At 39.9% G+C, this 255,415-nt stretch overlaps 5 protein-coding genes across 12 annotated transcripts; 4 read left to right on the top strand and 1 right to left on the bottom strand.

Annotated features, from left to right (window-relative positions):
• The first annotated feature begins 14,130 nt into the window (after positions 1-14,130).
• On the top strand, positions 14,131-63,215 carry SLC25A16 (solute carrier family 25 member 16). 2 transcript variants are annotated; one of them, XM_047702995.1, is made up of 9 exons: positions 14,131-14,396; positions 20,277-20,369; positions 30,014-30,147; positions 31,484-31,547; positions 52,861-52,982; positions 53,281-53,347; positions 58,119-58,281; positions 61,413-61,481; positions 62,489-63,215. In XM_047702995.1, the coding sequence occupies exons 1-9, from the start codon at positions 14,267-14,269 to the stop codon at positions 62,643-62,645; spliced, it is 999 nt and encodes a 332-aa protein (XP_047558951.1). In that variant the 5' UTR covers positions 14,131-14,266; the 3' UTR covers positions 62,646-63,215. The 2 variants fall into 2 exon arrangements, with proteins under 2 accessions (XP_047558951.1, XP_047558952.1); XM_047702996.1 differs by lacking the exons at positions 14,131-14,396; positions 20,277-20,369; positions 30,014-30,147; positions 31,484-31,547 and adding an exon at positions 41,099-41,244.
• Positions 63,216-74,155: 10,940 nt separating this feature from the next.
• Positions 74,156-129,622, top strand: DNA2 (DNA replication helicase/nuclease 2). The gene is made up of 21 exons (XM_047703202.1): positions 74,156-74,307; positions 76,167-76,349; positions 77,427-77,610; positions 80,977-81,122; positions 88,498-88,629; positions 96,994-97,213; positions 100,335-100,452; positions 101,589-101,754; positions 104,242-104,436; positions 106,431-106,661; positions 110,391-110,507; positions 110,592-110,701; positions 111,818-111,927; positions 113,294-113,518; positions 121,098-121,291; positions 121,384-121,473; positions 121,558-121,762; positions 124,265-124,354; positions 124,964-125,146; positions 127,601-127,747; positions 128,381-129,622. The coding sequence occupies exons 1-21, from the start codon at positions 74,237-74,239 to the stop codon at positions 128,447-128,449; spliced, it is 3,186 nt and encodes a 1,061-aa protein (XP_047559158.1). The 5' UTR covers positions 74,156-74,236; the 3' UTR covers positions 128,450-129,622.
• A 6,337-nt stretch (positions 129,623-135,959) lies between these two features.
• Positions 135,960-192,517, top strand: RUFY2 (RUN and FYVE domain containing 2). The gene is given in 19 exon segments (XM_047701473.1): positions 135,960-136,046; positions 136,048-136,390; positions 138,295-138,468; positions 142,665-142,782; positions 146,884-146,985; positions 149,205-149,328; positions 149,509-149,570; positions 150,522-150,587; positions 153,625-153,694; positions 156,934-157,035; positions 157,178-157,294; positions 160,013-160,180; positions 163,256-163,353; positions 165,784-165,903; positions 173,060-173,189; positions 174,156-174,250; positions 184,386-184,434; positions 190,080-190,157; positions 190,245-192,517. Coding segments are annotated over 19 exon segments (2,232 nt in total). The 5' UTR covers positions 135,960-135,974; the 3' UTR covers positions 190,389-192,517.
• Positions 192,518-192,852: 335 nt separating this feature from the next.
• HNRNPH3 (heterogeneous nuclear ribonucleoprotein H3) lies at positions 192,853-205,152 on the bottom strand. 6 transcript variants are annotated; one of them, XM_047701476.1, is made up of 10 exons: positions 205,133-205,152; positions 199,604-199,738; positions 198,933-199,071; positions 198,228-198,412; positions 197,690-197,776; positions 197,263-197,378; positions 195,464-195,599; positions 194,399-194,494; positions 194,229-194,321; positions 192,853-194,088 (listed from the first exon to the last, which is right to left on the bottom strand). In XM_047701476.1, the coding sequence occupies exons 2-10, from the start codon at positions 199,713-199,715 to the stop codon at positions 194,012-194,014; spliced, it is 1,041 nt and encodes a 346-aa protein (XP_047557432.1). In that variant the 5' UTR covers positions 199,716-199,738; positions 205,133-205,152; the 3' UTR covers positions 192,853-194,011. The 6 variants fall into 6 exon arrangements, with proteins under 6 accessions (XP_047557432.1, XP_047557430.1, XP_047557433.1 ...); XM_047701474.1 differs by lacking the exon at positions 205,133-205,152 and adding an exon at positions 204,723-204,900; XM_047701477.1 differs by lacking the exon at positions 205,133-205,152 and adding an exon at positions 204,723-204,900 and having other exon boundaries at positions 198,273-198,412.
• Positions 205,153-229,064: 23,912 nt separating this feature from the next.
• On the top strand, positions 229,065-250,026 carry PBLD (phenazine biosynthesis like protein domain containing). 2 transcript variants are annotated; one of them, XM_047703449.1, is made up of 9 exons: positions 229,065-229,189; positions 239,419-239,518; positions 239,891-239,989; positions 242,843-242,952; positions 243,043-243,072; positions 245,445-245,533; positions 245,802-245,980; positions 248,588-248,650; positions 249,719-250,026. In XM_047703449.1, exons 1-9 carry the CDS (start codon positions 229,106-229,108, stop codon positions 249,829-249,831), a joined length of 867 nt encoding a protein of 288 aa, XP_047559405.1. In that variant the 5' UTR covers positions 229,065-229,105; the 3' UTR covers positions 249,832-250,026. The 2 variants fall into 2 exon arrangements, with proteins under 2 accessions (XP_047559405.1, XP_047559406.1); XM_047703450.1 differs by lacking the exon at positions 229,065-229,189 and adding an exon at positions 235,335-235,442.
• The last annotated feature ends 5,389 nt before the right edge of the window (positions 250,027-255,415 follow it).

Raw genomic sequence — 255,415 nt, 5'->3', positions numbered from 1 at the left:
ACTTTACAGTGTCACCATACCTTAAACATGACAGTAAATGTAAAGCATCTACAACAGACCCGTACAAAGCAAGGGCTCTGCAGGCCTCTTTCCCTTGGTCGCCCCTTATCTATAAGAAGAACTTCAAAAGGGGCGTCCAGGTGGCTCAGTCATTAAATGTCTGCCTTCTGCTCAGGTCATGATCCCAGGGTCATGGGATGGAACCCTGTGTTGAGTTTCCTGCTCAGTGGGAAGCTTCTCCCTCTCCCACTGCCCCTGCTTGTGTTCCCTCTCTTGCTGTCTCTCTCTGTCAAATAAATAAATAAAAATCTTAGGGAAAAAAAAAAGGACTTCAAAAATATTTGTCATTGCTTTGAGGATTTCCAAGGCCTTTACCACCTCTAGAATTCTATTATTTAAAATCCACTGACAACTCAGCTCCTCTAGCAAACTGTTCTTGAACAACTCCCTCAAAGTAAATAACCTCTGAATTATCATTCCTCCTCAGCATTCATGAAGAACAGAGTTGAATTTTATTAATTGGTACTCACCAATATGTAACTTTGGCACTGTTAATTAGTATTACATATGTCAACATTTTATTTCCCCAACTGCCTGAAGGCTTCAGGGTAAGATTGTTATCTTCTATTTTTTTTGGATCTTACCTTTTGATAAGATTTCATACCGTCATACCCTCAATAAATATTGCCGACAGGTCAAGTATGGACTGACAGAAGCAATTGGATAATATCTCCAAAGTGTTTTTATCTTCTGGCAGGAAAACAGTAAGTAAATCCATCAGTGTTATTCTTGCTTAAGTGTGTGAATAGTAATTGCTACTGTTGATGTGATACAAGTACTATCTTTACATATTAAACTCCGATCCTTAAATAAGTATGACTTAAATTGCAACTTAAATGCCACAAACCTCCAAGTTTATCTCTCTAAACTTAAAGTCCATTTTTGAGCTCCAGATTATTTCAACTTGGATCTTTCACAGACATTTAAGCTCAACTTTTTTTTTTATAAAAATTTTTTTTTTAAAGATTTTATTTATTTGTCAGAGAGAGAGAGAGAGAGACAGCGCGGGTGAGCACAGGCAGACAGAGCGGCAGGCAGAGGCAGAGGGAGAAGCAGGCTTCCTGCCAAGCTAGGAGCCCGATGTAGGACTCGATCCCAGGACACTGGGATCATGACCTGAGTCAAAGGCAGCTGCTTAACCAACTGAACCACCCAGGAGTCCCTCAACTTTTTTTTTTAAAGTAGGCTAACACTTTAGTTTTTTCTCGTTATTTTTTATTTTATTTATTTTTAAATTTTAACTTCACCATAGTTAATGTACATCGTTATATTAGTTTCAGTGCTTTAACAGTTCCATATGTTACTCAGTACTCATCACCCAATACTATATTATTCTTAAAATACTCTTTTACATTGGCTTCTATAACTCTTGTTTTTCCCTCTCCATCTGTAGAACTTCTTTGTCTCCTTTGCCATCATTCTCTAGCTAACCATTAAGTGTTGTAATTACCCTTGGCTGAATTCTGGGTTTTCACTTTCTCCTTAGCCTTGATTTGCTAATGTTAGTTATATCTTCAGCCCAGGCTGCTCCTTATATAGTCAACTCTTTAATATCTCCGCCTGGATGTCTCCAAGGTCTCTGCAAACTTAGTATGTCCCAACCAAGCAACTCATCCTTTCCTCTGTTCTTCCACCTTGCTCTAAACCAGTAACAAACTAATCCTTTTCCAGTAATCCCTGCCTTGGTGAATCCATACAATTTATGTTAACAAGAACCAAGGAATTATCCTTGACATTTCCCTCTTCCCATTGCCCTTATCAAATTAATTGCCATGTCTCACCCATTTCATCATTTCAATGTCTCTCCAATCCATCCATTTCCCTCCATTCTTATGGCCCTCAGCCTAGACCAAGTGCCACATCTTGCAATAGTTTAATCATAACTACTTTTGTCCCTATTCCATTATCCAAGGCATGCGCAGGAATCTTTTTGAAAGGTACACCTGACCATCTCAACCGCAGCTTAATATTTTGGCTTCATGTTGCTTTTAGGATGATGACAAGATCTCCACGGTGGCTACAAGGTTGCTAGTGGTTATAAGATTTGACCTATTTCTCTATCTCATCTTGTATCACAAACATCCTAGTTCTTCCTACTCCAGCCACAGTAGCTTTCATCTGTGTTTGCAAACCAGTATTTCTGTTCTTATAAACCAGTAAATTTCGTTTGCCGACAAGTTTCACTTTAGGCTGAACAAATACTGTGACACTTCTTCAGTCCAGCAGCTCCCTCTATTGTCTTATACCTTTATCAGTGTGAGTGACTTGCCTGATCTGGGGAAGGCATCTGAATTCTTGACCCTTAAAAGACATACTGTAGTTATGCATTTGAGATTGTGATCAGACCTTTGAGACCACCAAACATTCCCCACCAGAGGCTCTGTTTCCTTTTTCTGGAATGCTTTTTCTTGTTCTATTCCTCAGTTAAGGCCTAGTCATCATCCTTCACTTCTGGGTTCAAGCATCACTTCCTTAAGGAGGCCTTTTCTAAACTTCTTGTTTAGGTTAAATCCCTGTTTTATGGTCTTTAACACCATGCACTAAGCCTCCTCTTAAAAGCACTTATCTCAGTTTCCATTTTACATTAATTTGTGTGATTATTTGATTAAGATTTGTCTTTCCTGCTAGAGTATAATTTCCCTGAAGGGCATGGACTAGGTTTGCTTTGGTTTTAAGTTTTCACTTTTATTTTATTTTATTTTAAGATTTTATTTATTTATTTGACGAGAGAGAGAGCACAAGTAGGCAGAGAGGCAGGCAGAGAGAGAGGAGGAAGCAGGGTCCCCATTGAGCAGAGAGCCCGATGCGGGGCTTGATCCCAGGACCCTGAGATCATGACCTGAGCCAAAGGCAGAGGCTCAACCCACTAAGTCACCCAAGCGCCCCTACTTTTATTTTATTTTTTTTTAAGATTTTATTAATTTATTTGACAGAGAGAGACACTGTGAGAGAGGGAACACAAGCAGGGGAGCAGCAGAGGAAGAAGGAGAAGCAGGCTTCCTGCCGAGCTGGGAGCTCAATGTGGGGCTCAATCCCAAGACTCTGGGATCATGACCTGAGCCAAAGGCAGATGCTTAACCAACTGAGCTACCCAGGCATCCCCTTAAGCTTTTATTTATTATTATTATTATTATTTTTAAAAAGATTTTATTTGTTCATTTGAGAGAGAAAGCACAAGAAGGAGAGGCAGAGGAAGAGGAGGCAGAGGAAGAAGAGGACACAGACTCCCCACCGAGCTGGGAGCCCAACACAAGGCTCAATCCCAGGACCCTGAGATCATGACCAGAGCCGAAGGCAGACGCTTAACCATCTGAGCCACCCAGGCGCCTCAAGCTTTTATTTTTAAGTAATCTCTACACCCAACATGGGGCTCAAACTTATCACCCCAAGATGAAGAGATGGACCAAGTTTTTATTTACTGTTGTATCTATGATGCTTATCATCTGTATAAGAAATACCTATTGAATGAATGAAAGAATAAATTAGGTCAGTTCTGTAAACAATTTCTATGCTATCTCAATTTCATTGATGTATCTAACTGTAACAACATTGAGATGATTCAGATACTCTTCTGAAATATTTTCTTATCCTACAAGTGCCTGGAAAACTTACTCATTTTGCAAGGCTCAGCTTGTCTCATTCCTAATCTCCCACTCCTCTTATGGAAATGGTTTCTCTCCTCTTTTGACCTTGTAGAACTCCATGCACATCCCTAATTCCAACAAATTGTACTCACTTTTTTGTAGCTGCTTGCTCTCTTACAAAAGACTGTAGAAATTTTGTCTTTTTGACTTTTATATCTTGGTCATCTAACATAATGCCTTGAACACAGTAGGTCGAGAGTAAATGTATGTTGACTGAATTAATAATAATATGTTCTGCAGGTCTAAGAAAGCACATTCTAAGGAAGTGAGAGAAATATAGCACCTACTATGTGCTGAGCACTGTGGTAGCTTCTATGGCTCCATGATCTCATTTGATATTCACATAATATCAAGGGTGGGGGCGTCACTCACATTTTATAGATTAGAAACTAAAGCTCAGATATTTAATAAGTCCTTAAGATCATTTATCTATTGGGGCGCCTGGGTGGCTCAGTGGGTTAAGCCGCTGCCTTCGGCTCGGGTCATGATCTCGGAGTCCTGGGATCGAGCCCCGCGTCGGGCTCTCTGCTCAGCAGGGAGCCTGCTTCCTCCTCTCTCTCTGCCTGCCTCTCTGCCTGCTTGTGATCTCTCTGTCAAATAAATAAATAAATAAAATCTTTAAAAAAAAAAAAAAAAAAAAAAAAAAAGATCATTTATCTATTAAGTAGAGAAGCAAGCATTCAATGCTTTTATTCTTTCTTACTCTGCTGTGTTGTTAGAAATGAATGTGCAATAACTATACTCAAATTGAAAAAATTAATATGCAAATCTGGTGGGCTCTAGTAAAAGACTTGACCTAGAAAACATCAGTTTTCATTTTTTATTTTATTTTATTTATTTATTTTTAAAAAATTTTAAAAGATTTTATTTATTTATTTGATAGACAGAGATATAAGTAGTCAGAGAGGCAGGCAGAGAGAGAGGAGGAAACATGTTCCCCGCTGAGCAGAGCCTGATGTGGGGCTTGATCCCAGGACCCTGAGACTATGACCCAAGTCCAAGGCAGAGGCTTTAATCCACTGAGCCACCCAGGTGCCCCAGTTTTCATTTTTTAAATACAGGATGTCTTTTTTTTTTTTTAAGATTTTATTTATTTATTTGACAGACAGACATCACAAGTAGGCAGAGAGGCAGGCAGAGAGAGAGGAAGGGAAGCAGGCTCCCTGCTGAGCATAGAGCCCAATGTGATGCTCCATCCCAGGACCCGGGGATCGTGACCTGAGCCGAAGGCATAGGCTTTAACCCGCTGAGCCACCCAGGTGCCCAATACAGGATGTCTTAAGCCAAAATAAAAGCGAAATCTGAGGCAATTTCCTAAAATTCCTGCTTTTCTTATTAACCTTTACCTTGTGTTCACAAACTTTCTTCAACTGCCTATTGCATCTTAGCCATGGAAATCTGACATCACAGCTTCAGAATATATATTATTTCTAGAGTTGAAAATAGTAAGAATTATGTTTATCTCATGTAATTTCTTTTTTTTTTTTTAAGATTTTATTCATTAATTTGAGAGAGAGAGCAGGAGCATGGGGAGGGGCAAAGGAGAGGGAGAAGTAGGCTCCCCACTGAGCAGGCAGCCCTATGAGGGGCTTGATCCCAGTCCTAGGATCATGACCTGAACCAAAGGCAGACGCTTAAAAGCTGAGCCACCCAGCACCCCAATTTCTTAAAATACAATTACCTGAGATTCAAAATATAACCAAAACATGCTTTAAAAAAACTCAAAACATATAAAAGAATGGGTAATGATAAGTAAAAGGTACCGTTCCCCCATCCTTCATTAATTCTATCCTCCAGAGGTAATCACTGCTACACAGTTTCATGTGTATCATTTCAGAAATAGTTATGGCATTTCTTCTTCTTCTTCTTTTTTTAAGATTTTAGTTATTTATTTGATAGAGAGAGACACAGCGAGAGAGGAAATACAAGCAGTGGGAGTGGGAGAGGGAGAAGCAGGCTTCCCGCTGAGCAGCAAGCCCGATGTGGGACTCGAACCCAGGACTCTGGGATCATGACCTGAGCCAAAGGCAGATGCTTAACAACTGAGTCATCCAGGCGCCCCTATTATGGCATTTCTTCTTACATGCTAAAATATTTTTCTTTCTCTCTCTCTCTCTCTCTCTTTCTTATGGACTACCGTTTTTATTTTATTTATTTATTTTTCTTACTTTATTTATTAAAAAGACTTCATTTATTTACTTGACAGAGGGAGAGAGAGAGAGAAAGAGCACAAGCAAGGTGAGAGGCAAAGGGAGAGGGAGAAGCAGGCTCCCTGCAGAGCAGGGAAAGCCTAATATGGGACTGGATCCCAGGACTCCAGGATCATGACCTGAGCCAAAGGCTGTGGCTCAATCAACTGAGCCAATGAAGCACCCTGTTTTTTTTTTTTTAATTTTTAATTTATTTGTTTGACACAGAGAGAGAGATAGAAATAGTATAAGCAGGGGGAGCAATAGGCAGAGGGAGAGGGAGAAGCAGACTCCCCACTGAGCAGGGAGGCCAATGTGGGGCTCACTCCCAGGACCCTGGGATCATGACCTGAGCTGAAGGCAGATGCTTAACTGACTGAGCCACCCAGGTGCCCCTAGAATATCATACATTGTATGTACACAAAAGAAAATGGAGATGTCCAACTTCATGTGAAGTTGTGTAGCATTTGGCTCAGTCAGAGGAGCATGTGACTTTTGATCTCGGGGTCATGAGTTCAAACCCCTCATGGGGTGTGGAGATTACTTAAGTAAATCAAACTTAAAAAATAATAAAATAAAATATTTTAAATTTTGTATATGGATAAATTCTGTACTAAAGGAGCAAAGATCTTATGTATAGGGTAAGTTATTCAATAACTCCAAAGTTATTGAAATTAATAAGACATGAAACATCTGTGATACATGATGCTTATTCTTTTTTTTTTTTTTTTTAGATTTTGTTTATTTATTGGCAGAGAGAGAGGGAGAGAGAAAGCAAGAGAACATGAGCAGGATGACAGGCTGAGGGAGAGAGAAAAAGGGAGTAGCAGGCTCCTTGCTGAGCAGGGAGCCGGAAGCAGGGCTTGATCCTAAGCCCCTGGGATCATGACCTGAGCTGAAGGCACAGACTTAACCAACTGACCCACCCAGACACCCCAATGATGCTTATTCCTAATAAATACAAGTAAGTAAAAGTTAATGATCTGTGGTCTTAAATACTACTTAATAGAAGACTTGAAGATAGCTAAGATCCATGACCATGTTTATTAAAATGGCACACTCAGTGGTGTGTAGGAGGCTTAGCTGGTTAACTGATTTTGGCGTAGGTCATGATCTCAGGGTCCTGAGTCAGAGCCCCCTGTTGGGCTCTGTGTTCGGCAGGGAGTCTGCTTCTCTCCCTTTCCTGCTGCAAGCCACAATTCCCCGCCCTGCCCACCGCCCTGCTCTTTCTCTGTCTCTCTCTCTCAAATAAATAAATGAATCGTCTTAAAATGACACGTTGATTCCTCCCTGTTTCACAAAATGTGGGGGTATCTGTGAGGATGGGGAAGTTTTCAAAGAAGACTTTTTCTTTTTTCTTTTTTTTTTTTTTAGAGAGAGAGCAAGATAGAGAACAAGCAGGTGGGGAGGGGCAGAGGTAGAGAAAGAATCTTAAGCAGACCCCAGACCCAGCAGAGAGCCCTAGGCATGGCTTGATCTCAGGACCCTGAGATCATGACCTGAGTAGAAATCAAGAGTTGGGAGCTTAACCAACAAAGCCACCCAGATGCTCCATAAATAAGGCTTTTAAGGTAGTTATTGTTATATATGATCTATTTGGTAGTCATACATTGTCCATATTTAAAAAAAAAAAAACTTTGGGGTGTCTGGGTGGCTCAGTTGGTTAAGCATCTGCCTTTGGCTCAGGTCATGATTCTGGGGTCCTAGGATAGAGTACTGCATTGGGCTCCTTGCTCAGTGGGGAGTCTGCTTCTCCCTCTCCCTCTGCTCTTCTTCCTGCTCACGTATACCCCTGCCCCCACAACCGGGCTCTCTCTCTCTCTCTCAAACAAATAAATAAAATATATATTTTTAAAGATTTTATTTATTTATTTGACAGACAGAAATCACAAATAGGCAGAGAGGCAGGGACAGAGGGAGGGGGAAGAAAGCTCCCTGCTGAGCAGAGAGCCCTATGTATGACTCAATCCCAGGACCCTGATATCATGACCTGAGCCAAAGGCAGAGGCTTAAACCACTGAGCCACCCAGGCGCCCCCAAATAAATAAAATCTTAAAACAAACAAACAAACAAACAAAACCTTTGCCAAAACTTTGTCCTTTGCAAGGGACATCTGGCTGGCTCAATCAGTAGAGCATGCTACTGTTGATTTCAGAGTTGTGAGTTCAAGCCCCTCTTTAAGGGTAGAACTTACTTAAAAACAAAACAGACTTTGTTCTTTGGCACTTCACATGTTTTCATCATCTTTACAGTTTTTTTTCCTCTAAGACATTATCTATTTATTTTGGAGAGCGAGGGTGTGTGCCAGTGGTGGAAGGGCAGAGGAGAAGGGAGAGGGAAAGGGTGAGCATCCCAAGCACACCCTGCACTGGGCACGGAGCCTGCCTCAGGTCTTGATCCCATAACCCTGAGATCATGACCTGAGTTGAAATCAAGCATTATTTCAATGCTTAACCAACTTTACCACCCAGGCATGCCTGTACAGTGTTTATTTTTAAATTATTTTGGCAGGGCACCTGGGTGGCTCAGTCGGTTAAACTTCTGCCTTTGGCTCGGGTCATAAGTCCAGAGTCCTGGGATTGAGCCCCACGTCAGCTCCCTGCTGGGAGTCTGCTTCCCCCTCTCTCTCTGCCCCTCCCCTCCACTCATGCCCTCTTTCACTCTGTTAGCTCTCAAATAAATAAATAAACAAAATCTTTAAAAAATTATATTGTCTTTTTGTTGCTATTGTTTTTGTTTCACATCTTTGCTGTTTGTGCTAATATTTCTAACCCCTTTCTGTGCCTTAAACCACTCCCTCTTTCTGTCTTCCCTATTCTGTTGATGGTATCATCAAGTCTGTTAATCACTCTAGCAAAAAGTTTGCAGCAGCTTTAACTTTTCCTTCATCCATTTCCTTTTATTCTTGTTTTGTTTAAAGTTTTATATATTTAAGTAATGTCTACACCTGATGTGGGGCTCAAACTCACAACCCCGAGACCAAGGTTGCACACTCTTCTGACTGAGCCAGTCAAGTGTCCCCATCTATTTCCTTTTTTTTTTTTTTAAAGATTTTATTTATTTATTTGAGAGTGAGAGAGATCACAAGTAGGCAGAGAGGCAGGCACAGAGAGAGGTAGAAGCAGGCTCCCCGCTGAGCAGAGAGCCTGATGTGGGGCTCCATCCCAGGACCCTGAGACCATGACCTGAGCTGAAGGCAGAGGCCCAACCCACTGAGTCACCCAGGTACCCCTCCATCCATTTCCTTTTAGGTCACTACATTTTCATGTTCCCACCACTCTCTTGCTTGGATTATTACAAAAGCTTCCTAACTGGCTTCCTTATTAAAGATCTGTCAGTGTCTGCTTTCCAAACTTTCTATTAATCTCTTCCAGATTAACTTTTCTAAAACAGAACTGTCATCAGTTTCTTATTATCCATTGAACTAAGTCTAAACTATTTAGCCAAAGATTAAACCTGTTCATAATATAACCTTGACCCACTTCTCTAACGTTATTGGTCAGTGGTTGCCATGCAAGTGTTGGGAAGTCATGGAGAGGGGATCAGGTTTCTTAAAATAGGCAAATTGGATTATTCTTTGTTTCTTGAACAGACTGAGTGTCTTTTTATGTGTGTGTGGATATGTATATGATTTTGCCTTGGCCCATGTCAAAGAACAGCTCAATTACTTCCTTCCTGGGTGACCGCTAACAAAGATGATCCTTCCCTTGTACTCCCACTTTTATTTGTATTATATTTATTTTACTATTAGGTTCACATTCATCCCGCGTCTTAGTACATTCTTCAAGGAAGTGGATTGATTTTTCTGTTTTCCTAGCCTCTGGTTACTGGTTTTTAGATATTCTACAGGTGAAAGGCAGAGATAGAGAAGATTGAACTTTGGTGCACCTGGGTGGCTCAACTCATAGAGGATGTGACTCTTGATCTCAGAGTGGTGAATTCGAGTCCCATGTTGGGTGTGGAGATTACTTAAAAACAAAAATCTTCTTTTTCTTCAAAAAAATTTTTTAAAGATTTTATTTATTTATTTGACAGAGAGAGAGATCACAAGTAGCCAGAAAGGCAGGCAGAGAAAGAGGGGGAAGCAGGCTCCCCACTGAGCAGAGAGCCTGATACCAGGCTGGACCCCAGGACTCTGAGATCAGGAACTGAGCCAAAGGCAGAGGCTTTAACCCACTGAGCCACCCAGGCACCCCTCAAATTCTTAATTTAAATTGTAGTTACTTAACATAAAAATAAAATCTTTTTAAAAATAGAAAAGATTGGTCTTTAAGTAGATCCACCATCATTTATCATCTATTTGGTATCAAATGAATGATAATTCATGAATTATCACTCAATGAAACAGATAATTCTCTACTCTCATGGAACTTACATTCTATTTTTTTTAAAGGAATCTTTTTTTTTTTTTAAGATTTTATTTATTTATTTGACAGAGAGACAGAGAAAGAGATCACAAGCAAGGGGAGCAACAGAGGAAGAGGGAGAAGCAGGCTCCCTACTGAGCAGGGAGCCTGACACTGGGCTCTATCCTAGGACCCTGGGATCACGACCTGAGCCAAAGGCAAATGCTTAACTGACTTAACCACCCAGGTGCCCCCACATTCTATTTTTTAAAAAATATTTTATTTATTTATTTACTTATTTATTTATTTAAGAGAGAGGGAGAGAAAGAGAGAGAGCACAAGCAGGGGGAACAGCTGAGGGAGAGGAAGAAGCAGGCTCCACATTGAGCAGGGATTCTTTTTTTTTTTTTTTAAAGATTTTATTTATTTATTTGACAGAGAGAGATCACAAGTAGGCAGAGAGGCAGGCAGAGAGAGAGGAAGGGAAGCAGGCTCCCTGCTGAGTAGTGAGCCCAATACGGGACTCGATCCCAGGACCCTGGGATCATGACCTGAGCCGAAGGCAGCGGCTTAACCCACTGAGCCACCCAGGCGCCCTGAGCAGGGATTCTTACTTGGAGCTTGATCACAGGACCCTAGAATCATGACCCGAGCTGAAGGCATAATTGACTGAGCTACCCAGGCATTCCAGAATTTACATTCTAGGAATGTGAAACTGATGATAGGAAAACTGATGATAGGAACATTTTATATATAAATATAAATCTTGTATATATTTATGTAAAGGCAAGAAGTCCTGTGGAAAGTATTTAAATTAAAGCAGAGAAAAGAGTTTTGGTAGAACTGGTAGAGTAAGTGGTAATTAATTAGGAAATTTCTCAAAGTTTACGGATTGAGGATGGAATGCTGTTTAATGAAATGAAATAGGATGGGAAAAATGCATGTTAGCACTAGGAATTAGGGCAGTTTTGCTAGTTAGGTAATATGAAAATACAGAAATTTGTGGTTTTTAAATTTTATTTAAACTTAATTAATTAACATCTACTGTGTTATTAGTTCAGAGGTAGTGATTCATCGGTTGCATATAACACCCAGTGCTCTTTCAATCAAGTGCCCTCCTTATAGCCCAACACCCAGTTACCCCATTTCCCCACACAACTCCCTTTCAGCACCCCTCAGTTTGTTCCCTATAGATAAAAGTCTTTTGGGCGGCTGGGTGACTAAGTCAGTTAAGCCTCTGCCTTCTGCTCAGGTCATGAACTGAGGGTCCTAGGATAGAGGCCCACACTGAGACCCAGATGATGCCCCTCATCGGGCTCCCTGCTTGGCGGGGAGTCTGCTTCTCCCTCTGCCCCTCACCCCAGTGCGCGCACTCTCTCTCTCAAATAAATAAATAAATGAAATGTTCAGGGCACCTGGGTGGCTCAGTGGGTTAAGCCTCTGCCTTCAGCTCAGGTCATGAGCCCAGGGTCCTGGAATCGAGTCCCACATCGGGCTCTCTGCTCTGCGGGGAGCCTGCTTCCCCCTCTCCCCCTGCCTGCCTCTCTGCCTACTTGTGATCTCTGTCAAATAAATAAATAAATAAATAAATGAAAAAATAAATAAATAAAATCTTAAAAAAAAAGAGATCTTAAAAAAAAAGAAGACTTATGGTTTGTCTCCCTTTCTGATTTCGTCTTACTTTATTTTCCCATTTTCCCCTCCCTTTCCTTATGATCCTCTGTTCTTTTTTTTTTTAAAGATTTGTTATTATTTACTTATTTATTTGACAGAGAGAGAGAGATGCAGCGAGAGAGGGAATGTAGGCTTCCCACTCTGCCCAACATGGGTCTAGATCCCAGGACCCTGGGACCATGACCTGAGCCAAAGGCAGATGCTTACTGACTGAGCCACCCAGGCACCCCCTCTGTTTCATTTGTTAAATTCCACATATGAGTGAAATCATATAATTGTTCTATTTTTTAAAAAGATTTTATTTTATTTATTTTTATTTTTATTTTTTTTTTAAGATTTTATTTATTTATTTTACAGAGAGAGATCACAAGTAGACAGAGAGGCAGGCAGAGAGAGAGAGGGAAGCAGGCTCCCCACTGAGCAGAAAGCCCGATGCGGGACTCGATCCCAGGACCCTGAGATCATGACCTGAGCCGAAGGCAGCGGCTTAACCCACTGAGCCACCCAGGCACCCTAAAAAGATTTTATTTTTAAGTAATCTCTACACCCAATGTGGGACTCTAATTCACAAACCTGAGATCAAGAGTTGCACAGTCTACCGACTGAGCCAGCTAGGCACCCCCAAAATACAGAAACTTCTCCTTTGTTGTTGTATTAAAAAATTAGTTTTTTCTTTGTATTTTTTTATTGTGTCAGATGTACTTCATTTAAAATTTACAATTTTAGGGGCGCCTGGGTGGCCAATCATTAAGCGTCTGCCTTCGACTTAGGTCATGATTCTTGGGTCCTGAGATGGAGCCCTGCATGGAGTTCCCTGCTCAACAGGGAGCCTGCTTCTCCCTCTTCCACTTCCCCTGCTTGTGTTCCCTCTCTATGTTTCTCTCTATCAAATAAATAAATAAAATCTTTAAATAAAATAAAATTTACAATTTTAACTGTTTTTAATTGTACAATTTAGAAGCATTAGTTACATTTACAATGTTGTGCAGTCATTCCACTCTGGGAGCTTTTGGTTCCTGATACTAGACATGTAAAATTTAAATAATGATACTATTATACAGGTCTGTATTTTCCCGCAGATATCGGAAATTGGGAACATGGGGAAAAATAAAAAATTTTTTTTAAAAAGATTTGATTTATTTATTTGACAGAGAGAGAGAGAGCACAAGTAGGTAGAGCAGCAGGCAGAGAGAGGGAGAGAGAGAAGCAGGCTTTCCTCTGAGCAGAGAGCCAGATGCTGGGCTCAGTCCCAGGACTCAGGGATCATGACCTGAGCCAAGGGCAGCCACTCAACTGATTGAGCCACCCAAGGGCCGTGAAAAATAAAATTTAAATCTGGACTCATCATTAGTGACTACATGTGGCTAGAAACACCTTGCAGAAGCATATCCACAGACAGAGAAAGAGGAGACCAGTGCCAGTGATAAGAAGGGTTGGAGTAAGTATGGAGGAAAATCATAAAAGATAGCTTCTGAAAGAGAGGATATAAGTTCAGAACACCTTTGGTCATAAAGAATAAGGATGATTTCGCCCAGCCTGGAAGTGATGAGGGGCTCCCAGTAAGTGAATACTGCTCCTAAGGAGTAGTTAAGTAGTTTGAGTCTTGGAATACAGCGGAGAAGGGAGAAGGATCTGGGGAGTTTCTAAGAGTTTAGGGCTGAAAGGGGTGGGGAGTAGAGCTCAGTGAAATCTGAGCCAAGCACACAGCACAGATTCAGAAAGGGCCGACAAGTATCTGTGTAATTTGTAGGGCCCCAAAGAAAGAACAACCTGCTTTAGCAATATTTCTTTGACAGAGGCGATGGGGTGGAGTGGAAACTTAATAGGTAGTTAAGAAGGGCTGAAAACTGAGGCTCAGCGAGCAGCTCTGTGAAGGCAGAACTGATTTGGTGGGAGATGGTGCAATCTCAGAGATTCCTGGAAAGAGCAGAAAGGAACCCAAGATTGGTTCTAGAAAGGATTCATCTGAGGTAGTTCAGAAGGTAGCCCAATGGGCGGTTGGTTACAAGTCAGTGGACCGGGCAGAGCTTTCTGAGGTGGTGGGGTTTTGGTGGGTCCTTCCCCGGGGCCACGCTACTACTCTGTTAGAACAGAAGAGGCCTGAAAAGCGAGGCGGGGAGTAGGGTCGTGGGGTGACGCCGGCTGAGGGAGGAGGCGAGCGCTGGCGACTCCCACTTGGGACCCGGGCCCAGGCCCCGCCCCTGGCGTACGCCATCAGCCCGCGCCGCGCTGCGGGTGTTACTCCGTCCCGCCCGCGCGGCGGTCGGTGCTCTGTCACCGCCTGCTGTGGCCATGGCCCCAGCCCGTGGCTTATAAATTGGCGACCGGAGTCCCCGACGCGGCCCTGGTCCTGATGGGGGCGGCGGCGGCGGCGGCGGCCCTGGCAGCGGCCGACCCCCCTCCCGCGATGCCGCAGGCGGCTGGAGCCGGAGGGCCCACCGCCCGTCGGGACTTCTACTGGCTTCGCTCCTTTCTGGCCGGAGGTGGGTGTCTAGCCGGGAGGACCCGGTGGTGGTGGGGTGGCAGGGCAGGATCCGGGGCAGATACGGTGCTTGCAGCCGCGGTGACATTCTTGGACTCTGGCTGCTTCAGTGCTCGGCTGGATATTTGCCCTGACCTGTGTACTCTTTCTAATAATCACTTGACTAGTGACAGCAGGATCCTGGGGAGGAAGGGCCTTGAGCTGTCAGGGAGCGGCTGGGGAGGTGGACGGGCCGAACCAAGGACCCATTCTTCAGGGTTGGATAGTAGGGAAAAGAGCCGGATCCTTTACAAAGACTCCAGGGTTTCAGTGAAACATTTCTGGGTACCTCTTTCTTTTATAAAAACCATAAATGACCCAGTATAGAATTGGATTTTGTCGTTTGCTTTAAAGAAAACAAATATTGGAGGACAGCTTTTTAAAGTTGACTAGGAAATTGTGCAAAATTGCCTACAACCAAAACTGGTTCCAGTTATTCTGGTAAACTGGTCTATGGCTACATGACAGGTAGCTGGTGCAGCCCTTCTATCCGTGTCACTGTGAGGCCAGAAAGTTCATAATTGTCTCTTAAAAACTTCCTCTGCCTTTCCATAAAGAAGTGTTTTCAGTCTCTACCCTTTCTTAATTGATTGGTTGTCAATACTTAATTACTTGTTAAGACTGGGAATTTTTTAAATTCTACATTATACTAGCTTTTAGGAGGAGTATCTGTAGGGCAGTAGTGTTAAGAATTTATTTTGTTCTAGGGGCGCCTGGGTGGCTCAGTGGGTTAAAGCCTCTGCCTTCAGCTCAGGTCGTGATCCCAGGGATCAGATTCTGAGATCGAGGTCCTGGGATCGAGGCCCGCATCCAGCTCTCTGCTGAGCGGGGAGCCTGCTTCCTCCTCTCTCTCTCTCTCTTTGCCTGCCTCTCTCCCTACTTGTGACTTCTGTTTGTCAAATAAATAAAATCTTAAAAAAAAAAAAGAATTTATTTTGTTCTGATAAAAACAGCATTCATGCATTTATACAAGGAATATGATGAGTGCCCGCTCTGTGCCTGTTATATGTTCAGTGTGTATCAGGGAACAAAACAAAGATCCTGGAGTTTACATTGATTGGAGAGTTGAGAGGAGAAAGAGAATGAATAAAATGAGAAAGTAAGTTATATAGGTGATGAATGCAATGAGAAGAAGTAAAAAGAAGAATGGGGCAAGGAAATGCGGAGTCTGCGTGGGTACACTGTTAAATCGGACAGTCATGGTAAGTCTCTTGGAGAGAATGACACTTGAGCAGACTTGAAGTAGTGAAGGAGTTGAGCAAGTTGATATCTCAAGAGGAGCATTTCAGGCCTTAAGAAAAGCTGTGTAGCTATAACCAAGTGGTATTGATGGCAAAAGGAGGTTAGAAGCCATGGGAGGCTGAATGAAGGGCTTTCCAAACAATTGTAAAGATTCCAGCTTTTATTTGGAGTGAAGTAGGAACTGCCCAACTCTTTTCTAAAGTGTCTGTTCCATTTTGTATCCCCACTATCTTGTCAACATTTGCTGTTATCAGAGTTTTTGTCCTCTGTGTTTGTGTAGTTGTGTGTGTGTTTCTCTTTAAACAGGTGTTTAGAGATATATAATTGTGTTTTTTAAAAAAGATTTTATTTATTTATTTGACAGAGAGAGAGGCAGGCAGAGAGAGAGGTGGAAGCAGGCTCCCTGCTGAGCAGAGAGCTGGATTCGGGGCTCAATCCCAGGACCCTGAGATCATGACCTGGGTGGAAGGCAGAGGCTTAACCCAATGAGCCACACAGGTGCCCCTATAATTGTGGTTTTTAACTTGCATTTCCCTGATGACTGATGGTGAATATCTTTTCATTTTCTTTTTGGCCATTTGTGTCTCTTGGTAAAGTGTTGCTTCAGATTTTTAGAAAGTGTGAATACTTTTGAAGAAGTTTCTCGTCCAAGTGATATGAAAAAATACCTTTGGGGGGCACCTGTGTGGCTCAGTGGGTTAAAGCCTCTGCCTTTGGCTCAGGTCGTGATCCTGGGGTCCTGGGATCGAGCCCCAAATGGGGCTCTCTGCTCAGCAGGGAGCCTGCTTCCTCCTCTCTCTCTGCCTGCCTCTCTGACTACTTGTGATCTCTGTCTGTCAAATAAATAAAATCTTTAAAAAGAAAGAAAAAGAAAAAATACCTGTGGGCAAGTTACCTTAGCCTCCTTCTGCCTCAGTTTTCATATCCTTTAAATGGGAAAAGATTTCCTACTTTAGAAGGTTGTAATGATTAAATGAGATAGTAGCTGGAAAAGCCTTGGCATAGTGTCCTGAGTTAAATCTCTTAGTCTAGGGGCTCCTGGGTGGCTCAGTCAGTTGGGCATCTGCCTTCAGCTCGGGTCATGATCCCAGGGTCCTGGGATCGAGCCCCACATGGGGCTCCCTGCTTCTTCTCTTCCTCTTCCTGAGAGTCCCTCTTCTTTTGCGTGCGCTCTCCCTCTCTGTGTCAAATAAATAAATAAAACCTTAAAAAAAAAATCTCCTAGCCTGGTACCTTGTACATGGTAAACACTCATAACTTGTTAACTATTATTGTTGATTAGCCTTGGGCACTATCTTAAACTCATTTGCTCAAAAGGAAGATAAAAGCTGGATGACCTAACTCAATGGATTGTTGTAATGATCAATTGAGTTATGAAGTAATGTGACTAAGTGAGTTAAGGTACTATCAGAGGAAACTACTTATTGAACACATTCTAAATAATTTCATTATATGGTTAGTTCATAATGACTGGAAAGATAAAGAACATAATATTGTGAAACCAAATATATCCGAATGCACATTATTTTAAGTTCATCCTCAATTTTGGGTAGCCATGACTATGATTTGCTTTAGTTCAGATAAAGGAAGCTTGGTTTAGAAACTTACATGTGGATTTAATACTTGAATATGAATAAGCATTTTATTTTTGGATATCTCAGAATATGGATTTTAATTATCATTAGTTACATGGTAGGCTATTAAATAAATGTGTGTGGACTTTGAGTGATTTTGTCCTACATTTTAAAAAGTTTGTAGGGGCTCCTAGGTCGGTCAATCAGTCAAGGTCTGAGGATTGAGCCCCACATCAGGCTCCCTGCTCAGCAGGGGAGTCTACTTATCCCTCTCCCTCTGCCCCCTGCTCGTGTGCTCTCTCTCTTTCTTTCGCTCACTCTCTCCCAAATAAATAAAATATTAAAAAAAATAAAAAGTTTGTAAAGTAAAACTCTACATTCATTTTTTTTGTTATTGTACATACATTCATTTTTTTTGTTATTGTACATTCATTTATTTTTTTAAAGATTTTATTTATTTATTTGACAGAGAGAGAGATCACAAGTAGGCAGATAGGCAGGCAGAGAGAGAGGGGGAAGCAGGCTCCCTGCTGAGCAGAGAGCCCGATGTGGGGCTCCATCTCAGGACCCTGAGATCATGACCTGAGCCAAAGGCAGAGGCTTAACCCACTGAGCCAGCCAGGTGTCCCAATTTTATTTGTTTCAAAATGAGAAAGAGATCAAGCTGGGGGAGAGGGAGAGGGAGGAGCAGACTCCCAGTAGAGCAGGGAGCTGGAAGTGGGGCTTTATCCCAGGACCTCAGGATCATGATCTGAGCCAAAGGCAGATGTTTAACTGATTGAGCCACCCAGGTACCCTCACATTTATTTATTTAATACACATTTATTGAGTGTGTGTTATGTGCCAGGCCCTGTACTGGGTCTCTGGCAATATAGTAATAAAGGCGACCCACAAAATCCCAGTTTTTGTTTTTTTTTAAGATTTTATTTATTTATTTGACAGAGATCACAAGTAGGCAGAGAGGCAGGCAGAGAGAGAGGAGGAAGCAGGCTCCCTGCTGAGCAGAGAACCCGACACGGGGCTCCATCCCAGGACCCTGGGATCATGACCCGAGCTGAAGGCAGAGGCTTTAACCCACTGAGCCACCCTGGCACCCTAAAATCCCAGTTCTTTTGTACTTCTGGATCAAATATGCAATAGTGAAGAGCTTAATGTAATCATAAAAAGACACCAGAGACTTTATTCATCTTTTTATAGTGTAACAGCCTGTTTTTTTTTTTAAAGATTTTATTTATTTATTTGACACAGAGAGAGAGAGAGAGATCATAAGTAGGCAGAAAGAGAGGGGGAAGCAAGCTCCCTGCCAAGCAGGGAGCCGGATGTAGAGCTCTATCCCAGGACCCTGAGATCATCACCTGACCTGAAGGCAGAGGCTTAACCCACTGAGCCACCCAGGCTATAACAGCCTATTTTATCAAAGGCTTATAACATGTAAGGTACTTTACAAAATTATCTTGGTCGTTTTGGGCTACTATAACAAAAATATCATAATCTGGATATTTTATTTTTTTTATTTTTTAATTTTTTTTTAAAGATTTTATTTATTTATTTGACAGAGAGAGATCACAAGCAGGCAGAGAGGCAGGTAGAGAGAGAGGAGGAAGCAGGCTCCCCGCTGAGCAGAGAGCCCGATGCGGGGCTCGATCCCAGGACCCTGAGATCATGACCTGAGCCGAAGGCAGCGGCTTAACCCACTGAGCCACCCAGGCGCCCCCATAATCTGGATATTTTAGAAGCAACTTCTTTCCTTCCGTCTTTCTTTTCTTACTTCCTTTTTATCAACCTGGAAGCTCCACACACTTATTTCTTATAGTTCTGGAATCTGGAAAAGCCAGATCATGGTGTCAGCAGATTTGGTGTCTGGTGAGGACCTGCTTCCTCACAGACAGCACCTTCTCTCAGTGTTTTCACATGGTGGAGGAGCCAAGGATTTCTCTGGGCTTTTATTTTTTTTTATTATTTTTTTATTTTTTAAAGATTTTATTTATTTATTTGACAGAGAGAGAGATCACAAGTAGGCAGAGAGGCAGTCAGAGAGAGAGGAGGAAGCAGGCTCCCCGCTGAGCAGAGAGCCCGATGTGGACCTCGATCCTAGGACCCTGGGACCATGACCTGAGCCGAAGGCAGAGGCTTTAACCCACTGAGCCACCCAGGCGCCCTCTCTGGGCTTTTATATAGGGCATTAACCTTGTTGGTGAGGGCTCCACCCTGCTGACCTCATCAATTCCTAAAAGCCTCACCTCTAAATGCCATCACTTTGGGAATTAGTTTTCAACATATGAATTTGGGAGGACACAGTCTATAGGAAAGAGTCTTCATATATTATTGTCTTAGAAGCATGCCAAGCTAGTAGGGCTGCCCTGGATTCTGACTTGTACTAAAGAAAGCTCATGTACACACATTACTGTCATCCGTATGTCTGTACAGTGGCATGTGATAGGGACCAAATACGTAATTGCTGAATAAAAATGGGTATGCTGAATTTTATGGGTAAAAGTTGTTTTTTTTTTTTTTTTAAAGATTTTATTTATTTATTTGACAGACAGAGATCACAAGTAGGCAGAGAGGCAGGCAGAGGGTGGGGGGGGAGCAGGCTCCCTGCTGAGCAGACAGGCCGATGTGGGACGCAATCCCAGGACCCTGAGATCATGACCTGAGCCGAAGGCAGAGGCTTTAACCAACTGAGCCACCCAGGAGCCCCAAAAGTTGGTTGTTTCAATGAAAGAGTCATCCAGAAGAGGAGGTTACTTGAAACAGAGCCTCATGGCTGGGTAAATACCTTCAAGTGTCTGTCTCCATAACTACATTTAGCAAGATTCCTAGTGGTCATCAGGTATTAGGGGGAAGATTTACACTCTTCAAATTTATTTTTAAGTCTGACATACTCAGTTATTAAGTTACAGGGAATGGGGGCCAAATTAGAGACCAAATTAGAAATCAGAAGGTGTTCTGGCTGAATAAATAATGATTTCCACGTGGAAAGAAACGGTATGCAATTTCATGCTGACTGTTTAAAAATTTTGTAGGTATTGCTGGATGCTGTGCCAAAACAACGGTTGCTCCTTTGGATCGAGTAAAGGTTTTATTACAAGCTCACAATCACCATTATAAACATTTAGGTGAGTTAATGGATATTAAAGATAAAAGTGAATGAAAACATTATCCATCTGCTGGCTTTGTTTCCCGTTGCGAATTAGAGTAGAAAGAGGATGCAAAAGAGAGTTTAAGTTTGTGAACAAATTTTGCAAGAGATTTATCTGTTATCTACTTTAACCTTTTCATTTGTAATAGTGATTAAATATATTATCATTTTAGGGTACTGATATTCTCTAAACCAAAATCTTAGAATCATTGAAGTAAGTACTATTTGTTTATTGGAATTAGAGTCGTGCTTTCCAGACACATAGGAGCTCAGCCTGATTTTTTTTTTTTAAGATTTTATTTATTTATTTGACAGAGAGAGAGAGAGATCACAAGTAGGCAGAGAGGCAGGCAGAGAGAGGGGGAAGCAGGCTCCCTGCTAAGCAGAAAGCCCCATGTGGGACTCGATCCCAGAACCCTGAGATAATGACCCGAGCCGAAGGCAGAGGCTTAACCCACTGAGCCACCCAGGTGCCCCTGATTTTTTTTTTTTAAAGATTTTATTTATTTATTTGTCAGAGAGAAAGAGGGAACACAAGCAGGGGAAGCGGCAGGCAGAGCAGGCAGGCGGAGAAGCAGGCTCCCAGCTAAGCAGGGAGCTGGATGTGGGACTTCATTCCAGGATCCTGGGATCATTACCTGAGCGGAAGGCAGAGGCTTTAATCCACTGAGCCACCCAGGCGCCCCTCAGGCTGATTTTTTTTTTTTTAAAGATTTATTTATTTATTTATTTGACAGAGAGAGATCACAAGTAGGCAGAGAGGCAAGCAGAGAGAGAGGAAGGGAAGCAGGCTTCCTGCTGAGCAGCGAGCCCGATGCGGGACTCGATCCCAGGACCCTGGGATCATGACCTGAGCCGAAGGCAGCGGCTTAACCCACAGAGCCACCCAGGCGCCCCCTCAGGCTGATTTTTAAAAAATATCTAATAAGTGATGGAGATAAGGTTTATTTTTTTATTTATTGAAAGATTTATTTAGATTTCTGTATTTATTTGAGAGAGAGAGCACACCTGTGCGTTAGCAGGGAGAGGCAGAGGGAGAGAGAATCCTCTCCACTGAGCATGGAGCCTGACACAGAGCTTGATCCCATGACCCTGAGATCATGACCTGAGCTGAAATCAGAGCAGGCTGCTTAACTGACTCAGCCACCTAGGTGCCCCTATTTTTAATTTTTAATGTAATCTTTACACCTTTACACCCAACGTGGGGCTCTTATTGACCCTGAGATCAAAAGTTGCAAGTGCTACTGACTGAGCCAGCCAGGCACCCTATTCCTTTAAACACCTAGTTGAACAAGCCTTCTAGAAATCTTAGTGTAACGAGAATTCTGTGCAATTTGCATATATATGGATGAACTTACATTGTTAAAGAATATCAAGTCCTTGTTTGTTCCTTGCAAACATAAATATCAGCCACTTAATTAACATGGATACTCTAATAATATGTCATTTGTAGGAGTAAGAAATTTTTATAACCTTTTTGGAGGGGATTTTGGTAATATGCATCAAAAATGTTAAAAAGAGGGGCACCTGGGTGGTTCAGTCATGAAGCATCTGCCTTTACCTCAGGTCATGATCCCAGGGTCTTGGGATCAAGCCCGCCTCACTGGGCTCCCTGCTCAGGTGGAGGGCTGCTTCTCCTTCTCCCACTCCCCCTGCTTGTGTTCCCTCTCTTGCTGTCTCTCTCTCTGCCAAATAAATAAAATCTTAAAAAAAAAAATCTTAAAAAGGTACATATTCTTTGAGTGTGCAATTCTAGTTCTAGGAGGTTATTGTAAGGAGCTAATCAGAAGTGTGCTCAAAGATGTATATATAAGGATCAAATCATTATTTGTATTCGTAAAAAAACCAAAAAACCAACCAAAACTGTTCAATAGTAGGGAATTGGCTATGTTAAATAATAAGTATAATTTAAATGAATAAATATATCCATAAATAATAAGTATAATTTAAATGAATAAATATATCCATATATCCTTTTTTCCAATCACACAGAAACTGAAAATAATACCAACTGGGGTGCCTGGCTGGCTTAATCAGTAGAGAAGGCAACTCTCTCAAAAAAATTTTTTTAAGGTAATCCCTATGCCCAACGTGGGGTAGAACTCACAACCCCAAAATTAAGAGTGGTATGCTGTACAGGCTGAGCCAGCCAGGTGCCATGAGCATGTGACTCCTGATTTTGGGTTAGTGAGTTCAATCTTCTCATTGGGCATAGAGCTTACTTAAAAAAAAAAGAGTATTATTGACTAGGAAAAATGTTCATGATGTATTAGATAACTGAAAACGTATACAATGGTTTAATTATACTGCATTTTATGTAAATAAATGTTCTTAGACAACAGGTTGGAAAGACAAATGTTAAGTGGTTAATTTTCAATGGTGAAATTCAAGATAATTCTTCCCCCTCAGATAATATTAACACATGTTGAACATATATTCCTTTTTCAATTAGAGGGGTAAAGTTTTTTTTTTTTTTAGATTTTATTTATTTATTTGTCAGAGACAGAGGGAGAGAGAGTGAGCGAGCTATAGGCAGACAGAGAGGCAGGCAGAGGCAGAGGGAGAAGCAGGCTCCCTGCCGAGCAAGGAGCCCGATGTGGGACTCCATCCCAGGACGCTGGAATCATGACCCGAGCTGAAGGCAGCTGCTTAACTAACTAAGCCACCCAGGCGTCCCAAGATTTTTTTTTTTTTAAGATTTTATTTATTTATTTGACAGACAGAGATCACAAGTAGGCTGAGAGGCAGGCAGAGAGTGAGAGGGAAGCAGGCTCCCTGCTGAGCAGAGAGCCCAACTCTTGGCTCAATCCCAGGACCCTGAGATCATGACCTGAGCTGAAGGCAGAGGCTTTAACCCACTGAGCCACCCAGGCGCCCCCGGGGGAAAAGATTTAAAAGAAAAAAAATTAATGTGGACAGAGGCCAAGAAAGAAATTATGTCAAGGCAACTAACTCATAGCACTCCATTGCTTTATTAGGTTCATGCTTCAAATGATGTGTGCTCTGCATGACCTATGCAACATCACTGTGTAAGGAAGATGTTCTACAGAGTGAATAAGAGTCAGCTATTTTTTCTATAATGTATAGAGTTGTCAAGTCACTATGTTGTACACCTAAACTAATGTGACATTGTGTCAGCTATCTTCAATTTTTAAAAAATCAATTATTTTTCCAATGGTGTTTTTAAAATGTAACTTTTCTCAAAAAATGTAATGAATATTTGTTATATATTAACCTTAACTCATTTGCTTGTCTATATTTTTAATACTAAGTAAGTATACTTATAATGGAAAGGAAAAAAATTGCTGCCTTTTCTGTGTCCTGCAGTGAGCTCAGTGTGCTGCTCAGACGTAGAATCAGACCTTTGAACTGATTGAGACAGTGTATAAAAGTGGAAAGGAAGGAAATTGTTTTCTTTTATTGTCCAAATTAAGGATAAAAAGGAGATGAATTATATTAGTGTCTCAGGGTGTTTACCATAACCCAACATATGAATGTCTGAGCAGAATTGTTTTATTCCTTTAATCTCCTCCCCATGCTGGTTTATGTTGTTTTGTTTCCTGATTTGTAGTCATTAGATTACATATTCACATTAGATTTCACGCTCTACAGGACTACATGCTATGGGTTACAGTGTTGCCCTACAAGGCATGCAAAATTTGAAATGGAATTCCTGGAGTGAAACGATGAACTGTTGGTATAGTATAATATGGAGTCTCATGTATCTTTAAAATATATAAGCCAAAAAAAATTTATATATAGGTGTTTTAATTTTTTCTTTTTAAATGTTTTTGGCATTTTATTCTAGATGTCTTTTTATATGCATGCATAAGCATGCATAATTTGTAAGATTTCCTTTTTTTTTTTTTTTAATTTATTTGACAGACAGAGATCACAAGCAGGCAGAGAAGCAGACAGAGGGAGAGGAGGAAGCAGGCTCTCCTCTGAGCAGAGAGCCCGACGTGGGACTCGATCCCAGGACCCTGGGATCTTGACCCCAGCCGAAGGCAGAGGCTTTTAACCCACTGAGCCACCCAGGCTCCCCTGCTTTTTAATTTTTATTTTATTTTATTTTTTAAGATTTTATTTATTTGTTAGATAGAGAGCACAAGCAGAGGGAGCAGGAGGGGAGGAGCAGACTCCCCACTGAGCAAGGAGCCCAATGTAGGACTTGATCCCAGGACCGTGAGATCATGACTTTAGCCAAAGGCAGATGCTTAACCAACTGAGCCACCCAGACATCCCAAATTTTGCTTTTTTAAACATGAATTTTCACAAAGATGATGAAAATGTGCTATTGAATAAAACTTCTACTTTAGCTTCTTTTAAAAAATGTGTAACTTTTTTTTTTTTAAGATTTTATTTATTTATCTGACAGACAGAAGTCGCAAGTAGGCAGAGAGGCAGGCAGAGAGAGAGGAGGAAGCAGGCTCCCTGGCGAGCAGAGAGCCCGATGCGGGGCTCAATCCCAGGACCCCGAGATCGCGACCTGAGCCGAAGGTAGAGGCCTAACCCACTGAGCCACCCAGGCGCCCCCAAAAATGTGTAACTTTACTTCCAAAGCATCAAAACTGTTTTTTATATTGAAGGAAAATTATTCTGGCAAAATGAAAAGCAAGGAGTACAATTGAATTTTTCCATATCCCATTTTGCATAAATAATTTTTCTGTAGGGGTGCTTGGGTGGCTCAGATAGTTAAGCATCTGCCTTGCTTGTGCTCTCTCGCTCTCTGTCAAATAAATAAATAAAATCTTTAAGAAAACCTTTTTTTTCCCTGTAATATATTGAAAATCTTTGACCTCATTTATCTTTTTACAGTCAAATGTAATGTAAAAATAGATAGGTGAATCATAATGGGATTCTTTAAAAATAATTAACTTTTTAAAAAGATTTTTTATTTATTTTACTTGAGAGAGATGGGGGAGAGAGCACAAGCTGGGGCAGCAACAAAGGGAGAGGGAGAGCAGACTCCTCACTGAGCAGGGAGCTGATGTGGGACTCAGTCCCAGGACCTTGGGTTCATGACCTGAGTTGAAGGCAGACACTTACCCGACTGAACCACCCCGGCACCCCCGAATGTTATTTCCTTCTAATCCTATTTTGATAAAAGAGGTAAAGATACAGAGGAGGATTTAAATAACACAAAAGCTTAATATAACAGATGCACAGGCAGCTTGACCACTACAGAGAATATATATTCTTTCCAAACATGCTTGTAACATTTGTAAGAATTGGTCCATTGTTGGGGCACTTGGCTGGCTTGGTAGAGTATAGGGCTCTTGATCTCATGGTTGTGAGTTTAAGCCCCACACTGGGTGTGGAAATTACTTGAGGAAAAAAAAAAAAAAAAGAATTGGTTCAATGTTATGCCACAAAGAACGCCTTAATTCATTCATTTCCCAAAGTAAAAATAGTAGACTATAGGTTGAAGAAGAAAAACAATAACCTATAATCATCTCAATGGATATTTAAAAGCCATTTGAGGGTGCCTGGGTGGCTCAGTGGGTTAGGCCGCTGCCTTCGGCTCAGGTCATGATCTCGGGGTCCTGGGATCGAGTCCCGCATCGGGCTCGCTGCTCAGCAGGAAGCCTGCTTCCCTTCCTCTCTCTCTGCCCGCCTCTCTGCCTACTTGTGATCTCTCTCTCTGTCAAATAAATAAATAAATAAATTTATAAAAAAATAAAAAAAATAAATAAAAGCCATTTGAAAACATTCAACATCCATTCTTGCTTTCTTTTTCTGTTATTTTGTTTTAGGTAAGAATTTTGTAAAAAGCATAGTATATAGTTAGATATGGACTTCTAACAGAATTTGAGAATCTTTGGCTTTTTTTTTTTTTAAGATTTTATTTATTTATTTGACAGATCACAAGTAGGCAGAGAGGCAGGCAGAGAGAGAGAGAGGAGGAAGCAGGCTCCCTGCTGAGCAGAGAGCCCACGCGGGGCTCCATCCCAGAACCCTGGGATCATGACCTGAGCCGAAGGCAGAGGCTTTAACCCACTGATCCACCCAGGCACCCCAATCTTTGGCTTTTATTTTATTATTATTTTTTTATTTATTTGACAGAGAGAGGGAGATCACAAGTAGGCAGAGAGGCAGGCAGAGCAAGAGGGGGGAAACAGGCTCCCTGCTGAGCAGAGAGCCCGATGCGGGACTCGATCCCAGGACTCTGAGATCGTGACCTGAGCCGAAGGCAGAGGCTTAACCCACTGAGCCACTCAGGCGCCCCTACGATTTTTATTTTTTTATTACATTTTTTTATTTAATTCTTTGGCTTTTAATAGAGGAATTTTTGTCATTCTGATGTGTGTGTGTGTGTGTGTGTGTGTGTGTGTGTGTGGTTATTGATTTTTTTCACTCACTATCATAATGCTTTTTGTTTATTGCGCTGTCTCAGTTCTGTTCTCTCTTGCAACCTCTCCCACTTTGTTTTCTGGATTTCCTTTTTTGAAAGTACTATACCTGTTTCACTTCTACTAATAATTCCTGTTAAAATCCTTCTTTACAAAATATTTGTGATAATTAAAGAGTTTTAAAGGACTAATGTAGTAACATATGTGGGCCCACACAGAGATTTAGAAGTAAACATTACTGGTACAGTTGAAACCTCTAATTCTTTTTTTTTTTTTTTAAGATTTTATTTATTTATTTGACAGGCAGAGATTACAAGTAGGCAGAGGGGCAGGCAGAGAGAGAGAGAGGAGGAAGCAGGCTCCCTGCCAAGCAGAGAGCCCGATGCGGGGCTCAATCCCAGGACCCTGGGATCATGACCTGAGCCGAAGGCAGAGGCCTTAACCCACTGAGCCACCCAGGCACCCCTCTTAATTCTTCTTCTTCTTATTTTTTTAAGATTTTATTTATTTATTTGACAGGCAGGAAACCTCTACTTCTCTCTGATCATCGGCCTTCCTGTCCCTACTAGGTAGCTATTGTTCTAAATTAGGTTATTCTTTTTTTTTTTTTTTTAAGATTTTATTTATTTATTTGACAGAGATCACAAGTAGACGGAGAGGCAGGCAGAGAGAGAGAAAGAGAGAGAGGCAGGCTCCCTGCTAAGCAGAGAGCCCAATGCGGGACTCGATCCCAGGACCCTGAGATCATGACCTGAGCCAAAGGCAGCAGCTTAACCCACTGAGCCACCCAGGCGCCCCTAAATTAGGTTATTCTTAAATTGTTACAGACACTTTTGAATCAAATTAAGCAGAGTTTAACCTTTGCCCCCTCTTTTGGCAATTTTTTTGGGTGTGGAGGAGTATATTTAGTTTCATTATTCATGTGTTTTAGGAGAATTTGTACATATTATACACATAGCTATGTACACATACAGATATATGTACATATTTATATGTCTATATATAAAATAAAATTCTTTTTTTATTTAAAAAAATTTTATTAATTTTTTTGAGAAAGAGAGAGAACAGGAGCAGAGGGGAGAGGCAGAGGGAGAGAGAAAAGCAGAATTCCTACTGAGCCTGGAGCTGGAGGTGGGGCTTGATCCCAGGACCCTGAGATCATGAACTGAGCGGAAGGCAAACACTTAACTGACTGAGCCAGCCAGGAGCCCCTCCTTTTTTTTTTTTTTAAAGATTTATTTAGGGTGGCGCCTGGGTGGCTCAGTGGGTTAAGCTGCTGCCTTCGGCTCAGGTCATGATCTCGGAGTCCTGGGATCAAGTCCCGCATCGGGCTCTCTGCTCAGCAAGGAGCCTGCTTCCTCCTGTCTCTCTGCCTGCCTCTCTGCCTGCTTGTGATCTCTCTCTGTCAAATAAATAAATAAAATCTTAAAAAAAAAAAAAAAGATTTATTTAGGGGCGCTTGGGTGGGTCAGTGGGTTGAAACCTCTGCCTTTGGCTCGGGTCATGATCCCAGGATCCTGGGATTGAGCCCCGCATCGGGTCTCTGCTCAGTGGGGAGCCTGTGCCCCCCATCCCCCGCCTGCCTGTCTGCCTACTTGTGACCTCTATCTGTCAAATAAATGAATAAAATCTTTTAAAAAAAAAGATTTATTTAGTTATTTATTTGCCAAAGACATTGCAAGCGCAAGAGAGGACAAGCAGGGGAAGCAGCAGGTGGAGGGAGAAGCAGGCTCCCCACTGAGCTAGGTGTCCAATATGGGACTCCATCTCAGGACGTTGGGATCATGACTTGTGTTGAAGACAGATGCTTAACCAACTGAGCCGCCCAGACATACCCCACCCTTTTTTTTTTTTTTAAGATTGAGGGTAACTGGGGTGCCTGGGTGGCTCAGTCATTAAGCATCTGCCTTCGACTAGGATCATGATTCCAGGTTCCTGGGATTGAGTCTGGTATCTGTCTCCTTGCTCAGTAGGAAGTCTGCTTCTCCCTCTCCCACTCCCCTCGTTTGTATTCTCCCTCTCGTTGTCTCTCCCTCTGTCAAATAAATGAATAAAATTATTTATTTGACAGACAGAAATCACAAGTAGGCAGAGAGGCAGGCAGAGAGAGAGAGGAGGAAGCAGGCTCCCTGCCGAGCAGAGAGCCCGATGCGGGGCCTTGATCCCAGGACTCCGGGATCATGACCTGAGCCGAAGGCAGAGGCTTTAACCCACTGAGCCACCCAGGCGCCCCTGTTGTTTTTTTTTTTAAGATTTATTTTATGCATTTGATAGACAGAGATCACGATTAGGCAGAGAGGCAGGCAGAGAGAGAGAGGGAGAAGCAGGCTCCCTACTGAGCAGAGAGCCCCATGTGGGGCTCGATCCCAAGACCCTGAGATCATGACCTGAGCCGAAGGCAGAGGCTTAACTCACTGAGCCACTCAGGCACCCTGTGATTTGTTTATGAGAAGTCTGTGCTTCAAATAAGAGTAGTGACTGACATTAGTAGAATAAATAATATGTTAATATGTAAGATTAGAACTCAGGCCTTTATCATCTTCCTTATTAAAGTGTTCTAATGGAAAATTTCCCCCAAATTTAAATAGTTTTAATAATTTTTAAAATTTATTTCTTTGGGGCACCTGGGTGGCTCAGTTAGTTGGGCATCTATCTTCAGCTCAGGTCATGATCCCAGGGTCTTGGGATCGAGCCCTGTGTCATGCTCCCTGCTCAGTGGGGAGACTGCTTCTCCCACTCTCTCTGACCCCCACTCATGCTTACTCTGTCTCTAGTATGTTTTCTCTCTCAAATAAATAAATACAATCTTTTTAAAAGATAAAACTTGTTTCTTTTATTTAGCAATTCCCTTATGTAAACAAACCACACATGTATCTAGGTCAGTCTGGGAAATCTTCCATTGTCCTTTTAGAGTTAATCACCTACAATGCAGTGTCTGGTCCTTGAATATATTTCTGTTAATATTTTTTAGATTGCTGTAATTTATGATAATTGTAATATAATTTACTATAATGTATGGCTGGGGGTTTTTATGTTTTTGCTAAAATATGTTTTATATTTTTACATGAGATATTTTTTGTATAATTTGGACTTATATATTTTAAGTAGGTTTAACTGCTAAACATATATTATTGTTCATGTAATTCCTCACACAAAATTATATCATGAATGATGGCATAGTAATCTTTTCTATGATTGTCATGAAAATTTGAATTTAGTTTTCTCTGTTTTAATAGTATTTTTCTTCTAAATGTTTTTCTAAAAATAGGAGTATTTTCTGCATTGCGTGCTGTTCCCCAGAAGGAGGGATACCTTGGATTATATAAAGGGAATGGTGCAATGATGATTCGAATATTTCCCTATGGTGCAATCCAGTTTATGGCATTTGAGCATTATAAAACGGTACTTGAATTTTTATCTTGTTTTCTTTTTGTGTCCTTGAATATCATACTTAGTTGACAAGGCATTTACTTTGGCCTTTAATGTTACTTTGAGTGAATGGGTAAAGTAATGCCTTTTTGAAGGATAAAGACTTGTGGTAGGGGCACCTGGGTGGCTCAGTGGGTTAAGCCGCTGCCTTTGGCTCAGGTCATGATCTCAGGGTCCTGGGATCGAGTCCCGCGTCGGGCTCTCTGCTCAGCAGGGAGCCTGCTTCCCTCTCTCTCTCTCTCTCTCTCTCTCTGCCTGCCTCTCTGTCTACTTGTGATCTCTCTCTGTCAAATAAATAAATAAAATCTTTAAAAAAAAAAAAGACTTGTGGTAGTTTAAATTTTTAAATATAACTTGGTTTTGGAGTTATCTATTCTGGAATTGTTAGTCTTTTTTTTTTTTTTTTTTTTAAAGATTTTACTTATTTATTTCTCAGAGTGAGCACAGGCAGACAGAGGCAGAGGGAGAAGCAGGCTCCCCGCTGAGCAAGGAGCCCGATGCGGGACTCGATCCCAGGATGCTGGGATCATGACCTGAGCCGAAGGCAGCCGCTTAACCAACTGAGCCACCCAGGTGTCCCATTTTTGAGCAAATTGTTTATGTACACACTTATGAAGAAGAGCCAGAATATACTCTAAGTTATTAATAAATCCATTAAATATTAATAGCTTTCTAATGTGCCTTTTGTTTCTCTATTGTGGGAAAGGAACATTGTGGCTTTGGATTTTCTTACTAAATAAAATAGTGAAATCCTATGGTGAAAGTCTGTTTTTGAGTAATGCTTATCAGTTAGCATTTCCCATCCTACTCATTGACTTTCACTTCTCTGTTGGACTGAAAGTTTATCTTCTCAAACATCTTAACACAGAAAATGGTGAAGTATGTGAAATTTCATAGAGTATCTTCAAAAGAAATGTAAGCAATAGAATGGGAACAACATTCTAAAGCTCATCAGTCAGAACTGATGTCATCAGTATATTAAGACTTCATTGCCTGTAGTAGCATTTTATTTGTACTACTGCCACTCACTCTTTAAGTATATGTGGTCATCAATGTGCAACATAGTGTATTTGGCAATTCTAAGTTAGGATTTTAAATGTGCAGAACTAGAGCAGAAGGCTACGGAGGAAATACCTGACCTGCTCACCAGGTGCTGTAACTCTGCTTACCTTTATACACTTGCACTCGTTTCACTTATGTTTAACACTAATTTTCTTCTTAGTGGATTTCATAATGGATTTCATTATGAAACAGCAAAATGAGAAGTACTTAAAAATATTCCATTTAATTTGATGTTTTTGATTTCTAGTTAATTACTACAAAGCTGGGAGTTTCCGGTCATGTGCACAGATTAATGGCTGGATCCATGGCAGGTAAGAGGAGGGATGTATTTTCTTTCTTTCTTCTTTTCTCTCTTTCTTTTTATTTATTATTATTTTTTTAAATAGTTTTTTTATTTGAGAGAGAGAGCACAGCAGGGGTTGGGGAGAGTGAGAGGGAGAAGCAGAAGCAGACTTCCCGCTGAGCAGGGAGCCCATGCAGAACTTGATCCCAGGCCTCTGGGATCATGACCTGAGTCGAAGGCAGTTGCTTAACCAACTGAGCCACCCAAGTGCCTGGGTGTATTTTATTTCTGACAAATTAATTTTCTACTAAAATGCTTAATTTGGTTTAGGTAATATTTGTGACATTGATTAAGTAGCACACATTTGTCATCTTCCTACACTCAATTATTAAAGAAAGAATTAATATCCAAACTAATAAAAAATTTTTCTACAGGACAAAAAGGTAAGGAGAGGCTGCTAGGTGGCTCGCTCAGTCATTGAGCGTCTGCCTTCAGCTGTAGTCATGATCCCGGAGTCATGGGATTGAGCTCCACATCCGGCTCCCTGCTCTGCGGGAAGGTTGCTTCCAACCCCCAACCCCCGCTCCACCTGCTTGTGTTCTCTCTCTCTGTCAAATGAATAAAATCTTAAAAAAAAAATAAAGGAAAAGGTAAGGAAATTTAAATGTACAACCACGTGAACAATGTACATTCCCTTTGAGAATTCTACTTCTGGAAATGTTTATTTTTTTTCTTTCAAACATTGAAAAAAATAATGACTATAATAATAATAATAATACATGCTCCTCTACAAAGAAAATAGTTCCACTTCCTAGAAGCAATCAATATTAGCAGTTTCTTATATATGCTTTAAAAAAAATATTTATTTATTTGAGAGAGAGAGATCACAAGTAGGCAGAGAGGCAGGTGGCAAATGAATAAAAAAAAAATGCCTTCTTCATTCTAAGGTAAAAACATTTTATGTTTTCTTTTTTTTTTTAAGATTTTATTTATTTATTTGACAGACAGAGATCACAAGTAGGCTGAGAGGCAGGCAGAGAGAGTAAGAGGGGGAAGCGGGCTCCCTGCTGAGCAGGGAGCCCGATGTGGGACTCAGTCCCAGGACCCTGGGATCATGACCTGAGCCGAAGGCAGAGGCTTTAACCCACTGAGCCACCCAGGCGCCCCAAGTTTATTTATTCTTAAAACTTTTTTTATATTTGTTAGGCCTGATTTAAAGTTAAAACCTGTTTAACTATTAGGGCCTGCTTAGCCAGAGCAACTCCATATTGCCTAGGTAGCCATATTGTTGTTTACATCCACGGACTTCATTCCGGGAATAAACGCCCCAGTAGTTCCTGGTATGGTTCCGGGTATGGATACCGGGAGTAAACGCCTTAACAATAGAAGACGCGTACCTTGGGTCTGCGGTTATGCCCTATAAAACCAGCCTGTGAGATTGGGAGGGGGTCACTCTCTTCGGAGGCGGCCGCTCTCTTCGGAGGCGGCCCTGGCCAGTCAGTCTGACTTCTAATGCTTGGCATAGAATAAGGCTTTGCATAACTTTTACTTTGTCTCAGTCTCATTCCTTTGATAACAGACCCCAACAATATTGATGATTTTTTTTTTTAAAGATTTTATTTATTTATTTGAGAGAGAGGCAGTGAGAGAGAGCACGAGCGAGGAGAAGGTCAGAGGAAGAAGCAGACTCCCCTTGGAGCTGGGAACCCGATGCGGGACTCGATCCCGGGACTCCGGGATCATGACCTGAGCCGAAGGCAGTTGTCCAACCAACTGAGCCACCCAGGCGTCCCTTTTGATGATTTTTTTTTATGTTGATCTTTTTAATATTTATTTTTATATAAAGAATGAAGTAGGGATTGAATAAAATTTTTCTCCAAATGACTAGTCACTGATGCCAACAGTACTTACTCAATAACTTACCTTTTTTTCTGACTCTAAGTACCACCTCTATCATATACTAAGTTCAGTAATTTTATTTTTATTTACTCTTAAATTTAATTTTAATTTATTTAAATTTAATTAGCATATAGTGAATTATTAGTTTTAGAGGTAGACTTCAGTCATTTACCAGTCATTACATACCCAGTGCTCATTACATCATGTGCCCTCTGTAATGCCTATCACCCAGTTACCCCATATCCTCCCTCAGCAATTTTATTTAAGAGAGAAAGTGAAGATGTATACAATGATATTTAGCAACAAAGTTGTTTTTTTTTTAAGATTTTATTTATTTATTTCACAGACAGAGATCACAAGTAGGCAGAGAGGCAGGCAGAGAGAGAGAGAGAGAGGGAAGCAGGCTCCCTGCTGAGCGGAGAGCCCGATGCAGGCCTCGATCCAAGGACCTGGGATCATGATCTGAGCTGAAGGCAGAGGCTTAACCCACTGAGCCACCCAGGTGCCTCTTATTTAGCTTTTCTTGACTCCTTGATGGCTGATCTAAGTACAGTAAGTAGTAAAAATGACCAGGAATAATATTCAAAAGATTTAGCAATACAACTGTAGAGGTCCTAATAATTAGGACTGGTTCTGAAAGCCTACAGTTAACTTGCTAGTGATTGATGCATGAGTAGTATGTGGTAGTAGTGGTGGTGGGAGTTTTGGTAGGCCTAGAGGGCTACCAGAGCCATGGTAGGGATATTAGAGTTGGAACAACAGCTGTTGGCCAACTGGTATAGAAATATTTCAGTATGTTATACTGGCATGATAGTGCTAGTGAGGAACATTAGTAACAAGTATTGATTACTTGCTATGAATCATATATAGACCTGAGCACTTGACATGTAATCTTAAGGCACTTGACATGTAGTCCACAGAAAAATACAGTGTGGAAAATGCTATGATTGTCTTCATTTTATGGAAGAGAAATTTTAATAAGATTCTACATTATAAAAATTTTTTAGAGAATTCTATTTAGTTGAGAGGGAGAGAGCACAAGCAAGGAGAGGGGGAAAGGGAGAGGGAGAGAGAGAAGCAGATTTCCCTCTGAACGGGGAGCCCGATGTGGAGCTCTGTACCAGGACCCTGAGATCAAGACCTGAGCTGAAGGCCGACGCTTAACCAACTGAGCCACTCTGGCACCCCTAAATTACAACATATGATGTATAACATTATACATTACTTTTTAAATTTTCTGTCTTTTAAATTCAGCTTTTCAAGTGACTGATCAAAAGTTTTTCTTTGAAGCTTGAAAGAAAGATTAAGTTGGATTATGAATATGAGTTAAATCCTGAAGACTTTGTGTTGCTGTCTTTTCACGGCATTTGATTATTGAATAGCATTATTCATTCAAAGGGTATTTCTAGTTTCATTTTTCTGAAATGAAAGACATGTTAACATCACGTTTTCAGTACATACTAGAAAATAATAATAACCAAAAGGAACTTTGATTATAAATTTTAATTTTTAGAGAAAAAAGTTTTTTAAAAGTTTTTTAAAATGCTAGCAATTACACATAAGACTAGTGCTTCCATTATTTAATGATTATATTTTTATTACCATGTTTGAGTAATTACAGTTTACATTTTGTTCCTATGATTGTAAATAGTTGGAATGAATGTTCTAGTTTCTTTATATCAGGTATCTTTGCTCCTGTACCTTTGGTGGCCTTTGAATGTAAGTTTGGAAATTTTTATATTTGCCAAGATAAAAAGTGGTGTGTTTTTCACAATCATTTCAACTGAGCTTATTTTAAAGCTTTTTTGAACTTCAGCATGTCCCTCATCTTACAATTAAAATCCAGTACATGAGGAACCTTAGTCAACCAGAAAAAGGAAAAACTAGGGACTGAGAATCAAGGTTTGTATTTAAGAAGAGTCTTCTTTCCTTCCGTATATTTCAGTTGTTTAAAATCAGTCTTGCTCTGCCAGTTCTTATTGAACTAAGAGTGATGGGATAGAGAAAAAAGAGGGAAGAGTTAGAAACTAGAAGTGGTAAGCTGAGTTCTGTTCGCTGCCTTCTCTGGACTATTCCAGTTTGGTGTTTTGGCTCAAGGTTAGGAGGTCAAATGTACAGAACACTTCCAGGATCTTGGCTGGCCTCTATTACATTATATTGACCATGAGCAGATCATTTAAACTTTCCGTAATTCACATTCCATTTGTTAATGTGGAGCTTGTGTTTGTCCAACTCTCTCTTTCTGAATTGTTCTGAAGGTCAAAGAATTGCTTTGAAAATATTCTGAAAGATCTTAGATCCTCCTGGGGCACCTGGGTGTCTCAGTCACTTAATCGACTGCCTTCGGCCCAGGTCATGATTTCCGGATCCTGGGATCAAATCCTGTATCTGGCTTCCCCGCTCAGGAGGGAGCCTGCTTCTGCTGCTTTCTCTGCCACTCCTCCTACTTGTGCTCTCTCACTCTTGCTCTCTCTCAAATAAATAAAATCTTAAAAATATATATATATCAGAGGTCCTCCTTAGATATTAGAGGATGTTATTAAATCTCCTATGGCAGTGACTCGTTACATGGTCTTGAGCCAGCCACCTGAATTACTTGTTCCTTTTTCTGTCTCATTTGTAACACAGGGAAAATTTTAGTTTAAATAAAGGTGATATTCAAAATATTTTTTTTTATATTCAAAATATTTAACAATCAGGATAGCATGTGTAGCAACCAATCAGGACAGAGGCTGGATGTCAGGAGTGAGAATGGATGTATGGTGCTGTTATTAGGTTTTTAATAGAACAGGTTGTTATTATTAGAACAGATTGCACACTGTAGTTTTGAGAATCTCAAGGAGACTTGGAGGCACTTTCCCCAGACCTTAATATTTAAAAGGGAATGGTATTCCCCCTTGAGCCCTTATCCCAAGTCCAGAAGCAACAAGCTTCCTATATTTTTGGAGAAATTACTCTTCTGAGCTGGTAGTACAACCCTTGATTTCAGAACTTACTTTCTTGGGGCACCTGGGTGGCTCAGTGGGTTGAAACCTCTGCCTCCGGCTCAGGTCATGATCCCGGGGTCCTGGGATCGAGCCCCACATCGGGCTCTCTGTACAGCAGGGAGCCTGCTTCCTCCTCTCTCTCTGACTGCCTCTCTGCCTACTTACGCCATCTGTCAAATAAATAAATAGATAGATAGATAGATAGATAGATAGATAGAAAGAACTTACTTTCTTTGGTTAATGTATTTGAGGCCTAATCCGTGTATGGGATGGACATAATGTTCAGACCTCTGCTTTCTACCCCTTTGGCTCTTTGACTTAACATCATGCAGTTACTGAAACATCTGATTTCCACAGGAGACTATTGTACTAAGGTATCTGCAGTCACACGTGGTTACTCATTTTGGATAATAATGACCACCGATGTGGCTCCTAAATGTCATAGTTGAATTATTTCTCCCTAGAAGTCTAAGATTCAGAGGTTGCACATAATGATAGACAGGTTATTAGTTATTTAGAACTGAACCTTAATCATCAGGCTTGAAGCAATGATGTAGTTCCAAAATATAGGATACAGTAGAATTAAACTTTCTTGGACATCTACTCTAGACCAATTTCTTTAGCTTCATGGCTTATCTTTTGTAAATATGATGCATAGAGCCCTTTCTTTGTCTAAAGTATTCATTTCTTTTTTTTTTTAAGATTTTATTTATTTATTTGAGAGACAGAGATCACAAGTAAGCAGAGAGGCAGGCAGAGAAAAAGAGGAGGAAGCAGGCTCCCCACTGAGCAGAGAGCCCAATGCGGGACTCGATCCCAGGACCCTGGGATCACGACCTGAACTGAAGGCAGAGACTTAACCCACTGAGCCACCCAGGCGCCCCTAAAGTATTCATTTCTAATCCATGCATTTTTTTCATTGAACTTTGATCTCTTTGGATGTGTACATGAAGTCTGGATGCTGCTCCTCCTGTGGTAGCCTCAGGTGGGAAGGAAGTTAGTGAGCTAGGGAGGGAAGCCATCTTTGAAAACTGAAATCTCCTTCCATATTCATTGAGAAGTTGGAGAGGAAGGAGATTAATTGATGAGGGTCTGTATATGCTCCTTTGCTTCAATCCTTTATTATCCAATTTCTAATATCTTTTCCTCTCTTTGAAACTGGGGCAGGGGTTCAAGAGCACCTGGTTCCACGGGTCCCAAACAGACCAGGTTTGGCCACGTGCCACTGATAAAATCCAAAGAACAGAGACTGGGTGGTGGTGAAACGGGAAAGAAATGTATTTCAGTGACCACCACCCAGAAGACAATGGACTAATGTCCCAAAGACCGCTCCAAAGTGGTGAAAATACTTCTAGGTTTATATAAGGAAAATGTGGAACAAAGGTCAGTAAGTACATGCAGGTGGGCAGTACAGGTCAGGTCAGTAATTGTCTTGGCATCAGTCATGCTGGGTCATGCTGGTGTCAAGGCACTTGTCATTGCTTGAGGGGTGGTTTTCTGCCCATCATGGGATGTTTGCTTGCAGTGTCTTTTGCCTGAGTTAAGAGATAAGCTGGAAAGGAGAACTTAAGCAATGAGAAAGCACAAACTGAGGTCAAAATGGAAGTAGTTGAAGTCTTTTCAAATCCCCAGCACCAAAACACCATTCCTTTTCTATGGAAGGAAAAAGGGATGACAGTCATTTCTTCTGTAGCTATTTCCTACTGATGGAGACAGTGTAGGATTTTGGAATGACTCTGACAGGGTAGGAGAGCTTCTTCTTCTTTTTTTTTTTTTAAGATTTTATTTATTTATTTGACAGAGGTCACAAGTAAGCAGAGAGGCAGGCAGAGAGAGAGGGGAAGCAGGCTCCCCGCCGAGCAGAGAACCCGATGTGGGGCTCGATCCCAGGACCCTGGGATCATGACCTGAGCTGCCGGCAGAGGCCCCAACCCACTGAGCCACCCAGGCGCCCCGAGAGCTTCATTTCTTAAGTCCCTCCTGAAATAGTAAGAGCATCTCTAAGCTTGTTCGAATGGCACAGGTTCCTGTTTGACAAATACAAAAAGTCAAATTTTAACAACTAAAAAGAAAAAGAACAAGAAATATAGCGATGCTTAGCAGGGTATATTTCCATTGGGGAGGAATCAAATTTAGCCAGTTGTTAAAAGGATCTAGAGCCAGGGCACCTATAGCAGTGATGTTTTGTTTACATCTTTCCTGGCTTTAGTTACATTATTTCTTTAAAAGGTTTTATTTATTTACTTATCTGAGACAGAGAAATAGAGAGCCCAAGCAGAGGAGTGGCAGGCAGAGGGAGAAGCAGTCTCCCCGCTAAGCAAGGAGCCTGATGCCGTACTTAATCCCAGGATCTTGGGATCATGACCTGAGCCTAAGGCAGACGCTTAACCGACTGAGCCACCCAGGCATCCCAGGCTTTAGTTAAAATTTTGAAGTAATTTGGAATATAAACACTTTTTTTTTTTAAAGATTTTTATATTTATTGACAGAGAGATCACAAGTAGGCAGAGAGGCAGGCAGAGAGAGAGGGAGAAGCAGGCTACCAGGTGAGAGCCCAGTGCAGGGCTCCATCTCAGGACCCTGAGATCATGACCTGAGCTGAAGGCAGAGGCTTAACCCACTGAGCCACCCAGGCACCCCAAGGAATATAATCACTTTTAATGAAAGCACAGGTGCCTCCTTGGGCTGCAGTCAAGATATCAAGGGCCATTCAGGTTTTGAGGACTATTTTTTTTTTTTTAACAATTTTTAAAAAAGATTTTATTAGAGAGAGAGCACACACATGCACACAAGTGACCCAAGTGGTGGGGGAGGGGCAGAGAGAGAAGTATAAGCAGTCTTCCCACTGCGCAGGGAGCCTAACATGGGGCTTAATCCCAGGACCCTGAGATCACGACCTGAGTTGAAGGCAGACACTTTAACTGACTGAGCCGCCCAGGTGCTCCTTGGAGGACCACGTTTTGAATCCATGTGGTTTCATCATTTCGGAAGGTGACTCCATTCCCGTTCTGTTTAAGAGTGGCTGCTGTATCCCCAGCTAAAGCTTCTCTTTATAATTCTTCATCAATAGAGATGACTCGTAGGACAAATATGGCTAAGGGATAAAATCACCAAGAACTCCTCTTTGCCTGATGTCGAGTTTTAACAATATCCTAATTAGGAAGAATTGCTGGCAAGTGGGAGATGACTCATCCCGGGAGATATGGGTGTCCCTCAGTGCACTGTCCAATCCAGTTATAATGAAGGTGGGGCCATCCACTGTTTCCATAACTCCATAGCTAACCCCATGGAGTGGGATATGCTCTGGCTTTTATTTTATATCTATTTTTTTAAAAGATTCATTTATATATTTTAGAAAGAGCATGAGTGGCAGAGGGAGAAGGAGAGAGAATCCCAAGCAGACTCCATGCAAAGCACAGAGCCTGATGTAGGGCTCGATCTCATGACTCTGAGATCATGACCTGAGCTGAAACCAGAGTTGGACGCTTAACCTATTGTGCCACCCAGGTGCTCCTGCTCTGGCTTTTAAGGATCAGTTTTGCTATCCCAGCCATACAGAATCGGTCAAGGCGATAGCTGAATTACAAAGTTGTTGGGGAGTTCATCCCATTGTCCAGCTGTTCAAATAATTCTATGTCCATGGGGTCCTTTTATTACTCTCACAGAGTAATAGGCACGAAGATTGTCTATACATGGGCTATTGTGGCAGTTTCTCTGACATTTACCTCAAAATATCTAGCTTAGGCAAATAATAGCATTCAAGGAAAGTTAATCAGAACTGGAGTCTAACATGCTCAAAGGTGTGTTATTGAAACATAATTTTTCTCTTTAAAATCACCCTCATTAAGGGGCGCCTGGGTGGCTCAGTGGGTTAAGCCGCTGCCTTCGGCTCAGGTCATGATCCCAGGTCCTGGGTTCGAGCCCCACATCGGGCTTTCTGCTCAGCAGGGAGCCTGCTTCCTCCTCTCTCTCTGCCTGCCTCTCTGCTTACTTGTGATTTCTCTCTGTCAAATAAATAAATAAAATCTTTAAAAAATAAAAAAAAATAAATAAAATCACCCTCATTTTCAACAAAGATAACCAAATAAAGACCAATTTGTTTGTAAAACAAGTCCAGTTTTAACAAACTTGGCCTAATTATTTATATAAGCACAGCAAGAATAGTGATTGTGACTGTAGTCCTTTTAAATCTGCTTTGCTGGAACTTTGTATAAGGAATTTTATTTTATTTGTGTGTGTGCGCGTGTGTGTATATATATGTATATATATTATATATATATAATGTTTACTTATTTATGTGTGTGTGTGTGTATATATATATATATATATATATATGCGTTGTTTACTTATTTATGTATTTATTTATGTAATCTCTACATCCACCTGGGAGCTCAAACTCATAACCCTGAGATGAGGAGTTGCATGCTATTCCAACTGAGCCAGCCAGGCACCCCTACAAGGAATTTTTTTTTTTTTTAAGATTTTATTTATTTATTTGACAGACAGAGATCACAAGTAGGCTGAGAGGCAGGCAGAGAGAGAGAGATGGAAGCAGGCTCCCCGCTGAGCAGAGAGCCCGATGCGGGGCTCGATCCCAGGACCCTGGGATCATGACCTGAGCCAAAGGCAGAGGCCTTAGCCCACTGAGCCATCCAGGCGCCCCCCTACAAGGAGTTTTAGACTGAACTTTTAGTAACCTTGCAAGGCCAGAAGCCAAGCCAAATTCTTGTGATCAGATTTGCCTACAGTACCTGTAAATTTAAGTGAATTCTTCTCAAGTTCCCCAAAATAGCCCAAGGTTCCTGCATCTACCAGGGAGTGACCTTCTTTACTCACCAGGTAAGATTGCTGGGACTTTGTTAGCAAGATCAGGTCAGCATTTCCATGGGGCTCCGTTGGCTCCATAAAGTCAACCTTAGTTCTTTAAAACTGTTTGGTCATATCTGAGTCTATGCATGTCTTTCTCTAAATATGACCTTCCAGTCAAAGTCTTGACAAAGTAATCAATGTTTCCAATGGTGTCCTGTTACAAGGAGAACAGATTCTTCATTGCCTTAAAGAAAGAATACTCAATGAAAGCTTATGAATTTTGGAGGGTTCAGGTAGGCAGTAAAGATAAATGTTTCAATTTGTTCACAAAGGAATATTTTATCGTATTTCTGTAAGTCAGATTTTTTTTTTTTAAAGATTTTATTTATTTATTTGTCATAGAGAGAGAAGCGAGAGTGAGCACAGGCAGACAGAGTGGCAGGCAGAGGCAGAGGGAAGAGCAGGCTCCCTGCCAAGCAAGGAGCCCAATGTGGGACTCGATCCCAGGACGCTGGGATCATGACCTGAGCCGAAGGCAGCTGCTTAACCAACTGAGCCACCCAGGCGTCCCAAGTCAGATATTTTGAGAGAAAAATTTTCCTTAAATCTGGAGAAGCAAACATTAGAAACAGCTATGTTTCGAAGAAGAGTTATAAAGACTATGATCATCTTTCTCAATTCATTTAGTCCCTGTTACTAATTCTTGTTCTGATTGAATGTAGCTTTTCCATTAGTGCTGGAAATTCTTACCCAGTTTAGTTTTATGATTTCAAAGATGTCAGAAACCTGTATTTGCCAGAAAGTCCTTTTCATGAATCTCCTTGAAAATGAAACATGTTGGGGCACCTGGGTGGCTCAGTGGGTTGGGCCACTGCCTTCGGCTCGGGTCGTGATCTCAGGATCCTGGGATCGAGCCCCATATTGGGCTCTCTGCTCAGCGGGGAGCCTGCATCCCCCTCTCTCTCTGCCTGCCTCTCTGCCTGCTTGTGATCTCTCTCTCTCTCTCTGTCAAATAAATAAATAAATCTTTTTTTTAATTATTTTATTTTATTTTATTTTATTTTTTAAAGATTTTATTTATTTATTTGACAGAGAGAGATCACAAGTAGACAGAGAGGCAGGCAGAGAGAGAGAGAGAGAGGGAAGCAGGCTCCCTGCTGAGCAGAGAGCCCGATGTGGGACTTGATCCCAGGACCCTGAGATCATGACCTGAGCCGAAGGCAGCGGCTTAACCCACTGAGCCACCCAGGCGCCCTAAATAAATAAATCTTAAAAAAAAAAAAAAAGAAAATGAAACATGTTTTTAAGAGCATCAGAACAATAATTATAAATACCAAAAGACTAGGAGTGTCTGTGTAGCTCAGTTGGTTCAGCGTCTGCCTTCAGCTCGGATCATGATCCCGGGGTCCTGGGATTGAGCCCCACATCGGGCTCCCTGCTTAAATGGGAGTCTGCTTCTCCCTCTCCCTGCCCCACCCTCTGCTTGTACTCTCTCTCTCTCTCTCTCTCCCTCAAATAAATAAATGAAATCTTTTATTTAAGACTAAAAGATGGATATGGTGAAATACTGGGTGACAGTTCATTATAGTGCAGTTGACAAGGAAATGAAGTTACTTCTGTGACACAACATTTCAGTAACTAGAATGTCAAGTGATGACCTTATACCAGGACATGTTAAAACTTTAGAGATTTCATATAACTTCTGGAACAGTTACAGCATTTACTCATACAATGTAACCTAAGAAGGTTATCACCATTTGTTTGACAGCGCTTCCTCTGTAACCCAACATGCCAAATAAACGAGCCCAATTAGTCAAAACACCTTCATTTAGAATTTGAATCTTGGGAAGTTTGTTAAAAACCCCAGAAGGTCGTTTGTTTGGGTTTTTTAAAAGTATTTATTTATTTATTTGAGAGTGCGAGTGTGAGCATGAGTAGGAGGGGCAGAAAGAGTGGGAGAGAATCCTAAGCAGACTTTGCTGAGTGCAAAGCCTGATGTGGGGCTCAGTGTCACAACCCTGAGATCATGATCTGAGCGAAAACTAAAAGTTGGACGCTTACTGACTGTGTCACCCAGGCATTCCCCCCTACCTTTTTAAAAATTTAAGTAATCTCTACATTCAATGTGCGGCTTGAACTCCTAATCCTAGGAACTCCCAATCCTGGGATTAAGTAATCTCTACATTCAATGTGTGGCTTGAACTCCCAATCCTGCCTCCAACTGAACCAGCCAGACACCCCAAAACCAGAAGGTTTTTTTTTTTTTTTAAGATTTTATTTATTTATTTGACAGAGAGATCACAAGTAAGCAGACAGGCAGGCAGAGAGAGGAGGAAGCAGGCTCCTTCCTGAGCAGAAAGCCCGATGCGGGACTCGATCCCAGGACCCTGAGATCATGACCTGAGCCGAAGGCAGTGGCTTAACCCATTGAGCCACCCAGGCGCCCCAAAACCAGAAGGTTTTAAAGTAGTTGCCTTAACAAGATAATAGGTTGTTATAAAACTAAAATTTTAATTATCTGCTTAACTAAGGTGGCAATAAAAGATTGTAGAGAAGGTTGTATAGTTATTAGCAAAACTTAACTCCTTTAATATTGAGGAAGTTTTAACTTTGTTAAGTAATCAAAGACCTGATCATGACAAAATATAGAAACTGGTTTTTCTGGGCAGATAAAGGAAAGGAAAACACTTTTTTTTTTACAATTTCTTATCAAGACCAGACCAACAATCTAAGAAAACTTTGTCTTTTTTTTTTTTTTTTTGAAGATTTTATTTATTTATTTGACAGAGAGACCCTCAGAGAGAGCACAAGCAGGCAGAGCAGCAAGCAGAGGGAGAGGGAGAAGCAGGCTTTCTGCTGAGCAGGGAGCCTGACATGGGGCTCAATCCCAGGACCCTGGGATCATGACCTGAGCTGAAGGCATTTGCTTAACCTACTGAGCCACCCAGTTACCGCAGAACTTTGTGTTTTTAACAGAGAAAAAAAAGCCAAATCTCAGTTTTACACCAATGTATTTTTATTTTTTTAATTTTATTTTTATTTATTTACTTTTGTAAAGGAAGCTCTATTCCCAACATGGGGCTTGAGCTTACAACCCTGAGATCAAGAGTCACAGAATTTACTCTCTGAGCCAGGCAGGCACCCCTACCAATATACTTTATTTTTAATTAATTTTTTTAAAGATTTTTATTTATTTATTTGACAGAGATCATTAGTAGGCAGAGAGGCAGGCAGAGAGAGAGGGGCGGAAGTAGGCTTCCCGCCGAGCAGAGAGTCCGATGTGGGGCTCGATCCCAGGACCCTGGGATCGTGACCTGAGTTGAGGGCAGAGGCTTTAACCCACTGAGTCACCCAGGCGCCACCCAATATACTTTTAAAACTCATTCATGGGGTGCCTGTGTGGCTCAGTTGGTTGAGCTTCCAACTCTTGATTTCAGCTCGGGTAATGATCTCATGGTTGGATATTTAGCCCTGCATCCAGCTCTGTGTTGGGCGTGAAGCCAGTTTGAGATTCTCTTTCCTTCTCCCGTTGTCTCCTCCCCACCTCACCCTCCTATCCCCCAACCAAAGAAACAAAGAAACTCATTCATTCCAATCTTAGTCAGTTCTGAACATGCTTAAAATTCTTTTCCAAGGATTCTACTTCACATACTTACAGCTTCCTTTATACATTCAGATTTAGTCATAAGCTTTCTTTCTCTAAATAAGAGAAATTTATTGTCTCTTGTAGGACAGTCTCATTGTAGGACAAAATTATGTTCTTTTCCCTCAACAAAAGTGTATTCTCATCCTTGTACCATTTTATTTATTCAGTCTACTTGTCCTTAACAATAACTTATGAAAATTTTGAGATAGACAAAATTGATCTTCATTTTATGTCATCTTTTTGCTGACAAATTGCAACAGAGATAACATGAATTTATTTGACATTTTAGTAAACCTTGATAGAATAGAAGTTTATATTTAATACTGATAACTCTAAAGACACGTTTATTTTAATTAAACCAACTATCTTGAGTTAGCTTTGATACTGAGTATGTTGCACGTCCTCTAAAAAATCAATTTTGGGGGCACCTGGGTGGCTCAGTGGGTTAAAGCCTCTGCCTTCGGCTCAGGTCATGGTCTCAGGGTCCTGGGATCGAGCCCCGCATCGGGCTCTCTGCTCAGCGGAGAGCCTGCTTCCCTTCCTCTCTCTCTCTGCCTGCCTCTCTGCCTACTTGTGATCTCTGTCTGTCAAATAAATAAAATCTTTAAAAAAAAAAATCAATTTTGTTCTCCGCTGTCAGTTTTACCTGGGGCTCCAGTGAGGAAATCTGAACTGGGTGGTTTAAGTCCAGGGGAACCTCTGGGCCTCTTCATGTTGATTTGGGAGGTGCTTCAGTTTGAACCTCATGAGGAAGTAGCCGAACAGCTTGGGGTGCCTTTTGCTCCTTGATAGCAAGGGTAGGAGGAGCAGGAGTCCATGGTGTTGGAGGTGCTGAGGATGGTACAGGAGCTGGCTAGCCAGTGGTAGTGCAGGAGCTGGAGGAGAGGGAGGCTGAGGCAGAGGTACAGGGGAGCCATTGGCAAGGCCAGAGACAGATTGAAAGTTTGGACTAACATTCCTTTATCTCTGTCTCCTGTCTTTCCTTTTGCCAAGCCAGGCTTTTTTTCTCTGGCTGTTTTTCAGCCCTCTGCACCATTTGTTCAAAATATGTCCTAATGGACTTTCTTCGGGAGCAGAAGGTGTATTCCCTATCTTCCTAGGCAAAAGTTCAGAAAGAACACAGAAGAAACAAAATGAAACTAAACGAAACCAAGAGTACCTCCATTAGTATTCATTCTTCCCCAGAAGTCAGGGGTTTCACTGACTGAATGAACCAAATGGCTTCTTAGTTTTTGGTTCTCCCCAAAAGTCAGAGCTTCACCCGCTGAACCAGGTGGCTTCCTAGACAAAGCTAAGAAAACCAAACCAAAACCCCCTATTTGGAGGCAACCAAATGGGAGGAAGGAATTCAAGAGAGCCTTTCAGTGGCCATCTTTCCTCTGAGCTTAACATATACATAGGCCAGGCGGTGTTACTAGAATATCATTTTCTTCTCAGTCATAGGTTTATAATTAAAAGTAGACCAGTCAGCCAATATTCTCTCTAGGAGGCTTTGAAAGGGTATAGAAATATTACTTCTCATCTGGTACATACACTCACATAGGTACAAATTCCAACAGAGATCCTGCCAAATATGTACCCTAGCTTCCTGTTTACTTCTCATTGTTCCTCTTTCCATTAGTACCCTCGCAAATTTCATCGGCCTCTGCCACAACTCCAAGCTACGCAAGCCTGAACAAATAGGTTATGAAGATGGTTCGAAAGAACCCAATAGTAGGGAACTAAGGAAATACAGGGTCCAATAGGCATTTATTGGGGGGAACTTACCAGGATCCAAATTTCTAGGTCCTGCTACTTCTAATTCATTTCTCTGTTTCACCAAATGCACTTAAGACAGTTGGTGCCAGTTCTGGGCAACTGAGAAAGAAAGTCCTCGAAATGAAACAGGTTTCAGCAGCAAGTAGCCGCAGGTAGCTGACTCAGACCTATCACAGCCACTAGCTCAGGAAACACAGGGAGGTGAGAGGTACTGTCACAGCTAACTGTTCTCTACTGGGGAGTCCTAGGGGGCTGGAGAAATCAGAAGTATAGCTCCTGACTGGCTCACCAGAACTGTAGCTGGGGCTCAGGGGTACAAGAGCACCTGACTCCAGGGTTCCCAAACAGACCAGGTTTGGCCACATGCTGTGGATAAAATCCAGAGGTAGAGGAGGGGATGGTAGTAGAACAAGAAAGGAATTTATTTCTGTGACGCTATTACCCGGAATACAGTGGACTAACATCTCAAAGACTGTCTTGACGGGCTGAGAATACTTCTAGGTTGATATAAGGAAATTGTGGACAAAGGTCGGTGAATACATGCAGGTGGGCGGTAAAGGTTAGGTCGATCATTGTTGTGATGTCAATCCCACGGGGTCTCGCTGGCTCAGGGCCGTTGTTATTGCTTGAGAGATGCTCACAGGATTCTCTGTCCACTTGGTCTTTTGCCTGAGTTAAGAGATAAGCTGGAAAGAACTTAAGCAATTAGAAACTGCAGACTGAGGTCACAATGGGGGTGGTTGAAGTCCTCTTTCATCTTCCCTCTACTGCCTCTGCCTTATAGTGTTAGTTCCTTTGTTAAGAAGTTCTTTATGCTTCTTGCTGGAGCAGAACAAAAAATTTATATTTAAAAAAAATTCATATTTGTCATATTTTCAGAATATAATCTCTGAAGTTTTAATGACCAAGAATTATCTTTCTTTAGTATCATGGTTACAAATATAATTTGCTATCATAGGATTTTTGTGTTTTATACAGTGATAATGAGGTAGTGTTGAGCTCTTCAAAGCTTTGCAAATCAGCAAAATCTAACTGCTGATTAAAGTATGTTTTTGGTTATCATAATTCCTGGATTCTATACTATGGAGACAATGAGAGGGTGAGAATCTAGGGAAAAAGCAGTCACAGTCAGTCTGGATTCATCATTAAGTCCTCAGTTTCTTTCTTTCTTTTTTTTTTTTTTAAGATTTTATTTATTTGACGAGAGAGAGATCACAAGTAGAGAGAGAGAGAGGAGGAGGCAGGCTCCCTGCCTAGCAGAGAGCCCGATGTGGGACTTGATTCCAGAACCCTGAGATCAGGACCTGAGCTGAAGGCAGAGGCTTAACCCACTGAGCCAGGCAGCCACCCAGGCAGCCCCAAGTCCTCAGTTTCTTGACTAAGGGAGGGAAAGAGAAGTTTTGCACATACACAAAAATTGCAGGCACATCTCAACTTGATTGAGTCTTGTTGCTTCCTGGTAGGTGAAGATATACTGGTTTCTGTATTGGATTGTGGTTGTAAAATGGGGGAAGAAGAAAAATATCACCACCACTATCAGAGGTAGGTAGTTTCTGATTTCCCTTAATTGTACTTGGAGGACTTTTTTGGCCTCTCTGTAAAGCAGTGCTAGTTAGAATAGTAAGGAAGAGATATGTGATTATAGAAAAAAGGCCAAAATGGGAGACACTATGTTTATGAATTGAAAAACCCCAGTCACCATGTGGATGACTGATATATATGTCAGTCTGATTACCAGCAGTCAAGCTGACTTCCCACTTTGTTACATATTCTTCTTCAGTAGTCCCTCATTGTTTTTTTTCTTTTTATATTAAAAAAAAAATTTTTTTTTAAAGATTTTATTTATTTGACAGACAGAGACCACAAGGAGGCAGAGAGGCAGGCAGAGAGAGAGGAGGAAGCAGGCTCCTTGCCGAGCAGAGAGCCCGATGTGGGGCTCGATCCCAGGACCTGGAGATCATGACCTGAGCCGAAGGCAGTGGCTTAACCTACTAAGCCACCCAGGCGCCCCTAAAAAAATTTTTTTAATTTGAATTCTTGATGTGCAGGAAGTGATTGAGAATGAAAGAATTCAGGTAAAAAGAGCAGACAAATGATTTGGTTCACAAAAGAAAGGATCGAAAAAATGAATAGTGGGGAGCCTGGGTGGCTCAGCTGGTTAAGCATCTGCCTTCAGCTCAGGTCATGATCTCAGGGTTCCGGGATCGAGCCCAGCATCAGGCTCTCTGCTCAGCAGGGAGCCTGTTTCCCCCTCTCTCTCTGCCTGTCTCTCTGCCTACTTGTGATCTCTCTCTGTCAAATAAATAAATAAAATCTTCTAAAAAAATGAATAGCTTGAAAAAGACTGGGAGAATAATAACAACTAACATTTAAATATAATATTTAGTTTATGTTGGGAATTATATTAAGCATTTATTTACATATATTAACTCATATATTAACTCACTTAAGCTTCATAAAAACCCTCATAGATTCTGAAGTTGACACCCAGGTTAAGTACTTTGCTCAAGGTCACACAGCTAGTTAGAGGTAGAGTCTAATTTGAACTCAATCAGGCTCACTCTAGAGTCCATACTTATAAGTTCTTTTGATGATTTGATCAATTTTGATCATAAGTAAAAAATAAATAGTTTAAAAATAAAAAATAGATTAGTTGAAATGAGAAAAGTTCAAACCAAGAAAATAATGTTAGTGCTAGATTACTTGACAGGTAGACTATACCCCTGCGTAAGTCCCCAGCAAAGCAGGGAGTTTTGGTATTTTGAAAAAGCATTAATATAGTCATTGTGAGGAAAATCAGAACTTAGTTGGATATCCTCAAACTTATTTTACATTGTAATATTCTTTTTAGTTTGAACAATGTAAGACATCATAATCTTTTTCCATAGTTAGGATTTGTAGAAGTCTACATCTAGCCCTGTAGAGGGCTTCATAGTTTTATACTTAGAGTGAAGGGTAAAATATGATTATCAGAAGAATATTTCTTACCTCCCCTTCATTCCAAAAATAAGTAAACATTTAAAGTCACTAATTAGTTTTCAAGATTTCAGAGTGCAAAATTATTAAGAATTCTCTGCTTACATTCTAGGGCTTAAAATTACACTGAAATCATTAAGTTATTTTCAGGAATATTGAAAAACAATAACAAACCTTGGTGATTTTTATATCCCTGTGTAACAAAATTCAACTGAGAAAATTTGAAGATCGGGTTGGCTTTTTCAACAACTCGTCATTGGGCAGCATCCCATCTAGCAAGTAGAAATGAGTGCTGGAAGACTTTTATAACCAGAAGGGGGAAGAGATAAAGAAAGAGTGGGCACATTCCTGAAGAAGGTTGAAACTGCATTTAGGTTAAGTATTAAGAGTTGGTCTGGTGATATGAACTTAGTGCAAGTGACTCCATTTTGGGCCTGTTGTTTCTTTTTTCTTTTTCTTTTTTTTTAAACCTGTTGTTTCTTTTTAAAAAAATTTTTATTATTATTTGTTATTATTTTTAAAGATTTTATTTATTTGACACAGAGAGAGAGCGGATAACCAGGGGGAACTACAGAGAGAGAGGGAGACACAGACTCCCTGCTGAGCAGGGAGCCCGATGCAGGGCTCAATCCCAGGACCTAGAGATCATGACCTGAGCTGAAGGCAGATGCTTAACCAGCTGAGCCACCCAGGCTCCCCAATTTTATTATCTATTTCAGAGATAGAGAGAGAAAAGGAAGCATGAGTGGGCAGAGGGAGAGAGGGAGAAGCAACTCCTTGTTGAGCAGAGAACCCCCATGTGGGGCTCCATCCCAGGATGCTGGGATAATGACCTGAGCTGAAGGCAGACACCTAACCTACTGAGCCATCCAGGCACTCCCTGTTGTTGTTTTTTTTAAAGGGTTTTTCTTTTTTGTTTTTAATTTTATTTATTATTTGACAGAAAGTACAAGCGGGGGAGCAGCAGGGAAAGGGAGAATCACATTCCCACTGAGCAGAAAGCCTGACAGGGGCCTCCAGCTGAGGGCCCTGGGATCATGCCTGAGCTGAAGGCAGACATTTAACTGCTTAATAACTGCTTAACTGGGGCGCCTAGGTGGCTCAGTGGGTTAAGGCCTCTGCCTTCGGCTTGGGTCATGATCCCAGGGTCCTGGGATCGAGCCCCACATCGGGCTCTCTCTCAGCGGGGAGCCTGCTTCCTCCTCTCTCTCTGCCTGCCTCTCTGCCTCCTTGTGATTTCTGTCTGTCAAAAGATAGATAAATCTTAAAAAAAAAAACACAAAAAACTGCTTAACCAACTGAGCCATCCAGGTGCCACCCCCCCAACGCCCGTTGTTTTTTCTTAACAAATGTTAAGAAACCTAAAACAAAGGTTTTGTTTTTCTTTAGGAAGATTAGATTTTTTTTTTTTTTAATTTAAAAGAAATATATGAAAACATGGCTAAAATAGGGGCGCCTTGCATGGGGCTCCCTGCTTGGTGGAGAGCCTGCTTCTTCTCCCTCTGTTCCTCCCTCTGCTGTTCACCTTGCTCGTACTGTCTCTCACTCTCTCTCTCTCTCAAATAATAAATAAAATCTTTTAAAAAGTTAAAAAAAATAATAATTAAAAAGCTCTGTATAGTAAACTATCAAAAAACTGAAGACAACTTACCGAATGGGTGAAGACATTTGCAAATGATATATCCAATAAAACATTAGTATCCAAAATATATAAAGAACTGATACAACCCAACATAAAAATAACCCCAAATAATTCAATTAAAAAATGGACAAAAGACATGAACAGACATTTCTCCAAAGAAGATATGCAGATGGCCAGTGGACGCATAAGATCCTCAACATCACTCATCATCAGGGAAATGCAAATCAAAACCACAATGAGATATCACCTCACACTTTGACCAGAATGGCTAAAATAACTCAAGAAACAGGTATTGGCAAGGCTATGGAGATACAGGAGCCCTCGTGCACTGTTGGTGGGAACACAAACTGGTTGAAGACAGTATAGAATTTCCTCAAATAATTAGAAGTAGAATTACCATATGATCCAGTAATTCCACTACTGCATATTTACCCAAAGAATACAAAAATATTAATTCCAAAGGATGTACGCACTCTTATGATTATTGCAGCATTATTTACAAAAGCCAAATTATGGAAGCAGCCCAAGTATCCATCAATAGATGCATGGATAAAGATGTGAGACATACGTACACACACTGGAATATTATTTTAGGCATAAAAAAGGAATGAAATTTTGTCATTTGCAACAACATAGATAGAGCTAGAGAATATTCTAGCTCCTAAGAATGTATAGAGTTGTTGAAAAAAAAAAAAAAGAATGTATAGAGTTGTTGAAACTATTATTGTATACCCGAACCTAACACTATGTTAACTGTACTGGAATTAAAATAAAATTTTAAAAAAGTAATACCTATTTTTAAAATACATGATTTAATTTAAAAATAACCCAGCTGGATAGTTCATGCAATTTGAAAATTAGATTTATTGATGAAAATCTAGAACTTAATACTAAATCTGCTTATTGGATTTTTATTCCTAAAACAAATTTTTCTAGGACTATGAGCATTTATATTTTTATTACGTTTCATCAACAACAAATTTACAAAAATACTAAGAAGAAAATAATGATCCTGCTTTGAAGTTTAAAAAAAAATGCCTTTAAAATATTTTTATAAGAATTCCAACGGGCGCCTGGGTCGCTCAGTGGGTTAAGTGTCTGCCTTTGGCTCAGGTCATCATCCCAGTTTCCTCGGATTGAGCCATGCTCCCTGCTCAGTACGGAGTCTGCTTCTCCATTTCCCTTTCCCCCTGCCCCTGTGCGTGCGCTCACTTTCTCTCAAATAAATAAATAAAATCTTACAAAAAAATAATTCCTTTGATAAGTAAAACATCTCTTCATTTTAGGATCAGAGATCGTAAATTAAAAGTCAAATATCTTGCCTAGTGCTAGGAGATGGTTTTTTCTTTCTGGTATCTTACCTGGGAATAGACAAGAAATAGAATTTTAAAAAATACTCATAGTACTATTTTCGTGTTAATAATAAAACTTCATAGTGAGAAGAATTTGAAAAGACTTTACAGACTGACCTTTGCTTACAACATTGTTTTTCAGCTGATGATATTCTATCAGTAATATTTTTTATTGCATTGGGTTTTCAACATTGCTATAATTTGAGAGCTCTCCTAATGATAGGAAGATACATATATATGATTTTACATTTAAGTTTCTACTTTTTTTTCAGGTATGACAGCAGTTATCTGTACTTACCCTCTTGACATGGTGAGAGTACGCCTAGCATTCCAGGTGAAAGGGGAACACACTTACACAGGAATTATTCATGCATTCAAAACGATTTATGCAAAGGTATTTCACATTTACTTTTCTCACCTATATTGTGCCCCCCTCTTTTTTATGTAAGCTCCATGTCCAACATGGGGCTTGAACTCTTGACCCAAGATCAAGAGTCTCAAGCTCCACTGATAATTTGAATGTTATTTAAACTCTTTTGTTTACGGTTATTGATATTAATAATAATTATGACACATCTATGTTTTGGGGGGGTTCCAAAATAATTTTTTCATTGGAATATATGCTTTTGTTTTTTGGTATTTTCATACTAAGCACAATGTAATCTTACTTCTAATTTTTCTTCATTCAAAAGGAAGGAGGTTTCCTTGGATTTTACAGAGGCCTGATACCCACTATATTAGGAATGGCTCCATATGCAGGTATTTTCAAATTTGGCAGAATCTTGATCTTTTATTCTTTTCTAAGAATGATTTTTAAATTTTAGCATTTTGTATTCAAGTCCTTATTCACTCTGGATTTATTTTTTTCTTCCTTGAGGATAATCATTTGATCAAGGACCATTTATTAATTAGCCCCTCCTTTCCCCAGTGATCTGCAGTGGTACTTCTAAACATAATAGGTGCAGTTTTATGAATCTTTATATTTGGTAGGACAAGTCCCTTTACCTTTTTTTTTTTTTTAAAGATTTTATTTATTTATTTGACAGAGAGAGAGAGATCACAAGCAGGCAGAGAGGGAGGCAGAGAGAGAGAGAGGGAAGCAGGCCCCCCGCCCAGCAGAGAGCCCGATGAGGGGCTCGATCCCAGGACCCTGAGACCATGATCTGAGCCTAAAGCAGAGGCTTCAACTCACTGAGCCACCCAGGCACCCCTTTTTCCTCTCTCTCTCTCTTTTTTTTTAAAGATTTTATTTATTTATTTAACAGAGAGAGAGAGATCACAAGCAGGCAGAGAGGAAGGCAGAAAGAGAGGGAAACTTTTTTTTTTTTTTTTTTAAGGAAAGTAAGAACTATAGATATTCTGTTATTCTATGCACTTTTTAGAATCAGTTTTTGGTATGGCACAAAAACCCTTGTTGGGATTTTGAATGAAATTTTATACAGATCTTGCACATTTTTTTTTTTAAAGATTTTATTTATTTATCTGACAGACAGAAATCACAAGCAGACAGAGAGGCAGGCAGAGAGAGAGAGGGAAGCAGGCTCCCCGCCGAGCAGAGAGCCCGATGCGGGACTCGATCCCAGGACCCTGAGATCATGACCCGAGCCGAAGGCAGCGGCCTAACCCACTGAGCCACCCAGGCGCCCCTAGATCTTGCACATTTTTGTTAGATATATTTATAGATACCGTATAAGCTGTGTTGTGTCTTTTAGAAAATTGCATTTCAGTTTGTTGTTTGATTTAATTTTATCTGACCTTATAGCTAGCCATTATCCTACTTATTGATATTATAGCCAGCCACTATGTTACTTATAGATGCTTTGGGGTTTCTGTGTGGGAAATTCATATCCTGTACAAATAATACCATTTTTCTTATTTCCATTCTAATCCTTAGTTCCTTATTTATTTATGTTTATCTTAGCTTACTGTAACAGCTAAGGACTTATAGTACAGCAGTGAACAGAAGTGAAGTTACTGGGCATTTTAGCTCCTTAATGATTTTAAAGGGACTGTTTGTAATACTTCTTTACTTAGCATAATGTTCATATATGGCATAAAGGAAGTTTTGGTAAGAATTTATGTGAATTGATGTTGAATTTTATCAGACACCCTTTCCTACATTTACGGATGTGATCATATAGTTTTTTCCTTTAATCTGTTAATATGATGAATGGTCTTAATAGGAGTTCTTTTTTTTTAAGATTTTATTTATTTATTTGGCAGAGACAAAGATCACAAGTAGGCAGAGAAGCAGGCAGAGAGAGAGAAGGGGGGTAAGCAGGCTCCCCACTGAGCAGAGAGCCCGATGCGGGGCTCGATCCCAGGACCCTGAGATCATGACCTGAGCCGAAGGCAGAGGCTTAACCCCTGAGCCACCCAGGTGCCCCTTAATAGGTGTTTTAAGATCAACCCAAATTGATTATGACAAAATGACCTTTTTATGTCCTGTTGAATTAAGTTTGCTCATTGTTCTTAGAAGTTTTACATCTGTATTCCTAAATGAGATTAGCTTGTAATTTTCTTTTTGTAATATCCTTTTGTGGTTTGGATATCAAAGTTATTTAGGTCTTACAAATGAGTTGAAGAGAATTTCCTCATTTTCCATCTTCAGGAATAATCTCTAATAAAATGATTAGAATTGTCTGTTTTTTGAAAGTTTTCATCGTGGATGATTTTTATTTATTTATTTATTTATTTTAAAAGATTTATTTATTTATTTATTTGACAGGCAGAGGTCACAAATAGGCAGAGAGGCAGGCAGAGAGAGAGAAGAAGGGAAGCAGGCTCCCTGCTGAGCAGAGAGCCCGATGTGGGGCTCGATCCCAGGACCCTGGGATCATGACCTGAGCTGAAGACAGAGGCTTTAACCTACTGAGCCACCCAAGCACCCCTCATTGTAGATGATTTTTAAATACTGGTCTAATTTCTTTTTTTTTTTTTTTTAAGATTTTATTTATTTATTTGTCAGAGAGAGAGAGAGAGAACGAGCACAGGCAGACAGAGTGGCAGGCAGAGGGAGAAGCAGGCTCCCCACAGAACAAGGAGCCCGATGTGGGACTCGATCCCAGGACGCTGGGATCATGACCTGAGCCGAAGGCAGCTGCTTAACCAACTGAGCCACCCAGGCATCCCAAATACTGGTCTAATTTCTTAAATGGTTGTAGGACCATTCAGATTTTCTATCTTTTGTGGACCATTTTCGGTAATTCATACCTTTCTTTACCATTTTGAACTTGACCCTTTTGTATTAGTTTCCTTTTTTTTTTGACAAAAGATTTCCCTTATTTCATATTTTTTTACATCTGTTCTATTGTCCTTTTTTTCATTTTTATTTGTTTAATCATTTATTAGATTTTTGCAAAGAATCAGTTTTGGTTTTTGTTTTCTTCTCTAGTCTACCTTTATTTTCCATTTCATTGATTCTTACTCATTTCTTAATTATCTCCTTCTTCCTCAGGTTTATTCTTCAGCTGGATGCTTACCTCATTCATTTTCATCCTTTGGGGTTTTGTTTTTTTTTTTTTTTTTCCTAATAAAGGCTTTCCCCCGCTAAATCCTACTTCAGCTGTATCCCATGAGTTTATTTTATTCATTGTTTTTACTTAAAATGTGGAAATTTTCAAACATGTTCAAAAGTAGATAATAGTATACTGAGCTACCATGCACCTAGCACCTACCTTCAACAATGATAAACTCACTACCAATCTTTTTTCACCTATGCCCCTAAATACTCCCTCCACTCTCATCCCAAATTGTTTTTAAAGCAAATCCATTTTATTTCATCTACAGTATTTCAGTATTCAGCTCCTATCTATGCTTTTTCTTGGTTTTCAAACAAAACCATGAATATTTGCCTAGTGTATTTTTCAGTTTTTTATTTGCTACTTTTTCATGTCTTTGTGTTTTAGGTATTCCTTTTGCAATCATTATGTAACTGGGTATTTTTAAAAATTTGTACTTGTTTCTATACTTTGCTATTTGATTTCTACCTGTGGGCTTTTCTTTTTATGTTTTTAAAAATTTCTTTCTTGTTTGCTTATTTTCTGAACTCTTAACCCACTGTTTTGTATAAATTTACTTGTCCCTTTCTATTGTCGTTGGTCTTTAATTATGATCTTAATCTCCCAAGTTTCAGACCCAGTGATTCCATCTTCTGCAGACCCAGTGGGAAGATCCATCTCAATAGCTTTCTGCTATTGGCTTCATTATTTAGAGTCACTTCATCTCTCTCGTGGGCCCACAACTCCCAAGTGGGCTCCAGCTTATATTTTTGGAAGGCTGTGGTGCTGGGGTTCTTGAAGACCTTCTCAGCCTTTTTGGAAGTCCAGTAGCAATGACAGAGTCATTCAGAGTACCTAGATTGCTGTTATGTTGGAAGCAGAACTTCATAATTTTTTGCTCTATTTTCTTCTCTAAGTTTTTTGTTTCTAAAATATTTTTAACCTAATTATATATGTACATAATTTTGTTTCTTCATTTTTCCCCATTTCCCAAACATTTTTCATATGTTTGAATATTCTTTACAAATGTCATTTTTATTAGTTGTGTCATATTTCACTGAATACTATTCCACATCATTTAGATATTTCTAATTTTTTTTAACTTACTTTTAACCTGCAATTAATTTCCTCATTATGAGCCTTTTCAGATTTTAGATTGTCTTTAAAATAGACTTCCCAAATATAAAAGTATATGAATATTCTAAAATTATGTATCACCAATTCAAAATACTATAATAAGAATTTTGTATAAAGAATAAATGTATATATTGAGGTATTTGCCTAGACTGAATTTTTTTGTTAGTGCTCATTTCTTGTTAAGCATCAAGAATATTTTAAATATATTTTACAATTTAGTAATATCAAGTTATCTTGAGTAATGTTTAGTTATTAGAATTGCTTGAATTCTATTCTTGATTTTGTTAATATAGACTTTAATGGGTCTATTATATAACCATGTAAATGTTCAGCAAGCACCAAGTACATGTTATTGATAAATTAATATTTATTAGATTTCACATGTCTTATGATCCAATATGAACATTTCTTTCATGGTTACAACTCTGCCCTGAAGACAAAATTAGACGCTGAGTTAAAATAACAATTCTTTGTCACTCCTGAAGTTTTTTTTATCTTATTACCATCATTGTTAATGTGAATATAAGTTGTCATATTTACTTGTAATTATTAGTCATGAATTTTAACTTTTACCCATGTGAAACCTTGGAAACTATTTAATTCTATGAATATATAAAGTGGCATTTATAACCAACTACTGCCTTTATTCAATAAACTGAAGTATATATTAGTGTATGAAAACCATGGCTATACTTTTTATAGGTGGTTATTTTGTCATCTTTAGGTTACTTATAAATGTTAATTAAACCTTTTTCTTATAGAATAAACCAAACATCAGAAGTCAGGAAATGTATAGTTTGTTCCTTGAGTTAATTGTTTATTATGAAGAATAGTGTCTTTTTATGACTCATGTAATATTAAGCATCATGGTGAATCTATATTTTGTTTTTCAGGTGTTTCATTTTTTACTTTTGGTACCTTAAAGAGTGTTGGGCTTTCCCATGCTCCTACCCTTCTTGGCAGACCTTCATCAGACAATCCTAATGTCTTAGTTTTGAAAACCCACATAAACTTACTTTGTGGTGGTGTTGCTGGAGCAATAGCACAGACAATATCGTAAGTTTCTTCATCAACTTAATTCAATCTAATCGCAGTTTCAGTCTTGATTTTCAGCATTAGTTAATCATTTTATTTTTTCTAATAGATAATTTAAGCACAGGATCCCTTGCAAAATATAAGCTGTAATCTAATACATTTTTCCAGATGTAGCACTTTAAGCATGTTGTAAATAATTAGGTGCCAAATTGACCAAGTTAATTTGAACCCATCCAGATTCCCGTGCATTCACTTAAAAGAAAGAAAGAGGGGCACCTGGATGGTTCAGTCCACATAGCGTGTGATTCTTGATCTTGGACTTGTAAGTTCGAGTTCCACATTGGGTGTAGAGATTACTTAAAAATAAAATCCTTTAAAAAAATAAAATAAAATCCTTAAAAAATTTTTTTAATGAAAGAAAGATAAAAAAAGCAAGCTAGAGAGAATTTTTAAGTATGGTCATCATACATATTTTCTTATGAATTTGTCTTTATGAGTTTCTGAAATCTGAGCTCTGTGTCTGTGTAAGGAGACACTTCTCTTGCACTAAATCTTGAAGGGTTCTTTTGTGCCAGGCAGTGTACTAGACTTTAGGACTTTTGCTGAAGGCAAAACAAAGTTATTGCTTCAAAAAGCCTATATTCTTAAGACAGTGGCAATACAATAGAATTATAGCTTAATAGAAGTTGTAGTGGGAATATAGACAAAGGTATTACTATATTGTAATTGGGAAGGTGATTTCCAAGAATTTCCCAGCCCAAGAGAGATTGATTAGATGAGATCAAAGAGGCTGGCACACTAGGAAGCAGGAACTTTTCAGGAACAAGAAGAAAAGCTTTCTGTGACTTGAGGAGTATCGTGAAAAAGAGGAAGTAGCGTCACAAAGACAAAAAAGAGTATCCAGGCGCTTGGGTGGCTCAGTGAGTTAAGCCTCTGCCTTTGGCTTGGGTCATGACTCTGCTCAGCGGGGAGCCTGCTACCCCTTTTCTCTCTCACTCTGCCTGCCTCTCTGCCTACTTGTGATTTCTCTCTCTCTGTCAAATAAATAAATAAAATCTTAAAAAAAAAAAAAGTATCCAATAGTAAGGAAAAGTCAGAGTAAAATAAGTACCAAAATGTAAGGTGTTTATTAGATTTTACAATGAAAAGATCACCTTTGCAAAAGCAGATTCAGTGTACCTTTGTGTGGAAGCCAATTGTACGAGGTTGAAGGTCAAGAAGAAAAGGTGTATGATTTACTTTTATAAACCTGACTGTGGAACCTTGCTCATTTTCAGAAACCCTCTAGCTCCCTGATTCTCTTCTTGTTTTTACCGCCTTTTTTCTTTACTACTCACTTCCAATTTAGATCCCTAAAATTTGTCCTTTCTTTCCCACTTCTTTGCTTAAACTGTATTCTGTACCTTTTGACTCTTAGCAAATCCGAAGGCTCCCTTTCAGTTCTTTTGCTTCCTTTCAGTTGTTCTAGTTCTGGGTTTTTGTAACAGTAACCTCTCTCGGTATTTTCTTTGTTTATATCCTCATCTTGCTACCTATTCATGCTGATTTATTAAGGCCCAGCCTGACTTTAGTCCTCTGCTCTTCCCATAAATACCTAGAATAGCTCATCTATCTTTATGGTTTCAGTGGTCACTTCTGCACAGATAACAAATTCTATTTAAGTCTTTGTTACTGACTCTCCATTACTTCTCTAGCAAGCTCTTGGATGTTTCTACTTGGACTTCTGCCATCAGTGCAAACTCCATAGTCCAGGTAGTACTTTCTTCTCTTCCTCTTGGTGACAGTCTTCAGCTCCTAGATTTCTTACTCGTTACTGATAACTATTAATCTTCTAGCCCTGGTAATATCTTGAAATCAATTTTCACATTCCCAGTTATCACTCTGTCTTATTTTTTACTGTAGAACATTGCCCAATGTGCTTTTTCTTTCTTTCTGTTATTTCCCTTGTTCTACTCCCTGTACCTGGTCTTCTTCCATTCCCCCCTTTCTACTAACCAATTCCTGGTACTCACATACGTCTTTCCCTGTTTGGAAACTGAATCCTTCAGGTTGAGGTTTTTGTCCCTTAATTCTCATAAAGTTTCTTCCTCTTACTATCCCCCTTAAAAAAATAATTCCTGGAGATGCTATTGAAATACATATGGAGCTTTAGTGACTGGTAATGTTATTTGTTAAACTGTTTGATTAAAAAACATGGTTTCTTTTCAATTATAACATTTCATTGAAAATAGAAATGTATATAAAAGTATATTATTATTTTTGTTATATATCATTTAGGTATATAGTACGTACCATGGAAATCTTTGAATAGGAAAGTAGAAAACAGCTTTGTCACACTGGAGCATGTCTCTAAGATTCAATTGACTAATGTTGGGATAATAGTACCTACTTCACGTAGTTGTGAAGATACAATGAGATAATTTACATAAATTGTTCAGCATAGGACCTAACACGAGTAGTCAATATTAGCAAAATAAAAGTAATTTTAAAAAATCACTTGTGGTCCCACTCCTATAAAAGATTACTTTTATAAATTTCATTTCAGGTAATTTTTTTTTACATAGCATTTTCTCTGTCTTCTAAATGCAATATGTGTATTGTTCGTTTTTGTCCTTAAGGGAAAATTTTGGTCTACTGTATACTGGGGGACTTGCTGAATACTCGTAGAATAGTGGTTCTCATCTGGGGGTGATTTTGCCCCCAGTGGACATTTATTAATGACTGGAGACAATTTTGACTGTCACAGCTGGCATGTAGTCAGCAGAGGCCAGGGATGCACTTATAGCACAGGATAGACCCCGCACAATTAAGAATTACCCAGCCTAAAATGTCCATAGTGCCAAAGTTGCCAAGCCATGTCTTAGCTTCCAAAAATGAAAAATACTCAGTTTGAATCTTCAGAAAGTAGCATTTAATTTGGCCTTGAGGAACGAATAGAACACTGTGTTGTAATGCTGAGAGAGAAGAATCATCTAAACCAATGGAACCACATAAGCAAAAGCAAGACCTTATGGGCTTATATATGGACTCCCAAAACAATAAAAACATAGGAACACATTCTTTTCTAAGGAAATAATATATAGGGCTTTGTATTCAATAATTGTTGAGTAGAACACTAAAAGTCATTTTTAAGTCCTGCCTTTTTCTTCTAGCTACCCATTTGATGTAACTCGTCGGCGAATGCAATTAGGAACTGTTCTTCCAGAATTTGAAAAGTGCCTGTAAGTTCTCGTTCTCTGTCATTGTTCATTTTCTTTAGGAAATGTAATGTTTAAAGTGAGTAGGGAAATAGGACTATGGTCTTACTAGTTGTCCAGATATTATTATGAAATAGTGTTGCCAGTAAATATTACAGACATAATCCAAACAAAATAGATTGGACTAATGAGCCTGGCAGTTCTGTGTATAATGCTTGTACTTGTTTGGAATGAATTGCTGCTTTATTGTGAATTTTCAGGTTGGTGGGTTTTTTTGTTTTGTTTTGTTTTTAATATTTTATTTATTTATTTGACAGAGAGAGATCACAAGTAGGCAGAGAGGAAGGTGGCGGGAGAGGGGAAGCAGACTCCCTGCTGAGCAGAGAGCCCGATGCGGGGCTTGATCCCAGGACCCTGGGATCATGACCTGAGCCAAAGGCAGAGGCTTTAACCCACTGAGCCACCCAGGTGCCCCTTAAAAAATTTTTATTATTATATTATTTTTAGCTTATTTTTACACTTGTTTTCCAAAAGCTATTTAAGATGGCATTTTGGCTTCTTTTAAAAATGCTGTTATGGGGTACCTGGGTGACTAGGGGGTTAAGCCTCTGCCTTTGGTTCAGATCATGATCTCAGGGTCCTGGGATCGAGGCTTGCATAGGGCTCTCTGCTCAGGAGGGAGCCTGCTTCCCCCTCTTTCTCTGCCTGCCTCTCTACCTGCTTGTGATCTCTCACTGTGTCAAATAAAAAAAAAAAAATGCTGTTATGGGAGGGTTTGGCGCCTGGGTGACTCAGTTGGATAGGCATCTGACTTTGCTCAGGTCATGATGTCAGGGTCCTGGAATTGGGCCCTGTATCCATCCAGGCATGGTACTCAGCGGGGAGTCTGCTTGTTCCTCTGACCCCGCTCATGCTATGTCTCTCTATCAAATAAATAAATAAAATCTTTTTAAAAAATGCTATTATGGATCCTGAAATTGTCTCTTCATGAGTGGGTATAATGGTTTTGTCATTTAATCATTATCTTTCAGTACCATGTGGGAGACTATGAAGTATGTCTATGGACACCATGGAATTCGAAAAGGATTATATCGTGGTTTATCTCTTAATTACATTCGCTGTGTTCCCTCTCAAGCAGTGGCTTTCACAACATATGAACTTATGAAGCAGTTTTTTCACCTCAACTAAAGAAAATCACATTTTCTTTTTCTTAATAAAATCTCAGAGGGAGAAACAAAATGTTACTTTAATTTTGGAAGGAACATTACTTGAAGGGGGATATTTGCCTTGTCACAGGAACCACTGGTTTTTTAGTACTTGATTTTTTTTTTATTCGTCACAAATCAGAAGTGCTTACTGTGCTTTTTGATGCCAAATGTTATACCTTAGAACATTGAAAAAAATTCCTAAGCTGATGCTGGCTAATCAGTTAGGTTATTTGAAACTATTTTAAAGTGTTACTTGGAAGTAGAACTAACTTAAAATGGGATTTAAGAGGTTGCCATTAGCTTTATCATGCTTTAATTCCAAGCTTTAATTATAATCATGATTTTCAAAGACTCTACGATTGGTTATTATAATTACAATAAATAGGCTTGGTTATATTGCAGCAGAATGGTGAAAACTGAATTTTTAAGTTATGTAAAACATAGCTTGGGGGGTTGGTGCTTGGCTGGCCCATCCAGAAAAGCATGTGACTCTTAATCTCGGGATCATAAGTTTGAGCCCCACTCTGTGTGTAGAGATTACTAAAAATAAGAAAATTAAAAAAAAAACTTACAAACATGTAGTTTAGATGTCAGCATTGAAGATTATTCTTAATATCTCTTTTCTCATAATTCTGCTCCACTGCATAAAGGGACTGACACTTTTCTCTTTGTTTTTAAATAAAATAAATGTTGTATTTAAAAATTAGCCTTGTAGAAACTCAACAATAAATGAAGAATTTTCAGGTATTGCTCAAATGTTATTACTAGGTACTAGGTACTATGACTGACTTAAATTTGTTTTTAAAAGTCAATGTATTTCCCAAAGGCAGTAATAATAAATACTGAATATCTTTGCTCTCAAAACAGATTAGCATTATAAATTTGTTTTTGTTAGGTGATTTGGTATACACTAGAAAATTTATTTAAGTGGACTGTGAAATATCCATTAATATAAGATGTGTATGTCAAAGAATGTAAGGTATTTTGTCATGATGCATCAACTAGTTCTTCCATGTAAAATAATTTTAGTGCAATATAACCTTAAGTAGAAATGTAAGACATGATTTAATTACTATTCTTTATGTTAAAATGGTTTAAAATATAAGAATTCCATTTACTGTGTTTTGATTACCTTTTATCTTTTATTGTAAGCATGACAGAAATGAGAAGGGAACAATTATGGTTCTGTCCTCAGAAGTAGTGATTTGTAGAATTGATGTGATTCCTTTTGATCAATGCAAACTATTTTAATTGTTCTAACTTTATAATTTTTCTATTGAGGTAAAATTGACATATAGCAATATATTAGTTTCAGGTGCACAATGTAATGATTCAATATTTGTATTTACTGCAAAATAATCACCACAGTAAGTCTAGTTACCATCTAATTTATGTATTAGAAAACTAAGTTGAAAGTGTTATTCCTGCTTCAGTTTTAATTTTGTTTGCATAAAAGATTTTTTGTCATAACTTAGTAAAAATTAGATGAACTGGTTTCATTTTCAAAGTCTTTATTTTAAAATGAATATGTATCTTTGTATGATTTGTAAGTGTACCCACAAGTAGAAATACATGTGTTCTTAAAACTATTTTGTATATTTTCATTTCTGGGCTACATTGTAGCTAAATATTGTTATCAAATCTCAAGATAATTTAAATGTATGAAATAAGTATCTCAGTTATGTTATCAATAAAAGAGGACTGCAAATATTTTTTTAAATAAAAATTTGCATTCTATGTCTATTATAGAATACATAGGATATTAAAAATAAATTTTATTTGTATTTTGGCCATTATTTCTCCTTTTTAACTGTTCACATTATTAAAAAAACTGTTCATTGTCGTGAATAAACAATGAATGTTGGAACACTGAAAAAATAAAATTAAAGTAAAAAAAACTATTTACATCATTGAAGCACAAATGCTAAATGTAAGTAGTTAGAATGTAAGAGTATTTAAAATAGTGACTATATTTATTTGATTTATTTCAGATTGATGACCCAAAGTGTATCTTGCCAGGTTATCTTCCACTGAGGATTGACTGTTTCTGTTTTGATTTCCACTGTTACTCTTCCTGCCTTTTGTGGGAATAGCCCTGTGATCTATACAATGGGACAGACCACTGTCCCATAGGGATTGATAAGTGAGGTACCACTCCTAGCTCACAAGGGTATGGAGTTAGAAAAGTTAATAGGTATATATAATAATATCTTACCCTCTTTCCCCTCTGGGTATTCAACATCCATCTGTTCGGCACCCATTGTGTGTCAGGCATTATGGATAGCTTACCTTGGGAAGTCTGTTAGCTGTACTTTCAGTCTGATTTGGATGTCCAACAGCATCCAACGTCAGGTATTTCTCTAATAGAGTATGTCCTACACTTCATGGTAACTGCTTGTTTACCTATGTCCCCCGAGATGGTTCTCTCAAGGGTTGAGCTCTGCCTTCATCCCCTATAAGGAGGACAGGGTGAGGCACCATAATGGATGCTCAGTGATGTTTATTGAAGAAGGATGGCTCAGTCCATGTTTTTGGAGACTTTATGTTCAGTGGGGAGAAATAAGGCACATGGGAAGAACAATTTGAAAAGACAACCCTGAAATCAAGACCTGAGCTGAAATTTAAAGAGTTCAGTACTGAAAGATACAGAGAGTGTCTTTCAAAAGTAAGGATGGAAAAATTCTTAACAACATAGCAAATCAGGCACCTGGCTACCTCAGCCGGTAGAGCATGCAACTCTTGGTTCTGGGGTCATGAGTTGGGTGTAGACATTACTTTAAAAAAAATTAAATAAATAAAATAGGCAACATACTAACAAATTAAACCCAGTGATACATAAAAAGTTTATTATAGCATAATCAAGTTGAATTTATCCTAGGATTACCAAATGGTTTAACAATCTAAAGTCAATAGTGTGATTTCCGGTAATAACAGCATAAAAGAGAAAATCCTTCAATGGATGCAGGAAAAGTACTTGGAAAATTCACTATTGATTCATTATATAAACCAGTAACATTAGAACAGAAGAGACCTTCCTCAATCTGATAGGGGGCATTTTGTCAGATTACATTTTCCAACAATACATTCCATCTCACCTGCTCTTCTCATGTGTCATTAACACTCATCCCATCAAGAGGTAAGGACTATGTGGGATACCTGGGTGGCTCAGTTGTTAATCGTCTGCCTTCTGCTCAGGTCATGATCTGGGAGTCCTAGGATCAAGTTCCACATGGGGCTCCCTGCTCAGCGGGAAGTCTGCTTCTCCCTCTCCCACTCCCCCTGCTTGTGTTCCCTCTTTCGCTGTCTCTCTCTCTGTCAAATAAATAAAATCTTTTAAAAAAAGAGAGAGCAAGAGAGACTATGTTCACCTCTTAAATTTGGCTTGGTGCACCTAAGACTACAGTGGGAGTAAGGCTATGTAACTTTTGAGGTTATGTCACAGTGCTGAGATGGCTTCTTTTGGAATTCTTGCTCCTGGAATCCAGCCACCATGCTATGAGGAAGCCAAGCAGCCTCTGCAGAGAAACTTACAGCCAGCCTCAACTTATCAGCCATTTGAGTAAGCCATCTTCAAATCGGGTTCTTCAGTCCCAGCTGATGGCTTTGTGGAAAAGAAACAAGCTTTCCCCACTGAGCTCTGTCCAAATTGAAATTTCACAAGCTAAAAAAAATTATTGTTTTAAGACACTAAGTTTGGGAAGTTTATTTTATTTTTATGTAGTATTAGATAACTGTAACAGTTACCCATGAAAACCCAACAGCTAGCATCATACTTCATGGTGAAATATTGAATGCTTTCCTCCTAAGAGCAGGTAGAAGGTAAGGATACCCAGTGTCACAACTTCTATTTAACCAATGAACATAGGTAAGAAAATGAAATAAAAAGCATAAAGAGCAGAAAGGAAGAAATAAAACTCCCTCTATTTGTAGATGACATGATTATTTACGTAGAAAGTCTTAATGGACCTATAGCACAATTTCGAGAAATTATAAGTGAATTTATATCTCAGGATATAAAGTAAATGTAAAAATATACATTTTTTAAAAAGATTTTATTTTCATTTTTATTTGCAGCCCCTGCTTCCGTCAAAGATTTTATTTTTAAGTACTCTCTACATCCAATGTGGGGCTTGAACTCACAACCACAAGATCCAAGAGTTGCATGGTCCACCGAGTGAGCCAGCCAGGTGCCCCTAAAAATATATACTTTTATTCACTATCAGGAAGCAATTTGAAAGCAATGTTTTAAAAAGATTTATTTATTTGACAGAGAGAGACAATGAGAGAGGGAACATAAGTGGGGGGAGTAGGAGAGAGAGAAGCAGGCCTCCTGCAGAGCAGGGAGCCTGATGCAGGGCTTGATCCCAGGACCCTGGGATCATGACCTGAGCCGAAGGCAGACACCCAATGACTGAGCCATCCAGGTGCCCCTGAAAAACAATTTAAAAGCAATTTCATTTAGAGGTACTTGGCTGGTTCAGTCCGTAGAGCCTGCGACTCTTGATCCCATCGTGGTGAGTTCAAGTCCCACATTGAGCATAGAGCTTACTTAAAAAAAAATTCAGTGGGGCGCCTGGGTGGCTCAGTGGGTTAAGCCGCTGCCTTCGGCTCAGGTCATGATCTCAGGGTCCTGGGATCGAGTCCCACATCGGGCTCTCTGCTCAGCAGGGAGCCTGCTTCCCTCTCTCTCTCTGCCTGCCTCTCTACCTATGATCTCTGTCTGTCAAATAAATAAATAAAATCTTTAAAAAAAAAAAAAATTCAGGGGGCGCCTGTGTGGCTCAATGGGTTAAAGCCTCTGCTTTTGGCTCAGGTCATGATCCCAGGGTCCTGGGATTGAGCTCCGCATCGGGCTTTCTGCTTGGCAGGGAGCCTGCTTCCTCCTCTCTCTCTGCCTGCCTCTCTGCCTACTTGTGATCTCTGTCTGTCAAATAAATAAAATATTTTTTAAAAAATTCAGGAGTGCCTGGCTCCCTCAGTCAATTGGTGGAGCATTGAAGTCTTGTGTGGGTTGTGAATTTGAGCCCCACATTGGGTATAGACATTACTTAAAAAAAAAAAAAATCTTTAGGGGCACCTGGGTGGCGCAGTCAGTTAGGCATCTGACTGTTGGTTTTGGCTCAGGTTGTGATCTCAGGGTCATGAGATCCAGCCCGGCATTGTGCTCCATGCTTATCTCGGAGTCGGCTTAAGGATTCTCTCTCCCTCTCTCTGCCCCACAAACTCATGCTCTCTCTCTCTTTCTCTCTCTCTCTCTCACAAATAAATAAATAAATCTTTAAAAAACAAAACAAAACAAAACAAAAACCCTTTAAAGTACCTGGGTAGCTCAATCAGTACAGCATGTGACTCTCGATCTTGGGGTTTTAAGTTCAAACCCCATTTGGGGTATAGAGATTACTTTAAAAAAAATCTTCAAAAAATAATAAAATCTGTAAGTTAAAAAAAGGAACACAAGAAAAAACAATTTATTTTTTTAAGAGATTTTATTTATTTATTTGACCCAGAGATCACAAGTAGGCAGAGAGGCAGGCAAAGAGAGAGGAGGAAGCAGGCTCCCTGCTGAGCAGAGAGCCTGATGCGGGGCTAGATCCCAGGACCTCTGGACCATGACCTGAGCAGAAGGCAGAGGCGCCCCAACAATTTAATTTATAATAGCATCAAAAGTATAAAACATTTCAACTTAGTAAAAGATGTGCAAGAGCTCTACACTGACAATTACAAAATGTTGTTAAGAGACATTAAGGATCTGTATAAATGGAGAGATAACCCATGTTTATGAATCAGAAGACTATAGTGTAAAGAAATTAATTTTTCCAAGTTGATGTATAGATCAAATGCAATCTCAATCATAATTCCTGTAGGCTCTTTCTATTATTATTTTTATTTTTAAAGATTTTATGTATTTATTTGAGAGAGAGAGAGTGAGGCAGAGATAGAGCACCAGCAGGGAGGAGAGGGAGAAGCAGGCTCTCTGGTGAGTAGGGAGCCCCAGGTGGGACTCAATCCCAGGACCCTAGGATCAAGACCTGAGTGGCAGACGTTTAACTGACTGAGCCACCCAGGTCCCAGTCCCCCAGCCCTCCGAAGGCTCTTTTCTAGAAACTTGCAATCCGATTCTAAAATCTGTATAGAAACTCAAACATCTAGAATACCCAAAACAATCTTTTTTAAGATTTTTTTAAGATTTAAGAACAAAGGCATCACCACCTGACCATATGACTTACTATAAAACTGTAGTAATTATAACATTGAGGGACTGGCATAACGATCAACAAACAGCAGAACAGAGTAGAGAGCCCAGAAACAGACCTGTACTTAAAGGGTCATTTGACGTTTTAAGGGTGCCAAAGCAATCCAATGGGGAAGGAAAGCCTTTTCAACAAGTGCTGCTGGAAAAACTGGATATGCACACAGTGGGTGAGGGAGATTTAATCTCTACCTTGTACCACACACACAAATTAATTTGAGATGGATTATGGACCAAAATGAAAAATAGAGCAATCAAGCTTCAAGAAGAAAACAGGAGAATATCTTCATTACTTAGGGGTTAGAAAAGACTCCTTAGGCCACAGGTAGCAAAAAGCATGGAAGAAACATGGACAAATTAGACTTCAGAAAGACTTAAACTTCTCTATAAAGATCTTGTTAAGAAGATGAATAAGTGGAGTGCTTGGCTGGCTCAGTCAGAAAAGCATGTGACTCCTAATCTGGGGGTTGTAAGTTTGAGCCCCACATTGGGTGTAGAGATTACTTAAAAATAAAATCTTTGGGACGCCTGGGTGGCTCAGTTGGTTGGGCGGCTGCCTTCGGCTCAGGTCATGATCCCAGCGTCCTGGGATCGAGTCCCACATCGGGCTCCTTGCTTGGCGGGGAGCCTGCTTCTCCCTCTGCCTCTGCCTGCCATTCTGTCTGCCTGTGCTCGCTCGCTCTCCTCTCTCTCTGACAAATAAATAAAATCTTAAAAAAAAAATAAAATCTTTAAAAAAATTGATGAATAAGAATGCCACAGACTGGGAGAAAATCCTTGCAAACTTATCCAACATAAGTCTTGTATCTAGAATATAAAGAATCTCTGTAACTTAATAATAAAAGGACAATGCAATTTTATTTTAACTTTTTGATTTTTTAAAAAAGATTTTATTTATTTATGTATTTGACGGAGAGAGAGAGAGAGACCGTGAAAGAGGGAACACAAGCAGGGGGAGTTGGAAAGGGAGAAGCAGGCTTCCAGCTGAGCAGGGAACCTGGTGTGGGGCTGGATCCCAGCACCCTGGTATCATGACCTGGGCTGAAGGCAGAGGCTTAATGACTCAACCACCCAGGCACCCCTATTTTAACTTTTAAAAAAGATTTTATTTTCAAGTAATCTCTCTACCCAACATGAGACTTGAACTCACAACCATGAGATCAAGAGTCCCATGCTCTACTGAGTGAGCTAGCTAGGCACCCCAAGAACAATGCAATAAAAAAAAATAGTTAAAGGATTTGAACAGACATATTATATTGAAAGGTATAGAAATGACTAAATGTGCCAGATAGAAAATAGTGTGTATCATATGATTCCATTTATGTGGAGTTCTAGAGTAGACAGATCTAATCTCTAGTGGAAAACAAAGAACAAAAACAGACTAGTGGTTACCTCTCTAGCAGGGATGGATGTAGGAATTGCTTGAAAAAGGGCATGAGAGAACTTTCTAGAGTGATGATAACACATTCTTTGTTTAGTAGGGGTTTGAATTAAACTCATTTGTCAAAATTCATCAACTGGTACACCTAAGATCTGTGCATTTTTAAAATGTAAACTTTAAATCTTTACATATAAAACACTAAATTTAAAATTTTTTTTTTAAATATTGGGAAAAGGGACTGAATTGCAGAGAGACAAGTGTGGAAACACATTTAAGAGTGTGCTGAAGTTTTTTAGGATAGAGATAATGATTGGGTAGTGACCTTGGAGACAGAAAGGCATGAAGAGATTTAAGAAAGTTTTAAAGGCTGAATCTATGGGTCTGCCTAGGGATTGAATGTGGGTGGTAACAGAAGGCAATCAGGAGAACTTCTGGATTTCTGGCCTTATATTCTGGGTAGATAGTGCTATTACTGGGAAGAATAATAGGTCTGTCGAGAAAATTAAAAATTCGATTTTGGCCACGTTATAATGAAAGACTTCCCCTCCACCCCTAAATATTTCAAAGTGTAGCTATCAAGTATATAGTTGGATTTTTTAATTCAGAGGAAAAGCCCAGTCGATACATATGAATTTGAGAATTGGCAGGATAGAGATGGTATTTAAAGCCATGAGCATAGATGAAATAACCTAGGGAGCTGGTCGATAGAGAAATTTGTCCAGAACTGACCTCTGAGAATTTTCAGTGTTTAGAGATTGGGCAGAAAATGAAGAGATAGTAAAGGAGACTGAGGAGGGCCTGTGAGGCTGGAGGAAAACCAGCTGAATGTGGCATCACAGATAGAAAATCTGTATCTATTTCAGGCGAGCTTTTTCCATTTTTTTCAAGAAGTTTCTCATAATTTTTGTATGAATTCACATAAATGTAAAAGACAACTTTTTGTTTATTTATTCATTTAAAAGATTTTATTTATTTATTTGACAGGGATCACAAGTAGGCAGAGAGGTAGGCAGAGAAGGAGGAGGAAGCAGGCTCTCTGCTGAGCAGAGAGCCCGATACGGGGCTTGATCCCAGGACTCTGGGATCATGACCTGAGCCGAAGGCAGAGGCTTTAACCCACTGAGCCATGCAGGCGCCCCTGTTTACTTATTTTTTAAAAGATTTTTTTTTTTTTTTTTTTTTATTGTCAGAGAGAGAGACAGACAGAGTTCAAGCAGGGGGAGCAGCAGACAGAGGGAGAAGCAAGCTACCAGATGAGCAAGGAGTCCAATTTGTTTCTGAATTCCAGGACCCTGGGATCATGACCTGAGCTGAAGGTAGAGGCTTAAGGGCTGAGCCACCCAGGCATCCTTAAACAACTTTTTTTTAAAGTCTTTTTCTTTTTTTTTAAGATTTACTTGTTTTAGAGAGAGTGTGAGCACCTGCGCAAGCTGGGGAGGGGGAGAAGGAGAAAGGCAGACTCTTCTTCCCTGAGCGCTGGGTCCCAGGACCCTGAGATCATGATGTGAGCCAAAATCAAGAGTTGGTCACTCAACTGCCTGAGTCACCCAGGCGCCTGCTCCAAAAGATAACTTTTGATAAAGATTATTTTAAAATTGGATGATGGGGGATACATGGGTGGCTCAGTTGGTTAAGCATCTGCCTTGAGCTTGGGTCATAATCCCAGGGTCCTGGGATCAAGTCCCATATCAAGCTCCTTGCTCAGCGGGGAACCTGCTTCTCCCACTGTCTGCTGCTCCCCCTGCTTGTGCGCTCTCTCTCTCTCTCTCTCTGTCAATTAATAAAAATCTTTAAAAATAATAATAAATAAATAAAATTGGATGATGGGGGCACCTGTCTGGCTCAGTCAGACAAGCATGTGAATCTTGACATTGGAGTTATGAGTTTGAGACTCATGCTGAGTTTAGAGATTACTCTAAAAATAAAATCTTCTGGGGAAGGTGTTGGGAGGCATGGGGTGGCTGGATAGTGGACATTGGAGGGTATGAGAAAAAAATAATTACAAAAATAAAGTCTTCTAAAAATTATTATTACTTTTAGAAGATTTTATTTATTTACTCGAGAGAGAGCAAGAGCCAGAGAGAGAGCATGAGCGGGGTGAAGGGCAGAGGGAGAAGCAGAATCCCTGGTGAGCAGGGAGCCCGTTTTAGGGCCTGATTCCGGGACTCCAGGATCATGACTTGAGCTGAAAGCAGACTCTTAATCGACTGAGCCACCGAAGTGCCCCAAAATCTTAAAAAACTGTGATAAAATAAAATTGGATGATAGCTTTATGAGGTGATTATTTTATTATTTTTTACACATTTCATTCAGAAATATTCCCTAGTATATTATTTTTTTGAAGATTTTTTTTTGCGGGGGAAGCCTGGGTGGCTCAGTCGGTTAAGCCTCTGCAGGGAGAAGCAGGGAGCCAGCTTTTCCCTCTGTCTTCTGTTCCCCCTACTTACACTCTCTCTGACAAATAAATAAATAAAACCCTTTAAAATTTTTTTAAAAAAGGATTTTATTTATTTGAGAGAGAGTGAGAGAGAACAAGTAGGCAGAGAGGCAGGCAGAGGGAGAGGAGAAGCAGCTCTGCTGAGCAAGGAGCCCTGATCCAGGGCTCCATCCCAGGACCCCAGGACCATGAACCCAGCCTAAAGCAGAGGCTTAACGGACTGAGCCACCCAAATGCCCCTTAAAAACTTCAAAATTAAACTAATATCTAAACCCAATGATGTCATAGTTGAAGAAGCAATGCCCTTGAGAAGGAGTACAAGTAGGGTGGTTCACTGGTATGGGCTTTGTCTACTGTTGAAAAAAGTGGAAATAGGTTATAAGGCAAGTACAGATATTAGTACTTTTATAGATTTAGTTGTGGCTTGATGAGGAAGTTCTTATCTGACAGCTTCTAATTTCTCAATGAGTTTTACACACACACACACACACACACACACACACACACACACACACACACACACACACACACACACGAGGAGGGGCTCCTGGGTGGTCTTGAGGTTCAGCCCCACCTGGGGCTCCCATATCTCTTACTCTCCCTCTGCTCTTCCCCCTGCTCATGCTCCGGGTGCGCTCTTTCTCTTTCTAAAATAAATCAATTTTAAAACAAAACAGGGGCGCCTGGGTGGCTCAGTGGGTTAAGCCTCTGCCTTCAGCTCAGGTCATGATCTCAGGGTCCATGAATGGAGCCCCGCATTGGGCTCTTTGCTAGGCAGGGAGAATTCTACCCCCCCCCCTCCCCCCGCTCCGCCTGCCTCTCTGCCTACTTGTGATCTCTGTCAAACAAACAAACAAACAAATAAATAAATAAATAAATAAATAAAATCTTTAAAAAACAAAACAAAAACAACAAAGGCAGGGGCACCTGGGTGGCCCAGTTGGTTAAGCCTCTGGCTGCCTTCCACTCAGGTCAAGATCCCAGGCTCCTGAGATCCAGCTTGCCTGGGGCTCCCTACTCAGCCGGGAGTCGGCTTCTCCCTGCCCTCTTCCCCCACTCCCCACCGCCAACCCCCCGCTCTCTCTCAAAAAAAAAAAAAAAAAAAAGAGGGGAGGTTGTTTCCCCCCAAATTGGAAAATTCTGCAAGCTAACAAGGGAGGGCTGGGTTTGGGCAATTGATTTTAAGAGTGTGAGTTGAGCAAGGATTGGCGTGTCTAAGAGAAAGAGCAGGAGCACTTAGTCTGGGCCAGATTAGGAGACTCCTTGCCTACGAAAGCCGAAAGCAAGGGAGTAAAGACTTTGTTCAGACTACCGCCACCGGGTGGGGGGCATCCGCGTGGAAACGCCAGGCCGGGAGGGGGGCTCTTTCGCGCAGGTCCCTTGGGGCCGCAGCGGGAAGGCGCATGCGCACGGCGCCTCCCAAACTCGCGCTTCTTTTTGTCTTCGGAGCTGCTGGGTTTTTCTGATTTTACCTGGCGACAGTTTGCATTTTCCGCGCTTGTCATGGCGCAGCTGGAAGAACTGGAGCTGCTGAAGAAGAGTCTCGGGGAAGAGGCTGAGCCGCCGGCTGAGCGGTGAGCGGAGCGGAGGGAGGGTCTAGGAGCCTGGCGGGAGATTTGAAAGGAAGGAGCGGGAGAGGCCGCAGCCGCGCTTCCGAGGAGCGGGGCTCGGGGTTAGGGGACCCCACTCGGGGCTCCCGACGAGTTTGCAAAGCTGGGGTCCGCTTCGTAATGTTCTCTTTGGGGCCACGCTCGGGCCAGAGCCCAGAGACGGCTCCCTTAACGGTTCATTTCTTTCTCTAGATATCACTTACCCGAATTCGGGGAGTGCCAGGCACCTTAAACGCCCTCATAAAGGGAAGTTGCAACTGTAGATGCTTTCCTCTATGTTTAAGTCGGGGAAACTTGCTCTAGGAGAGCTCTCTACCCTCAACTTGGACTAGTCAGGACAACTCACCCATAATCATGGTGTGGAATTATTTTCAATTAATAATGATACTAATTATTGTTGACGGATCTTTGCATTTTGGGTTTTGATCTGCATTATCCTTTGCGAAATCCTTAAGGCGTCCCAGCTGACCCCGGGAAATTCATGGCTTGAGGCCTCCTGAAGTAGGTGAATGAGGCGATTACAGAGTAAGAGAGCCGAGGGTTGGGTGTTATAATTATAGAGGCAATGACGTTGGACTCAGTTGTACTGTCACTGACAAAGACTGCAGTCAAACTGGAAAGACTATCGAGGGACTTAGTGTTTTCTATAACGATTAGAGAATTCTGCAGTTTTCAGGCGGCTTAAGGATTAATGGATAAAAGTGTTGTGAAGTTGACCTGCCCATTATAAATAAGAAATGTGTGAGTTACTTCGCGAAAGAATGAGCTAACATGACAGGTATTAAGCTTGCTTTTCTCTGCGAGGTAGGGGCTAGTTGTTTCTCACTGAAATTTTATAGAAGGATTTTCTTCATGAAATAGTAGTTTGGAGTAGTGATTTCTAAGTAGGCCCAGATGTTAATGTAATACTGTGGCTCACAGTAGGACATCAGCAAACCACCCACACTATGCTTTTCCCTGACATTTATCCCTTTCATTTACAAAAAGGATAGTGTCCAAGTCATTTCCTTTTGCTTGTACTTTGGTAAGGTTTGCACCAGTGGTAGGAATTTGTTATTTAATATTTTTCAATTTATCCTTGATTTTCGTGATTATGGATGTCCCAGAGAGCTCCTCCTAAGAACTAAGAGTGTGTTTGGAAAAAATCCATATCATAGAGGCACCTGGGTGGCTCAGTGGCTTAAGCGTCTGCCTTCAGCTCTGGTCATGATCTCAGGGTCCTGGGATCGAGCCCCGCGCAGTCACGGCCGGCTCTCTGCTCAGCGGGGAGCCTGCTTCCTCCTCTCTCTCTGTCTGCCTCTCTGCCTACTTGTGATTTCTGTCTTTCAAATAAATAAATAAAATATTTTAAAAAATCCATATCATAAGCATGTTTTAAGTGGCATTACGTCTGGGAAGGTTTTTTAAAAATTTTTTTTAATTTTTTTATTTATTTAACAATAAATAAATAAATAAGTTTATTTATTTATTTTGAGAGAGAGATCACAAGTAGGCAGAGGCAGGCAGAGGTGGGGTGGGAAGCAGGCTCCCTGCTGAGCAGAGAGCCCTATACAGGGCTCCATCCCAGGACCCTGAGATCATGACCTGAGCTGAAAGCAGAGGCTCAACACTCTGAGCCACCCAGGCGCCCCATGTCTGGGAAGTTTTTTAATAGGAATTCTGCTATGCCCTTAGTCTCTTAATTTTTACCTATTTAGCTAATGATCATTGTGATAAGCTTTCTACAAGAAGCAAACCTAGAAAATTGAGAAGGTTGGTTTGTAGATAAAGGAAATTGGATGACTTATTTCATATTATAGTAGTTTTGTTTGTATATGTTTCAGATTTCAGAAGAAGGTGGAAGCTTCCATTTCTAAAATGGTTCTGAATGGAGGAATGGATAACCGGTACCTGGTGTTAGCAGTCAATATTGTACAGAATGAAGAAGGAACCCATGAAAAACACCTAATCATTACTGCTTCCCAGTCACTAGAAAATAAAGAACTGTGTATCCTTAGGAATGACTGGTAATTTTCGTGTTACTTTGAGCACTGATCTGGCTTAAGGGGACCATCTTAAAACTCATCACATTGACTTGTGTGAATGTTGCTATAATTTAATTGTTAATAAAGGGAATAGATATGAACCTGAATAATTTCTTGTAGAAATTGTGCTTGGTACCCCAGCATGTCAAGCTCCTTATTCTGAAACTTGGTTTTTATTGTCATTTGAAAGTTTATTACAAAAGTCCTTATTAAGCGACTACTTCTAAAATTTCCCAGTATTTTTTGTCTTAAGATTGCAGCTTTTCACTAAGAGCAAAATTAATTACAGTATTAGAACATTCTTTTTTTTTTTTTTAAAGATTTTATTTATTTATTTGACAGAGAGAGATCACAAGTAGGCAGAGAGGCAGGCAGAGAGAGAGGAAGGGAAGCAGGCTCCCTGCTGAGCAGAGAACCCGATGTGGGACTCGATCCCAGGACCCTGAGATCATGACCTGAGCTGAAGGCAGTGGCTTAACCCACTGAGTCACCCAGGCGCCCCAGTATTAGAACATTCTTAAACCCTAGATTTCTCTACTCAAGCAAAGTATGGTTTGTGAGGGGTGAAGAGGAAATGCAGAGAAAGTGGAGGTCTAATTTTGTCTATTTAGGCTTTTTGTCCAGATAAAAATGATAAATATTTTATGCTTAACACATTGGGTTTGGCTTCATGCCTTAAGACTTACAGAAACTAGGTACGCTAGAAGTTTTAGGAATGAGAGAATTATTGAAACAATCTAATCCATAATTGGAGCAATGTATTAACACTATTAAAGATTTGGTAGCTTTTGCGTTAGATGATGCTAACATTAAGCAGTTTTCCTTTTTGGTATTTCAGGAAGACCCCTGAGTATTCTCAGGTATATTTCAAAGGTAGAAAGGAGCAGAGTGACTAGGAGTTGATTCAAAAGACTACATCCTAGTGTTAGATTTTTTTTGAAAGACCCAAAAGTTTACAGATACCGTTCCTTTAGATAAAGTATTCGTTTACTTTTTGAGGCTTCTTTAATATGTTTAAATGTAGGAATCTAAACTATGTATACTATGCTTTATTTGTAGGTGCTCTGTACCACTGGAGCCAGGGGACATCATTCATTTGGAGGGAGACTGCCTATCTGATACTTGGATAATAGATGAAGATTTGGGATATTTGATTCTATATCCAGACATGTTGATTTCTGGTACAAGCATAGCCAGTAGTATTCGGTGTATGAGAAGAGCTGTCCTGAGTGAAACTTTTAGGGTGAATAATATTAACAGCTGGTGTTTCTACGGGTATTAGAGTTACAGAGCACTTTCACACTTTCAAAAAAAATTCTTTTTTAAATTTATTTACTTGACAGAGAGAAAGAGAGCACACAAGCAGGGGGAGTAGCACGCAGACGGAGAGGGAGAAACAGGTTCCCCACTGAGCAGGGAGCCTGATGGGCTCAGTCCCAGGACCCTGGGATCATGAACTAAACCAATGGCAGATGCTTAACTGACTGAGCCAGCCAGGCGCCTGATAACACTTTTTCTTTTTTTTAAGTAAACTCTCACGTATCCATTTTGTTGTTCCCAAACATTCTATTATTTTGCAAGTAAATGAAAGCTGAAGATCTTTAAAATATAAATATAATATCTTTATCATACATAATATAAAGAATCATAATTCCTTAAATTAATATAATGCTCAATTTTCTGTAATATCTTTTTATTATTTTTTATTTTTATTATTATTGTTTAGAGAGAAGGGGAGTGCTTGCGGGGTTCGGGGGGTGGGGGGAAAGGGAGGGAGAATCTCAGGCAGGCTCTGTGTTCAGTGCCAAGCCAGACACACTTCATCTTACAACCCTGAGATCATTTGAGCTGAAATCAAAAGTCGGATGCTTAACCGACTGAGCTACCCAGGCGCCCCTGTGATGTGTTTTATTGAAAATATCTTTTTAGGGGGACCTGGGTGGTTCAGTGGATTAAGCGTCTGCCTTCAGTTCAGGTCATGATACTGAGGTCTGGGATTGAGCTCTGAATTGGGCTCTCTGCTTGGTGGGGAGTCTCTTTCTCTCTCCCTCTGCCTCTCCCCCTTGCTCATACTCTTTGTCTTGCTTGTGCTCTCTCTCTCTCAAATAATAAATAAAAGCTTTAAAATTTTTGTCAGAGGGAGAGAGAGAACACAAGCAGGGGGAGTGGCAGGCAGAGGGAGAGGGAGAAGCAGGATCCCTGCTGAACAGGGAGCCTGATGCATACTGATCCCAGGAGCCTGGGAGCATGACCTGAGCTGAAGGCAGGCGCTTAACTGACTGAGTCACCCAGGCGCCCCAGGAAAATATCTTTTTATTCAGTTGTTTTCTTAGAATCAGTCAGAATCCAAATAAGATCTTTTTCTTTTTCTTTTTCTTCTTCTTTTTTAAGATTTTATTTATTTTATTAATTTTTAAAGATTTTATTTATTTGAGAGAGAGAGAGAGAGCACATGGGAGGGAGAGACAGTCTGAAGCAGACTCTGTACTGAGTGCAGAGGGCCCTTTGCAGGGCTTGATCACATGACTGTGAGAGCATGACCTGAGCAGATACCAAGGGTCAGATGCTTAAGCAACTGAGCCACCCAGGCACCCCTTAAGATTTTATTTTTTATTATTTTTAAATTAGTTTTATTTTTTAAAATATTTTATTTATTATTTGGCAGACAGAGATCACAAGTAGGCAGAGAGGCAAAGGGGGAGGTGTGGAAGCAGGCTCCCTGCTGAGCGGAGGGCCTGATGTGGGGCTTGATCCCAGAACCCCGAGATCATGACCTGAGTGGAAGGCAGAGGCTTAACCCACTGAGCCACCCAGGCACCCCAAGATTTTATTTTTTTTAAGTAGTCTCTAATCCCAACATGGAGCTTGAAACTACAACCCCAAGATCAAGATTTGCATGCTTCTCTGACTGAGCCAGCCAGGTTCTTCCAAAAAATTTTTTTTGCATTATGTTTGGTTGGTACGTCTCCTAAGTTTCTTTTAATCTATATTAGTTTTACCTTATACTTACCCTCTTTGCTTCAGTGCCATTTGTTGAAGAACCTGGGTTTTATTTGTTAAAGAATTTCTTCTTTTCAGGGTATTTTTTAAATTATACAATTTATATGTATATAGAAATCCAAAAATACAGCTGAGCAAAAAGAAAAAAAAAAAGAAGGAAGAATCCCTAAATAGACATTTTCTAATAGTCTTAGTTGTCAATTAATTGTAGTTTTAAAAAATCAGCTTTGTATTTTCATTTGTGGGTAGGGGGAACTATCAACTTGTCTTTTAACTACATTTTATAAGTTAGCCCTGAATATTTTTTAATTTTTAAAAACTTTTTATTTTAAGTACTTTAAGACTCACAAAGAACTTGCATAAATAGTACAGGGAGTCCTCTGTTAATTAATTTTTAAGATTTCTGAAGCATGTCTTGGTGGCTTTATTGTATCTTTAAGAGGAAGGTCTAGGCTAAGAATAGAGTTAATTGAGAAATATGGTGTCTTTTTTTAAAATACTGTTTCTTTTTGAGTGGAGGGAACATTTTTGACAAGTTCCCTTGTCAAAAATCTTTGTTGTAAGTTTGAAGTTTATGTTTGTTTGTTTTTTTTAAGATTTTATTTATTTGACAGAGAGAGACACAGAGAGAGAGGGAACACAAGCAGGGGGAGTGTGAGAGGGAGAAGCAGGCTCCTTGCTGAGCAGAGAGCCTGATGCAGGGCTCAATCCCAGGACCTGGGAATCATGACCCAACCTGAAGGCAGACGCTTAACGACTGAGCCATCGAGGCGCCCTGAAGTTTATGCTTGATAATATCTTTTACTTACATGAATTTATGATCTATGGCTGCATTGGGCTTTATTTGAGTAGATTATAAAGTGAAATTAGAAAATAATATGTTAAGCATTTGAGAATACATTGAAATTTTTCATATAGCTTATTTTTAATGTTTTCAAAATGGAAATCACTGATTAAAAAAGAACATGCTTGTAAACTCAAGTAATTCTGAATAGAAGAAAGTAAAAGTTGGGTGCCTGGGTGGCTCAGTCAGTTGAGTGTCTGCTTTTGGCTCAGGTCATGATCTCAGGGTCCTGAGATCCAGCCCTGCATTGGGCTCCCTGCTCATGGGGAGTCTGCTTCTCCCTCTCCCTCTCCCCCTGCTTGTGCACTCTCTTCTCTCTCAAATGAATAAATTAAAAAAAGAAAAAAACTTAAAAAAAAAAAGAAAAGAAAGTGAAAGTCATCTATAATTTTACTCACTAGAAAAAAGTTATTTTTATTTATTTTTTTTTTTAAAGATTTTATTTATTTATTTGACAGAGATCACAAGCAGGCAGAGAGGCAGGCAGAGAGAGAGGAGGAAGCAGGCTCCCTGCTGAGCAGAGAGCCCGATGCGGGACTCAATCCCAGGACCCTGAGATCATGACCTGAGCCGTAGGCAGCAGCTTAACCCACTGAGCCACCCAGGTGCCCCTAGAAAAAAGTTATTTAATATTTTGACCTTTGTCTCACCTGTGCACTTTGGCTGTGGTGGTTTAATAGGATAGGTAATAATATGGGATCGTGTCTGTTAATATGTTTTGAAATAAAATGTATGATTTTTTTTTTTTTTTTTTTTTTTAAATAGAGCTCTGATCCAGCCACACGCCAAATGCTGATTGGTACAGTTCTTCATGAAGTATTTCAAAAAGCAATAAGCAATAGCTTTGCCCCAGAAAAGCTACAAGAATTTGCTTTTCAAACTGTTCAAGAAATAAGGCATCTCAAGGAAATGTAAGTAGTTACAACATATGCTATAGATACTATTTTATTATAGAGAATTCTCTCCTGGAATCCATAAGGTATTTTGTTACTAGACTATTAAATATAAATCAGAATAATACTAGAATGCAAATTCAGGGTTGTAGTACCCCACTGCAGTTCTGTGAAGAGCTTCTGAAATTGCAGAATAGAAACTCTTGAGCTAAAAATATCTGTACACGTGCACAATAGACTCCAGCTGCTCTCCAAGAGTGTGAAAAACATTTTGCTTTATTTCTAGAAATGTGACATACTATAAATTGTATGGGTTTGGGAGTCAGATGGACCTAGTTTTAAATTTTAGCTTTGCCAGTTTTAGGTTTGAACAGGTTACCTAAAGATTTTGAAAAAGGCGGTAATACCTATTTTGCAAAATTTTTATGACAGTGGAGAGAATATACGTAAACCCACAAATGGCTAATTGTTGACATTTTATGAGTGACTACATGCAGAGAGGTTGGCATATTCTGTTTCTTTGTGACTCTTATTGCAAACCGTGTTTTTTCACAGAATTATTTTTATTAGGGGTAATTTTGATTTCCAGACTAGTTGACGTAAACCTTTTCCCAGATGTAATTCTCTTTCCCAGTTTATTTATTTATTTTAAAAAAGATTTATTTGTTTGTTTATTTATTTATTTGACACAGAGAGAGATCACAAGTAGGCAGAGAGGAAGACAGAGAGATGGGGGAAGCAGGCTCCCTGCTGAACAGAGAGCCCCATGTAGGCCTTGATCCCAGGACCCCGGGATCATGACCTGAGGAGAAGGCAGAGGCTTAATCCACTGAGTCACTCGGTAACCTCTTTCCCTGTTTATATGGAAAAAATGTGTTCCAGAATGCCATACAACTGATTTACTAATGCCATATGATCTATTGTCCTAAAAATTTTTTCTTTTGTTTTTCTTTTTTCTTTTTATTTATTTATTTGAGAGACAGAGAATGAGAGAGAGAGAGAGAGCATGAGTGGGGAAAGGTCAGCTGGAGAAGCAGACTCCCTGCTGAGCAGGGAGTCCGATGTGTGACTCAATCCCGGGACTCCAGGATCATGACCTGGGCTGAAGACAGTCACTTAACCAACTGAGCCACCCAGGCGCCCCTCTTTCTTTTCTTTTTTTTTTTAAAGAAGATTTTATTTATTTATATGAGAGAGAAAGACAGTGAGAAGAGGAGAGAGCAGGAATGGGGGGAGAGGCAGAGGAAGAAGCAGACTTCCCACTGAGCCAGGAGCCCAGTACAGGACTCAATCCCAGGACCTGGAGATCAGGACCTGAGCTGAAGGCAGATGCATAAACAACTGAGCCACCCAGGCGCCCCATCCTAAAAACATTTTAGAACCCTGATGTGTGTCAGGTCCTGTGTTCAGTGCTTTTAGTCATCTTATATGATCTGTTATAAATGAAGAAACACTAACACAGAGAGGTTGTGCCTTGGTCAAGGTTTTTCTGTAAAACAGATATTTTGCTTTTTTAAAATAGAAATGTCATATATATATAAAGTAACTTATCTTTTTTTCTTTATTAAGTTTTTTTTTTTTTTAAGATTTTATTTTTATTTATTTGACAGACAGAGACCACAGGCAGGCAGAGAGGCAGGCAGAGAGAGGAAGGGAAGCAGGCTCCCTACTGAGCAGAGAACCTGATGTGGGGCTCGATCCTAGGACCCTGAGATCATGACCCGAGCCGAAGGCAGAGGCTTTAACCCGCTGAGCCACCCAGGCGCCCCTATTAAGTTTTTAATTATACTTCCAGTATAGTTAACATACAATGTTATATTAGTTCAGGTGTACAATGTAGTGATTTAGCACTTCCACACATCACCCTGTGCTCATTGAGATAAGTGGAGTCTTAATCTCCTTCATCTATTTCACTCATTCTCCCACCCACCTCCTCTCTGGTAACCATCAGTTTGTTCTTTACAGTTAAGAGTCTGTTTTTGGGTCAGGGCCTTTTTTTCCCTTTATTGTTTTTTTTTGTTTTTTTGTGTTTTTTTTTTTTTTGATTGTTTCTTAAATTCCACATATGAGTGAAATTGTATGGTATTTGTCTTTCTCTGACTTCCTTCGCTTAGTGTTATACTCTCTAGGTCCATCCATGTTGTTGTAAAAAGCAAGATTTCATTCTTTTTTATGGCTGAGTAATATTCCTGTGTGTGTGTGTATGTGTGTGTGTGTGTGTGTGTGTGTGTGTGTGTGTGCTCTCTCTTGCCATCTTTATCCACTTATCTATTGATGGACACTTGGGCTGCTTCTACAATTTGTCTATTGTAAATGCTGCTATAAGCATAGGGGTGCATATACCCTTTTGAATTAGTGTTTTTGAATTCTTTGGGTAAATACCCAGTAGTGTGATTCAGGATCAAAGGGTAGTTATATTTTTAATTTTTTTGAGGAACCTCCATACTGTTTCCACTGTGGCTGCACCAGTTTGCATTTTCACCAATAGTACATAAGGGTTTTTTGTTCTTTTTTCCCCACGTTCTTGCCAACACTCGTTTATGGCATTTCAGAGTTTTAATTTTTTTTGTCATACAAATCAACACACAGTGATACCTATTGTGTGTTGTATTGATCATTGCCTTGAAACAAATCACATCAAAACTTAGTAGCTTAAGGGGCTCCTGGGTGGCTTGGTCAGTTAAGCATCTGCTTTCCTCTCAGGTCGTGATCTCAGGGTCCTGGGATCGAGCCCCACCTTTGGCTCTCTGCTCAGCGGGAAACCTGCTTCTCCCTCTCCCTGCCTGCCACTTCCCCTGCTTGTGCGCTCTCGCGCTCTCTCTCTCTGTCAAATAAAACAAACAAAAAAGCTTAGTAGCTTAAAAAAAAAACCATAGTGGCTTAAATGACAAGTATCTAATCAATTATCTCATAGTTTCTATAGGTTAGGATTTCAGAGGTGCCTTAGCTGGATGGCTCGGGCTCAGGGTCTCCTGTTTGGAGTTGCAGTCCTTTTTTTTTTTTTTTTTTTAAAGATTTTATTTATTTATTCAACAGACAGAGATCACAGGTAGGCAGAGAGGCAGGCAGAGAGAGAGAGAGAGAGACGGGAGGAAGCAGGCTCCCCGCGGAGCAGAGAGCCTGATGCGGGGCTCGAACCCAGGACTCTGGGATCATGACCTAAGCCGAAGGCAGAGGCTTTTTTTTTTTTTTTTAAATTATTTATTTATTTATTTGACAGAGAGAGAGATCACAAGTAGATGGAGAGGCAGTCAGAGAGAGAGAGAGAGAGAGGGAAGCAGGCTCCCTGCTGAGCAGAGAGCCCGATGCGGGACTCGATCCCAGGACCCTGAGATCATGACCTGAGCTGAAGGCAGCGGCTTAACCCACTGAGCCACCCAGGTTCCCCGAAGGCAGAGGCTTTAACCCACCGAGCACCCAGGCGCCCCTGGAACTGCAGTCTTTTGAAGGGAGGATCTGCTTCCAAGGTGATAACAGTCATGGCTGTTGTCATGAGGCTTCAGTTTCTTGCCATGTGAGTCTCTCCTACAACACAGCAGCTGCTATTTCAGATTAAAGGGTCTAAGAAAGTGTGCAAGCAGGAAGCTGTAGTGACCCCCCTTTTTTAAAGTAAACTCTACCCCACGTGTGGGGTGAAAACTCACCACATGAAGATCAAGAGTTACATGCTCTACTGATTAAGCCAGTCAGCCGTCCCATCAAGAGAAAACTTTTTTTTTTTAAGATTTTGTTTATTTAGGGGCACCTGGGTGGCTCAGTGGGTTAAAGCCTCTGCCTTCGGTTCAGGTCATGATCCCGGGGTCCTGGGATCGAGCCCCGCGTCAGGCTCTCTGCTCAGCAGGGAGCATGCTTCCTCCTCTCTCTCTCTGCCCGCCTCTCTGCCTACTTGTGATCTCTGTCAAATAAATAAATAAAATCTTTAAAAAAAAAAAGATTTTGTTTATTTATTTGACAGCGAGACGCAACGAGAGAGGGAACACAAGCAGGAGGAGTGGGAGAGGGAGAAGCAGGCTTCCTGCTGAGCAGGGAGCCAGATGCCGTTGGACCCCAGGACTCTGGGATCACGATCTGAGCCAAAGGCAGACATTTACTGACTAAGCCACCCAGGCACCCCAAGAGAAAAATTTTTTAAAATTCCCAGACCCTAAAACAACAGGTTGAAAGTTCTTTTCTACCCTCTCATAGGTCCTTCTACCTTATTATAGCTCTTAGAACAGATTTTTAAAGATTTATTTATTTGTCAGAGAGAGCGAGCACAAGTAGGGAAGCTACAGGCAGACGTAGAGGAAGAAGCAGCTTCCCCACTTAGCAAGGAGCCTGATGTGGGACTCTATCCTAGGACCCTGGAATCATGACCTGAGTCAAAGACAGCTGCTTAACCGACTGAGACATTTAGATGTCACTTTTTTTTTGTTTGTTTGTTTTTAAATGCAGGTTTCAGTGTGGAGCCCAGCATGGGGCTTAAACTCACAGCCCTGAGGTCAAGGACTGAGCTGGGATCAAGGGTTGGATGCTTTTTTTTTTTTTTTTTTTAAGATTTTATTTATCCATTTGATAGAAGGCACAGCGAGAGAGGGAACATAAGCAGGGGGAGTGGGAGAGGGAGAAGCAGGCTTCCCGCCGAGCAGGGAGCCCGATGCAGGGCTCGATCCCAAGACCTTGGGATCATGACCTGAGCCGAAGGCAGACACTTAATGACTGAGCCACCCAGGCGCCCCAAGAGTTGGATGCTTAACCCACTTAGCCCTCCAGGTGCCCCAGATTTTTATCTTCTGTGCTTTACCTTCTTGTTAATACCTATAAAAGTCTAGGCTTGGAGATCCTACCTTAAGTATCTTAATAATTTCAGGAAAGACCAGGCTGTTACATGTTGTTTTGATGTGACTTGGCTAAAATTAAAAAGGGAGAATTTAAATGCAGAAGATGTTAAATAACCAGTATGGACTGGTTTGGAAATTTTTTTTTTTTTAAAGATTTTATTTATTTATTTGACAGAGAGAGAGAAAGATCACAAGTAGGCAGAGAGAGGAGGAAGCAGGCTCACCGCCGAGCAGAGAGCCCTATGTGGGACTCAATCCCAGGACCCTGAGATCATGACCTGAGCTGAAGGCAGAGGCTCAACCCACTGAGCCACCCAGGTGCCCCTGGTTTGGAAATTTTAAAGAGTCTACTCTGTAAAAAATAAAACACTGGGAAGAATTTACCTAAGGCCATCATGACAATGAAGAATGGCTCCAAAATGGTTGGAGAAAGTTATTTAGGAAAAGATTACCCAAATGTGTAGATGTTTTTTAAAATAATGAATTATTCCTAAAAAGGTTTTAAATTTGTATATACCCTATTATGGGAGTATAAGAGGCTCTCTGGTACAAAGTAAGTCCTTTTTCCCTGCATCCTCCTCGTCACGTAGTTCCTCTTCCCAAAGGCAACTACTGGTTTTGTTTTGTTTTTTTTTTAAGATTTTGTTTATTTGACAGAGAGCAGAAGCAGGGGGAACAGCAGGCAGAGGGAGAAGCAGGCTCCCTGCTGAGCAGGGAGGCTGATGAGGGGTCCAATCCCCGGACCCTGGGATTATGACCTGAGCTGAAGGCAGACACTTAACCGACAGAGCCATCCAGTTGCCCCAGAGGCAACCACTGTTACCAGTTTCTTGTATGTCATTTTACAGAGATTTCAAATGTTTATATGTGTGTGTGTATGTGTACATATATATTTTTTGTTAGGTAAATTGTAGAATACTATGTATATTATTGTGCACTTAAAGATTAAGTGTAGTGATCATTCCTTGGTAGTACTTACTGAGCTTTTTTTTTTTTTTTTTTTTTTTTTGAGATAGAGCATGGGTAGGGGGTGGTAGGGGCAGAGGGAGAGGGAGAGGGAAAAACTTAAACAGGCTCTATACCCAGCCCAGTGCCGAGCCTGCTGCGGGGCTTGATCTCATGACCCCATGGTCATGACCTGAGCTGAAATCAAGAGTCTGACGCCCAACTGGCTGAGCCACTCAGGCACCCCTGAGCTGTCTCAATTTTAATTAATAATGGTGTAATATTTCATTGTATGGACGTACTATAATTTATTTAAGTATCCCCCTAGCATTTCAGTCTTTGCTTTTATTAGCAATCGTGTAAGAAACACCTTTAGGGGTCCCTTGGTGGCCCAGCTGGTTAAGCTTTCAACTCTTGATTTCGGCTTAAGTCATGATCTCGGAGTCCTGGGATTGAGCCCTGCCTTGGGCTCCGTGCTTAGAGTGGAGTTTGCTTGAGGTTTTCTCTCCCTCTCCCTCTGCCCCTGTCGTCCCTCTCTCACTCTCTGTCTCTCCAATAAATAAATCTTTAAAAAAAATACCTTTATATATCCCTTATTTCATACCTTTGAGGCATATATCTGGGTTAAATACTTAGAAGTAGAATTGTCGGACCAGAGAATATATGCCCTTAAAACATTTAAAAAATTTTTTTATTTGGAAATAATTTCAAATTTAGAGCAAAGTTGCAGGATTAGTGCAGACAGCATCCATATACTTTTTACTGGGATTCACCTATTAGATATGTGTAGATTCTAAGATTAAATAGTATATGCCATGGTACGATGGGCTGTATACCATGATGACAATACCTGTAGAAGAGGCTGAGCAGGGCTCTGGACAGTCCAGCGTTCCCCGTGGGCTCAGGAGCCCCCACTATATTGGGCAGCGCTGGTCTTGCTCACCTTGCCTTCAGGCCTCTCTTCTCCCCACACAGCTGGGTGGCTGGAGCCTGGCAGGTGGTGACATTCGATGGCTGTGTCAGGGGTCTTTGTGCTTGGTGTGGTGTCCAGCTGTTAGCCAAGGACTTGGCCAGGTTTCAAGCAGCCTTTTGCAAGGATAACCCTTGCCTCTGGTCATCTGAATATGTGATCATTTGGAGCTTTCTGGTATCAGCAATTGCTCCCCTGAGGAATTTCAGCTTGTCTTGCAGCTTGAGGTTGCTACTGTGCTCAGGGGAAGCAATTTTGGCAGAACTAGGGTTGCTAATATTGTTTTTTCTGCTGAGCCAGTTCTTTTGGAGGACCGATAGGCCTCTGCTTTCTTCAGTTTAAAGGCTGAATAATATTCCATTGTATGTATACACCACATTTAAAAAAAAGATTTTATTTACTTAATTTTTAAGTAAACTCTTTCCCCAGTGTGGGGCGTGAGCTCACACCCCTGAGATCACGAGTCGCATGCTCTGTGCTCTACCAACTGAAGCAGCCAGGTGGCCCATATATATCACATTATATATCCATTAATTAGTTGGTGGATAACTTGTTTACTTGGATGTTTTGGTTCTTACTTACTTTTTTCATGTTTCATGTTCTTACTTATTTTTTGGTTCTTACTTACTTTTTTCTTGCTTAATCTCTTATTTTGCAGGTATCGCTTAAATCTGAATCAAGAAGAGATAAAACAAGAAGTAGAAGAGTATCTTCCTTCATTTTCTAAATGGGCCAGAGATTTCATGCATAAATACACTTCCGCTGACTTACCCCAGATGCAGCTCTCTCTGTAAGAAACTCATTTTGTTTATATGGTGTTCATATGTTCAGATCAGGATTTTACTCTATGTGTTGAATTACAATTTTTTAAAGGTTGAGTTAGTACAACTAGCTTTTTTGTTTGCTTATTTTATATGTTATGGTCCCGAGTGTCTTTCCAGGACAAAAAATAATCTAATGAATAGAAATTTTACTTTCATTATCATAAAATCTTCTGATTTTTGTATATCAGTTTTTTTTTGTTTTTTTTTTTAAGATTTTATTTATTTATTTGACAGAGAGATCACAAGTAGATGGAGAGGCAGGCAGAGAGAGAGAGAGAGGGAAGCGGGCTCCCTGCTGAGCAGAGAGCCCGATGCGGGACTCGATCCCAGGACCCTGAGATCATGACCTGAGCTGAAGGCAGCGGCTTAACCCACTGAGCCACCCAGGCGCCCATCAGTTTGTTTTTTTAAGATTTTTTTTTTTTTTTTTAAGATTTTATTTATTTATTTGACAGAGAGAAATCACAAGCAGGCAGAGAGGCAGGCAGAGAGAGAGGAGGAAGCAGGCTCCCTGCTGAGCAGAAAGCCCGATGTGGGGCTTGAACCCAGGACCTGGGATCATGACCTGAGCCGAAGGCAGCGGCTTAACCCACTGAGCCACCCAGGCGCCCCTTAAGATTTTTTTTTTAAGTAATCTCTATACCCAACGTGGGACTTGAACTCATAACCCAAAGATCAAGAGTCTCATTCTCTACTGACTGAGCCAGCCAGGTGCCCCTGTCAGTATGTTTTTTAAATAAAATAACCAATTTATAGATCTTCTCGGGATTGTAATTTGTATGTGTTTCTATTACTATCCTTTATGGACTGTGTCACATGCTGATTGTCCTGTGGATTTGTGCTCTATGTTTAAATACTGTGTTGAAGCATTTAACTCATTTTGGCATTTGGCAGTTTATTGTTTTTTTTCCCTTAAAGAAGCATTCGTGTAAGTTTAAATCATACATTTTTTTCTCTTTCATTGTTTACTCATTCAGCGAGTGTTTATCTAGTGCCTAATATGTGCCAGGTAATGTTCTAGGTGCTGGGATTATCATGGGTGTTGGGGGGAAGCAGCTGACTTCATGATGTTTCTATAGTACTGAACAAGTAAACAACAGACTGTGATAAATGCAGGGTAGAACAACATAAGGAATGTGGAGTTGGTGGTAGTGGTGGTGGACATATTATTTCCAGTGAACGGTCGTGAAAGGCCTCTCCAATAAGATGACGTGGAGATGAAGCCTGAAGGAGATGAAGGAGGTAGCCGAACAGCTCTCTGCGGGAAGAGTGTTCCAGGCAGAGCCCCTCGGGGTGATGACACCTGCCAGTGTGGTGGGGGCAGAGCAAGGAGGGAAGGAACAGAAGTAGCTTTCCTGGGGCCTTGTAAGCCATGTCAGGACTCTGGCTGCTGTTCTGATTAGATAAGAGGCCACTGGAGAGCTCGCTTGCACAGAGGGTTTTGATGTAATTTCCTGCCCCCCACCCCTCCCCCTTATCAACATTTTCTTTTTCTTTAAAGAGGCACAGCTTCCATTTATATAAATTTTCTTACCTTTTCTCAGTATTCTTACTATTTTATCGCAGGACACTTTGTGATCTGAAAAACTTGTTTAAGATTTGTGCATCAGGGGGCGCCTGGGTGGCTCAGTGGGTTGACCCGCTGCCTTTGGCTCGGGTCATGATCCCAGGTCCTGGGTTCGGGCCCCGCATCGGGCTTTCTGCTCGGCGGGGGGCCTGCTTCCTCCTCTCTCTCTGCCTGCCTCTCTGCTTACTTGTGATTTCTCTCTGTCAAATGAATGAATAAAATCTTTAAAAAAAAAAAATTTTTAAAAGATTTGTGCATCAGAAACTTAGGAACCGTTAGTTCTTTGGACCAGTTTGTTGTTTAAAGTTCTCTGTGGTTCAGAGAGACCTACGCTGAACCTGGATGTGAATCCCAGTTTTGCTGCAATTTAGCTCTCTAACTTAACCTCTCTGTGTGCATTGATCAGATTTACTTCATTTTTTTAAAAGATTTTATTTATTTATTTGAGAGAGAGAATAAGAGAACACAAGTGGGTAGTGGAGAAAGGGAGAAGCGTGCTCCCTGCTGAGCAGGGAGCCTGATGTGGGACTCGATCCCAGGACCCTGAGATCATGACCTGAGCCGAAGGCAGACACTTAACCAACTGAGCCACCCAGGTGCCCCCAGATTTACTTTATTTATTTATTTTTTTAAGATTTTATTTATTTATTTGAGAGAGAGACAGTGAGAGAGAGCGTAAGTGAGGAGAAGGTCAGAGGGAGAAGCAGACTCCCCATGGAGCTGAGAGCCTGATGTGGGACTCGATCCCGGGACTCCGGGATCATGACCTGAGCCGAAGGCAGTCGTCCAACCAACTGAGCCACCCAGGCGTCCCTATTTTTATATGCTTTTTTATTTAAGTGACATTTCCACCCAGCATGGAGCTTGAACTCTTGACCCCGAGATCAAGAGTTGCTCTTCTTACTGAGCCAGCTAGGTGCCCCCATCAGATTTACTTTTTTTTTTTTTTTAAAGATTTTATTTATTTATTTGAGAGAGAGAGAGAGAGCATGAGAGGAAAGAGGTCAGAGGGAGAAGCAGACTCCCTGCCGAGCCGGGAGCCTGACCGATTTACTTTTAAAAGGATCATTCTGGCTGCTCTTTTGACACTGCGTTGTAGGATAAGGGCAGAGGTAGAGAGACTAAGTTGGAGGCTCTTAAAAGAACCCAAATGAGGATGTTGGTGGCTGAGACAGTGCAAGTGTGGAAGTGATGAGAATCAATTGGACTTCAGTCAGACTTTAGTGGTAGAACGGATAGTTTTGGATTGGATGTGGAGTGTGAGGGAAGGAAAAGTCAGTAGTGATTCCAGGGCAGAAAATGTGATGAGAAGGACGTCAAGAGAGAATGGTAGAGGAGGATTTGGAGACAGGGAGTTAGGCAGCTATACTGAGGGGCACATAGAAATGAAATGGTAGCCAGAGGCTTATGTGGGGGCTAAGAGAGCTTTGTTGTTTTGAAGATGGGAGCTATAATGTGTTCATGTGCTCATGGGAAGAATTCCACTGAGAGGGCAGAATTCATCATGAGAGATGGGAAAGGTCAGCTATGTGTTGAGCATGGCAGAAGGAATGAGAGTACACAAGTGGAAGGGTTGACCTATGGGACACTTATTTCTTGGCGTTAAAATCTCAAGTGGACTACTTCATCAAAGATATTTGGAAATTTTACAACCTTTTACATAGTGCTAGAGTTCTCTGAGAATTTTGTAATCATTTTAGAAGGTTGTTAGCAATGTTTAAATGTCCTGTATCTGGATTTTATTTATTTTTATTTTTATTTTTAATTTTTTTTTAAAGATTTTATTTATTTATTTGACAGAGATCACAAGTAGGCAGAGAGGCAGGCAGAGAGAGAGAGAGAGGAGGAACCAGGCTCCCTGCTTAGCAGAGAGCCTGATGCGGGACTCGATCCCAGGACCCTGAGATCATGACCTGACCTGAAGGCAGAGGCTTTAATCCACTGAGCCACCCAGGCGCCCCTTTTTAATTTTTTTTTTTAAAGATTTTATTTTTTTTATTTGACAGAGAGAGAGAGAGGTCACAAGTAGGCAGAGAAGCAGGCGGAGAGAAGGGGAAGCAGGCTCCCCGTTGAGCAGAGAGCCCGATGTGGGGCTCGATCTCAGGACCCCGAGATCATGACCTGAGCCGAAGGCAGAGGCTTAACCCACTGAGCCACCCAGGTGCCCCCTGTATCTGGATTTTAATTGTTTTTATTTCTTTTATTATTATTTACAATTCAGGGACTTTCAGTATATTTGTAGAGTTGTGTAACCATCACCACAATCAGTTTGCCAGGATTTTGATATTTATTTTAATAATGGTTATTTTAAAAAAATGAGGCTTATCGTGCTATTAGAATTGGGTTTATTTTTCATATTCCTTTTTTCTGAAGTGGTCTTAAATATACCAGTAGCTCTGTTCCTTTAAAAACAAAAAAACAAAAAAAAAAACTGTAATAAATGGGTTAAATTTATAAATGCTTCATTCTTTGTTATTTCTTTGAAGCAAATTGCCTATGTCTAGAATAGGGGGTGGGTCTCTGTGCATTAGTAGTCTTCACTGTGATAAACAGAAGTGTTTATTAAGTAGTCATTCTTCTCATAATTTGTTTCATTGTTTTGTAGTATTTCTGTTATTCTAGTCTCTTGATTTTCTATCATAATTACAAACTTAATTTTTGTTTTCTGTTGTTCCTAATTATTTCTTTATCCTTATTTACCCTCTCTCACTACGCACCTCTCTTTTCCTTCCTTATTATTTATTTTGGAGTCATTTAAATTTGCTTGAAAATTAGAGTTGTGGTGGATATTACCTTTTCTTTGTTGTTTCACATATTAGCTTTTATTTTACTGTTTAATTGTTTTAGCATTTTGTCTGCATGTTTTTTCTTTTGGTTGAAATGTATTCATTGTTTATGTGGTGCTAAGCTGCCATTTTCTCACTGACCCATGGGCTTAGCTATTTAGCAAACACGTATTCCATGCAGTATCTGCTCAGCATTGTGCTAGGACCTGGTGTTCCAGGGAGACTAAACCCCTCCAGGAACTCTCTACTGGTGGTAGTTGAAAACATATACCTGGAGGGCATTGCTTAGAGAGAACATGTAGGGCAACAAGAGCTATGGAAGAGTGTGCTATGTAAGGAAAGAGGGAGAGAGTAGTAGAATCCATCAAAGGAGGCTGGGGAGGCTTATGGTGGACCAGTAAGGAATTAGGTAGCCTGGAACAAGCCTTCCTGATAGGAAGCAAGGGGAAGGTATGGGATTCAGATCCCTAAAAGGGATTTTTGAGGTCAACTCCTAGTTTCACATAAGGAAACTGAGATCCAGTGAGTGGTATGACTTTTCCAGGTTTTATGTGAAAAAACAGTGGTGGAGCTGAGTCTACAGTTATAATTCTTTTTTTTTTTTTTTTAAAGATTTTTGTTTATTTATTTGACAGACAGAGATCACAAGCAGGCAGAGAGGCAGGCAGAGAGAGAGGAGGAAGCAGGCTCCCCGCTGAGCAGAGAGCCCGACGCGGGGCTCGATCCCAGGACCCTGAGATCATGACCCGAGCAGAAGGCAGCGGCTTAACCCACTGAGCCACCCAGGCGCCCCTACAGTTATAATTCTTGATTCCTAGCCCAGTGTCCTCCTCTCTGTATCTTGGTATAAAACTTTTTTTTTGTTTCAGTTACTTCCAGTGGAATCTTCTATGTCTGTGAAGGAAGAGCTCCTCTATATTTTAGCTTATGCCATTTTTGCAGCAGTTTACAGCCACCTTAAAAAAAAAAAAATCTTGGGGTGCCTGGGTGGCTCAGTCGTTAAGCTTCTGCCTTCAGCTCAGGTCATGATCTCAGGGTTCTGGGATTGAGTCCCACATCGGGCTCCCTGCTCAGTGGAAAGCCTGCTTCTCTCTCTCCCACTCCCCCTACTTGTGTTCCCTCTGTCGCGGTGTCTCTCTCTGTTAAATAAATAAATAAAATCTTAAAAAAAAAAAATCTTTTTTAGACTTTAGCACAGAGAATGAGACCTTTAAAGGTCATTTAAGGAGACAAGCTTTCTCACCCATTAGGTAGTAAGTGTAAATCTTCTTCATCTTTATGGTATCATATTCTCCATTGGAGTTTTACAGCATTATTTGGTTAATATCATAGTAAAATTGAAATACTGTCATTTATTCCACAGACCTAGGTCTAAAATCACATTACTGGGGCGCCTGGGTGACTCAGTGGGTTAAGCCTCTGCCTTCGGCTCAGGCCGTGATCTCAGGTCCTGGGATCAGGCCCCAAGTTGTACTCTGTGCTCAGCAGGGAGCCTGCTTCTTCCTCTCTCTCTGCCTGCCTCTCTGCCTACTTGTGATCTCTCTCTGTCAAATAAATAAATAAAATAAAATAAAACACAAAAACCAAAATCACATTACTTCCATTTTCTAGGGGAATGAATTTTAGTAGCAATGTTAAAAGTTTCATTACCTATCTTCTATTAAGTATACATGTAATATTTTATGAATAATGAAGTTTGCTTTATTTCATTGGAGCATATTTAAATATATAACACAATTAGATAACATTTGGTGAAAGAAAACAGAACAATATTTAAGAAATTACGGATAAGATAAAAAATAAAATTTAATATTAAAAAAAAAGAAATTACAGATAAGTTGTAGCTTCCTTGAATTCCTCTGTTGTCTTCCCAGAGACTGCAGAAGTATAAATATATTCCTGGAGACTATATTTTTAACCTGAAACAGTAAAAAAAAATTACTGAAACGTCATTTTTTCTCTAGAAAAAAATTTTTTTCTTTGTTAAGGTGTAGTTGCTGATCTAAATAACATGAAATTAGCAAATCAAAGTCAACTAAATCATGTATTCTGATAGAATTCTTAAACTTTTTAAATCTCAATTCTTTTTTTTTTTTAAAGATTTTATTTATTTATTTGATAGAGAGACATCACAAGTAGAGAGGCAGGCAGAGAGAGAGAGAGAGAGGGAAGCAGGCTTCCTGCTGAGCAGAGAGCCCGATGCGGGACTCCATCCCAGGACCCTGAGATCATGACCTGAGCCGAAGGCAGTGGCTTAACCCACTGAGCCACCCAGGCGCCCCTAAATCTCAATTCTTATTTTATTTAATTAACATTTATTTTTAAAGATTTTATTTATTTATTTGACAGAGAGAGGACACAAGTAGGCAGAGCCGCAGGTAGATGCGAGGACCCTGGGATCATGACCTGAGCTGAAGGCAGAGACTCAACTGACTGAGCTACCCAGGCACCCCAAATCTCGATTTTTATGATCTAAAATATATTTTATTACTAGAAAATTTATCCTTTTCGTGTAAGATTTATTTTTTTTTATTTTTTAAAGAATTTATTTATTTATTTGACAGAGAGAGATCACAAGTAGGCAGAGAAGCAGGCAGAGAGAGAGAGAGGAGGAATCAGGCTCCCCGCCAAGCAGAGAGCCCAATGGGGGACTCGATCCTGGGACCCTGAGATCATGACCTGAGCCAAAGGCAGAGGCTTAACCCACTGAGCCACCCAGGTGCCCTTGTGTAAGATTTCTATTAGATTTAGTATCTTATCTGGCTTTGAGTCTAGAATAGGTTTAATAAAAGTTGGTGCTATCTGACTTTTCTCCTGCTGGATAATTTACTGTTCTGAAAATGAGTAAATCTTAGATAAGAGCCTTAGGTAGGAGGCTTTCAAAGTTATTTTCACTTCCTAATTCCTTTGATGTTTATATATATATTTTTCTCCTTCCTGTGCTCTTGGTTATTTAAGTTAGGATAGTAGACTCAGAACTTCTTTTGTAATATAAAAAACAATGCCGAGGGGTGCCTGGGTGGCTCAGTGGGTTAAGCACCTCCCTTTGGCTCAGGTCATGATCTCAGGGTCTTGGGATCGAGCCCCACATCCGGCTCTTTGCTTAGCAGGGAGCCTGCTTCCCCTTCTCTCTCTGCCTTTCTGCCTACTTGTGATCTCTCTCTCTCTGTCAAATAAATAAATAAAAATCTTAAAAAAAAACCAAAAAACAATGCTGAGTACTTGGTTTTAAATATTGGTAGTGACAGAAATGGATTCATTTAACATTTAAGTAAAGAAAACAATGAGGAATTGTAGGTGCACATGATATCCTTTGAAGATTGTTATGGGGAGTGCAGGAGCAAAATGTTTGATAATCAGGCTTCATACAGGATGGATGATGGGGAAAGATAGCTCATTCTTACACAGTTTAATATGGTATCAGTGAAGGAACACAGCCTTGCTACCTTGGGTGCAACCACATGCAAGCCATTTTATATTAACCTGTGTAATAATTGTATATCAGAATATTCATACTGGTATTGTGGCTTCATTAGGTCCAAATAGTGATACTTGTAGTAATCTAGGCCTGAGGAGATAAGGGCCTGAGTTAGGAAGATTATAGTAGGAATGAACTCAAAAGTATAGATGGTAAGTATTAAGACTTAAACTATGTGAGTTAGAGGCATTGGACAACGGTTCTCAATCTTGAGCATGATTCAGAATCACTTGCAGAGTTTGTAAAACAAATTGCTGGGTTTTACCTGCAGACTTTCTGATGAGTAGGTCTGGAGTGGAGCCTGAGAATTTGCTTTTATTAGAAGTTCCTAGGTGATGTTGATGATGCTCGTCTAGGCACCACATTTTGAAAATCCCTTCTGTAAAAGTGTGTGGATGGTCTCCCATCCCCCAATCCTCTGTGTGTCATAGAGTCAGTGCCAGAATGTGAGAAAAGTGCAAAGTGTTCTAAGGAAGTATTCTTCTGTTTTGTTTTTTAGGCCGAGTGATGGTAATAACAATAATTCAACATGTAATATTGAAGTCATAAACTCATTGGATATTGAAGAAAGCATTTGGTCCCCTAGGTTTGGATTGAAAGGCAAAATAGATGTCACGGTTGGTGTGAAAATACATCGAGGATGTAAAACGAAATATAAGATAATGCCACTGGAACTTAAAACTGGCAAAGAATTAAATTCTATTGAACACCGTAGTCAGGTAGGTATAAGTCTTAGTAAGAAAATTATCTGAATATTTAGTACACTGAAAAATGTAGGTCTGCTTTATATATTTTGGTTCAATTTGGGTAATTTTTATTTAAGTTTCATATAGTACTTTTCAATTTGGGATGTATCCAGAGTACTCAAATTGTTTGTAAATGTATACGCAGCTAGCCAGCCGAAAGTTTTCTCTAGTGAAGAAATACAACAGCTGAATTTATAAGACAGTGTTGCCAGGTTTATGTTGCCACACTACTAGTCTAAACAGATACTCCTAAAGAATTCTTTGGTGATAAAATTTGCTGAAACCAAATATATTTGGAAATTTAATGATGCACGGTAGCCTATTAAAGTTTCTGAGAAATCAAAGTAATACGGATTTGGTTTAGGTATGTTTAAACCTGTTGTTTTCTAAACTTAGTTTAACATGGGACTATTGTTTTCATGTAACATCTAACATAGGATACTCTTAGAAAACATCAGTCTAGGGTGCCTGGGTGGTTCAGTCCTTAAGCGCCTGCCTTTGGTTCAGGTCATGATCCCAGGGTCCTGGGATTGAGCCCCGCATCAGGCTCCCTGCTCAGAGGGTAGCCTGCTTTTCCTTCTCTCACTCTCCCTGCTTATGTTCCCTCTCTCGCTGTATCTCTCTGTCAAATAAATAAATAAAATCTTAAAACACACACACACACACACACAAATCAGACTAAATCCATTCTTTTATTTTTGTCTCTTAATCTGATTTTAATGATTATTATCTAAAATGAAATACAGGGGTGCCTGGGTGGCTCAGTGGGTTAAAGCCTCTGCCTTCGGCTCAGGTCGTGATCCCAGGGTCCTGGGATCGGGCTCTCTGCTCAGCTGGGAGCCTGCTTCCTCCTCGCTCTCTGCCTTCCTCTCTGCCTACTTGTGATCTTTGTCTGTTAAATAAATAAATAAATAAAATATTAAAAATAAATAAATAAATAAAATGAAATATAGAACCATGTCTTATTACCATTATGTTAAATTCAAGTTCTTATTAATCTTTTCTTCTCTTTGGTAAACATAACAATCTTTTGTTGTCCTTCAAAATTATCTGAAATTTATATTATTTATAGTGACGTAGAGTAACATAAATCTTTCTTTCCTCCTACCGAGGTATGTTAATTATAATGACTGGTCTTGGTGTTTTGGAATTTCATGATTTATGTATTATTTATTTGGGAGAGCGAGACAACATGAGCTGGGGCACTGGGGGAGGGGTGCATCAGGACACTGGGATCATGACCTGAGCTGAAGGCAGATGCTTAACAGCTGAGCCACCCATGCCTCCCAAGCTTCCAACTCTTGATCTCAGCTCAGGTCTTGATCTCATGGATGAGAGTTCTGGTTCCACACTGGGCTTCAGGCTGGGTGTGGAACCTACTAAAAAATAAACACATAAATCATTCAACATTTTAATCTTGTCCTGGAAAACATACTAGCTTCTTTGCAGGTTGTGTATGACTAAATGACTTGCTATTGTTGCTAAGGTGGTTTCACGAATTGTAAACCAACTGTTTCTAACTTGTCTTAGATGGGTTCTTTGGAGAGTACCGCATAAATTTAAAGCAGCTAATAATGATTCATGCTGTGCAAAAAACAGTGAGCTTTGTAGAGTTAGTCTCATTTAGTTGTCCTAGTAACTATGACATGAATAATATGCATTTTAGTGTTTAATTCACTTTTTTTTTTAGTTCATTTATTTTAAACAGGGAAAGTAGTGTCTAAAGACTGTTAACTTCAGAATGTAAAATATAATTTGGCTAATTTCCCTCTCTAATTTATTGGAAACCTTAATATTTACTGTCTAAGAAAAATTCCATGTTTTTTTTTTTTAAGATTTTATTTATTTGACAGAGAGAGAGATCATAAGTAGCCAGAGAGGCAGAGAGTGAGAGAGGAGGAAGCAGGCTCCCCGCTGAGCAGAGAGCCTGAGGCAGGGCTTGATCCCAGGACCCTGGCATCATGACCAAGCCAAAGGCAGGGGCTTTAACCCACTGAGCCACCCAGGCACCCCAATTCTATGTATTTTTTAAAAAATATTTACTTATTTGAGAGAGAGAGAATGACAGAAAGAACACAAGCAGGGAAGGGGCAGAGAGAGAGGGATTAGCAGACTACCCACTGAGGAGGGAGCCTGATGTGGGGCTCAATACTGGGACCCTGGGATTAAGACCTGGGCCAAAGGCAGGCACTTAACTGACTGAGCCACCCAAGCATCCCTCTATGTATTTCTTTATTGTGTGAAACTGGAAGCACAGACAAGTGTTTGTGTTGTAGAAGTTCAATATTTGACATTGAATTATTGTGTTATCTTTATTAATTTGCCTAATGTTATTTTCAAAATGGAAATAGTTTAATGGACCTTTTGATTTTAATTTATTTTTAAAGATTTATTTTTAGAATAAAAATGAATATGTGTGTGCATGCAGTGGAGGTTGCAGAGGGAGAGAATCTTTTTTTTTTTTAAGATTTTATTTATTTATTTGATGAAGAGAGACACAGCAAGGGAGGGAATACATGCAGGGGGAGTGGGAGAGGGAGAAGCAGGCTTCCCGCTGAGCAGGGAGCCCGATACCAGACTCAATCCCAGGACCCCAGGATCATGACCTGAGCTAAAGGCAGACACTTAACAACTGAGCCACCCAGGGACCCCAGGAGAGAATCTTTCAAGCAGACTATCTGCTGAGCAAGGAGCTGTTTGTGAGGCTGGATCCCACAACCCATGAGATCATGACCTGAGTTGAAACCCATAGTTGGTTGCTCAACTGACTCAGGCACCCAGGCTCCCTGATCTTTTTTTTTTTTTTAAGATTTTTATTTATTTATTTGATAGAGAGAGATCACAAGCAGGCAGAGAGGCAGGCAGAGAGAGAGAGGAGGAAGCAGGCTCCCTGCTGAGCAGAGAGCCCGATTCGGGGCTCGATCCCAGGACTCTGAGATCATGACCGGAGCCGAAGGCAGCGGCTTAACCAACTGAGCCACCCAGGCGCCCCTGATTTTTTGATTTTAAAGTTACGGTATGTGTTGATTGCTAAACATGCATGGACATATGAAAGTTAAACTTTTATTTGACAAAATGTACAATGTTTTCACAGCTTGTTCTGTACACACTGCTGAGCCAAGAGAGGAGAGCTGATCCAGAGGCCGGCCTGCTCCTTTACCTCAAGACTGGCCACATGTACCCTGTGCCTGCCAACCATCTTGATAAAAGAGGTTGAGTTGTTCTTTCTCCAGTTACTTCTCTGGCTGTTGATTGTTTCTTTTTTTTCCTTTAACCTTTGGTCATCTGTATATATACCTGAAAAATCATTCACTGTACTTGCTAGGCTTAATACAGGTTATAATATATAGTTGTGGCTTTATTTATTTATTTGCTTGCTTCTTTATTTATTTATTTTTAGTTGTAGTATTTTTTAAAAAGGAATTTTAACAATATACTGTATATTTGAAACTTTAATATTTTTTGAAAGGTTTTATTTTTATTATATGAATTTTTATTATACAAAATTTATTTAAACTTCCTGTGTTATTGAGACACTCTAGATAGCTGTATTTATCCTTACCATTTAGCTAAAAAAATCAACTTCACAATATTTACTAGTTATGAGATATATATATGACTGTTTAAAAGAACTTATGAAGTGACCCAAAGGGGCACATGCACCCCGATGTTTATAGCAGTAATGTCTACAATAGCCAAACTATGAAAAGAGCCTAGGTGTCCATCAACACATGAATGGATAAAGAAGATGTGATCTGTATATATAATGGAATACTCTGCAGCCATCAAAAAATTTGCATCAACCTGGATGGAACTAGAGGGTATTATGCTAAGTGAAATAAGTCAATTAGAAAGATATGATCTCATTCATATGCACAATTTAAGAAACAAGGCAGAGGATCATAGGTGAAGAGAGGAAAACATGAAATAAGATGAAACCAGAGAGGAACACAAACAAGAGACTTTTAACCTTAGGAAACAAACAGGGTTGCTGGAGTGATGTGGGGGAAGAATAGGGTGACTGGGTTATGGACACTGGAGAGGGTATGTTTTGTGGTTAGCGCTGTGAATTGTGTAAGACTGATGAATCACATTTCTGTACCCCTGAAACAAATAATACATTATATGTTAATAATAAAAAAAAAGAACTTATGAAGTGAACAAAAATTTAAGCAAATATATACCAAAAGGTTTTTTTTTTTAATATACACCAAAATGTTAACAGTTACTCTAGTGTAATGGGAAATAAGAATGTTCATTTTATGTTTTTAAATCTGAAAGTTTTACAAGAGAAAGATATATAAATAAACTTAATTCTTAAACATACACCTACCTTTTTGTTCCATAGAATTATTAAGGCTAAGAAACCAGATGGCATTCTCTTTGTTTCACCGTATTAGTAAATCTGCTATTGAAAAGGAGAAGACAAAGCTTGCTCCTTTACCACAAATAATTGAGGACCAGCAAACTTGTAAATATTGTTCACAAATTGGCAACTGTGCTCTTTATAGCAGGTAAAAACATTTTCTTCCCAAAGTATTAATTCCAGTTAAGTATTTACTTAGCTCAAAATGATTTAACTTTGTTGTCTGATCTGTAACTGATGATTTCATTTTAGTGATTTTTCTTCATGGGTAGTATTTCTAAAATGAAGGGAATAGAAAAAAACAAACCACAGTTCATGTTTTGTAACCAGCCTATTTCCTTGGGGAATAATAGAATGCTTTTTAAACTTCTTTCAAAAGTGGTTATTTTAATCTTGCTGCAGATAGTTTCTGGGGAAATGAAATACTTTTAGGACTTAATGGAATCTGGTTTAGAAGGGGTAATCTTCTGTTAAGAAGGGGGATCTGGCAGGTTCATTTAGGGGAGCATGTGTTTTGATCTCAGGGTTTTAAGTTTGAACCCCATGTAGAGTGTAGAGATAACTTAAAAAAACTTAAGATTTTTTTTCTTTAATTTGTCAGAGAGAGGAGCACACGCTGGGGGAGCAGCAGGCAGAGGGAATAGCAGACTCCCCGCTGAGCATGGAGCCTGATGCGGGACTGATCCGAGGACACTCGGATCATGACCTGGGCCGAAGGCAGATGCTTAATTGACTGAGCCACCCAGGTGCCCCAGGAAATTTTAATGTTATACGACTTTTTTTGTTGTTGTTTTTAAAGATTTTATTTATTTGAGAAAGAGAGTGAGAGCATGAGAGGAGGGAGGGTTAGAGGGAGAAGCAGACTTCCCGCTAAGTAGGGAGCCAAATGTGGGGCTCAGTTAGGGCCCCTGGGATCATGACCTGAGCTAAAGGCAGGTGCTTAATGACTGAGCCACCCAGGTGCCCCAGGAATTTTAGATATTACACAAATTTTTTCCCCATTATTTTACTTATTTATTTGACACAGGGTGGGGAGAACATGACCTGGGGAAGTGGCAGAGGGAGAAGGAGAAACAGACTCCTTGTTGAGTAGGGAGCCCAACACTGGTCTCCATCCAGGAACCCTGTGTTCATGACCTGAACTAAAGACAGATGCTTAACTGACTGAGCTGCCCAGGTGCCCCAAGATTTTTTTTTTTTAAGTGATCTCTACACCCAACATGGGGCTCTAACTTACAATCCCAAGATCAAGAGTTGAATGCTCCACTGACTGAGCCAGCCAGATGCCTATATGTCTATTTTTCTACGTATGGGAAGTTTATTAGCTGTCTTAAGACCAGTCATTTGTATTTATACCTTCATCAGCCAGTGAAAGTTTTGAAAGACACAAAAAAGTAGTTAGATGTAAATACAGAGTAGGAAACAAGATCAAATCAAGACTAAAATTTCCAGTTCAGCCTAAAAATTCCCATAAAGGACTTTTCAAAGTATTATATCAAATAAATGATTTCTTAATGCAAAGGACAATGAGCTTTGGGAAGCTTGGGCCTGTAGCACAAGCACATTTTTTTGAAAATCTTATTCTCTATGTTTTGTATGCTATCTTATAATTGTTTTTATATAAAAATTCAGAAGTTAATATTAAGCACAATTGGTACTCCATATAATTCTCCATTTTTAAAAGACTTTTTTTTTTTTTTAAAGATTTTATTTATTTATTTGAGAGAGAGACAATGAGAGAGAGCATGAGCGAGGAGAAGGTCAGAGAGAGAAGCGGACTCCCCGAGGAGCCGGGAGCCCGATGCGGGACTCGATCCCGGGACTCCAGGATCATGACCTGAGCCGAAGGCAGTCGTCCAACCAACTGAGCCACCCAGGCGTCCCTTTAAAAGACTTTTTTAAAAAAAGATTTTATTTATGTATTTGACAGAGATCACAAGTAGCAGAGAGGCAGGCAGAGAGAGAGAGGGAAGCAGGCTCCCCACTGAGCAGAGAGCCCGATGTGGGGCTTGATCCCAGGACCCTGGGATCCCAAGTGCCCCTCTCCATTTTAAAAAAAAATATATTTATCTGTTGGACAGAGAGAGAGAGAGTGAGAGAGGGAACACAAGCAGGGGGAGTGAGAGAGGGAGAAGCAGGGGGAGTGAGAGAGGGAGAAGCAGACCTCCCGCTGAGCAGGGAGCCCGATGTAGGGCTCAATCCCAGGACCCTGGGATCCTGACCTGAGCTGAAGGCAGACGCCTAGTGACAGCCACCCAGGCTCCCCAGTTTTCCATGTTTTTCGTGTTGACTTTCTTAATGTTATAGAGATGGATGTACACAAATTGTGATTTTGAGAAGTGCAGTTTTACAAAAAGCTGAGACTTGATACTATTATAGTAATGAAAATTAGAGTATACCAAACTTAAGTAGGTATTAGGTTGTAGTCCTTAAGGGCAAAATAATACTATACTGGGTTTCTTAAGCATTTTGTTTTGTAAAAAGCCATTTGGCTTATAAAATGTTGAAATGATTTTAAAGAAAATTAGGACCTGTGGTTATAAGTTATAGTGATCATCATATATGTTGCTTATTTTAGAAATAACCTCATTTTTATAGCCAGCCAGTAAAATGTTTTATGTACATCTCTCTTTAGAGCAGTGGAACAACAGATGGATGACAGTTCAGTCCCAATTGGCATGCTGCCCAAAATAAAAGAAGAAACCCAACATCTAAAGCTTACACACTTAGAGTATTTCAGTCTTTGGTGTCTAATGTTAACCCTGGAGTCACAGTCAAAGGATAATAAAAAGAATCACCAACGTATTTGGTTAATGCCTGCTTCAGAATTGTAAGTGGTCTATCTAATACAGTAAATCTTCAGTAATTTGGATTACCTAATGGGATGGTATTTGGAATTCATGAAAAATACAGGATACATGATATAGCATGTTAGAGCTGTGCAATTTCATATATTCATGCCAACTGTAGATGGTTGTCAAGGAATTGTTTCTAAGTAGAGCACTATTCTTATTTTCAGTAGGTTAAATATGTCTTGAGAAATCTTTTTTTTTTTAAAGATTTTATTTATTTATTTGATAGAGACACAGCGAGAGAGGCAACACAAGCAGAAGGAGTGGGAGAGGGAGAAGCAAGTTCCCCACTGAGCAGGGAACCTGATGCAGGGCTCGATCCCAGGACCCTGGGATCATGACCTGAGCCGAAGGCAGATGCCTAATGACTGAGCCACCCAGGCACCCCTTGAGAAATCTTATTTTGAAAATTCTTAGTCCTTTTGGGGTACCTGGGTGGTTCAGTGGGTTAAGCCTCTGCCTTCGGCTCAGGTCATGATCTTGGGGTCCTGGGATCGGGCCCCACCTTGGACTCTCTGCTCAGCAGAGAGCCTGCTTCCCCCTCTCTCTCTGCCTGCCTCTCTGCCTACTTGTGATCTCTCTCTCTCTGTCAAATAAATAAATAAAAATTTTTAAAAAATAAAAAAATAAAAAGTTTTACTCCTTTTTCATCAGTGAAAAAAGCATAGAGTTTAATAAAAGGTGAATTTTAACATGGTAGTAGTGTACAAATTAAGACATTTTACTTAATATTTAAATACTAGTCTTTAAAAAGTTTATTTTTCAGTAAGTTTTGATATAGATTCAAATTTTCTTTTTTTTTTTTTAAAGATTTTATTTATTAATTTGACAGAGCTCACAAGCAGGCAGAGAGGCAGGCAGAGAGGGGGCAGGGTAAGCAGGCTCCCCGCTGAGCAGAGAAACTGATGTGGGGCTTGATTCCAGGACCCTGGGATCATGACCTGAGCCGAAGGCAGAGGCTCAACCCACTGAGCCACCCAGGTGCCCAGATTCAAATTTTCTAAAGGTGGTCAGTTCTATTTTTTATTATAAAAATTTTTTTAAGGTTTTTTATTTTTTAGTTTCAGGGGTAGAGTTTAGTGAGTCATTGTGTACAACACCTTATAGTGCCTTCCTTAATGCTCATCACCCAGTTACCCCATCACTCTACCCACCTCCCCTCCAGCAGCCCTCAGTTTGTTTCCTGTAGAGCTCTATTTTTTTACTAGTTGTTTATAAAGAAGTAATTCTGTATATCTTCGCAGAGTATTTTTCTTTATGTAGCATTCCATTGTTTTTGATCTACTTATTTATAACTTTTAGAATGAATATAATTTTTAATGTGACTTTAGAAATAATTGTATCATTGTTTTCTTAACAGTACATTTTAATACAAGGAATCATTACAGTGGATAAAATTTATGTTGTTTTTGATAGACCATGTCAGCACAGTGAATAGGTCAAGTGTACATGCCAACAAGCTTCCAAAGCTGTATTTAACAGTTGTACCTGAGAAATTTTAAATGCTTAAAACTTGCTTCTTGGAAGCATTGGAATGATCAGTTTGCTTGCTATTATTTTAATAACAGTGATTATAAATCCTCTTGTAAGTACTAAAGAACATCAAGTTCAGGAAAAGTATTACCATTTGTCTTCCTCATTGTTACGTGTATCAGCATAGGAAGTAGGGATGTCATTCAGAGTTCAAAGTACTGATACACATGTTGTTCAGAGGTCCCAGCCTGTGGCTGCAAGAAGGGAAGGGCTACCTAGCACTCGTCAAGAGGTCTTTTGACGAGAGATTATTTTTAAACTAGTAGAATGTTAGCTCAGCATTTCTAACACTTTAATGTAGATTGTGGAAAATGTAAAAATGAATGAGTCAGCGTTATGGCTTTCAGGGGCCAGATGAACAAGTAAATTGTGGAAAAATGCTAATATAGTATTTATATATATGATGTAAATGGGAGCTTTCTCTCTTTCTTTTTCATAGGGAGGAGAGTGGTAACTGCATTGGAAACCTGATTAGAATAGAATGTGTGAAAACAGTTTGTGATGGACAATATTTACATAATTTTCGACGTAAAAATGGTGACATGCCTGTCACAAATCTAATGGCAGGTGATAGAATTATTTTAAGTGGAGAAGAGAGAACACTGTTTGCTTTATCTAGGGGATATGTGAAGGAGATTAACGTGACATCAGTAACCTGCTTATTAGACAGGTAATGAAATGTTCCTTTGGTGGGGTGGCAGCTTTATGGATATATAAATTGCATCCTATTCACAGTTTATTCATTTAAACCATTATTCATGGTTTCTAGTATATTATAGTTGTGCAGCCATCACCAAAATCACTTTTAGAATATTTTCATCACCCCAAAAAAGAACCCTTGTACCCTTTGGTATTCATTCTCCCTACTCTAGGCAATCGCCAGTTTCTTTTCTGTCTCTGTAGGTATGCCTGTTCTGAACATTTCATAGAAATGGGATCATATATGATCTTCTGTGACTGGCTTTTCTTTACTTAGCATACTGTTTCATTTTTTTTTAATTTGAGAGAGAGAGAGTGACAGAGAGAAGGAGCAGGGGGAAGACCAGAGGGAGAGGAAGAAGCAGACTCCCCCTGAGCACAGAGCCCAATGTGGGGCTCAGTCCTAGGACCCTGAGATCATGGTTTGAGCTGAAATCAAGAGTCGGACTCTTAACCATCTGAGACCCACAAGCGTCCCTATGTAAATATATTTTTACTCTCCTTTGTAGATGCCTACTGGTGAAATTGAGTTTTGCATTTTGAGGAACTACCAAACTGCTAAGGTTTGGTTAGTATATTCTGTTTCATGATGCTAATGTGGACGTGATCTTACCTAGTTCTCATCACCACATGAATGTCAGGCAGGCTAGATCCCCAGTTAGCCATGAAGCTTACTTGTAGCACTCTGGGCACTCACCATTTCATTTTATCCTTCTAAAAAGAACCGTTTTGGAGTGCCTGGCTCGCTCAGTCAAGCATGCAACTCTTGATCTCTGGATTATGGATTTGAGCCCCATGTTGACTGTACAGGTTACTTAAAAATAAAATCTTTTACTAAAAAACCATTTTTTTCCTATTTGTAGTTGTGACATAAAGTATATTTATCTCTGTTAAAACAAAGTGAGTTTATTTAAAGAAAAATATTAAGTAAATAGAATAATTGGTATGAACATTTGTGGTTGAGACCGATATCCAGGCTCACTAATGTCTATATTCCCCTCTTCCTGCCCTCCCAGCCTTCCTTGCATGAAGTGCAGGCCAGGCCTCCCTTATCTTAATGGATGGAGATCAGGAATTGGGATGCAGTGATTTCTGGGTAACTGCCCTGGATGTGTCCGGGCTTGTCCTCGGCCAGTCAGTAATTCTAGTTTAGCTACTACCAGCCGCAGTCTGGGTTTCATTATATGGGAGTATGAGGCACAGTACTTCTTTTGTCTCTCAGGATTTCTGGCAGTCACTTGCAGTTATTTATTTAGTGAGTATCCTGCTTTGCAAATTGTTGAGGAGTTTATAATCTTGGGGGTAAACAAATATATTTCTGGTCTAATATGACAAGTGTTTGAATTGAAGAGAATACGGATGAGAGGCACTGAACCTAATTTTAGAAGGTTCAGGGAAAGCTTTTGAAAGAGGTCATTCTGGATCTTCACCTGGTGAATTAATTGCCTGGTGTAGCAGTGTGAGAAGAGTGTGCCAGACAGAGGAACGTGGTGCATAACAACATGACAGTGTGACGGTTCGTTCAGCAAAGTGCAGGAATGTAAAAGATGAAGAAGAGAGTGTGATTGGGGAGGTCACTTCATAGAAGATTTTACATAACATGTTAAGTTGTGACTATTCAGATGTATTAAAGAGTTTTATTTTTTTTTACTTTTTATTTTTTTAAAAGATTTTATTTATTTGACAGAGAGAGAGAGATCACAAGTAGGCAGAGAGGCAGGCAGAGAGAGAGAGAGGGAAGCAGGCTCCCTGCTGAGCAGAGAGCCCGATGCGGGGCTTGATCCCAGGACCCTCAGATCATGACCTGAGCCGAAGGCAGAGGCTTTAACCCACTGAGCCACCCAGGCGCCCCTATTAAAGAGTTTTAAACACAAAAGCGATAATAATCGGATTTGCATTTCTCTGTGGATGCATTGTGAAGAACAGTTAATAGAGATGAACTGAAAGCATGGAAACCAGGAAACTTGTAGTGGCCCAGGCCAGCGGTGATTGAGGGCAGGGTAGCTTTGGCAGAGAGCATGGAGTGATTTTGAGAAGTATTTAGAAAGTAAAATTGGCTAACATTTGGATGCTGATTGGATATGGAGGTTGGGGAGAGGGTGAGGGGAAGGGAGAAGGAAGGACAATGCAGTGGTGTAGAGGCCTGTGCTGTTGACTGGAATCAGAGCCACATAATAAGGATCAGGTTCAGCGGGAGTAAAGATTTGTTCAGTTTTGAATGTATTGAGTTTTCATAGCCTGGGTTTTGACCAAGTGGAAAATTCTTGCTGCCTGCCGGATATCCAAACCTGAAGCTCAGGTGAGCAGCCAGGCAGAAGAAGAATGTGAAATCAGGCCTCAAGCTGTAGATTTGGCATTTAGAGCTACATGAGGGGATGGAACCAAGGGAAAATGACAAGAAAGAACAGTATAGAGGACCAGGGGAGGGACTCTAGGGAGCCCTGGGGTTTTAGGAGTTGGAAGAGGAGTGGGAGAAGGCATCAGGAAAGAGACCTGTGCTCCAGGCTAGAGAAGAGAGGGGCCCTATGCTCAGGATCCTTCTTGGTGTGGTGAGTCCAGGCTAGATTGCAAAGCTAGGCCTAGTGAATTGTCAGCAGGTGTTGTAGGTTCCTGATTAATTGATTTGACCTTAGTGTCTTGAACCCTACTTTTCTCCCTTTTCCGGCCAGTGCACCATTCTTTTTTTTTTTTTTTTTTTTTTTTTTTTTTTTTTTAAGATTTTATTTATCTGACAGAGAGAGATCACAAGTAGGCAGGCAGAGAGAGAGGAGAAGCAGACTCCCCAGCAAGCAGGGAGCCTGACGTGGGGCTCGATCCCAGGACCCTGAGATCATGACCTGAGCCCAAAGCAGATGCCCAACCCACTGAGCCACCCAGGCGCCCCAGTGCACCATTCTTAAGTTGTCTGATTGGCAAGTATGAATTAGGGCCTGGTAGCCCTTTTTTGTTTTTAAAGATTTTATTTATTTATTTGACAGAGATCACAAGTAGGCACAGAGGCAGGCAGAGAGGGAGAGGGGAAAGCAGGCTCTCTGCCGAGCAGAGAGCCTGATGTGGGGCTCGATCCCAGGACCCTGGGATCATGACCTGAGCCGAAGGCAGAGGCTAAACCCACTGAGCCACCCAGGTGCCCCAGGTAGCCTTTTTTTTTTTTTTTTTAAGGATTTTATTTATTTATTTGACAGAGAGAGAAAGATCACAAGTAGGCAGTGAGGCATGCCGAGAAGGAGGGGGAAGCGGGCTCCCTCCCTATGCGGGCCTTGATCCCAGGACCCTGAGACCATGACCTGAGCTGAAGGCAGAGGCTTTAACCCACTGAGCCACTCAGGTGCCCCCCAGGTAGCCATTTTAATAGTTATACTGGCTCATTTACTCTTTTAGCAAACAGTAATCTATTCCTTCCTTCCTCCCTCCTTCCCTCCCTCCCTTCCTTTCTTTTTTAAGATTTTATTAGTCGGAGAGAGAGAGAGAAATTGAGAATACACACAAGGTGGGTGGCAGGCAGAGAGAGAAGCCAGAATTTCTGCTGAGCAAGGAACCCAGTGCGGCACTTGATCCCAGGACCCTGGGATCATGACCTCTGCCAAAGGCAGAGGCTTAACCAACAGCCACTCAGGCATCCTACAGCAATGTGTTCTTATACAGACCAACTGACTATGTTAAATGAAGAACATTCATGTATATCTGTTTGCTGTTTTAGGAACTTGTCAATACTCCCAGAATCAACTTTGTTCAGATTGGACCAGGAAGAAAAAACTTGTGATATAGACACCCCCTTAGGAAATCTTTCTAAATTGATGGAGAATACTTGTGTCAGGTTTGTAACAATGAGTGAATCTGAAATTTACCCATCTTTCTTAAGGAATATTATTACGAAAAACAGTTTTTTTTTTCTTTTCAGCCAGAAACTTAGAGATTTGATCATTGACTTTCGTGAACCTCAGTTTACATCCTACCTCAGTTCTGTTCTTCCATATGACGCTAAAGATACAGTTGCCTGCATTCTAAAAGGTATGTGATAATCAGCATGTCTGCTTCCATTGGTTGTTCTTGGTTGTATATATAATTCAGTGTCTATTATAGCCTAGCATTTTTGTAACTTAATAAACTTATAATTTTTAGACAGATTTTCTTGGGAAGTAGTTTACCTATATGCTTTAATATCACCATGACATTTTTCTTACTTTAAAAAGACATGTTGAAAAACAGGCTTGAAAAGAGGCTGCTTTTTTTTTTTTTTAATTTTTTTATTTCTTTTCAGCGTAACAGTATTCATTGTTTTTGCACCACACCCAGTGCTCCATGCAATCCATGCCCTCTCTAACACCCACCACCTGGTTCCCCCAACCTCCCACCCCCCGCCCCTTCAAAACCCTCAGATTGTTTTTCAGAGTCCATAGTCTCTCATGGTTCATTTCCCCTTCCAATTTCCCTCAACTCCCTTCTCTGCTCCATCTCCCCATGTCCTCCGTGTTATTTCTTATGCTCCAAAAATAAGTGAAACCATATGATAATTGACTCTCTCTGCTTGACTTATTTCACTCAGCATAATCTCTTCCAATCCCGTCCATGTTGCTACAAAAGTTGGGTGTTCATCCTTTCTGATGGAGGCATAATACTCCATAGTGTATATGGACCACATCTTCCTTATCCATTTGTCCGTTGAAGGGCATCTTGGTTCTTTCCACAGTTGGGCGACCGTGGCCATTGCTGCTATAAACATTGGGGTACAGATGGCCCTTCTTTTCACAACATCAGTATCTTTTGGGGTAAATACCCAGTAGTGCAATTGCAGGGTCATAGGGAAGCTCTATTTTTAATTTCTTGAGGAATCTCCACACTGTTGTCCAAAGTGGCTGCACCAACTTGCATTCCCACCAATGTGGGTAAGAGGGTTCCCCTTTCTCCACATCCTCTCCAACACATGTTGTTTCCTGTCTTGCTAATTTTGGCCATTCTAACTGGTGGAAGGTGGTATTTCAGTGTGGTTTTAATTTGAATCTCCCTGATGGCTAGTGATGATGAACATTTTTTCACGTGTCTGATAGAGAGGCTGCTTTTCTTACAGTTAATTTGCTCATTGAAATCCAACATTCTTTTTCCTCTTATTTTTAAATTTAAATGTAGGTTTGAATAAACCTCAGAGGCAAGCAATGAAAAAGGTACTTCTTTCAAAAGACTACACTCTCATCGTGGGTATGCCTGGAACAGGAAAAACAACTACAATATGTACTCTTGTAAGGTTATTCTTTTGCTTAGAAACTATTTAAATCAGTTTCTCAGTTTGGAAAATGTGATGTTTTCTATCAAAAGGGCTGAATTTTAAATCAAAAGGCTTTATTTCAAATTAACCTTTAAGAATGACATGAGAGGGGTGCCTGGGTGGCTCAGTGGGTTAAACCTCTGCCTTTGGCTCAGGTTATGATCGTGGGGTCCTGGGATCGAGCCCCATATCAGGCTCTCTGCTCATCTGGGAGCCTGCTTCCCCCCCTCTCTCTGCCTGCCTCTCTGCCTACGTGTGAACTCTCTCTATATGTCAAATAAATAAATAAAATCTTTAAAAAAAATGAATGACAAGAGAAATATAAAAGCTAAGTCACAAAAAGTTGTAATCAAATTGTAGGTTTTTTTGGGGCGCCTGGGTGGTCAGTGGGTTAAGCCGCTGCCTTCGGCTCAGGTCATGATCCCAGAGTCCTGGGATCAAGTCCCGCATCGGGATCACTGCTCAGCAGGAAGCCTGCTTCCCTTCCTCTCTCTCTGCCTGCCTCTCTGCCTACTTGTGATCTCTCTCTGTCAAATAAATAAATAAAATCTTAAAAAAAAAAAAAATTGTAGGTTTTTTGCATTTAGGATTATCTGAGATGTCTTTTGGTTGGTGGCATGTGTTTCATTGTATGTTTTCTTTGCCTTAAAAAATTGATAAATTATACAGAGGTGGTTGAAATAGATTTTTCTGGGATTTGTTTTTCCATGTCAATAGATTTCTCTGCTAATCTTAGAATAATCATAATGATGGCAACAAATATTTGTTGATTGATACTGTGTGCCAGGCAGTATTCAAAGTTTGTACTTTGTACTCAATTTTATTATCAATAATAAATAATAAAATATACCTAATTTTATTATCATTAATAGTATGGTATTAATATATCATTAATTAACGAGATAACGCCATGTGACTTCCATCAAACATTTTGACTTTATAATTTTTGTAAATACTTAGCTTGACTCAGCTCTAAGATATGCTTCCTGTTTTCTGATTGTATTTGAAAAATGTTGAAATTGAAAAATGTATTTGAAAATTGTATTTGGGGGCACCTGGGTGGCTCAGTGGGTTAAGCCTCTGCCTTCGGCTCAGGTCATGATCTCAGGGTCCTGGGATCGAGTCCCGCATTGGGCTCTCTGCTCAGCGGAGAACCTGCTTCCTCCTCTATCTCTCTCTTTGCCTGCCTCTCTGCCTACTTGTGATCTCTCTCTGTGAAATAAATAAATAAAATCTTAAAAAAAAAAAAAAAAAGAAAAATGAAAATTGTATTTGAAGCATGTTGAAAATTATTTGGAATTAAAAGTAATGTTATTTTCCTTTCTTTTATTCATTATTAGGTAAGAATTCTCTATGCCTGTGGTTTTAGTGTTTTGTTGACCAGCTATACACATTCTGCTGTTGACAATATTCTTCTGAAGTTAGCGAAGTTTAAAATAGGATTTTTGCGTTTGGGTCAGGCTCAGAAGGTACATCAAGACATCCAGAAATTCACAGAGGAGGAAATTTGCAGATCCAAGTCCATTAAATCCTTAGCTCTTCTGGAAGAACTCTACAACAGCCACGTAAGTACAGTTATTGCATAATAATACCAGCAGGAATTTTTGTAGCCAGACTGAGTGGAGAAACAACATTCTGGGAAATTCAGTCACATTGACCAGTTTTATTAGTTTATAGTTTGCTCTTTGCTTTTGAACTGAAATGAGGATTCTGGTTTATTATTCAGGGCTCCCATCTCCTAGTTTAAACTATCCTAGTTATGGAAAATGCTTGTTTCTCTCCACTCCCAGCACTTCTGACACTAGCTAGTGGAGGTAGTGCTGATTCTGCAGCTTAGTGCTCAAGCCCTTAATAGGATTGCATCACCCACTTCAGTTCCCAGTTGTAAGTCCAGGCCTCCAGTGCATCTCTCTGAGCTAACAGCCATAAATCAGGGTCCCCATGACCCCATCCTAGGGTTCGATAACTTGCTAGAATGGCTTACAGAATTCAAGTAAGTGCTTTACTGATGAAATTACTGGATGTATTCACAGGATGCAATTCAGAAACAGCCAAATGGAAGAGATGCATAGGGTTAGGAATGCGGATAGGTATCTAGAGCTTCTGTACCCTCTCCAGATGAACCACCCTCCCAGCACCATGATGTGTTCACCAACCCAGAAGCTCTCTGAACCCCTTTGTGTGGGGGTTTTTATGGAGATTCCATCATGTAGGCATGATTGATTAAATCATTGGTGTTTGGTGATTAGCTCAATTTCCAGACCCTCTACCCTTCCCTCAGTAGAGGGGTGGGGTTGGGGATGGGGTTGAAAAATTCTTTTTTTTTTTTTTTTTAAAAGATTTTATTTATTTATTTGACAGAGAGATCACAAGCAGGCAGAGAGGCAGGCAGAGAGAGGAGGAAGCAGGCTCCCTGCTGAGCAGAGAGCCCGATGCGGGGCTCGATCCCAGGACTCTGAGATCATGACCTGAGCCAAAGCCAGCGGCCTAACCCACTGAGCCACCCAGGCGCCCCAGGGTTGAAAAATTCTAACCCTTTAATCTCTAGATTGGTTCCTCTGGCTTCCAACTCCCATCCTCTAATTAGCATAATGCAGGTATGGTTGAAAGGGGCTTATTATGAATAACAAGAGATATTCCTCTCTCCCCTAACACTCAGGAAATTCCAAGGATTTTAGGATCTCTGTGTCAGGAACCCAGAGGAGGACAAACATGTATTATTATATTATAATATCACACCTCGAAAACTACTAATAATTATTTATTATTAGTAAATAATTTACTAAAAAATTAGTAAATAATTAGGATTATTTAGCCTGTTTGAATTCCAAACAATGAACAGTCTAATGATAGGTTTTTCTAGACTTAGAGACTTTTGATATAGAGCCTAGTTTTTATTTTATTATTAAATGTCTGTATTTTGGGGGGAAGTTTTTATTTTTTAAAGATTTTATTTTGGGGGGCACCTGGGTGGCTCAGTCATTAAGTGTCTGCCTTCGGCTCAGGTCATGATCCCAGGGTCCTGGGATCAAGCCCCGCATTGGGCTCCCTGCTCGGCAGGAAGCCTACTTCTCTCTCTCCCACTCTTCCTGCTTCTGTTCCCTGTATTGCTGTGTCTCTCTCTGTCAAATATATAAATAAAATCTTAAAAAAAAAAAAAAGATTTTATTTTTGGGGCACCTGTGTGGCTCACTTGGTTAAATGTCTGCCTTCAGCTTAGGTGATGATCCCAGCATCCTTTTGCTCATCAGGGAGTCTGCTTCTCTCTCTCCCTCTGCCTCTCCACCTGCTTGTGCTCTCTCTCTCTCAAATAAATAATTAAAATCTTTAAAAAAAATTTTTATTTTTAAGTAATCTCTACATCAACATAGGACTTGAACTCGTGACCCCACGATCAAGAGTTACTTGTTCTACTGACTGAGCCAGCAAGGCATCCCCACCCTGGGAAGTTTTAACTGATAGTTTTGTCTTTGAAAAAAATCATCTAAAATAAATAAATTTAATAGGCTGTTCCTTCTATTCCTTTTTCTAATATCTATACCAGTTATTGAAAAATTTTGAAGGGCACCTGGGTGGGTGGCTCATTCAGTTGGGGGTCTGCCTTTGGCTCAGGTTATGGTCCTGGGGTCCTGGGATCAAACCCTACATCTGGGTCCCTGCTCAGCCAGGAGCCTGCTTCTCCCTCTCCCTCTGCTGCTCCCCATGCTTGTTCTCTCTTGTTCTGTCAAATAAATGAATAAAATCTTAAAAAAAAGAAAAAAAATTTTGAAGTGCCTAAAATGTATATCTGATTAACTTCTTAAAAATTAAACTTATTGGGGTGCCTGGGTGGCTTAGTGAGTTAAAGCCTCTGCCTTTGGCTCAGGTCATGATCCCAGAGTCCTGGGGTCGAGCTCCATATCCGGCTCCCTGCTTGGTGGGAAGCCTGCTTCTCCCTCTCTCTCTGTAGCTTCCCCTGCTTGTGTTCCCTCTTTTGCTATGTCTCTGTCCAATAAATAAAAATCTTAAAAAAAAAAAACCTATTGGGGTGCCTGGGTGGCTCAATGGGTTAAAGTCTCTGCCTTTGGCTCAGGTCATGATCCCAGGGTCATGGCATTGAGCCCCGAATCGGGCTCTCTGCTCAGCAGGGAGCCTGCTTCCCTCTCTCTGCCTGCCTCTCTGCCTGCTTGTGATCTCTCTCTGTCAAATAAATAAATAAAATCCTTAAAAAAAAACCAAACCTATTGGTTGTATTTGACTGATACAGACATTCTCAACAGTATTCACAGATCAAATTTAGCAGGGCATTAAAAGGTTTGTACACTGTGAGCAAGTGGGATTTATTCCCACGATAGAGGGATTATTCAGCAAGAAAATCTATTAGTGTGATCCTTCATCCTTCAATTTTTAACATGCCTTCTATCATTAAATTTGAAGTGACTTTCTTGTATAAAGTATATAGCTAAATAATGTTATCTACTCTGCCAATCTTTTTTTTTTTTTAAGATTTTATTTATTCATTCATGAGAGAGAGAGAGGCAGAGGGAGAAGCAGGCTCCCCACGGAGCAGGGAGCCCGATGTAGGACTCAATCCCAGGACCTGGGGATCATGACCCGAGCCGAAGGCAGATGCCCAAACATCTGAGCCACCCAGGTGCCCTGCCAATCTGTTTTTTAATTGTTTTGATTCCTTTTTTTTTTTTTTTAAGATTTTATTTATGTGACAGACAATGAGAGGGAACACAAGTGGGGGAAGTGGGAGGGGAAGAAGCAGGCCTCCCACTGAGCAGGGAGCCGAATGTGGGGTTTGATTCCAGCACCCTGGGATAATGACCTGAGCTGAAGGCAGAGGTTTAACAACTGAGCCACCCAGGCATCCCTAATCCCTGTCTTTTAAAATATACATGGCACGTATATAAACTGTTTACCTTCATCATAAATATTGATACATGTTGGGTCTTAAGTCTTCCATTTTATTTTTTGTTTTATGTTTCCTGTGGTTTTTATTGTTGTTTATTTTGTTTTTATAATCACACCCAACGTGAGGCTCAAACTCACAACCCTGAGATCAAGAGTCACATGTTCTAGTGGCTGAGGCAGCCAAGTGCCCCTCTCTTTATTGATTGTTTTCTTTTTCCTGCCTTATGGTTTACTTGAACAGTTTTTATTCCATTTTGATTTCTCTATGGTATTTTTGTGTGATCACTTTGAATAGCTTTTAGTAATTGGTCTGTTGCTCTGTGTATTACATCAGACACACACGCACATGTAGTCTGTTGATTTTGTCATTTTACTAGTGCTTGTGAAGTTAGAGAGCTTAACTCCATTTATGTCCCCTTCTTCTCCTGTTTATGATTGTCTTTTTTTTCTACATAGACTACGTCAGACTGTGTTCTAATTTTTGCTTCAACCATCAAATATAATTTGTAGGAAATGAAAAACATATTGTATCCATCCATATATTTGTTTACTCTGTTCTTCCCTCTTGATTTTCCAAATTTCTGTTCTTTTATCATTTCCTTTCTATTTAAAGATCTTCCTTTATCCATTCTTTCAGGGTAGTAGGTCAACTAAGAACAAATTCCTTTAGTTTTCCTTCATTGTGGGAATGTCTCAATTTCTCCTTCATTTCTGATGTATTGTTTTGTTAGTTATAGGATTCTGGGTAAATAATTTTTTTCTTTTGGTACTGGAAAAATATTCTGCCCCTTCTGTAAGGCTTCTGTGATTTCTGAGAGAAATGTGCGGACATTTGAATTAGAAAGTTTTTCCCCTAGAGCAAGGTATTATTTTCTTGGGCTGCTTTCCAGACTTCTTCTTCTTCTTTTCTTTTTTTTTTTTTTTTAAGATTTATTTATTTACTTTAGAGAGGGAGAGAGAGAGCACACTCAATTCGGAGGGGCAGAGGGAGAGGGAATCCCTGAGCATGGAGCCTGAGCTGGGACTCAGTCCCAGGATCCTGAGCCAGAAGCAGATGCTTCACCAACTGAGCCACCCAGGCACCCCTCAGACATTTTTCTTTTAGTTTTTAGAATTTTAATTACTGTGTCTCATAGTGTTTTTTTTTTTTTTTTTTTTTTTTTTAAATCACTTTTGAAGTTTTCTCAGCTTATTGAATCTGTGTATTTAGTATCTCTTGCCAAGCTTGGGACGTTTTCAGCCATGATTGCTTCTAGTACTGTTTCAGCTCTTCCCTCTTTTTTTCTTTTTTTCTAGGACTTTGAAGACAGAAATGTTTGATCTTTTGATTATTCCACAGATCTGTCAGGCTCTGTTCATGTATTTTTCTTCAGGCTATTTTCTTTCTGTTACTCAGCCTGTGTGATTTCTTTTTTTCTGTGTCTCAGTTCACTGCATCTTTGCCCTGTCCTTTGCTGTGAGTATATTCCATGATTTTAAAGTTTCGGTTATTACGTTTTCAGTTCTAAAATTTCCATTTGCTTTTTCTTTTGTGCTCTATTTCTTTGTTGAGACTTTCTATTTTTTATTTGATTCAAGTATGTTCGTAGTTCCTCAATGAAACATTTTTATCATGGCTGCTTTAAAATCTTTGTCATACACTATTGATCTTGGGGTCATGAGTTTGGGTGCCACATAGGGTGTAAAGTTTACTAAAAAAAATAAAAATAAACTTAAAAAAATAAAATCTTTGTCATACAATTCTAACATCTCTGATATCCTTGTGGTTGGCATCTTTTGAGTACTTTTTTTCATTCAGTACGCGATTTTCCTGGGTATGTTTTTGTTTTTAATGTATTTTTTAAAACATTTTATTTATTTATTTATTTGACAGAGAGAGAGAGAGAGAGAGAGAGAGCACAAGCAAGGGAAGAGGGAGAGGCAGGCTCCCCACTAAGCATGGAGCTTGATCCGAGGATCCTGGAATCATGACCTGAGGCGAAGGCAGATGCTTAATTGACTGAACCCCCTAGGCTCCCCTTGTTTTTGTTTTTTATGTAATTCTTTCTTCCTTTCTTTCTTCCTCTCTTTCTTTCTTTCTTTTTTTAAGATTTTGTTTATTTATTTGAGAGAGAGAGAGCCCAAGCAGAGGAGAGGGACAGAGGGAGAAGCAGGCTCCCTTCTGAGCAGGGAGCCTGATGTGGGACTTGATCCAGGACCCTGGGATCATGATCTGAGCCAAAGACAGAGGCTTAACCAACTGAGCCACCCAGGTGCCCCATTTTTTTTTTTTTTTAAAGTAGGCTCCGTGCCCAGTGTGGGGCTTGAATTCAGAACCCTGAGATCAAGACGTGAAGGGAGATCTAGAGTTGGACACTACCAACTGAGCCACCCATGTGCCCCTGGCTATGTATATTTTATGACGAACCTGAACATTTTGCATTATGTTATTTATTTAAGACTTCTGTTTTAGCTGGCTTTCTCTGATTCTACTCTGATAGGGCAAGAGAGTACGTCACTTCATTACTGCCAGGTGGGAGTTGAAGTGAGGTTCCCATTTGGCCTCTTAACGTAAAGCGATAGGGGCTCCTCATTACTGATGGATAGGGGTAGAAGTCTGGGTTCCCCACATGGTCTCCACTGACATTGTGAGGTGGGGCCTTATTATCATTCAGCAAAGATTAAAGTCCTGGCTGTCTCCTTGCAGGGCTCTGTTACTGCCCCAGTAGGACATTGAAGTTCCTTTGCCTGCATCAGTGGGGCATAAGACTACAGTGTTTTTTGTGGCCTTTGGTTAGAGTAGAGTGGCTATTGTATACAAGTTTTCTGTCTGCTAGGCTTTCTCTTTTCCTTTGGCTTTTTTTGAGTTTTTTTGTTTGTTTGTTTGTTTGTTTGTTTTTTGTCTGTGCCCATCAGCACAGACAAATTCCTGGGTTAAATTCTTCAGCTCCAAAGTTGAGATAGATGAGGGCCAAAGAAAACCCAGGAAACAAACTACTGTTCCTCAGGTCCCAAGGTCCCTAGATGGTCTACCTTTTCTCCACTTTTCAGAGTCCTTATGTTTGTTTTATATATAATGTTTAGAGTTTTTAATTGTACTTTGTGCGAGGAGTGAGGAAAAGCACTCCAGTTTACCAGAAGTGAAGTCCTGTTGATATTTTAAAAAAATTATTGGAGGTGCCTGGCTGGCTTAGTCTGTTAAGCGGCTGCTTTTGGCTTGGGTCATGATCCTCAGGTTTTGAGATTGAGCCCTGCATTGGGTTCCACCCTTATCCCCTGTACTCTCTCTTGCTCTCTCTCAAGGAAATAAAATCTTTAAAAAAAAAATTTAAAAAATTATTGTGACTCTTGATCTCAGGGTCATGGGTTTGAGCCCCACACTGGGTGTAGAGATTACTTAAATAAATAAAAACTTAAAAAAATAATTAACTTACTACCTCTTGAGTGTTTCAGATTTCCATTTGGAAATATCAAAATTTGAGCAATGTTAGAGTGTCCAGAAAATTTACTTGATCGATCTTTCTTTCTTTTTTTTTTTTTTAAGATTTTATTTATTTGACAGAGAGAGACATAGTGAGAGAGGGAACACAAGCAGAGGGAATGGGAGAGGGAGAAGCAGGCTTCCTGCTGAGCAGGGAGCCCAATGTGGGGCTCGATCCCAGGACCCCGGAATCATGACCTGAGCAGAAGCCAGATGCTTAATGACTGAGCCACCCAGGTGCCCCTCGTTTTTAAATTTGTAATAAAAAGTTAATTTTTTTTGCATACTACACGTGTTTCAGAATTAAATAATATTGGTTGGATTCCTGTTGTTTGGGACAAAAATCTTTTTGAACCTTAAATTTTTTTTTTTTTAAGATTTTATTTATTTATTTGACAGACAGAGATCACAAGTAGGCAGAGAGGCAGGCAGAGAGAGAGGAAGGAAAGCAGGCTCCCTGCCGAGCAGAGAGCCCGATGTGGGGCTCGATCCCAGAACCCTGGGATCATGACCTGAGCCGAAAGCAGAGGCTTTAACCCACTGAGCCACCCAGGCGCCCCTGAACCTTAAATTTTAAAAATGGTGGGGTACCTGGATCCCTCAGTTGGTAGAGCATGCAACTCTTGATCTTGGAGTTGTGAGTTCAAACCCCACATTGGGTGAAGAGATTACTTAAAAATAAAATCTTTAAAAAAAATCAATAAGTAAATCAAAATATGGGAAAAACAAGTTAACGCTTCTTGGATATGTTAGATAACCCATCTATTTTCTTTCTTTGTTTTTAGCGTATAGTTGCAACAACATGTATGGGAATAAACCATCCAATATTTTCTCGTAAAACCTTTGATTTTTGTATTGTGGATGAAGCCTCTCAAATTAGTCAACCAGTCTGTCTAGGGCCACTCTTTTTTTCTCGGAGATTTGTGTTGGTGGGCGATCATCAGCAGCTCCCTCCCCTGGTGCTAAACCGTGAAGCAAGGTAAGCGGACATTGAGGTTTTAATTTTAAATTAGATTCTTCTTCTGGGACAGTGTCTGGGCTCTGATAAGCCTGAATCTGATTTGTTGACAGAGCTCTTGGCATGAGTGAAAGCTTATTCAAGAGACTGGAGCGGAATGAGAATGCTATTGTACAACTAACGGTGCAGTACAGAATGAACAGGTATTTGTAAGAGTGTCCACTAGGATTGTTTTTCGTGTTTATTTTCATCTGCCAAAACTAAAATTATTTTCGTAATTGCCTTAGTCAAATTATGTCCTTAAGTAATAAGCTGACATATGAAGGAAAGCTGGAGTGTGGATCAGACAAAGTGGCCAACGCAGTGATCAGCCTGCCTAACTTTAAAGATGTAAAGCTGGAACTGGAATTTTATGCTGATTATTCTGAAAATCCTTGGATGATTCAAGTATTTGAGCCAAACAATCCTATTTGTTTTCTTAATACAGACAAGGTAAGAAAAAAACAAACAAACCCTGAATATTTTGTTTTTTCCTCCTTTTGTCCTATTATTTAAATTCTTCAGTTTTTAATAGTGAGTGCTTTAATAGAGTTCAGTTAAAACTAGTGTATTTTTTATACTTCAGCACAGAAGAATCTTTTCTTTCTATAGAGCCAGTGTCTTTGGAAGGAGGTTTATTCTGGGAATTAATAGATGTCGAAATCGACTTTTGAAGTAGAAGAGCTAGAAAGTGAACTCAAGTGTATAATTACATTTCTTAAAAAAGAAATTGGCATTGATATTGTTAAAGGGCTGGGTTTACAAATGGAGACTTTATTTTCTAGAGCAGTTTTAGGTTCACAGCAGAATTGAGCTTGACAGTACAGATAATTTATTACCTCCTGCCTCCACATATGCACATAAAGACCTCTTTACAAACTTATCATTAAACAAAACTTCACAAGGACTTTAAATTGACTTGATTCTTATTTCTAGGAACTAAGAACAAAGTTTTGACCCTGTTATTTCTGTAGTTTGTTTTATGTAGTGCTTCTCAGCATTCATTTGGAAGTCTTTATATGACCTGATAAAAAGTAGCAACCAGGGAGGCCTGGGTGGCTCAGTTGGTTAAGCATCTGTCTTTTGTTCAGGTCATGATCCCAGTGTCCTGGGATTGAATCCAGCATTGGGCTCCCAGCTCAGCAGGGAGTCTGCTTCTACCAATTGAGCCAGCCAGGTACCTCTGCAAGTAGGGCTCTATTTTTAATAACCACCCATCATAATAACAAATGACATAATTATTTTATGGTAATATGATACATATAATTGGTCACTATTTTTTTTTAACTTTTTTAAAAAAAGATTTATTTATTTATTTGGCGGACAGAGATCACAAGTGGGCAGAGAGGCAGACGGAGAGAGAGAGAGGAGGAAGCAGGCTCTCTGCTTAGCGGAGAGCCCGATGTGGGGCTCAATTCCAGGACCCTGGGATCATGACCTGAGCCAAAGGCAGAGGCTTTAACACACTGAGCCACCCAGGCGCCCCAGTTCACTATTTTTTTTTTAAGATTCTATTTATTCCTTTGCCATAGAGATAGAGTACAAGTAGGGAGAGCCCCAGGCAGAGTGAGAAGGAGAAGTAGGCTCTCCACTGAGCAGGGAGCTGGATCTCCATCCTAGGACCCTGGGATCATGACCTGAGCCGAAGGCAGCTACTTAACTGACTGAGCCACCCAGGCATCCCCAGCATTAGGATTCCAAATAAAATTTTTTTTTTTTTTTTAAGATTTTTATTTATTTGGTGCCTGGATGGCTCAGTCAGTTAAGCATCTGCCTTCGGCTCAGGTCATGATCCCAGAATCCTGGGATCAAGTCCCACATTAGGCTCCCTGCTCGGCAGGGAGTCTGTTTCTCCCTCTACCCCTCCCCGCTGCATGTGCTCTCTGTCTCTCTTTCTATCATGCTCTCTCATGCTCTGTCTCAGATAAATTTAAAAAAAAAAGATTTTATTTATTTATTTGAGAGAAAGAGAGCACAAGTAGGTGGAGGAGCAGAGGGAGAGAGAAGGAGACTGTCCATTGAGTGGGGAGCGATGCGGGGCTCAATCTCAGGACCTGAGATCTCAATCCCAGGGTCCTGGGATCAAGTCCTGCATCAAGCTCCTTGCTCGGCCTGCTTCTGTCTCTGCCTCTGCCTGCCTGCCACTCTGCTTGCTTGTGCTCACTTTCTCTCTCTGACAAATAAATAAATGAAAAAAAAAATTTTTTTTTTTTTAATTTGACAGAGAGATCACAAGCAGGCAGAGAGGCAGGCAGAGAGAGAGGAGGAAGCAGGCTCCCCACTGAGTAGAGAGCCCGACGCGGGGCTCGATCCCAGGACTCCGAAATCATGACCTGAGCCGAAGGCAGCGGCCTAACCCACTGAGCCACCCAGGCGCCCCAAATGAAAATTTTTTAAAAAGTTAAAAAAATTTAAAAAAATAAAAATCAGGATTACTTAAGGTTATGTAGGAGCAAAGTAGTTCCTGGAGAGTTTTACCAGGTATGGTAGAACCTGGGGAATTTTATCTGCTCCATTATTTGTATGAAAGGCAACAAGAAAATGGAAAGAATACAGATAGTAGAACCAGATCTGAGTTTGAATCCTACAGTTGTGATGTACTGTGAGGCCTTGGCCAAGTTACTTATCTTTTCTGGCCTTTGATACTTGTAAACTACGGGGTAAAAGAGTAAAGTATGAGAAGCCCAATGTGTGCTTGGCTCCTAGAAAGATTTTAATCTGAACTGTAGAATGTTTAAGATGCATTGCTTCTGGGCTTTCTGAAGGTGACTACTATCATTCATTTTTGTTAATTCTTTAACCTTCAACTTTTTATTTATTTGTTTGTTTGTTTATTTTCTTGTACCTTCACCTTTTAAAATGATGATATTTTTCATTTGTCTCCATAGCTGGAAGTGTACTCCCTATGGCTCTCTGTGTACTGACAACACTCTTTAACTCTTTGTTTCTGTTTAGGTTCCGGCACCAGAACAGGCTGAAAAGGGTGGTGTGAGCAATATCACAGAAGCCAAGCTAATAGTTTTCCTGACCTCTGTTTTTATTAAGGTAATTTAGAATTTAATTCTCTGGGCTAGCAAATACTAAGATGAAGTGTAAAATAATGTTAGAATGCAAGGAACTTAAGGCCTAGCATAATCCTTGTTCATTAAGAGAAGAGGACTGAAGCCTGATTGCTTTTGTTCTATTTTGGGAACATTATCTAAGATGTAGTTTTTTATAATGGCATTTTGGGTTTCCATTTAGGGTAATTTTTTGTAACATCAGATAATTCTGATTGTGTCAACATAAGGTTGCTTCAGTGCGATTGGGGATTGGAAACTTCAGCGTAAGGGATAGCAGAAAGTGTAATGTATTTCTTTGTGCTTTTTTTTTCTCCTATTTTTCTCCAGCACTGTTCCAGTGGCATGCAAACCATTATACTGTCATTAATCTACAGAAATCAAGAGAGCAATATTTGAGGAAATCATTAAGGCTCAGAAAATATGGATATAGATTTAGAGCAAATTTAGAAATTATATTTACTCCTTACAACAAGACGATCTATTATAAAAATTAATTGGGCACATTATGTAAACATTTAATTTAATAAATTTAGTAAAGCTTAAATAACAAAAATCAGGATTTTCATTTTCATTGTGTTTCTTTTCTGTTTAGGCTGGATGTAAACCCTCCGATATTGGTATCATTGCACCCTACAGGCAACAATTAAAGATCATCAATGATTTATTGTTCCGTTCTTCTATCAGGATGGTTGAAGTTAACACTGTAGACAAATACCAAGGAAGAGACAAAAGTATCATTCTGGTATCTTTTGTTAGAAGTAATAAGGATGGACCTGTGAGTTCATTGTATTTTCTGCTGATTTGTTTGGGACATTTTTTTCTTTGCTTTTTTTTAGGTTGTGGTTAAAAACTCCATGTAATATAAAATTTAAAATCATCACTGTTCTTAAGTACACAGTTCATTGGCATTAAGTATATGCACAGCGTTGGGCAGCAGATCTCTGATATTTTTTCATTTTGCAAAACCAAATCTCTATACCTACGAGTAACAACCCTCCAGTTCTGTGTCCCTCCAGGCCTTTGCAATCACCAATCTGCTGTCTCTGAATTTGACTATTATAGTCATCTCATATTAGTAGAATTATACAGTATTTGTCCTTTTGTATTTTTTTTGTTTTTTTAAGATTTTATTTATTTGAGACGACAGAGAGAGTGTGCTCGAGCACAAGTATTGGGGAGGGGCATAGGGAGAGGGAGAAGCAAACTCCCCACTGAGCAGAGAGCCCAATGTGGGGCTCGATCCCAGGACCCCATGATCATGTCCTGAGCCTAAGGCAGATGGTTAACTGACTGAGCCACCCAGGTGCCCCAGTATTTTTCCTTTTGTGATTGGCTTATTTCATACAGCACATTATATTCTTTTATATGGTTATATATGTTGTATTATGTTATATATGTTATGTATCAGAATTTTGTTATATTATGTATCAGAATTTTGTTCCTTCTTAAGGCTGAATAAGATTCCATTACATGTTTATGGTATAGTTTATTTATTCATCAGTGGGCATTTGGGTTGCTTCCACCTTTTGGCTGTTGTGTTAGGGACATTTTAAACAGAGAAGCTTTCTTAGATATACTTTTATTTTATTTTTTTTAATTTTTTAATTTTTTTTAAATTTTTTATTTTTTATAAACATATATTTTTTTCCCCAGGGGACTTTTATTTTATATATAATTCCAGGGTGGTTTATTTTTGCATGTTTAGCTCTTTTTCATTCATTTTTCTTGATTATGTGATACCTTCATATGGTTCTAAAGATAGAGTAAGAGGTCTTCTTTCTACCCAGTAACTCTTCTACTCAATTCTTACCCTCACAGATAATCAGAATTTGGTGTTTTTTGTTTTTTCATTTTAATTCCAGTATAATTAATATACAGTGTTACATTAGTTTCGGGTATAGGATATAATGATTAAAAAATTCTGTACTTTACTCAGTGCTCATCATGATAAGTGTACTCTAAATCCCCTTGACCAATGTCACCCCCATACACTGTCCCCCACCAACTTCCCTCTGGTAACCATCAATTTGTTCTCTATAGTTAGAGTCCATTTTTTGGTTTGTCTTTTTTCTTTGTTCATTTGCTTTGTTTCTTAAATTCCACATGAGTGAAATTATATGGTATTTGTCTTTCTTTGACTTATTTCACCTAGCATTATACCCTTTAGATCCATCCATGTTGTTGTAAATGGCAAGATTTCATTCTTTCTTAAGTCTGAGTATTATCCATATATATATATATGTATCTCACATCTTCTTTATCTGTTCCTCTGTGGTTGGACACTTGGGCTGCTTCCATAATTTGGCTATTGTAAATAATGCTGCACTAAACATAGGGGTGTGCACATCCTTTGAATTAATGTTTTCGTATTCCTTGGGTAAATGCCCGGTAGTGGAATTACTGGATCATATGGTAATTCAACTTTTAATTTTTTGAGGAACCTCCATACTGTTTTCCACAGTGGCTGCACCAGTTTGCATTCCCCCCAACAATGCATGAGGGGTCCTTTTTCTCCACATCTTTGTCAACTCTTGTTTCTTGTGTTTTTGATTTTAGCCATTCTAACAGATGTGAGATGATTGATAGTTCATTTTGGCTTTGATTTGCATATCCTTGATGATTAATGATTTTTCTCATGTATGTCATCTTTGGAGAAATGTCTTTTCATGTCTTCTCCCCATTGTTTAATTGGATTATTTGGGTTTTATTGCTTTTGGGTTGGAGTTGTATACAATTTGTGGGGTTTTTTGGGTAACCTGTAGTTCCTATCCTTTAAGCATATACAGACAGATATGAATCAGTATTCATATTTCCCTTTTTTCTTAATAGCTTGGAGATCTTTCCCTGTCAATATACAGAAAGAGACTTCATTGTGTTCTTACAGTTGCATAGTTTTCTGTTGTACATATGTGTCATGGTATACTTAACCACTTCCCTGAGTCTAAGGGTATTATAGATTTTTATTACTGTTACCAATAATGCTACAGTGAGTGGAGATTGCTTCATTTCCTTAAATTATTGTTCAGAAATTGCATCCCAGGTAGAATATTTGGAAGTTGGCATTATGGGCAAGTTTTTCCAACTGTCCAAAGAATTTTAAATGTGGTAATGAATCTTTTTTGGAATATATGCTTAAAGTAGGGAAATAATTCATAACAAACTGTGTTCTTTGCCAGAACAAACTTAAATGTATAAGAAAACTCAAATAATTGAAAATTATTTATTTCAGCTTGGTGAACTCCTGAAAGATTGGCGACGTCTTAATGTTGCTATAACCAGAGCCAAACATAAACTGATTCTTCTGGGATGTGTGCCCTCACTGAACCGCTATCCTCCTTTGGGAAAGTTGCTTCATCATCTAAACTCGGAAAAATTAATATCCTTTTTGTTTTGTATATGGTCATATCTGTGCTATTGTGAGTACTTTATTTATGTACTTATATAAATTAAAACTTAATGTTTTGTGTTTTCCATGGGCACATTTCAAAGACCTGATTCTATAAAGGGAAAAGGGAAAATAATTCACGGAAAATAACTTTAAGCAAAAAGTGAAATAATGAAGCTGTTGGAAAAGGAGAGTTTTTGAAGCGAGAAGGAGAAGAAAAGAGACTTGATTTGCTGCCCTAGGAGGAGGGTACATGTTTCCTAGAACCATCTAGGGAAAGTGGTTACCCCTTCTGGTTCTTCTCACCCTAACTTACAACCCCCCACCTTTTTTTAAAGCTAAGACAAAGCATTAAAATTTTTTAAAAATTAAGAGAATTTTTAAAATGGAGAATTATTCCTTGTCATAATTGTAGATTATGATTAAAATAAATTATCTTTAAGAAATTATATGAAGGTCTTAGGCTAAGATATATAAACCTTATTAAGTACATTATTATCCATAGAATGTTACAAAAATTTTTCAGTGGTCCTGTAAACCAAATTACAAAATGTTAAATAATATCATAAATGTTTTTGTGCAATTCCATTTTTTGTAAAGTATATCTTCCTTAATTTATTTTACATCATGGATCTCCCATCAGAGGAACATGAAAGTCTTTGTCATGTATTGGCTGATTTTCAAAGAAGATAAAGCACTATTTTTCTTGATTTCTTATACTGGCCTATGAGATCTCCTCTAAATATTACCTGTTATCTGCAGTTTGGATATGCTGTGAATGCAGTGCCTGGTTAGATTGTGAAGATCACTTTTATCCTAAGGGTATGAAATGGTGTAAATGTACTTTGTTGAGAGTTCCAGTTTTTTTGTTTTATTTATTTATTTATTTTGGGGGGCTATAATCTTGTTAAAGTTCTATCACTGTGTAAAACTTAACACACTATTAATTTTTTCACTATAGGTGTACCCAAAACTGAAAAGTCTAAGTTTTATAGGCACTATCAGTGTGTTTTTGTGTGACCTAGAAAGAGTTTGATAAATTTTTACCAGCTTTAATGATTGATTAACTTTTGGATCTGAGAAATTTAAAGTCTAAAATTTCAATCCTGATTTGATTTTGTAGATTTTTATCGTATTTTATTTAAGAGATTAGGTAAAAAAAGAGTTGATTTGTTTTTATCACTTAAGCACAATCTTGTGATGATAACACAGGTGTGTTTCTTTTCTATGTTTCGAGGTCTGTGATCCAAAGGCCATTTTACTGGGTTTTTTTTCCTGACTGTTGCTTTTTGGTAAAACATACATTTTCACTTTAAACCTAGGCTTTTAAATTATTACTTATAAATGGATTCTTTCCACTTAATTTCTTTTTTTTTTAAGGATTTTATTTATTTATTTGAGAGAGAGCGAGTAAGAGAGCACACGAGCAGAGGAAGAGGGATAAGCAGACTTCCCCTTTGAGCAGGGAACCTGATGGGGGGCTTGATCCCAGAACCCTGGGATCATGACCTGAGCTTAAAGGCAGATGCTTAACGAACTGAGCCACGCAAGTGCCCCTTCAATTAATTTCTGATTACCCTTTCTCACTTACTATTTTTAGTATTCAGTATTCTGCTGATTTTTATATAAAAGAAAATAATTCTTGAGTTTTGTTTGCTGAATTGATGACAAATTAAAAAGGCATATCCCTATTTTCACCTATTGTTCAAATGCCCCCTTTGTTTTGAGACACTACTCAGTTTGCTCAATTTTTTTGAATAAAGATATTTTTGTAGAGCGCCTAGGTGGCTCAGTGGGTTAAGCCTCTGCCTTCGGCTCAGGTCATGATCTCAGGGTCTTAGGATCGAGTCCCACATTGGGCTCTCTGCTCAGTGGGGAGCCTGCTTCCCCCCCACCTCTGCCTGCCTCTCTGCCTACTTGTGATCTCTCTCTGTCAAATAAATAAATAAAATCTTTAAAAAAAAAAAGATATTTTTGTAAATCAGAATTATCTCAAAGTGCTTAGTTAAGTGACCAATTTTAACCTCAGTTTATCCATCGTTGGTTGGGAGTATGGATATCTCTTTCTCTCAAAGTTGTTTTTTCCTTTTTAAAAATGAGTGAAATGGGGCGCCTGGGTGGCTCAGTGGGTTAAAGCCTCTGCCTTCGGCTCAGGTCGTGATCCCAGAGTCCTGGGATCGAGCCCCTGAATCGGGCTCTCTGCTCTGCAGGGAGCCTGCTTCCTCCCCTCTCTTTCTCTGCCTGCCTCTCTGCCTACTTGTGATCTCTCTCTCTCTCTGTCAAATAAATAAAATCTTAAAAAAAATAAAAATAAAAATGAGTGAAATATGTTAAAATTGTTTCTACCTCATGTTTTAAAAAAATTACTTTCAGTTTTTTATTAAATAAATTGTTTTCTACTATTAGGTCTTAGTGTGTCAGTTATTAATTTTGAATAATTAAGTTCGGGGCTGTCTAGTAGTAAAAAGTCAAATATTGATAATGTTCTAAATCTGTGTTTAAGTAATATTATACTAGCATAAAAATGAAAATCATTCTTTTGTCAGAAAAAAACCAGGAAAAGCTTTTTGGAGAAGGTAGCATCTTAAAGTCAGGTAAAGACTGGGTACAATTACATAAATTGCATAAATTCTAATGGAGGAATAGACAAATCTAGACAGAGGGTATAACAAATGGGAAAAGGAAAAGACCTATACAGGGAGTAGCATAGTTATAAGAAATATACAAGGAAGTATTAGAGACCATGGGTTACAAACCATGGTTCCCTTACCTGTTTGTTACTGGCACATGAAAGCAATTTTAATAGGTTGCAACAAGCTTTGTTTTCAGTGGACTAGAGTGGAAAATAGGAGGGTGTATCACATATAAAAAATACATAAAAGTAGAATAAAATAAGTGAATTCCTATATACCCATCACCATACTCAGTAGGTAGAAGATTTTGCTGCAATTGTTTTCAACATCCTTTCTTTTTTTTCCCTTTGCTGACATGTTTTTTTTTTTTTTTTAAAGATTTTATTTATTTATTTGACAGAGAGAGATCACAAGTAGACGGAGAGGCAGGCAGAGAGAGAGAGAGAGGGAAGCAGGCTCCCTGCTGAGCAGAGAGCCCATGCCGGCCTCGATCCCAGGACCCTGAGATCATGACCTGAGCCGAAGGCAGCGGCTTAACCCACTGAGCCACCCAGGCGCCCTTGCTGACATGTTTTAAAGCAAATTTTAGATATTATTTAATTTCACCTTTATATTTCAGTATGTGATGAGCTTTTAAAAAATAGTATTTTTGTTACGTGATGATACTAGTAAGTTTAAAAACCTAGATTGTTGGCTTTAGTAAATCCAGGGCTCAGAATAGATTAATATTCTACTTTAACCCTGTTCATTTAGTTTAAACATAGATACTAAATTCCAATTCTAATTCCGAACAGAATTGGAATTTAGTAGCCAGCAAATGTATATTTTGGAATTTAAGAATATCCACCTCGGGGTCGCCTGGGTGGCTCAGTGGGTTAAGGCCTCTGTCTTCGGCTCGGGTCATGATCCCAGGGTTCTGGGATCGAGCCCCGCATCGGGCTCTCTGCTCTGCAGGGAACCTGCTTCCTCCTCTCTCTCTCTGCCTGCCTCTCTGCCTACTTGTGATCTCTGTCTGTCGAATAAATAAATACAATCTTTAAAAAAAAAAAAAAAAAAGAATATCCACCTCAACAGTAGAATTTATTTGCTTGCTTGCTTGCTTTATTTATTTATTTAGCTTGCTTGCTTTAAATAAAACTGGTTTATTACTGAATTAAATTTCTTTCCTACCTATTACCTATGAAGGTAATTTCTTCATAGGTATTTCCTACCTATTACCTACCTAATTTCTTTCCTTCCTGTTACCTATGAAGTCACTGGGGGAAAAGCAGTCTAGGAAATAAAGCTCTTTTCCTCTGTTCTCATGGTTCTATAAAGTTAGTATATACTTTATTTACTTTTTAAAATCCACATAGAAGACAAATATTTCCTTTTTTACCCATCATTTGGAGAGAAGAAAAATGAACAAGTCAATCATATTTCAATGCTTAATAGTAAGATGGAAGGGGTTAGACTTGCAATGAGTTTTAGACTCCTAAACACTAAAAACCTCCTTTATTTTGAGATTACGAAAATTGGTGCTACTTTTGTATTGGTTCAGATTCTGGTTCTGTCACGTAGTTTTTCTGAAGTTATTTAACTTTTCAGAGGTTAGTTTAACCTGCAAAGTGCAGACAATTCCATCCTCGTGGGGTGGTTTTGCAAAGGAAGACTTTGCCCTAGGAACTGATGTAGAGTTACCTGCTCACTGATACCAAAGGGGTATGGAAGATTGGTGAAAGGATAATGGGAGGAGCATCTGGGTGGTTCACTGGGTTGAACCTCTGCCTTCGGCCTGGGTCATGATCTCAGGGTCCTGGGATAGAAACTGGTGTCCGGCTCTCTGCTTGGTGGAGAGCCTTCTACCCCCTCTTTCTCTGCCTGCTCCTCTGCCTACTTGTGATCTCTTTCTCTGTCAAATAAATAAATAAAATCTTAAAAAAAAAAAGGAAGGATAATGGGATGGATAGTTAGCTATACTTGTAGAAAAAATGATATTTGATCCTGTTCCATACCATTCACTAAAATCAATTCTGGGTGCAATAACAGGCCTAAATATGAAAGATAAAGCTTTGTAACTTTTTTTTTTTTTTAAGATTTTATTTACTACCCCTGAAACAATATGTGTTAATTAAATAAAAAATTTTAAAAATTTTATTTACCTATTTTTAGAGAGAGAGAGAGAGAGAGAGAGAGAGAGAGCATGATCTGAGGGAGGGGCAGAGGGTGAGGGAAAGGAGAGAATCTCCAGCAGAATTCCTGCTGAGCATGGAACCCAACAACAGGGTGCTCCATCTCATGGAGATCATGACCTGAGCCAAAATCAAGAGTTGGACGCTCAACCCTACTGAACCACCCAGGAGCCTAGCGCATAAATTAAAAAAAAAGCATACCTTATTTTCAGTTACTCTATTCTTTTTTTTAAAATTTTTTAAAAATTTATTCATTTGAGAGATAGAGATAGAGAGCACAAGCAGGGGGAGAGGCAGAGGGAGAAGCAAGTTCCCTGCTGAGCAGGGAGCCTGACGTGGACTCCATCCCAGGACCCTGAGATCATGACCTGAGCTGAAGGCAGACACTTAACTGACTGAGCCACCCAGGTGCCCCTATTCTTAATTATATGTTCTAGTGACTCTCTTGGACATTGGCATAAGGATATATGTACAGTGGGGCATCTAGGTGACTCAGTGGGTTAAAGCCTCTGCCTTCGGCTCAGGTCATGATCCCAGGGCCCTGGGATCGGCCTGCATCGGGCTCTCTGCTCAGCGGGGAGCCTGCTTCCTCCCCTCTCCGCCTGCCTCTCCACCTACTTGTAATCTCTGTCAAATAAATAAAATCTTAAAAAAAAAAAAAAAAGGATATATGTACAACTTTGAAATACCCCAACCTGGAACTTCTCTTGGACATGGATAATGTTGAACAAAAGAAGCAAGTAACAAAATTTATAGTGTTATTCCATTTGTGAAAAGTTTATAAACACAAAAATAAATTACATGGTTTAGGGGCACATACTTGCAAGGTAGAAAACAAAAGCAAGGAAATGGGGGCTCCTGGGTGGCTCAGTCGTTAAGCATGTTCCTTCGGCTCAGATCATGATCTTAGGATTCTGGGATCCAGCCCTGCATTGGGCTCCCTGCTCAGCAGGGGGTCTGCTTCTCCCTCTCCCACTCCCCCTGCTTGTGTTTCCTCTCTCACTGTGTCTCTCTCTGTCAAATACATACATAAATAAAATCTTTTTTTTTTTTTAAGATTTTATTTATTTATTTGTCATAGAGAGAGAAGCGAGAGTGAGCACAGGCAGACAGAGTGGCAGGCAGAGGCAGAGGGAGAAGCAGGCTCCCCGCCAAGCAAGGAGCCCGATGTGGGACTCGATCCCAGGACGCGGGGATCATGACCCGAGCCGAAGGCAGCTGCCCAACCAACTGAGCCACCCAGGCGTCCCCATACATAAATAAAATCTTAAAAAAAAAAAAAAGGCAAGGAAATGATTCTCAAAAAAGCCAGAATGGTATTTACCTCAAGGGGAAAAGTGAATGTGGCAGTCCCAGGGGCAGTTCCCAGGGTGGATGGCTCTGCCTGTGCTCAGTTGATCTGATGGTGGTTACTTAGCTGTTCACTTTATAATGATTCTTTAAACTATGTAGAGAGCAAGATGGAGTCACTTATGTCAAGCAGGGGCCTGTGTCAAGCAATGATGCAAGCACTTAAGGGTACTGGATTAATCAGATTATCTACCAAGACCAACAACAGCTGATGGTCCCCCAGAACTGATAACAAGTGGAAGCAGAGGAGCTTTGTAGAGTCCCGAGACTGATTAATCCTTTTTTTAAAAGGGAAGATCCTTTTTCTTTTAACAGGCCAGCAGGTTTATTCTTTTTGAAAAATTTTTTAAATTTTAATTTTTTTATTATGTTCAGCTAGCCAAAATCATTAGTTAAAAAGGGAGGATTTTTTAGCAAACTGTCAGACTCCTCAACATCCTGTATGTCTGACCCCTTAACAAAAGACAGCTGCTGGGGCTCCTGGTGGCTCAGTCTGCTAAGTGTCTGCCTTCAGCTCAGGTCATGATCTCAGGGTCCTGGGATCCAGTCCTACATCAGGCTCCCTGCTCAGTGGGGAGTCCGCTTCTCTGCCTCTCCCCTGGCTTGTGTGCAATTCTCTCTCTTTTTATCACTCAAATAAATAAATCTTTAAAAAAAAAAAAAAGGCAGCTGCTGGGGCGCCTGGCTGGCTCGGCCAGTTTAAGCAGGTGCCTTCAGCTTGAGTCATGATCCCAGTGTCCTGGAATCCAGCCCAGAGTGGGGCTCCCTGCTCAGTGGGGAGCCCTTCTCCCTCTCCCTCTGCCTCCCACTCCCCCGTTTGTGTGATTACTCTCTCTCTGTCAAATAAATAAATAAAATCTTAAAAAAAAAAAAAGACAGCTGCTGCTGACAGGCTCTGCTTGATCTCAACAGAACTGAGATCCTTCACTGCTGGAGCTTAATAAGCAGTAAGTGCCTGGAGGTGACCCTGAGGAGACCTAGGCCTTATCTCAACTGTGCACCCACAGATGACTTCTTGTTTGGTTCCTTAACTTCCTAGTCCCTGTTATCTTTTGTTGTGTGACTTGTGTTCTGCTTTGTGTGTCTAGGAAGAAGCCAAGTTAATCACGTGGTGAAATGTCATTGAGTTTGAAATCCTTAACTTGCTTTATGACTGAATAAGGCTGACATTGAGGAAAGACGCAACTCGTGTGTGCAGCTTCATAGCCTGCTCATTACAGTTTGTTTTATACTTTTCTCTCCATGTGTGATTATCTCACAGTAATGGAAATTGTTAAAACCAAAAGAGGTAAAGAAACAAACTATTCTGGCCAAGGTGTAAGAAAAACAGCCCCATTTTCTTTTTTTTTTTTTTTAAGAGTTTGTTTATTTATTTGACAGAGAGAAATCACAAATAGAGAGGCAGGCAGAGAGAGAGAGAGAGAGAGAGAGAGAGAGAGAGGGAAGCAGGCTCCCTGCTGAGCAGAGAGCCCGACGCGGGACTCGATCCCAGGACCCCGAGATCATGACCTGAGCCGAAGGCAGCGGCTTAACCCACTGAGCCACCCAGGCGCCCAACAGCCCCATTTTCATGACATATCTCCGTCTTTCTAGCTCAGCCATTGTCTTAACAATTGCTAATCTAACTACGGAATAGTTTACTGCTAGAGCTTAACCTAGTATCATCTGACCACGAGAGGTTTTTTTTTCCTTCCCTGAATGAGAAAAAATTGGCTTTATCTTTACACGTCTGTCCCTTGATGAGTGCGGCCCTTCCCGCGGCCGTCGTATTTTCCGGTTTAAATGTCATGATTGGGGGGCGCCTGGGTGGCTCAGTGGTTAAAGCCTCTGCCTTCGGCTCAGGTCATGATCTCAGGGTCTTGGGATAGAGCCTCACACCAGGCTCTCTGCTCAGCAGGGAGCCTGCCTCCTCCTCTCTCTCTCTGCCTGCCTCTCTGCCTGCTTGTGATCTGTCAAATAAATAAAAATCTTAAAAAAAAAAAAAAGTGATTGGGCTGCCTAGTTTCTAAATTCTTTGCTCCTAAGACCTCGTGAGGCGGGAAGGGAAGCGGTCAGGTGTCTCAGATGAACCCCAACGCCGCGTCGATGAAAACGTTTGCACGTGGCTCGTACCCCTTGGCAAAGCCGCCAGAGCGCCCCGGCGCAACCCCCTGATGAGAGGTCCGTGGTCCGACCAGGGCCCGGCCTTCGGCTCCGAACACTCGCGCTCTCCTTCGCACTCCTCTTCCTCCTTCTTCGGGTCGGGCTGGACGCGAGGAGGCCGGGCGAGGGCGGGTTTGTCTCCTGCCAGTTGCAGGCCCCGTGGTCCCCCGCCCCACTCGCCGCGCCGGGGGATCTCCCGGGCGTCCTCCGGCCGCCGGGAGCGCTGTGGGCCGCGGCGGGCCTGCTGGTAGACGCCGTGGCGGCCGCCGCGCGCCTGAAGGGAGCTGTTGGCGGGGCCCTCGGCGTCCCTGCCCGAGACCGCGCCACCGACGCCATGGGTAAGGGGAGCGGACCGAGAGCAGACGCCGGGCTCTTGGTCGGAGGCTGAAGGCCGAGGCCGGGAGAGGAAGACTGGTGGTGGTGGGCACCGAGGCCCCGGGTCGCAACTCGGGCCCCAACCCGGGTCTGGGGCTGGGCGGGGGCAGCCGGGGACTAGGGGGCGCCCGGGGTCGCCATGGCAACGCGCGGCCGCCCCCCCGTTCCTTCTGGTTCCCGCCCGGGTTCTAGGGCCTAATGGCCGAGGGCTCGTGGTCTGACGGCTTCCTAGGGGCGAAGACACGGCTGGCTGGGGGGCCGCTCCCGGGTCGGTGGAACAGTCGGGGACGGGCGATGACTTTTCAGGTTTGGGGGTGGCGGAGGGAAGACGCGTCTCAGGTTTTGGCCTGGGTGCCCGACGCCGAGGGCGGGAGAGGTGCAGCGATGTCGCGCAGGACCCCGGGTGAGCCCTCCGCGGGGGTCCTGGGGCGCCCTGAGCCTTTTGGGCAGCCTTGTTGCGGGGAGGAAGGGAGACAGGGAGGCGGGGCTCCAGGCCCGGGCTAGATGCAGGGACTGGCCCTTGGCCTTGTTTGGGCTGCGACCAGCGGGACATGTCTGCTAGCCCGGGCTGGGCGCGGCCGGCGTGTAAACGCTTCTGGGGCGAGGGTCCCCCAGCGCGGACCCGCCTCGGAGTAGCTGCAGATGCGCCCTTTGTCTCCTTGTCGCATCGCAAGTCACGGATCGTAATGGGCACTGTGAAAAATGAGGATTGGTACAGATTATGAAACATCAAGTGGTTCCCCCCGCCCCGGAAAAAAAGAGGGAATCATACCACGCTGCAGATTTGAAGTCATGATGTGTGTGCAAATTTTTCACCAGCTAGCTTGGTCATAGCGATTGTGGCTGTTTCCATTTTTAGTTGCTTAGGATGCCACGTCAGGCTTTGCCCTTAGGTATCAGCTCAGAACTCGAATACTAGATCATTGGGACCCCTGGACTTTTGTTCAGAGAAGGAAAACCAGACACTTGGTTCACTTGGACTAGTAAATTTGCCAGAGATTATGAAACGTTAAACGAAGTGCTTCATTTTTTCTGCAGTTCATTTTGTCATCTGTGTTTGCTGAAAATATTCCTGCCAGTCACTGTGGGAAAGAAAAAAAAATAGCTTTTTGTGATTTGAAAATATCAGTTACAAATCATTTTTTTTAAGTGCATCTATTAATTTAGTTTTTGACTGAATCAGCTGTGTGGAAGGGCAAGGAACTTAAATGTGAAACAGGACTGCTTTTATTTCCTCTGAGAAAATAAAGGAGTTATGCAATACAGAATAACAGTTGCAATGAAGATACAAGATGGAAAGAGGTTAAAATGAGTGAAAGAATCGAATGGCTTTTCCTGTATTCCGTTATTTTTGTGTTTTAACCCATTATGTTTATGGATGATATTGTAATCTTGGAATTGTAACCACCTTTTATTGCCAGTTTATTCTGAACATTTTTTGCCTTGAGATTCATCCTTCGACCATGCCTGCTGTCCACCTTTTGCATGAGATTCTTAAATATGTTGTTTTATTATTCCAATTTTATCTCCACAAAAAAGTTATTAAAAAAAAAAAACTTAAAAAACAAAACAAAAAAAACTTGTTCTTAAGACGTACCACAAAAGTAAAATAAATACTAGAAAATAACCAAGTTGCAAGATCTTGAGAATAATTCATAAACTTTGTCTGGGGTGGGTATGGTAGTGTTCTGTGGTACCTGTGAGAGAGAGATGGAAGTTACCTAGGGATGTGGATTAGTTAGGGAGACTAATTTGTCAACCAAGGAAAAACAAACCATTGTTGTTTTTATAGGGGAATGAAAGGGTTTCTGTATTTTTCAATGTCATGTCTTGCAAATGATGTTGGACTCCTTTCTTGTGCTTTCAGCTACAAAAGACCCCACAGCTGTAGAGAGAGCAAACTTGTTAAACATGGCTAAATTGAGTATCAAAGGACTCATTGAATCTGCTCTAAGCTTTGGCCGCACTTTGGATTCTGACTATCCCCCCTTGCAGCAGTTCTTTGTTGTTATGGAACATTGTCTGAAACACGGTCTTAAAGGTATCATGAGATTTTAAAGAACTAATTAAGTTTAGAATCCCACCACTTCCATCTTAGACATCTTTGAAAATGTGTTAATTGTCGAGGCCCTAATTATTGTTACTTTACATTTAAAAATACTGGGTGGGTTGGCTTGGGGAGAAAAGAGCCTACTGCTTTGTTTTGTAATCAGTTGCCTTCACAAAATGCCTAGCTAGTGTTTTGTAAAAACATTTGATTTTTTTTCCTCAATATACTCTGAACTGATTTCTATTTTCTAGGACAGTTGTAGAGTTATTAAAAAAATTTTAAGCTTAATGATTCCAATATGAAGTCTTATTACTAGTTTGAACCCTATTGAACAAATACATTAAAATAATTCTTGAAATATAAACCTCCTTGGCCCCCTGGAATGTATCTAGAAAAATTGTCTTTTGGATTAGATTATTGTAGAAATGTAAGTTCTCCCTGGAAATGATGATAATATTGATGATAATAATATAATAAATGATAATGTTCTACATAGTTGACACTGATTTATCATTACATGTAAAATTAGACTTAGGTATTTAATGTACATTGTATAATTGTTCTTTTACTTATCATAAAAACAGTTGTTGGTAGTTTTGGATCAACTGTGCAGAGGGCTATGTAAGAGTTTATATTAAAGTGACTATTCTAAAGCTAAAAGAAGCTTGTTTCCTTGTGGGTATACTAGGAACCTGGGTAATTGGGAAGGCCTCTGACTAAGGTACATGGAATTAGGGGTAAATGTAAACAGCACAAAAGGAGATTTACATAAACATGGTTTATTAAAATGTTCTTCAAATTTTAATAAATAAACTGTACTGCCAAAAGATCCTTGGCATCAAAATTTGAGAAACCCTATGTGATATTATTGAAGTACTCATTTCTTTTTTATTTAAAAAATTCTGAGATATAATTAACATATTAGTTTCAGGTACACAACATAATTTGATATTTTTATGTGTGGCGAAATGATCACAGGAAGCGTAGTTGACACTCCTCACCATACATAGTTAAAAATTTTTTGGGGGGGTGCCTGGGTGGCTCAGTAGGTTAAGCCTCTGCCTTGGCTCAGGTCATGGTCTTGGGGTCCTGGGATCGAGCCCTGCATCAGGCTCTCTGCTCAAGGGGGGGGCCTGCTTTCCCCACCTCTGCCTGCCTCTATGTCTACTTGTGATCTCTTTCTCTCAAACAAATAAAATCTTAAAGAATTTTTTTTTCTTATGATGAACTTTTAAGATTTACTCTTAGTAACTCAAATATACAACAGTATATATTTTTTAATTTTTAAAGATTTATTTATTTATTTATTTGGCAGAGAGAGAGAGACACACACACACACAGAACACAAGCAGGGGGAGTGGAAGAGGGAGAAGCATGCTTCCCGCTGTGCAGGGGGCTCTATGCGGGGCTCTATGCGGGGCTTGATGCGGGGTTCGATGCGGGGCTCGGTGTGGGGACCGTGGGATCATGACCTGAGCGGAAGGCAGCTGCTTAACAACTGAGCCACCCAGGCGCCCCCATACAACAGTATTATCACCTGTAGTCATCATGCTATACATTACATCCTTACGACTTACTTATTTTATAACTGGAAGTTTATACCTTTTGACCACCTTTACCCATTTCCTCTACCTACATCCTTTGCCTCTGCTGACCATTAATCTGTTCTCTGTTTTTGAGTTTGGTTTTTGTTTTACTTTTTTAGATTCCACTATTTTTTTAATTGAAGACAAAATAATTTTTTAAAAAATTATATAAATAGTGAAATGTTTTTGTACATGACTCAAACAACATAGAAGCACCTAGAGCAAAAACCTTATCCTTCATTCTCTTCCATTTATCTCCCTAAAGGAATCCTTGTCATTCTTCTGGCTCTTTTCTTTCTTTTTTTTTTTTTTTTTTCTTTTACTCTGCATAGAATTATGCTATAAGTATTACTATTTTGTGACTTTTTTTTTTAAGATTTATTTATTTATTTATTTGACAGAGATCACAAGTAGGCAGAGAGGCAGGCAGAGAGAGAGGAAGGGAAGCAGGCTCTCCGCTGAGCAGGGAGCCTGATGTGGGGCTCCATCCCAGGACCATGGAATCATGACCTGAGCCAAAGGTGGAGGTTCAACCACTGAGCCACCCAGGCACCCCACTTTTTTAAATGCTCTATAAAATTTCATAGTATATGTATACCAAAACTTACTTAACTGCTCTCCTCTTAATGTACTCTTAGGTTGTTTCCTATGTTTTACTATTAAAATTGTGCTGTTAGAACATCTCTGTGTGTATGTGTTTGTATAGTTGTTCTTTAGGATAGGGTTCCTAGGAGTAGAATTCCTGGGTCAAAGGATATAGGTAAATGGCTTCTATGAAGGGTTTGTGGATTTATCAGACATCAGTGGATGTTAGTGTTTGTTTCCCCGCATTTTTGCCCACTCTTGATATTACAGGTTTTTGCTTCTTTCAGTACATCAGAAACTCACCAGTCCGATCTAACAACCTTTAGGGGTGTTTTGTTTTGTTTGAGTTTTTTTAATTTTTAATTTTTTTTTTAAATATTTTATTTATTTATTTGACAGAGAGAGATCACAAGCAGGCAGAGAGGCAGGCAGAGAGAGAGGAGGAAGCAGGCTCCCTGCTGAGCAGAGAGCCCGATGCGGGACTCGACCCCAGGACCCTGAGATCATGACCTGAGCCGAAGGCAGCGGCTTAACCCACTGAGCCACCCAGGCGCCCCTTAATTTTTAATTTTTAAAATTTTTTTAACACCTTGAATTTTAATTTGCTTTCCTTTTTTTTTTTTTTTAAAGATTTTATTTATTTATTTGACAGAGAGAGATCACAAGTAGGCAGAGAGGCAGGCAGAGAGAGAGAGGGAAGCAGGCACCCTGCTGAGCAGAGAGCCCGATGCGGGACTCGACCCCAGGACCCTGAGATCATGACCTGAGCCGAAGGCAGCCGCTTAATCCACTGAGCCACCCAGGCGCCCCTGCTTTCCTTTTTTAAAAGATTTTATTTATTTGTTTGACAGAGAGATAGAGAGCACAAGCAGGCAGAGTGGCAGGCCGAGGGAGAGAAAGGAGCATGCTCTCCACTGAGCAAGGAGCCCGATGCGGGATTTGCGATCCCAGGATTCTGGGATCATGACCTGAGCTGAAGGCAGCTGCTTAATGGACTGAGCCACCCAGGCATCCCAAATTTTAATTTGTTTTTTGAAAAACTTTTAATCTTTGTTTTCTCTTGGGTTGCAGAAATGGAATTTGCTAAATGATGGCCAAATAAAGTTTAAGCTCTTCTCTGAATTTATTTTCCTTTACTTCACAAAATACTATAAGGCATGTCCTAACAGTCCTATCATAGGCTTGTCTTAATGAATCCTGGTGAAGCTACTTTGTGTTGATTGATCCCCCTTACCCACCCAGCAAAGAAAAATTGCCTATCTTGGTGATTGTCCTTGGGTGGTACGTATGATAGGGGCCCTTGATCTGCAGGAGATCTGGTCAATATTAAGAAAGAAATATATAGGGGTGCCTGGGTGGCTCAGTTGGTTAAGCAGCTGCCTTTGGCTCAGGTCATGATTCCAGGGTCCTGGGATGGAGCCCCGAGTCAGGCTCCCTGGTTAGCGGAGAGCCTGCTTCTCTCTCTCCCTCTGCCTGCCGCTCTGCTTACTTGTGCTCTCTATCTCTCTGTCAAATAAATAAGTAAAATCTTAAAAAAAAAAGAAAAAGAAAAATATGTAGTGATTTGTGGTATTATGTTGCCCGATTCTCAGAATAAAATGTCACAATTTTTCATGTTAAAAATAACTTTTTATTTGTCCTTGATTTATTTAATAAACTGATAAAGATTAACCTGCTAGGGCTGCCAGGCTTTTTGTTTTGGTACTGGTAAAGAATAAGGCCAGTTGTTTTTTTACTTTAATTACCTGCCTGCATATTTCTGATAAGGAAGAATGGCCAAGATGCATATTTATTTTCTTTCTTTCTCTCTTTCTTTGCATATTTCTGATAAGGAAAAATAGCAGGATCCTGATGAACAGGTCCCTGATCAACAGTGCTGTGTAGTGATAAGAGAGGAAAGTCTCTGAGCAATTGTATTTTAAGTTAGAAATGTTGAAACTAAATATTTAAAAATAAATTATTACAGTTTTATATGTTGGAGTTGTATGCATTACATATACTTTTTTTTTTTTCCAGTAAGAAAATCATTTTTGAGTTATAACAAAACTATCTGGGGTCCCTTGGAACTGGTGGAAAAGCTGTACCCGGAAGCAGAGGAAATAGGAGCCAGTGTCCGGGATTTACCTGGTCTTAAGTAAGTAAGCTTATTACTTGTTCATTTTTTTTAAAGATTTTATTTATTTATTTGACAGACAGAGATCACAAGTAGGCAGAGAGGCAGGCGGAGAGAGGGGGAAACAGGCTCCCTGCTGAGCAGAGAGCCCGATGCGGGGCTCGATCCCAGGACCCTGGGATCATGACCTGATCTGAAGGCAGAGGCTTTAACCCACTGAGCCACCCAGGCGCCCTTACTTATTCATTTCTAACTCCAAAAGTGTATTTACTGTTCCTTAAAAGTACCTCACACCCTATTATAATCTTCTCTCAGCCTTAAGTAGTCTTCCTCCATTCTTTCCTAGTAGAATTCTGATCTTTATGGCTCAGTTACTATTTCCTTTCCTTTATGAGATTTCTTAGTCCCTTCAGTAAGAATTAACTTTTTCTTTTATACCCTATAGCTATATTCACTCCTTAACTTCAATTCTACATTATATTGCAGGAAACTGCAGGTCCCTTTAAGATAGGATGTATCAATTATGCATTTCTGTTTCCTGAGTGTTAAGCTAGTTTGCAGTAGTAAGCTAGTTGGCAGCCCCGTAACTATTTGTTGAAGACTGATTTAGACTAACTCCAGGGCAAAGGCTCAGGAGATTTGAATTCTCAGATAAGCCATTTATATATATGGGGCTTGTGCAAATTACTTTTCTTTCTCTGAAAATTGGGACCTATAGTGTCACCTGTCCATTTCACTAGACAAATCTATACAAAATATTGTAAGGGCTGAATAAAGGTATAAAGTGTTGTTAATTCTTGTGAATGAGATGACCTTTTTTTTTTTTTTTCTTAGCATTTTCTGTCAGATTACCAGTTTGCTTTCTCTTAGCTTTATAATTGAGGGTTTTGCATTTTTTTTTTTTTTTTAAGATTTTTTGTTTTGGTTATAGAGAGAGTGAGCAAGAGAAGCAAGGGGAGGGGCAGAGGGAGAAGCAGACTCCCCCCTGAGCAGGGAGCCCAATATACTGACCACAGGACCCTGGGATCATGACCTGAGCTGAAGGCAGACGTTTAACTGAGCCACCCAGGTGCCTGAGGGTTTTACATGTTGTAAGGAATACTGTAGTGTTTTCTGGCTGTTAACACAACATCCAAATAATTGAATGGTAAAAGTAAATGGCTACTAGTAAGCACTGTCTCAGGGTAATAAAATAATTGATTTACATGAATTATCTTATTTAGTGTTTACACCAGTCTTACAGGGTAGAGATTATTATAATAATTGCATAGATGTGAAAAATAAAGGTCAGAGAAGTTAACAGTTAATAAGTGGCAGAGCCAGGATTCAAACCCAGTTTTTAAATTTTGTTTTACTTATTATTATTATTTTTGTAAGTAATCTCTCCGCTTACTGTGGGGCTTAAACTCCTGATGCTGAGATCAAGAATTGCATGCTTGACTGAGTGAGCCAACCATGTTCCTCAAATCTAGTTTTTAGAGTTAAATATCAAGTGATGTTCACGGTTGATATTTCTTATAATAGAATATTGGGTGTAGTGATTTTTAGCAAAGATAGAAGAAAAAGGGAATTATAACTCTCAAAAAGAGAAATATAAGAAGGGACACCTGGCTGACTTGGTCGGTGGAGCATGTGACTTTTTAATCTCTGAGTTGTGAGTTCAAGCCCCACATTGGGTGTAGAGATTACTTTAAAAATAAAATCTTATATTCGCAAATGACATATCAGAAAAAGGGCTAGTATCCAAAATCTATAAAGAACTTATCAAACTCAATACCCAAAGAACAAAGAATCCAATCAAGAAATGGTCAGAGGACATGAACAGACATTCCTGCAAAGACATCCAAATGGCCAACAGACACATGAAAAAGTGTTCCACATCACTCAGCATCAGGGAAATACAATTAAAAACCACAGTGAGATACCACCTCACACCAGCCAGAATGGCTAAAATTAACCAGTCAGGAAATGACAGATGTTGATGAGGATGCAAAGAAAGGGGAACCCTCCTACACCGTTAGTGGGAATGTAAGCTGGTGCAGCCACTCTGGAAGACAGTATGGAGGTTCCTCAAAAAGTTGAAAATAGAGCTACCCTCTGACCCAGCAATTGCACTACTGGGTATTTACCCTAAACATACAAATGTAGTGGCCCGAAGGGGCACATGCACCTGAATGTTTATAGCAGCAATGTCCACAATAGCCAAACTATGGAAAGAGCCTAGATGTCCATCAACAGATGAATGGATAAAGAAGAGGTGGTACACACACATGCACGCACGCACGCACACACTGGAATACTATGCAGCCATCAAAAGAAATGAAATCTTGCCATTTGCAATGACCTGGGTGGAACTAGAGGGTATTATGCTGAGCAAAATGAGTCAATCAGAGAAAGACAATTATCATATGATCTCACTGATATGAGGAATTTGAGAGTCAGGGCTGGAAGTTGTGACGGGTAGGGAAGGGAAAAATGAAACAAGATGGGATTGGAAGAGAGACAAATCATAAGAGACTCTCAATCTCAGGAAACAAACTGAGGGTCCCAGGGGGCGGGGGCAGGGAGGGATAGGGTGGCTGGGTTATAGACATTGGGGAGGGTATGTGCTGTGGTGAGCGCTGTGAATTGTGTAAGCCTGGTGATTCACAGACCTGTACCTCTGGGGCAAGTAATACATTATATGTTAATAAAAAATAAAAATCTTAAATAGAAATGTAAGATTTGGTCATTTTAATATGAAAAATACACATTCATATTATTTTTAAAAAGCCTTACTCTTGCGGCGCCTGGGTGGCTCAGTGGGTTAAGCTTCTGCCTTTGGCTCAGGACATGATCTCAGGGTCTGAGATCAAGACCCGCATCAGGCTTTCTGCTCAGCGGGGAGCCTGATACCCCTCTCTCTCTCTCTGCCTGCCTCTCTGCCTACTTGTGATCTCTGTTTGTCAAATAAATAAATAAAATCTTAAAAAATAAAAGGCTAACTCTTCAAAAGTAATGTTTTCTGAAGAATGGTATTCATTCAACTGCTAAACCATAGAAGCTCAGTAGCTGTTAGTGAAGATTAACTTACCTCCCACACTACATGCCAAAACGTTCTTTGTATAAGAAAACATAAAAGTGTGAATGATATCTTTCTCTTTGAAAAACTGTACATATTTTGTAAAATCTGATTTTACTTTTACTAAATGATAGCACTTGGTTAAGAAGTATGGGATTGAATTTTTTAAGGACAACCTCATAGAGAAACATTTGAAAAATAACACGCAGCCTGGTGATTTCTCTCTTTTTGATTACCAGCTCGGTGCCCTTCTAGCTTTATAATCTTTTTTTTTTAATTTGTTATGATTTTAAAAATTCAGATATAATGTCACTTTTCGAAGGCATTATACTGCCTTATTTGATGCATTTTGCATATCCACATTTAAATTTTTTTTTTTTTTTTTTTTTTTTTTAAGTAACCTCCACTCCCAGTATGGATCTTGAACTCACAACCTGGAGAATAAAAATGACATGCTCTACTGACTGAGCCAGCCAGACACCCACCCCTTGTATATTCATCCTGAGACGGTTAAGCCCATTCAGTCAAAATATTTTTGTAGAGATAATCCTCAGTATTTAGAGAGTCATTTCTTCCAAGGCATAAAATGGTACTTCTATGTCCTGTATGTGCAGATTTACCTTAGAGACCAAAATAGCTCCCAGGGGTTGGTTTGCATGCTCAAGCAGCTGGCTTAAAAGACTGTAGAAACAAACAAAAAACACCTGTAGAAACAGACAAAACCATGGTAAATTGCAGTTTTCCTTTGTTAATATGAACCTTGACAGAGATAAAATATGTAATCTGTTACAATATATGGACTGGGCTTGTCTTCTTTTCTTTTTCTTTTTTAAGATTTTGTTTATTTATTTATTTATTTGACAGAGATCACAAGTAGGCAGAGGTAGGCAGAGAGAGAGGAAGGGAAGCAGGCTCCCTGCTGAGCAGAGAGCCCGATGCGGGGCTCGATCCCAGGACCCTGGGATCATGACCTGAGCCGAAAGCAGAGGCTTTAACCCACTGAGTCACCCAGGTAGCCCTGGACTGGGCCTGTCTTCTGACTAATTGGTTTTGCTTTTTAGGACCCCGCTAGGTCGTGCAAGAGCATGGCTTCGATTAGCCCTCATGCAAAAAAAAATGGCTGATTACCTGCGTTGCTTAATTATTCAGAGGGATCTCTTAAGGTTAGTACCATTAAATCATATTCATTTCCACTTAAAAAATTTCATTTGTATCCTGTTTTCCAAAAAGAATTAAAGAGGTAGTTTAGAAGGATACATAAAATACAATAAGATGGCATTAAAAGAGCAACATGAGAGAGAAAATCATGTAGGGACATAATATAGATCATGAATTTGCTTAAAAACTGAATACCATAAGCTTTGTATTGACCAGTAAGAGGATTATTTATTTATATGTTATATTTCTAAGCTCTTTTTTTTTTTTTTTAAGATTTTATTTATTTGAATGAGAGAGAGAGAGAGAGAGACAGTGAGAGAGAGTGTAAGAGGGCAGAAGGTCAGAGGGAGAAGCAGACTCCGTGGAGCAAGTTAATGTTTTCCAATGGGGGACTTGATCAGTGGCTTAACCAACTGAGCCACCCAGGTGCCCTCTAAGCTAGTTTTATTATTTTTTTCTAAATTACAGTTAATTCTACGAATAAAAATTTCTGTTGGGATTGGGGGCTTTAATTTGACAGGTTTTTTATTTTATATTTTTTAAGAGGGAGGTGGGGGAGCTGCTGAGGGAGAGAGAGAGAGAATCCTAAACAAACTCAGTGTCCAGGGCGGAGCTCGCATGGGTCTCAATTTCACGACCCCGAGATCATGATCTGAGTCAAAATCAACATTCGGACACTTAACCAACTGAGCCATCCAGGCTCCCCAACAGGTTTTAGAACCTGAATGTCTAAACTGTTGCTTTGGCCATATTGTGGGCACTTTTTAAACTGTCAGTTTAAATTGAAGGCGAGTGAGTGCTGGCAGTTAAGTGTCATAGTGAAGATGACTGGAAAACATTAACTTGTTAGTTGACATTGTGCTGAAGTTGATGGGAAGTTGAGTTTATAAATAGTCTGGTCTATGCACTGATCTAGAAATCTGCTCGATTACAAGAATAGCTCTCATCATAGGGACCATTCATTGATTACCTTTGAAGCTTTTTATTTAACACAGAATGGATTCATCCTTTTGAAAAATGTAAATGTAATACTGAACATAGCTCTGATTAACACCCTCATTGAAACTTTTGTTTTCAGTATTCACTTCTTGAATAAATTGTAAATAAATAGATATTGTAAATAAATAGATAGCCAGATGTTTAAGACAGACTTTCAAAGTATGGTAATCAGGTGTTAGAGGAAGTGGCCCATAGCAGTCTCTCTGTTTACCCTTGTTCTCTTGGAGTGCCTGTCTGATGTTCTGGAGAATCTGGTTATTATGACTGTGGTTGTACATCTTGGTTTTCCCATTGTTTTTTTTTTTTTTTTTTTTTAAAGATTTTATTTATTTATTTGTCATAGAGAGAGAAGCGAGAGTGAGCACAGGCAGACAGAGTGGCAGGCAGAGGCAGAGGGAGAAGCAGGCTCGCTGCCAAGCAAGGAGCCCGATGTGGGACTCGATCCCAGGACGCTGGGATCATGACCTGAGCCGAAGGCAGCTGCTTAACCAACTGAGCCACCCAGGCGTCCCGGTTTTCCCATTGTTAAATGAGAATGACCATACATTAAGCACCAGCAGTTTCTCAGTAATATTTTGAAGCTCAATTAAAGTGACTAAACAGTACATGGGACTTCTTGAGGAAGGCATGAGACAGTGATAATTAGTTCTATGAATACATAATTGTCAAGTCTTCTCTGTTTCTTTCCTAAGTCTCTTTTTTAAACATTGTTTAGAATATAGATATCCATAAGTATCCTTAAGTGATGATTATTAAGAATACTTGGCATATACATATCAAATACACTGATTTGAACATGGGCTTTGGAATGTTTCATATATTCATTCCCTACCTTAGTCTTCATCCCAAGATTCTTAATAAATCCTAGATTTAAAAAGTCAACTCTAATAAAAAGTTTTATAATCAAATCAGTAACAGTTACTATGTCTTCTGAGTCCCAGATAGTCTAGGCCTCAGTGATGTCTCTTTTTCTTTTGATCTATATCTATTTGCTTCTCTTTTCTTTCTCTCAAAATTCTTTTTCCTCTTTCTTCTCCTTCAGTCCCATTCTTTTACCGTGTTTACATGGACATTAACGTTTCAAAATGTTAGAGTAACTCATGTATAGAAAGGCTAATTTGAAGAGACCAAATTTGAATGGGTTCCATGTTTATATTATGGGGCTGAGATTTTAAAATTTGGTGCTTAAATTTTTATTTTAAGGTTTTTATTTTAATTTCCGCAGTGAATTTTATGAGTATCATGCGCTAATGATGGAAGAAGAAGGAGCAGTAATTGTTGGGCTGCTGGTTGGCCTTAATGTGATAGATGCTAACCTGTGTGTAAAGGGAGAAGATTTAGACTCACAAGTAAGTGAAAGTGACTTGTACCAAATGCAGAGTGTTTTTAGTTTGCCCTGTTCCTCTTGGATCCAGTTGTAAACAATGCTGTTAGACACTAAAGAAAAATTAAGAATGAAATTCAGTTGCATGTTAAATATACTTCTAATATTTTCCCCCTTTAACTAAAATTAACATGATTTACTTTAGGTTGGAGTGATTGATTTTTCCATGTATTTAAAGAACGAAGAAGATATCGGAAATAAAGAAAGGTATGTTTTGTAAGTTATTTGTCGTGTTGTATTTTTTATGTAGCTCTTTACAAATCACCATGAGGTCCATCTATTGATAATGTAGTTTTCTGGGTCTCTTCGTTTGTTTTGTTTTTTTTGGACAGTGTAGTTTTTTGTTTTTGTTTTTTTTTTTAAGATTTTATTTATTTATTTGACAGAGAGACATCACAAGTAGGCAGAGAGGCAGACAGAGAGAGAGGAGGAAGCAGGTAAAATAAAAATACATTTTATTCCTCCCCCCGATGCGGGGCTTGAACCCAGGACCTGGGATCATGACCTGAGCCGAAGGCAGCGGCCTAACCCACTGAGCCACCCAGGTGCCCCTGGACAGTGTAGTTTTTATTTCCTTATTCTGTGTGTAGTTCCTGCTTTGTTTAATTTCGCTTCCATATACAAGTTCTACAAAGCAAAAATCTTTGTTTCGTTTTAGACTCACAAATGTTTTGTTTCACTTGTTTTATTTCGCTTACATATACAAGTTTTATAAAACAAAATCACATAGAAGGAGGTGGCTTTAGTATGAAGTATGGCTTGTGGTCAGACTTGTAGTTCCTGAGACCCATTTTAATTGCTGGGTTTTTTTTTTATGATAAAAGAGATGAAAGCTTCTTACGATGCGGGGCTCGATCCCAGAATCCCAAGACCATGACCTGAGCTGAAGGCAGAGGTTTAACCCACTGAGGCACCCCGGCGCCCCAAGAATTCTTAAATATACTTTTTAATGGCATTACTTGCTAATATTAGACTTAACAAAGGTTATATAATTAGTACACAGCCTACTGCTACATTATTAAAAAGATTCTTGAATTTTATTCTAAAGGCAAGATAATGTTTTTTGTCATTATGGCAATTTTAGGTGATGTAGACTTTTTTTTGGTCACCCAGTAAACACCTTTCCATCTGACGCAAGGCTTCCTTTCCCCTCTTTAGGAATGTTCAAATTGCTGCCATATTAGACCAGAAGAACTATGTTGAAGAATTAAATCGACAACTGAAGTAAGTATTATGGTTACTTGGATATTTGTGACTATTGTTTTAGAGGTTTTCTTCACCATTTTCAGGTCTGCTTTGTCCTGTTCCTACTAAACATCTGTGAGAAAGTGTTGAGGGAGTAGAGAATGGAGATTAAGAATACAGAGAATTATTGGAGATAATTCATTTCCAAAAAATGAGAGTCAGACTTTATATTTTATTTTTTAAGATTTTTTTTATCTGAGAGAGAGAGAGTAGAGAGAGCACAAGCATGGGGAAACAGCAGAAAGAGAAGCAGACTCCCTGCTGAGCAGGGAGCCTGATGTGGGGCTTGACCCTGGGGTCATAACCTGGGCAGAAGGCAGCCTCTTAACTGACTGAGCCACCCAGGTATCCCAAGAGTCAGATTTTCAAATAGAACATTTGGAGAATTTAAAAATAGAATTTCTGGGGAGGGGTCAAAAAAATAAAGACAGAATTTCAAACTTATCTCTTTATCCTTGAGAAGAACAGATTAGGTAGGGTGGAAGTTTATATCATTTTCATAGTTCACAGATTCATTTTTCCTACTTCAGAGAGCTTCATGTGTAAATGTGGCTGTCGCCTCCCATGGTGGGAGTTTTTGCCTTATCATGTTAACTGGAATTGAAGCTGTCAGTGAATACTTGGAAGAATTTCTGAGATCTATGTGTAAAATAGTACGTGCAGCTCTGACTAATAGAAATAAAATGTGAGTCATATAGATAATTTAAAATTTTTAGTAACCACATTAAAAAGGTAAAAAACATGAAATTAATTTAAAAATACATTTTATTCAACCCAGTATACACAAAATCTTATCATTTCAACATTAATCAATGTAAAAATTGGTCATGAGGTATTTTGTATTCTTTGTATTGTCTTTATAATCCAATGTATATTTTACAGTTGTGGTACGTTTTAGTTGGACCAGATAGCACAGGTATAGTGAATAATATTTGCTACATAGTTAGAAATGGACTGTTCCATTAATTAAAATAAATAACTAGCAAAAATGGCTATCTCTGGGTGATGGGATTATGGATAATTTCTCTTTTATTCTTTGTACTTCTCTGATTTTCTAAGTTTAATTCAATAGTCAGAAATACAATTAAACACTTTCCCATTTTAGAGAAACTAAGAAGCTGTAACTCTTGCTTTCTCTGAACTTGGAGAGATAGGAACTATGTTGTATCATTGTCTTTTTTTTAAAAGTAGAGATATCATAGGAAATATATGTGTATCTATGTGTATTTTATAATTTGTAATTCTGAGATTATATTTCCAAATGCAACTTAGTATTGCTTATTTACTTACTGTTAAAGCTTTATTCACTTTTGGCAACAGGTAATATATTCATATAGTTTAAACTTCAAAACTTCAATAGGAACATGAAAAAAAAAATCCTCCCTCTTCCCTGATCCAACCATCTGGTTTCCCTCTTTGGGAATAATTAATAGGTTCTTGTGTATGCCTCCAGAGATACTTCATACAAATAGACAAGAATACATATGTATATTTTCTTGAAGTTCTCACCTTCCCGTTGTTTTTTTTACACATAAAGTAGCATAATTTTTATACTCTTCTGTAGTTCACTGTCTTACTCAACAGTTTATCTTAGAATCTGTTCAATTTGGTTCAAGGAGTTTTCTCATTCTCTTTTAAATGATGTGTATTAACTCATTTATAGCAGTACTAGTGCCTTACTTTTGTACATTCTACGAATTTAAAAATGTTCCATTGTTTTTCCAGTTGGAATGTTTTTGTATATTTAGAGTATTTAAAAAAATATAGAAAACAGATGAAGAAAAAATTGGAACTCACATATTAGCTCTCATTCAAAGAAAACTCTTGAGGGTTTATTTTCAAAAGTACTTTTTTGATTAATGTTTTATTGATTCTCACATAAAGGCAGGACAGATATTATTGTCTGATTTAAAGATAAGGAAACTGAAGCTCAGAAAGGTCTTAAAGCTTTTGAGGTGATACAGAAAGTAGAAAAGCAGGGACTCTTAACTTTGGTCCTCTGTCCTAGTCCCACATCTGTTAATGTCTCACCATCCAGATACCCTGTTGCTGTTTGTGAAAAACTCAAGTTGTTTCCCTAAGAATGATTGTATTTAAAAATGATTTAATATGAATGAAAAAATATTTTTCTTGTTTCACCAGTTAAACTAAGATGCCAATATTTATTTCTGAGGCTGGCATAAAATTTGCTTAAATCTATTAAATTGTAATGTAAAGCGTATATTATATTATTAAAGCTTGAGATGGTAGAAACAAGGCCTTGAAAAACAAATTACATAAAATATACAGTAATGTCCGGTCTCGGAGATGCCAAGTGAAGTGTGTGCATTTTTGATAACTGTGTACTTCTGGTGACTGTACAGTTTGAAATACAGTTTTTTATTAAGATTTATAAAAATGCAGAAAAAAATGTACAGTAATGTCCAGTCTTGATCAGTGTAAGTAACTATGCAAAAAACCAAGTTGTTCATTTGGCTTAACCTGACTTTTAACTATATCTTTGAAAGTCAGGGTGTTTGCTTAGCTGCAGGCTGACCGGGTACCCGATGGGAATTTCATATTCACATTGTCCCAAACTATGGTGACTTTAGAGGCTTTAAGTGATTATGAAAGTGGCAAGTGGAAACCGAATGGGGCTTGTGTTGAAGACTGCTGTAAATGCTAATTAAGCCTCTTAATTATAGAGTGGATATTTAAAGTTCATCTTTAAAAGATAATTTTAAATTAAGTTTTAACAGTATTTGGTAGTGTTTGTGTGGAATCCATTCCTCAGTATTACAATTTAAATGTAAGAAGGACCCTAAGAAGACTGCAGAAAATAGTGAACACCAAAAAGCTTCAGTCTCTCTTGCTTTCCTAGCCAAATCTGGTTATTCACCTTAATGAAATTGCCCACACTCAAAAATTCAGGGTAGTTGGTGCCTGTTAGGTACCATGGTAAGTCCAAGATAATATACCTTTTCTGACTTTTGTGAATTTGTGTGATTTGAATGAGTTTTTTCTTTGTTAATTTCAGCAGCACAGTCAGCAGTCTCCATTCAAGAGTTGACTCATTAGAAAAGTCAAATACTAAGCTGATTGAAGAGGTATTGTAACCCAGCCATGGATAATTGTCTGACACAGACCGAGCATTTGTGATCCTTTTCCATTTTAAGTATGAATATGCTAAGTATGCGTGTGCGCACACACATTTTCATCATTATGATGGAATGCTTGTGATGTAGTTATAATTGATGATTGTAAGCTCTAGAAAAACCTCATTTTCTCAGGTAAAGTCTCAGGTAAATCTGTGAATTATATGAAATACTCCTAGAAATGAGCCGCAAAGATGACACTCACAGAAGCTCTTCTATAAATAAGCTGTGATTCTCTTTTTAAAAACTGGGTGACCTCTATTTAGATAGTGAATCATCTACAGTTAGAAATTCCCGTTAAAATGATACTGTTCGTCTTGTTCTACTATTCGATTATTTTTCTTTACCAGCAGCACTGTACCATCGTGGCCATCCTTCTCCACACAACCACATATCAACCTCATCTCGAGTGCTCTGGTTTCTTGCATTGTCAGAGCGGCTATCTGGTGGTCCCAGACCAGAAATTGATCTCCATAATACTGTCTGTAAAGTTGCTTTAGATAAGTTTTTTTTTTTTAATCTTTTTTTTTTTTTAAAGATTTTATTTATTTATTTGACAGACAGAGATCACAAGCAGGCAGAGCGAGAGGAGAAAGCAGGCTTTCCGAGGAGCAGAGAGCCGGATGCGGGGCTCGATCCCAGGACCCTGGGATCATGACCTGAGCTGAAGGCAGAGGCTTCAACCCACTGAGCCACCCAGGCGCCCCCTTTTTTTTTAATCTTATCAAGCCACAGAGTTACTGCTTTCTGTTTTCAGAATTATTTAGGCTAGAGGAAGAAATCTGTCATGAGTGCTCTAAACCCTACTTTCTGTGTTAATTAAAATTCTTATTTCTTTTAGAACTGGCCTAATTTTTTCAAACCAGGGAGCACATCATTATTTGCATGGCTGCAAATGCATCTTTATTTTGATAGTTTGGGACCATTTGATAGTGTTTCTGTTTTGCTTTTTATTTTTATTTTTACTATTTTTTAAAGATTTTATTTATTTATTTGACAGAGATCACAAGTAGGCAGAGAGGCAAGCAGAGAGTGAGAGGGAGAAGCAAGCTCCCCGATGAGCAGAGAGCCCGATGTGGGGCTCGATCCCAGGGCCCCGAGATCATGACCTGAGCTGAAGGCAGAGGCTTAACCACTGAGCCACCCAGCACTGTCCGTTGTTTTGTGTTTTAATCATGATAAGTGTATTCTTTCATCCCCGTCACCTATTTCATCCATCCCCCACCCATTTCCCCTCTGGTGACCATAAGTTTGTTCTTTACAATTAAGAATCTGTTTCTTGGTTTCTCTCTCTCTCTCTCTCTTTTTTTTTTGTCCTTTACTCATTTTTTTTTTTTTTTTTAGATTTTATTTATTCACAAGAGGGAGGCAAAGGGAGAGGCAGGCTCCCCGAGGAGCGGGGAGCCTGGTATGGTGCCCGATCTCAAGACCCTGGGATCATGACCTGAGCCGAAGGCAGACGCTCAACTGACTGAGCCACCCAGGCGCCTCTGCTCATTTGTTTCTTAAATTCCACATATGAGGGGCGCCTGGGTGGCTCAGTGGGTTGAGCCGCTGCCTTCGGCTCAGGTCATGATCCCAGGTCCTGGGTTCGAGCCCCACATCGGGCTTTCTGCTCAGCAGGGAGCCTGCTTCCTCCTCTCTCTCTGCCTGCCTCTCTGCCTACTTGTGATTTCTCTCTGTCAAATAAATAAATAAAATCTTAAAAAAAAAAAAGTTTAAAAAAAAAATTCCACATATGAGTGAGATCATACGGTATTTGTCTTTCTCAGACTGACTGACTTCACCTAGCAGTAAACTCTACAGCACTATACATGTTGTTCCAAATGGCAAGATTTCATTCTTTTTCATTGCTGAATAACATTCCATCCACATGCCACATCTTTATCCATTCATTTATCAATAGACGCTTGGGCCACTGCCATAGTTTGGCTGTTGTAAATTATGCTGCAGTAGATAGGGATGCATGTATCTCTTTGAATTAGTGCTTTTTTTTAATAATTTTTTTTTAATTTTATTTATTTATTTGTCAGAGAGAGAGAGGGAGAGAGAGCAAGCACAGGCAGACAGAATGGCAGGCAGAGGCAGAGGGAGAAGCAGGCTCCCTGATGAGCAAGGAGCCCGATGCGGGACTCGATCCCAGGACGCCGGGATCATGACCTGAGCCGAAGGCAGCCACCCAACCAACTGAGCCACCCAGGCGTCCCGAATTAGTGCTTTTGTATTTTGGGTTAAATACAGTAGTGCAATTACTGGATTGCAGGGTAGTTCTGTTTTTAATTTTTTGAGGAAACTGTATACGGTTTTCCACAGTGACTGCATTGTATTTCCACCAATCGTTCACTGAGGGTTCCTTTCCCCCACACACATCCTCACCAATACCTGTTGTTTCTTGTGCTTTTGATTTTCGCTATTCTGATGGGTGGTCTTTCATTGTAGTTCTAACTTGCATTTCCCTAATGATGAGCGATGTTGAGCATCTTGTCATGTGTCTGTTGGTCATTGGGACCATTAGAGTTGCTCTCAAATTTGTGCCTCTTTTTGGCCCTAGGTGCACTGCGAAGTTCAAGTTATATCCCTGATGAAATGTTCAGAAACTTATTTACAAGCCAACATTGGGGGTGGTGCTTGCTTTCCTTTCTTAGAATCCCTCTTTTCACTGTAGGCCTCAGAACCAGGCCACTTAGTTTAACTCTGATGGTAAGAAATGTCTCATAGTTGTGATGGTCCCTCTGTGTTCTCTGTTTCAGAGGGTGTTCCAATTTGATTATCATGAAGGTCTATATCACATTTGCAATGATACACAGCCTTCTCTTTTTTTTTTTGATACACAGCCTTCTTACAGATCTTTTTATCCTTATACAGGACTTTACAGTCTTACTGTTTCATAACACTTTGTATTCAGAACATATTTAAATCAGATACGCATGATATATTTTAACATATATTTTGACTAATAAGAGGAAATGCTAAAAAAAAAGGAAATGCTAGAAATAAGAGTTCAGTTTTTATTATTAGTATCTTAGGATAATAGCATTTTTCTTATGGAAGCTTCTATAGATGTGAGACATTTGACTAGTTTTAAGCTTTTATATTCTATTGTTTATAGCAATGAACATAACCAAACATAAAGCAAGTATAAGTAAAGATGTTTAAAATCTTTTTTCTTGTCCCTGTTTCATAATCTTTAGTTAGCAATAGCAAAAAATAATATCATTAAACTCCAAGAAGAAAATCATCAATTACGAAGTGAAAATAAATTGATTTTAATGAAAACACAGCAGCACCTGGAGGTACGTATGGACTAATTGCAAACAGACTGTCTTGTGTCAGAAATTGCCCCTTTTGGGAACTTTTGCATATATGGGATATTTATTTCTGTGCTGTATTGATAGTAGTGATTATACAGTAAAAAACTTGTTGTTTTCTTCCTAGGTTACCAAAGTGGATGTGGAAACTGAGCTTCAGACATATAAGCATTCTCGGCAGGGGCTGGATGAAATGTACAACGAAGCCAGAAGGCAGCTTCGAGATGAATCTCAGTTAAGACAGGTAGTTTAGGGGCGCCTTGGTGGCTCAGCGGGTTAGGCCGCTGCCTTCGGCTCAGGTCATGGTCTCAGGGTCCTGGGATCGAGCCCCGCATCGGGCTCTCTGCTCAGCGGAGAACCTGCTTCCTCCTCTCTCTCTGCCTGCCTCTCTGCCTGCTTGTGATCTCTCTCTGTCAAATAAATAAATAAAAAATCTTTAAAAAAAAAAAAAAAAGACAGGTAGTTTACATTAGCAAAATAATCATCATCATCATAATTTACCCTTAAGCATCACTTAAAATCTTTAAAAAAAATTTTTTTTAAGACTTTTTTTTTTAATGTGATAGAGACAGAGTGAAAGAGCACAAGTTGGGTGAGGGGCAGAGGAAGAAGCAGACTCTCTACTGAGCAGGGAGCCCTATGTGGACCTTGATCCCAGGACTCTGGGATCATGACCTGAGCCAAAGCAGACAAACTGACTGAGCCACCCAGGCACCCCTTAAAATCTCTTTTTCAGCCTTATCTTCCTTGCTGTGGGATAGAAATCTCACCCCCTTACAACCCCTTCAAATTCTTTACGTTCCCATTTTATCAAGTGTTTTTAAAGTGGTTTTAAACTCTGAAATGAATGATTGTGACCAGCATTAGCAAACCAAAATTGAATAGAATGATCGATTCATATAGGACTAAAATGGTATTAAAAAATTTTTTTTTAAGATTTAACTTATTTGAGAGAGAGTGAAAGCGAGAGATCACAGAGGGAGAGGGAGAAACAGACTTGTCACTGGGCAGAGAGCCTGACGAGGGGCTCAGTCTCAGGTCCCTGAGATCATGACCTGAGCTGAAGGCAGAGGCTCAACTGACTGAGCCCCCCACGTGCTCCAGATCATATTTAAAATTAACTTATTTTTGGGGTGCCTGGCTGGCTCAGTTGGTAGAGCACGTGACTCTTGATCTTGGGGTAATTTCCAGCCCCATGTTGGGCATAGAAGTTACTTCTAAAAAAATGAATGGGGTACCTGGGTGACTCAGTTGAGCATCAGACTCTCGATTTTAGGGCAGGTTGTGATCTCAGGGTGGTGTGATGGAGCCCTGCAATGAGCTGTGTGCTCAGTGCAGAGTCTGCTTGGGATTCTCTCTCTCCCCCTTCCTGACCCCTTCCCAGCTCATCCTCACTCACTCGCTTTCTCTCGCTCTGAAATAAATTAATAAATAAATAAAATCTTTTAAAAAAATTAATGAATTTTTTTAACTCAAATTGATCTAATGCCTACAGCAAAATACAAATGTACAGCATAATGGGTTATAACATAAATACCTGTGTAATCACCACCCAGATCAAGAAGAGACTTTCCATCTTGCCAGCCTTTCCATCCCTTTTTCTGTTTGTTTTTAATATTAGGAAACTTCTTTTTGTTTTGATGTAAAAAATTAATTTAGTTCTATTTAAATTCGATTGAGGGGCTCCTGGGTGGCTCAGTAGTTAAGCATTTGCCTTCGGCTCAGGTCCTGATCCCAGAGTCCTGGGATCGAGCCCCGCATTGGGCTCCCTGCTTGGCAGTCAGCCTGCTTCTCCTCCTCCTTCTCCCACTCCCCCTGGTTATGTTCCCTCTCTCGCTGTGTCTCTCTCTGTCATATAAAATCTTTTTTAAAAAAATTTCAGTTGAACATGTAGGTTATTATTTGTTTCAGAGGTAGAGGTCAGTGATTCATCAGGAGCGTATAACACCCAGTGCTCAGCACATCACGTGCCCGCCTTCATGCCCATCATCAGGTCACTTCATCACCCCACCCCCAATGTAAAATTCTTTAAGAGAAGAAATTAAAACTGTGAAGTGGGGTTTTTGAGTTCTCTTTGGCCTTCACTTGTATGGACTACTTTATTTCTGTGTGGTTTTTTTTTTAAGTTTTATTTATTTAGGTAATATCTATACCAGTGTGGGGGCTGGAGCTCATGACCCCAAGATCAAGAGTTGCGTGTTCTTCCAACTGAGCCAGCAAGGCACCCCCAGACTACTTTATTTCTTTGATTAAGGAAAGTTAATACTGATGTTATGAGGCATAAAAATATTTAATTTTTTTTTAAATTTATTTATTTGACAGAGATCTTAAGTAGGCAGGGAGGCAGGCAGAGAGTGAGAGGGGGAACCACCCAGGTGCCCCTAATTTTTGAACCAGTAGAATAGTGATAATTAACAGTATCTAGAAAATGCTTTCATTTTCACAAAATACACAGTTGAAAATATTTAGTGTTATATTGTTATACGACCTGGTTGATTCCCTCTAGTGGGGCTTAAACCTCAAAAGAGTAGTCTATGTATCTTTTAAAAAATTTTTTAAATTAATAAACTGTATCTTTTCAAGTAGGTTCATAGCAAAATTGAGTGGAACTTTTTTATTTTTTTAAGAGTGGTCTATGGGGACTCTTGGGTGGCTCTTTGGTTAAGTATCTGCCTTTGGGTCAGGTCATGATCCCAGGGTCCTGGGGTCGAGTCTCTCTTCTGGTTCCTTGCTCAGAAGGAAGCCTCTGCCTGCTGCTGTCCTTGCTTGTGCTCTCTGACAAATAAAATAAAATCCTTAAAAAATAAAAAGATATATATCTAGTGACATGAAACCATTAAAAAAAAAAAAAGAGTAGTCTACATAGTGATTAGAAAACTCTTTGTGTTCTCATTAACTGTCGTGTGTCTCACTTTTGACATCCTGAAGTGGTATGTGAATTGAGGATGTGTTGAAATTTCAGGATGTGGAAAACGAGCTAGCGGTACAAGTTAGTATGAAACATGAAATTGAACTTGCTATGAAGTTGTTGGAGAAAGATATCCATGAGAAGCAGGATACTCTGATAGGCCTTCGGCAACAACTAGAGGAAGTTAAAGCAATTAACATAGAAATGTATCAAAAGTTGCAGGTAAGGATCATTCTTTTTTTTTTTTTTTTTTTTTGTAATTTTAATTTAAATTCTAGTTCCGTTAACCTGCAGTGGAGAAGAAATCAGTGATTCATCACTTATATAACAACATCCAGTGCTCAAGTGCCCTCCTTAATACCCATCACCCTTCTAGCCCATCCCGCACCCACCTCCCTCCAGCAACCCTCCGTTTGTTCTCTGTCGTTAAGAGTGTCTTATGGTTTCTCTCTTTTTTCTTACCCCCTCCCATATGTTTATCTGTTTTGTTTCTTAAATTACACATATGAATGAAATGATACAGTATTTGTCTTCTCTCACTTATTTCACTTAGTATAATACACTGCAGCTCCATCCATGTCCTTGCAGATCCATCCATGTCCTTGCAGATCCATCCATGTCCTTGCAGCTCCATCCATGTCCTTGCAGATCCATCCATGTCTTTTTTGATGGCTGAGTCATATATTCCATTATATATATGCACACACATACATGCATATACATACACCACATCTTTATTCACTCATCCGTCAGTGGACATTTGGGCTCTTTCCATAGTTTGATACATTGTTGATAATGCTGTTATAAACATCAGGGTGCATGTACCCCCTTCAACTCTATATTTTTGTATTCTTTGTGTAAATACCTAGTAGTGCAATTGCAGGATCACAGGGTATTCTATTTTTTAAAATAAGTTCTATTTTTAACTTTTTGAAGAACCTCCGTACTGTTTTCCAGAGTGGCTGTACCAGTTTGCGTTCCCACCAACAGTGCAAGGGGTTCCCATTTCTCTGCATCCTGGCTAACACCTATTGTTTCTTGTGTTGTTAGTTTTAGCCGTTCTGACAGATGTGAGGTGGTATCTTGTTGTGGTTTTGATTTGTATTTTCTGATGATGAGTGATGTTCAGCATCTTTTTATGTGTCTGTTAGCCATCTGGATATCTTCTTTAGAAAAGTGTCTGTTCGTGTTTTCTGTTCATTTTGTATCTGGATTATTTTCGGGGGGGGGCGTTAAGTTTGATAAGTTCTTCATAGGTTTTGGAGGTAAGGATCATTCTTAAATTCTTAGAATTTCTTGAGTTTAATGTAAATTGGAAGTGACTTTTGGGGCACCTGAGTGGCTCAGTTGTTAAGCATCTGCCTTCAGCTCAGGTCATGATTCCGGGGTCCTGGGATCGAGCCCTGCATTGGGCTCTCTGCTCAGCGGGGATCCTGCTTCTCCTTCTCCCACTCCCCTGCTTCTGTTTCCTCTCTTGCTGTTTCTCTGTCTGTCAAATAAATAAAATCTAAAAAAAAAAAAAAAAAAAGAAAGAAAATGACTTTTTGTATGAAGGTTTGGTTTTTAACTGTGCCATACTAGTAATAAAAACCAGCAGCTTCTTTTTCTATATGGAAGCTTAAGAAGTGTAGCAATGGAATAGGTATCAAAGAATAAACAAATCACTTATATGAATTTCTTTTTTAATACCAAAAGGTGTTGAGTATGAAGATTAAATCTTTTCGGAAAACTCAGTCTAAATATGCAGGACATTTTTGTGAATTCTTTTATATACTACAGTCCTGAGAAAGATTTATTTTTTTCTTAAAAAGCTATTATTTATTTGAGAGAAAGAGAGCATGAGCTCGAGGGAGGGGTAGAGGCAGAGGCAGAAGGAGAAGCACACTCCCTGCTGACTGTGGAGACCAGCACAGGCCCTGACTCCAGGACTCCAAGATCATGACCTGAGCTGAAGTCAGACACCTAACTGACAGAGCCACCCAGGTGCCCCTTTAATTTTTTTTTTTAAGATTTTATTTTATTGGGCGCCTGGGTGGCTCAGTGGGTTAAGCCGCTGCCTTCAGCTCAGGTCATGATCTCAGGGTCCTGGGATCGAGTCCCGCATCGGGCTCTCTGCTCAGCAGGGAGCCTGCTTCTCTCTCTCTCTCTCTCTCTCTCTCTTTCTGCCTGCCTCTCTGTCTACTTGTGATCTCTCTGTCAAATAAACAAATAAAATCTTAAAAAAAAAAAAAGATTTTATTTTATTTATTTTTTTAAAGATTTTATTTATTTATTTGACAGAGATCACAAGTAGGCAGAGAGGCAGGCAGAGAAAGAGGGGGAAGTAGGCTCCCTACTGAGCAGAGAGCCCCGTGCGGGGCTCGATCCCAGGACCCTGAGATCATGACCCGAGCCGAAGGCAGAGGCTTAACCCACTGGGCCACCCAGGCACCCAAAGATTTTATTTTTTTAAGTAATCCCTGCATGCAACATGGGCTTAGATCTACAACCCCAAGATCAGGAGTCACATGCTTTACCTACTGAGCCAGCCAAGCGACCTGAGAAAGATTTAATTTTGATTGAAATGCTTTACTATAGGGGTACCTGGGTGGCTCAGTCATTTAACTGTTTGCCTTCCACTCAGGTCATGATCTCAGAGTCCCGGGATCCAGCCCCGCATTGGGCTCCCTGCTCAGTGGAGGGAGCTTCTCTCTCTGCTTCTCTCTCTCCCTCTGCCCTCCCCCCCTGTTCATACTCTCTCTCTCAAATAAAAAAATCTTGGAAAAAAAAAAAAGCATTACTATAATAATTGTTACGAATTCTCTCATAAAGTGACATCATTGTTTAAGTAGATTTATTGCCAAAAGTTTTTTATTTAATTTGAAAAATAGCATAGTTTACAAGAGTTTATTCTGCTGTCTTCCAGAAATACTGAAGGCAGTATTTTTTTTAAATTCCATTTTAATTGAAGACTGATGGTTCTACTGCTTTATATCATAGGAGTATTTTTTTTTTTTAATTTTATTTATTTGACAGATCACAAGTAGGCAGAGAGGCAGGCAGAGAGAGACAGGAGGAGGCAGGCTCCCTGCTGAGCAGAGAGCCCGATTCGGGACTCGATCCCAGGACCTGAGCCGAAGGCAGAGGCTTCAACCACTGAGCCACCCAGGCGCCCCTATCATAGGAGTATTTTAATCTACAAATTAGCTGTGCTCATTTCAAAGTGAAAATTCCATAGTAAAATGGTATACAAAACTTAGAAATATTTAGGTTTAAAAATCAAAGCCACTATAGTAGTTCTTTTTCCTTTCTAAATAGGGTTCTGAAGATGGCTTGAAAGAAAAAAATGAAATAATTGCCCGACTAGAAGAAAAAACCAATAAAATCACTGCAGCCATGAGGCAGCTGGAGCAAAGGTACAGCATTTTCAGTCTTAGTTTCTCTTTTTCCTTTTTTTCTTCCTTTATTCAACTCTGACACCTGCCACAAAAACCATTAGGAAAATTTAGATTAGGACTTTTTTTTTAAGCCCAGCAGAATTTTGCCTTTTTTGTTTTGGTTGTTGCATGGAATCAAGTTGCTTTATATTAGGCTGATTTCATTTGAATTTGCCATTTTCTGGATTTTTAAAAAAGATTTAATATTGGCAATTTCATGTGGTTCAATCTATTACATAAAACAAATACACAAACAAATACTTTAAAAAAGTGAAAAACGAACAGAATCTATGGTGGAATTATCCCTGATTGATTTCCATGCATATTGATTGTCATATTCTTTGTCATTCACCATCTCTTTATCTGAAATCAGGCTTTGAGTTGGCAGTTTAGTTGTGTTTCTTTGAGCTAGGAGTTCAACCCAAACCAAGAAGTAATTTTATTTAAATTGAATTGTTTTATATTGGCATTTTTCACTTTTATTGTTGGAAAATGTAATGTATTTCCATTGACCTGTCATGTTGGTGTCAACATATGTCTTATCATTGCTTTCTTTGAATCTACTTATGAAAAACATAACTATTAATGCTTTATTGACATGAATATTCTTTTATTGACATCCTCTTTCTTCTTTTTTCTTTTTTGTTTTCTTTATCCCCATTTTTACATTTTGGACATCTTTATTACCTTTTTCTGTCTTTGATTTCTGTCCATTCCATTATGAAGTGACAATGATTTGTTAACTCAAACTAGGACAATTGCAATGTCATTGGTGAAATATGCCAGCAGTGACACTCAGGACCAGTACAAGCTGGTCAAAGATATATCTTTCTGAAAACCACTTGTATTTAAACAGACTAAAAGAGACTCAACAATTTTATAATATATTAAATAGAAAATAATTTATGCTATTAAGTATTTGAAAAGGGTATTAGGAACCCTCTCCACTTCTTGATCTGCTGCTGTGGTAATGCACTGCCATAGAGCAGAGTGGGTGCACTTGGATTTCCAAAAACATACTCCTCAAACCTTGTGCACAAAGGCTGATTTGAGTATTGGCCTTTTGGAGGTCAGGATTTTCAAGTGCAGTTTTATCTTTTTAGCTACTTTTTGATGGTAAATATAAACATTGTTTAAAAATAAGTTGACCCTTTGATTTCACAGTGTGTTGGCACAAATTTTTTCCCCATTGGCCCACTCCTTGCCTAATGGCTTCTTTACTGATTTTTTACTGATGTCTTAAAATAGTTTATAATGCAGATTGGCCATTCTCTTGTGCTCTAGCACCTCAGTTTTCCAGTTCCCTTAGCCCTCTTCTATGATAGCACAATTTCAAGCCCTACCTCACTCTGAGTTTTATTTTAGTTTCTGTAATCTTAGAGAAATGCTTGGGTCCCCTGTCCCTCCACGTTAATATTTTAAAATTAAATTTTGATTTAGAGATAACTTGAATGTTACTCTCTTTTGCTCAGAAGTGGCATTTATACTTCTGAAAAGTGTCAGGTTGCCCCACTGGCATGTTTTTAGGAAGAAAAGAAGAGGCCGTGTTTTCAGCTAGTTGAATAGATGATTTTGCCTGAGATTCCCTACAAGGAGTTAATGTCTCTTTAATAAGTGGGAAATGTTTTCTTATAAAAATATTGAAGTTAAATCTAAGGAATCGTAGATGGGAGGCAGGGAGTGGAGCTAAGCAGAGGGAGAATCAATGACTTACAAACAAAAACAGAACAAATGAAAATCACATTTTTAGGTAATATTTAAACATCAGCGATGAACAAAAATGATCTCTACAGAATGTTGCCAACTAGTACTATATTCTTTTGAATCTTAAATACACACACACACACACACACACACACACACACACACACAGAGCTTTTGGCATAATTTAGTAAATGCATAAAGATCCTATAGGGAGGACTTGGCTGTTCAAAATAATTGCAGGTCTTTGCTCTTGGCCTTGTAGCACACTTGATTCCTGGCATACACATCCTAACATAATAAATAACAATGTGGCTTCTTCACCTAGTGTAGTCATAAATACTGTGCTTTACATGGTTTTGTAAAAAAGGCAGTAATGCACCCATTATACTTTCAAAGTTAATCCATTCTGCTCTACGTAAGTGGTAAAGACTGTATTGCTTTGCATTGTTAATTATGAACAAGAAATAAAACAAATTTGAAGATAGTATTCTGGGCATATTATATGTTATATTGAAAAAAAAATCACAAAACAATTTCTAGACATTGTGTGGCTCTTTCACGTTTGAGTTTGTGAGTTTCCCCCCAAACTTTGTTTTCATTTAGAAATGTTTCTATTTCCCCATTTTTCTTTTATTTGTCTTCTTCACCCTTTTACACCCTAGTTCTAGCCTCAGTTTTACCCAAAGTTGATTTGAATTACACCAGATTGCAGCAAGCAGAGAAGGCGCAAATGGAAGCTGAAGATGAAGACAAGAAATATCTACAAGAGTGTCAGAGTAAATCCGACAATCTGCAGAAACAAGTTTCCCAAAAGGAGAAACAGCTGTGAGTATTTCACTCTTGGAAACAAACTTGTATTAACATAATCCCCTCCTCAGCCCCTCCCCTTTTTTTAGATTTTATTTCTTTATTTGACAGAGATCACAAGTAGGCAGAGAGGCAGAGAGAGAGGGGGGAAAGCAGGCCCCCTGCTGAGCAAAGAGTGCGATGCGATGTGGGTCTCGATCCCAGGACCCTGAGATCATGACCTGAACCTAAGGCAGAGGCTTAACCCACTGAGCCACCCAGGCGACCCCACCCCTTCTTTTTAGCCCATAATGGTAGGATACCTATATTTTCCTTTAGTTAATGATGCCAGGTAGATTATGGAGTTCTCCTTGAGAAATTAAAAAAAAATTAGAAAACATAATTGATAAACTTGAGTTTTTTGTCCCTTTATTGATTTCAGAGCTTTTCAACTCTCTTGTTACCTTGCTCAAGGAGACTTTTATTCTTTCTGCTGGTGCATAACAGCAGATGGCCATTATATTTCTAGATATTGAGTGTAATAGACCTTTGTAACTCAAAGGAACTTGTATTATCAAAAAACGAGATTTTCTGAGAACGTTTTTATTAATACTTTAGATATTTCTTACAAGCTAGAATGGTGTCCATATATGTCCCTGGACTGAAAAAAGCAAGTTGCAGACAGTATGTGAGGTATCCCAATTTTTATAAAATTAAAACTGTGCATATATGCATAGTTATGTGTATAATAACTATGCACATATGCATATATATTTAAATAAGCACATATGCGTGTGTGTGTGTGTGTGTGCACGTGCTTAAAGAATATAGATTCTGGGGAATGATTATCTCAGGGGAGTGATGGCAGATTGACAGGGGTATTTTAGTTTTTACTTTATAAACATCAGTGTTTTCTCCTAGTAAACATGTTACTTCTTTTGTTATTAAAGCAACAATAGCAAATAGTTATGTATTATGTTTAACAGATCATAAACAAGACTACATGCCATTTATGATATATAACTTGTTAAGCTGTCTTGAGACCCATCGGTTGAGGTGGCATTAAACTCCTCTCAGTTCGTGCGAATTTTCTAATAGTTCTGTCAATTATTGAGAGGGGATTTGTTGAATATCCCAGCTGTAACTGTGGATTTGTGTATTTTTACTTTCAGTTCTAATGGTTTTTGCTTCTTGTATTCTGAAGCTTCTTGTATTCTGTTCTTTGGTGCCGACACATTTAGGATTGCTATGTCTTTTTGGCGAATTGACCTTTTTATCAAAACAATATGCCTTTTATGAGCCATGATATGATATGTTTATCTCTGGTAATTTTCTTTATCAGATGTTAATAGAGCTGCTTCTGCCTTCTTTTGATTAGTATTGTCATATAATAAAACATGACTGCTTGCATTTTTCAGTATTTAAACTATCAGCCTAATCTTTATTATTATCATCAGTATATTTGAAGTAAGTTTCTTATAGTTCATGTTTTTTTATCTGTTCTGACAATCTCTTAATGATATATTTAGTTCATTTACATTTAGTGTAATTGTTGGTATGAGAGCATAAGTCTGCTCTTATATTGTTTTTTTTTTGTTGTTTTGTTTTTCATTCCTTTATTTCTTTTTTCCTGCCCCCCCCCCCCCCAGGGATTACTTGAATATTATTTAGAATTCCTTTTTGATTTATTTATAGTGTTTTTGAGTGTATCTCTTCATATAGATTTTCTCATGATTGCTGTAGATACTGTCTTATATATTTGCAGATTTTCAGTCTACTGGTACCAGTATTTTACTACTTTGAATGAAGTGTGGAAGTCTTACTTCCACTTAGATCTTTTTACTCTTTTTCTTTTATAACATAATTGACTTAAATATTTTCTCTGCATAATATTGAGAACCACATCAGACAATATTAGAAAGTTTTTTTTTTTTTTTTTTTTTTTTTTAAAGATGTAAACTCTAAGCCCAGTGTTGGGTTTGAACTCATGACTGAGATCAAGAGTCTCATGCTTTATGGCTGAGCTAGCTATGTGCTCCCCATCAGACAATTTTATAGTTTGTGCTTCAAACATTATATATAATTTAGGAAACTTTGTTTATTGTTCTTTCTTCATTCCTGATATAAGTTTTCTTCTGTATCTGAAGAACTTCTTTTGTGTTTCTTTTAGGGTGGGTCTCTTGGCAACAAATTCTCTTATTTGTTTTTTTCATATGAGATCTTGATTTTTATCTTCATTTCTGAAAGATCTTTTCAGACTTTCCTTAGAATTCTGAATTGGCAGTTCCTTTCTTTCAGCACTTGAAAACTGTGGTACCATTTTCTTTTGGTTTTCGTAGTTTTTGATGAAAAATACTGTCATTTGAATGACTGTTACTCTATCCAAGATTATTTCTTTGGATTTATCCTTTTTAAGCTTTGGTCGGCTTTTTCAATCTTTCTGTTTATCTTTACCAAATTTGGATATTTTTCAGCTATCTTTTTTCTAGATATTTTTCCAGTCCAATTGCTTCCTTTCTACTGGAATTCTTTCATTTGTTTGTTTGATTTACTCACTTTAGCGCTCATTCGGTGAAGCATTTGCTTTTGACTTGGGTTATGATCCCAGGGTTCCTTGGGTTGAGACCTACATGAGGCTTCCTTCTCGGTGGAGAGCCTGCTTCTTCCTCTCCCTCTGCCCCTCCTCCCCACTCATGTTCTCTCTCTCTCAAATAAATAAATTAAAATCTTAAAAAAAAAAAGATTTATTTAGACAGGGAGAAAGGGAGTGGGGAGGGCCAGAGACAGAGGGAGAGGGAGAATTCTAAGCAGACTCCTTGCTGAGCGTGGAGTCTGACATGGTGCTTGATCTCACGACCCTGAAATCATAACTGGAGCCAAAATCAAGAGTCGGATGCTTAACCAACTGAGCCACCCAGACTCAGCCTCCTCTCTCTTCTCTGGAATTCTGATGATCTTGAATATAAGATTTTTTGTTTTAAATAATCCTATAGGTCTCAGACACTTTTTTCCCCCAGTTTATTTTCTCCTCTCTTGTTCAGATTGGGTAATTTCTATTGTAGTGTTGTTGTTGTTGTTTTTAAGTAGATTCTGTGCCCAATGTGAGGCTTGAACTCACAATTCTGAGATCAAGAGTTGCGTGCTCTACTGACTGAGCCAGCCAGGTGCCCTTGTGGTGTAGTGTTTTGAAATCCATTCTTTCCTCCTCATCATCATTCTCCTACTGAGCCCATTTAGTGAGGTTATTGTATATATCCATTTGACTATGTTTCCTTCCTCTCTCTCTTTTTTACTAGTCTACAGCCATTCCATCCTGAATGTGCCCAATTTCATCTGATCTTTTATGCTTAAACTTACTATTTTGTTTCAGGTGTGTTCTTAATTGGTCATAGGAGCATTTTCATGATGACTGCTTTAAAATTCTTATCTCTTCAGAATTATCTGACATGTTGGCATCTTTTTTTTCCTCATCCACATTAAGATATTTCTTGGGTCTTGATATAACAAGTGTTTTTCAGTGCATTCTGGACATACTGAGAATTATGTTACGAGACTACATCTTACTTAAATTTTAGCAGCTCTCCACTGAAGCCACATGAGCAGGGGAATACAGATGCTGACTCTCTCTCCCTCTTTCTCTCTCTCTTTAAGATGTATTTATTTATTTTAGAGTGCAAGCAGGAGGTGCAAGGGCAGAGGGAGGGGGAGAGAGGATCTCAAACAGACACTACACTGAGCGTGGAGCCTGAATTAGGGCTCAATTTCATGACCCCTAAGATCGTGACCTGAGTCAAACCAAGAGTCAGACACTTAAACGGCGTCTGACCGAGCCACCAAGGTGCCCTGAAACTCACTCTTTATACCAAGTAGGGATAGTAGAATCCTAGAACCATTCTGGATGGAATGGAGAAGGGTGCCTAACTACTGGGCAGGGATTGAAATCTGTGCTTTCTACTCAGTCTCTACTGACATTGTGGAAAAGAAGAGTGGTGCCTTCTTTCTCTCAAGTAGGAGTGGAAGTCTAGGCTTCTGTCTGTGGACACCATTCTGGAGGAGAGAGGTAGAGGTGCTTCATTTCACTGGGCAGGAATAGAAATCTAGGCTTCTCACTTGGCTTTCACTGACCTAGGGAGGGTGAGAAATACCTTGTTATTGATGTGGGTTAAAAGTCCGGGTTCCCAATGTGGTCTCCATAAGAGAGGGTGCTGGGCAGTATTCAAAATCCCGGCTTGCCCCTTGACCTTTTCTGATATTACTATGTTGGGGGGTGGGAGAGACACTTTATTATTGCCAGGTGAGGATGGAAATCTAAATTCCCCACTTGGCCTTTGCTGACAGTGGTTGGGGCCCTATGGTTTTTTCCTCTGGGTTTTTTTGTTTTTTGTTTTGCTACAATAGGGCCTTTATTGTCAAAAAAAATTTTTTTTCAATTAACATATAATGTATTATTTGCTTCAGGGGTACAGGTCTGTGAATCATCAGTCTTACATAATTCACAGCAATCACCATAGCACATACCCTCCCCAGTGTCCATAACCCAGCCACCCCATCCCTCCTCCCCCACCCCCCACCCCCCAGCAACCCTCAGTTTGTTTCCTGAGATTAAGAGTCTCTTATAGTTTGTGTCTCTCTCCCCAGTCCCATCTTGTTTCTATCAATGCTAGGCTACCTTTTCTCAGTTATTTAGCAAGAGAGAGCAGACTTTTCTTGGGACTTTTTTCTTTTCTTTTCTCTCTCTCTCTCTCTCTTTTTTTTGTCTATATCCATTACAGGTAGTGGCTTCTTCAACACCCACTCTGAGCTATATAGGAGGCAAAAAGAAGCCTCAGGGAACTCATCACCATGTTATTCTGTGCCTTCTGGGGGTTCCTACTGCTATGGGGCTAACCTGGTCACTAAGTCTTGGATACTACTATAGAGAGAAGAGGTTTCTTTCTGCTAAAACCGTGTAATAAACCAAGTAATTTTGTCTGTCAGTTGGTGCCCTGTTGGTAGAGCATGACCATGTGGACAATTTGGAGATCAGGGGAATCCCTGATGGTTCAGAAAAACTGGAACTGTTTCTGTAGAAGGGGGCAGCTGAACGAATTCCATTTTTTCCCCCTAAAATGGAAATAAATGATTTCTGACTACAAAAGTATTACATGTTGTTGGAAAGTGTAGGAAAATGTGAAGAAAATAAAAATTAGAGACAGTTTTTTTTTTTTTTTAACATTTTGATGAATACCCTTTTTTTTGCCATGCAGAGATGCTTTTATGTATTTTAGAAAGAGGGTCACACAACATGCTCTTTAGTACCATCTCTATTGCATGTGCTGTGTCATGGGCAGTGTGTCGTATCAATTAGTATAGGTCTGTACCATCGTATCAGTTAACCTAGAGGAATCCTTTAGCCTGAAAAATTGTGCTTTGTTATTGGAGTTTGCATATCTTTGATTATTGGTGAGATCCATTTGTATTTATTTTGTGAATTCCCAGTTCATATCATTTACTTTTTTCCTTGGAGTGTTTAGCTTATTAATATTTATTTATAAGAGTTCTTTACTCTGGGCATTTCACATACAGTGAAATATTTTCTAAATTTACTGTTTTTATTTTTTTCTATAAAGATTTTTATTTATTTATTTGACAGAGATCACAAGTAGGCAGAGAGGCAGGCAGAGAGAGAGAGGAAGGGAAACAGGCACCCCGCTGAGCAGAGAGCCCAATGCGGGGCTCGATCCCAGGACCCTGGGATCATGACCTGAGCTGAAGGCAGAAGCTTTAACCCACTGAGCCAGGTACCCCCAAATTTACTGTTTTTAAACTTTGTTCATTTAGACATTTTAAATTTTCAGTAGTTATATTTTTCCTTTTTCTCTTTTTGGTTTCTGCCTTTGGTGGTCAATGTGTATTTTGACAATATATTTATAATAACTTAAAAATACTTTTCCTTTGCTTTTTCACTCAGTTTTTTTCTGATTCTGGATGATAAGGCCACTCAAGGCACTCCATACTTTCGTTCCTTCAGTGTTAGTAACATGTACCTGTCTCTGTATTCCTTTTGAATTTGTAGTGAAATAGTATTAATCAACAATCTGTAAATTCCATTTAGGGGTATCTTTTCTCTGCAACCTGAATTATAAAGTCTGAAATTCACTTCACAGAGAAATAATGTGGCTATAGATGGAAATGCTAACTTTATGAGGAAAAAAAGTAATTAGGATATTAACAGAAGAGTATTAAAATGTTGTATTGTGATAGTCTCAATATTACATATTGCTATTAAAATTTGTTAGAGGGTGCCTGGGTGTCTCAGTCCGTTGAGCATCTGCCTTTAGCTTGGGTCATGATCCTGGGGTCTTGGGATCCAGCCCTGCATGGCAGAGAGCCTGCTTCTCCCTTTGCCTCTGCCTGCTTCTTCCCCTGCTTTTGGCTCTGTCTCTCTCTCTCTGTGTCATATAAATAAATAAAATCTTAAAAAATAAATGAAATTTAATGTATTAGAAATTGTAGCATTGTTTATGCCTCATCTGTTATACCTACCTGTGAGCAATAATTTTCAAAATGATTTCTTCTTGGTATCTTAAAGTGTAGGAATTTGACTACTTTTGTTTTGCCAGATAGCACCTGTTAGAATGATGAAGTAGCATTTTGAAATGTGAATTGGCATTTCTGAGCAGTATGGGATTTCCTCAGGTGTCTCTTTGGGCTTAGCTCTGTCCTGTAAGCAATCTGTAAAGTAGCACTCTGTACCAGGTTTGATTTTTCTGTGACTAATGTTTAACTGGTTTAGTGATTGCTGTAATTCTTAGAACAATAGTTCGTTGTAAAATTTTGCACATGGCACAGAAATGTAAATAATTAAAACTTCAGATTTTTCTCCTTTGTTTCATTCCCCCAAGATACAACCAGTGTTAATAGTGTGGTATATACTTCCAGGCATTTTCTCTGCTCATATAGCATTTATGTACACAGAAATAAAAAGTGACAAATTATTGTTTAGCCAGGAATTTTTGTGGTTGGCAAATATATTGATAAGTTGGGATCAGAAAACCCTGTGCTGCTGAACTTGTTTACAAAAAAATATTTTTGAAAGAAAATACTTGAAGAAATGTACAAAAGTGAAAATAATAAAAAAGATGGTGTTATTAAAGAAAGCAGACAGCTGTTCTGTGAGAAATAGCACTTAATTTCTGTGTGTTTGTCCTTTAAGGGTGCAGCTGGAAACTGATTTGAAGATTGAGAAGGAATGGAGGCAGACTTTGCAGGAAGATCTTCAAAAGGAGAAAGATGCCTTATCTCATCTTCGAAATGAGACCAAACAAATCATTGATCTTAAAAAAGTAAATGGTGGTAAAACTTTAAAAATTGTATCTCTGAAAACTAAGTTACTCAAAAAGAGAGGGGCACCTGGGTGGCTCAGTGGGTTAAAGCCTCTACCTTCGGCTCAGGTCATGATCTCAGGGTCCTGGGATTGAGCCTCCACATCAGGCTCTCTGCTCAGCAGCCTGCTTCCCCTTCTCTCTCTGCCTGCCTTTCCACCTATTTGTGATCTCCACCTATGTGTCAAATAAATAAATAAAATCTTTAATAAAAAAAGAAATCATAATTTATATTTATACTAAAGAGGTAGAATATACTGGTTGTATTTTAAAATACCAATAAGAAGGGGTGCCTGGCTGGATTCATGAGTTCAAGCCCCATGTTGGGTTGAGAGTTTACTTTAAAAAAAAAAAAAAAAATCGTGGGACACCTGGGTGGCTCAGTCAGCTGAGCATCTGACTTTTGGTTTCAGCTCAAGTCATGATCTCAGGGTCATGGAATTGAGCCCTGAGCCCTCTACTAGGCTCCAGCTTAAGATTCCTTCTGTCCTTCCCTCCCCCCAAAATAAGTCTTTTTTTTTTTTTTTTTTTAAGATTTTATTTATTTATCTGACAGAGATCACAAGCAGACAGAGAGGCAGGCAGAGAGAGAGAGGGAAGCAGGCTCCCTGCTGAGCAGAGAGCCCGATGTGGGACTCGATCCCAGGACCCTGAGATCATGACCTGAGCCGAAGGCAGCGGCCTAACCCACTGAGCCACCCAGGCGCCCCCCAAAATAAGTCTTTAAAAAAAAGAAAACTAGTAGAGTTTAAATGAATGGAAAATAGGTGATAGTTGATGGCATAGCTATGAGAGAGCTTGGACATAGAGTTCTGTTTTTTATAAAAAGCTAAAGGATATATGTTCCTAATTATTAGTATGTATACGGTGGGGAGTTTCTTGTTTATTTCTTTTAAATTGCATTTTCTGTCTTTTATTGTTTTGAAGGAGTTCCTTAACATCCAGGATGAAAATCAGCAGTTGAAAAAAATATATCATGAACAGGAGCAAGCTCTTCAAGAACTTGGCAACAAACTTAGCGAGTAATTTCTCTTTTTTTCCTTCATCTATGTAGTCATTGACTTTTTTAAAGGTAGGAGTGTGCCAAACCAAGTAGGCAGAAGAATTTAAATATAGAAAGAAAGATATGAACTATTAAAATAAAAAACCTTAGGGTACCTGGGTGGCTCAGTGGGTTAAGCCTCTGCCTTTGGCTCAGGTTCTGATCTCAGGGTCCTGGGATTGAGCCCCACATCAGGTTCTCTGCTCAGCAGGGAGTCTGCTTCCCTCTCTCTCTCTGCCTGCCTCTCTGCCTACTTGTGATCTCTCTCTCTCTGTCAAATAAATAAATAAAATCTTTAAAAAAAATAAAATAAAAAATAAAAACCCTTAAAGATAAACGAAAGTTAGCTTCAGTTTAATACATTGTAGCTTTAAACACTTAAGACTCTTAGTTAATTTATTCAAATTAGATAATTCAAAAGTTCATTTAGTATATTTTCCCCAGAACAAGAGAAATCAAATTTCCAAAATATCTGGAGAGATCATTTTCAGACTGTTTTGAGAAGGAGCTAACATTGTGAGAAGTGGAGAGTTTTATGCTAGAGTTGGGGCTTAACTTCATGCAATGTGGTTGGTTCTGCTGCATTCAGGTGTTACCGCGTTGCTAGAAAGACAGGAAGGAGCAACAGTGTTCTGTCTTTCTCACCTTCCTCCTTGTTCCACGTGGTCTGTGCTTGGGGTTAGGAGCTCTGTCCTTGTGCCCTGATTGAACATATTCCCAAGTATCTGGGATGAGCCCCAGAAGGTTTAGTTTAGATTGAAAGTATCACTGACATGTTAAAAAACAAAAACACGCTACAGAAAAGCAAAAGAAAGCTGTAGTGCCCATAATCTTAACACCTGTATAACCCCCTTTGATGTTTTATGTGATTAAAAATTCAAATAGCACAGTTTCTTCCCTCTCCCAAGTATCAGTCCTCAGAGTTAGTAAACCTTAGTGAACCTCATAGCAAATTCATATGTGAACATCTCATCATATATATTAGTCATATATATGTACGTATATATCATTTGTAACAAACTCAGTAGAAATCCTAACTGGAATGGAGACTTTACTGCTAAAGATGAGATTAAGAAATCTCGAGGCCAGGGCCCCTCGGTGGCTCAGTGGGTTAAGCCTCTGCCTTCAGCTCAGGTCATGATCTCGGGTTCCTGGGATCAAGCCCTGCGTCAGGCTTTCTGCTCAGCAGGGAGCCTGCTTCCCCCTACCCCTCTGCCTGCCTCTCTGCCTACTTGTGGTCTCTCTCTCTGTCAAATAAATAAATAAAATCTTAAAAAAAAAAATCTCGATAGCAATTTCCAAGGCCATAGAAAAGAGTAGTTCACTAAAACCACAAAAGGAAATACAGGTTCTCAAAAAGATAAAGCTACTGGGGTGCCAGGCTGGCCCAGTCAGTAGAACATGTGACTCTTGATCTCAGGGTCGCGTTGTGAGTTTGAATTTCACATTGGGGATAGAGTTGGCTTTAAAAAAGAAAAGATAAAGCTATTTTTGTTTCTATAAATTCAAAGAACAATTTATATTATGAGTCTAATAAACAAGATTTCAATTCTAATGTGGCATTCACCTAGTGAGCACTTTGACCTAGACCTTATGCTAAGCGCTTATTACTTTATTTCTCATTTATTCATTTGACAAATTCTAAGGTTGTATTACGTTTCGGGTACTATTCCAAGCGCCAAGGACTCAGCAATGTACAATCGCACAATAAAAATAATACTTACATTTAAGATCATAAAGGGTAAATATTAAAACAGATTAGAGTAAAAGGGGAATGTGTATTATTTTCTGCCCATCTCCCATGTGATGCTAAAGACTGTATGGTTTTTTTTTTTAAAGATTTTATTTTATTTATTATTATTATTATTTTTATTTTATTATTTATTTATTTATTTATTATTTTTATTTTATTTTTATTATTTTATTTAAAGACAGAGATCATAAGTAGGCAGAGAGGCAGGCAGAGAGAGAGGGGGAAGCAGGCTCCCTGCTGAGCAGAGAGCCCGATGCGGGGCTCGATCCCAGGACCCTGGGATCATGACCTGAGCGGAAGGCAGAGGCTTTAACCCACTGAGCCACCCAGGTGCCCCAACTGTATGGTTTATTAAAGGCATGATCATTTTTTATTAATTTATTTTTTAAGGCATGATCATTTTATTGTTCAGATAGCTAAATTCACTTTTAAATTTTATTTAAGTTCAAGTTAACATATAATGTAGTATTGGTTTCAGGAGTTGAACTTAGTGATTCATCATTTAACATATAACCCCCAGTGCTCATCCAAGTAAGTGCCCTCCTTACTCCCCCTCACCCATTTAGCCCATCCTCCACCCACCTCCCCTCCAGCAACCCTCGGTTTGCTCTCTTAACTAGAAAGTCTTTTATGGTTTGCCTCCCTCTCTGTTCTTATTTTTTCCTCCCCTTCCCCTTTGCACATCTGTTTTGTTTCTTAAATTCCACATATGAGTGAATCATATGGTATTTGTCTTTCTCTGACTGAGTGACTTCAATTAGCATGATACACTCTAGTTCCTCATTTTTTTTTAATTTAAGATTTTAAGTAATCTCTATAACCAATGTACTGAACCTATAACCCTGAGATCAAGAGTTGCATGCTCTGGGGCCTGGGTGGCTTGGTCAGTTGAGTGTCCAACTCTTGATCCTGGCTCAGGTTTTGATCTCAGAATTGTGAGTTCAAGTCCTGCACTGAGTAGGCCCCGCATGGAGCCTACTTAAAAAAGAACCACATGCTCTACCAACTGAGCCAACTGGGCACCTCTGAATTCACTTTTTTCCCCCTTTTTCCTTTAGTCTAGTTCATTGTTTATCAAATTTTGGTTTGCATGAAAATTACTGCTTAAGGTTGGATATATTCAAAATCTATACTGAACTTTATGGGCTATTTTTTTTTATTAACATATAATGTATTACTTATTTCAGGGATACAGGTCTGTGAATCATCAGTCTTAGACAATTCACGGTGGTCACCATAGCACATAGCCTCCCCAGTGTCTATCATCCAGCCACCCCATCACTCCCACCTCCCTCCACTCCAGCAGCCCTCAGTTTGTTTCCTGAGATTGAGTCTCTTACGGTTTGTCTCCCTCTCTGGTTTCATCTTGTTTCATTTTTTTCCCCTCCTTTCCTCTATGATCCTTGGTCTTGTTTCTCAAAGTCCTCATATCAGTGAGATCCTAAGATAATTATCTTTCTCTGACTGACTTATTTCGCTTAGGATAATACTCTCTAATTCCATCCATGTCGTTGCAAATGGCAAGATTTCCGTTTTTTTGAAGACTGCATAGTATTCCTGTGTGTGTGTGTGTGTGTGTGTGTGTGTGTGTGTGTGCGCGCGTGTGTATCTCACCTCTTCTTTACCCATTCATCTGTTGATGGACATTTAGGTTCTTTCCATAGTTTGGCTATTGTGGACATTGCTGCTATAAACATTCGGGTGCATGTGCCCCTTTGGGTCACTACATTTGTATCTTTGGGGTAAAATACCCAATAGTGCAATATGCTGGGTAGCTCTATTTTCAACTTTTTGAGGAGCCTCCATGCTGTTTTCCAGAGTGGTTGCACCAGCCTACATTCCCACCAACAGTGTAGGAGGGTTCCCCTTTCTCTGCATCCTTGCCAACATCTCTCGTTTCCTGACTTGTTAGTTTTAGCTATTCTGACCGGTGAAAGGTGGTATCTTACTGTGGTTTTGATTTGTATTTCCCTGATGCCAAGTGATGTGGAGCACTTTTTCATGGGTCTGTTGGCCATCTGGATGTCTTCTTTGCAGAAATGTCTGTTCATGTCCTCTGACCATTTCTTGATTGGATTCTTTGTTCTTTGGGTGTTGAGTTTGATAAGTTCTTTATAGATTTTGGATACTAGCCCATTATCTGATATGTCATTTGCAGATAATTTCTCCCATTCTGTTGGTTATCTTTTGGTTTTGTTGACTAATTTTTTTCTTTGCTGTTTGTAAAAGCTTTTTATCTTTTTTTTTTTTTAAAGATTTTTTTTTTTTTTTAATTTATTTGACAGACAGATCACAAGTAGGCAGAGAGGCAGGCAGAGAGTGAGAGGAGGAGGAGGCAGGCTCCCCGATGAGCAGAGAGCCCGATTCGGGACTCGATCCCAGGACCCTGAGATCATGACCTGAGCCGAAGGCAGCGGCTTAACCCACTGAGCCACACAGGTGCCCCTAAAAGCTTTTTATCTTGATGAAGACCCGGTAGTTCATTTTTGCCCTTGCTTCCCTTGCCTTTGGCAATATGTCTAGGAAAGAGTTGCTGTGGCTGAGGTTGAAGAGCTTGCTGCCTGTGTTCTCCTCAAGGATTTTGAGGGATTCCTGTTTTACATTTAGGTCTTTCATCCATTTTGAGTCTATTTTTGTGTGTGGTGGAAGGTGAAGGTCCGATTTCATTTTCCCCACACCATTTGTTGAAGAGACTTTTTTTCCATTGGACATTCTTTCCTGCTTTGTTGAAGATTAGTTGAACATAGAGTTGAGGGTCTATTTATGGGCTATTTAAGGAATTTTCAAGGGTTATTTTGACTAAGTTTTTTTTTTTTTTTTTGACCAAGTTTTTTTTTACACATGCCTAACGCCTCTGTTACTGCTATCTGCATGGTCTTCTGAAGTTTGTGAATTTCTTTTTTTACTTTAGAATATATTAGAGGTTTTTCCATATCAGTACATCAAGATGTTCCATAGGATGGGCGTGCTATAATTTAAACTTCCTAATTTTTTTTTCTTTTATAAACGATATTGCTGTGAAATCTTGTATGTGTGTGGGTATATCTTGATATACTTCAGTGAGTATATCTAAAGAGTACATTCCTAGAGGGGATTGCTGGGCCAAAAAGAATGTGCTCTGTAGGGCGCCTGGGTGGCTCAGTGGGTTAAGCCTCTGCCTTCGGCTCAGATCATGATCTCAGGGTCCTGGGATTGAGTCTCCACATCAGGCTCTCTGCTCAGCAGGGAGCCTTCTTCCCCCCACCCACCACTCTCTCTGCCTGCCCCTCTGCCTACTTGTGATCCCTCTCTGTCAAATAAACAAATAAAATCTTTAAAAAAAAAAAAAAAGGAATATGCTCTTTAAAATTCTGTAGTGCTGGGACGCCTGGGTGGCTCAGTTGGTTGAGCAGCGGCCTTCAGCTCAGGTCATGATCCCAGCGTCCTGGGATCGAGTCCCACATCGGGCTCCTTGCTCATCAGGGAGCCTGCTTCTCCCTCTGCCTCTGCCTGCCATTCTGTCTGCTTGTGCTTGCTCTCTCTCCCTCTCTCTCTCTGACAAATAAATAAATAAAATCTTTAAAAAAAAAAAATTCTGTAGTGCTAAATCATCCTCTATTTCCAGTATTAGACACCTTCAATATAGCTAAAATTAGTAGGAGAAAATGCTTTTGCCAGTCCGATAGTTGGAAATCTTGTTTTGTATTTTTTTAACTATAACCACAGTTGAGCATCTGTATTTATCTACTTAAGTAATCTCTACACTCAATGAGGGGCTCAAACCCGTGACCCTGAGATCAAGTGTTGCATGCTCCAGGGGTGAAGCCAGCCAGGTGCTCCTGAACATCTGTATCTATCTGTGTCCCATTTGTATTCATAGCTTACTGCCTGTTCATATCCTGTGCATATTTTTGGTTGCTCTTTTTCTTAGGGGATCTTTTTTAAAAAAGATTTGTTTATTTACTTGACAGTCAGAGATCACAAGTAGGCAGAGAGGCCGGCAGAGAGAGAGGAGGAAGCAGGCTCCCTGCTGAGCAGAGAGGCCAATGTGGGGCTCATCCCAGGACCCTGGGAACGTGACCTGAGCCGAAGGCAGAGGCTTAACCCACTGAGCCACCCAGGTGCCCCTTTCTTAGGGGATTTTAAAAATTGTACACATTGTACATCTTCCCTTTGTCTTTTTACTTCATTTATGAGGGTTTTTTCCTTGTTAATCTTTGAATTGTTATGGCAGAGATTTGTTAGTTTTCCTCTGCTGTTTCTGGGTCCATAGTCCCTAAGACGTGTGGGGTGAGCTTTGAGTCCGAACTCCTTTTACCCTTTGCTTTGGTTCCCCTGCCCCGTTTTATCCTTTCTTAACCATAGTCCTCTTAAGTGGTGAGAATAATTTTATCAAAGCTGGAGGAGGACCAGTGGCCCCTATGAAGTCTCCTATACCACAGCAGATTATCTGTGAAAGGCTTTTATTCTTCCTCTTCATCCTCCTGCTCCTGTGATTATAAGATATCAAATTCTTCCCTAATACACGGGGTGATGAATGAGTATCTTTTTAAAATTTGTTGAGGAGGAACTGAGATTGGATCAGTACTTTTTAATCTTTGCTTCTAATTTACCAGGAGCCTTTAGGCTTTATATAGACCACTTGGGTATTATTTAAAATGTGGAGTGGGAGGATAAAGGTTATTTGAACCATAATATGAACCATATTTAATTTTATTAAAAGGGAAAATTTAGGTTTTAGAAAGAACCATTCAAAACTTTTTTTTAAAGAGATTTTTATTTACTTGACAGAGAGAGACAACGAGAGAGGGAACACAAGTATGGGGAGTGGGAGAGGGAGAAGCAGGCTTCCCTACCGAGCAGGGAGCCTGATGTAGAGCTCGATCCCAGGATCCTGGGATCATGACCTGAGCCAAAGGCAGACACTTAACGACAGAGCCACCCAGGCGCCCCAAGACTGTGTTTTCAAGTTATGATTAAACTTAAAAATTAGTATTCATTAGTATCACTCACAGGAATAAGGATTCCTCTACCATTTACTAGTTTTGTGACTTAGGGTTATTTAATACCTCTAAGTCCACTCCCACATTTGTAAAATGGAGAGTTATAAAATCCCCAAAGAGTGCTTTTTCTAATTAACTGAGAATAAGCATGTGAAAGCCTCTAGCACAGTACCTTTACATTATCACAACCAGAATATCTGTTTTCATGTCAGATGAGGTTGGATATGAAAATTACTTTCTACTGCTCCAGTTTCTGAACCTGTGATTTTAAATGTAAACGGTTAATTTTAACTAGAAAAATACTTTCACTAATGAAGTATTTACTCTTATTTCTTATTAAAGGATTCTTAAAAAGAATTTTTGATAAATTTTGAAAGGTTTTAAGTGTTATTCTAAATCAGTTATGTTATAGAGAGACTAATTTGAGGATTAAACAAAATGAAAATGAGCTGTTCATATTTGAAGAAAATGTGGAACATGAAATATTAGGATGGAATATTCAAGAGAACCTAAACTACTGTGTCTGTGTTAGAGTGACTGAGTTAAAAATATACGAAGGATGATAATCAGCTTTTCTCTTATACTCATCAAAGCTTAAATTCCAACAAGAATTTTTAGTTTGGAAAAACAAATTTCCAGGACACTTGCAAACATAGTATTCTGTAAAAGAGATTCTTTCCACATAAAGAAAATGACAGATTTTTTTTTTTCCCTCAAAGCAGAGGTTTCAGGATTATCAGAGGTTTTATCATTTATGGATTTTTTTTCCTGTAGTGTCATCATCGATTGTGTCACATTTATTACAGCCTCATGTTTTATCTTGGCCCTTCTCTCTGCTGTTTTCATGCCACGGTTGAATATTTTTGCACAATTAAATATTTCTAAATAAAAACTAATTAAAATGAATAATATGGACCTCTGTTTCCTCCTTACAGAGAGGAGATGTTCTCGTATATTTTGTTTACTAGAACTGTGGCTCCTACTCCTTTCTTTAGGGTAGTTTGGCAGTTCATATCGGAGGGGTCAATATTAGCTGTGTCCCTATTTGTAATTAAAGGCATTTTACCCAGAAATATATCAATGCCAGTGAATTTTCATAACAGTTTCTCTAGCAAATGCCATTAAGCTACTTTCACTCCATATTCTGGTTTTCTGTGTAGCACAGTTACTGTTTTGACCATTATTCTCTCCAGCATCCATTTTTTTCAGCTACATTTTGTAGATGTGAATTTAGCCAAAAAAATTTTGTGTTGTGTTTTTAATCTCTGTAGTTTTACATTGATTTTTCCCACTGTAGAAGTATGAACTAGATTTTAAAAAACTACATTTTGGGGCGCCTGGATGGCTTAGTCATTAAGTGTCTGCCTTCGGCTCGGGTCATGTTCCCAGGGTCCCGGGATCGAGCCCCGCATCGGGCTCCCTGCTTATTGGGAAGCCTGCTTCTCCCTCTCCCACTCCCCCTGCTTGTGTTCTCTCTCTCTCTCTCTCTCAAATAAATAAACAAAATCTTTAAAAAAAAATTAAAAATTTAAGAACAAATAACTTAAAAAAAAAAACTACATTTTGTTTTTATGTCTTGGAACAAGGAACACTAGTAGTATGAAGCCATTTCCTACTGTTCTGCCTCAGGAGCAGAGACTTTATATATCTTTTGATCCAGTAATTTCATTTTTAAGTAGTTTTCCTATGAAAAAGAATACAAATATTTTGGTCATTCCAATTTTAATGGACAAGTTTTGTGGTGAGAAATTTGAAATAAGTTGGAAGTTCCACAGTAGATGATTATATAAATTACTTTATATTTTTCATTGTCTACCATGTAACCATTTTACCATAATGATGTGGCAGATGCTTAACGACAAGCCAATAGCTCTCAGCCTTTCAAGATCTATTATTACCTGAAAAGAGCTGTTTATGGAAAACTATATAAATGATGATTCCATTTAAAATATGCACATACTTGGGGGGATGGGGTTACTGGGTGATGGGCATTAAGGAGGCAGATGATGTAATGAGTACTAGAGGTTACATAAGACTGATGAATCACTGACCTCTACCTCTGAAACCAAAAATACACTATATGTTAAGTAAATGAATTTAAATACATTTTAAAAATATACACATACTCAGGGCACCTGGGTGGCTCAGTGGGTTAATGCCTCTGCCTTCAGCTCAGGTCATGATCCCAGGGTCCTGGGATCGAGCCCAGCCTCCGGCTCTCTGCTCAGCGGGGAGCCTGCTTCCCCCCCCCTCTCTCTCTCTCTGCCTGCCTCTCTACCTACTTGTGATCTCTGTCTGTCAAATAAAATCTTTTAAAATAAATAAATAAATAAAAATAAAATAAACACTCACCAACATGCAGATTATCCTCTCTGGGTAGTAGGATCACAGATAAATAGTGCTATTTATAATTTGCAAGTTCATTGATATGTATTTTCAAAAGGTGAAAAGTATCACAATTGTATTTTCCTTAATATTCCCACCCTTACCGTTCTTTTGCATCTGGTAGAGAAATAGTGTGTATAATGGCTAGCGTGGGCTTTAGCGTCACAAAGAACAGAGTTTGAATCCTGGCTTCCCCAGTTACTGCCTCTGTGACCTGTTATGAGTGATGAAACCTCATCAGGCTTCACTTTATCGATACTGATTAATCTTTTTTTTTTCTTAAGACTTTATTTATTTATTTGACAAAGAGAGACAGCCAGAGAGGGAACACCAGCAAGGGCAGTGGGAGAGGGAGAAGCAGGTTCCCTGAAGAGCAGGGAGCCAGATGTTGGACTCGATCCCAGGACCCCAGGATCATGACCTGTGCCTAAGGCAGACGCTTAACGACTGAGCCACCTAGCTGCCTCTGGTTGATCTTTAAAATAGGTGGGTTTTGGGGGCACATGCGTGGCTCAGTTGGTTAAGCCTCTGTCTTTGACTCAGGTCATGATCCCTGGGTCCTGGGATCAAGTCCCAGGGAGCCTGCTTCTCCCTCTGTCTCTGCCTCCCTCTCTGTCTCTCATGAATAAATAAATAAAATCTTAAAAAAAAAAAACCTGGTTAGGGCTTTTTTTGAAGATTAAATGAGCATATACATGCAAAGGTCATATAACATGTCTGGTGCACTGTGAGCTTACAGTAAATGCTATTACTAATATTGTCACAACCACATGAAAATGCCAATATTCTTTTGCTAAAGCAATTTTTTAAATTTAAAAAGGACATTTTTGCTTTTGGAAAATATAAAATATAATCCCACTAGTCAAAGAAGATCATTAGAATCATTTAGTATATACAATTTTATATCCCATGAAAAACCAATACCTGAGTGAATTGCTAGATGTTCTGAGTTTAATATATTTACTGACACACGGACCCATTTGTAATCTTTTCAGATCAAAACTTAAAATAGAAGATATAAAAGAAGCCAACAAAGCATTGCAGGTGAGTAGAAACTCTTTCTCAAGTAGGAAAGTAGGGATATATGTGTGTCTCCAATAGAAGGTAAAGCCCTATATCAAGCTAAGGTACTGTTCCTGAATCCCAGGATTATAGAGGCAGACGCCCCAGACAGGTGTCCAGGATGATGGGGATCCAACCCTTCCCTGTTACATCTCTAGAATCAGTCAGTAATCATGTTGGAAATGACCTTCGAAAGAATTTTTTCTATCTTCCTCTGAAGCATGTCCTGATAATGAATCTTGTCTTCGAGAGTCCTTGAGTTCCTGTGCTGGTCTGTTACTAGTTTTGACTGGCAACAAGTCATACCTTCATGGAGTTTGTTTCCTCTTCTGAATGGCTTCTGAAATGGGCATATGATTTTGCAGGTTGCTTTGAATATTGTGGTTAATATGTGAGAAAAGTGATTAGTACAGTGTTTGAATATATGGTTCTGATGCATTTGGACACAGAGTCCCTTCTACAATATAAAATAGTCTCTCTGTGAATAGTTCAGTGAGATTGCCTCCTACCACACAGCTTCGCATCCTGTTTTTTTAGCAAAGTGTTACGTGAAAATAATTTTAAAAGTCCATTAGTGCTAGAAAGAATTTTAAAAAAAGAATGGCAGCAGTCTTCTCTTCTTCACCCCCCTCCCCCGTCCCTTATCCAACCTAGCTCCTGCCACCTGAAGGGAGCTACTTCCAGTTCTTTTAGTTGTTTCTTCCGGCTTTGCCCCCTATTTCTAAATAATAGGCAGTATATATTATTCACTCACTTATTTAAGAGCTGTTTTAGACCTATCTATAGCCTAGTTAAGATGGTGGATGAGGAATTTTGCTGACTTTCACCCTGGTCTGTTTGCTCTTCATTGTCCTCCCAGTGTAATTGAGTTTTCATGTAATTCATTTACTATACATTCTTTGACTATTTAAATGTTGTTCTTTGCTGGGCCATGTAGTATATTGTGATTATGCTTTCTTTCTTGAACTATTTCTTTTTCCCTCTGGAGTTAATAATTGCCTTTCCCCTGAAACTCATATTATACTGTATGTTAACTAAATTCAGTTTTAAAAAATAAAGTTTTGTATTAGAGCATTTGAGATTTCTTATACAAATGCTTTTTTATAATATGCTTTTTTTTTTTTTTTTTAAGATTTTATTTATTTAGGGATGCCTGGGTGGCTCAGACGATTAAGCATCTGCCTTCAGCTCAGGTCATGATCCCAGTTCCTGGGATCAAGTCCTACGTGAAGCTCCTTGCTCAGTGGGTAGCCTGCTTCTCCTTCTGCCTGTCATTCACCCTGCCCGTGCTCTGACAAATAAAATCTAAAAAAAGATTTATTGAGAGGGTGTGGTAATGGGGGAGGGGATGGGCAGAAGGAGAGAGACAAACAGACTCTACACTGAACATAGAGCCCCAACACGGGGCTCAGTAAGGGGCTCAGTCATGACTTAAGCGGAAACCCAAGAGTCAAATGCTCCACCGACTGAGCCACCCAGGCACGCCCTTAACATGCTTCTTTTTTTTAAAATTTTTTTATTTATTTGACAGAGATCACAAGTAGGCAGAGAGAGAGAGAAGCAGGCTCCCTGCTGAGCAGAGAGCACCATGCAGGGCTTGATCCCAGGACTCCGGGATCATGACCTGAGCCCAGGTGCCTCCCTAACATTCTTCATTGATTAAAGCTTTTCCCATGTTGGGGCACCTGGGTGGTTCAGTCAGTCAGTTAAGCATCTGCCTTCAGCTCAGGTCATGATCCCGGAGTCCTGGGATTGAGTTCCATATCAGGCATCCCTGCTCAGTGGGGAGTCTGCTTCTCCCTCTGCCCTTCACCCTGCTTATGCTCTCTCTCATTCATGCTCTCTCAAATAAATAAAATATTAAAAAAAAAAAAGTTTTTCCTATGGCAAAATGAATCAGGTTTTTTTTTCCTTGGAGTCACCCCTCGTGGAGTTCTTCGCTCTTCTGCTTCAGTCAGGTTTGATCACCCCCGTCTTGATATTTTCCTTTGCTGCCATTTTTAGAATTCGCTTATATGTTAGAGTTCCTGTTACCTGAACCCTTTAATGTCTTTCTTGGCTTACTCCTTTGTTTTGGGAAATGCGTCCTTCTGTAGCTTCCTAGAAAATGCAGAGTTGAAAAGACAAAGGTTTTAAGAATTTGTGCATCTGCGTATAGGCGTTTTATTTTGCTCTCACATTTTTTTGGATGGGTAGGGATGTCTGCCCATCTGTCATTTAAGTTCTGTAAAATTTTTTTCATTATGAAACATACCATATATATAACTGTATAAATATAACTTAAAAACCCTAGCATAGGGCATCTGGGTGGCTCAGTGGGTTAAAGCCTCTGCCTTCAGCCCAGGTCAGATCTCAGGGTCCTGGGATTGAGCCATGTGTCAGGCTCCCTGCTCAGTGGGAAGTCTGCTTCTCCCTCTCCCTGTGCCCCTTCCCTCCTCTCTCTCCCTCTCTCACACTTGCTCTCTCTCTCTCTCTCTCTCAAATAAAATCTTAAAAAAAAAAAACAACCCTTATTTAAAAAAAAAAAACACTGGCATACTCTGATTAGCTTATAATAGAATGTTTGCTCCCTGATTACATTCTCTTCCTTATACTAATAGTTCTCTATATTGTGTTCATCATTATGTTGTTTTTCTGTGTAGTTTAATCATTTATGTCTGTCTTCAACAAAATATTATGTGTTCTCTGTTTTGATCCGTATGAAAATTGATTTATATTTGACTGGATTTATTTTGTCCTTGCTGTTGACCAGTTGATGGTCTAGGATAGCTGTCCTACAGAGTTTCTTACATTCTGGATTTTATCTGCTGGCCCACAGTAATTTTAAACTTGTTCCTCTGTTCTCTTATTGCCTGTAAACTGGAAGTTAAATGTAAAGGTTTGGTTAGATTCAGGTGCAGCTTTCTAGGAGAATTTTTAATCTCTGCTACCATATTTTTAATATTCAGGCCCTTATTTACTCATTTTTCCTTTTAAAATGGCGTCTTGCATTTTATCTCTGAGGATATTCGTTATTGTTTTTCTTTTGCTACCACCTTTCTTTCTTCTGAATTCCCTTCCTGGGTTTGTTTGGCTCAAGCACCTCATGCCTGTTATTCCTTAAATGTTGGAAAATTCCACTTCAGTAAAGGCACAAAAATTCTTGAAAAGCCCTGTGTGTGGTGGTTGGGTAGATGGGAATGGGTTTTTGTAGACTGGTAGGCCTCACCATAGAGAATCTGTTAATAGCAAACTGCTGGGTACCCTCTCCAAATTGTTAGTATCTACAGGAATTTTCTCTGTGGCAGGTGAGTTTCTCCAGAGAAGGATCCTCTATCCTTTTGGCACGGTGTGGTTGGGTCACTGACATTCTGGAATTAGGCAGAGAATAATAGCCATGTTTACAGAGGAATAGCTTGCTCCCTTCTAGTTTTGACTCTGCTTGAAAACAGCTGTTTCCTTGAGGAAGCAACTTTAGCTTTCTGGACAGGTTTAGCCTTCTGGACAGGTTTTCCTATCTGTAAAATGGGAGCTGTAGGTACTGATCTCTGAGATCTCTTCCAGCTGACACACTAGGCCTACCCTGCACTGTATAGCTTTTCTCCTTGGGAGACGGGAAGGGTAAGTTTAATCAAATGAAAAAAAAAAAGACTAGGGGTGCTTGGGTGGCTCAGTTAAGCATCAAACTTTTACTGAATTTGGCTTGAGTTGTGATCTCGGGGTTGTGAGATCAAGCCCCGCGTTGGGCTCTGGGCTCAGTGGAGCCTGCTTCTTTCCCTCCACCGTTGTTCCTCTCCCCGCTCACACACACTCTTCCAAATAAATAACTCTAAAAGAAAGAAAAAAAAAAGTAAACATTCTGGAAGGGGCACCTGGGTGGCTCAGTGGGTTAAAACCTTTGCCTTCAGCTCAGGTCATGATCTCAGGGTCCTGGGATTGAGCTCCACATTGGGTTCTCTACTCAGCAGGGACCTTGCTTACCTCTCCTTCCTCTGCCTCTCTGCCTACTTGCGAACTCTGTCAAATAAAATCTTATAAAAAAAATAATTCTCAAGACCAAGCCCTGATGTCAGAAAGATTACTTTTGCTTGGAAATTTGCTTCATAGCAGGCTCTCCATCCCTTAAGGTATAGCTTGGCAGGGAGCAAAGCTGCTTCCACTAGGTGGCTTTTGGACATTTGGGAAGTTACTTTCCTTTTTAATAGCATTCAACAAGTTGCGTTGGATTACCTTTAAGGTCCCATCTTAGTTTTAAAAAAATTCTACAATTCATTTTATTATTTACTGGTGTGTCTGGTATGAGCTAACCAGGCCCTGCCCCCCGCCCCCCAGCTTGATTTTAAGAATACAATAGTATATGTATACATGTAATACATATACAGTATGTAATATACATACATAATATATACTGTATATGTATATTATATATACATATATACAGTATGTATACTGTATACATATATACAGTATATGCATACTGTATATGTAATATACATGTAATACATATACAGTATGTTAACTGTTAATGGTAAGGCTTCTGGTCAATAAGTTATTAAATGAAAAGTTTTGGGGGGAGTCAAGAGTTACATGCAGATTTTTGTTGATGTGGAAGCTGCCACCCCTTATCCCCATTTGTTCAAGGGTCAGCTGTACTTGGTTCTTTGGCAGCAGCAACATGACTTAGTCTGACTGTTTTAAAATGGAACATGTGATGGCATTAAACAGAAGCACTGAAGACTTCCTTCACCTGGGTCTTCTATACAGAATTGATTTTGTAGGGAAAAAATGTTCCTAGCCTGGATCTTAGATGGGTTAAGAATGGGTCAATTTAGAAATTTCAGGTGTCGTGTTCTCTCTCACCTGTTAATGACTTATATACATTTTCTACTCATCTACACAGTAGCCATTTCATTTGTTATAGAATTTAAGGGAAATTAATAGCCATGTAAAACTTAAGGTGAAGTCTCCTCTAATGAATTCTAACGTGATTTCCAAATTCTCTTCAGATTTTAAGGACTTACTGTGGTATATGGAATACATATTACCAAATTCCTATGCATTTCATAGTGAAAATGTATCCTTACTGTTGGACTAGATAATCTCTAGGGCTCTTTTTCCTTAAAGAATATTCCCATTAATAAATTTTAAGATTTTATTTATTTGACAGAGATCACAGGTAGGCAGAGAGGCAGGAATTGAGAGGAAGGGAAGCAGGCTCCCCACTGAGCAGAAAGCCGGATGTGGGTCTCATCCCAGGACTCTGGGATCACGACCTGAGCCAAAAGCAGAGGCTTTAACCCACTGAGCCACCCAGGCGCCCCCCCATTAATTAAATTTTTAAACATTTGATAATGGTAATGTCCAAACAGTTGTATAGAGAAAAACTAGCCCATTAGCCAGTTTCAATATTTCACAGTATATGGCCTTTCTTGTATTTATATTCAACTATCCTTCTCCCTCACCCAGATTATTTTGAAGCAAATCCCACACGTACTTAATTCTCCCAACTATTTCAGTATTTCTCAAAGAAAAGGACTCATTTCCAAGTCATCTCTATATTCTTAGATGGTTTTTGGTTGAAAATGTTCACATGTATAATTTTTAATGTTAACAACTTTAGCGTTAATTTTCATGCTTCTTCCTTCTAGGGACTGGTTTGGTTGAAAGACAAGGAAGCAACACATTGTAAACTTTGTGAAACGGAATTCTCACTTTCTAAGAGAAAGGTAAGGGAGATAGGAAGTGAGTCTGAAGGACTTGATGCAAACAGGACTTCTAACTTTTTTTTTTTTTTAAATTTTTCCATTTAATAGCACCACTGTAGAAATTGTGGGGAAATTTTCTGTAATGCTTGCTCTGACAACGAACTGCCTTTGCCTTCTTCACCAAAGCCAGTACGGGTTTGTGATTCCTGTCACGCGCTGCTGATCCAGAGATGCTCATCTAATTTGCCGTAAGACTCCAGACTAAGTCCTTTTGTATGAAAGTATCTACAATGAATGGTTAATGTATGAACCATGTACATGATGTATTTAGCCAGCCCTTCTTAAGCAGCTTTCAGACCGTACTGGTACCAGTTTTATCTTCCACGTATTCAGCACATGGGAATTAGAAGCTGTAGAATAGCTCATTGTTATTCAAAAAGAACATTCAACAGGGCATGCTTTAAATTAACTTTTGTTAATTCCTAATTGATGTAAGTCATATAACTTATAACACCACTAAAAAAAGGCCAGATAGCAGAGCTAACACACATTTGCCTTATTTTGTAAAGGCCTTCTTAAAAATAGGGGTTCAGATTCTTTTACTCTGCAAATTGTCAAGTCGGTATTTGATGGTGCCTGTAATGTTCTTAATGCACTTTAAAGTATCACAGTTCTCAGAAAGATCAGAAATACATTGAACTATTTGCAAGTATTAATATTCCAGTTCAACAGTCTTTTCATTAGCTTGCTAAGGTTTCATCCTTAATAACTTGTCCTTTCTGCCCCACTTCCTTTGCCCATTTTGCATTAGAAGAGGCCAGTATTTTATCCTGTAAAAATTTCCTTTTGGTCTTCCTCTAATCAATGTATTTATTGGTATTTTCAGATATAGGTTAAAGAGGTATTTTTTACCTGAACTTTTTCCTTATTTTGAAAGGAAGTTAAACTAGTCTTTTAAATTATTCCTTACACATCTTTCCATGTTATACCTGACTTACCAAACTTTAGGGAGGGCTCAACACCTCTTAAGAAAAAAATCCATCCCCAGAAGAAAATGTTTATTAATAGTAAGGGGTTACAGGCTGATTGATTCTCCTCTAAGCATCAAAGGAGAAATCTAAAATAGTTTGCCTTTGATGGAATTTGAGTAATTAAAAATTTTATTCTATTTACATTCCAGTAGCTTTTAGGAAGCATTACAGTGTAGTGATCCACTACTGCAGTTCTGTATAGAGTGAAATATTCACCCTATACTGAGCGCCTCCAAGCCAGGATCCTGAGCAGATGAAGATGTGGTCTCAGCCCTGCCATGAAATACATGGTCTGTTTCCAGCATGAAAGAGTCAAACACTAATCCCATTTTACCATTCTTGTAGCACACCAAGAATATGTAAAAGGTTACCCGTCTCATTAATCCTTTGAATAGCATCACCACTTGGGAGATCCTTTTTCCCCCCTTTCGTGTTAACTTCAGCCATGTACTTTAAGTCTGTGAACCTTTCAAACAGGTCAGATAGGAATTTTTGATTACTCCTAGGAGCATTACATTTAGTAAATTAATCATGCCCCCCCCACGTAAGATGGGGTTACTTATTCTGTAGGAGCCTTTCCTCAGAGTATATATACTTTCACTAGGGCTTAAAATTTTCTAAATTGCCAAAGTATGAAATCAGTATTTTACTTGAGGATTTATTTTCTCCAAATCCCGTTAAACTTTTGAGGTCTTCAGTTCAAACTGCTGTACAGATTTTTAGGTGGTCTTTCTTGAATGCCGACAGAAATAATGTCAAGAGAAGAATTATATTCTTGAACTGTTTTGTACTGATGGGATGATTAACATTTTTATGATTGTTAAAAATGAGAATAAGCAACTATGAAGTTTCAAATACTGTGTTTTTTTTATTACTGTGCTTATTAATACAAATTTTAGAATGTGATTTTGCTTAAATTCCAAAGCTGGGTTTCATTCAACAAATAAACCATGATTTTCAGTCCCCCGTTAAATTCTTTGTTATTCAAAACTCTTGTTTATCAACACTGATTTGGGGCTTTTTGTAGTCAAGCTTTTATGATAGCAATACAATTTGCTTCATTTAGTTTGGGTTCTTATTTAAGAGCCATGTATACTAAATGTTGGATTTTGTTATAAAACTTCATTTGTATTGTGAACCTACACTTTCTAATCTTCAAGATTTGCCCTCATTGAAAGTATTTATCTTCATGAATTTCACATACCATTCCTTCATCTAGCCAGTACTACCCACAGTAATGCTATCTATCATAGTGCCAAGGAATTGTGACTGTAATTCTTCTACTCTGCAGTGTTTTAAAATGTGAATTTTATAAACCAAATAAAACCTATGAAAAATTAGCCCTTCAAAGGGCAACTTGCGCTTATAACTTTTTATACCTTTACTACTTAAAGATTTTAATAGAGCAGGTCCTGGGAAATCACATACAATCTTTAAAAAAAAAAAAAGATAAGTGGTATTAGTCTAATATGTAAGTGGATAACTTAGGAGGGGTACAAACATTAAGATGGATCTCTGCTTTAGCAGATAGCTGTGTTAGCTTAAGTGGAACCTCTTCTTTCTGCAACAGTAGAAATCACTCCTTAGGTGTCACTTTGTCTAATGTTCCCTTAGAATATCTTCCACCAATCTGATTTACAATCAGTAACCGACACAAATCACTCTAGGACAGAGGCCACACTATTATCTCCCATGTTGATATTTATTACATTAATAACATTTCTAGCAAAAACAAGTAACAAGGTCAATAACTGAATTCACATTGACAGGTTTCATTTTGATCCATTAGCCAATTTGGGGGGGGGGGGAAGCCGTATTGATCAAAGGGATTAAAAGTAAAAAGCACCTTTTCTTTGCTACACATAGTATTTTTTAATACAATGGCTCTAAAACTCCAGAGATCAAATGCAAAATCCAACTTCCAGGACTCTCATTTTAATTAAAACTATCACATGGACTTGTCTCTTACATTTAATCATTTATACAGTTATTGAGAAACCATATGCTATATTGGGCAGAAAAACTGAAAATACAGCTGTGAGAATTATACTCCACAGTAAATACTTTTGTACTTATACTGGATTCTCATGTCCCTGAGAATCTTAACCTAGTCTAAGACCTTTTGAGATAACTTACAACTATCACTTTTTTGGAAACATTTTTTGGTACTTCAGTCAAGTGCTGAGTGAATTTATTCTAAAATCTAGGGCTAGAATTTTAAATTTCCAACATTCTCATCCCCAGGTAACACAATTATGAATATTCAGAAATCCAAATACCTCAAGATCTTCAACATTTCATAGCTATGCCTGATAAATGACATTTGAAAAGAATGACTAAAATAGAAATTAGCTGAATTTACACTCCTGAAGCCACCTACACTCATCTTTAGGTTTTTATATTTACAGTATTGTCCAGGAGAAAAAAAAGTTACACTATTTTCCAAGCTCTATTCCAGATGTCTGCTTATTAATAAGACTTGTAGTTTATGCAAAGGTGAACCATTGTCCTCTACAATTACACTATACTACTTCTTGTAGAGCTAATAGTAAAATACATCAACCCAAATCTTAGGAAAGCAGCACATCCTTAAGAGTAGTATATAAAAAGTATCAACATCAGTGGTTTGAATATAAAAATTTATTTTTAAGTCAAAGTATGCAACAAATAAAACCTACAGAAAACAGATTTTTCCATCACAATCTGTTGCTTTACCAAATAATATTTTGAAAACACATTCCTTCAGTCATTATAAAGTTCTTAAAATACAAAAGAAATTAAATCTGTAAGAAAGTCTAGTAGACCAGACGCTACTGTCAGGACTTTTATGTTGGTGGTTATGCTTTAATACATGCCACGCCATCCACCTCCACTCATGCCCCCTTGCCCATAGTAACCGCCACTGCCTCCACCACCACGGCCTTAAAAAACAAAAACAACAACAAAAAAAAACTTGTTAGGAACTATCAGTACATACTTCATTGATGATAATACATGAACTTAAAAGTGTCTGCACACATGGGGACTAACATATCAAACCACAGTAACCAATGACACTTACCATAACCACCCAAGCCATCAGGAGTACCATATCCTCCACTGTAATTGTTACCCATTCCCATTCTTCCAACAGATCCATAACCTCCCTGATTATCTTTAAAAAGAAGAAAAAAAAAATGTGAGATTGACTGCTACATGTGTAACTCTGCTCATTTAAAAAACTTTACCTACCCATTCCATCTCTGCCGTAGCCTCCCATTCCAGAACCTCCCATTCCAGAACCGCCTCCAGGAGTAGAATTCAAGAAGAGTTCAATGTACCGATGTTCTTTAAGACAAAGAGAGTAACAAGGAAGGAATGATGGATCAAAATTTATCAATAAAATGATAATTAGCTAATATTAACCTGGGAATATATTTACATACTTCCTAGTGCAGTAATAAGATGAATGCCAGAGGCTAAAACCTAACCTACCATGTTTTGTTCAAATTGTACAATGCTAAAAACATAAAATGTGGTTGGGGCCTCCATTTCCTTATCTATATAAAAAGGGCTGATTCCTTATTTCGGAACCAGTTACTGTGCTGCTTAAAATACATTCCATGTCCAAAGAGATGAATTCAAATCATGTCATGAAAATAATGTCCATGAAAGATTACTACAAAGTGATTTGTGTGTAGCCAGATTTACGAATCACTGGTCCGGGTAAAATTTAATGGTTTAAAACCAGTTTGATGGCATACAGAAATAACAGCCAACTAATTTGATGGATGGGTTAAAAAGTCCTGATTTGCAAATGGCATGGGAACTCAAGCACATGCTAGTAATATACCTATTTTCCCTCTTTAATAACTTAAGCTTGGATAACCTGTCAAGTCTGAGACTGAATTAACTCTTCAAACACCCCACCCCGCCCCCCTGCCACGAATGGTCTTAACTTCTTAGAGGCCATATGGTTTCAGGTCCCAATGACTACCAAGTTACTTACCTACAAACCTTGTAGCATATCACATTTGAAAAATTACAAATGATATTTTATTTTTTTTTTTTAAGATTTTATTTATTTATTTGACAGAGAGAAATCACAAGTAGGCAGAGAGGCAGGCAGAGCGAGAGGAGGAAGCAGGCTCCCTGCTGAGCAGAAAGCCCGATGCGGGGCTTGAACCCAGGACCTGGGATCATGACCTGAGCCGAAGGCAGTGGCTTAACCCACTGAGCCACCCAGGCGCCCCACAAATGATATTTTATAAACAAGTTCACACCTAAGAAACTAGAAAGCAAGCCAAGAATACTTACGCATGTTATTCTTATCTTTAGACATGGCAGCTACAGCATCTTCATGTGTCACAAATTCTACATCTGCCTCTCCTGTTGCTCTGCCATCAGCTCCAATATCAATATGCACTCGTATTGGATTCAGTGGTGAGAAGAACTAAATAAGAGAAAACACTTATTAAATTGCCACATACCTTAGTTTTCCCTCATCCATTAAAACAAACCTTTTTACTGCTCTGTATTGCAAAGCTAACAAGTCAACTACGAACATTCTAGGACCATAAACATAGAGGAAAATGCAAAAAAATTATTTCTTTAAAATAAACTCAGTCGTGGGGTGCCTGGGTGGCTCACTCGATTGAGCGTCTGCCTTCAGCTCAGGGTCCTGGGACGGAGCCCTGCATCAGGCTCCCTGCTCATGAGGTAGCCTGTTTCTCCCTCTGCTTGCTAAATTAAACATAAATAAATATAATCTTTTCTTTTAAGATAGCGAGCACAGGCAGGCAGAGTGACAGGCAGAGGGAGAAGCAGGCTTCCAGTCAAGCAAGGAGCCGGACGTGGGACTAGATCCTAGGGACGCCGGGACCACGACCTGAGCCAAAGGCAGCTGCCCAACTGACTAAGCCACCCAGGCATCCCTATAATCTTAAAATAAAATAAAATAAGCTAAATGAAAGGGGCGGGGGAGCTAAGTGATAATGGGGGAGGGGATCTAACCCAGAGCACAGTTTACTCTAAACAAATGAAAACATCTCATACCCTACCACTGAGAGGGAGAAGAATTTAGTCCTCCGTTCCTACTCCTCCCAAGGAAGTATTTCAGAATTATCGTTTGAAGGATAAATAGGTAACCAGAGACTTAGAAACATGTACAGAGAATTTAGGTGTTATGATTCAGACCAGTGGAATTTGACAAACTGACACAAACTGTACATAGATACCCCCAAAATGTATCACTTAGTTGTAAATCACAAGTTATCAGGTTAAAGCAATCCTAACAGGTACCTGGAACTTAGGACCAATGAGTTCCCTGTAAGATCTACAGGTACATTTCTTTTAGAGCCAGGTAAATAGTCCTGGCTTTGCAGGTCCCTAGATCTCTACTGCAACTACTCAATAGGTAAATGAATGGGTGTGACCAGATGCACATGGGCTGAAGTTTGCAGATACTCTAACCAGCTTGAAACCAACCAGTTTTAAGTAAGCAGTAGCATCTATTCCCATTATTTTCACAGCTCCTAACTGTAATCATTCTGTAGCTACAAAGCTGAACCAAACAACTAAACCTTTTTCACTTTGTACGTTTTCCACTTTCAAAACTTGATACAAGGGCAACACTCTATGCTGCTAAATCTTTTCCCTAAATTCTTTTTTTTTAAAGATTTTATTTATTTATTTGACAGAGAGAAATCACAAGTAGGCAGAGAGGCAGGCAGAGAGAGAGAGGAGGAAGCAGGCTCCCTGCTGAGCAGAAAGCCCAATGTGGGGCTCGAACCCAGGACCTGGGATCATGACCTGAGCCGAAGGCAGCGGCTTAACCCGCTGAGCCACCCAGGCGCCCCTCTTTTCCCTAAATTCTTAACTGGATTTTATGAATCTACTTCCTTGAATCCTTGAATCCTAGTTAAGTCAGCATACAATGGACAAAAAAATTAACCAGTACAGATAAGAGTATGTGTATTTTTTCCTATTAAAGGCATTTGACGTAAAACTATAAAGAAAAAAAAAAACTATAAAGAAAGAGAACATTAAGAACACTTCAAGATTAGATACCAGGATAAAAATGAAAAATTACTGATAAAATTACTAAAATCACTCACATTAGCAATGTCATTTTCAGTTGCACGAAAAGGTAATCCTCTCATATGTACAAAATGACCACCATGAAAACCTGAACTTGCATCACCAGCTCCACCATAGCCATGTCCTCCCATACCTAAGAGAATAAAATTTCCAATTATAATCCATTGATACATGTAGTAAAGCATTTCAACAAACTTACTCCTGATACATACCTTTTCTTATTTATACCTTTTTCTTTGACCAATTAATCTTAGGAGTTGATATGAACATCAAAATCAAGAATTTACCTTTAAGTATACATCTATATAAAGCCCCACACAGGTATGCACTGAAATGCTCAATCCGTCAATTTCATAGAAATCACCAATTATCACCACTAAATGTTTTGTAAAACAAATATTTAACATTCACCTAAAAACGAGTATGTCTTTAATATTTGTTTACCTCTTCCATCTCTCATTCTGTCATCAAAGCCATCATTTCCGTAGCCATAGTTATTATAGCCACCATAGTCATCAAAACCTCCATAACCTGTGTAATTTAATGAGAAAATACATGAATACACTTTTAAGAGATAAATTTTATAAACATTTTATAAAATCATTTTGTGGTAAGTAGTCTGGTTATATTATTATTACACGTTTACAACTCCCAACTCGGTGCATGTAAAAAAAGCAGCAGTTAGTAACAATCAGTGGAAATAAAAAGAATCCTAGAATATATTTAAGACATCAATATTAACTTTCATCCTGATGTCAAATAAAAAAAACGTCAAAATATGCCAATATCTTCATTTTACTTTCTGTATAACTTATATAGGTGCCAATATGTGCATCAATCAAGTCCCATAGCTGGCTATTTTCATGAACAGGTTTTAAAACCTAGTAGGTACTGAAATTACTGCCATTTCTGTATTTCTTGACAAAGTGTCAGGAAGATTAAGAAAATGACAACAGAACCTTTGTTCATTAGATACACATACCACCATCATATCCATCACCTCCTCGTCGCATTCTGTCATACATACTTCCACGCCCAGCTCCATAATAACCCCCTCTTCCTCCTATCGGTCTATCATATGGTCCCGGTCGCTGGCCCAGCAATCTTCTTGGTGGATCATAAAATCCTTTGATTTCACTCCTGCTACTTCTGAAGATCTCAATATACCTATTTAAAAATGGTTTAAGGTACAGGTTTCAGCATAAATGTATTAGAGTAAGTAAGATATTGGGCAAAAATTCAGTAAGTTTTTCTATATCTAGATACATAACCCAATTTAAATTGCCTAAATACACCATAAATTAACATTTTTATACCTACAAACTTAAATAATTAATATTTAAGTTTTACATAGACAAATTAGTCACTTGAAAACAATTCATGTAATATAAATATATTTTTAGCTTGTTTCCTTTAGTACATGATAGGTGTTTAGAGAAAACAGCTGATTATACAAAAGCATTTATCAACATCCTACAGAGAAATGGAAACAATCTAATTTTAATTTAAGCAAACTATTAGCATTAATTCCCCACCCAAATCCGTAGTTTTCAAGTTAAATTTAGATAATTATCAATTCTTTTAAACTACCCCAGAAAAATGTTATTGTAACCCCCCCATTAAGCAATAGTGACCCACAACCCCCAAAAATAAAAATTTAACACCATCCCAAACTCTCCATCCCCACCTGTGCCCTATTCTTTCCTTGTGTTTCCCCAGAGCATTTTCTGCTATCTCCTTTGAAGCAAACTGCACGAAGGCCTCCCCTGTGCTTCTCCCCTGGTAGTCCATCGTCAATGTTATCCCATTTGGCACGATTTCCAACCCTTTAACCCAAGGACAAATAACCCCATCAAGGGGAACAGTGTTAAAGGCTGAAACATTCCCATCTGAATCAAATATTTAAAACAAGTCTAAACAAAACAAAACAAAAACAAAACAAAAAAGCTTAAGTTTCCCATCACCCCATAATACAAGCGGAAGATTTTTTTTCAAATATTATTGGATTACATTTTTTTTTTTGCAACCAGTCTTTTTAAATTACACACTAAAAGCTCACCTATATTACATTAAAAAAGCTAAATTAAATTTAACTATGCTCCATATGATAATTCATGGTTCATTTCATCATACATAATTACTCTCAATTAAGTTTACTGCACATTAGTTAGGTTTTACATATTCTACACATTCTGTATTCAATATTAACTGGAGCATATTTCATAACTTAATATATTAACCAAGATATCATACTCAAAAAGTCCCCAAAACAAATGGGTTTTACAAATTAAAAACTGAGTATTACAATAAAAATACAAAATTAAAATACTACTAAACTTTGACTAATACTAGAGGTACCTTGAAAGAACTGAACTATTTCCTCTTTGCTGCAACCAAATGGCAGTCCACGAAGTCGTACTGTCCCATCACTAGCGTCATTTGGACCATTATGTTTCATAACCCAATCCATCTCAATAACGTTTGATTTAAATGCTATAAAAAATAAACAAGCACATAAAGCAGTCAATCAAAATATACTCTTGCTACAGGTACTGAAGAAACACCACTCAGTGGTGCACAACAGGAAATATAACATACGGCTTGTTAACAATGCCACGGTTCAGCGGCATGACCCCTTCCCACTCTGGGGTAGGCAAAAAGACTGGGAAAACTAAGTGATACCTGGCCCTTCTCTCCAAAAAGTACCCAATTTCAAAGGACCAAATTTTATGTAATGCCCAATCTTAAGAAAATTTACACAATTACAATATCAATCTTCAGATTCTCCCTATTTCCTGACTCTGTCATCTATATCAACTCTAGCTTTTCCCTCATCTAATTTTCATGCACATTTCTCCAGGTTTTACTTATTATTCATTTGAATTATGTAAATTCTAAAAAAACTTAATCACTCCAAAGCTGCACCATTGCACCAATGTCCGTTCACAGAAAGAGCCTAAGTCAGAAGTTCAAAGAGTACTTTTTTGAGGTTAGAAAAATGGCATTATTTTAAAAAGTCTTTTTAGATGCACTTTTAGTTCTGAACACATCAAATTGTTTTTGAAGGAGGAAAAATTCTCAACTCTGTTTTAACTAAATCTCAACACTCCTCAAAAGCCGGTTTTAAAATGAGTTAATTACGTGAGTTTTAAAACTGAGGTAAAATTCCACCCAAAAGTGAATGCTTTCCAACAGTATGGGTGTTTTTTGAAGCCACCTATTGGGAAGTTATTGGAAATAGTACATTCAAAATCAGTTCACTCACTGCTTTACATTTAAACACAAATTTTAAAATACGTTAATACATTCACATTCAAGAAGTATTTTAGGGTACAGTGAAAAGCCCTCCTAGCCCTCCAGAAAGAACCCATCCACACCCAGTTCCCTTCCCAAAAGACAACAACAATCCTTTCTTTTAGAATTCCACAGAACACTTCAAAAAGGCTATCGCAGAAGTCCTTCAGCTGCAAAAACTTACCAGACCTTACAAATTTCACTAAGCAGCTGTAGGAATCCTACTCACCTGAGTATTTCAAACCTTTCCCTCACCACCTCCTCCCCTGTAAACAAAACAATTTGTTCACTTGATTCCTTTATGCTTCAAGATAATTTCATAACAGTGTTCACTAATATTTGATTTCATACCATCTAATTCTATCAGTCCAACTGTTAGAGGGAGCATCTGCAAAGAGTAAAAATTTTTTTTCCTAGAATACGTGCATTCAAAATAACCTAAGGTTGAAATTTTCTAAATGTGTTTATTAATCAAATACCTCTGCATTTAAATCAACTTTCATACTTGTTTTGCTTTTTAGAAGTCCTGAGAGTCACTCTAGATATAGAAATCCAAAGTGGGACGACTATGTTTTTTGTTATCAGATGTTACAAATGATTTTCAGGCACCTAAACAACAAACTAATTTTTTTGAGAAAGGGAGAAAGAGAACCTGATTTTGAATCCCTATTCTGCCACTCACTGGCTGATTAAAGCAAACTTAACCTCTATGTTCAGCTCTAAAATACAGCAGTGGTGCCCGTACCTCTCCAGACTGTTTTAAGACCTAAAATGCTCAGTCTGCAACATGGTAATCAGTCAATAATAGCCATTGCTACTGGATTTTAAGGGCCCCTCCTATAAAATTACTTCAATAGACCACAAAACAAATAAATAAATGAACCTTAAAAGGACGGAAAACTATCCTGAGTCTTGAAAGCAAGTAAGGATAGGTACAAGTGGTTTCCAAAGTCAACACAGGCTTAAGGATTCAAGATTCCTTAGGATTTGGGTGGGGCGGGGGGGGGGGGGCAATGTTTACTATAACACGTGTTAGCTAGATAAAAAAAATTCTGGAGTAGTTTTGAAACAAGTAGACCCTCAATCAGTTTGGGAAAGAAGCTGAGATACATTAAAGATCTCTACCATTTTCTTAAAAACAAAACAAAACATACCCCAAACTTTAAAAAAAAAAAAGCCAAACAAAAAAAATTTAAAACAAAACAAAAACTCTTTCCTATTAAGGATAATTCAAGAATAGAACAGTAAGTGGAGAGGAGATAACATCACATGTTACTTCCTCACGGAAAACATTAAGTATTTAGCAAAACCAATCTAATCTGTTGTGAAAAGACTTTAATGTGATACTTTTTATCATTTAGCCCATTTCTTTCTAAAATATAAAGACACTGGGGGAAAAAAACACAAAAAAGGATGGAAATTAACTTTACTAAAACAAAATTTAGCCCTTTCCAAGAAACACTAAGCAAGCAAACTAGTTTTGATTTTTGGATCAGTCCATACCAAAGACACTTATAAACCAAGTATTAAGTCTATAAAAAAAAAAATCACACTATACTGTTAACACAATTTTAGGTTGATGAGAAATTAACCAGATTCAGAAGACAAACTATTTATAGGATGACTCTCCACCCCACATGCATTTAAGAGCACACAACTTAAAGCCACACTAGACTTCTTCAAAACTCAAAATTTGATTCTAGAATTCTACTTCAACAAAACCAAGACAAACTCTGAAGGCATACAAAAAGACCATCTGCACTAATACATTAATAAAGCTGTCTCGGAACTACCCAGAGTTTACTAATTATTCAGGATAATCCATCTCAAACTTTCTTTTCAACAACGTCATGACTATCTCAATTGTTTTAAGACTGCCAAGTGTTAGCACCAATTAAAAATACCAGCAGATGAACTAGGATAACTGTAGTCAGTTTTGAACAGAACTTTAATTTCCTAAAAGTTATGCTAAGTGAAAGAAGCCAGTCACAAAAGTACACATATGTAGGATTTTAAATGGGTAAGTTTACGGTATGTGAACTGTATCTCAAAGCTGCTAAGCACCTCTTAACAGATCAAATGAAACATCAAATTCCTTTGTAACACAGAGGCACAGACTATCTTCTGAAGCATAATATGTAGTTAGGGTGTGATGCACCAATAAATAACTTAATAAATGGTACCCCAATGGTCCTAAAAAAATGATAATGAACTTCGGAATTTGGCAAAAAGTGGTGATATGTCTAGCCAAAATGAAAAATTTACATCATTTTCTCTTTTCAGTGTGCTTGCTCCTTAATTTTCAGTAGAAAAAGTAGACACACCACTAATACCTAAAATGAGGTGAAGTCTAAAATTATAAAGGAGTTCTCTTCTAAAAGTTACCATCACCTACTGCAGCTCAGCTACTTATTTACCAAAATAAGAACAAAAAAAGAACATGATTATTAAAAATATAAAGGCAATCAGCAATCAGATGGATTTCCAGATTCCAGATGATGATGCAGAAGAGGGCAGAAAAAAAGGTTTCTAGGGTAATCCAATTAGGAAAGCGGTTTTATCATGTACTATTTTACAGGAAACTGGGCTTTTCCAAATGCTACCACAAACCAGACCGTCTTAAATACTACGAAGGTTTTTTTTGTTTTTTTTTAAGGCTGAAAAAGTAAGAGTTCCTGTAGGGATTCAGCTATTATTGGAAGCGTATTCTCAGGCTGCCTGTCACTTTGTACTTACTCAAGGAAAATTACAGACCCAGCTCTCTTGTGTTCTAAGGACCCCAAATCATCACACAACATGACTGGACTTTCTTTTTGTTAGGTAGGCTTATTTTCTGGGTCAAAATATTACCACAGTCCTACAGTAAATAAAAAACCATGCTTAGCTACCAAAAGTAAAATAAACGCTAACTGTATTTTGTTATCTTTTACTTCCACCGCCTCTTTGCACAATATGTAACCTTTGGAGATTTAATATTGGAAAGTCAGTAACTCAACTGCTACACAAATTTATGCCATCGCTGATTGTGTTTTAACAACTGTTTCCCAAAGGTAAAACTCCTACTTAAATTATAACCGAGTATGTGCCAAACTACACAAAACCATTGCTAAACCACCCACCCCCACCCAAAAGTTCAGAAAGCTCTAACACAGTTAACTAGTCCTAAACGACCTATTTGAAATAGGCCCATTTCACATTCCTATTTGATAAGTCACCCGCTTTACTGCTTACAAACAATTACCCATCAAGTGGTTAAGATAAACGTGAGAAGGAAAAAAAAAAAAAAAACCCTTTGGAAAATGAGTACGTACTCTTTTTCGAAGTTCCAAATCTGGAATATAAGGGCCGGCTAAGCGTCCTTTATTCCTCCCCGGAGACTTTTCGTTTATCTAGCGGCCCTAGAGACCAGAGAGCTAAGGAGAGTACGCCCCTTCCCCCCCTCATCCCCACCTCTCCGTCCGGCAGCCAAGCCTGGCTTTAAAACCTTCGCCACCGGGCGGCGGAATTACAAAGGAGGCCGTCTGCCTCCTTTGTCCTGGATTTGGGAGTTGAGCGCCTTCGTCGCCATTGGCTTTCCTCCCCCAGCTCCAGCCTCTCTCATCTTGGGAATCTGCGTCAGAAGTCACTCGCAGTCCCGCCAGCCCCGGTAGCCCAGCAGAGACTGCGGAGGAAGGGAGGCCGCGGTGGGAGGCCAGGCCCATCCGGCGCCATTTCCATCGGGAGCGCGCCCGCCAGCCCAGGCCCTCCCCCACCCAAGGGCCCAGCCTTTCCCTGTTCGCTTCGTTCCCCACCCTCATCCCTTCCGGGGTGCTCTGACCTCCCCCCGGCCTTCTAAATCAGTTTTCGGAAGCTGAGGGGCAAAAAGTATTAAGAGAGGGGAAGGGCGGGAAGCCGAGGTGGCCGCGCCACCGTACCCAAAATGGCGGCTGCCAAACCAGCAGGGAAGGAGGGGAAATGCTGGATGACCCGCACTCCGGTCCTCAGTTTCGTTCACTGAATTTCACCCGAGCAAGTCCACCCCACGGCAGGCCGCCCTCCCCGAAGTGGGAGATCGCCTGGGAGGCGCAGTCTGGCCGACTCCGAGCGGCGACCTCCACACTTCCCCCCCCCCCACCCCACCCCCTCCCAGTCTCTCTTTCGTCCTTCTCCCGACTCCGCTCTCGACACTACCAGCCCAACCTACCCCCTTTTACTTCAGATACCCTGTCGAGCGACAGTAACGCCGACTCCGGTACTCGCGGGGTCGGTCGGGAAGAGGAAGAAGTCGCTCGCCTCGTGTAGCGCTCGCCACAACGGTTCTTCCAACCGTCTCCAGCAGCGGCAACAGCTAAGGGAGCTGCGCAGCAGAGAGACTGGCTTGGGGGGATGGGAGAGAGCGAGCGAGAAGGAGGGGGTGGGGCGAGAGCAACGAAGACTGGCCGGCCCACTCTCGCGAGATAAGAGATCCGATCCCGAGTTGGCGCTACGGCAAGAAATGCGCTTGCGTGCTAATGGGTTGTTCAGTTTGTTGGGGAAGGAGTGGAAAATAGTCGAGCTCGTCCAATTAGAAAAAGACGCGGATTACTGTAAGACTGTTAAATACTCAGAGCTTACCTTTCTGCCCACTCTGGAAGGATGTGAAGTGGCAGCAATTGCGTGCGTGTTTTGAAGCGGTTTGGAGAAGTTCGATCCTCTGTCCGCACCAAGTACAAATTCCGTAGAGGCCCCACCCTTACCCCAGCGTCACCGGTAGAGAAGGGATGCCACGTGGTTCGGCGGCCAAATGCGAAGGAGGGCTTTTCTTGTCAGATTTGCGTTATGCAGTAAAAATAAGTGTTTTACCCCTGCGAAGATAAAGTGTCCACCAGACCCCCATTTTGGCTCTTGGCCTGGGGCTCCTCCTTCTCTGCCCGGACACTAAGGCAACCGGCCTCACCCCACTCCCCACAGCGGGTCTCCTTCCGTGAGTCCTCTTGATTTCAGATTTCTTCTGAGAGTCCCAGGAGAAAGTACTCGCTTTCTCCTTGTGCCTTCTGATTTTAATGAAGTATGATTAACATACAGTGTTAGATTAGTTTTAGGCAGACAACATTGATTGGACAATTCTTTCTCAGTGCTCATTAAGAAAAGTGTAGTCACCATCTGTTACCATATAACATTATTATTGACTATATTTCCAATTCTGGGCTTTTCATCTCTGTGACTTATTTACTTTATAACCAAGTTTGTACCTCCTAATCCCTTATATCTATTTCACCCATTCCCTCTGCAGCCACCAGTTTGTTCTCCCTACTGAACTCATTTGTTCATTTTTGTTTGTTAGTTTCATCTCTTTATAACCTCAGTGACAAATCAGGCACTCATGACTGAGGAATTCGGGTTGTTTTCTAAATAGGGCTTTGCATTCTTGACAATTGCATGTTCAAGTGACACCTAATACTTTGGGGTTATGCTGGCCTACCACCAGGGTCTTTAGGGACACCTTATGACTTTTTTTTAATAAAAAAAAAAAATTCAAGCCAAATTTCTGTGGGGAGGATGCAGGGTGGTCCTGGTAAAGAGAACAATGCAAGGTGAAGTGCTAATGTAGGAACCATTATGAAGTGCAAGGGAGGGAAAGAAATGAATTTGAACACAGGGATGTTCCTTGTAGGCTGGAAATGTGGACCAAACTATGTTGCAGGCCTTTAATATCCAGCCAAAGACCTGGTACTTTGTACTACAGATGTTGGGAAGCCCTTGGGGTGAAATGAAGGGGGTATAAGTGGTGTTAGCAGTGGAGAACCTTGAATAATTTTTTAACCCCATGAGATCTCAAATGTGTATGGTGGAGGCAGTTACCTCCACCATACACATGGTTGTATGTCATGACATATGGTTCCATGTCATGGTTTAATTCACCTTCAAATCTGCTTTAGACAGGTGTGGGACAGTAAGAATTGGCTAGGTCATAGTGCCCTATGCTTTTCTTCACCCCACTCCCTCAAAATACTTCCTAGATAAAGGGGGTTGGGACAGTATGGTCATCATTACAAGACGCAGAAAAACAAAACCTGATAATGTAACATTATGGTCCATATTTATTAAGAGTTTGCTTGTGGGGTGCCTGGGTGGCTCAGTGGGTTAAAGCCTCTGCTTTCTGCTCAGGTCATGATCCCAGGGTTCTGGGATGGAGCTCTGTATTGGCTCTCTGCTCAGAGGGGAGCCTGTTTCCCCCGCCCCTTTGCTTCCCTCTCTGCCTGCTTGTGATCTCTGTCAAAGAAATAAATAAAATCTTTAAAAAAAAAAAAAAAAAAAGAGTTTACTTGAGCTAGTGCTGTGCTCAATCCACTGATTCCTTATAATCCTAAAGGATAATCATTATTATTGTCCCCATTTTACAGTGAGATGCCTGAGTTTGAGAAGTACAAAAACTTGTTTAAGGTCACACACCTAGTGGGTGACTCAGTGGGTTAAGCATCTGCCTTTGGCTGAGGTCATGATCCCAGGGTCCTGGGATTGAGTCCTGCAGCCAGTGGGCTTCCTACTCAGTGGGGAGTCTTTCTCTCCCTCTGCCCCTTTCCCCTTCTGCTTGCTCTCTCTCTCTGTCTCAAATAAGTACATAAAATCTTTTTTTTTTTTTTTTAAGGGTCACTCACCTAGTGAAGAAGCTAGAATTTGAATCTAAATGGTTTTACTCAAGGGCTTAATGTCTTTTTTTTTTTTAAGATTTTATTTATTTATTTGCCAGAAAGAGAGAGCACAAACAGGAAATGACAGGCAGAGAGAGAGAGAAAGAAGCAGGCTCCCGCCGAGCAGAGAGCCCGATGCAGGACTCGATCCCAGGACCCTGAGATCATGACCTGAGCTGAAGGCAGAGGCTTAACCCTCTGAGCCACCCAGGCGCCCCAAGGGCCTAATGTCTTAAAGCACTCTGGACCTTCTTGGTGTTGCAAGGAACTTAACTATCCGTTCAAGGAACAAGCATCATTTCAGGCAAATTGAAGTTACTTCCCCTAACAAACATTATCAACTCAGGGGAACTGCAGTTAATGGTTCATTGGCTGGAGACTTTTGAACAGGTCTGAAACTCGATGTCCTGGTATCACTGACACCTTGAGCCCCTCTCCACAGTTAAAAAATTTTGCTATATTGGTAAGAGTCCAGGCTACCACACCTTAGATGGAGTTCTTCCCTGGGCACAAGTTACATCACTATTTTACTCTTTTAGTCTTTCAACCTGATTTAGTAGATGGAATTCTGTAATCCCTTTCACCCCTTGCCTGAATTCAAACAATGTATTTAGTGCCTGATTGATTTGGCATTCTTTCCACGTAATTTGTATGATTACAGGCCACAATCCTAGAATCATTCTATGTTTTCTTTGCGTTTTGGCCACAATTCCCTAATATCAGGCACACTGCTGTTTGCCAGTGTGAATGCTTAGGAAGGACTTGAAATTAGTACATTCATTCCTTTGCTTTTTTATTATTACAGCAAGTAAAAAGCTTTGAATTTGAAAAAAAAAAAAGGTACACTAATTTTGGGGCAAACCTAGTCTTTTTTTAAAAATGATTTTTGTTTTTATTTATTTGTTTTAAGTAATCTTTATACACAATGTGGGCTTGAACCCCATACCCCAATGTGGTATGAACCCACACTCTTCATAAGATGAAGAGTCTTATGCTCTACCAACGGAGCCAGCCAGGCACCCCAGGGGCAAATCTAATTTTTATTTGGCTTCTTATTTTACTGCTTTTCTCAAAAAAAAAAAAAAAAAAAAGTCTATCAACTATTCCCATTTGCAAATTGTATTCTGTAAGTCTTGGTGAGATTGGTTCACCACTGCTCCAGTGATCCCTACAGAATTGTTTCCAGATTGCTCTCTGTGGAATTGTTTCCATAGAGATAGTTAGAATGGAGGGCTCCCAGCTGCTTTCAGGATTTTGTTTTCTCTTTGTCTTCCTTTCTGTCATTTCAGTGCTTTCCTGTTAGCATAGAGATCAGAGGGTCTGTGGAGAGGATCTTGTTAGAGGCCATAATGAGAGAAAAGATGAAAAAGGAGAAGGAAATGGAAGTACCCACAATACTAAGAGGAAAACAAGACAACGAACATGTGATTATGTATTACACCATCAGGATGAAGAGGAAAGGAAAATTCCATGCAGAGCCCAGAGAAAGAGAGAGAAATTGAAAGACCATGCACCCTTCTGGGAGAGAGAAGGCATATTCACTGAAAATTAAGATAATTGTTTGCATGACCCCAATGGCATTCTAAAATGACAAAAACTGGATTAACATAATCTTTTTGCCATTATGGAATGCAAATAAGCTAAAAAAGGTAGCAAAACCCACAAATAAGTTTCTAGGAGTATGTTTAATTAGTTGATGCCTTTTTAACACTAAATCTGCCTTACTAAGTAGTTTGTGAAATGCTTTTTCATATTTATCTACTGTCTTTAGACAGGAGTAATCTTCCTTGTCACGATTCAAAATTTCTCAAGGCAAGGCTTAACTACACAGCTTACATTCTTTTTTTTTTTTTTTTTAAGATTTTATTTATTTATTTGTCAGAGAGAGAGAGGGAGAGAGAGTGAGCACAGGCAGACAGAATGGCAGGCAGAGGCAGAGGGAGAAGCAGGCTCCTTGCTGAGCAAGGAGCCCGATGTGGGACTCGATCCCAGGACGCTGGGATCATGACCTGAGCCGAAGGCAGCTGCTTAACCAACTGAGCCACCCAGGCGTCCCCACAGCTTACATTCTTGATACTGTTTTGTTTCAGTCATCAAAGTGTTCATTCTGGAATTAGGGAAACCAAAAGGTCTCTTCCAATTTTAATTATTATACAATAAGTAAACAAATGGAAACTTAAAAGGAAGAAAGCACCTAACATACTTTCTCTAATTTTTAAAGATAATCAGAAGTATTGAGCATTCTTTTTGTTATAGTGGATTGTTGTGAAGAACAGGGACAACAGCTACAAAAGATAGCTACTTAGGATTTTAACTTTTTTTTTTTTTTTTTTTTTTTTTTGGTTAGAGAGAGTGAGCACAGGCAGACAGAGTGGCAGGCAGAGGCAGAGGGAGAAGCAGGCTTCCTGCTGAGCAAGGAGCCCAATGTGGGACTCGATCCCAGGACGCTGGGATCATGACCTGAGCTGAAGGCAGCCGCTTAACCAACTGAACTACTCAGGCGTCCCTGCTACTTAGGATTTTAAATCAAATTATTGTACAGCTTTTCATGTGTCAGAAGCACATTAATAACTTAGAAGCAGCACAGGTAATAAGAGTATCAGATTGTTTCCCATTGATCTTAAGTTTCTGAGAGGTAAATGAAAATATAGTTTTCATTATATATATACCTATGTCTCTCAGTGTACAAACAATGATGGTTATATTGTGGTTAGAGCATTTTAAGTAACTTTTTTTTTTTAAAGATTTTATTTATTTATTAGAGAGAGAGACTTAGAAAGGGAACAACAAGCAGGGGGAGTGGGAGAGGGAGAAGCGGGCTTCTTGCTGAGTAGGAAGCCCAATGTGGGGCTCAATCCCAGGACCCTGGGATCATGACCTGAGCCGAAGGCAGATGCTTAAGGACTGAGCCACCCAGGTGCCCCCCCCCTTTTTTTAAGCAGGAGCTTGAACTCATGACCCTTCTATGGAAACCTGAGCTGAGATCAAGAGTCAGATGCTTAATTGCCGGAGCCACCCAGGCACTAATTTTCAATACAGTCTAGGAACATTATTATTTTATGGACCAAGAAATAGAAGAACCAAAAGATAAATTAATGCTTCCAAGTTTACAAAGAAAATCAATGGCAAAACAGTTATTTTCATAATCAAAGATTCAGACATGTCTTGGTTCCAATCCCAGCTTTGACACTTCCCTACCAGCTACTTGATTCTGAGGCATTTAACTTTTCTGAACCTGTTTTTAAATCTCTAAAATGGGTGGTTAGGTTGTTGTGTAAGGTAGAGATTAGTAATTGAAATAATAATTCTAGTCCCATCCTCTTTCATGCATATGTATCATGTTAGTAAATGTGGCTCATTATTGGTAAATTCATTTCAACAGTGAATTTAGTAAATTGTTAGTAAATGTGGCTCATTATTGATAAATTCAGTTCAACAGTGAATTTAATAGAATTTTTTGGTAAGTATGGTGTCCTAAGCACTGTGTTGGGAGGCAGCAAATTATTTCAGGGAAATCTGTGAACTCCTATGAATACCAAGTATCACCTCTAGATAGAATAAGAAATATGTCACATGTAATATACTGCTGTTTTTCTAGTATAGGCAGATACAGTTGCTGTTAATGGAAATGGGGGGGTATGGGTAACTGGGAAGTGGACTTTTTAAAAAAAGATTTTATTTATTTATTTGACAGAGCACAAGCAGGGGAAGCAGCAAGAAGAAATCAACATGACTTATCAGTGATAATGTTAGCCTTGGTCACCTGGCTGAAGTAGTATTTGCCAGGTTTCTGCCAGGTTAACAAATTCTATTGTTACTTTTCAAAATCTTTCTACTTTCTACTCTTTGGAAACAAGTCACTGAGTGCAGCCCACATTCAAGGGGGCGGAGGCATATAATCTCCATCTCCTGGAAAGGAGAGTAGCTAGATAAATTAATTGGAATTATTCTATAAAGGAGATTTAGCTCTTCTTCCTCCTTTCCTTCCTTTCTTCCAATTTTTATGTCAGTACAGACTCTTGGATATTAATTTTATTAATTTATTATTTATTAAAATTTTATTAATTTTATACTTTGAGTATAATCCAATACTACCTTATTATTATTTGTATTTATAGTTTGTTTGATCAAATTTTTCTTCCTTAGGCTACTGAGACTTCTTCAGGTTGGCTCCTGTATCCCTTTGACATCCCTTATCCTTTTCATTTTCTGAGTATGCCTTATTTTCTGGTACTAGAAGATGCTTCAGGCTCATCTGGTATTTCTTTGTCCTGGCTGTAGAATCAGCCATTTCTCCATAAAGCCTCAGTTCCTTTTATTAACAGGGAATGTTGTTTAATTTCCACATTTCCCCAAATTTCCTTTTCCTTTTGTCGTTGATATGTAATTTCATTCCATTGTTCTTAGAGGACATACTTTTTATGATTCCAAGTATTTAAATTTACTGGGACTTAATAAACCTAAAAAATATTTACAGGGACTTGTTTTATGGCCTAACATATAATCTATTTTGGAGACTGTTCCATGTGCACTTGAGAAGAACATATTGTTTACTTCTATTGGGAGATGTTGTACAGATGTCTGTTAGGGCTAGTTGCTTACAGTGTTATTAAAGTCTTCTGTTTCTTTCCTGATCTTCTGTCTAGTTGTTCTATTACTGAAAGTAGGCTATGAAATCTCCAAGTCTTATTATTAAATTGTCTATTTCTCTGATTCTGCCAGATTTTGCTTCAAAAGTTTTGGGGTTCTATTGTTAGGTGTATATATGTTTGTAATTATTATATAGTCCTAATGAATTGATCCTTTTATCATTATAAAATGTCTTTGTTTCTAGCAACAACTTTTGTCTTTAATGTCTATTTTGTCAGAGTGCCTGAGTGGGTCAGTCGTCAAGTGTCTGCCTTCAGCTTGGGTCATGATCCCAGGGTCCTGGCATCTAGCCCCACATCAGGCTCCCTGGTCAGTGGGGAGCCTGCTTCTCCCTCTCCCACTCCCCCTGCCTGTGTTCCCTGTCTCGCTGTGTCTCTCTCTGTCAAATAAATAAAATATTTTTAAAAAATAAAGTCTATTTTGTCTGGTATTAGTAGTCACTTCAGCTCCATTTTGGTTACCTTTTATATGGCATATATTTCCCATTTTTTAACTTTCAACCTATTTATGTCTACGAATTTAAAGTGTGTCTCTCAGAGAAAGCATAGTTAGATCATTTAAAAAAAATCAATTCTGCTGATCTCTGCCTTTTGGTTAGAGAGTTTATTCCATTTACATTTGATATAGTTACTGATAAAGTAGGTTTTAAGTCTGCCATTTCCTATTTGTTTTCAACATGTCTTATGTCTTTATTGTTTCTGTATTCCTTCATTACTGCTTTCTTTTGTGTTAACTACATATTTTATATCTACTCTACTACATATATGAATTTGCACATGTATGCTATATCATATGTATTAATATATATAAAGAACATATGTATATTTCTTTTTTTTAGAGAAAAATTCTTCCCTAAAAGTTCTTTTTTTTTTTTTTAAAGATTTTATTTATTTATTTGACAGACAAGAGATCACAAGTAGGCAGAGAGGCAGGCAGAGAGAGAGGAGGAAGCAGGCTCCCTGCCAAGCAAAAAGCCCAATGCGGGACTCGATCCCAGGACTCTGAGATCATGACCTGAGCTGAATGCAGAGGCTTAACCCACTGAGCCACCCAGGCGCCCTATATGTATATTTCTTGTAAGCATGCACTGGTTTGTTTGGTGCCAAAACCTGGGACCGAATGTAAGCATGCATTTGCAAGTATACATAAAAAGAACAGAAGGATATATATAAAGAAGGCTACAAGTTTTTAGGAATTATTATTTTGTTTGCTTATCCCTAAGACCCATAACATTAAAAAACTCACTATTTTCCACCATTGCTCAAGTTAAACCCAAGTAGTACATATATAGTATTTTTTCTTTAAAGACTATAGACTCACTTTTACCCATTAATTTCAAGATAGAGCAAAACTTCACCTGTGCTTTACAAAAAGATTGATGAATCTTTAACTATGAGACTACTCAAAAATTCACAATTCAAAATATAAATATGTAATATAGTTGAGTAGTCAAATATAGCTTCTTTATAGAGCAATAGAAAGAGCCTAAGCAATTTTGGCATATGTTGAAAGTTTTATTACTGCAAACAAAATACTGAATCATGTTTTTATTACTTAGAATCATAACATCAGGTCATAATTTATTTTCTGCAGTCCATTCTAACTCCTTGAACTTCTTAGGGGGCAAGAATGTGGGTTTTAATTTCAAGTAGTCAAAGTATTTTTTAAAATTAACTAATTTTTTTAAAAGACTTTATTAATTTTTATTTGTCAGATAGAGAAAGAGAGTGAATGAGCAGGGAGAGCAGCAGGCAGAGGGAGAAGCAGGCTCCCTGCTGAGCAGGGTGCCTGATGTGGGACTCGATCCTAGAATCCTGGGATCACTACCTGAGCTGAAGGCAGACACTTAACAGACTGAGCCACCTAGGGGTCCAGTTTTTTTTGTTTTTTTTTTTTGTTTTGTTTTGTTTTTGTTTTTGTTTTTTTACAGAGAGAGAGAGAGCGAGGGAGCGAGAGCGCAAGCATGGGGAGCGACAGGCAGAGGCAGAAGCAGGGAGCCCAGTGAGGGACTTGATCCCAGGACTCTGGGATCATGACCTGAGCCAAAGTCAGACACTTAATAACCAACTGAGCCATCCAGACACCCCAAATAGTCAAAGTATTTTTTAAAATTTTAGTTGATAGGGCACCTGGGTGGCTCAGTCAGTTAAGCATCAGACTCTTGGTTTCAGCTCAGGTCATGATCTCAGGGTTCTGAGGTTGAGCACTGTGTCAGGGGACCCCGCTCAGCTGGGAGTCTGCTTGAGATTCTTTCTCTCCCTCTTCCTCTGCCCCTTCCCCTCCTCACACACACACACTCTTTCTCTAAAATAAATCTATGTATATTTATTTATTTATTTATTTATTTTTAACAGATTTTATTTGTTTGACAGAGAGACACACAGTGAGAGAGGGAGCACAAGCAGGGGCAGTGGGAGAGGGAGAAGCAAGCTTCCTGCTGAGCAGAGATCCCGATGTGTGCAGGGCTCCATCCCAGGTCCCTGAAGCGTGACCTGAGCTGAAGGCAGATGCCTAACGACTGAGCCACCCAGGTGCCCCTAAAATAAATCTCAAAAAAAAAAAAATATATATATATATATATTTGTCTGATAAATAGTAAGTCATGATTATGAGGACCATAAATCAACAGAAAAGTGAAAAATTCCAAAATAAGTGGGTGTTTGAACATAAAAGTAGTTGAGGAATTCCAAACCAGGCTATTATTTTAACAAAACCAAGCTAATATTTTAAGAAAGGCAGTGTTCCCGAGCTCCACCAAGTCTAGAAAATATGCATAAGAGTAAACACAAAATGGGCGCCTGGGTGGCTCAGTGGGTTAGGCCGCTGCCTTCGGCTCAGGTCATGATCTCAGGGTTCTGGGATCGAGTCCCGCATCAGGCTCTTTGCTCAGCAGGGAGCCTGCTTCCCTCCTTTTCTCTCTCTCTGCCTGCCTCTCCATCTACTTGTGATCTCTCTCTGTCAGATAAATAAATAAAATCTTTATAAAAAAAAGAGTAAAAACAAAGTAACAGAGTGCCATAGAGAGAGAGAGAGAGAGAGAGATTCCACATAGCTAGATGAAACTAATTTAAACATACATTTCTTCCAAATTTTGACGTAAAACTTATTTTACTTATCATTGTAATTCTTTTTTATAGTTATTTCCTTTTTACCAGCTAGTAAAGTAGACAGAGTTCATGTACACGTTGAATGCTATACTCTACTTTTAAGTATTTATATTTTCAGAAAACTAAACTGGTATTTACTAATGAGTAGCCTAGTTTTGAGGCAGCAGTCATAGCAGAAGCTAAGTAGGTTCTTTTGTACAAACATCTGGGGAATAACAGGAATCAACTTTCTGTTGTCTGTAGCCACAGGAGACCATAAACAAACTAAGAGTATTACAGAGGGATGAATAAGCATTAGTGTTCCCAGACACACCCATGGGCAGTTTTAATGACTAAGCTCTTTGAACAAGGGAGGTTTAGGATTTATCTACATTTACATGGTAGATTAGAATTCAGGAAAGTGTCCAGGGTGTACTCAGAAACCCACCTGATAGAGCTCTGGGGAAGGTGGTGGGACAGGGAATTGTCAAGTGGGATTTTTGTTTTTTCTGTACTAACTTTTTTTTTTTAAGATTTTATTCATTTAAATAAATAAGAAAGAGAGAGAGACAGCAAGAGAGGGAATACAAGCAGGGAGAGAGGAAGAGAGAGAAGCAGGCTTCCTGTGGAGCAAGGAGCCTGATGCGGGGCTCAATTCCAGGACCCTGGGATCATGACCTGAGCCGAAGGCAGATGCTTAACCTGACTGAGCCACCCCAGCGCCCCTAACTTATTTTTTATAAGGAGATCATATTCATATACTAAATTGATGACCAAAAACTAACTTTAAAAAATAAGAGATACAAGTAGTTGAGAAATCATATAAATTTAGATTTATGAACTTACACCCTCTGGCGGTGATTGATTTCTATTAAAGAGCAGATTTGTTTTAATGAAGGATAGTTGCAAGAAAGCAGGCAGAGATAAGGGGGGGCCTCCCGCCCTAAGAGGAAACCACCCTTAAAAGGATGTTACACCACCCTGAAAGGACCCTTTCACCCTTTCCCACGTGATAGGCAAATGACAAAAACCTGACTTGGTGACAGGCTCTTGGAGGGTTAACATATTAAAACAGCCCGCCAGCAAACTTATAAAAACCCTTAGACTTAGAAACGACAGTGGCAACCCTCTCGGGTCCTCTCCCTCTTTGGGAGCTCTGTATGTTCACCCAGTAAACTTTGTTTTTCTGCCTACCGATCTGTCTGGTCTACCTATTCATTCTTCAAAGCAATGTGACCAAAAACCGCGGGCACCAAAGGAAAAGAAATCTTGTAACAGTTTAGGGGTCTAATGGAACGTGAGTAAAACTGGAGAAGAAAAACTTTAATTATTTTGGTCATTTGAAAAACACCCTGCCTGATAGCTGCACCTCAGGCACAGTCATTTAGGTTACCCAGGATGCCAGAATTTGTGCAATCCCATTTACTGGGGAAAGAAAGGCAAGCTGCTTAAACTTCATCTGCCTCACATTTTCTCTCAGTAATTTAGTGGGAGGTTATGCTGCTTTTTCCTTACAGAAAATAAATAAAAATTAATTGTGGTGGGTGGGAAGTAGAAAACAGACATCTTCAGAAAAAAGATTAGAAGCTTGGGATAGAGGGCTCTAACTCACTCATGAGCCTCTCTCCTCTCCCTGGGTGCCTGGCACTGGAGCCTGACATATAGTGCTGTTGAACTGAACTTTGGATTTCTGAACCTACAAAGATGAAGATCAAATTGTAGACATTGGGTCCAGGAGATCTTTAAAGTATCATCTCATAGTTCTCTTCTATCCTCTTTCCTCTCTATTTCTTTTCTTTTCTTTTAAATTTATTTATTTGACAGAGAGAGACACAGCGAGAGAGGGAACACAAGTGGGAAGAATGGGAGAGGGAGAAGCAGGCTTCCCGAGGAGCAGGGAGCCTGATGTGAGGTTCGATCCAGGTCCCTGGGATCATGACCTGAGCCGAAGGCAGATGCTTAATGACTGAGCTACTCAGGTGCCCCTTACCCTCTCTTATTTCTGTATCAAATTTGTTTGCTCTGCCATCAATCCATGTACTGTGCCCAAGATGCCTGTTCCTACCTTCTGGAACTGCTAAACACTTTTTGTGTGTGTTTTTGGACTAACTCAAATGTTACCTCATCTCTGGAGATCCCTCTCACTGTTTCCTGGGCAGAGTTATTGCTCTCTTATTGTGTTCCTAAGCATTTTATCTATATTACTTTCACATTATAATTTTTATGTTGGTCTCCCCACTGGTTGAGAATTCTTTGAAAGACAGTGACTTATTTATCATTTTATCCCCAAAGTCTAGCATACACCTGGCATTTAAGAAATACAAAGTATTTAAAAAATTTTTTTAAAGATTTTATTTATTTATTTGACAGACAGATCACAAGTAGGCAGAGAAGCAGGCAGAGAGAGAGGAGGAAGCAGGGTCCCTGCTGAGCAGAGAGCCTGATGAGGGGCTCGATCCCAGGACCTCGAGATCATGACCTGAACTGAAGGTAGAGGCTTTAACCCACAGAGCCACCCAGGTGCCCCCAAAGTATTTTTTAAAAGGTTTTATTTATTTATTTGAGATAGAGCAGGGAGCAGGAGAAGGGCAAGCAGACTCCCTGCTGATCAGGGAGTTTGATGCGGGACTTGATCCCAGGATCCTGGGATCATGATCTGAGATGAAGGCAGATGCTTAACTGACTGACCCATCCAGGTGCCCCATGGTAATGCAAAGTAATTTTTTTCTTTTTAATTAATTAATTTATTTATTTTTAATAAACATATAATGTATTTTTATCCCCAGGGGTACAGGTCTGTGAATCACCAGGTTTACATACTTCACAGCACTCACCATTCCACATACCCTCCCCAATGTCCATAACCCCCCCTCCCAACCCCCCTCCCCCCTGCAAAGTAATTTTTGAAAAATAAATTGTTAATGTGAGCACTACCTTAAGCATACTCTGTCACCATAGGGTAGAAACAGGGACATCAATTGGTTAAACTGAACAAATAAAAAAAACCTTCCTTTCTCTACTTTTTGACGAAGAATAAAAATTAAAATCAAATTATATAATACATTTTAGGAAAATATTTTTATGCACTTAAGGTGTTAGAAACTTCATGCACTTTCTATGGTTATTCTCCAAGGACAGCATCAGCATCACTTGCTGCTATAACAAATTACCACAAATTTAGTGGCTAACAACAATACAAATTTATTGCTTTATAGTTCTGGAGGTCAGAAGTCCAAAATGGATCTTGCTGGGCTAAAATCAAGAGGTTGGCAGGAGTGGTGCTGTGGACTGACTTGTGTCCCCTACCCCCCAGCCCAAATTCATATGTTAGAGCTATAACCCCCAAACTCATGGCATTTGGAGATGAAGGTCTTTAGGAAGTAATTAGGTTTAGATGAGGTTATGAGGATGGGGAACTCATGATGGGATTAATGCTCCTATAAGAAGAGGGCTTGCTCCCCCCATCTTTCTGTCATGTGAAGACACAGCAAGAAGGTAGCTGTCTATAAACGAGACAAAGAGTCCTCACCAGGAACCAAATTTGTTGGCATCTTGATCTTAAGATTTCCCAGCCTCTAAATTGTAAGAAAATAAATTTCTGTTTTTAAGCCACTCAGTCTATGGTATCCTAAACTGACATATTTATTATGGTATCCTAAACTGACATATTTATTATGGCATCCTAAACTGACTATAGCCTTCTAGTGGGTCTAGGGGAAAATTTGCTTTCTTGCTTTTTCCAATTTCTAAAGGCCACCTACATTCCTTGGTTTGTGGTTCCTCCTTCCTTTTTCAAGCCAGCAGCCCCACATGTTCCAGTCTCTCTCACTTGGACTTTTCTGCTTCCCTCTTCCACTTTTAAAGACCCCTGAAATATTGGTCCCCTGGATAATCCAAAAGAATCTACCTTTAAGGTCAGTTGACTAGCAACCTTAATCCCATCAGTAACCTTAATTTCCCACTGCCATAACATGTATATAAAAAACATATTCACAGGTTCTTGGAATCCGGACGTGGACATCTTTGGGGAGCTATTATTTTGGCTACCACGTGGACTAATAATGATTTGAACCTTAAGAACATCTGCTGTTTAAGATGTTTGGAAGTAGGAGCTTCTAACATTTCTTTAGCAGCTTAACTATGTTATTCAGAATGCCTGCTCTCTTTCTTTCTCACCTAGTTTGTTAGCTTCTCATCCTCATATTTGTCACTTCATGGTCAAATGATGACTGTCACATCTCCAGGCATCAGAAGCATGTTCAAGATGGGAAAAGGAGAAGGGGCAGTGACAGTCCCTTCTCCTTTCTCAGGTCTTCCCCTTTTATCAGAAAGCAAATGATTTTTCCCAGAATCCCTCCAGCAGTCTTTCTCTAATGAGATCATATTGCCATCTCTAGCTGCAAGATAATCTGGAAGAATGAGCATCTGGCAAAGGAGAATGAGATTATCCTGATTGGCTTAGGTCATTTATGATTCATTGATGGGGCTGGGTACATCACCTTCCCAAACAAAATCAAAGTTCTCTTAGGAAAAGTGAAACAGCAAGTGTGCTGTGGGTAAGGAATGGGGTGGGGCTGAAGGAAGTGGCTGTTAAATGAGCGAATGACATTTGCAGTTAGCCTTTGAGAATCATTTCCCTTTAAAGAAAAATCTTTTCCCTTTAAAGAAATGGTTGCCATTTGAGAACCAATGCAATCTAGAAGCCTCATAAAGTACTCAGTTACAGAACTTATTCTTCTAAACTAGGTAAGAAAACTTCAGAGGCGTATTTAAACAAACACTGTATTTTAAAAACTTGTGCATTATGGAAAAATTAGACAATCTTTTCAATATACATTTTCTCATCCAATTGAACATGTAACTGATAGCTAGGACCAATAAGGCTAAAGTTCAATGAGGTTAGAAATATGCTCCTTTTGGCATACCTGACTTCCAAAATAGTATTAATTCTATTAAACTGATGAAAACTATGCTTCATTATCAGAAAATTTTAGTTCTCTATTTGTTTTCTAAAATAACAAAGGTAATCTATAATAAAATTTCCATGTAATTGCATAAATGAACTGCAATGTACTAATAACAGTGATGCTCCTGAAACAGAAATGTTGGCTGGTAGGTGATTCTGTGTTGAGAACTCCTAAGTATTTGTCAGCAATGTATCAAAGTCCAGTTTTGGCATATGTTCAGTGTATTATTTACTTACTTAATTACTTCAATAAATAATTATTGCATGCCAGGCACTGTCCTAGGAACTTAGATCATTGCAATGAGGAAAAACAAAAAAAGTTTCCAACTTTCTGTTCTATACAGTCTGGTTAGAATAATTCAAGAAACAAATAAAAATTCAAGATATGTTAGCAACATATATGTCTAAAGATAATTGGAAAAAAGGCAGGCAGGGACAAGGCACCCCCTCCCAAAGAGGAAACCACCCTTAAAAGGATTTTATAGGGGAGATAATCCAAGATGGTGGAGGAGTAGTAGACTTTAGTTTCTTCTGGTCCAAGAATTCAGCTAGATAGCTATCAAATTATTCTGTATATGTGCTGCCAAAGCAAGCACTATCAAATTATTCTGAATACCTTCAAAAACTTCCATGACAAACAAACTAAAAGAATTTGTGATCACTAAACTAGCCCTGTGAAAAATATTAAAAGGGATCTTTTAAGTGAAGAGAGAGCCCAAAAGTATGTTACTAGATAGACCAGAAAGGAACAAAGACAATATACAGAACGCTGACTTTACAAGTAACACAATGGTACTAAATTTATATCTTCCAATAGTTACTTTGAATGCAATGGGCTAAATGTCCCAATCAAAAAATACAGGTATCAGATTGAATAAAAAAGCAGGACCCATCAATATACTGTCTGCAAGAGACTCCTTTTAGACCCAAAGACATCTTCAGATTGAAAGTGAGGGGTGGAAAAACCATTTATCATGCTAATGGACATCAAAAGAAAGCTGGGGTGGCAATCCTTATATCAGACAAATTAGATTTTTTAAACAAATTTTTAAAAATTTATTTATTTATTTGACACAGAGAGAGAGAGAACAAGCAGGGGGAGTGGCAGGCAGAGGGAGAGGGAGAAACAGATTCCCCACTGAGCAGGGAGTCCTAAAGGGGCTCAATCCTAGGACCCTGTGATCATAACCTGAGCCAAAGGCAGACACTTAACTGACTGAGCCACCGAGGCACCACCAGACAAATTAGATTTTAAATCAAAAACTGTAATGAGAGATAAGGTTGGACACGATATCATAATTAAAGGGTCTATCCAACAAGATCTAACAATTGTAAATATTTATGCCCCTAACATGGGAGCAGCCAATAAATAAACCAATTAATAACAAAATTAAAGATGTAACACATTGATAATAATACAATAATAGTAGGGGACTTTAACACTCCCCTCACTGAAATGGACAAATCATCTAAGCAAAAGATCAGTAAGGAAATAAAGGCTTTAAATGATACACTGGACAAGATGGACTTCACAGATATATTCAGAACATTCCACCCTAAAGCAACAGAATACACATTATTCAAGTGCATATAGAACATTCTCCAGAATAGATCACATACTGGGTCACAAATCAAGTCTCAACCAGTACTAAAAAACTAGGATCATTCCTTGCATATTTTCAGATCACAAAGCTTTGACACTAGAACTCAACCACAAGAACAACATTGGAAAGAACTCAAATACATGGAGGCTTAAGAGCATCCTACTAAAGAATGAATGGGTCAACCGGGAAATTAAAGAAGAACTAAAAAAATTCATGAAACAAATGAAAATGAAAACACAACTGTTCAAAACCTTTGGGATGCAGCAAAGGGGTCCTAAGAGGGAATTATATAGCAATACTAGCCTTTCTCAAGGAACAAGAAAGGTCTCAAATACACAACCTAAACTTATGCCTAAAGGAGCTGGAGAAAGAACAGCAAATAAAGCCTAAACTCAGCAGGAGAAGAGAATAAAGATTAGAGCAGAAATCAATGAAATAGAAACTGAAGGAACTGTAGAACAGATCAGCAAAACTAGGAGCTGGTTCTTTGAAAGAACCATATGATCCTTTCAATAGATGAGAAAAAGAATTTGACAAAGTAGAGCATCCTTTCTCAATGAAAACTCTTCACAGGGTAGGCATGGGGCTACATACCTCAATATCATAAAATCCATCTATGAAAAGCTCACAACAAATATTATTCTAAAAAAAACAAAAGTTTTCCCCCTAAGGTCAGGAACACAGCAGGGACATCCACTATCATCACTATTGTTCAACACAGTACTAGAAGTCTTAGCCTCAGCAATCAGACAACAAAAAGAAATGAAAGACATCTGAATCAGCAAAGAAGTGACATTCTCATTCTTCGCATATGACATGGTACTCTATTTGGAAAACCCAAAAGACTCCACCCCAAAGTTGCTAGAACTCGTCTAGGAACTTCAACAAAGTGGCAGGTTATAAAATCAATGCATAGAAATGAGTTGCATTTCTATACAATGAGACAGAAGAAAGAGAAATTAAGGAGTCCATCCCATTTACAATTGCACCCAAACCCATAAGATACCTAGGAATAAATTTAACCAAAGAGGCAAAGGATCTGTACTTAGAAAACTATAGAACACTCATGAAAGAAACTGAGGAAGACACAAAGTAATGGAAAAACATTTCATGCTCATGGATTGGAAGAACAAATACTGTTAAAATGTCTATGCTACCAAGAGCAGTCTACACATTCAATGCAAACCCTATCAAAATACCATCAACCTTTTTCACAGAGCTGGAACAAATAATCCTAAAATTTGTATGGAACCAGAAAAGACCCCAAATAGCCAGAGAAATGTTGAAAAGGAAAACCAAAGGTGGTGGCCTCACAATTCTGGACTTCATGCTCTTTTACAAAGTTGTGATCGTTAAAACAGTATGGTACAGGCAGAAAAACAGACACATAGATCAATGGAACAGAATAGAGAGCCCAGAAATGGACCCTCAACTCAATGGTCAACTAATCTTTGACTAAGCAGGAAAGAATGTCCAATGGAAAAAAGATGGTCTTTTCAACAAATGGTGTTGGGAAAACTGGCCAGCCTGCCGCTTCCTGACGGTGCACAGAAGAATGAGGCACAAACAAGTCAGCTGCAAGAGAAGGGACCAGGGGTTGGCAGTTGAGAAGACTGCCGCCCTGAACAACTCCTCAGTTCTGTATTTATTAGATAGTCTTTTTTTTTTTAAAGATTTTATTTATTTATTTGAGAGAGAGACAGTGAGAGAGAGCATGATCAAGGAGAAGCTCAGAGGGAGAAGCAGACTCCCCTTGGAGCTGGGAGCCCGATGAGGGACTGGATCCCGGAACTCCAGGATCATGACCTGAGCCGAAGGCAGTCGTCCAACCAACTGAGCCACCCAGGCGTCCCCTGTATTTATTAGATACAAGACAACAATCAACAAAGGAGTTGAAGATTATAGATAAGCAAGATTGCTGGTACATATTGATATCCCAAGGTAAAATTAATATGTGTCCTCTTCTTGGAGCAATAATGGTAATCTAGGATCCAATATTCCAGGTACCCATTTCGAGGCATTCAAATAAATTGGTATTATATCTTCTCCCCATTCTACTGGATGGAGCAGGGGAGGATTGGGTATATACACACCCAATAAGTAAAGTTATCTATTTGTTCATAACATCTCAGAAAACTTACAGCTACCATGATGAGGGCCATCATAGTTACTGCCATGTTGCTAGGGGTGAAAGGACGCTGTTCATTTTCCAGAACTTCTTTCACTTTCTTGGTCAGTTTCTTTATCTGACCCATGTTGGGATTTTCACTCTATTTGTCCCCAAAGGTTAATAGGCAAGTCTACAATATGTGGCCGCAGATAGCCCTTGTGACCTTCAGCTCCTTCACAGAAAAGAATATTGGAGCCCTGACGCACATTGCTAGCCTGTTTCAAGTACTTGTCAGTGGGCTCTAGATAGTAAGGAAATTTAATAACTTTTCTTCTGCCTCTGTTTCCCACATCATTCCCCCCCTGAATAATTTTTTTAAAAGATTTTATTTATTTATTTGACAGACAGAGATCACAAGCAGGCAGAGAGGCAGGCAGAGAGAGAGATCACAAGTAGGTGGAGAGAGAGGGAAGCAGGCTCCCCGCCGAGCAGAGAGCCCGATGCGGGACTCGATCCCAGGACCCTGAGATCATGACCTGAGCCGAAGGCAGAGGCTTTAACCCACTGAGTCACCCAGGCGCCCCCCCACCCCGAATAATTTTGACCCTTAAATATTTAAGGTTGCTGAGGGTGGAAGGTCTCATCTTCTGTAACTTCTTGCTGAAGAGGGGCATAGAGCTTCCCTACCTACAGGTCAACATGGGTCAGTTGGGGAATGTACATGGGAGTTATGAAAGATGGAGGTGCTGAATCCAACGCTGACAGTAAAGAAGTATATCTCTGAGTAGTAAGGATCATTTTGCCCAGTGGTTTCCTTTTTTACATTTAGGACAGAGACCTGGTGAATTATTTCTTGCATTTCAAGGAGGGAGTTTTCCTTTTTGCCTACACTGAACCTTAGTATACCCTGTCTGCCCACAGTTAAAACATTGTCCTTTAAATTTTTCTGTGGTCAGAGCAGCCATTGCTTGAGCTAACAAGTCAGCTTTATAGGTTTCTGTTCACTCCTTGGCATAGCTTAATATAATCTGTTAGTGCTCCCTTGCCTTTAAAGGGTGCAATCAATTTCCTACAATCAGCATTGGCATTTTCATATGCCAACAGCTGAAGAATGGTATCAGCAGCCTTGAGACTATCTACCCGTCTTTTTATGCCTTCTTGTAATCTCGCAATAAAATCAGTATAGGGTTCTTCTGGACCCTGTACCACCTTTTGAAAAGAAGAGCAGTTCTCTCCTTGGGATTCTATTCTCTTCCCTGGCTCTCAAACAGCAATGCCAGAGCTGCTCAATAGCTTGATCATTTGTACCTGATCTTGCACCCAGGCCCATGGCCCAACACCCATGAGCAGCTCCACAGAAATAGGAACATTATTAGCTCTATTATGGGCAGCTGCGGTTTCTGCATGATCTTGCCACCATGTTTTAAATTGTAAACACTCACTCAAAGATAGAACTGTTTTTGCTAATAATGACCAACCAATCGGAGTAAGTCGGTTGCCTTCTGTGATACCTTGAATTATTCCTGTTGTAAGTGGGGGATTAACTCCATACTTTTGTACTGCCTGTTTGAGTTCCTCCAATAATTTTGAAGGGAAATGACTCATGTACGGCCTCATAAATACCATTAGAGTTGTTGGGATCATGCCTTGGAGAGACACGTTCTCTAATAATAACCAGGAAATTCAAATGTAAGGCATCTAGGTCTCGTGCTTGCTTTGCTTCTGTGAGGCCTTTTCGAATAGCTGATAGCATAGATTTCTCATCCTTTTCACTAAATGGCGCCTTCTCATAGGATGGTGGAGTCGATGACAACAGTGCCGCTTGCTATGGCACATTAGCAACTGTTTCCTCCTTTTGTTGTGTTACTGGAGGAGGGGGAAGGAGATTCCTCCTTTATATATTCCTTTACGATGACTTTCACAATTTCTTTTCCCTCTGGAATGGCATGTTCAGGCTCCTCTTTAGTTTCTCCTGAACACTCATTATTGCTCTCCGAATCAGAGGATTGTCAAGGTTCCAGAATGGAGGGAATAAGAGTCCAAGTAGGCCATAGAGTAATTGGAATTGGTTTTCCTTTAACATGCAGAAGTTTTAACTCATGACCTGCTTTCGCCCATGTCTGTAAGTCTAAAGTCCCTAATGTAGGGAACCAGGAGCAATGTTCTTTAATTACATTTTTTAAAAGCTCTGAAAGTTTGTCCTCACTGACTTTTGCTCCTCCCGCCTTTAGGAGCCATCTCAATAAGCATACGTCAGGGGGATATTCTTTTGTGCTATCTATATTACCCATATCCTGCGATAAGTACCCACAATTCACCAGCAGGAAAAAGGCATGGCCATGCAAAAACTCACGTTGGGGGACACCTGGGTGGCTCAGTGGGTTAAGCCTTCTGCCTTCAGCTCAGGTCATGATCCTAGGTCCTGGGATTGAGTCCCACATCAGGCTCCTTGCTTGGCGGGGAGCCTGCTTCTCTCTTTCTGCCTCTGCCTGCCACTCTGCCTGCTTGTGGGTACTCTCTCTCTCTCTCTGACAAATAAATAAATAATCTTTAAAACAACAACAACAACTCACGTTGGGGCTTTTTCTCCTGTTTCATTTCTTATCCCTTTGGACGCCACTTGCCACTTCCTGACAGCGCAGGGGAGAACAATGAGGCACAAACACGTCAGCTGCAAGAGAAAGGGACCAGGGGTCGGCAGTTGAGGAGACTGCTGCCCAGAACAACTCCTCAGTCCTGTATTTATTAGATACAAGACAACAATCAACAAAGGAGTCGAAGGAGATTATAGATAAGCAAGATATGCCTGATCAAGTAGTATAGGATTTGTGGTTGAGTAAACACCTCTAAAGGGACCATCTAATTAACTACGGGTGATCTCTGGAGAAGGGAAGATAACAGAAAAAAGAAGCAGGAGGAGTTCCACCCTGAGTGGGTGGACGTTCCCAGCTGCTGGCTTCAAGGAGGTATACTATCCTCTCCCCAAGAGGCCTGTTGCCAGTACATGCTTAAGCATGTCTGGTCAGTACATCGTTCTGAGGGAGGGTTACACAGCCACATGCAGAAGAATGAAATCGGGCCATTTCCTTACAAAGTAGACTCAAAATGGATGAAGGACTTAAAGGTAAGACTGGAATCCATTAAAATCCTAGAGGAGAATGCAGGCAGCAACCTCTTCGACTTCAGCCACAGCAACTTCTTGCTAGACAGGTCTCCAAAGGGAAGGGAAACAAAGGCAAATATGAACTATTGAGACTTCACCAAGATAAACAGCTTTTGCACAGCGAAGGAAATAGTCCACAAAACCAAAAGACAACCAACAGAATGGGAGACAATATTTGCAAATGACATATCAGATAAAGGGCTAGTATCCAAAATGCATAAAGAACTTCTCAAACTCAACACCTAAAGAATAAAGAATCCAATGGCCAACAGACACATGAAAAAATGCCTAACATCACTCAGCATCAGGGAAATACAAATCGAAACCACAATGAGATACCACCTCACACCAGTCAGAATGGCTAAAATTAACAAGTCAGAAATGACAGATATTGGCAAAGTTGCAGAGAAAGGGAACACTCCTACACTGTTGGTGGGAATGCAAGCTGGTGTGGTCACTCTGGAAAGCAGTATAGAGGTTCCTCAAAAAGTTGAAAATGGAGCTACCCTACGACCCTGTGTAGGGGCCTACTTAGCCAGAGCGACTCCATCTCGGTAAAACAGCCATTTTGTTGTTTATGTAGTAAAACTTAAACTGACCCTGCACCCCCCCAGGGGAACTTACTTAAAAGCAAGTCTGGGAAACCAGTAAAATATGGTCGACCAGTCCCTGATAACAGAACCCAAATACAAGGACCGGTCAGGTCAGGTGGAGATAAGAGAGCCTCGAATGCAAGGACAAGTCAGGCCAGGTGGAGACATCCAATCAGTAAAGCACACATACTATCTCCCTAACCACCAAAGAATGTAAACCCTGCCAATTCTGACCAGAGTGATAGGCTAGTTCAAACAGCTACTATAGGATAAATTGTAATTCAATTGGCCACCTGTGTGTGACCTAGCATGACTATGCAACTTTCTCTGTGTATTACAATCTCATTGGCCAGGCTCAACCACATGGCCTTTGCTCTATAAAAGCTAGTCTGTGAGGCTGGGGGTGGTCTCTCTCTCCGTAAGAGACGGCACCGGCCGGTAGGTTTGATTCTCGGTGCTGGCGCGAAATAAAGCTTTGCTTGACCCTCGCTTTGTATCAGTCTCACTCCTTTGATCATGGACCCCATCACCAGCAACCGCACTATTGGGAAAAATACAAATGTAGTGATCCAAAGGGGCACGTGCACCCCCAAAGTTTATAGCAGCAATGTCCACAATAAACAAACTGTGGAAAGAGCCCAGATATCCATCAACTGTTGAAGGTAAAAAAGATGTGGTATATATATATATATATACAATGGAATATCATGCAGCCATCAAAAAATGAAATCTTACCATTTGCAATGACGTGGATGGAACTAGAGGGTATTATGCTAAGCAAAATAAGTCAATCAGAGAAAGACAATCATATGATCTCACTTATATGTGGAATTCAAGAAACAAAACAGAGGATCATAGGGGAAGAGAGGAAAAAGATAAAACAAGACAAAATCAGAGAGGGAGACCAACCATAAGAGACTCAATCATAGGAAAAAAACTGAGGGTTCCTGCGGGGAAGGAGGCTGAGAAGATAGAGTAACTGGGTGACAGGCATTAAGGAGGGCACGAGATGTTATCAGCACTGGGTGTTATATAAGACTAATGAATCACTGACTTCTACCTCTGAAACTAATAATACACTATATATTATTTAATTGAATTAAAAAAATAAAAATAAAGGATGCTACGCTGCCCTGGAAGAAACCCTCCACCCTTTCCCATGTGATAGGTAGATGACAAAAACCTGATTGGGTGACAGGTGCTTGGAAGGTTAAACAGATTAAAACAGAGCCAACAGGCCCCTAAAATCCCTAGACTTAGAAACTCTAGATGCAACCCTCTTAGGTCCCCTCCCTCTTCAGGAGCTCTGTATTATTGCTCAATAAACTTTGCTTTGTTGCCCACCACTCTCCATCTGGTCTACCTCTTCATTCTTCATGTGGTGTGACCAAGATTCACGGGAACCGAAGGAAAAGAAATCTTGCAGCATGTCCCCTCTGACATTTCAAGCACTTCATTAAAAACATAACCTAAGCTAGTTTGGCTATCCTAAAAAATGATATGATTATGTTCTTAAGTATACATTCAGTATAAATATCAATATGAAATTCCAGTATTTTAAAACAAATTCAATTTAGGGACTTAAATATTAGGGGATCTCCTATCTTTAAATGCAGGTGTATTGGAGTCATTGCTTGACTTGGGTTGTTGGCTGTTTCTGTATACGGAGTAAAACATTAACTTCCTGAATTTTTGCAACAAGTAGAAGTAGTGCAGGCTACCAGCAATTTTTAGAGCAAGAAAAATGAAGCTCCCTGTTTTTGTAGTAGATGCATTTACAGCAAAAGCATTTGGTGGGAATCCTGCTGCTGTTTGCCTCCTAGAAAATGTAAGTACTTGGTTTTGAGGTGCAGTACCTGAAATTCTAGACTCATATTGAGCCAAGTATTTCCTACAAAAAAAAAAAATCAGACCCACATGTTTGTCTTTGGTTCGTGTTCTTTGTCAAATGATATCAGCAACGTTCATGTCTGAGAGTTGATTTTGACCAAACTGATGAGAGTGCTTGCGCACAGACGCTCTAAGTCTGGAAAAAGAAAGATTTATGTAAGGAAGAACTAAAGCCAATTAAAAAAACAAAAACAGAGGACTCTTTGTTAGCCATCAGGTTTTCACCTAGTGAGCACAAATGTGAAGGCGAATGAAATTAGGTGAGTTTTATGTGACTGGACATAGCTGATATTATATTTAACATAAAAATTTTAGCTGAGTATCTTTAACCTTACCTATTTCAGACAATTAGAAATTCTTTTCAGGACCAAGCAAAAAACATTTTGCAAGGAATTAAGTTATTAAGTAGAAGGAAGTACTTAAGCTCTAATACAGGGAGAATTCTGTTTCCTGAAAGTCTCATTTTAAAAATGGCTTTTGAGGGGCACCTGAGTGGCTCAGTTGGTTAAGTGTCTGACTCTTGATCTCAGCTCAGGTCTTGATCTCAGGGTCATGAGTTCAAGCCCTGGTGGGACTCCATGAAAAAAAAAAAAGGCTTTTGATTAGGATAAGTATTAACAGAATAGTTAAATATTCATTGACCTTCAGTGCTTTGTGTTTCTACCTGGCTATTAGGAAACAAGCTAAGGAGCCCTTCCACTCACAGAAGTTAGTTCAAGAGTAGATTATCTGAGAATTATTCCAGAAACACAGTAAGCAATTGATGATTTTAAGTAAGTTTTACTAATTTGGGCAAAGTATGTGTTGGGGATTTCAAGTGGAGTGAATGTCAACCTGCACATGAAAATCACCCAAGGTGGGGCGCCAGGGTGGCTCAGTGAGTTAAGGCTTCTGTCTTCAGCTCAGGTCATGGTCCCAGGGTCCCAGGGTCCTGGGATCGAGCCCTGCATCCGCTCTCTGCCCAGCAGGGAGCCTGCTTCCCCCCTTTCTCTCTCTGCCTGCCTCTCTGCCTAATTGTGATCTCTATCTGTCAAGTAAATAAATAGAATCTTTAAAAAGAAAAAGAAAATCACCCAAGGAGGGGCGCCTGGGTGGCTCATTTGTTAAGCCTCTGTCTTTGGCTCAGGTCATAACCCCAGGGTCCTGGAATTGAACCCCGCATTGGGCTCCCTGCTCGGTGGGAAGCCTGCCTCTCCCTCTCCCACTCCCCCTGCTTGTGTTCCCTCTCTTGCGGTGTCTCTCTCTGTCAAATAAATAAATAAAATCTTAAAAAAAAAAAAAAAGAAAAAAAGAAAAAGAAAATCACCCAAGGAGCTTTCAAATTCCTACGCCAGAATCTCTGGAGGTGGGACCCAGGCAGCACTGTTTTTTAAGGTTCCCCGTGATTGTAGTGTGCTCTCAAGACGATGAATGCATGGGGTTTTACTGAGATGGGTGAGTATTGTTGGTTGAGTCCTTGTGCATTTATTTTGTCCCTCCAGCGGAGCAGCAAGATGGTGATGAAGAGTCCTCATCTCACCTTAAGAATACATTCATTATGCAACTTTGCAGCTGGCATTTTCCTGCCCTAAAATGCAGAAAGTAATAAAGTTAATAGGCTATATCAAGTAACACAAGATCTTGGGAGGATTAGTGAGAGAATGATTAACAAGTAGATTTTAAATCGTGAACGTTCTTTAGAAACAAGCTGGCAAACAACTTCATGTCAAGGAATTGTGGAAGTGACTGAAATTGCTTGTCAAGAATCTTAGTACCTTTGTTGCATGTCTCCATGTAGTATTCTTGAAGAGTTCTGAAAATAGCTTCAAGGGATTTACATACTCAGTTTTCACCAGATGACAAGAATTAGCATCATTCTTCAACTTATTCCTCTTACTTCCAGTACACTCACTGCACACCAGAGCCTTTTTCTCTCTTTCTTCAAATATATTTTATACGTTATTTATGTATTTGGAAAAGCTAGGATGCAAAAATTTAAGCAAAGAACTTAGCATAGTTCAAAGTAATCTGCCTCAGTAAGAATGGAAGAAAGAAAAAGAAAATAAGGAAGTCCATGATTCAGGGCTGCTCTCTAAAAAGTATTCCAATTCACTTCCGGGCTTTGGATCTATGATACCAGGTTAATTTGGTGGCCTGTCAGGGACAACTGAATAGATAATCAAAAGAATAATTTGCTAGTTTTAGATTCTGTGGATGTGAGAATCCTGTTCTCCTGGAGGCTAATTTGGCACTTTCCCTAATTCATAATCAATAAAAATTCTAGTGGAAGCATAAACTCGTGGTTTATGCCCTTAGATTCTTTGACCCATGGCTGGACACACCTAGAGAGAACACAAGTAAACTCAGGAAAATATCAGAGACAATTAAGTGCTAAACCTTATAATGGTGCCCACAGTTCAGCAGGCGTTAGCCTATCATTACCGTACTCTACAAATATTTATCGACATCTACCACAAACCACACTTTGGGGTAGGGATAGGAAGTACAAAGATTAGTAAGTTGGCCTGCCCCTGAGGTGCTCAAAGTCTAGTGAGAGAAAAAGACATGTAAATCCAATCATTATCAAATAGTTAACCACAGAGGCTAAAAGATCTAATGGACATCTAGGTTCTTTCCATAGTTTGGTTATTGTGGACATTGCTGCTATAAACATTTGGGTGCACATGTCCCTAGATGTCTATCAACAGATGAGTGGATAAAGAAGATGTGGGGTATATATACAACGGAAAACTATGCAGCCATCAAAAGAAATGAAATCTTGCCACTTGAAACTACGTGGATGGAACTAGAGGGTATTATGCTAAGCGAAATAAGTCAATCAGAGAAAGACAATTATCATATGATCTCTCTGATATGAGGAATTTGGGAGGTAGGACAGGGGAGTTGTGGGGGGGGGTAGGGAACGAAACAATGAAACAAGATGGGATCGGGAGGGAGACAAATCGTAAGAGACTCTTAATCTCACAAAACAGGGTGGCTGGGGGTTGGGGGGTAGGAATAGGGTGGCTGGGTTATGGACATTGGGGAGGGTATGGTGAGAGCTGTGAAATGTGTAAGCTTGATGATTTACAGACCTGTACCCCTGGGCCAAATAATTCATTATATGTTAATAAATAAAATAAATACATTAATTTAAAAATAAATTAAAAAAAAGATCTAATGGAACCAGGTACAATAGGGACTCAGAGAACAGAACAGTGTTGGATTTTACAAAGGAGAAACTACTTCAGATTTTAAGTTAAGGGCTTCAAATAAGTATTCTTTTTTTTGTTTTGTTTTGTTTCAAATTATTTAAAAATTTGACTGAGTTGAGGCTAATCACCAACAAACAAACAAACCCCAAAACAAAAACAACAACAAAAAAACTTGATGGGCAGACTAAAGACAAGGCAATTGCACTTTGAACTGTTTGAATACTTGCAAAAAAGACCTTCCTACTTCTTCTTCTCCTTCTTCTTTGATAAAAAGACTTCCGGAAGGAAAGGAAAGGAAAAAATTCTGGGTGGCAATATTCCAAGAGCTTCTAGAATATTCTAAGGTTTGTTTTGTTTTCTTTTCTAGACAAGTCCATTTTAAAAATTTTCACATGAGTAACTTATAACACTGTACATTAGCTGAAAATAAAAACAGATTAAGAGCTAAATGGAACATGGAACAGATATTTGAAAAAAATATTTAAAACCTTATAAAATTGATGGTGTCCTCAAGTGCCTGACAATCAATTTGACAATAAAGATCATGTCAAGGCACGGAAAGTGTATAGAAACAACGTTTTTAAAAAGATTTTTTAGGGGTGCCTGGGTGGCTCACCTCTTTAAGCATCTGACCTTTGGCTCAGGTCATGGTCCCGGGATCCTGGGATCGAGCCCCGCATCGGGCTCCCTTATCGGTGGGAAGCCTACTTTCCCTCTCCCAGTCCCCTTGCTTGTGTTCCATCTCTTGCTGTCTCTCTCTCTGTCAAATAAATAAATAAAATCTTAAAAAAAAAAAGATTTTTTAGGGGAGGAGGGGCAGTGGGGGAGAGAGAGAATCTTAAGCAGGCTCCATACCTAGCACAGAGCCCAATGCAGGGCTCGATCTCACAATCCTGAGATCATGACCTGAGCTGAAATCAAGAGATGGACGCTTAACCGACTGAGCCAACTGGGTGCTCCTAGGAACAACATTTAAAAGAAAAACATTTTATTTTTTATTTGAGAGAGAGAGAGAGGGATAGCAGGAGCGAGAGGGAGAGAAGATCTGAAGCAAATACCGCACTGAGCACAGAGCCTGATGTGGGGCTCTGTCCCACAACTATGACATCATGACCTGAGCGGATATCAAGAGCTGGATGCTGAACCAACTGAGTCACAAGGCATCCCCAGAAACAATATTTTAAAGAATGAAATAGATGTATTACTTTTGGACAGCTGTGTAGAAACTGCAGGAACTCATGACTAACTACTTGAATAGGTCAGAGGGCTGGGGTAGTGCTAAGGGGTGATAGGCTGTTTATAATTCTGTCAATCAGCTTTATTTTTTATTTTTATTTTTTTAAAGAGTTTATTTATTTATCTGAGAGAGAGAGAGAGAGCGCACAAGCAGGAGGAGGGGCAGAGGGAGAAGCAGGTTCCCTGGTGAGCAGGGAGCCTGATGTGGGGCTCAATCCTGGGACTCTGGGATCATGACCTGAGCCGAAGGCAAACACCCAATGACTGAGCCACCCAGGTACCCCAACCAGCTTCAATCAGTGAAAATAACATAACAATGGGGTAGAGAGCCCATATTTTATTCTTCATATTCTTTTTTCTTTTTTTTAAGATTATTTACTTGACAGACAGAGATCACAAGTAGGCAGAGAGGCAGGCAGAGAGAAAGGAGGAACCAGGCTCCCAGGAGCAGAGAGCCTGATGTGGGGCTCGATCCAAGGACCCTGGGATCATGACCTGAGCTGAAGGCAGAGGCTTTAATCCCCTGAGCCACCCAGGTGCCCCTATCCTTCATATTCTAACAAAGCCTCAGGTTGTTTTGTTTTGCTGTTCTTGCTGCTGTGTGTATGTGTTTATGTATATGTAGGTGTATGTTTAGGGTGGGGTTTCTCAACTGCGGCAGTGTTGATATTCTGGACTGGGTAGTTCTTTGCTGTGTGAGGCTGTCATGGGCAATGTTGGTAACCTTGGGCTCTGTCCACTAGATGGCAGCAGTCTTCCCTTCTCCCCCTGTTATGAAAATTTAACCCCCCCTCCCATTTGAGAACCACTGTGTCAGAGGATCTTTCCTAAAGATTGTATGTATGTATGTATGTATGTATTTAGCATGAGCAAGGCAAGGGGTGGAGGGAGAGAGAGAATCTTCAAGCAGACTCAGTACTGGGCGTGAAACCTGATGCGTGGCTTGATCCCAGGACCCGAGATCATGACCTGACCGGAAACCAAGGGTTGGACGTTTAACCAACTGAGCCCCTCAGGCACCCCTCAGGGGATCCTTTCCAAACACCAGTTTATTCTTGGGTTTTCCTGTTACAATTATCCATAAAAACAACTTTGCCGTGTGCCTAGTGTATGCATTTATTCCAATTCAGCTGGCATTTACTGACCATGTACCATGTGCTGGACACTACACCAGGATCAAATATAATATTCACATCTATGCATTTTTATTCTTTGAAACACTAACCCAATCATTTCCAGAGATAGCAAGGAGGACTGGCTTTGCAGTTTTAGAGGAATGCCTAGTTTTATTTTCTAAACTACTTGCTGTTCCAGTTTTCCTGGTTAAATTTAGAGGGTAACAAGAACCTTTTTCAAAAAAAAAAAAGCTTCTTTGCAGCTTGGTGTGTTATGTATTTAAGGAAAAATGAGTATATAGAAGTACTGTGTTTAGTTTGTGCTTTAACTCATTTGGGAAAGCTTATGATGCAGTGACCATTTCCAAACTTGGTGCCCTTCCTCAGAGGATCATTGGCTCTGTGTGCCTACACTGAGTCAGAGGCTTCTGTGGTTTCTAGGGGGTTCCAAAGTCATATCTCATTTTTATCCCCAGAAAAGGCACGGTGAAGAGTGCAGAGATTTTTCCAGGGCATTGAAATGTTTTCTCTTGTCTAGTATTTGAGGGAAAAGAGCAATGCAAGGGAGGAGGAGATTCTGATGTAGGAATTTCTGCTTCACTGGCTTCTAGAACATAACCCTCAGCTTTGGGAGCATTAACTTCAGGTAAGTTCAGCCAGATACTGTGCTAAATTGATTTTTATATGTTATCTCATTTTACCCTTACATCTACTCTAAGAGAAGGTCTTTTTTTTTTAGACTAAGCTCCACACCCAGCGTGGAGCCCAATGTAGAGCTTGAACTCATGACCCTGAGATTAAGAGTCAGGTGCTCAACCGACTAAGCCACTCAGGCACCCCTAAGATTAGGTCTTATTATTATCATCACCCCCATTTTACAGATGAGAAGACAGAGGCAGAGGAGGGTTAAGTAATTACCCAAGTGGCTGACTTCAGGATCCTACCACAGGTCTGCGTGACTGCAGATCCCAAGCTTTTAACCCACCATGCTTACTGCCAGACTAGCTGTCCTCCCCTTTTAATCTCCCACGGCACCCCTTATTTCCCAGTTGGTAGCATGCGTTGCTCTTGTTGTAATTCATTCAATGCCTGTCTTCCTCACTAGACTGCACATTCTTTGACATCTTAACCTATTCTAACTTATTCCATGACACATGGCTTAGCACACGAGAGGCACTAAATAGCTATCTTTTGAGCGAAAGTAAATCTGTTAATTGAATTATAGCAAGATCTCTTTCTAAGAGTTCTAGCTGGTTAACAACTACTGATCTTTTATTTCATTGGTGAGTTGGGCTGGGCAGGATGTGCAAAGAGAGTATGAGCTTTGGGTTCTATGATGGGGCTGGAGATACGAGACACCCAGAAGAATCATCAGGAACAACTGAAGACAGCCTACCGTTTGAGTGCTGCATTGTCCAGATGTCACTTCAAAATAGGAAATCCAAGTGCTTCAGAAGGAATCTTCCCTTTCTTCCTGGATCATTTAGAACTTTCCATACTAAGTGCTTTTCCTCTGCTGGGATCTACCTACAGAAGAGGGACAAAGGAACAAGGACAGATAACAGGACAGTCATGTTTAGGCTGTCATATTTCCAAGCTGCCACAAGATGGGAGTATTTTAAAACTTTGCTCTGATTTTCTGATCATTAATGTTTGTGGGCCATATGGTGATGAAACCTCAGTGTCCCTAGGCAGCACACTGGAACTCAGAAAAACAAACATGGCTCTGTCTTTGCTGTCGGAAATTTAATTCATGAGCTTGCCAAAGGGAAATGGATATTAAAGCAAGATGAAAAAATTGTTGGAATAAAAATTCAGTTTTTTTGCATGAATGCAGTCTCCTCTTTCTCCAGCTCCCAAAGTTGAAGCAACTTTAGTCTTCTGATGATTCACTATTATCTTGACCTTTGGTTCCAGTGTAGAAATTTGGCTGCCTGTCATGCATATCGAGGATGGCTACCATCAAACTTTCTGCAGCGTCTCTGTCCCTTAGGCAAATAGCAAGTGAATTTTAGGTGTCCTGGGGCAGAAAATACAGTTACAGAAATTCAAACTGTAATTGGTACAATACGCCAAGGTAGAGAAGACAGAAGAGCTGATGGTCAGCGAAGTGTGTATTCTAGCCGATGTGCCAAAAAACCCATTTGCAAAGCAATCCGTTAACAAGAGACAGTGAGCTTGGCTACAATGTGGGATGCTTTAATGCTTTTTGAGACTCTTATCCTAAAGGTGGAGGGAAGCAAAAGACAAGAAAAGGAAGGACGAGGATAGGGAGTGTGGCCAGATCAGAGGAAGGCCTGGCAGGCACTGCAGGTTCTCACAACCACGGCAGCAAACCCAGAAAGACCAACACAAGCTTTTGTTTATCACCTCTTCCATCCCCACCGAGGCCTGTGATTGCACACTCTGCAGTAGGGACTTAGTTGGCTCCCAGTTTCTCTCATGGGTCATTAGCCCAGGCACGTGGACCAGTTTCCACACAGAAAATTCAATGAGCCAGGAGGAGTGCTTCTGAACATCATTGCCTTGTTGGCTGGGATGCCCAGCAGACCCAGCCCATCTACTCAGCCGGGACGACTCACTCCCCAGTCCCCAGGCGTGACAGGTGTTCATGCCACTTCATTCCCACCATCCTGGTTCTCCTTACCTCGGATCACAGAACCTTAGAGTGTCAAAGATTTAACAGAAGGAGATCAGAAGAGAGGTCAAGTGATTTGCCCAAGAAGCATCCCCAACACAAAACTCTTTGTCCATATTTTCCTGTCCAACTCACCCAAATATGCTCTTTTTCTAAGTCCACATCTAAAGTCCTAGTGTGTGTGTGTTTTAAGATTTTATTTATTTATTAGACAGAGAGAGACAGCGTGAGAGGAAACACAAGCAGGGGAACTAAGGGAGGGAAAGCCGGATTCCCGACGAGCAGGGAGCCCAATGCAGGGCTCTCAATGCGGGGCTCAATCCCAGGGCCCTGAGATCATGACCTGAGCCAAAGGCAGACACTTAACAACTGAGCCACTCAGGTGCCCCTAAAGTCCTATTTATTGTCAAAAATCTATGTGTCTCAATTACACACTCTCTGGTGTTGCTCCCTGTTGCTTTCTGATTCCCTACAAGATGCTAAGCCCCTTGAAAATGGGGCTGTATTGTATCCAAGAGGGCTGCTCAAACTTTAACCACCTAGAAATCTAGTTTAAAAAAAAAAAAAAAAGGAAATTCTAATTTAGAAGGTGGAGGGGGGGAGCTGAAACTCCGTATTTCTAACACATTCCCTCGGTAGTGGTGCTGGCCTAGCACAGCTCTTGTTAATTGACTGATTGCAGCTTTCCTTTAGAAACGCTGTGGGAACCCATCTCATCTGATAGACATTGGTTTTCTGGTCTGCAGTGTGCTAAAGGGATAATAATAGTTTGTCTTTGTTATGAGGAGGCAGAGTGGTGTGGCTGCTTAAAGCATGGGTTTTGAGCTACTCGAAATAAAAGCCAACATTTTCCAAGTACTTGCTGTGTGTTGGGCACTGTGATGAGCACTTTGTTCGCATTATTAGATTTAATCTTTTGAAAGAAAAATGTTAAGTAAAACAGAAATCATTGTGTTTGAATTGCAGACAATACATATCAATTTCTTAAGTCATTTCTCTCTCTCTAGAACCCCACATCATCTATAGATTTTGAAGACAGTGCCCCTTTAAGAAAAGCTTAGTAAGTCTGCTAGGATCTTTATATCAGCTGATAGTTTAAAAAATGATTGGTCACAATAACCACCGTTTTATGCCTTATATGAGTACGTGGAACGTGTTTCAAAAGAATTTGAATCAACTAAAAGATAATGGGTGCTTAACTTGCATAAGTCAGTTAAGTGAATTTTGAAATTATCAGTATATTACTCTTGATCTCAGGGTTGTGAGTTCAAGCCCCATTTTGAGCATAGAGCTTACACATACAAAACAAGTAAAAATGAAGATGTAGTGAATAATATATTCTTCCAGCAAATGTTTACTGAGCTCCTACCATTCTGGGATGAGTATAAGGTATAAGTAAAAAACAAACAAACAAGATAGTACATTGTATGCCCTCATAAACTCAGATGTTGGGGGACAGACAGTGAAGGGACACAGTGGGTAAATTCAGGTGGTTTAAGCACTGCGAGGAGACAAAGCCTTTAGACAGAGCACTCCGGAAGGCTTCCTGGAGGAGGTGAACTCTAGCCTGAGGCCTGACTCATAAAAGGGAGTGAACCCTGTATTGATGGGAGCAGAATGGACCAGCCTACCCAGAGTGGATACTGAAGATCTTTTTATTCAACAAGAAAGGGAGATTGTGGTGTTTCCTTTGTGGAGATTGTTTAGAAGAGAACATAATCTCTCAGGTAGACTAGATAAAAGGGCTGGCCAGTAGGTTTTTGAGTCTTTCCTAGCTTTGACATCTACAGCTCTTCATAGAGTGCTACAAGCATAGATTTCCGAGAAACAATTTTATAAAAGTGTCTTGACTTCCTTGGCAATTTTCTTTTAGGCAAGTAACTTTTAACATTCATAAGCTGTGTTATTAACTAACGGCAGTTGCTGTCCAAGGAAGTCTCATTTGTGTTTCTGGAGTCTCAATAAATTTTTGTTTCCAATTTAGAAATTGGATGAAGACATGCATCAAAAAATTGCAAGAGAAATGAACCTCTCTGAAACCGCTTTTATCCGAAAACTGCACCCCACTGACAACTTTACACAAAGTAAATATGCCTTTTTCTTTTCCCTTAAGCCATTCTTGCATGGTACCAGAAGCTGCTTTTCCAGTGGGGGATGGTATTGCAGAGAGATGCCCATTAACTATTTGCATGCAGACAGGAAAGAAGGTGGGGAGATTCTGATTAGGTTTTCAGCTCATCCGGGGGAGTAGGTGTGGGGTAATTTGAACGTTTCAGCTCTAGATCTGGCACCGGGGAGCCTTAGGATGCTGGCCTAGACTTTACTCCTCCTTCACAATGCGTTTCAGCTATTAATCATGCTAGGGAAATAGTTAGAAAAGAATAAGAAAAATGAAATCTTGTGACCCACTTGTATGAGAATGATCTTGCCTCTCTTTGGCTTTTCCTCCTTCAAAGGTTCCTGCTTCGGATTAAGGTGGTTTACGCCAGCGAGAGAGGTTCCCCTATGCGGCCACGCCACCCTGGCTTCTGCGGCTGTGCTGTTCAACAAAATAAGTAACATGATTTTCTTTTATGAACCTATCACTGAGCAAATAGCAAGTATTTTTTTTTTTTTTAATTCTCACTCTTTGTGATGAATCAAAGTCACTGGTATCAAGACATTACAGAGTCCTATTCATGCCATTCAGGACGCTGAAACAGATACAGCTTCCCGAAACTCTGGCCTTTCTGATTATGTGCCAGGCCTATTGGAGAGCTCTGGTCGTTGTTCCCTAGAACGCCATTTCGTTTTGAACAGGAGCTGTCTGGTCTCTGACCAGCACAGGAGGGGAGCTTGCAAGACACAATAGGTGTCTCACGTGATGTGGTATCAGAGAACCATAAGGCACATTTTGCTCCAAGTATGTCCCCACCCACACTGAGATTCATTTCACAAGAGCTGCTGCTTCTTCTTTTTCTCTTTCTTCTTCTTCTGCTTCTGCTTCTTCTTTTAAAGTAAACTCTATGCTCAACATGGGGTTTGAACATGCGACCCTAGAGTCACATGCTCTGTGGGCCGAACCAGCCAAATGCCCCTCACAGGATCTTCTTGACTCTGATGTTTAAAGATCCATGAACTGCAGCTAGATACACTTCCCTTGTGAAGAGACGATGCTGTACCTCAGTCCTACCAGTTTTCATCTTTGTTACATTTAGTGTAATATAAGATCAGGGCTCTGTGGGAATGAGGCAGAGAAGAGATGCATAGAAATGCCCTAGAATTGGGGATGGAAACAGCCATGAATGGGTGTAGACAACAAACAGAGGCTTAATGAGGAAATAAACAGGATGATATGACAGAGGGTAACAGTGGGGAGAGCGGCGTTGGAAAAGGAGGTTCTCTGGGCAGTTACATAGATGGGGAGGGTAGGGGGAGGTGTTATAGGGCAAGTTCCCCTGGGAAGCACACTGCATGCTAGGAGAAGTGCAGGCAGTATTCTTGGGGTCAATATTGGCAGGGGAGTAAGGGAAAGCAGAATAGAGCAGAGGGACATGTTGAACTGCAAAGTGGTAGCAACAAAGAAAGGCCTAGGCCAAATCCACAGGGAGAGGTGAAGCTGTGAAGCTCCCTCAAGTACTATAGTTCCAAATAGAAACAAAGGTGTAGGCCTTTATACCCTCCATTGACCTGCATCCAATGGCCACAAAAGCAGCCTGACTTTGGGGAATGTAGCTCTGCTCACCCAAGGGTGATTCACAGAGTGGGATTCAGCTGAGCTGTCAGTCCTCAATACCCCTGGCAGCTGGGGCAGGGCTGTGTGAAGGCGGAGACAATCACGTCTTTAGGCTGCATCTGAGAGCAGGTGCCTCCTTCAATGCATGCGTCGTCTGTCTTTCCTTGCCTCACCTAGTCCTGGCCTTCAGAGGGGAAGGTTGAGATGCAGGACAGCAGCATCCACTAGAGAAGGGGGTCTTCAGGCTGAAGAATATCAAGCCATGTGTGCAAAGAATTCGAGTGGGAGGAGAGGACTATTGGGGCAGAGGCAGCAGCAAATGCAAGGGTGTAGTTGGTAAACCCGGAGTGGCTGGAGTTTCGCTGGGGGGACTGGCAGGAGGTAACACGAGGCCATGCTACCATGTAGCCCATTATATGTCTTAACAAGATAATTTTCGTTTCTGTGGATAAGGGACAAAAATGAAAGCAGGAAAATACCCTGAAATATTGCTTAGGAACTCAGTCTTGAAAAAGATTTTACTGGGGCGCCTGGGTGGCTCAGTGGGTTAAAGCCTCTGCCTTCGGCTCAGGTAACGATCCCAGGGTCCTGGAATCGAGCCCCACATTGGACTCTCTGCTCAGTGGGGAGCCTACTTCCCCCTCTCTCTCTGCCTGCCTCTCTGCCTACTTGTGATCTGTCAAATAAAGAAAACAAATCTTGAAAAAGATTTTACTGAAGTTGGATTGCGTGCCTTTTGAAAACCCCACAGTGTTTGGTGTGAGGCAGAGATTTGGAGTAATAGCCTTCAGATCGACACCCCCATGGAATGTCTTAAGTTCCGATAAGATAAACTAAGAAAAAAATGCTTTGCAAATCATGATGTCTTCCACCAATTATAATGAGAAAAATTAAACTTTGGGTTTTAAAGTATACATTTTATAGTCAGTCAAAGTTAACCAACAATGCCAAATTTCCTTACCTTTTAGATATGGTTACGTTTTACAGAAATATGAGGGAGGAGAAAAGAATTAGGTCACAGATCTTTGTTTTCACTAAAAATGTCACCCACACTGAGGTAGATAAGTGGGCCAAGTTGTATCAGTAACATGAAGGGCTAGTATATCAGCATTTGTGGTCCAATATTTAAATAAAAAATTTATGTGTAGCTTGGTTTATTAAGGATAAACTTGATTTGTTTCTAGTAGCCTGTCATTCATAATTTCTATGTTCAGTTTATCATCCCCTCGGCATATTTTAGACTAGTATTATTTGTAACAATCTAGTATTGTAGATGGGCACTTAAAAATCTGCTTTAGAAAACACTATTACATCCCTATGAAGTAGGTTTAATTATTACCCCATTTTATTGATGAGGAAATTGAGGCTTAAGGAGGTTAAATAATTTTCTCAAGGACACAGTTAGTGTAAAGGAACTGGCATTTGAAGCCTTGCAAGTCCAATCAGATACATTCTGTGTTCTCAAGTGAGAATCTGGTGGGGGCTCTCTCTACGCTGGACCCCAGTAACCCAAACCTGAACCTCTCCTTACAGGAAAAGGCAGCACTACCAGGGAATCTAAGACAATGCAATAGTGATCGAAACAGATGTGCAAATCTAGGACAAAGTTTATTTCCCTATTTCTTGTTTTCCTTTTAGAGAGTTTTCTAATTGACAAAGTAAGACTCTTTTTTTTTTTTTTTTTTTGGTCCAGAAAACGTGAATAACGTTCTAACCTTTGTCACTCTGAGTGGGGAACTGAAGGCCAGAAGAGCAGAGGACAGTATTATCTTGGATCTACCTCTTTATCCTGCCCACCCCCAGGTCAGCTCTTTCTAACTACTGCCATGAGCCGTGTTGACCGACAGCTCGTGTACCTTACAATCAATGGTCTTGTCTTTTTTCCCCATCTAGGACTTCCATGAAGTGGAGGACTTGATAAAGGTTGGTGAAAAGAATTAAACCTAAGCTCTTGTGATTTGGTCATTTGTTGTTTGAACACAAAGATTCAGTACCATTTGGGGGCACCTGGGTGGCTCGGTCAGTTAAGGGTCTACCTTTGGCTCAGGTCATGATCCCGGAGTCCTGGAATCGAGTCCCGCATCGGGTTCCCTGCTCTGTGGGGGAGCCTGCTTCTCCTTCTGCCTCTCTCTCTCTGTCTTTCATGAATAAATAAATAAAATCTTTAAAAAAGTGTTCAGTACCATATGACCACCAAAATAGGCCTTCTGTTGGTATAAGCAGTCCAACCTAAGCTTGGATGAAAAGTGCACGGTACATTTGAAGAGTGAATTTTAATGTTGAATCTGTTTGGTGAGAAGCTTGAGCAGTTATCCCTGGCTTTTCATTGCCAGCATTACCCTTCATGAAGGAAGGGGAGGGGAGAGACTGCTGTGCAGTGGGCTGAGCACAAAGGAAGTGGAAACTGCTGGGCAGGGCAGCCCCGATTTCTGTGGTGGAGAAGGAGGCTGAGGTGAGGGGCTGTGGTTTGATGGAGGCAGGCAGGAGAGTGTGGGCAACTTGACAGAGAAGGCAAGATTCATAGCCTGGCTTCCTCAAGAGGTCTAGGAAGGGGTGGGACCTCATAACTTTCATAATGATCCTGCTAATGAACATTTTTGAGAGCTGCCCTGGACAGTACCAGGTGCTAAGGTTTTCATATGCACTATCTCACTTAACACGGTCTCCAGGTGAGGTTGGCACTACTACCGTCCCATGGAGATTCCAAGGGACTCGAGCAGCCCTGCATGACCCCGTTTTTAGTCTGTAGAGAAGGAAGGGCCCGGTTAGGGCCAGGGCAAGGGCTGCAGTGAGAAAACCAGTTCTCACTAAATAGCCTGTTGTGGGTACCACTGGGGTGTTTCTCAGTGAATGTTCAACTACAGCATTTATGATCTCTTTAGGATCTTGCATTATCTATGTCTTCCAAGAGTAGAAGCAAGCATTACAGATTCTGATTTTACACTCAGTCCCATCTATGGCCTGGGGTTTGAAAGACAAGCCAAATTCATAAATGAACTGCTTTAAGCATGTTGACAAGAAAATGGAAAATATACACAGTATAGATGTTCATGGTAGAAAGAACTTAACGTGGTGTCTCTAAGCCTCAGGGTCAGCATTTGTAAAGTGGGGATGCTAAAGGGTTGTTTCTCCTGAGTATTGTTATTTTGTATTCCTAGAAATTGGCCATAAGATTCTCAGCTGAGAATCAGACTTTCAGATTGACATCAGAACTCATGCAGAGGAGGGCTGAATGACCCCTTGCAGAAGCTAAAAGGCCCCAAGAACAGATGGGATCTGGCCGCAAGAGTTTCCATTTCCAGAGGGAGGGAACTTGTTCATCTGTGGTCATAGGGGCAGACAGCCAAGTCACCACCCAAAGCAGAGGGAGTCTTGGCTTTGGGACCCCCAACATCTCAGTTCCTGAAGAAGGTTCGAGAACCTGAAGCGACCTAATGATAGCCAGACAAGTACTGTGTAATTCTCATCTGCTCTGAGTATAGCCAGTGGTGGTGCCAAATGACTTGGAGGGGCTTCCCTCCAAGTTGGTATAAGCAGGTGCTTATACCTCAGCCCCCTCAGCTCTCCAAGTCAATAGGCAAACAGACAAACAATGTTCTAGGATGTGAGCATGATTATACGCAGTCTCAGGTAAAGTGTGGATGCAGGAATCTTTAGGAAATGTTGCTACATTACTGATATGCAGCCTACCATCAAAATGAAAACACTGGTTGCCAAGCAGAGCACGTGTAGATGAGTGTGCTAGTCCCCAGTTCCATTCAGACTGCTGGCCCTGAGTCTTTGCCTTATAGAATCTTCTAGTTACTGCTGCTGGGACTCCACGTATTATTTCATTTAATCCTTGCAGCAATGCTTAGAGGTGGGCCCGAGGCCCCCATTTCTACAGACAGTAGACACTAGTGATTCAGAGCTTGACTCCAGGGCCCCTCAGATCTGGGTCAAGGCGTGTGGGTATGTGTATGTGTGTGTCCCTGTCCCTGGGCCTCTCTAAGTCTTCTTCCTTACTTGTGAGGAAAATGTCCATTTGAAGGATTAGCATGTTGAGGCCCATAGTAATACTTGTGAACAATGCCTGTCTTCAGTTCTCAGAGGGTGAGCTCAACCTCCTTAAAGGTCTTTGGTCTCCAGAAAACTGGCCTTCCCTGGGCAACACCTTGAGTCCTGAAACTGAACTAAAACTCTTGGGATCAGGGATATTGGGTGTGCCTGGCACTCAGAAGATGCTCATGAGAGATTGTTCCTCATACAGAAGATCAATGATTTGACCCTGAGGAGTTTTTGGTCTGTCTCCACAGACTGCCATAGGTGATACACGGGTCCAAGACATCCGTTATTCTCCAGATACCCGAAAACTCCTTGTCCGACTCAGTGATACTTACAAGAGGTAAACAAAGTTTTTTGCTTCGGTAGCACTTTGGGGAGGGCTGAGAACCCAGACTTATAGCGCTGTCTTTGTCTGGCTGTGCTAGGTCCAGTCAAACCATTTGTTTATGCAGAGACTTTTGTTCTCAGAAAGGAAGATAATTCTACTTGCTCTCTCCTCCCGTCCTGCAGAGCCATTTGGGCAAAAGCTGCACCCTCGCTGGCTTTACAGAGTCTGTGTCGTGGTCTGTGAGATGGGTTTGTCCTAATTCATCCCATTTATGAACCAGGTCATTCCTGGAGAACCTGAAGGTGAACACCCAGGATCTGCCGCAAGTGGAAAACACAGGCAAGGTGAAAGGACTCATTCTCACCCTTAAAGGAGAGCCTGGAGGGCAGACCCAAGCATTTGACTTTTACTCCAGATATTTTGCACCGTGGGTTGGTCTGGCTGAAGACCCCGTAACAGGTACTTTTTGACTTGGGTCCTGGGGAGGGTTCAACAGTGGAGGAAGGTAAAAAATAGCTCTTTAAGTGCCCTTCACAAGACCTTTCAAGTTGTTTGGGTTTTGAGCTGTTTTTGTTTCCCTTTCTGCCCCTGCCCTATTCCTTCACCGAAGTCTCCTGTGAAAACTACAGAAAAAAGGAGGCAGTATAGCAGGGTTAAACCTTCACACCCCACAGCCTGGGTTTGCAGCCTGGCTGCCTAGCTGTTGACCTTGGGCCAATCACTTAATTTTTAAAAGTTTCTATTCCCCTTGTTGTGATGAATCACTGAATTCTACTCCTGAAACCAATATTACACTGCATGTTAACTAACTAGAATTTAAATAAAAACTAAAAAAAAAGTTTCTATTCCCTCTTCTATAAAGTATGAGTAATACTTTATAGGGTTATGTAAAAACAATGCATGGTAAATGCTTAGCACAGTACTTGGCACATGATAAATGCCCAATAACTATTAGCTATTTTAATAATGATGACAGAACTTGTTCCCTGAACCAACACTTCCAGATATGCCATTTGCACAATTCAGGGGCCAATGTCCTCTATAGTCACAAAGCCCTTTGTTTTTTTCCAATGACCAGCCTGCGTGATCATTGAAACATAAATAAGATTTATTTTTCTGAAGGATAAATTCCTGGGTTGTCAGTGGGAAACACAGGCAGGACTAGCTTTCCCAGACCTGCCTGCAAAGTGGGTGGGATGGGTTTGGGAACATGGTTATTCAAGATCTACCCGCCAGAAACAGAGGGATGAAATCAAAGATGGGCAAGAAGGGGAAGCTTCCTCCTTTCATCCTCTTAGAAAAGAGTGGGCTGAGCAGAAAAAAAAAGGGGGGGGGATGCTTGATGGAGGAGGTTGGCGGATGTGACAATGGCCAGGGCAAAATGAGGCTGGGAGAAACCTTTGAAGCTCCTGCTCTGAACAGAAGACAGAGGCTGGGATGGTTTCAGGACTTTGACCTAGTTCACTCTCTGAGAAACAAAACACATGAAATTCAAAGCTCAGAAAAGCACTTTTCTTAAAGACTCAGGAAAATGCCCAATGACATCCAAATAGTACACCTTGACCCTTCCCCAAAGAAAAGAAGTTTCTAGTGGATTTACACATGCACAGCTGCTTCACAAAGATTTTAACTGGTACAGAGAGCAAGTGTTTTCCCCTGTAATAATGCTTTTCTAAAGTGGGAAGGTCTTTGGGCTGTCATGATCAATAATCTCAGCTTGCTTGAAACTGAGGGATTTCTCAGCATATAGGACTTTTGGTGCTAAAACCAGGATAGCCTTGGGTGAACTGGGATGATTGGTCACCCTAGGTGGACCTCCCTTGATCTTTAGTAAGTTTTCCTGAATAAAACCCATCCTTGTCTCTCCCAAAGACTCTTCTGTCAGTTATTACTTTGAATTTTATTTCTTCATTTTAATATCTATTCACTGATTTAAACAAGGGCACAGTCGAATAAAAAAAAAGAACACCTCACTAAAAGAAAGTATTTTTGGTACTAAAAGCCTAAAAATGTTGGCTTGGTGGAAAATTTAACCTATTGTCAGAGTTCCCATATTCCTTGCATATTCATCCTAGGAGGAAGGAGATAATCCCCTTGAAAGATTAGAGAAAGATTTAGGTGAAGCCCTTGGTCGTCCTACCATGGGCTGACAATGAGCTGATAGGACAAGAATTAAAACCTCCATTTAACTAATTCAAAAGATATATGCACCACTGTGTACCTCCAAGATGTGGAGGCAACATCTTGTGGAGGCAACCCAAATGTCCATCGACAGATAAATGGATAAAGAAGATGTGATGTGTGTATATACACATAGCCACACAAACACTAGAATATTATGCAGCCATAAAAAAAGAATGAGATTTTTGCGATTTGTGACAACATGGATGGACCTAGAGGTATTATGCTAGGTGAAATGTCAGACTGAGGAAGACAAATACCATATGATTTCACTCATGTGTGGGATCTAAAAAGCAAAACAAACGAATAAACAAAAACCAGAATCAGACCTATAAATACAGAGAACAAACTGATGATTCCAAGAGGGAAGGGGGTTTAGGGGATGGGTGGGATAGGTGAAGGGGAGTGGGAAGTGTACCTACAGGCTTCCAGTTATGGAATGAATAAGCCACAGGAATTAAAGGCACAGCACAGGGAATATAGTCAATGATATTGTAATAGCATTGTATGGTGATGAAGGGTAGCTATACTTGCGGTGAGCAAAGCGTAACATAGTTTAATCACTCTGTTGTACACTTGAAACTAATGTAACATTGTGTGTCAACTAGACTCAAATGAAAACATTAGGAAAAAAGACCCTGCAGTTTAATTCGGCCTTCAGAAATTGTAAAACATAGCAGATACACTATTTGGAGAAACTTCTCTATAAATTCTGTGATTTCCTTTCTATGTCCATTCATAATCCCACACTCTACTGTGGCCATGGCCAACATCATGACCAAGTCATCTAAGGTTTAGTCAGACTGGATAGTTGGTTGTAACTGCTTATAAATTTACCACAATGTCACCCCTGTTTTTGTATCATAACTTTTCACTTCTTTTAAGGGTCGGCACATGCTGTTCTCAGCAGCTACTGGTCTGAGCAACTGGGGAAGAAAGACATGCACGGTAGGGCGGGTTTTTGTTTTTGTTTTTTTTCATTTTAAAAAATATTTGCTAACTTTAGCTAGCATTCCTTCTCATATGTATTATTGATTTGAAGATGTTATAAAATGTCTTATATCACCCATATGAAAACAAAAGATTTACATTCCTTCACTCTGAATCCTCTACTCAGAACATCTTCCACCCCTGTCCCTCCCAACCCACAGACACACTTCTAATACAGTAAGTGCCCAAGAAATGTTTGTTGAATGAAATTAACTAGCTGTATAACTTTGGCCCAGTGAGGTTGCTTAGACCGTGACAAATTGAGATGGGATGATCACCAAAGTTCCTTATTGCCATTGCTAGTCACGGGATTGAATCAAACAAATTGCTTTTGAACCAAGTCCCCTAATGACCTGGGGGAGGGGAGAGAGGAAATAGATTGCAGCCAGTGGAGGCCCAACAGTCAAAGTAGGAATCTGACCCTCCAGGAAGGAGGTCTTACGCAGTGGGAGGGTCAGGCCTCTGTGACTCTCATTTGGGGATACCAGGTTGGCCGGTCTTTCTTTGGTGAGCCTAGTTACTCTCCTACACACCGGGAAGGCAGAGGCTGTGCCTCTTGTTTGCCTGACTTGTGTGGCTGCTTGATTAAAGCACAGGGGTGAACAAGCTCCCTTTGTCCTTCAGACCTGGAAAGATGGGGCTCTCTGTGGAGGGCCAAGATCACCTCTCTTTATCTTTTTAGATTTCTATTCCATGCCTCTCCTAGACAGAAGTGGGGAGGAAGCTATAGGCGGGATGTGTCTGGGACATTACAGGAAGTGACAGAGGAGATGACTCAGGAAGAGAAGATGTGGAACTGTGTGTTTTGTGGCTCAAATTGCATTTACGGTCCCTCAGTCCTCAGGAAAACAGGCCAGGCTGGACAGTGCTATGGACAGAGGAAGGAATACATTCTTTCCACTGAGCTGGGAGGGTTCTGGAGCTTATAAGAAGAGGTCTTTAACTAGGTCTTTAACTATGCCCTGTGAATTAGAAAGGGTGAAAATGAACAATATTAATTTATGACTTGTTTTATGTTTCCTTTAGCCTTTCAGTGTTCCCGCCGAGGAGGAGAACTGGAGATTTCACTGCGTCCTGATGGACGGGTTGACATTAGGGGAGGCACTGCTGTTGTTTTAGAGGGCACTTTGACAGCCTAGAAATGGTTGTGGTTCGATGCTGTGATTTTTGAATAACTAAGTATTTTCTGCATAAAAAGAAATTTAGGGGCGCCTGGGTGGCTCACTTGTTAAGCCTTGAGTGTCTGTTTTTGGCCTGGGTCACGATCCCAGAGTTCTGGGTTGGAGCAGGGCACAGGGCTCCCTGCTCAGCGGGAAGCCTGCTTCTCCCTCTCCCACTCCCCCTGCTTGAGTTCCCTCTCTGGCTGTCTGTCTCTCTCTCTGGCAAATAAATAAAATCTTAAAAAAATAAAATAAAAAGAAATGTAAGCGGTTGCCTTTACCAAATTTGCACAGCTGTTCAGTTTACCCACAGGTTAGAAATAGAAAAACTAAGACATATTAATGGAAGTTTCATCATGCTTCCTGACTATTACTTAATGGAGTTTTGGCTCTGTCTGTGAGTGTATTTGACATAGAAGTAACCAGTAACAAAGAATAATGTTGTCACCTTCGATTGTGACTACCAATCACAGAATGAAGAGCACGTTTATGAGGAGTAAGATCAAACCATTTAAGCTTAGGTGTGAATGTCTGATAGACTATTTTGTAGCCATTAAAAAGACCCAATAACTATGTGGAAATATTGAAAAAAATATCTCATGACATAATACTAAGAAAGGGAATTGGACTACAAAATGTTAGCAAAGTTATGTCTATGGAAAATATGAATGTATATGGACAAAGATGGGGCATGGAGATAGAAACGTGACAGCTGTATATATGTGTGTCTGTGTGTGGGGGGGTAAAATTGGGAGTCATTTTAATGCACCTAAAAAATTATTTTCCTTATCAGAAAATACTCATGTTCATTAACTAAAAATCAGGACATACCACAGAATAACCAAAAACCCAGAAATTTCAAAAAAGTGTATGTGTATTAGTGTAATACACGTTTTATCAGTGATAAAATTAAACACTAAAAGCAATATAATATCTTTATCTCGATACATAGTTTTGGAGTGATGTCTTAAAAAACATTCTTCTCTCTTTTTTTTTAAAGATTTTATTTATTTATTTGACAGACAGAGATCACAAGTGGGCAGAGAGGCAGGCAGAGAGAGAGAGAGAGAGGAGGAAGCAGGCTCCCTGCTGAACAGAGAGCCTGACTTGGGGCTCGATCCCACAACCTGGGATCACAACCCAAGCCAAAGGCAGAGGCCCTAACCCACTGAGCCACCCAGGCGCCCCAAAACATTCTTCTCTTAATCTTAATAAATATTAAGGTTAATAAATATTGAGGTTAATAAAATTGGTTCTAACATATTTTCAATTCAGTTAAATGTATAATGTTGAATATCTACAACTGACTTTGGGATGGGGACTTTTTCAAGACATTAACAGGGTTTAAGGTGATCTCATTGATGGCAATTTTCAGCCATCTCAAAAAACTGCAAGCTAATCAGTTAGAAATTCCAGTAGTGTCCCTTTTGTGTCCTTACTGCTGCCACATTTTCTATTTTTATTTATTTTTGCTAAGGCATGTGACAATGAATTTATTCTAGCAGTAATCTTGTGTTTCTGCTGATTTGCAACGAAGTAAACGATTCACTGGCTTCAGATTTTAGCTTAATGAGTAACCAGTGACCTGGTGCATACCTCACGGCTTCTCCCAACTCATCAGTGGGTCATGACACGATGGGTGAGAATCACTGGAGGGTTTTCATAAAGTACAAGGTTTTCTCCACCTTGAACTGAATTGTTTGAGTGATTTTATATAAATGCATAGTTGTAAGTTTCTGAATTTTATCTCCACAATGTATGGTAAGTTATCTTTAAACTTATTTATTTTAAAAATTCAAGTATAATTAATATACAGTGTTATATTAGTTTCAGGTATGCAATATAGTGATTCAACAATTCTATATGCCTAGGGCTCATCATGTTGGAGCATACTCTTAATTTCCTTTTAAGTTCTTTTTTTTTTTCTAAGATTTTATTTATTTATTTGACAGAGAGAGAGAGATCACAAGTAGGCAGAGAGGCAGGCAGAGAGAGGAGGAAGCAGGCTCATTGCTGAGCAGAGAGCCCGATGCGGGGCTCGATCCCAGGACCCTGAGATCATGACCTGAGCTGAAGGCAGAGGCTTAACCCACTGAGCCACCCAGGCGCCCCTCCTTTTAAGTTCTTAATAGATATTTTTGGGATACAAGTCCCTGAGGTTATTTGGAAATCTTTTTTTTTTTTTTTTTTTTTTGGCATGAAAGTTGCTAGTTGAAACATCTGAGTTGACTTTGCATCCTATATTTTTAAAGATTTTTATTTATTTATTTGGTATAGAGAGAAGGAGAGCATAAGCAGGGTGGGAAGTGGGGAGGGGCAGAGGGAGAGGGAAAAGCACACTCCCCACTGAGTCGGGAGCCCGACTCAGGGCTCAATCCTAGGACCCTAAGACCTGAGCTGAAGGCAGATGCTTAACCAACTAAGACACCCAGGTACCCCTTTGTCTTATATTTTTTAACTCTGTATTCACTTTTGTAAGTGATTTTTAAAGAACTGCCCATTTAGAAATGAGCAGTTGAGTCGGAATAGTCAGGGCAACTGATCATACTTATTGGGTTTACTGCGTCAACCTGGTCAAAGGTTGAGTGGCTGGAGGGGCCATAGTGCTCCAGAAGTAGCCACCAAGGGAGCCACCAAGGGAGTAGGGATGGGAGAGGCATACCTAAATAGATAAAAAGAAGAAATGAAATGACCTCTGTGGGTAGCAGGAGCAAAGAGCTTCTGGAATTAGCATACTGTGCAGAGTGAGTTATTTGCTGATATGAATACGGCGGGTTTCTTTTGCTTCTGCCCATTTCTTACCTACCTGATCTTACTAAGAGTGGGCATAGGGGAATGTGTAGGGAGATTGTTAGAGATGTGTCCCAGCACCCAAGTATAATGTTACCATTGCTTGAAAAAAGCGCTCTCCTCAAAGTCGGCATCCCCTGGCATATTGAGTTAGACTGGGTTATCTTAATGTAGGAAATACCTACAAAATCACAGAGGCTTAATATAACAAACTTTTATTTTCACTCCTATCACTGTCTAGTACAAGTCAGGAGGGGTTCTGTTCCATGGTCCTGCAGGGGCCCCGGCTGATTTTGCCTTCTGCTATTTCTTTTTTTTTCTTTTTTCTTTTTTTAGATTTTTTTTTAAATTTATTTATCAGAGAGAGGGAGGGAGAGAGAGCGAGCACAGGCAGACAGAATGGCAGGCAGAGGCAGAGGGAGAAGCAGGCTCCCTGCCAAGCAAGGAGCCCGATGTGGGACTCGATCCCAGGATGCTGGGATCATGACCTGAGCCGAAGGCAGCTGCTTAACCAACTGAGCTACCCAGGCATCCCTGCCTTCTGCTATTTCAACACGTGGCCTCCTTCGTTGCTGCAGCAGGAGTAAAGAGTGGATGGAAATCTCACTCTGTTTGCCTCAGAAGTGAAAGGTGTCAATTCTGCTCATAGCTTCTTGGCCGGAACTGGTCATATACCCCCATCTAAGAGCAAGGGAACTGAGAAATGCGGGGGAGCTCATGGATATATACTGCATATGGTAAATAGAGCTGCCACACCTGGGGGAAATTTTTAGGCTACTCAGTTCCCCTAGGGTGGTATTACTTGAGTAAGTTCATCACAGTCCAAGGGTTCAGGGGTACAGGCTCAGAAGCCTATTACATAAACGTACCAAGAGCAAATTGATCTTTCAGATGTAGAGTCACATTTAACTAGAGTGTAGAGACTGATGTATAGAACCAGAATACCAATTTTTTTTAAGATTTTTTTAATTTGTTTATTTGACAGATCACAAGTAGGCAGAAAGGCAGGCAAAGAGAGAGAGAGAGGAAGAGGCAGGCTCCCTGCTGAGCAGAGAGCCCGATGCGGGGCTCGATCCCAGGACCCTGGGATCATGACCTGAGCTGAAGGCAGAGGCTTTAACCACTGAGCCACCCAGGAGCCCCCAGAATACCATTTTTTATTTAACAGTGAGAAGTATAATCACATAATGGATTAGATCAGAGCATTTTTCTCCATCTGCATATCTGTTTGGGAAGCCAAATTATAATCAAAAAGCGGCTTCATGACTGTGAAGCTGATAAGAGGAAAGTCAGTCAAATGGACTTAAATGGCAGACGTCATCAAGACATAAGTTTCCCCACTTTAACAATGCGTTAGAATCCCCTCATAATGCATTTGATTTACTTGAATTTAACTATATATGCTCATGGCATGGCCAAATGTGATTTCAGTTTTAAATACATTTATTTTTGGAACGACCATGGTCCCTAATGCAAGCCAACAACTTTATCTGGCGCTCGACAAAACAGTGAAGTGTTCTAGCACCAGAGAAAAACCTGGCAGTATTGGGCTTGTGCACTGGGATATCAGTCTACTATGATTTCTGGGTTATTTACCGGATTTTCAAGGATAAGTTGGACAGCACTCAGTTTTTGCTTCATGCACCATGTATGGCAGCTTGCCTCCAAAATGGCTCTCTCCCATCTTCTGCTGCCTCGGACCCTTGGGCTGTCCACTCCCACGTTTCACCAGGGTTGGTCTATGTGACCAATAGAATATTCAGCAGTGCCAGCATGTTACTTTTGAGATTAAGTTATAAAAAAAACTTCAGTTTTTGTTTTGGTAGATGTGTGTGTGTGTGTGTCTTTCTCATCACTTGCTCTGTGGGAAGTCAGTTGCTCCTTGTGAACTGCCTTAAGGAGAGTCTGGTCAACAGCACCATGAATGGGCTTGGAAGCGGACCTGCTAGCCCCATCAAGACTCCGATGCCTGAAGTCTGGCTGACACCTTGACTCAGCCTCCTGAGACCCTGAACCAGAGGCCCCAGCCTAAGTTGTGTCAAATTCCTGACCTACAGAAACTGAGATAATAAATGTTTGTTTTAAATGACTAGGTTGTGAGGTAATTCACTTTGAAGCAATAGATAACTAATACACATGCTGTCTATTTATTCATTTTTAATTTTATTCTGAAAATTTCATTTATTTGACACAGAGAGATCACAAGTAGGCAGAAAGACAGGCAGAGAGAGAGGAGGAAGCAGGCTCCCCGCCGAGCAGAGAGCCCGATTTATTCTGAAAATTTCAAACATATACAGAAGTATAGAGAATATGTGATGAGCTCCCATGAGGCTCAACAATTTCTCACTCATGGCCAATTATTTATGCCTCCACCTACTTCTCTTCCACCTCAGGATTACAATGAAGAAAACCCATTGTTTTGAAGCAAACCCATTGACAGATATCATACACTTTTGTTGGCAAATATTTCAGGATTTAGCCCTAAAACATAAGGGTTCTTAAAGAAAGTATGTCAACTATACTTCAATTAAAACAAACAAAATTACTTTAATACCAGTATCATACCTATGGTACACAGACTTTGAAGCGGATCCCATCATTCCTGCCTCCTTGCATTCATGCCTTTGTATAACCACTTCCCTTTGAGTGTGACCTGCCTCTAACCAAGGAAGTATGACAAAGATACTTCGGGATACATGTGATTACATGTACATGATTCCACGATTGTGCTACTTATATAAGGCTGTCACGCTGGTCTTGCTGGAATCTCTCA

Source organism: Lutra lutra, chromosome 14 (genome assembly GCF_902655055.1).
Source record: "Lutra lutra chromosome 14, mLutLut1.2, whole genome shotgun sequence".
In the NCBI taxonomy this organism is placed as follows: Eukaryota; Metazoa; Chordata; class Mammalia; order Carnivora; family Mustelidae; genus Lutra; species Lutra lutra.
The sequence above is the reverse complement of the archived record's forward strand: the minus strand, read 5'-3'. Positions and strand labels throughout refer to the sequence as shown.

Excerpts from the sequence above, each read along its gene's own strand:
- SLC25A16 (XM_047702995.1), top strand. The coding sequence starts at position 14,267 with ATGGGGGCGGCGGCGGCGGCGGCGGCCCTGGCAGCGGCCGACCCCCCT. Across the intron at positions 52,983-53,280 it reads TCAAAACGATTTATGCAAAG|GAAGGAGGTTTCCTTGGATT; the intron begins GTATTTCACATT and ends TTCATTCAAAAG. Across the intron at positions 58,282-61,412 it reads GCAATAGCACAGACAATATC|CTACCCATTTGATGTAACTC; the intron begins GTAAGTTTCTTC and ends TTTTTCTTCTAG.
- HNRNPH3 (XM_047701476.1), bottom strand. The coding sequence starts at position 199,715 with ATGGATTGGGTTATGAAACATAATGGTCCAAATGACGCTAGTGATGGG. Across the intron at positions 199,072-199,603 it reads AATAGTTCAGTTCTTTCAAG|GGTTGGAAATCGTGCCAAAT; the intron begins GTACCTCTAGTA and ends CTTGGGTTAAAG. Across the intron at positions 197,379-197,689 it reads CAGAATGAGAGATGGAAGAG|GTATGGGAGGACATGGCTAT; the intron begins GTAAACAAATAT and ends TTATTCTCTTAG.
- DNA2 (XM_047703202.1), top strand. The coding sequence starts at position 74,237 with ATGGCGCAGCTGGAAGAACTGGAGCTGCTGAAGAAGAGTCTCGGGGAA. Across the intron at positions 111,928-113,293 it reads CAACTACAATATGTACTCTT|GTAAGAATTCTCTATGCCTG; the intron begins GTAAGGTTATTC and ends ATTCATTATTAG. Across the intron at positions 127,748-128,380 it reads ATCTAAACTCGGAAAAATTA|ATCATGGATCTCCCATCAGA; the intron begins ATATCCTTTTTG and ends AATTTATTTTAC.
- PBLD (XM_047703449.1), top strand. The coding sequence starts at position 229,106 with ATGAAGCTCCCTGTTTTTGTAGTAGATGCATTTACAGCAAAAGCATTT. Across the intron at positions 245,534-245,801 it reads CTCAGTGATACTTACAAGAG|GTCATTCCTGGAGAACCTGA; the intron begins GTAAACAAAGTT and ends TTTATGAACCAG. Across the intron at positions 245,981-248,587 it reads GGCTGAAGACCCCGTAACAG|GGTCGGCACATGCTGTTCTC; the intron begins GTACTTTTTGAC and ends ACTTCTTTTAAG.